Genomic DNA, 275,806 nt, shown 5'->3' with positions numbered 1-275,806 from the left:
CGGAAGTTTACACACCACACAGCATCTAAATATAATAACTTCCTGATCACTGTCCAAACATAATGCAATGAGCGTCCACCGAATCTCAACCAAAAACACTGTAACACAGGCACAGTCATTGTTCAACAATAAAAATACACTGAGATTTAACAAGGTTCAGGGCAATTTGTAAAAAATGAAGCATATGCCATCTGAAGTTTACTGAGAAAACAATATGTGAAATGTTGGATTTAGGGGTTAAGACATTTGGGCAAGACGTAGGCATCCCCATGGGCACCAATTGTGCTCCCCTTCGTGCGGAACAGTTCCATTATGCATATGAATTGGATTGGCAAAGTCAAAACAAGGTAATTTGGCAAGTTCAACTTAAGCTTCAGGTATATCGATAATCGGATATCGTTCAATAACAATAAAATAGCTACTTCCCTCCAACTGATGTATCCACCTGAACTAGAAATAAAGGACTTCTTTGATAGGCATTTAGAAGTTGGGGTACTAAGTAAGGATACGAATTTACGGATGAACAACTTCTTTATAACAATTAAAGTTTTGGTGTAAGTTCTAACACCGTTATCAAACAGGTGGCATACAGAGTGTGGTTGGCAAGTATATATACAGGTAGGAGGCAATGTTTATACAGTAGAGTAGATATTGTTACACTGGAGTAGAGAAGCCTGTTATGAATACACAAGGGTAGTGATTACAATCATCGGGGAAGTCAGTGACAAAGGAAACAACCTCTTCCTTACAATTAAGAGCGACGTTTCGGTGTAGGTTCTAACACCGTTATCACACTCTGTATATCACTTACTTGATAACGGTGTTAGAGAAGAAGAAGAAGAAGAAGAGAAGAAGAATATTTTATTATAGTGTCACCCGCTGTACATATAAAATGACAAGGCAAGATGTAAAACTTCAGCGGCCGGCCAAAATGGCCTACGAGACACTAAAAGACTCATAAAAACATTATTTTATATATGTACACACCACATTTAATAGCAATTATGAAAATAACATTCATAATATTATCCCCCATACAAAAATCCTATATACACACAACCACATCCATTCCCACATCCAGACCTTCACTCACATCAGCTTACGCAAACCACGCAAACACACCCGCACATTCAGACACACCCAAACCCTCATTGACATCACTTCAATCACATCCGAACCCTCACCGTCACAAATCACTCTCACACACACCCTATTTCTTAAACACACCCTCACCTGTATCTGTTCCCGCATCCACACCAACTCCCTCATCCGCACCCATCAACCACGTCCTCACTCGCATCCTCATCCCTCCCCGTCTCCACAAAAAAGAAGCACCAACCACGCACAAAGACACCAACAAAGTAACAATCTACCGCCGCATACACACACTCCCTCCCAACGACCCCCCCCCCCCCCCCACCCCCACCCCCACCCCACACACACACACACATACAACATGAAACAAGCACCCATCACAACCTCTCGGGCCAGCCACCCATCACAACCCCCACACATCAACCCTACAACACAGCAAAACATGATAGATGATAAGAATTATCACACGCACACAACTACCCAGTTTATTGTTTTATATATTTTCTTCTCCGATACATTGAGAAGATTAATGCAGCAAGTGGTTTAACCAGTTCGTCGCACTGCATTAAGAATACGGTTTGGTCTGCCGGAGACATCGTAATAAACGAGGGGTTAATAAGGGATACTTTCTGCCAAAGATTAAGTCTTAGCTCTCTATAACAGTCACACGTTACCAAAAAGTGAACTTCATCTTCAACAGTTTGGCCGTTACATAGTTTACAGACGCGTTCAGAAACAGGGGTTTTCGGGCGTGTATAACGACCTCTTTCTAATTCTAAGGGTAAAGTTCCACAGCGAAGTTTAGCTAAAGTGCTTCGTCGTGATCTATCCAGAATATGGCGTACATAAAATGAAACATTCAGTGTATTTTTAAACAATCTAAACGTTCTAAGCTTATTGCCTGTAGTATGGCCAGTGTCATTCCAAACTCCACGCAACCAGTTTTCTCTGTCAAGTTCTATCAGTTTTGATTTCAAAATTTGGAAATCTATATTACCAATATTATAGAGATCCAAAAATGGTAGATCAAAAGAACCAAACATTCTTACAACTCTGCTGTCCCAGGACTTTCGGTATGACAGAGACCAATTTCTGATACGAGCTATAATTCTCTGCGGGGGAGCTGAATTCAACTTCTTCCAGAAACGCACAACTTCGATTTTATGTTTAGTAATAATCGATGACCAACCCATCTCCCCTCTTACGGCCAAATTAGAAGTAGTTTTTCCTACACCCAAGAAAAAGCGGCACGCTCTATTTTGGATGGCATTTATGCAACTAAATTCTCTGGTTCCCCAAATTGCTGCACCATACGTTACGATAGGTTGTACAAGATTGTCATACAAAGTACTGAAAACATCATAGGTCATTCCTCCAACTAATTTAAATTTACTAATAATTACACTGAGGGCTCTTCCGGCAGATTTAGCAATTTGTTTAGCTGTGAAATTTAAATCTAGGTGTTCCTGGAGCCAAAGTCCCAAATATTTATATGCATTACAAATTTCAATATTCTCTCCTCCACAGTGAAAACTGACACTGGAACGCGTAACAGACTGCTGTCTATAATGGACAATTTTAGTTTTTTTGGTATTAATTTGAAGACGCCATCGTCTGCACCAATTATCAACGCAATTTAACATTCGTTGTAATGAGTGCTCGTCGCCGGCTATAAGAGCAATATCATCGGCGTATAAGAGTAAACTAAGCATAGAATCATCGCCGATGTCAACACCACAGTGCAGGTCATTAATTTCCTCAACCAAGTCGTTAATGAACACGGAAAAAAGTGTCGGTGATAACACACAGCCCTGCTTCACTCCACTGTACACAGGGAAATCCTCTGTCAAGTATCCGTTAAGGGACACACAGGATCGAGTGCCATCATATAACGACTTCACTGCAAAGCTAGAGCCTACACCGAAACGTCGCTCTTAATTGTAATAAAGAAGTTGTTCATCCATAAATTCTTATCCTTACTTAGAAATAAAGGAGACCAGTGAGGTCGCCTCATCTGTTACATATTTACATCTATGCACAAAGATTCAGAGTGACAAAACTCTCTCCACAAGAATGTATGACAAGAAGGGTGACTTCAACTTTCAAATAGTCTTTCCCTTCATTTCGAGCAATATTCCAGCAGGTCCAGTCTTTGGTGTTTACATTTCACATTTACCGAACTGCCCAAGCTATGGGGTTTTCAATTCATACCATCAAGTTTACGGTCTGATAAGAAAACAAAACAGGTATAGGGGTGGTCTCGAAAACAAAGCTGAGAAGTAAAAGGATATAATACAGCTTTGGTACAGGGTGATATAATGTACAAGCTTTATGAGCAGAAGGTAATCCTGACAAATAGTAGAATTTGAGAGGAATTAAAGATACAATTAATGTTTCCCGGACTGTACTAACTATTGCTCTCCAAGAGATGGGATTTCGATACACTGCGTGTGGCGAAGACTATGCACTATTCAGGGGAAAATATTCCATCCTGTCTATCCAATACTCATCCCGTTGCCAACATGCGAGTTGAAGTGAAATGGGGTTTAACGATTATTGCAGTTAAAGATCATTGCGAGTATAGGGCGACGCACGTGCCTGTTCTAATTGACAGGAACAATGCCGTTTTAGAATGCTAGAGAGTTTAACATGGCTACCAAACTCAAACCAGTGTATTGACTCCTAGCCGAGTCCAGTCTTTGTTTTATCCCCACAATGCCGAGCGCCGGGAAGCTGAAGGGTAACAAATACCATCTCTTAGCGTCCAGGTTTCCTATCTACGGTCAGACTTCCTACACACTACACCACGGGGACGGCCTGTTGTAAACATGGAAGTATCCGCTGGTAAATTGATATTAGTGCCCTTTTAGTCAAGAAATAATGTCATAAACCTTTAACTTCAAGTTTTGATAACATGTATTTTGGCATGCCTAATTCATGCACTATCACTGCTTACATCTGGTGTTGCACACATTCTGTCTAACAGTGTATCAGGGAGCACGGGTGGCAAAGTCGGCTTATTCGCCGCAATTTCGAGAGTTACGTCCCTTAGCTGTGCCAGACACCTATAATCGTGGGTTCAAAGCCCTATGTTGCTAGGTTTGTCAGAACTATACCCGATGGTTCCACTAAAGTGGTAAACGTCTAAGACCTCCATCACTTCGGGCTTTCCTCCCACTTTAGCTGACACGCTGGGATATAAATGGACTACTGTTCAAGGCACCATAACACAAAACTCAGACCGGAGCCTCCCATGCTGCGTCACTCAACACATTGGACTCCTCCCATGCTGCGTCACTCAACACATTGGACTCCTCCCATGCTGCGTCACTCAACACATTGGACTCCTCCCATGCTGCGTCACTCAACACATTGGACTCCTCCCATGCTGCGTCACTCAACATATTGGACTCCTCCCATGCTGCGTCACTCAACACATTGGACTCCTCAGGTGCTGTCACTCAACACATTGGACTCCTCCCATGCTGCGTCACTCAACACATTGGACTCCTCCCATGCTGTCACTCAACACATTGGACTCCTCCCATGCTGCGTCACTCAACACATTGGACTCCTCCCATGCTGCGTCACTCAATACATTGGACTCCTCCCATGCTGCGTCACTCAACACATTGGACTCCTCCCATGCTGCGTCACTCAACACATTGGACTCCTCCCATGCTGCGTCACTCAATACATTGGACTCCTCCCATGCTGCGTCACTCAACACATTGGACTCCTCCCATGCTGCGTCACTCAACACATTGGATCCCCCATGCTGCGTCACTCAACACACTGGACTCCTCCCATGCTGCGTCACCCAACACATTGTTTCGTTAATAAAGGTAATTAGTGTATCGGAAACGAGAGAATCAACACACTCACTGGGGTGAACCGTCTGTCACAAGCAGCTTCCATGTCTTGTCCTATTGATGGAATTACAGACAGGAGTGTATGTGGACTCCTGTGGTACCTTAACATCTGTACAAGAGTGAGGTGACGTGAGGTGACGTGAAATAGGAATTAGCGTCGTGTTCAAGACTAATGCTCTGATATAACAACATGTGCGTGTTGTTGCTTGTACTAGACTGGACTAATGCCGATTTTATAGTGCTAGCCCATTGAGATACCATGCCGCAGTTTAACATGAATACCCACCTCAGCCACAGTATCACACCCGAACCGTCCTTGTTTTAGCCCCTTAATGCCGAGCGCAAGGCAGGGTAACAACAAGTACCATCTTTTAACGTCATTTGGTATGACGTGGCCGGGGATCGAACCCTGGACCTTCCGCTCTCCGGGTGTACGCTCTAACCACTAGACCACGAAAGCGGCCGTGTACAAGAGAGAATCAATTTAAGTTGGATTTAAATCCGCTTCGGTCTCAGTTACATCTTGCTGTGTGGCCATATTGGTGGGAAATCAGCTTTGAGAAACCAGCTTTGAACTAGTAAACCAAGATTCACGGCCAGCACGGGTACCTTGTGTTTGATCACGTGAGTTCAAGAGTTACGTCGGACTGTTTGTTTTATTTGAATGATTTTACGACCCAGTCACATTACACAGGAATCTCATTAAGATCAGATATTAGTCCTTGCTACCGGTAAACAACCCATTACAGGTAACGTCAGAACGACTTTCGCGAACTTGACCGACCAATGAGATGACTGACAAGAACTCGCCATTAGCTCATCAGAAGCAGCTTTCTCAAGCTCTACTGCGCTATTTTCTAACTAACGACTTCCATTCAGCTTTAAAAATAAGTTACCTGCCTTACTGGCACGACGTGTTAGAGCACGGTCCTAAGAGTTATGGCGTAGTGAAACCAACAGATGTAAGTAGCTTTAACAAGAATATATTGGTTCCCGAAAGGTTAAAGGTGCTATTCCGTTCAGAATGTGTATCACAATAGATGTATGGAGAGAACTGGTGTTTTCTGTCCCCCACGAAGGACTCGACAAGTCTGCCATGTTGCTGCCGACTTTTCATACTCGAAGTGGACACCGGGCATTGATGTGGGTTATCGGCTTTTGGCTACGTTTGTGTTACTGACTTCAATTCATAAGACAAGTATCATCATTGCTTTTTCTTGCTCCCTGTCGATGTGGAAATTAGTCCAGGCCAACCGGTCAGAGTGAGTGAGTGAGTGAGTATGGTTTTACGCCGCTTTTAGCAATATTCCAGCAATATCACGGCGGGGGACACCAGAAATGGGCTTCACACATTGTACCCATGTCGGGAATCGAACCCGGGGCTTCGGCGTGACGAGCGAACGCTTTAACCTCTAGACTACCCGACCGCCCCCCAACCGGTAAGAATATAGACAGTGTTGTATTACATGTTTTGGTGAGGTTCTACGGGAGTTTCGTTCAATGAAAACTGAACCAGCAAGAGACTTTAGAGGCATTGAAACATGGACATGAAAGCTTGGAGGTAATGTTAAGGATATAAAACATAGCACTGAAGAGCTAAAGGGAGAGCTGAATATATATATTTACAAGCACGTGATCCCAGGACACCCGGCGAATCAACAGATAATTCACGTGCTTCCCGCATCAACTATCGCTGTGTGCGGGACGATGAAAAATGTCAACAATTGAGAGATGATTTGTTATTACCTGAAAATATTAACATTTTGGAACAAAGCTCGATTCTCAATATCGATAATGCAATTGTTTCATTTTCCGATAACATCTGCCAAGTGTATGAAAGAAACTGTAAACGGTTAGGTCGTGTTTCAGAACCATGGTTTGACCATCAAAGTAGTTATTACAGATGTGAGAGAGAACGATTTCTTCGAGCTTATAGACATTGTAAGAATGTTGAGAACTTGAATTGTTGTGTAAAAGCAAGAACTAATTACACAACCACTCTCCGTGCTTGGAAAAGAGTCTATATGAGGAAAATGTTTGTAAAGGGATCGTGCCTATCAAACAGTAGAGGCTTCTGGTCTATTCTACAAGAAGTCTCTAATTGTGTAACTAGACAGAAACCAAACATATTATTGAGTCAGTAGGTGACTCATGTTATACATATTTGATATTGACGAATCGGTCCATGAGGCTATTGACATGGCTGACATTCTTATTGGTAACTAGATTATGTTAGACTGTCCATAGTAACAAGACCAGGTAATTAGTGCTGATCATACCTTGAAATGTGGTAAATCACCTGGCAATGATTTATTTATTAACTGAGGAATTCTTTAAATATACCTGTGATATCCTTGTGCCATACCTTACAGTTATGTTTAATGTATTGTTTTATAATGCTTATTTCCCGTCGTGGTCAGTTGAAATTATCGTTCCATTACACAAGTATGGAGATACACATTGTACATGCAACTACACATGTATATCAATTCTATGTGTAGTGAGTTAACTGTATGTGTCTTCGTAACAGAAGATCAACATATTGGTGTGGTTTTTGTCAAGGGGATTCAAGGGTTGACAATATATTTATATCACAGTTTATTATTGAAAGATACTTGTGTAAACAAAAGGTCAACTTTATGCGCTCTTTGTGGACGTTTCAAAAGGGTTTGACAGTGTTAATCGTATGAAATTGTCGCTAGTCATAAAGGAAAGAGATGTATATCCTAAAACATTAAGATGTGTTTAATCAGTCCATGAATCAGTAAAATCTTGTTTAAGATTTTATAACTCATTTTCGGAAATGTTTCTTATGTCAACGTTGAGTTCGTTAGGGTGGTTAGTCATTTTTGATGTTCCATTTTTATTAATGAGTAAGCAATCGAACTAGGAAAGCTGCCAACCAGGGCTCCAGTTGCACCCGGGTCTGACGCAATTGTTTCTGTTGCTTCTCGCAGATGTTATGTTTCTAATTTCAGATGTTACTGAGGGTTTGCAGAAGCGAACTGATGTTTTGGAGAAATATTGCATGGATCATTATTAGATGTTAATTTGGATAAAACTTAAGTGATGGTATATGATATACAAGAAGAGGGGGTCGGAAGGTGGGGGGTGGGGGTGGTTGGATGGGGGCATCTATTGAAAAATAGTTTTACAAAGGGACTAGACTTGAGTGTGTATCTGTTTGCAAATACTTAGGCGTTATATTTCTGGAAGTCTGTCGTGGTCCAGACGCTTTGAAAAAGAGAGAAAAGCTGTATTTTGCATTTTGAAATCATTATGTAAAGTCTTGGTCATGAACTTTTCTTTAAAATATTTGACATGACAATAACCCCAATATTGCTTTATGCATTAGAGGTATGGGACGTATATCAAAATGATAACTGGCAACTGTATATATGTTGGCGTGTAAGCGCTTTCTTGGTGTCAAGATATCAAGATATCTACCCCAAACCACATCGTCCGGCATCCATTATCTATTTATGCATATGAAAAAATGTATTAGTTACTGGATGAAGCTTATTTCTATGTCTGACTCCAGTTATACAAAAACGTGTAACGATATGGTGTTATAGGCATCTAATAAAGGCAAACGCAACTGGGTTTGGAAATGTAAATATATCCTGCTGAGCTTTATTTTTTGGTATGCATAGGAACAGTAGTATATTCACCATTCAAAATCTTTCTTATCTCAATTCATGTCACGCCTATAATATACCTACGATAATATACAGGATTGGCATAGCATGCTTCAAACGGTACCAAAAACCATCATCACATTCAATGTAGAAAGTTACTTTTGGAACAGAGCTGTGCCTCAATTGTATATTTGTACATGTAATTACAGCTTTGGGCAAAGCACAATTTCGATGTTTTTCACATTAATTGCATGTTGAAACTAGTAGAAATATTAATATACCACAAAGTGGTCGATCATGTAAATGTTGTTAGTGTGGATATATTGAGGATGAATATCACTTCCTGCTCGTTCGTTCCGCGTACAAACATCTACGTACACAATACATTCAAGACACTCATAGCCTTCATCCAAAAAATTCATCTTCTAATTGCCACAAGAAGCGATGCGTGTATTCAAAACCTAGCCATTTCCCTTTCTCGTGCCATGTCCCTACTGTTATATGGCAGTGTATGTTATTGGTAAACAATGATTGTAACTGAGTTACATTGTTTCTGTTGAGATTTGTTAAACGCTCATTGCATTGTGTTTAGTTGTCAGGAATGTATTACTATTTAAAGCAGGCAGTTTTGAGATAGTTACTATATTTGGATATTAGTGTCATGTGTAAACTTCCGGAATACCTTGGAGTGTGATAGTGTAATATAGAAACATGTGGAATATTCTATGTTGTGAGGGCACTGTGTGGAAATTTCCAGTAAGTAGTTAGACTGTATATAAGGGGACAAGAGCGTGCCTCTCGCATCTCTCACACATATTTCATTACATCAAGACCAGCTTTGGTGTGAAGATCACTCATCACCCGAGATTCCCTGCCTGGCCCATTCCCTGTCATCTCGGAAGCTTGACCACTGTCGCCGCTGGGTGAATATACTATTACTACTGACTTTTACTATCACCACTGTATTTTTGTATTTGATACTGACCACTGTCATCATATTATGTATTGCCAAGGAATATTGTACTACCTACCTATTGTGTATTTTCTGTGAAGTAATGTTGCTGATTTGTAAACCTAGTTAATTTTGTAATACAATTGTCAATTGTATACCATTTGTTGGTTGTTGGTTTTTTTCTTTTACGTACAGATTATTTGGATTAACATATTGCTTTTATTTAGGAATCGACACGACACACTACGTAAAACAATTGTGAGGATATAAAGTCATAAATCCTGTCAACTAATTTATATAAATATGTTGTATTTAGCCTTCACGTCATGTAATCAAAATTGAATGTAAACATGGGCGGGTGTCATCGTATCCCAATTGCGTGGATCGATGCTCATGGTGTCAATCACTGGATTGTCTGGTCCAGACTCGATCATTTACAGACCGTCGTCATACAGCTGGAATATTGCTGAGTGCGGCGTTAACCATCCAACCAACAAACAAACATTGTGTTCTCACTTCAACGTTGATACAGTGTCAGAATCGAAACACGCGCCAATCACTTGCAGATTGCAGTCACGTGACCTTGATCAACGGGAGCATCTTGAAAAAGACGCGCGTGCAAATAATGCAGAGTATCGCTTCATCTGGAATGACAACAAATAATCTATTTTTAGAGATAATCTCTGTCACACCGACTCAGCATCCCTGATGGAAAAGTACACGGAAGATATGTGTTCTGGTAACATTGCTAATGCGGCTCAAGCCTTATCCGAAGCCTGAGTGCTTGAAAAGACCTTGTGGTACTAACGTTTATAATCACCCCTGGTTTGATAAACACTGTCGTTATCACTGTTCAGAGAGACATGTACACCGTTCACATGCGCCTCTGTACATATGTGTATATGTGCATACGTGAGTAGAAATACATACGTGAGTATACTTGTCGCGTTTACTCATGTGTGTATATTTACACCGGGAGCAGATTGGCATCATGTCTGGAGCAGGTGCACATGTACATGTAAATTTGCACTGTGTGTATATGTTGCAATGAGAACGTTTATGTCAACGTAAGAGGATGATCTAATTAATATCTGTTCTTTTGCCAACATCAAACAAATTGTCAACAGTTGCCAACTTTTATGCGTATATGCAGAGTTGAGCGGGCAATATTTTCTTTTGGTTTTCAAGGAGTCACAGCTTTGTGTACAAATTAAATCAAACACATGTTACTTCGCGCGAAGCTTTTCGGTGATGTAACTCTCTTCTTATTCAACTTTGATTGAAAAACAACCTGTTTTTTGTTAAAAGTCGTAAACAGACTGACGAATATGTGTGCCTTACACAATTTACGTACTTTATTTACACACCTAAGTTCATTTTCACGTGAACGAAGTAAAATTACATATACGCACGTATGTATAGTTACACGTGTAAAATTTCTCACGTCACTAAATGTTGTGCATGTGAACGGGGTCTTAGACTTCTTAAATTCTTTAAACGACAAAAAGATCAGTCATCCTTAAATAATTATATGAAGCAAAGAAATCAATATACAAAAGTTACTCGTGAAAAAAAGAGACAATATCAAGAAGTCATCAAAAGTGCAGCTGTTAATAATATACATAGAGGTAAACTGTTCTGGTCTTCGTTGACACTCAGTCTACTCCAAAACCGGACATTAACATAAACCAATGGTCCGAGCACTAGTATTGTTATAGTGTGTTTAAAACTAAACGTGATACAGTCACCGAAGATGAACCTATAAATGCGAACACCGATCAGCTTTCAGAGTCTATTCTTGACTCTTCCATTCTCCAAGATGACGTTATTAACTTTTTGTACACTTTTCCAAGGCTTCTCGGATCTGTTTGTAGATCGAAATTGTGGAGTGTATTAAATGTACGTGGAGTCTTGCCAAAGATGTATAAAAATATCCAATCTATCTATAAATATGTTATGTCTCGTGTTACATACTTTCCGATTTTTGTCCGTGTAATGTTGGAGTCCGTCAAGGCTGTATGCTAAGCCCCTTTCTGTTTATTTTGTTCATAAATGACTTGGCTCTAGAAATTGAATCCAAATGTGAACCAGGCATCAAGTTTCATCCATAAATTTTTCAGCTGTTTTATCATTGTTTGCGGACAGTGTAACTTTAATAGCTGATACTGTATTTGGCCTACAGAAGCGCTTTGATGTTCTTAAAGAGTATTGCCATAGATATTCATTCACTGTTAACTTAATAAAACTAAAGTGGCAGTGTTCAATAAGGGAGGAATGTTGTTTAAGAATGAAAAATGCTATTATTGAGATGCTAGATTAGAATGTGTTTTCTTCTTATAAATATTTGGGTGTGTCATTCTCAAAAAGTTTAAATTGGTCTAACCACGTATGCAATGCTGCACTTCAGACCAAAAAAGTATTGATAACATTTTAAAATCACCCAGGAATGTACAACCGTTTGATTGTAAAGTATTTATAAGATATTTGATACCAAAGTAGCACCAATACTGTTATATTGAGCTGGAATTTTGGGCTTAAATAAATGCAAAAAATTTGAACAGATCCATTTATTAGCATGCAAACAATTTTTAGACGTTAAGTCTTCGACAAGTGCGGTAGATATCCTTTGTACATTTCAGCATATAAGCATTTTATTACTTACTAGTGTGAGGTTATTTGCCTAATAGTCGTTACCCAAGAAAGAGCTATAATCTGTTGTTTAAAGAAGCTGGTAATGGCAAGCTTAATTGGATATCCATGGTTAAAAATACCTTATTTATTATATTTGGTTTCGGCTATCAGTTTCTTATCCAAAACTATTTGAATTTGTATCACGATTAGAATATATTCATGAACAAGAATGACATTCAGATATTGCAAGCAGTCCTTTATTTAAATTAAATATTTGTGTTGAACCGTATCTTCTAAATATCAATATTGATAAATGTACTGCGCTTTCGCGCTATCGCTGTAGTTCTCATACACTCCATATTGAAGTGGGTGGTTTATCACAATGTCTAAGGAGACCAAAGAGACCAAACCTCTGTAACATTTGTTTTTATCGAAAACGAATACCATTTGATGTTAACTTGTAAAACATATAACAATCTTAAACATAAATATATTCCGGGAATATATTATGTTCATCCTACATTACATTGATTTAACACTTTGTTGTCAGCATGTCACGCTGAAAACATGAAAAAAGCTTTCAGTCTATATATTCCATACCATGAATATTAGACGCTCTTTAATGACCATTGTGGACGTATTTAAATGTACCATGGGCCAATGGCCTACAGTGCGAAATAAATAAAGAAGATAGTTACTAAGGTCTATAATACTTCTTCTAGCAATCCGTGGATAACCAGCCTTCCCCTGATTAACTATTAACTATCAAAGTGACTAAAACTTTAGTCGATTAAAAGACAAGTTGATATTCAGTTACTTACTTACTTATATTGGAGATTTAACGTGCGCTTTCCGACTGCAAGCGTATGTCGCACACGGGCCCGGCAAGGCCATTTAATGTGTTTCCGGAAACGGGAAAAGTGAGTTTGTGCAACCCAGGAGGGGGGTTTTAGGGGTTGCTTATATAGTAATTTTGAAATTTTGAGATTTGGAATGAATGCCAAGAGTGGGTGGAGGACGAACTAAGGGAGCCGTGTGTGTTGGGTGGTTGTTAGATAAGGTACTTTTGGTTCTAATAATTTATTTGGGGTTTAAATGCGACTAATTAGTCCTGTTTTAATTAGGTATATGGCCAAGGCTTTGAATTTTTCTAATTTATTATGTGGATTTAGGATTGATTCTAGTGTAAGATTTAGGGTGGTCTGTAGTGTTGTTGGGTGTGTTTGGTAGTGTGTGCAGTGAATGAGTACGTGTTCTGGTGTTCCTTGTTGTTTGCAATGTGGGCAGTTTCCTGTTGTGTGTAGATTAGTTATTTTACGGTGATTATTTAGTTTGGTGTGGCCTGTTTGTAGTTTAGTAATATTTTTGATATTCAGACGTAAACGTCTATTTTGTAGTCTAAGAGACTCATTTTAGGTATAAGCCTACAGTGTTTATTTCCCGTTATCTTACTCAGACGGGGTTAATTGACTCGGGTGTTAATTGGTCGCAGCCGACTTAATTGGCTGTCTAGCCATCTGGTCCGTATCTTGTCAAAGTGTTGCTTCAGCTACTCAGAGTTTTATTGCTGTAATACAGTTGTGTAGCTACACTGGTTTTGTATTTGCTCTGATGTAATTCATCAGTGATCCATCCTTGTTAGCGCAGATTGGGTTTATCTTATCTTTTATTGTCAACTATTAGTACAGTTAGCCGCTATTAATAAACCTGGAACCTATTACCACGTTTTCTTTATCAATTGATTCTTATTTTATGAAACCCCTGATCATTGGAGCATGGCTCCGTGACGACGTGCCTTTACACATCTATAAGTGCACTTGGCAGGATGCCAGATGTCCCCCGTGACCCCTCCGGCTCATACAAAACCTCGGAGCGGGGTCAGCATGTGTTAGTTATTCCCGGTTGCGATACACTAATAACCGTTCATTCCAAACGTACGTGTGTTCAACTGAAACCCAGCGCAGTGGTTATAATAGGCATTGATCCTGGCATTATCAACATTCCAGACCACTGACTGTGTTGTTTGTGTGATGTTTAACGCAGAACACAGGAATATTCCACCTATAGCTATTTTGATTTGTGTCATATGCTCCTGTGATTTTTTTTCTGGTGAACAATTGACTTGCCTCCGGATGTGTTTGTGACGGGTGCTACCGGTGGGACCGGATACGCTCACCGTTGTTCGGACACTTGGTACCATCAGTTTTCGATAGTGATTCATAAGCAGATGTTCATGATCTAGTCGGAATCGAACAATTGACTCTTTTCGTAGAGCCTTCTTATGGATGTGTGAATATTTGTTGAGAGAGAACGCTAGAATCATGTTATAAGTATTAATCATTACACTTAAACTGTCAACGTGAGGATTATCGTTAAAGTATTTACAGTGAAACTTGTGTTGAAGATGACATTTACTTTGTAACACACACGTTTGAAGACTTGACCATTTTAGTTTGGCCGTCAAGGCAAGATGCTCTGCCTGAAGACAGGGCACTGGAAGGGCATTCAAAATCTACAAGCATGTCATACTCGTAGATGTTTTCTCTCAAGACGAGGGATGTCAGGTCTTGAACGCGCCATTCCTGTCAGGTCACTATTTTTCTGTGTTTGAATGAGAGTCCACTTTGAAAGCACTCAACAAAGACGATTGTGTGAGGCCACCGCTCGCGTGATTGTCTGTGGTTTTTCATGGCCCGGACAGTCACATGCCCTCCAGGACGCTTTAGAAACCATATGTTCTGCTTCACAGTTATTATTCGTACACTGAAGCTGCATATAGGTTCATATCGCACCCATCGAATAACAAGAAGGGCGCTAACCGATATTACCTGGTACAGTGTTATGAATAACTTCCAGCTATATCACAGCGGGCTGTAAAAAAGTGAGCGTGGACCAGACAAAACAAGAATTGATATCGCCAAGGGACATATCATACAGGCGAATTATTTACCTATTAAGTTCTTACAAATAGAGTCATCGTTTGTGTCATTTGGTCGAATTTTTTAAGTGTTATCTACCAACCAGATGGGATGTTCGAGAATAGCTTCCCATAGTCAAAACCGTCGAAGGTTGAAAGATGTTTCTTGGTTCAAAAACAATCATCGAGTAATAAAATCGGCCATACAGTACTCGCTGATGTAGGTAGGATGCGTCGTGCATGTACTGTGTATGTGTCTAAATTCGAAGCTTTCCAGTCACATTGAACTCTAACATGACCTCTGACTTCCTTAATGACCCTTCAAATCTCAGGATATGTCGACACATTGGATACCCGTCTGGGCTATCGTTTGTTTGTTGTTCAACGCTGCACTCAGCAATATTCCAGCTATAATGACGGCGGTCTGTAAATAATCGAGTCTGGACCAGACAATACAGTGTTTGATATCATGAACATCGATCCGCGCAATTGGGATACGATGACATACATCAACCAAGACAGCGGGCCTGACCTCGCGATCCCGTTAGTCGCCTCTTACGACAAGCATGGGTTGCTGCAGACCCGTTCTACCCCGGATCTGCGCGGGCTCGTCCGACAAGAGTCTATTGAAAGTCATGCTACCGAACTTGGCTTGCTATGGCTGCCCAGTCAGCATTTTTCGTTCTATTAAAATCTAGCATTATTTGCCTGTTATCGTTTGAAATTCATTTCCATTTTATCGATCGTCGTTTAACTTTTTACCCAATTTGACCTTGTCTATATGTCACATATTTCGAATTGAAATAATTGTTTGTTGGAATTATCATTAAAAAGAACACTTCTTTAAAGGCGAGAGGTAGGCTGTCGAAATTGACCTGGGACCCATGCTTTTAAGACCACGACTTTGTAGAAACTCAGGACTATGATGCAAAACATCCATGGATCATAGTCGGATCATAGTCAGATCATAGTCACATCATAGTCAGATCATAGTCACATCATAGTCGGATCATAGTCAGATCAATGTCGGATCATTGTCACATCATAGTCGGATCATAGTCACATCATAGTCACAATGTCATCTTAGTCACATCATAGTCACATCATAGTCGGATCATAGTCAGATCATAGTCACATAACAGTAACGTCATAGTCAGATCGGGGCGGTCGGGTAGCCTAGTGGTTAAAGCGTTTGATCGTCACGCCGAAGACCCGATTCCCGACATGGGTACAATGTGTGAAGCCCATTTCTGGTGTCCCCCGCCGTGATATTGCTGGAATATTGCTAAAAGCGGCGTAAAACCAAACTCACTCACTCACTCACAGTCAGATCAAAGCCACATCATAGTCTCATCAGAGTCAGATTATAGTCACATCAGATTTACAGCATAGTCAGATCATTGTCACATCATAGGCAGATGTGAGTCAGATCATAGTCACATCATAGTCAGATTATAGTCACATCATAGCTACATCATAGTCACACCATAGTCAGATCATTGTCACATCATAGGCAGATGTGAGTCAGATCATAGTCACATCATAGGCAGATCACAGTAAACACTGTATGAGGAGACAAATGTGGCAGGGAACACTGGAATCACGTCCATGGTGTAAGTGTATACCCGTGACTCACCCGCCTAGATTATATGTGCATGATCAAGCACGTTCGAGGGTATCTAGGATATTTAAAACCCGCATCCATGGGATAAAGGTTTTAAATATCATATAAAACCCGAGGGGAAGTGTTCTATCTTACTTCTAAACCGAAACGAATTTAAAACATTTATCAACATATTTATGTTTCAAACATACTTTCCACGAACCTTAGGAAACGGGCGTAAAATATCTGTTGCTAGCGTACCGTACTTGAAAGAAAACATTCTTAAAAGCATTGTGATTAATCGCAATTTGACAAATGCAAAATAAATTTCCAGCGACAAACATTCATATGTTACAATTTAAACGGAAGTTGTTTTGATAACAAAACCTGGGATATTATAACATCCGATATAGAAAAATAGGTTGACGTCACTGGTGGTTTACAATTTTCAGTAGAGAAACGCGACATACAACGCATAACTATCTAGAAACATGACGGTTGTATTTCTGACAAACACTTTGTTAGAACATCTTCGTATATACATAGTAGAACCACATGGTGTGTACAAATGTACAGACAGTAGACAACAATGGAATACAACACGTGCAACATAATAACATCAAGCAACATTCGTTATTAGTGATTCCACTCATATTGATAATATATTTAAAGGGAATAAGCACTGCCATTTCTGTGTTGTCATCGGGCTGCAAAGTTATATGTGTTTGTTCTCGGACCTAATAAATGGCCACGAATGCTAATGCGATACTCCGCCTAGTGGGATTCCCAACATAATAGTTATTGATAAAAACCTTCTATTTACACTCGTGTAAACAAGGACGTTACACAAGCAACCACATGTATGAGGACAAGAGTTAAGGAGGGGCGGATAATGTCACTTGCAGCACATCAGGACGGACCTAGTACTATCATGATAGTTATTAATAGTAACCTTCTATTTACACCCGTGTAAACAAGGACATTACACAAGCAACCACAGGTATGAGGGCAAGAGTTAAGGAGGGGCGGATAATGTCGCCTGCAGCACACCCGGACGGACCTTGTAGCTTGATGGACAGAGACAAGAGGGCGGCCGTGTTACCGGTACATGTTGCATATGCTGCCTGGGTGCAGGTCGCTGTCAAATCCGTTTGGCTGTAAATAACAGAGAAATTGATTTATTAGTAATTAGGTCATAAGTAATGGCACTGCAAAGATATATAATGTAGGACGTGTGACTCGACACACACACACATGCAAATACAAATACATACATAAACATAATAGATTTAATACATTAACGAAATGAGAAAGAAATAACAATCAGACTTATTATGTAAGTAGGTGCCACCGGTGGGAAAGGATAAGTTTCACATGGTATCATCATTATTTGATAGTGACTTAAAAACACATGCTCAAATCATAGCCGGAGTCGTACAGTTGCCTCTTCTTTTGGCATATATTTCTTATGAATATGAACATAGATTTCTTGCTTTTATTATTGAGAAAACTAAACATGTGCACAGTCCGATGCCCCGGAAGCGCCCATAAAAACGACAACACGACACGCAGCAGGAACAGAGAGATGAACAGTTCTACAGATGAGGCAAAGCAGCATCCAAGGTTGAAAATGTAATTTTAATAAATTTGACAACTTCAGACAAACAGGTCATGATATAAATTCACTTGACTTTCAGTCGTTTGAGCTAAACATGCGTAGGCTTAGATTGTTATTTCGATTTCCCAATCTCTCCCACGTTTTAATAATTCAAAACAATGTTATAAGAAGTAGAGAGCAACAGCAATATGCGGCTTTCAAAAGAAGATAACTCGCAAATGTCTAAACTCTTGTCCTAGCGAGTTTCATAAAAAAGTGCCAGTTTGAAATTGAAAATAACTACCCATATTTGCATACAGTCTCACCTACAACCTCATCTGCTTTGTATACTACCTCACCTGCTTTATATACAACCTCACCTGCCTTGTATACAACCTCATCTACTTTATATACAACCTCACCTGCCTTGAATACAACCTCACGTACTTTATATACAACATCACCTGCTTTGTATATAAACTGACCTGCTTTGTATACAACCTCACCTACTTTATATACAACCTCGCCTGCTTTGTATACAACATCACCTGCTTTGTATATAAACTGACCTTCTTTGTATACAACCTCGTCTACTTTGTATACAACCTCACCTGCTTTGTATACAACCTCACCTGCTTTGTATACCACCTAACCTGCTTTGTATACCTTACCTGCTTTGTATACAACCTCACCTACTTTGTATACAACCTTACCTGCTTTGTATACAACCTCACCTGCTTTATATACAACCTCACCCGCTTTGTATACCTTACCTGCACTGAAAGGCAACTGATGCCACGGCGTCAGAAGGGGATGGTGTTGCTGGTTGGGTGCCTGCCACTACACACGCATCCCTGGTAGCTGATCGAGCGGAGTCCGCCACACACGTCGGGTCAACGTCTGAAGTGTACAAGTCCGAAAACAATGCATGTGACGCTGCTTCAAGCCAAACACGTTCTACATCACATCAAGTGTCATTGTTAACAACGAGAGTCGATGGCAAATTTCACCTGGCATGGCAAATGTCGTCTCGCATGGCAAATGTCACCTAGCATGCCAAATGTCTAGCATGAGAAATGTCGTCTAGCATGGCAAATGTCGTCTAGCATGGCAAATGTCGTCTAGCATGGCAAATGTCGTCTAGCATGGCAAATGTCACCTAGCATGGCCGATCGTATCGCGACTTTACCATATAATCATGCATTATATCGTGAAAATGTGCATCGTCACAGTGCGCATTGTGAATGCTTACTTTGTACATTTTGACAGATGTAGACAATGTGCTGTTTAGTCTGTTGTACAGTCGGGTAGGCCTTCTGCCACAAGGTCGGGATACAGAGCACTAGCTTTGCATAGAGGCAGTCGTACATGGCCTGAAGTTGGAGCGTGTTTCTGAAACAAATACACGCTAATTATGTACTGGAAAATATATATGGAACGCCTTTCAACGTCACTTTCCACAATGACTGAACCGCTTGAAGACACACCGATGTCTTTGATAAGAAAATGTTAAGAGGACAGACGGATATGTTGGTTATGTTTAAAAGAGGGTGTTTCACAGTTGTAATGCTCTTTCACCAACATATTACGCACGACAATTATTCTTCATCCGAAAATGGTCCAAAATATTGCAAAGACTTTAATTTCATTTGTTTTGTTTAATGTGATAACCTGTCACACACCCTGGAACTTATTGGAGCGGAATACAACGGTCTACAAACAGCAACTGAAGGACTGGGGTACCCCCATGCTTCCACACATACATATTGATTGTACCCCTTCCATCTGGAATATTGCTAATTTCGGCGTTAAACAAGAAACAAACAAACAAACTAATATTAGCGTCTTCGCCATGCTTGTGATTTTGACTCAGAGGTCCATCCATGGTACGACCCAAAACATGTAGAGGGCGTCATGGAAAATGATAAATACCAAATTCTTTAGAATAGGCCCTTATACAGCCTCAGACATATCCAGGCCAACACACCTGATCTTGGACTTTTGGATAAATCCAATGAACTCATTTATATCATTGAATTTTCTGTCCCTTTTGAAACTATTGTGATTGACAAGATTGAAGAAAAACGTGCCAAATATACGGACCTCGCTTTTGAAATGTCACGCTTGCACCCCAAGTACCAAGTTGTCCGACTCCCCATTGTTCTCGGTGCCTTTGGGTGTGGTACCTCCCAATCTGTTGACTTACATTGGGAGAGTACCCGGGTTTGCTGCCAGGAATACAGCCCATCTAGGTAATGCAGAAGGCTGCAGTGATGGGGAGTCTTCAAATTCTCCAAAAAGCTCTCGGAGGATTCGACTGGGCAGCGCTTCCTGGGGGAAGTCTGATTCCCTGTCTGGGCTACGTGTGGAGGGGGCAAGGGCCCTGAGCTGATGATGAGCCTAGCCAGGGTGACCCTCTTTGCTTCATGGATTTAATGATGATGATGATAATAATAATAAAAGTTATTACCATTTCTCTCTCCCCCCCCCCCCCCCCCCCCCCCCCCCCGGGTACCCATGCACTGTTTGCTGTGTTCTTGCGGGGATGTATATTGTAAACGTCAACACCAGAGAGTCACCAGTCTCGAACATCTGCCGATGGCAGAGTCATTTGTTGCTAAATACAAATGGTGTCTGTCTGCATATATCTGACACTGTAGATGCCCCCTTCTCATGCTCAGGTTCTTCGACTTAATGGGCTTCACTGCACTAACTGACCCCACAGATGATGGGTAGTTCCTGTTTGAGATGTGTACACCCTGCACGATGTAAATCTAGCCTTTCTGCGGACCAACAGCTTTAAAAAAACAACCATAAGCTACATAAAACCCTGAGGTGTGTTTATACAATGTGATTGGAAAGACATACTGTACCATGTGTCACACTATCGTCAATACACACAGTATGTCTATAAGCGGTTCAGGCATCATAGCAAGTGACAGTTACAACCGTTCCCAAACGCCATTCCTGTGACACACTAACACTTGTCGCGAACACCCGGTATCATTCCTGTGACACACTAACACTTGTCGCGAACACCCGGTATCATTCCTGTGACACACTCACACTTGTCGCGAACACCCGGTATCATTCCTGTGACACACTCACACTTGTCGCGAACACCCGGTATCATTCCTGTGACACACTCACACTTGTCGCGAACACCCGGTATCATTCCTGTGACACACTCACACTTGTCGCGAACACCCGGTATCATTACTGTGACACACTCACACTTGTCGCGAACACCCGGTATCATTCCTGTGACACACTCACACTTGTCGCGAACACCCGGTATCATTCCTGTGACACACTCACACTTGTCGCGAACACCCGGTATCATTCCTGTGACACAGTAACACTTGTCGCGAACACCCGGTATCATTCCTGTGACACAGTAACACTTGTCGCGAACACCCGGTATCATTCCTGTGACACACTTACATTTGTCGCGAACACCCGGTATCATTCCTGTGACACACTAACACTTGTTGCGAACACCCGGTATCATTCCTCGTTTTCAGTGATCCATTCTTACAACGTTTCTCTACAATTTTGCCGCTTGCACCCAGTGGAATGTGTTTGGGCAGATAATCCAGATTGATTGTTGCCTGGTCCCTCCACCATCCGTTAAGACACACGCCCCAAATCGACTCAAACTTTATCTCCGCTCTAAAATCATGCATTCGCTCCAAGATAGAACACTAAAAAATGATTGAGGTTTGTCTATTTGTACGCCACAAATAGTAAAACCTGGTGGTCAGGCCGTACTTATAAAATGAATACATGTTCCTCTATTTTGTACTGAATGAACACACAATTCTGGACATGACGCTCATCAGATAAATGGAAATACTACACACCAAAGGGTCATGCTCTAACTTCACGTTCAGAAAGCAACATTTAGAGAGATGCCAGCTCGCTACTACTAATACTAGTTCTACAACAACTACCACCACCACTACTACAACTACTTCTTCTACTACTACTACTTCTACTACTACTACCACTACTACTTCTCCTCCTCCTCCTCCTACTACTACAATACTACTACTTCTTATTCTACTACTACTACTACTACAATCACTATTACGACCACTACGACCACTACTACTACTACTACTTTTACTTCTACTACTACAACTACTTCTTCTACTACTACTTCTACTACTACTACTAATGCTACTACTTCTTCTTCTTATCCTACTACTACTTCTACTACTACTACTACTACTACTACTAATTCTTCTTCTACTACTACTACTACGACCACTACGACCACTACTACTACTACTTTTAGTTCTACTACTACTTTTACTTCTACTACTACAACTTCTTCTTCTACTACTTCTTCTGCAACTACTACTGCTACTACTTCTACTACTACTGACCGCCTCCGTGGTCTAGTGGTAGAGCGTCCGCCCGGAGAGCGGAAGGTCCGGGGTTCGATCCCCGGCCGCGTCATACCAAAAGACGTTAAAAGATGGTACTTGTTGTTACCCTGTCCGTCGCTCGGCATTAAAGGGCTAAAACACTAGCACTATAAATCGGCATCAGTCCGGACTAGTACAAGCAGCCAATCATACACATACACGTGCATGCACGTCGCTATATAAGCGCAATAATCTTGGACGCAACGTTAAACCCAATTTCACATCACCTCACCTCTACTACTACTACAACTTCTTCTTCTGCTACATCTACTACTACTACTACTACAACTACTTCTTCTACTACTGCAACTAATTCTTCTACTTCTACTTCTACAATCACTACTACATCTACTACTACTACAACTGCTTCTTCTACTACTTCTACAACTAATTCTTCTACTTCTACTACTACAATCACTACTACCACCACTACGACAACTACTACTACTACTACTACTACTACTACCCCTCCCCAACTGTATAAACGTTTAACTGTGATACAAAGATTATACGACGAACGCTGTTGGACAGATGACTCCAGAGTTTTCGAACACAAGACTGCCGACATCGAGAAGTGTGGACGGGTCCGTCAGGAGACCGGAGAGCGTTGTATCTGTGACGGTGGACTGCAGGCACGTGACTGCGTCTGTCGCAACGTTGGGGCAAAACGTCGACACGTCCGCCTGTCCGCTTGCAAACCCAGGTAGAGCTGTAATAACGTCAAGCAATGTGACAGCAGACCTAAACTTCATAAAAGCCCACTACCCCGACATAATCTAATCCACATAGGATCAGAGACCCTTAATATAAAATAAAATATGTTGAAAACAGAAGTATTATTTTATTGATATATTTTTTTACATTCAGAGTCATCAACACGCTTGTTGTGCCAGCACCAATTATCAACGCAAGCGAATGTTGTGTCCTACAATATTCACAAATTCCTCAACAGAGAGTGTGTTGTGACTCCAGGCTACACCAAGGTTGTGCAATCTTTTCTTTCTCTGCTTTATTGATTTTTTGATTAGGTTCGAGGGAAAATTAGAAGTAACGAGAAAAAAAATCGAAATCTTGATTCTTTATAAGTAAACTTGAAATACCGAGAAAATAATCGCAGACACGAGGCAAAACTCGAAGTAACTAAAAATTATGCTAATAAATTGACACCATTTGGTGTTGGTATAATCTGGCAAATAATGCAAGGAAACCACGGTTTGGAGTGAAATGTTGACATGTAAGAAAACAATACACCTTTCTCACGCGGCGGCCATTGAAAGCGAGAACAAGGCTCGATATACACGATCTACTTCCGGGTTCGCCATCTGCTACAAATATGTTACACGGACAATCGCTACCGCAGTTCACTAGGAGTCCGAAGGCTTTGCCAATATTAAAGTCGTCCGATATAATATATATGTGTGGGTCGCCTAGTTTCGGACTCCACGAGATATGTATAAGAAAGGATATAGTATTGTTTGTTGAATTGTATGTTGTACACCTAGCTTTATATTGGACATTAGAATCATTGATCAACTAAAGGAGATCGTCATCGTATTATTTTGTCTCAAATATACTGAACCAAATTAAAAACTTCACAATCCTAAAATTTTAACATTTTGACCAGTTATCATTGTGGGCCCTTATTGTGTATTTAAACAGTAACGGCCACGTATTGTCTTCAGATAACACCCGTTTTGTGCAGGTGAATCGATCAAAATCATGTGCACAGCACTATAGTGACAAAAGTGTTTTTTCACGTGCAACTGGTCACGTGGCCATAATACCGCACGTGTTTTCAGCCAAACTTGTTAGCAGTCATTGACAAAAAACAGAAAAACACAAGAAAACAAAAGTCTTTACGGCCATTTGTCATGCCACGCCTTTCAAGTGTTTAACGTGAACTTTCCATCGGCATGTGGCAGACGGGAACGTCCGTAGCTAAAGTCGCAAGGACGATGGGTTGTAGGCGACGGACTGTTTATGATTTACAGACGCGTCTACAGCAAACGGGTACCACCGCTGATCGCCCTCGGCAAGGTCGACCACGTGTGACGTCACATGCAGAGGATCGTCAGATGGTCTTACGTCACCTCCGTAACCGAATTTTGACGGCTACATCAACCAGAAATGAACTGTTTAGGGGTAGACTGTGTGCGCAAACTGTTCGAAACCGTTTGAGAACTGCTCACCTTCAAGCACGACGGCCATACTGCGGGCTGATTCTGACTCAATTACACAGACGCCAACGTCAATTGTGGGCACAGCGACACTTACGATGGTCTTAGAGGAATTGGAATCAAGTCGTCTTCAGTGATGAATCCCGATTTAATCTTCGATTTGCTGATGGTAGGGCGAGGGTGTGGAGGCGCCGTCATGAAAGTTACGCCCAGTGTTGTGTACAGGAAGTTGACAGATTTCGAGGCGGAAGTGTCATGGTGTGGGGTGCTTTCTGTGGCAATGCACGTTCTAGGCTTCTTGTCATCCGTGGCAACCTTAACGCTGCTGCTTACCGCGACCAGGTACTGGCACCAGAACTTCTGCCTTTTATTGCAGCGCATGGACCCGGTTTGATCTTCCAACACGACAATGCCAGACACCACACAGCAATTTTGACAAGGACTTTCCTTCAGAATGCGGGAGTCAACGTCATGGACTGGCCGTCAAGGTCTCCGGACCTCAATCCTATCGAACACGTCTGGGATGCTCTTGGCAGAAGTCTGCGCACTCACCAGAACCAACCACAGAATTTGCAAGCTCTTGGCACCATTTTGCAGCAACAATGCTGTCGTCTTCCCAATCTTGTGTTCACACGCATCACAAGGTTCATGCGGAGGCATTGTGTGGCAGTTGTCAACGCACATGGTGGCCATACACGCTACTGAACTTGTGTGCCATCAGATTCTCGTGCTTGGGACTTATGATTTAAACTGTTGATGTTATTACCGAATACCGTTGGTGCTTGGAACAAATTATGGTTACCACCGTTAATTAAAATCCTTCTTTGGACATTAATGATTAAAAATTACCTTCTCTGATACACTCATCTCAGTGATTTTCCACTTTTGTCACCGAGTGTTGATATATTTGATATCAAAGACACATGGGTGTGATTGTATGTATCATCCAATATCATTCTTCCAACTTTTTCAGTCGGTAGGTATTAAAAGAAGTGTCTTAAGTGTAAAAAGTACTGCTCACAGCTTCAGTGAAAGATCACCATTAGTGATGTCATTTGATTGTGACGTCAAACTGAGACGGGTCAATCTCTATTTATAGTTTTCTGAAAGACTTATCAGCTTTTGGCTTAAATCAAATAACCCAAGTTTGCCCCATTTGTTATCACAAGTAATATTTTTTTTTTTGTAAAGCTGATAGCTGTATTAAGCTACGAATATACCAATAGCTGGCTGCGTTGTAAACACACAGAACTCTCTATCTAACTGCCGTGTTTCATTCACCCCAACATTTTTTTTTTATAGAGACTGGATCTTAGCAAAAAGCAACCGAAGACAATTTGGATGAAACTTGGCGTAGTACAGTTGAACAGGTTCTAAAGGATTTTACTACAAATATTTTAAGCAAAACACTTTTTGCTACCTTAATCAGTATCGTACCCACTACCAAATTCTAGAACATCAGACCCTAGCCTTCCTACTGAGACCGGAACAATACTCCTAGAGAGTGATTGAGTGAGTTTGGTTTAACGCCGCTTTTAACATTATTCCAGTTATATCACGACGTGTCAGCTTAATGTGGGAGGAAAGCCCCAAGTGATGCAGGTCTCAGACGTTTACGACTTCGGTGAAACTCACGAGCACGGGTATGGTGCTGACAAACCTAGAAACATAATCGGGGCGAACCCACAATCATATGTTTCTGGCGTGCCCAAGGGACGCAACTCTGCACAGCGAATTGCGGCGCCTTAGACGACTGGGCCACCCGTGCCCCCTGCTCCTAGAGAAGATCGCTTATGTAAATTATATAACTCACCAGGCACTAAAGCTGGATTTCACTATATATTTCGTTGCAGAGGTTTTAGAAAACAAAGAATAACATTTATTGACAGTAAAGGCCTAAAATACCCAATCATCTCGAGCTAAAACGCCTCATGAGTAATCCCAAAAGTAAAGATTTAAAAGAACTTTCCTAACAGCTATTCATACAGAATTAGGTAAGCATTCATATATACAGTATATCATCTAAAGTCGCTTTACCTAATTGTGTATATCCAGAGTTATACATAAATGTATACAGCCTGTCATCTTGATTCATCGATTCACTTTCTCATTTTACATATCAGGTATTGCTCATAACCACCGATAGTGGTTAAAAGAGAAATATAAAATCTGAAATCTGAAAGCAGTGTGTACTCACTCACTCGATCACCCACTACATACCTAGGAACATGACCAGCAGGGCTGTTGTGAAGATGGCCATGGTTAAAACTATGTTGCCAACTCGATCAGCTTAAAGTCGGAACTTAGGACATTCAACTGTAACAGTTCGCCAGTCCAATGATTTATATAGATTCGCGGCCATGACGCGTGGCGAACGTGAGTTGGTCACACATTTCTCTGCCTGTTTGGTTTCTATACCGCAATATAGACAATACGTAACCGTTGGGAAATATGTGAAGCATACTACTCACACTCTTTATATTCTTTATATTCGGATATCGTATACCTCGCTTTGTGTGTATCTTTGTCCTTTGATAGTTTGATGTCAGTCAGCGAACAAGGGGCATTCAGCCTGCATGGCCTACTAGCGTGCTGGGTCACACAGAGTCGGCCACGATACAGCCCCTCCTTGGTGGGTACCAATATAGTGGGTCACGTACAGGTAGTAGAACTGTCTGGTGACATTCACTATGCAGGACCCCACTGTCCCTTGTGAATTCAGCGTCAGAATGTCCTCAGTATCTCAAACCCGTCTCAAGAGCCGACTAGTGGTCAGACACTTAAACGACTGCGTATCACTGAAGGCGAGGGACGGTGCCAGTCTGTGTTGAGAAATGTAAACACCAAAGACTGGAGCTTCGGGAATCTTGCTCGACATGACGGGACATTTAAAGTCAACCCTCTTGTGATACGGTCTTGTGGAAAGTGAATCTTCATATGTTATATATGCACAGATCTAAACACGGAACGGGTGAGGCAGCCTCACTGGTCTCCGTCTATTCTAGTTCAGGTTGATAAATCAGTGGAAGAAAATTGACTGTTAGATTAAAGGACTGCAGCATACCATGATGTCACACACACTGGAACTGGTAACCACAAACTACCAATAGAAACAGGCCGATGGGAAACTATACCACGAGAACAAAGGATATGTATATTGTGTGACTAACAAGTAATTGGTGACGAGTTCCACTATTAATTCAGCTGTAATTCACTTTTAACCCTCTTGGTGCCACGGGAACATATATGGTCCCTCACTTTTCACACCCGTATAGTGCCAAGGGACCATATATGGTCCCGGGAAAATGCCCTTTTTAAACCGTGAATTTAGATATCAAACACTGAGTGCACAAAGTCAAAATTATAACCATCATCACCCCAATCATCTCAGCTTTAACATCGTGCAACTTATACTTTATACAATTCTATGGATTACGAAATATGGAGAGATTAGTAAAGTGGCTGCCGCGCTTCTCGGCCTTTCTCTGCCATGTTTGAACACCAAGCGAATGACGGCGAATTTTGATTATGCACCCATGTCTCATACACGTAAATATTTTCAGACAAAATCTTTCTTCATGAGAAATAATATGACCAGAGTGGTCAGAAAAACATGTTTCTCACAACTGTATACTTAATATACGTAAATAAATTTATGTTCACTCCTTTACGAACAAGTTTATTTACACGTTTTGTGCGAGTTCATTGGAGTATGAACCTTCATAGAGTGAGGGCCAAACTGTATGAACGTCGGAGCCTATTGTTTATTTATTTTTTATTTCGTTTTTCTCGTAATTCAAGTGGCTAAAATGGTTAAATGGGAACTAATATATATATATATTTTTTCGGTTCATTATTTTTCAATATTATGCACAAGAATGCAGTTTATTGGGGATATTATATTGGCGCTGAACACATCGAAATGTCGCCAGTGTTAGGGTAGGCTACCCCGAACTCTATCCTTAGCCTTTGGATCCCCTTTACGATCAATCACCCCTTTACGATCATTAGGGTTAGGTACCCGTTTAGTGGCTATTATAGATTTCATAGCGGCTCATAATATTCTTCACACAAAAACGTCGAGTAAAAAGACTGAAATGGTTTTGTGTCAAATATTTTGGCTACTGGAAACTGTCCTGAGACATTCACACAAGCCACTTTCACCGGCTACATTTTTTCACTACTGATTTTCAGAGCTGTTTTCAGTTCGCGCCATATCGGCTCATTCCTCATCACTCGGTATCTTGTAGATTACGGAATTGGACGAGTGTGCCAAATGGCATCGGGATCATTCTTAAGTGTCCGTAGACTAAAGTCACGAGACACCATGCCTACCCGTTACCTTCAGAAGTGTCCGTCACCTATTCGACCCTTTTCGTTCAGTTCCGCAACGTCGTAGGCATGACTAGGTAAATTTGCACTTTGTTTCACAGCGTGGACGTAGCTCAGTCGGTTAGCTGTCGGGCTTACAATGCGAAGGTCGCGAGTTCGCGTCCGAGGGATTCTCACACAAACTGGTTGCTTATCTTTGAGACATGTGACCTACGGCAGAGATCGTCGTCACGAGAAGTTGTGGTACTGTATTCTAAAGGTGCTCCCAGGGAACTAATGTTTGAATCTGGCGGTAACTGACCATGTCATTTGAAACAGCCGCCTTCTCCCGGTTCGTTCCAGTCTGACTGCTGCACTTCTTCTCGCCCCTTGCCTTGATTGGCAGGTCTTATGAACATTGTTTTGTTCCTATTCTCCGTTGATTGGCTACTGATATTGTAGGCGTGTCAAGTTATGCGCATAAATTAAACAATCACCTGATTCATGTCACGCCACAGTATGTATTCCAACACCTGGAATGTTTATCAATGTCGTAATTTTTGTCGGCTTTGATATATACACCTGTTTGGGGTTAAACTATTGTCGATAAAACATGTTTTCGTTGTCGAATTTATAGGCATTTATAAGCATTGACTGTGTATTCATAAACGCTGATTCATACAGTTTCCACATCGTTTTTTTTCGATTTCATACCATAATGAACCGAATAAAATGCACAGTCAATCCTTAAATATATATCCTTATATAAGCAAGTGATTTCATCAGGTGTATAAGTATTAAATATAGACAAAAACAGAGTCAAGATATTCGTACTTGTCAAAACTCCTTTATCCACACAAGATCTTTCGCTGTTCAACGGCTCTTCAGGTGTAATGAAAACTTTAACTTACATTGTAGTCCTAGGCGACGCATAACAGTAGTATTTGTGGCGTCATAATGCCTATGATGAAATAGTGACAACAGTGGGAAAAGTAAAACGTAGTCCAGGGGTGCGTTGCAAAGCGCCAATCGCTTGCAAGCGATGTACAGCGATTCGCCTTACAACAGTGCGCTAACTTTCAGCCGCTTGCAAGCGAAACAATCGCTGGCTGAGGTCGCTTCGTTCTCAAACCAAAATGGCGGCTTACTTTGACAGCGGAACAAGAAATTCTTGACTGGATCAACGAGGAAATGAGCAAAGGCAGCCAACACCCTATCATCCTCAGCCTGCACTACATCTTCAAAGTAATCATAAATTCCATCAGCTCGTCATCGAGCCTCTTCTATTACGTTCTTCATTACGTCAAGGCAACCAAGCGCTAGTTGCGCCGCCATTTTGGAAGAGTGCGCAAGCGCTTCGAACTGTTGCAGACACCGGGATGAACGATTAATTTGCTTTCTCTAAGCGGTTCGTGGCTTGCAACGCGCCCCTAGGCGACATCCAACGTTATGCTTTTGACGCCATAAAGCATATGACGTCATAGCTAGTGATAATAGTTGGATGCATGAATACATTATGGTGTGAGTGCACAAATACTCATTCTACCATGACATTGATGCATGCTTGAATCTGATTGGTAAAAAAAGGGGTTTCCTTTTCGCTACGGAAACCCCATCAAATATATTAAGCCTTTTCACACAAAAACGTGCGTATGAATACACAGATAGCCTACATGGCTGCCGATCGATCACCCCATATAAACTGTAAAACTTATCTATATTTCCTCTAATACACGCTGGGTCTCTAATACCAGCCAGGTCTCTTATACACGCCGAGGCAAGGGCTCTCGCGAAATTAACAGACGGCATAGCGTCAAATAGAAGAAATACGGTACAGTGCCGTGCCAGCTATATTCGTACGATCCAAAATGGCCACCGTTTGTTACCATATCGACTCGCTTTTACAGAGCGTCATTTATTAATGAAAAAATTATCTACATACCTTAATACTTGGTAAGATGGCCTTTCATAGTCAGAACTTCAGATATCCGGCGTGGAATAGATTCATAAAGGCCACGAATAAAGTCTAGCTCAATGTCCTGCCAAGTGATATGGATCGCTTCAAACAGCTGATCTTGGTTAGTGATGTCGTTTACGGTGTCCTGTAGTTTTTTCTTTAGTTTTAGCCAAACATTTTCTATAACATTTAAATCCGGTGATTGTGCTGACCAATCCATCGTGTATATGGCATTGTCGGCGATGAATTGTTTCACAATTTTTTCCCTATGAACGGGCGCATTGTTGTCTTGAAATATATAGTTACTGTCTTGAAAATGTCTACAAATTACTGGCCACAAATTATTGTCCACAATTTCTATGTATTTCTGGGCATTGATGTTACCATTTCAAGCACCAAAGTCCCCACACCATGATATCTGATACTCCCCCACAACATCTCAACTTCCTGGTTCGAGGGGGACACATGCACTCGGGTCGATCGGCTTCATTTTCCTTTCTCCAAATGTATTCACGATTATTATTTCCAATAACCACCTGACTCTCATCAGTAAAGATTACATTTTTTCCAAAAATCATTGACAGTTTTTTCCCTCATACTCCGACACCACAAGACACGTTCTTTTCTGTTCACCCCCCTAACAACCATCTTTTGTTCGTGATGCGCCTGTAAAATCCTTCTCGGTGTAATTCCCTTTGAATTGTTCTTTTCGGGACAGGTTGGTCTCTCACCGAATTGAAATTACCAGTGATGTCCTTCAATGGTCTCTGTCTATTATTTTTAACGAGTCTGAACAGCGCGGTGCGATATCTGTCTGACAACTGTTTTGTCTAGCTTGTCTCGGGATGTTTTCTACCGAACCCTTTCGCTGAACTTTAGCAAAAAATACTACCCAAAGTAGACTTGGGAACCCCCAACAGGTCAGTAATCGCTTGATAACTTTCCCCCTCTTCTTTTAACTTTAACGCTATTCTTTTCACATCACCACTCAATTCCTTAGATTTTCTCCCCATGTTTGCACTGATTATCGTATGTTTTGATCAAAACAGCAGACGACACTTTGAAGGAGATCACGTGACGGTCACGTGATCAAAGTGACGTCATGTCAAATTTAACATGGTTCCGAGTATTATTGACGCTACGCGAAACATTTTTGTGCTCGTAAAATATTCGACGGTTGAAAACCGTTATGGATCGTACTAATATATCTGGCACGGCACTGTAGTTTGATATCGGATTTTTTGGGCGTTGGCTAGGCCGCAACCCTGACTGCTTCGATGATGATATTAAAAGATTTAACGAAGGCATATCTTTTGCATACAGATGAAATGTTTATGAAACTGTTCTATGGTGACCAGAATCGGAACAATTTAAGCTATTTCCTCATTGAAACAACCGACAATGAAAATAAAATATAACATTATAAAAATTGTTTGAAAACACTGTATTCATCCCATCCTGTTGTTTACAAACCTTTTTGTGATTGATATTCGTCGCTATGTCCGTCAACCACCATCGTAAGGATTTGGTAGAAGAGGTTTTGAAATTCCATCACTCAGAAAACACTTGTCCATTCGAAAATCCACGAAAACAATGTCCCTACATCATTGAAGTCAAACTTGATGAAATTCATTTCAGAACACGGACAATAAAGAAAATCATACACGGCCCACTATGTCTGGGCCACGAATGTCTCATTCCATTCACACGCTGGCTTTGGAATACATGAAATCTTGAAATTGACAGGTCACACCATGCAGATTCTGATTCTGTTCAGTCATACTCAGTTCCATTGGTAACTCGGTATCCGTCATACTCAGTTCCATTGGTACCAGCAGGCTCGATCATTCCCAGTAAATCTACAGGTTAATGTTGAACCACATCATAGATCGGGGTTGTCATCTTGCTAACGGAGCAACGGAGAATGTAAATAAAAGATTGTCAGCCATTGACAGCTGCGAGATGTGAGTAACCGTGATGTAGGTCAAGTTCTGCCACATCCGCCGTGCCCTCTTTATATCCTACACGTGATTGTCACCGTGCCCTCTTTACACCCAACACGTGGCTGTCATCGTGCCCTTTTTACACCCTACACGTGATTGTCACCGTGCCCTCTTTACACCCAACACGTGGCTGTCACCGTGCCCTTTTTACACCCTACACGTGGCTGTCGCCGTGCCCTCTTTACTCCGTCCATGTGGCTGTCACCGTGCCTTCTTTACACACTACACGTGGCTGTCACCGTGCCTTCTTTACACCCTACACGTGGCTGTCGCCGTGCCCTCTTTACTCCGTCCATGTGGCTGTCACCGTGCCTTCTTTACACACTACACGTGGCTGTCGCCGTGCCCTCTTTACTCCCTACACGTGGCTGTCACCTTGCCCTCTTTACACCCTACACGTGGCTGTCACCGTGCCCTCTTTACTCCCTACACGTGGCTGTCGCCGTGCCCTCTTTACTCCCTACACGTGGCTGTCACCGTGCCTTCTTTACACCCTACACGTGGCTGTCACCGTGCCTTCTTTACACCCTACACGTGGCTGTCACCGTGCCTTCTTTACACCCTACACGTGGCTGTCGCCGTGCCTTCTTTACACCCAACACGTGGCTGTCACCGTGCCTTCTTTACACCCTACACGTGGCTGTCACCGTGCCCTCTTTACACCCAACACGTGGCTGTCACCGTGCCCTCTTTACACCCAACACGTGGCTGTCACCGTGCCCTCTCTACACCGTACACGTGGCTGTCGCCGTGCCCTCTTTACACCCAACACGTGGCTGTCACCGTGCCCTCTTTACACCCTACACGTGGCTGTCACCGTGCCCTCTTTACACCCTACACGTGGCTGTCGCCGTGCCCTCTTTACACCCTACACGTGGCTGTCACCGTGCCCTCTTTACACCCAACACGTGGCTGTCACCGTGCCCTCTTTACACCCTACACGTGACTGTCACCGTGCCCTCTTTACACCCTACACGTGGCTGTCGCCGTGCCCTCTTTACACCCTACACGTGGCTGTCACCGTGCCCTCTTTACACCCAACACGTGGATGTCACCGTGCCCTCTTTACACCCTACACGTGGCTGTCGCCGTGCCCTCTTTACACCCTACACGTGGCTGTCACCGTGCCTTCTTTCCACCCTACACGTGGCTGTCGCCGTGCCCTCTTTACACCCAACACGTGGCTGTCGCCGTGCCCTCTTTACACTGTACACGTGGCTGTCACCGTGCCCTCTTTACACCCTCCATGTGGCTGTCACCGTGCCCTCTTTACACCCTACACGCGGCTATCACCGTGCCCTCTTTACACCCGACACGCGGCTGTCACCGCGCCCTCTTTACACCCTCCATGTGGCTGTCACCGTGCCCTCTTTACACCCTCCATGTGGCTGTCGCCGTGCCCTCTTTACACCCTACACGTGGCTGTCGCCGTGCCCTCTTTACACTGTACACGTGGCTGTCACCGTGCCCTCTTTACACCCTCCATGTGGCTCTCGCCGTGCCCTCTTTACACCCAACACGTGGCTGTCACCGTGCCCTCTTTACACCCTGCACGTGGCTGTCACCGTGCCCTCTTTACACCCTCCATATGGCTGTCACCGTGCCCTCTTTACACCCTCCATGTGGCTGTCGCCGTGCCCTCTTTACACCCTACACGTGGCTGTCGCCGTGCCCTCTTTACACTGTACACGTGGCTGTCACCGTGCCCTCTTTACACCCTCCATGTGGCTCTCGCCGTGCCCTCTTTACACCCAACACGTGGCTGTCACCGTGCCCTCTTTACACCCTGCACGTGGCTGTCACCGTGCCCTCTTTACACTCTACATGTGGCTGTCACCGTGCCTTCTTTACACCCTCCATGTGGCTGTCACCGTGCCCTCTTTACACCCTACACGTGGCTGTCACCGTGCCCTCTTTACACCCTACACGTGGCTGTCGCCGTGCCCTCTTTACACCCTACACGTGGCTGTCACCGTACCCTCTTTACACCCTACACGTGGCTGTCGCCGGGCCCTCTTTACACCCAACACGTGGCTGTCACCGTGCCCTCTTTACACCCTACACGTGGCTGTCACTGTGCCCTCTTTACACCCTACACGTGGCTATCACCGTGCCCTCTTAACACCCTACACGTGGCTGTCACCGTGCCCTCTTTACACCCTACACGTGGCTGTCGCCGTGCCCTCATTGTATCACTGTGTCCAGATTATGGTATGTCAGTATCATACCCATGCTAGTGGGTTTCGCTAAAATGGTAAACGTCTTAGACCTACATCACTTCGGGCTTCCATCGCACATTAAACACACACGCTGATGTATCTCTGGGATGCTGTTCAACGAGGCGTTAAACCGAACTCACCCACTATTGTTAAGGACCGCCCCTGTGGTCTAGTGGTAGAGCGTCCGCCTTGAGAGCGGAAGGTCCGGGGTTCGATGCCCGCCCGCGTTGTATCAAAAGATGTTAAAAATACTTGTTGTTACCCTGCCTGGCGCTCGGCATTAACGGGCTAAAACAAATCCCACTTCACCTCACTTTTGTTAAGTGAAATGTTAGTGCATTCTGGTCTAATCATATCACCTAAACGCAACCACACGTACATGCTCGTGAAAACATGGCGACTGGTATAAATGCGAAAAAAGCGTGCAGACTCATTGTTACTGAGTTTTGCAGCAACGATGGGAGCGTCTTGTCGAGGCCTTCGTTTGTCATGTCTTGTCTTGTTGGACATTGCATTGATAGTCCAGGTCCTCACGGTAAGTGGGATGCACAGTCTTAGCTGTACAGTCTGTACGTCTAACCTCATTTGTCCATGTTTTTGTTTTTTTCCGTTTGTTGTTTAACGCCGCCCTCAGCAATATGACGGCGGTCTGTAAATAATCGAGTCGGGACCAGACAACCCAGTGATTGGCATTATTTGGGATCCCAGACGATTGTGTAATCAATAAAAAGAAGACCGCTATTAGATCTACCATTGAAAAAAATGTTCCATCCCCCCCAAAAAGTATAATAAAATATACACTCACTGCGGGATAAATGACTTTGATAGGTGTTGATGAGAATAAACTGGTACTTGAATAAAAGGGGGATAACTCTTGTATCTGTCCGTTACAGTTGGCTTATTCACTCACCTTAAAAAAATACAAAACAGATTTTAGTACCAAAATAATGCAATTAATATTTTCATTAAATATGTTTTCACCTCAGTACACAATAAGAATTACTTTAATGAATGAGAAGGCATTGTTTTAAAAATAATGAAAGACGCCAAACAAAGCCCAAACAATTCACACTCCAGTGGCCTCAGAAGAGTAGTATTTTGAGTTATATCCCCTTACTTTCTTGACAACTTATTTTATAGCAGTTCATGCCTTATGCACCTCAAATGAATGGAATATGAACTCAGTATTTTGAAAATTATGCACGTAATGTACGACTTTAAGTCATACCTTCACCACACATTATTGATCTTTTTATCTACCAAACCTAATAAAATAGTTACCATGGCTCCCCTCTCACCAAACCAGTTACCACAAAGTGCAAGTTTTGAATATCAAACCGATGCGCAAATATTAAGAGTGTATTTCAAGATACTAATTTTCATGATTACTTTCTATTTTATGATAGGGGGGCGAGAGTGGTCCAGTCGTCTAAGGCGTCGCAATTCGCTGTGCAGAGTTGCGTTCCTTGTCACGCCAGAAAACTTTGGTTGTGGGTTCGAATCCCGGTCCGCCCCGATTATGTTTCTAGGTTTGTCAGCACCATACCCGTACTCGTGGGTTTCACCGAATTGGTAAACATCTGAGACCTGCATCACTTGGGGCTTTCCTCCCACATTAAGCTGACACGCCGTGATATAACTGGAATAGTGTTAAAAGCGCCGTTAACACAGCTCACTCACTCACTATGATAATTATGATAATTAACTCAAAGTGTTTCAGAGTGGTTTCAAGAGTGATAAAATAATATGCATGTTACAATTCACGTTTAACTGTAATTACTTTTTCTATACATCATATATATGTTTGTAATGTTTGGCATAACATTTCAACATATTTTTGAAGAAAATGGCAATCGATTTACAGTGCATTTATCATTCATTTACCTATTCATATGCCTGTGTTTCACAGAATCCTTCTAATGCAATGATTTGTTTGCTGTTTAACGCCGCGTTCGGCAATATTCCAGCGATATGGCGGCGGCCTCTAAATACTAAAGTCTTGACCAGACAATTCTGCGATAAACATCATGAGCATCGATCTACGCATTTGGGATCCAATGACATGCAACCGCCATGTCAGCGAGCCTGGCAGCCCAGTCCCGTTAGTGGACTCATTGGACGAGCGGGGCGGTCGGGTAGCCTAGTGGTTAAAGCGTTCGCTCGTCACGCCGAAGACCCGGGTTCGATTCCCGACATTGGTACAATGTGTGAAGCCCATTTCTGGTGTCCCCCGCCGTGATATTGCTGGAATATTGCTAAAAGCGGCGTTAAACCATACTCTCACTCACTCACTCATTGGACGAGCATTGGTTGCCGTAGATCAACTTTAACCTGGATTTGATATTACCATGACAACTTGAGATATATATTGGTAATCATCTAGTCAGCAAAATACAGTGAACGTGCATGTTGTAAATTTTGTACGTGTTTACACAGTATTCAGTTTTTGCAGAATGTCTGGATTTACATCTTTTATCATGACGTCATTTCCGTGAATCGAATATGCGCTCTCAACTTGATGACGTCATATATTGGATGACATTATATTTTAGGGGGAAGTGTCCAGTGAGTTGTTCCCCATAGATGTAACTGAGGCACACAGATAAAGGCATTGGCAGAACGATCACACCCAAAAGTGGTAGACATATGACAATCAGTATTAGGGGGAAATGGTACAGATAATGGACGCGAGGATTGCTTGAATATGCTGGAAATACCAAACTTAACCCACTTGTTCGTAAAATGGACTCGTTTGACATTTCTGAGGTCAGTTTCTGTTCAGGGAGTCATCATTAACATTTGCGTAAATAGTTTTAAAGCTTCTACAGTTTATCAACATCCTTAGAGAGGCAGTTCATAATGTTGATATATAAGAAATAGACGACTCGTGGTCGTTGTTGATCATACAATAAAACACTGTTGCGCCCCTCATGGTTTGTTCTCCCTGCAGTGTTTTATTGTACGATACATAACTCACTGGTTGTTTAATTCTTAAATACAATCACTTTTATACAATATGTACATTTGATTTATGCGATCAACAGATACCCTAACATGAAATTAATACATCCTATTAACATAGTTCATAAAAATAGTACAGACTAGTGTCACGTATCTGCTTTACCTTATATATTCGACCATCTGAAACTATATGGAATATTAACCGTTCTTTTCAGATCACCACTCCACTTCCGGGCGAGATTACTACCAGCAGCAATGGAAGCATCACTGCGGTAAGAAATGGGGAGAATTCTTCATTTTGTTTGTTTGTTTGTTTGTTGTATAACGCCGCACTCAGCAATATTCCAGTTATGATGGTGGTCTGTAATAAATCGAGTCTTGACCAGACAGTCCAGTGATTGACATCATGAGCATCGACCCACGCAATTGGGGATACGATGACATGCATCAGCCAAGTCGGCGAGCCTGACCACCCGATCCCGTTGCTCGGCTCTTTCGAAAAGCATAGTCGCCTTTTACGGCAAGCATGGGTTTCCAAAGAACTATTCTACCCCGGAACTTGGTCGTGGTCGTTGTTGATCATACAATCAAACACTGTTGCTCCCCTCATGGTTTGTTCTCCCTGCAGTGTTTTATTGTACGATAAATAACTCACACTGGTTGTTTATGTCTTAAATACAATCACTTTTATACAATATGTACATTTGGTTTATGCGATCAACAGACACCCTAACATGAAATTAATACATCCTATTAACATATAGTTAATAAAAATAGTACACAGACGTCAAAGTTTCCTTTTGTTTGCCATGACAATCTGATTGTTAATGTAGTGGTAAGTGCATATTCATTTTCTCAATTATTTATAATTAACACATCTATTTTTTTTAAACCTGCATACCTGTATTTATGATGTTATTTACTAAACATCCATATCATAATAAATTAAGTGACTTAGTATATTTAATATGTAAGTACCAAACACCCAACTTTTGCCTTTTCTATTTCGTATGACTAAAAACTGTATGTATACCTATTTATACTTATAATGGTAATAATACGGACAACGTTAAAAGGGGGAATTCCAGACAGAATATTAATAGACACAACAGGTGCGGGACCAGTTGGCATACAGTTTTGAAGTTTGTCACGAGAATGGTCAAACAAGCCTGACACCGAAACAAACAAATTTCGTATTATGTACTAACACAGCATGTACAGTTTCATAAACTTCAGTGTTAATTTTAACTAATTTGTTTCTCGTGCTCAATGCAAATGTTTTCAACCGAAATGAAAACACTTTTCTATCCCGGAATGGGCATAACTGTACGTAAAATAAATGTATTATTATACATCTAAACTACTATTTTATATCACTATTACATTATCAAATGGGTAAACTTCAATGCAAAACTTACAGGGTTTCTGCTACTCATTTATTAGACACTCCCCATCATTTTTTACCACATGCTGAATGTGTATTCGTCTCGTGCGATCCGTGTTGACACTTCATTTATACCCGTGCAAAATAATACCGAGCATGTCATATCCGGTTCGTTTTATTCTTTAAATTAAAGCCGTTATTATTTACACATCCCAAAAAATGTTGCGTGCGATCTTCCCGTTTTATTACAGTTGTATTTATCAAATGCCTTTATCTTCAAGATTGTCTCCATGGGAGGTTCTTACGTACCGACATGGAGAAATAATCATTAAATACACAAAGGCTAAACTACATGGTCATAAAGTTAAACATTCGGAAGTGTAAAAAAATATTGACTTTTTTTCATCTAATTAAAATCAATGTAAACCGTAAGAATAATTCCGCCTGGAATAACAAGTTGAGCCGATGTGAATGCCATCAGTACAAACGGCAGCCATTACAGCCGAGTCGGGAGTGTTGCTATTATTGGTTATTGAGATTGTTTATTTGTCTGATAAGTGCATATTAAAGAAGGATTGCAGCTTTACTTTCAAGCCATTTTGCAGTCGTAAAGCCTGCCCATGGCGATCCGGTAAACCCCGTGACGTCATTAGGCTGGCTAGCATTATGAGCATCGATCCACGCAATTGGGATACGATGACACGAATTAACCAAGTCAGCAAGCCTGACCACTCATCCCGTAAGTCGTCTCTTATGACTTATTCTCTACCTTGATCTTCACAGGAACTAATTAATCTCCGTGTCACGTATCTGTTTACCTGATATATTCGACTATCTGAAACTATAAGGAATATTAACCGTTCTTTTCAGATCACCACTCCACTTCCGGGCGGGAATACTACCAGCAGCAATGGAAGCATCACTGCGGTAAGAAATGGGGAGAATTCTTCATTTTGTTTGTTTGTTTGTTGTATAACGCCGCACTCGGCAATATTCCAGTTATGATGGTGGTCTGTAATTAATCGAGTCTGGACCAGACAGTCCAGTGATTGACATCATGAGCATCGACCCACGCAATTGGGGATACGATGACATGCATCAGCCAAGTCGGCGAGCCTGACCACCCGATCCCGTTTGTCGGCTCTTTCGAAAAGCATAGTCGCCTTTTACGTCAAGCATGTGTTTCCAAAGAACTATTCTACCCCGGAACTTCACGGGTGGAATTCTTCATGTGGTGACGTGGCATAGAAAACAATCTTGGGTAGGGGTGCTGTCGTGAGGGCATGTGGCTTGGGATCGGTTGATGTTGATAAATTGTGCAATTATAATTATTATGATAGTTATGAAAAGAATAATTATGCTTCAAACTGTTAGGAAAAAGTCTGCCACAAAAAACAACTAAATTGCAAGGTGCCTTATAAAAAATAATTAGTCTCAGATGTAACTTGAAGCATTTCTGGTTTTTGCAGCAGTAGCTGAAAACAATATCTCGTCTCCATACATAATTCCCGATATTCCCGATAGTTCAATGACCCCCCTCCCCCCCCGATATTTCACCGCCATATCATAGTATATTGGAAAGCTTACTTAAAAAAACACATTTCCAAAATGACATTATGTATACCTATTTATACTCATAATGGTAATAATACGGACAACGTTAAAAGGGGGAATTCCAGAAAGAATATTAATAGACACAACAGGTGCGGGACCAGTTGGCATACAGTTTTGAATTTTGTCACGAGAATGGTCAAACAAGCCTGACACCGAAACAAACAAATTTCGTATTATGTAATAACACAGCATGTACTGTTTCATAAACTTCAGTGTTAATTTTAACTAATTTGTTTCTCGTGCTCAATGCAAATGTTTTCAACCGAAATGAAAACTTTTCTATCCCGAAATGGGCATAACTGTACGTAAAATAAATGTATTATTATACATCTAAACTACTATTTTATATCACTATTACATGATCAAATGGGTAAAATTCAATGCAAAACTTACAGGGTATCTGCTACTCATATATTAGGCACTCCCCATCATTTTTTACCACATGCTGAATGTGTATTCGTCTCGTGCGATCCGTGTTGACACTTCATTTATACCCGTGCAAAATAATGCCGAGCATGTCATTTCCGGGTCGTTTTATTCTTTAAATTAAAGCCGTTATTATTTACACATCCCCAAAAAATAATGTTGCGTGCGATCTTCCCGTTATATTACAGTTGTATTTATCAGATACCTTTATCTTCAAGATTGTCTCCATGGGAGGTTCTTACGTACCGACATGGAGAAATAATCATTAAATACACAAAGGCTAAACTACATGGTCATAAAGTTAAACATTCGGAAGTGTAAAAAAATATTGACTTTTTTTCATCTAATTAAAATCAATGTAAACCGTAAGAATAATTCCGCCTGGAATAAAAAGTTGAGCCGATGTGAATGCCATCAGTACAAACGGCAGCCATTACAGCCGAGTCGGGAGTGTTGCTTTTATTGGTTATTCCGATTGTTTATTTGTCTGATAAGTGCATATTAAAGAAGGATTGCAGCTTTACTTTCAAGCCATTTTGCAGTCGTAAAGCCTGCCCATGGCGATCCGGGGAACCCCGTGACGTCATTAGGCTGGCTAGCATTATGAGCATCGATCCACGCAATTGGGATACGATGACACGAATTAACCAAGTCAGCAAGCCTGACCACTCATCCCGTAAGTCGTCTCTTATGACTTATTCTCTACCTTGATCTTCACGGGAACTAATTAATCTCCGTGTCACGTATCTGCTTTACCTGATATATTCAACAATCTGAAACTATAAGGAATATTAACCGTTCTTTTCAGATCACCACTCCACTTCCGGGCGAGATTACTACCAGCAGCAATGGAAGCATCGATGCGGTAAGAAATGGGGAGAATTCTTCATTTTGTTTGTTTGTTTGTTGTATAACGCCGCACTCGGCAATATTCCAGTTATGATAGTGGTCTGTAATTAATCGAGTCTTGACCAGACAGTCCAGTGATTGACATCATGAGCATCGACCCACGCAATTGAGGATACGATGACATGCATCAGCCAAGTCGGCGAGCCTGACCACCCGATCCCGTTGCTCGGCTCTTTCGAAAAGCATAGTCGCCTTTTACGGCAAGCATGGGTTTCCAAAGAACTATTCTAACCCAGAACTTGGTCGTGGTCGTTGTTGATCATACAATAAAACACTGTTGCTCCCCTCATGGTTTGTTCTCCCTGCAGTGTTTTATTGTACGATAAATAACTCACACTGGTTGTTTATTTCTTAAATACAATCACTTTTTTACAATATGTACATTTGATTTATGCGATCAGAAGATACCCTAACATGAAATTAATACATCCTATTAACATATAGTTAATAAAAATAGTACACAGACGTCAAAGATTCCTTTTCTGTTTGCCATGACAATCTGATTGTTAATGTAGTGGTAAGTGCATATTCATTTTCTCAATTATTTATAATTAACACATCTATTTTTTTTAAACCTGCATACCTGTATTTCTGATATTTACTAAACATCCATATCATAATAAATTAAGTGACTTAGTATATTTAATATGTAAGTACCAAACACCCAACTTTTGCTTTTTCTATTTCGTATGACTAAAAACTGTATGTATACCTATTTATACTTATAATGGTAATAATACGGACAACGTTAAAAGGGGGAATTCCAGACAGAATATTAATAAACACAACAGGTGCGGGACCAGTTGGCATACAGTTTTGAAGTTTGCACGAGAATGGTCAAACAAGCCTGACACCGAAACAAACAAGTTCCGTATTATGTACTAACACAGCATGTACAGTTTCATAAACTTCAGTGTTAATTTTAACTAATTTGTTTCTCGTGCTCAATGCAAATGTTTTCAACCGAAATGAAAACACTTTTCTATCCCGGAATGGGCATAACTGTACGTAAAATAAATGTATTATTATACATCTAAACTACTATTTTATATCACTATTACATTATCAAATGGGTAAACTTCAATGCAAAACTTACAGGGTATCTGCTACTCATTTATTAGACACTCCCCATCATTTTTTACCACATGCTGAATGTGTATTCGTCTCGTGCGATCCGTGTTGACACTTCATTTATACCCGTGCAAAATAACAGCGGGCATGTTTCCGGTTCGTTTTATTCTTTAAATTAAAGCCGTTATTATTTACACATCCCAAAAAATGTTGCGTGCGATCTTCCCGTTATATTACAGTTGTATTTATCAGATACCTTTATCTTCAAGATTGTCTCCATGGGAGGTTCTTACGTACCGACATGGAGAAATAATCATTAAATACACAAAGGCTAAACTACATGGTCATAAAGTTAAACATTCGGAAGTGTAAAAAAATATTGACTTTTTTTCATCTAATTAAAATCAATGTAAACCGTAAGAATAATTCCGCCTGGAATAAAAAGTTGAGCCGATGTGAATGAATGATCAGTACAAACGGCAGTCATTACAGTGTTGCTATTATTGGTTATTCAGATTGTCTATTTGTCGGATAAGTGCATATTAAAGAAGGATTGCAGCTTTACTTTCAACCATTTTGCAGTCGTAAAGCCTGCCAATGGCGATCCGGGGAACCCCGTGACGTCATTAGGCTGGCTAACATTATGAGCATCGATCCACGCAATTGGGATACGATGACACGAATTAACCAAGTCAGCAAGCCTGACCACTCATCCCGTAAGTCGTCTCTTATGACTTATTCTCTACCTTGATCTTCACGGGAACTAATTAATCTCCGTGTCACGTATCTGTTTACCTGATATATTCGACCATCTGAAACTATATGGGATATTAACGGTTCTTTTCAGATCACCACTCCACTTCCGGGCGGGAATACTACCAGCGGCAATGGAAGCATCACTGCGGTAAGAAATGGGGAGAATTCTTCATTTTGTTTGTTTGTTTGTTGTATAACGCCGCACTCAGCAATATTCCAGTTATGATAGTGGTCTGTAATTAATCGAGCCAAGTCGGCGAGCCTGACCACCCGGTCCGTTGGTCGGCTCTTTCGAAAAGCATAGTCGCCTTTTACGGCAAGCATGGGTTTCCAAAGAACTATTCTACCCCGGAACTTCACGGGTGGAATTCTTCATGTGGTGACGTGGCATAGAAAACAATCTTTGGTAGGGGTGCTGTCGTGAGGGCATGTGGCTTGGGGTCGGTTGATGTTGATAAATTGTGCAATTATAATAATTATGATAGTTATGAAAAAAATAATTATGCTTCAAACTGTTGGGAAAAAGTCTGCCACAAAAACAACTAAATTGCAAGGTGCCTTTTTGAAAAATAATTAGTCTCAGATTTAACTTGAAGCATATCTGGTTTTGCAGCAGTACCTGAAAACAATATCTCGTCTCCATACATAATTCCCGATAGTTCAATGACCCCCCTCCCCCCCGATATTTCACCGCCATATCATAGTATATTGGAAAGCTTACTTAAAAAAACACATTTCAAGGGAACTAATTAATCTCCGTGTCACGTATCTGTTTACCTGATATATTCGACCATCTGAAACTATATGGAATATTAACCGTTCTTTTCAGATCACCACTCCACTTCCGGGCGGGAATACTACCAGCAGCAATGGAAGCATCACTGTGGTAAGAAATGGGGAGAATTCTTCATTTTGTTTGTTTGTTTGTTGTATAACGCCGCACTCGGCAATATTCCAGTTATGATGGTGGTCTGTAATTAATCGAGTCTGGACCAGACAGTCCAGTGATTGACATCATGAGCATCGACCCACGCAATTGAGGATACGATGACATGCATCAGCCAAGTCGGCGAGCCTGACCACCCGATCCCGTTGCTCGGCTCTTTCGAAAAGCATAGTCGCCTTTTACGGCAAGCATGGGTTTCCAAAGAACTATTCTACCCCGGAACTTCACGGGTGGAATTCTTCATGTGGTGACGTGGCATAGAAAACAATCTTGGGTAGGGGTGCTGTCGTGAGGGCATGTGGCTTGGGGTCGGTTGATGTTGATAAATTGTGCAATTATAATAATTATGATAGTTATGAAAAGAATAATTATGCTTCAAACTATTGGGAAAAAGTCTGCCACAAAAATAACTAAATATTTAGTCTCAGATTTAACTTGAAGCATATCTGGTTTTGCAGCAGTACCTGAATACAATATCTCGTCTCCATACATAATTCCCGATATTCCCGATAGTTCAATGACACCCCCCTTACTTAAGAAAACACCTTTCCAAAATGACATTTTAGTTTTTTTCTCCTGTATATCACAATGACGAGGTGATATAATTTGCTGTGCTCATATTTTAGGAAAAGTTGACAATTTCGAGGAATAAATTGTCATTTGCTGTGTTCCTGCTTAAATTTCCCGTCAAAATTGCGAACTTCACTTTGCGTACTTCTCCTGCTTAATTGACTTGCGGTGTTCGGAACTCTTTAGGCGACAATTTATTTCTTGGTTTGCGGATTCCAAACTCATGATCATTTCAAAAGTGAGGTAGGCCAATAAAGAAAAGACAAAACAAAAACCTCTCAGATTTTGTTAACTTGACTTTTGTCCTAAAGAGTTAAGTAGGTATACAAAAATATATTCTGGACTAACAAAGTAAAATTATTTTTTTTATTATATCCCTGGCGGACAGCTAACACACACATGGCAATACAACAACATTCATGTCATGGGTGAAATGCATGAAAGACACCACCATTTTGGCAGCATGGGCGTCGATTAACTCTTTCAACACCAGTCAACCAGAAGACTTTACTGCTGTGACACCGAGTTCCCAGAGACTCTTGTGTGATAGATGAAGCCAACATTTATCACGGATATCCGCGATATAACTGGAATATTGTTAAAAGCGGCGTTAAACCCAACTCACTCGCTCACTTATCACGGAAATTATCTGCTTGTAAAACATCTTTGCTGCTACATGTTTGGCTGTACACTATTTGAAAAGGTCTAACTAATCCTATTGTTTATAAATATGAAAGTTATGTGTATCACATTTTTCAAATAATTAATTTAAAACTTAATTAGGTTCGTTTTAAGTTAAAAAATGTAAGCTAACACATTCATAACGTCCAGATTAAGCACCAAGGAGCGAAAATGTAACGATTTGCGGCAAATATAAGATTTAATAAAATCCATTTACCTATTTCTTTTTTATTTTCATTGTTTACGTCATCGGAAAATTATTTTAAAAAGAATTACAAATAGTATCTGTCATCACCCATTTCCCGATAATAGTGGCTGTCCGCTCACTAGCATGAGAAAATACCTCCGTTTTCGAAGCTTCGTATGACTAACATGTGCGTCGAAGGCTGCCGTGACGGTATCAATTAAAAAGCTTATTCTTCCGCACCCTGAAGGGGAAGTATAAGGGTTAGCTTGTTTTTTGACTGAAGGAGAGCGCCTTTTTGGTTTCTCTAAGACAGTGCATAATATTCATCTTCTGAGGACACCGTCTCCGTGGTCTAGTGGTAGAGCGTCCGCCCGCGGAGCGGAAGGTCCGGGGTTCGATCCCCGACCGCGTCATACCAAAAGACGTAAAAAGATGGTATTTGTTGTTACCCTGTCTGGCGCTCGGCATTAAGGGACTAAAACAAGGACTGGTCAGTTCGGACTCTGAGTGGGGTATTTAAACTGCGGCATGGTATCTCAGTGAGCTAACACTATAAATCGGCATCAGTCCGGACTTGTACAAGCAGCCACACAAACACACACACGTACATGCACGTCGCTATATAAGTGCAATAATCTTGGACGCGACGTTAAACCTCATTTCACCTCACCTCACCTCACCTCACCTCATCTTCTGAGGCATGTTTCACAGAGACGTTGTTCCAATGGGGTTGGTGTTTTTGTATATCTACCCGTTTCAATATTTAGTTTGTGATTACTTAATAGAAGTTTTGAGAGATGTGTCTATGAGCTTTGTTTTTACAATATGTAAGACAATTCTCAATATTTACAGATGACTTGACCAACCTGTATGTTCATAACTTGCTGTTGAATAAATGGGAATCCCTTAAATGAATGCGTGAACATGTTTTTACATTTGGTAAAAGGCTATTTACAGTGGATTCATTACATGTATTTGTGTTTACTGTTTCAAAACTTTGTTTATTTAACTCAGCCAACATTTTGATTGATATTTGCTGCCAGAGCATGTTGAAGGATGACACTTCTTGTTATCTATATAGGACATGCAATCAATTAGTTTTTTATATTAATGGTACTAATAGTGGGTATATACCAAGTTCTGCCTTAGTGTTTCTTGTGCTGACCATTTAAAGATACTTCATTAATAACAACCAATTTGAAGTTTACACCAATCCTCTCCTCCCATTGCTTACACTTCCTTCCTCTGCATGTGACATTATATGGCCGGGGACAATTGATCCACTGCAGCAATCTCTACTTGTATTGTTTCACCGACATAATGATAATAGTAACATCCACTGGAGTCTTTTCATAGCTGAAACATGCGATTTAATTGGATATAAAATGGTTTCTAGTGAAATCTGCTACAAGGTACCTGATTGGTCAACTTTAAGCACGTGACCTAAAGCAGCCAATCAAATTACAGCAATGTTATCGTCTCGTGTATGCTAGTTTTCAGATTTTGACGAAAGGTTTTGGTTAAATCGTGTTCTGAACGTTTTAAGCAGGAAATCGCGATCTATATTGAAAATATGGAACTTCATGGATGTATCGTGCAAGGTTACGAACTGTGACAAAGATTTCTTATGCATATATTTTGGCATTAAACATCTTGTCCGAGCCGAGAAATCAAGGCGACGAAAGCCGAGTCGCATTTGACTTACATTACACGCAATCGCACGAAAGAAAATTACTTTGTAAGTTATGTGTATATTTTATTTTATTTTATTTATAACTTTGTAAAAGATATTTAAACATTTGCTTGAAACGTCTTTATTTTGCTCGACATGTTCGATGAGGACCCGTTGTCGAAGTGTCAGAATTTTTATTTTCAATAACATTGCGGGAAATGGTGAATAATTTTTTAATCTATTGATAACAAATTGATAATTGAAATGGAATACCCATTTCAGACATTGCGAAATGTGATAGATTTAATAACTGAATATGACAGCTAGGTTAATAAAATTATATACTATTCTGACGTGACTTGGCCGATGTACCGGCCTGCGGTGTTAGGAGTTAACCTGGTCGCCACTGCGCTTTGCGTTGACACGCTTCGATGGTATTAGAGAAAGATCCCAGCGAGAAATATCAGAGTGACTTCCCTTTGCTTTACACTCGCGGAGAGAATGAAATCTTTTTTGGTTTGAACTTTTTATGCATTTTTTAAAATAAAGATCGGCGGTAATAAAAAGTAGTTTTAATTTTTATTTTGGACTTTGAAAGAGCGGCGCATCTGTAAACCAAGTAATTAAACAAATGTCGCCTTATTCCATTCAAACAAAAGGATACAGCAGTCAAACATGCTGTCAAGCTATTGCCAGATCCGTGAAGGCACAGTAGAATTTCCACAGCAATGCTACCAATAGTAACATATAGCCTTTAGTAATATATACTACTCAAAACAAGTTAAAGAGCACCCACAATTAGAAAGCTGAGTGTTGCAATTCCACCAGCCATGACAGATTAACTATTGTCATATGAAGAAAACGGGTGTTCCTTAACATATTTTGAGTAGTATATTATGTATGTTAAGTAGTCTGCAAAAACGGTGACTCTATTTTTACATGACACAAGTACTGTTTTAGCAATATAAGTGTAAAAACCTGGCTACTTCCATTAGGCAATAACATTTTGTCTCATATTTATTTCAAAACAAATCTGCCAGTTGAGATTTACATGTTAAAAACCCTGTTTTTTATAACTTGATTGTCACAGCAGATCCCAATTGTCATTGTTCCTTATATCTTTGGTAAGTAAGTGGTTTTGCCCCGCTTTTAGCAATATTCCAGCAATTGGTTTCAAACATTGTACCCATGTTGGGAATCGAACCCGGGTCTTCGGCGTGACGAGCAAACGCTTTAACCACAAGGCTACCCAACCGCCCCTACACTTCTGGTCGACAGCAAACCGTGTATCCATTCTTACTTTGGATTCAATCACTTGGTATGTAAAATGTACTTTGTCAGACATGCTTTACCAGCTTCGACTAGCATATTTATATAAAACATACCATTTTAGCAGCGTATTACACAAATCGAATATATAGTCCTACAGTCTCGTAAACATTAATGAACTTCAAAAGACGAAATGTCTACTGTGTATTAAACGTATTAACGAAACAATCTCAAATTACATTTGCCCAAAACCGAGTCAGAAAGTTAAATGTACCACTTCCCGATATGCATTATGAAACGGGAATGATACTGTTAACATAAATGGTACTTTATTATTATTGATGACAGAACACCTAGTCAGTGGATGTCTTAGACACCACAGGTGAAGCTCAGCAACGTTTTGAGGTGGAGTGTAGCTGGGTGGGTGACCGTGTTTGGCAGCTCAGCTGAGTTTCTGGTGCTTCGGTCCTGCCCAACACTGAAGCACATGCGTTGTTTCTTGCGCCTCCGGGGGCGGTCGGGTAGCCTAGTGGTTAAAGCTATCGCTCGTCACGCCGAAGACTCGGGTTCGACTCCCGACATGGGTACAATGTGTGAAGCCCATTTCTGGTGTCCCCCGCCGTGATATTGCTGGAATATTGCTTAAAGCGGCGTAAATCTATACTCACTCACTCTTGCGCCTCCGACAGCTTGGGCTGTATACTCACACGATGCTGAATGAAATCGAGCGGTCACTGATCCATTGATGGTATAACCAATGTAGTACTTTGAGCAGGCGACTGTGGTGAGTAACTGTATGGCAGTATCATCAGTGGCCATGTGGCCGGCCCATGCAGACAGGCTTCTGTTGCCAGGGTTCGCACGGGCTGGGAGTGTGGGCTGTTTGGAACCTGTGTCGAGGATTCTTAGTTCCAAACCAAACGTCTTGGCGAGGGGGGGGGGGGGGGGGGGGGGGGGGGGGTACTAGAGGGACGGTCTGACCAGGTTGTTCTCCTGACGTCAAGGGTCATGTGATGCTGCGAGGTACCGGATTCCTACGTCCGCTTTACACCCATCACGCGTTCACTGTTGATGTAATTATGATGTCGTTACAATTGTCTTTGTCCACATCAGTCACTTTTGCTCAGAGCAAAGCAAGAGCGTTCTCGCCTACCTTGAAAAGTATTGAACAAAGTCATTGATTCCGAACTCTCGTCGTCGTCGTCGTCGTCGTCGTCGCTGTTCGTCTAATTTATGAACGTGTCGAGTTCCTGATATATTCGACTACTTTCTAAAGCTGTACGTTTGTATGATAATAACCTTTTCATCATCCCGGCATATGATGCGGGGGGATAGTCATGGTATGTTATGGTATGGTCCGTCTGTCCGTCCGTCCGTCCGTATTACATTTCCGGAGCATAACTTGAAAACCATGAACAAAATGTAATCCACATTTGGTACATATATTAACCCTTTTTACACCCAACACGTGGCTGTCAGCTTGCCCTCTTTACACCCTCCATGTGGCTGTCGCCGCGCCCTCTTTACACCCTCCATGTGGCTGTCACCGCGCCCTCTTTACACCCTCCATGTGGCTGTCACCGTGCCCTCTTTACACCCGACACGCGGCTGTCACCGCGCCCTCTTTACACCCTACACGTGGATGTCGCCGTGCCCTCTTTACACCCTACACGTGGATGTCGCCGTGCCCTCTTTACACCCGACACGCGGCTGTCACCGTGCCCTCTTTACACCCGACACGCATGCACAGTTGATATTTAGGAAGTTGAGTTGAAATTGTCCTTGTCCAGATCCCCACTTTTGCTAAGTGAAAATCTAGAGTGTGCTCTATAAGACTATGTGATGAAAAGACTATTTTCTTAAGCTGTACGTTTGGATGACCCGGCATACAATGCGGGGGAATATATAGTTATCATATAATCTGTCCTTCCGTCCATATTTTGTTTCCGGAGCATAACTTGAAAACCATGTAACATTTTTCATCCAAACACAGATCACCACAGCTCCTCATGGCGGGAACGTTTCCAGCAGCAACGGACATATCACCGGGGTAAGGGAAGAAGAGCATGCTTTGTGATGACATTGGCATAGAAACATGCGACTGATGCGATAGGGTGGTCAGGCTCACTGACTTGGTTGATGCATGTCATCGTATCCCAAATGCGTGGATTAATGCTCGTGATATTAATTACTGGATTGCCTGGTCCAGACACGATTATATAGCTGTAATATTGCTGAGTGCGGCAACCAAAATAAACAAAGTATATCTTGTGATGAAAAAGGGAGGCTGCTCCAGGGTGAAATACTTGAGGGTGGAATACCTCAGGGTGGAATACCTCAGGGTGGAATACTTCAGGGTGGAATACTTCAGGGTGGAATACTTCAGGGTGGAATACTTCAGGGTGGAATACCTCAGGGTGGAATACCTCAGGGTGGAATACTTCAGGGTGGAATACTTCAGGGTGGAATACCTCAGGGTGGAATACCTCAGGGTGGAATACCTCAGGGTGGAATACCTCAGGGTGGAATACCTCAGGGTGGAATACCTCAGGGTGGAAGATATAGGCTGATGAAATATAAGAGGTAGTTTGGGAGCAGTTCCTTCCTTTACATGGAGACAATGTGCGTAGGTCACATGCATGAGGTCGCATTTGGATGTAGTGGGGATTGGTTGCTGTCACATTATAGGGTGTAGTGGGGATTGCTTGCTGGCACACTATTGGGTGTAGTGTGGATTGAATGCTGGCACACTATTGGGTGTAGTGGGGATTGGTTGCTGGCACACTATTGGGTGTAGTGTGGATTGAATGCCGACACACTATTGGGTGTAGTGGGGATTGGTTGCTGGCACACTATTGGGTGTAGTGTGGATTGAATGCTGGCACACTATTGGGTGTAGTGGGATTGGTTGCTGACACACTATTGGGTGTAGTGGGATTGGTTGCTGGCACACTATTGGGTGTAGTGGGATTGAATGCTGGCACACTATTGGGTGTAGCGTGGATTGGTTGCTGACACACTATTGGGTGTAGTGTGGATTGGTTGCTGGCACACTATTGGGTATAGCGTGGATTGGTTGCTTACACACTATTGGGTGTAGAATGTAGAATATCAACACTCTAGATAAATACCCTGGCACTTCTAATTACAAAAAACGTCGACATCGAAATGAGGCCACCATATTTTATTGATGGCTTCACTGCTAATTTCTCACTGATGGGACGGTTATGTTTTCATTCGCATCTTTCAAAACGAAAGAATGGTAGCGATGGGATCCGTGTATCAATAAGACTGGAAATATTACACACTGTATAATCTAAAATGTCCAAATAATTGAGGATGGCTAGAACTGTTTCCATTAAAAATATTCTTTCTTTGCAGACCAGCTCTGACAATGGTGCCGACCACTACAGGAATATCTTCGGGGTAAGGAGATAAGGTCGGGCGTGCTTGGTCAGTGCAATGTGAAAAGGGAGTAAGTCCAGGTTTGGTAGCGACGTAATGGTGACCGAGCGAGTATATTCCAATACTCCACTCAGTATGGACGAGGCAAATATGTTCCTGGTACCATAAATTTATTCGTTTTGTGTAATGGGGTGTGCTGGCACCAGGTGATTGGGGAATCAATTCTGTTACAGGTGTTATAAAAAATGTTTATGAAAATGATTGATCGGGTTTGCCTTTCGTATTTTCGTATTAAATTATTTTGGGATAACATTTTCTGAAGCAGTGACTAAATATAAATCTACAATGACATCAATAAATATGACTAACAAATATCTGTTACAAGAGGAATGTTTTGTTACGTGTACAATTCTGTCTACAATACATCGGCAATACCTTAACCGTATGAAATCATTATTGCAAATAGGTTCAAGTTTTGTGGTATATATTTAACAGTAGGGATCTTTTGACGTCATTTGCTGATCGCTTCCACTGTCCCCTAAATACAGCGAGTGTGGAATTTGGGGAGGGGACGAAAGTGGAATTATGTCTTATGTCTAAAGGAGATATTGATCTAACTTCGATTTTCTTGTCTGTGGCGTACCATACCGCCTGGATCAGTTGTTTAATATTATAAATGTTCGTTCTTGCAGGACATTCTGACAGACAAACGGCAAACGAAGCACAACCAAATCATATCTTGCAACAAAATAGGAGCTGTTGTGCACAGTGAAAAGTCCGTGTACCGAGCCTGTGCCATTACATATAGTCAAATGATCTGCGCCAATTCGACTGTGCCAATGATATTGCCCGAAAAATCTACGTTCTATATTCTGAGAATCTACTTACCTTCAAATCTTAAGAATATTAAGAAGGATATTAATGCGTGCATCATGGATGGCCCCTACAAGGTAAATGGAACTAGCTCCTTGAAGTACAATGTCACAGTTTCCATGCTGTGGAATGATGGACGCGCTACAGGGGCAGAAGTACATTGTTTGGTAAGTGGCACTACCACAGCGACAACCACGCCAACAACTACGACCACCACGCCAACAACCACGACCACCACGCCAACAACCACGACCACCACGCCAACAACCACGACCACCACGCCAACAACCACGACCACCACGACCACCACGCCGACCACCACGACCACCACGCCAACCACCACGACCACCACGCCAACCACCACGACCACCACGCCAACAACCACGACCACCACGCCAACAACCACGACCACCACGCCAACAACCACGACCACCACGCCAACAACCACCACCACCACGCCAACAACCACCACCACGCCAACAACAACCACCACCACGCCAACAACCACCACCACCACGCCAACAACCACCACCACCACGCCAACAACCACCACCACCACGCCAACAACCACCACCACCACGCCAACAACCACCACCACCACGCCAACAACCACCACCACCACGCCAACAACCACCACCACCACCACGCCAACAACCACCACCACCACGCCAACAACCACCACCACCACGCCAACAACCACCACCACCACGCCAACAACCACCACCACCACGCCAACAACCACCACCACCACGCCAACAACCACCACCACCACGCCAACAACCACCACCACCACGCCAACAACCACCACCACCACGCCAACAACCACGACCACCACGCCAACAACCACGACCACCACGCCAACAACCACGACCACCACGCCAACCACCACGACCACCACGCCAACAACCACGACCACCACGCCAACAACCACGACCACAACGCCAACAACCACGACCACCACGCCAACAACCACGACCACCACGCCAACCACCACCACCACCACGCCAACCACCACGACCACCACGCCAACCACCACGACCACCACGCCAACCACCACCACCACCACGCCAACAACCACCACCACCACGTCAACAACCACCACCACCACGCCAACAACCACCACCACCACGCCAACAACCACCACCACCACGCCAACAACCACCACCACCACCACGCCAACAACCACCACCACCACCACGCCAACAACCACCACCACCACGCCAACAACCACCACCACGCCAACAACCACCACCACCACCACGCCAACAACCACCACCACGCCAACAACCACCACCACCACGCCAACAACCACGACCACCACGCCAACAACCACCACGACCACGCCAACAACCACGACCACCACGCCAACAACCACGACCACCACGCCAACAACCACGACCACCACGCCAACAACCACGACCACCACGCCAACAACCACGACCACCACGCCAACAACCACGACCACCACGCCAACCACCACGACCACCACGCCAACCACCACGACCACCACGCCAACCACCACGACCACCACGCCAACCACCACGACCACCACGCCAACCACCACGACCACCACGACCACCACGCCAACCACCACGCCAACCACCACCACCACCACGCCAACCACCACCACGCCAACCACCACCACCACCACCACGCCAACAACCACGACCACCACGCCAACAACCACGACCACCACGCCAACAACCACGACCACCACGCCAACAACAACGACCACCACGCCAACCACCACGACCACAACGCCAACCACCACGACCACCACGCCAACCACCACGACCACCACGCCAACCACCACGACCACCACGCCAACCACCACGACCACCACGCCAACCACCACCACCACCACGCCAACCACCACCACCACCACGCCAACCACCACCACCACCACGCCAACCACCACCACCACCACGCCAACAACCACCACCACCACGCCAACAACCACCACCACCACGCCAACAACCACCACCACCACGCCAACAACCACCACCACGCCAACAACCACCACCACCACGCCAACAACCACCACCACGCCAACAACCACCACCACCACGCCAACAACCACCACCACCACCACGCCAACAACCACCACCACCACGCCAACAACCACCACCACCACGCCAACAACCACCACCACCACGCCAACAACCACCACCACCACGCCAACAACCACCACCACCACGCCAACAACCACCACCACCACGCCAACAACCACGACCACCACGCCAACAACCACCACCACCACGCCAACAACCACGACCACCACGCCAACAACCACGACCACCACGCCAACCACCACGACCACCACGCCAACCACCACGACCACCACGCCAACAACCACGACCACCACGCCAACCACGACGACCACCACGCCAACCACGACGACCACCACGCCAACCACCACGACCACCACGCCAACCACCACGACCACCACGCCAACAACCACGACCACCACGCCAACAACCACGACCACCACGCCAACAACCACGACCACCACGCCAACAACCACGACCACCACGCCAACAACCACGACCACCACGCCAACAACCACGACCACCACGCCAACAACCACGACCACCACGCCAACCACCACGACCACCACGCCAACCACCACTACCACCACGCCAACCACCACCACGCCAACAACCACCACCACCACGCCAACAACCACCACCACCACGCCAACAACCACCACCACCACGCCAACAACCACCACCACCACGCCAACAACCACGACCACCACGCCAACAACCACGACCACCACGCCAACAACCACCACCACCACGCCAACAACCACCACCACCACGCCAACAACCACCACCACCACCACGCCAACAACCACCACCACCACCACGCCAACAACCACCACCACCACCACGCCAACAACCACCACCACCACGCCAACAACCACGACCACCACGCCAACAACCACGACCACCACGCCAACAACCACCACCACCACGCCAACCACCACCACCACCACGCCAACCACCACCACCACCACGCCAACCACCACTACGCCAACCACCACCACCACCACGCCAACCACCACCACCACCACGCCAACAACCACCACCACCACGCCAACCACCACCACCACCACCACGCCAACCACCACCACGCCAACCACCACCACCACCACGCCAACAACCACCACCACCACGCCAACAACCACCACCACCACGCCAACAACCACCACCACCACGCCAACAACCACCACGCCAACAACCACCACCACCACGCCAACAACCACCACCACCACCACGCCAACAACCACCACCACCACGCCAACAACCACCACCACCACGCCAACCACCACCACCACCACGCCAACCACCACTACGCCAACCACCACCACCACCACGCCAACCACCACCACCACCACGCCAACAACCACCACCACCACGCCAACAACCACCACCACCACGCCAACCACCACCACCACCACCACGCCAACCACCAGCACCACCACGCCAACCACCACCACGCCAACCACCACCACCACCACGCCAACAACCACCACCACCACGCCAACAACCACCACCACCACGCCAACAACCACCACCACCACGCCAACAACCACCACCACCACGCCAACAACCACCACGCCAACAACCACCACCACCACGCCAACAACCACCACCACCACCACGCCAACAACCACCACCACCACGCCAACAACCACCACTACAAAAACGCCATCCAACGCCACAACTTCGTATTGTGATGCCGACAAGAACCCTGATTACATTGTTCACATTGAAACAAAGTGTGGTTCCACTTCTGAAGCTACACCATCGATCGTCATCAGAACGGACCTTCATTTGTCGGCCATTGCGGTGTGCTACAAGGACCAAGTGTACAACTTCTCCACTTCAGACACTGTACACTTCCGCCTAAACGCCTCGTACAATCAAACTGACTACAAAGACAGATGCGTGTTTTCAAAACGCACAGACACGGAAGTTTACAACCTCAGAATTGAGGTGTCTTGGGGAGAGAGATTCAGCCACGTGCACACTTGTAAGAAGGAGTATCAAATCACCTGCACCTTTGAAGGCCGTCTCGGCAAGGGGAGTGCGTCCTCCAAGAGTGGCCCGTCACTGATAGCGGCTCAAGAAATTCAGTCTCACCAAGGTCAGAAAGGTTCTTCCAACATTAGTCTGGATGTCGTAAACGTCCTTGGAAAGCCGATTCCCGGCCCGATCCCTTTGGCCAGGAGGGTACAACTGTTGGCTACAGCAAGTGGTACGTCGTCTGAGCTTGGCTTGCGGCCGGTGGCGTGTGACGCCGTCTCGGCCAACGGTCACAGATACGCTGTTTTGCGAGCTGGTTGTGGTGATGGGATCATTTTTTCGAAAAACCAAGGATTTATGACCAGGGGATTACAAACATACAGTCCTTTCTTCAAAACATTTAAAATTCGCAAGGACAACAGTCTGAAATTTGAGTGTAACTTCACACTCTGTGCCAGCAGCTGTGACGGGGATTCTTGCAGCGGTAGGATTAAGAGATCAGCGGAGAGCTTCCTACCGGAAGAACCTTCCCCCATCATTGATGTGCAGTCCAGTAACACTCGGGAGTGGCTAGTCTTGCAGCTTGTCTTGCAGCTAGCCTGTATTGCATTCTTTGTTATGGTGATGTCGCAAATAGTCATACTTGTTTTGCTATTTTCCAATAGGCGACAAAAAAGAGTTACCATTTCGAGGCAATAAATACTCTCTCGATTCAAATGTTTCTCGTAATTATTTCAAGTACGTGTTTGTTTGTTTAACGCCGCACTCAGTAATATTTCAGCTGTATAACGGCGATCTGTAAATAATAGTCTGGACCAGACAATCCAGTGATTGACATCATGAGCATCGATCCACGCAATTGGGATACGATGACATGCATCAACCAAGTCAGCGATCCCGTTAGTCGCCTCTTACGACCAGCATAGTCTCCTTTTACGAAAAGCATGGGTTGCTGAAGACCTATTCTACCCCGGATCTTCACGGGTTTTCAAGTATGTGAGCCGCAGTCAGAATATTACAGCTGTTCTAAGCTGCTATGCCACATGTCATATGGTGCAGACAAGTGGTTGTAATCAACAAAGGGGCCACACAATCCTCCCTGACCGGTTTTAACAGGCATGGAGATACTTGACATAAGACCGTATCCTGCAGAACGTTTGTGGAAGCTAATTGGATGTTCTTACTGAATGCACTGATCATGCATATTGGGATTCCGGGTTGGAACTGGTCCCTGCCAACGTATCACTTGCGCTCCTTGATTAAAAACATGAACAGATTTGCAAAATATCTGTCGACGCCAAGTTGACGGTACACATGCTTTAAAAATGTTGCAGTCGACGGACATCTGCACGCTGAAATCCATTTTTACGAACAGGATGTATTGTTCGTTACGCGATTTTGATTGAATTGCATAGACTCGTTAATCCAGCAGAAACTAATTCCAGAATTCCAGCGTAGTTCGGCAAGGGTGGAAACTGGACTTTTATAGTCGGTTTACTCCCTTGTCTCGGGAAGATGGTATTCCGAAACTTGATGCAATCGGTCAGGGACGTTCAGGTACGATACAGATAAGCACGACAAGCTTTATCGACTCAAGAGAACGTTAGGCATCTTCCTCGTTATTAAAAGGCATGTATGATCTGGAGACAAGGACTTCTTTTACTATGACATAATCTAGGGATAAAAGTCAACATGTTCAGATTTATTTCTAAAAAGCCTAGTCAATTCGCATTGGGCAGGACCTTTCGGGTATGCATTTGATTTGAAAAAGGTAGTTCATAGTGTTATTAGCCCGGTGCATTTCAATATTATTTTTCACTGATTTACCTTTAATATACATACATCATAACTGTGTTCTAAGTGGGATTTTAAGATTTCAGTCCAGATATATTTCGATGATGACCCCTACGCAAAATGCCTAAAAAAAATAGAACTGCCTCTTAGTGACCACAAAAGTGAAACTGTACACTTGTTTGAATTGTTTGGTGTATATTTTGGATCAGACTAACATGGGGTTCTCAAATGTGTCTTCTTGTGAATAAATGTGAGAAGGTTGTAAATAATTTCAAGTGCATTGCCAAAACAAAGTGAGGTGCTGATAAATCATCGATTAGGCGGCGCTCTGTGGCGCAGTGGGAAGGGTCTCCTCGATCTCCATGACAGACTGGTGGAGTCTTCTTTACCCTTGGAGGCCTAGCCTTCTGAACCGGGCGTGGTGCGGAAAGGGTAGGGGCCGGGGTGGGTTTTTCCTGAGACTTGGTCTTGGCCTTAGCTTTGTCTAGAGGTCTCTTCCTTTGGCCGAGGTCAAAGGAGATTGAGAGGGTAGAGGTTTTAGACTTATAGGAAGTCTTGAGGGAGTAGTCCCCAACCCGGTAAGGCAGCAGGGGCTCCATGCCAGGATGGCAACAAGCTCCCTCGGCAGAGACTTGGCGAGGTCTCTCATGTTTGTAGGGTAAGCAAGCTTGGATGGACACGTGTGCACTGGGCGAGTGTCCAAGCCTCAGAACGCAACGATTTTTTTTATAGGATCGGACCCCATAGAGCGATAATTGAGTGCTTATGGATCTGGGGCGGTCGGGTAGCCTAGTGGTTAAAGCGTTCGCTCGTCACGCCGAAGACCCGGGTTCGATTCCCGACATGGGTACAATGTGTGAAGCCCATTTCAGGTGTCCCCCGCCGTGATATTGCTTGAATAATGCTAAAAAGCGGCGTAAAACTATGCTCACTCACTCATCACGCTTATGGATCTCAATAGTTCGCCTAGATCGCGATCGGAGTGGAGCGGGAACTGATCGTGCAAGATCGACACATTTGGGGTTGTTTGGTTATGATCAAGGGTCTTCAAGTCGCTATCGGATCGCATGGATCGCAAGAGGAGCGCTATCTGATCGTAATCAGATCGTAAGTGCCCCGAGATCGCCGAAAAATGAGGAGACCTATGGCGCTCCCTAAGAGCGCGAAGAGCGCAGTAGAGCGTCGCCTAGTGGAATGGGGGTATCATTGCTATATAGAGCATTGCTACATCAAGGCTTGACTATTGCTGTCAGGTATTTGTCTGCCTCAAAACGTCATCTTTCTAAACCTGACTTCAGTCAGAAATACCATTTGAGGGGGCACGGGTGGCCCAGTCGTCTCAGGCGCCGCGATTCGCCGTGCAGAGTTGCGTCCCTTGGGCACGCCAGAAACCTATGATTGTGGGTTCGAATCCCGGTTCACCCCGATTGTTTCTAGGTTTGTCGGCACAATACCCGTGCTCGTGGGTTTCACCGAAGTGGTAAACGTCTGAGACCTGCATCATTTCGGGCTTTCCTCCCACATTAAGCTGACACGCATCGATTTAACTGGAATATTGTTAAAAGCGGCGTTAAACCCAACTCACTAACGCACTCACTCACTAATACCATTTGCCAGTCTTGTGGAAAGTGTTTTTTCAGTATGAATGTCTATGCACAGACCTAAATAAGAAACAGACGAAGCGTCTCACTGGTCCCCTCTATTTGCTCTTCAGGTTTGTTCCAATCCCGTCAGTCATCTCATTGGTCGGTCAAGTTTGCGAAAGTCGTTCTGACGTTACCTGTAATGGGTTGTTTACCGGTAGGAAGGACTAATATCTGATCTTAATGAGGTTCCTGTGTAATGTGACTGGATCGTAAAATCATTCAAATAAAACAAACAGTCCGACGAAACTCTTGAACTCACGTGATCAAACACAAGGTACCCGTGCTGGCCGTGAATCTTGGTTTACTAGTTCAAAGCTGGTTTCTCAAAGCTGATTTCCCACCAATATGGCGACACACTAAGATGTAACTGAGACCGAAGCGGATTTAAATCCAACTTAAATTGATTCTCTCTTGTACACGGCCGCTTTCGTGGTCTAGTGGTCAGAGCGTACATCCGGGAAGGTCCGGGGTTCGATCCCCGTCCACGTCATACCAAATGACGTTAAAAGATGGTACTTGTTGTTACCCTGCCTTGCACTCGGCATTAAGGGGCTAAAACAAGGACGGTTCGGGTGTGATACTGTGGCTGAGGTGGGTATTCATGTTAAACTGCGGCATGGTATCTCAATGGGCTAGCACTATAAAATCGGCATTAGTCCAGTCTAGTACAAGCAACAACACGCACATGTTGCTATATCAGCGCAATAGTCTTGGACACGACGCTAATTCCTATTTCACGTCACCTCACTCTTGTACAGATGTTAAAGTACCACAGGAGTCGACATACACTCCTGTCTGTAATTCCATCAATAGGACAAGACATGGAAGCTGCTTGTGACAGACGGTTCACCCCAGTGAGTGTGTTGATTCTCTCGTTTCCGATACACTAATTATTTTTATTAACGAAACAATGTGTTGGGTGACGCAGCATGGGGAATCCAATGTGTTGAGTGACGCAGTATGGGGGATCCAATGTGTTGAGTGGCGCAGCATAGGAGGAGTCCAATGTGTTGGGTGACGCAGCATGGGAGGAGTCCAATGTGTTGAGTGACGCAGCATGGGAGGAGTCCAATGTGTTGGGTGACGCAGCATGGGAGGAGTCCAATGTGTTGAGTGACGCAGCATGGGAGGAGTCCAATGTGTTGAGTGACGCAGCATGGGAGGAGTCCAATGTGTTGAGTGACGCAGCATGGGAGGAGTCCAATGTGTTGAGTGACAGCATGGGAGGAGTCCAATGTGTTGAGTGACGCAGCATGGGAGGAGTCCAATGTGTTGAGTGACGCAGCATGGGAGGAGTCCAATGTGTTAAGTGACACAGCATGGGAGGAGTCCAATGTGTTGAGTGACGCAGCACGGGGGGAGTCCAATGTGTTGAGTGACGCAGCATGGGAGGAGTCCAGTGTGTTGAGTGACGCAGCATAGGAGGAGTCCAATGTGTTGAGTTACGCAGTATGGGGGATCCAATGTGTTGAGTGACGCAGCATGGGGGATCCAATGTGATGAGTGACGCAGCATGGGAGGAGTCCAATGTGACGCAGCATGGGAGGAGTCCAATGTGTTGAGTGACGCAGCATGGGAGGAGTCCAATGTGTTGAGTGACGCAGCACGGGAGGAGTCCAATGTGTTGAGTGACGCAGCATGGGGGATCCAATGTGATGAGTGACGCAGCATAGGAGGAGTCCAATGTGTTGAGTGACGCAGCATGGGGGATCCAATGTGTTGAGTGACGCAGCACGGGAGGAGTCCAATGAGTTGAATGACGCAGCATGGGAGGAGTACAATGTGTTGAATGACGCAACATGGGAGGAGTCCAATGTGTTGAATGACGCAGCATGGGAGGAGTACAATGTGTTGAATGACGCAACATGGGAGGAGTCCAATGTGTTGAGTGACGCAACATGGGAGGAGTCCAATGTGTTGAATGACGCAACATGGGAGGAGTCCAATGTGTTGAGTGACGCAGCATGGGAGGAGTCCAATGTGTTGAGTGACGCAGCATGGGAGGAGTCCAATGTGTTGGGTGACGCAGCATGGGAGGAGTCCAATGTGATGAGTGACGCAGCATGGGGAATCCAATGTGATGAGTGACGCAGCATGGGAGGAGTCCAATGTGTTGAGTGACGCAGCATGGGAGGAGTCCAATGTGTTGAGTGACGCAGCATGGGAGGAGTCCAATGTGTTGAGTGACGCAGCACCTGAGGAGTCCAATGTGTTGAGTGACGCAGTATGGGGGATCCAATGTGTTGAGTGACGCAGCATGGGGGATCCAATGTGATGAGTGACGCAGCATGGGAGGAGTCCAATGTGACGCAGCATGGGAGGAGTCCAATGTGTTGAGTGTCGCAGCACGGGGGAGTCCAATGTGTTGGGTGACGCAGCATGGGAGGAGTCCAATGTGTTGAGTGACGCAGCATGGGAGGAGTCCAATGTGTTGAGTGACGCAGCACGGGAGGAGTCCAATGTGTTGAGTGACGCAGCATGGGGGATCCAATGTGATGAGTGACGCAGCATGGGAGGAGTCCAATGCATCGAGTGACGCAGCATGGTAGGCTCCGGTCTGAGTTTTGTGTTATGGTGCCTTGAACAGTAGTCCATTTATATCCCAGTGTGTCAGCTAAAGTGGGAGGAAAGCCCGAAGTGATGGAGGTCTTAGACTTTTACCACTTTGGTGGAACTATCGGGTATAGTTCTGACAAACCTAGCAACATAGGGCTTTGAACCCACGATTATAGGTGTCTGGCATAGCTAAGGGACGTAACTCTCGAAATTGCGGCGAATAAGCCGACTTTGCCACCCGTGCTCCCTGATCCACTGTTAGACAGAATGTGTGCAACACCAGATGTAAGCAGTGACAGTGCATGAATTAGGCATGCCAAAATACATGTTATCAAAACTTGAAGTTAAAGGTTTATGACATTATTTCTTGACTAAAAGGGCACTAATATCAATTTACCAGCGGATACTTCCATGTTTACAACAGGCCGTCCTCGTGGTGTAGTGTGTAGAAAGTCTGACCGTAGATAGGAAACCTTGACGCTAAAAGATGGTATTTGTTAAACTTCAGCTGCCCGGCGCTCGGCATTGTGGGGATAAAACAAAGACTGGACTCGGCTAGGAGTCAATACAGTGGTTTGAGTTTTGTAGCCATGTTAAACTCTCTAGCATTCTAAAACGGCATTGTTCCTGTCAATTAGAACAGGCACGTGCGTCGCCCTATACTCGCAATGATCTTTAACTGCAATAATCGTTAAACCCCATTTCACTTCAACTCGCATGTTGGCAACGGGATGAGTATTGGATAGACAGGATGGAATATTTTCCCCTGAATAGTGCATAGTCTTCGCCACGCGCAGTGTATCGAAATCCCATCTGTTGGAGAGCAATAGTTAGTACAGTCCGGGAAACATGAATTGTATCTTTAATTCCTCTCAAATTCTACTATTTGTCAGGATTACCTTCTGCTCATAAAGCTTGTACATTATATCACCCTGTACCAAAGCTGTATTATATCCTTTTACTTCTCAGCTTTGTTTTCGAGACCACCCCTATACCCACTTTGTTTTCTTATCATACCGTAGACTTGATGGTATGAATTGAAAACCCCATGGCTTGGGCAGTTCGGTAACTATGAAATGTAAACACCAAAGACTGGAGCTGCTGGAATATTGCTCGACATGAAGGGAAAGACTATTTGAAAGTTGAGGTCACCCCTCTTGTCATACATTCTTGTGGAGAGAGTTTTGTCACTCTGAATCTTTGTGCATAGATGTAAATATGTAACAGATGAGGCGACCTCACTGGTCTCCTTTATTTCTAAGTAAGGATAAGAATTTATGGATGAACAACTTCTTTATTACAATTATGAGCGACGTTTCGGTGTAGGTTCTAACACCGTTATGAAGTAAGGGATATGCAGAGTGCGATAACGGTGTTAGAACCTACACCGAAACGTCGCTCTTAATTGTAATAAAGAAGTTGTTTCCTTTGTCACTGACTTCCCCGATGATTGTCATCACTATCCCTGTGTATTCATAACAGGCTTCTCTACTCCAGTGTAACAATATCTACTCAAATGTATAAATAATTGCCTCCTACTTGTAAATATACTTGCCAACCACACTCTGTATGCCACTTGCTTGATAACGGTGTTAGAACCTACACCGAAACTTTAATTGTAATAAAGAAGTTGTTCATCCTAAATTCGTATCCTTACTTAGTACCCAAACTTCTAAATGCCTATCAAAGAAGTCCTTTATTTCTAGCTCAGGTGGGTACATCAGTTGGAGGGACGTAGCTATTTGATTGTTATTGAACGATATCCGATTATCGATATACCTGGAGCTTAAGTTGAACTTGCCAAATCACCTTGTTTTGACTTTGCCAATCCAATTCATATGCATAACGGAACTGTTTCGCAGGAAGGGGAGCACAATTGGTGCCCATGGGGATGCCTACGTCTTGCCCAAATGTCTTTACCACTAAATTCACATAGATGTTATCAAATAGGAAGTCCAGCATTTCACATATTGTTTTCTCAGTAAACTTCAGATGACATATGCTTTCATTTTTAACAAATTGCCCTCAATATTGTTAAATGGCAGTGTATTTTATTGTTGAACAATGATTGTACCTGTGTTACACTGTTTTTGGTTGAGATTGAGGACGCTCATTGCATTATGTTTGGACAGTGATCAGGAAGTTACTATATTTAGATGTTGTGTGGTGTGTAAACTTCCGGTCCGGCATACCGCAGACTACCGCGGACGGTGATAGTATGTTATAGAAACATATGGAAAGTTCCATAATGTTTTAGTGCTGCTAAACTAGTGAAGGCACGGTTTAGAAACTTCCAGTAGCTTGTTATGCTGTATATACGTATAGTGGGACCAGAGAGTGTTTATGTATCTCTCACACAGTTCGTGTCTCACGCATTTTCATCGTTTCGGAACCAGCTTTCAGATGAAGATCGTTCAACATCCCTGATTCCCTGTCCAGCCAAACTTGGAAGCTTGAGCACAGTCGCCACTGGGTGAATATATATATTATTATCACTGACTTTTGCTACCACCACTGTATTTTAGTATTTGATAAAGACCACTTCCATTATATTATTTATTGCCATTGACTATTGTACAACTACTCTATTGTGTCTTTGTAATTGCCGTGCAGTAATTTGTATTGATTTGTAAACCTTATGAATTTTGCAATACATTTGTTGATTCTATATGACTTGTTAGTTGTTTGTTGGTTTGGCAATCGGTTCTTTTACGTACAGATTTCTGGGTTAACATTTTGTTTCAATTTGGGAATCGACACATAACAGCCTCTGAAGACAGATACGTAGCTGTATCTGTGTTCACCACGTTTTGTAACAAAAGCCACAAGGATCAAGGAAGGACGTTTTTCTTTACGTTTGTTACGTGGGATAGTGGTGTACAAAGTTGGAAAATCAAATATATTAAATTTGTCCTTTTCTGAGATTGAAAAAAGTGAAGCAAATTCTTTGAGTTTTTGAGAATCCACATGGTATTAATTTTCTGTGAATTCTGTGAATATGGAGAAAATCCTTCCCAATGGACATCACCATGCAGTCTACAGAAGAAACCATAGGAATTTGAAGCAGCGTATCACATTCAGTGTGGACATGATTATGTTGGCGAAACATACCCTCAGAACCCGAATTAAAGAACATCACAGTTCAGTTTCCAACATGGACTCTAAGCTTTATCAGACCATATCCGTGACAACCCAAAACACAACTACCAGTGAGATAAAATCAAAGCCCTCTCAACTAACCTCAAAGTCTTCAGACTCCAAGATGCAATCCCCATCAAAATACTCCAACCATAAATCAACCGTGGCCAGGGCTATTTATACCTGAAATCACCCGCATTGTGTACATAACGGGATTCTCCACCCCACTGTAACCACACCCTTATCTACCCAGCTGTTACACAACTTCATCCCTGCATATAAAGTTTCATTATCACACTTTGTACATCATTTGTTTGATAGCAGTGTTTGCACTAACACTGAAACATCGCTCCTGACTATAGCAAAGAAGTTGTCCATCCATATATCCTATCCTTACTTAGTACACTTAAACTTACTCAAAACCGTCTAAATGCCTCTCAGAGAAGTATTTCGTTTAGTGGACATAAATACACATCTAATTGGTAACGCATGTTAGATATCAGTCATTATTTTCTTCAGACCTGTACCTGATGGTGGCTTTGACATAAATAAAATATTGGAAGCCAGTCTTTATGCCGTATTGTAACAGTTTACTCATGTTTGTGGTGAACTGAAAGCGCAGTCGCTATAGCGGCGGTCGCAACAGACATTGTAATTGGTTAGCTGACACGGTCGATTGACTAGCAGTGTGTACAGATCCATTTAAGGCATTCACTGAGATTCAGTGGGGAATCCGCTGGAGAGCGTTCACCTACAATGACGGGGATCCTGCTGCTGCTCGTGGTCTCGGTGCTGGCACACAGTGAGTACCGGTGTTTCTCACCACACCAAGACACGTGTGACATACTGTCTGTTTCCTACATTAAGACCGACGCTCATATTGTATTCGTGATATTCGACTTCTACTACTGTGTGCCGCGTAACGTGAATGTATGAGACACACTGCTCAACTGATGGTGTTGATCTCTGATGTGCGCCGGGAGGCGGCGGGGTAGCCTTGCGGTTAAAACGTTCGATCGTCACGCAGGAGACCCGGGTTCGATTCCCTACACGGGTATAATGTGTGAAGCCCATTTCTGGTGTCAGCCGCCGAGATATTGCTGGAATATTGCTAAAGGTGGTGCAAAACCATACTCACTCACTCAATGATGTACCGCCTCCGTGGTCTAGTGGTAGAGCGTCCGCCCGGAGAGCGGAAGGTCCGGGGTTCGATCCCCGGCCGCGTCATACCAAAAGACACTAAAAGATGGTACTTGTTGTAACCCTGTCTGGCGCGCGGCATTAAGGGGCTAAAACAAGGACTGGTAGGCTCGGAGTCAGTATATTGTGTCTGAGTGGGGTATTCATGTTAAACTGCGGCATGGTATCTCAGTGAGCTAGCACTATAAATCGACATCAGTCCGGACTAGTACAAGCAGCCACACAAACACACACACGTACATGTACGTCGCTATATAAGTGCAATAATCTTGGACGCGACGTTAAACCCCATTTCACCTCACATCACTCAGTGATGTGTGCCACTTAACTTGGATGTATGAGACACACTGCTAATGGTGTTGATTGATCTCGTGATTGTACGTGTCTGACAATGACTATAGTCTATCAACGATGGCATGTATTATTTGTCGGCTAATATGATTATTGATAAATTCTCATTATATGTTTATATGTATGCTTGTGACATGATGAAATAGATTTGAATGGTTGTCACAATAGGCAGCTGTGTTGTTTGACCATTGTTCTGATTAAATGGTTTGGTGGGGGAAGTGGTGAAGCGTTTGCCTGTCACGCTAAAGGGCCGGGTTCGATTCCTCACCTGAACACAGTGTGCGATATGTTGGTGCCTGCCACCGTCGTACGGAGAGAATGAAGTTTAAATCAGCGTTAATCCAACTCTCTCTCACTCACTCACTCACTCGCTCACTCGCTCACTCACCCACTCACCCACTCACCCACTCACCCACCCACCCACTCACTCACTGTAAACACCAAAGGCTGGAGCTGCTGGAATATTGCTCGACATGAAGGGAAAGTTAACTATTAGAAAGTCATCCATCTTGTCATGGAGTCTTGTGGACATGAGCTCATTCATCTTTTTCCTGAACATCTCAAGGGAAGACACCTACCACTGACCCGAATATATAAGACTTCCCGCCGTTAAAAGTAATATGAACAGCAGAGTTCAGAGTGCGAAGGTGCCTGCGATAACACAAGTTTAAGAGCAACGGTAGTCAGGGAACTGAAGTGCCTCAGAATCATCTTCGACAAAAATGACTTTTTCAAATATACAGCAGCCATATTTGCACGTTCTGTGAAAATGCAGGTCTTCAGGTTGTTTTAGAGTCTCAGAATAAGAGAATATTCCAAGAGAGCACAGGAAAACAGGAAAACAGGAGATGAGTTAAGACATGAGATCACTATTTTACAGTGGCTGCACACTGCGTTTTATACTTTTTGTCCCCTGTATTTCATCAATTACCGGTGCGGTCGGTTAGCCTAGTGGTTGAAGCGTTCGCTCGTCTCACCGAAGACGCGGGTTCAATTTCCGACATGGGTACAATGTGTGAAGCCTATTTCTGGTGTCCCCCGCCGTGATATTGATGCAATATTGCTAAAAGCGGCGTAAAACTATACTCACTTACTGACTGAAGACATACTGCTGAATGATACCGTATTCGACGTAATAAGCGCCCCGCTCTAATAAGCGCCCACGGCGATATTATCTCTGTGTGCTTCATGAACTATGCCCCGACTATCCTCACTAAGCTTACACAAATGTCAACACTTTATTCCTAATGTACCACCTAACATACGATGTCATGACATGGAAGGGGAAGGTCAACTCACTCACTCATCGATTACCCAATCTTATACGCACCTCGTCGACCCGTGCAGATCCGGGGTAGAATAGGTCTTCAGCAACCCATGCTTGCCGTAAAGAGCGACTATGCTTGTCGTAAGAGGCGACTAACGAAATCGGGTGGACAGGCTCGCTGACTTGGTTGATACATGTCATCGATCCAAATTGCGTGGATCGATGCTCATGATATCAATCACTGGATTGCCTGGTCCAGACTCGATTATTTACAGATCGCCGTCATATAGCTTGAATATTGCTGAGTGCGGCGTTAAACAACAAACCAACCAACCAACCAACACACCTCGTCAAAAGTATCGCACCACCAAATTTGAAGTGTAATTGCGAATTCATTTTCTATGTAGGAATTTTCAATTGGTACACTGTGTGTTGATACATCATCTGCCTGTAGAATGGTAGCCACCTCAACTGCCCAACCTGATGGGTGCGTTGATGCGAGCCGTATGCACATTTAAGGGGTCTCTGTTGAGAAAATTCATGTTTCATGACAGAATGTTCAAGCGTCTTTACTGCTATTTTTTTTAATGAAAGTTCTACCAATGTGAAAGTCTGTCTTTGGAAGGCTTGTAAGCTAAATACCTGTCCCAGAAAACAAAGATGGCAAATCATTGTCACGCACCAAACTGGCATGTCATATCAGGATATTGCCACCGTGTTGAACATTAATCTGTAATCAGTCGACTCATTAGAAAACCAACATTGACTGGACATGTGAGGGTCTTGCCGAGACCAGTACCAGAGAAGGCAGGGTCCTTGTACTCCAGGCAAAGCTACTGCCAACATCAACTTGCACTGTTCTTCGTCATCACTGGCATACCCACAACAGAGTGTCCCTCACCACCAGGCGTCGGGTGAAAGCTGCAGGGTTAAGGTCCAGAAGACCAATAAGACGTCCCCTCCTCTCACCCCAACACACGCTGGACCGGGTAGCCTGGTACCCGACTCGCGCACACTGGAACTTGAGGTCATGGAGGAGGATTCGCTTCTGGAAGTAAAGGGGTGCATCTTATCATCAGTGCCGGGAAAAGTGACTTGTGGGGCGGGTCAGTGATGGTATGGAGTGTGAAGGCGGGTCAGTGATGGTATGGAGAGTGGAGGCGGGTCGGTGATGGTATGGAGTGTGGAGGCGGGTCAGTGATGGTATGGAGAGTGGAGGCGGGTCGGTGATGGTATGGAGAGTGGAGGCGGGTCGGTGATGGTATGGAGAGTGGAGGCGGGTCGGTGATGGTATGGAGTGTGAAGGCGGGTCGGTGATGGTATGGAGAGTGGAGGCGGGTCGGTGATGGTATGGAGTGTGGAGGCGGGTCAGTGATGGTATGGAGAGTGGAGGCGGGTCAGTGATGGTATGGAGCGTGGAGGCGGGTCAGTGATCGTATGGAGCGTGGAGGCGGGTCAGTGATGGTATGGAGTGTGGAGGCGGGTCAGTGATGGTATGGAGCGTGGAGGCGGGTCAGTGATGGTATGGAGAGTGGAGGCGGGTCGGTGATGGTATGGAGTGTGGAGGAGGGTCAGTGATAGTATGGTGTGTGGAGGCGGGTCAGTGATGGTATGGAGAGTGGAGGCGGGTCAGTGATGGTATGGGGTGTGGAGGCGGGTCGGTGATGGTATGGAGTGTGGAGGCGGGTCAGTGATGGTATGGATTGTGGAGGCGGGTCAGTGATGGTATGGAGAGTGGAGGCGGGTCAGTGATGGTATGGAGAGTGGAGGCGGGTCAGTGATAGTATGGAGTGTGGAGGCGGGTCAGCGATGGTATGGAGCGTGGAGGCGGGTCAGCGATGGTATGGAGTGTGGAGGCGGGTCAGTGATGGTATGGAGCGTGGAGGCGGGTCAGTGATGGTGTGGAGGCGGGTCAGCGATGGTATGGAGTGTGGTGACTGGTCAGTGGTGGTTTCGGGATGGTGCTCATTGGATTGTAAACTTGATTTGGTCACAGTTCAGGGGACATTAAATGGACAAAGGTACCAATATACCATATTGGACGGTTATCATTTTGATAACTGTGCACTGTCTTCATGGACGACGATGAACGACCCCACCGAGTACGAGTTGACTATTTCCAGGACAACGCCACTGAGACTCTGCCTTGGCCTTCTCGAAGCCCAGACCTGATTCCAATCGAGCATCTATGGGATCCGTTAAGACGTAGGGTTAGAGCCAGGCACCACCCAAACATAACCTCATCTCTCCTCGTCATCGTATGTAATGTCTATATCAGTTCTCACACACCCATACCGATGTTGTAATTGTTGCCACTTAATAAGATACTCTAGAATGGTTATTCTCTTGCAAATTGACAATTTAGCTTTGATAACCACTCTATCAAACATATTCAAGAACCGTGTGCGTGACTGTGGAAACACTCTGTGAGTCATCTCTGCGTGGTGCGCGTCAAGTGTTTTCCCGGAGCCTTTCTCAAATGCACTTCGCGACAGCCAGACGTGTGTTATGACATGAACGTTCTCACGCAAGATATAACTATATAGGACCAGCTCGGGCACATTTATCAATAACTAAACTATTTCTTTTCAATGACGATGGGCCTCGTTTATGAGCAAACAAATACTTTTAAATATCCGTTGGTTTCTTTAAAGGATCACTTACCTAATCACACGTGCGTTCAGACACAAACTTCAATCCCCATACTTCAACGGTTAAACTATGAGTATTGAATGAAGTGACTAATCTAATAGTTAATTCAACAAAAAAATTCTTTGAAAACAACACAAAGGCTTGTTATAAAACTTGTCAAATGAATTGTTTGTTGATCGCTAACATTGTTGCACGATAGAGATGCGAACGACCACGACAAGCTTTGCAATCTCATAATCGATATTATTGATATGAACATGCGCATGTTATTGGAATTTTTAAAGCCTAGATCTTTGTCAACATTTCGTTCAAACAATTGATTGTAAGCACAAACACACAAACGCACAGACGCACACACACACAAGCACGCGCACACGCACGCACACACACACACACACACACACACACACACACACACACACACACACACACACACACACACACACACAAGCACATGGACGCAAGCACCGACACACCAGATCAACCCAGGTTGGCCATGTAATAACTTCTACATACCCTATATCAGCCCAGGGTGTCTCTAATGAAAAAATATCCACACTTGGCGTTACTGTCATGCGATAGCTTCTATGTTACCTCTATAGATAACGAGAGCCAATGGACAAACCTTCACACCAACTGGAACCGTACACAGAGGAAGAACTGATAAGTCAGATGCCCAATAAAATCTGTGGCCTCAATCCGATCCCCACAAAATGGAATGCATTGGCAATCTTCTACCCTTCATCCCAAAGTTCATCAATAAGTCTCTGATTACTAATAAAGTCCCATCCTCTTCTAAGAATGAACAAGTCACCCTACTTGTCAAGAAAAATGGTACTGACAAAAACAATCTAAAGGATAATAGACCTGTATCAAATCTGACGTTCCTTTCAAAGGTCCAGGAAAAAGAAGTTTCAACTTGTCTTCATAAGCATCTGGATGACAACAACCTGCAGGTAACACTCCAATCTGCATACAAAGACAGCGTTGATCAGAGTGACAAATGACATCCAGGTCGGCCCGGACAAAGGCCAAATGGCGACTCTTGTGCTTTTAGATTTGTCGGCGGCTTTTGATACTGTCAACCACTCAGTTGTCATCAACATCCTACTACCTCGACATTATAGACACAACACTTGCATGGTTTATCTCTCCCCTCAGCGACAGACACCAGCAGCTTGTTATTGATCAGTCTAAATCACCTTTATACGAGCTTGAGTCCCTAAAGGAACTGTTCTTGGTCCCATCTTATTCATGCTGTATACACGGTGTCAGATTTCTGACAATATGTGAGAACAGTTGTGTCGACATCAAACAGTTGATGGCAGTTAGCTGTTGCAACTCAATCAAGACAAGACAGAATTCATCTTGATCGGATCCAAGCAACAACTAAAGCATTGTACAGAGTTTAACCATCTATACCCGATATCCACCCAGGGCAGCCCCGTCAAAGATAATGTCTTTATACCCTAGATCCACCTGAAATCACCCCCGTCACCTTGCGAAGTGCATGTATCAGGTATGCACGACTGATGGTGTTCTCCTTCTCCTGTTGTCACTGTTACAAGCACGATTCTATTCTTGCAACAACTTTATGAAAATTAATGAGACTAATTTGAATCCACAAAAAGTACTATTCCCCAGCATACTTGTACTCCACCATACATTCTGTAATGAACACCCATTAGGCAGCAAGCTCATGTTATTTTAATGTCTTGGATAGTAATGAGTTCATTGTTAATCCTTGAGTGAGTGGGTGAGTAAGAAAGGCTTTATGCCGCTTTTAGCAATATTCCAGCTATATCACAGCGGGGGATATCAGAAATGGGCATCACACATTGTACCCATGTCAGGAATCGAACTCGGGTCTTCGGCGTGACGAGCGTACACTTAAACCACTAGACTACCCGACCGCCTCGTTAATCCTGGATAGTGCCATTGTTTACCCTTGATTTGGTGCCGATGTTAATTTTGGATTGGTTATAATTACATCATTTTGCTTGATAACGGTGTCAGAACCTACTTAGAAACATCAATTGTATTTGTATTAAAGAAGTTGTTCATACACATACCTTACACTCACTTAGTCATCACATCAAATCACATTCCAACCCCGTCACAACATTGACACCTTGACGTAGACTGTGAGACTGTCTCACGCATCCCCCCCCCCACCCCCCCCACCCCGCCCAGCTGACACAATACTAACACGGTGACGTACACTGTGTGAGTGTCTCCCCCTCCCCTTCCCCCCACCCCGTCACAGCATTGACACCTTGACGTAGACTGTGAGACTGTCTCACCCCCCACCCCCACCCCCGCCCAGCTGTCACAGCATTGATGCTTGACATACACTGTGAGACTGTCTTCCCCCCTCCTCCCACCCCGTCACAGCATTGACGCCTTGACATACACTGTGAGACTGTCTCCCCCTCTCCTCGCACCCCGCCAAAGCATTGACGCCTTGACATACACTGTGAGACTGTCTTCCCCCCTCCTCCCACCCCGTCAGAGCATTGACGCCTTGACATACACTGTGAGACTGTCTCCCTCTCTCCCCGCACCCCGTCACAGCATTGATGCATTGAGTACACTGTGTGAGTGTCTCCCCCTCTCCCCGCACCTCGTCACAGCATTGACGCCTTGACGTAGACTGTGAGAGTGTCTCCCCCTCCTCCCACCCCGTCACAACTTTGACACCTTGACGTAGACTGTGAGACTGTCTCACCCCCCACTCCCGCCCAGCTGTCACAATACTAACACCGTGACGTACACTGTGAGACTGCCTTCCCCTCTCCTCGCACCTCGTCACAGCATTGACACCTTGACATACACTGTGAGACTGTCTCCCCCTCTCCTCGCACCCCGCCAAAGCATTGACGCCTTGACATACACTGTGAGACTTTCTCCCCCTCTCCTCGCACCCCGTCACAGCATTGACGCCTCGACATACACTGTGAGACTGTCTCCCCCTCTCCCCGCACCCCGTCCCAGCATTGACACCTTGACATACACTGTGAGGCTGTCTCCCCCTCTCCCCCCACCCCTTTTTACAGCATTGATGCCTTGAGTACACTGTGTGAGTGTCTCCCCCCGGCCCGTCACAACTTTGACACTTCGACATACACTGTGAGACTGCCACCCCCTCTCCTCGCACCCCGTCACAGCATTGACGCCTTGACATACACTGTGTGAGTGTCTCCCCCCGGCCATTCATAGCATTGACGCCTTGACATACACTATGAGACTGTTTCCCCCTCTCCCCGCACCCCGTCACAGCATTGACGCCTTCACAAACACTGTGTGAGTGTCTCCCCCTCTCCCCCCACCCCGTCACAGCATTGATGCCTTGAGTACACTGTATGAGTGTCTCCCCCCGGCCCGTCACAACTTTGACACCTCGACATACACTGTGAGACTGCCTACCCCTCTCCTCGCACCCCGTCACAGCATTGACGCCTCGACAAACACTGTGAGACTGTCTTCCCCTCTCCTCCCACCCCGTCACAGCATTGACGCCTTGACATACACTGTGTGGGTGTCTCCCCCTCTCCCCGCACCCCATCACAGCATTGACGCCTTGACATACACTGTGTGAGTGTCTCCCCCTCTCCCCGCACCCCATCACAGCATTGATGCCTTGACATACACTGTGTGGGTGTCTCCCCCTCTCCCCGCACCTCGTCACAGCATTGATGCCTTGACATACACTGTGTGGGTGTCTCCCCCTCTCCCCGCACCCCGTCACAGCATTGACGCCTTGACATACACTGTGTGGGTGTCTCCCCCTCTCCTCCCACCCCGTCACAGCATTGACGCCTTGACATACACTGTGTGAGTGTCTCCCCCCGGCCCGTCACAACTTTGACACTTCGACATACACTGTGAGACTGTCTCGCCCTCTCCCCGCACCCCGTCACAGCATTGACGCCTTCATCTCCCCCCACCCCGTCACAGCATTGACGCCTTGAGTACACTGTGTGAGTGTCTCCCCCTCTCCCCGCACCCCGTCACAGCATTGATGCCTTGAGTACACTGTGTGAGTGTCTCCCCCTCTCCCCGCACCCCGTCACAGCATTGATGCCTTGAGTACACTGTGTGAGTGTCTCCCCCCGGCCCGTCACAACTTTGACACTTCGACATACACTGTGAGACTGTCTCGCCCTCTCCCCGCACCCCGTCACAGCATTGACGCCTTCATCTCCCCCCACCCCGTCACAGCATTGACGCCTTGAGTACACTGTGTGAGTGTCTCCCCCTCTCCCCGCACCCCGTCACAGCATTGATGCCTTGAGTACACTGTGTGAGTGTCTCCCCCCGGCCCGTCACAACTTTGACACCTTGACGTACACTGTGAAACTGCCTTCCCCTCACCCCGCACCCCGTCACAACTTTGACACCTTGACGTACACTGTGAGACTGTCTCCCCCTCTCCTCGCACCCTGCCAAAGCATTGACGCCTTGACATACACTGTGTGAGTGTCTCCCCCTCTCCCCGCACCCCATCACAGCATTGACGCCTTGACATACACTGTATGAGTGTCTCCCCCCACCCCGTCACAACTTTGACACTTCGACATACACTGTGAGACTGTCTCGCCCTCTCCCCGAACCCCATCACAGCATTGACGCCTTGACATACACTGTGAGACTTTCTCTCCCTCTCCTCGCACCCCGTCACAGCATTGACGCCTTGACATACACTGTGAGACTGTCTCCCCCTCTCCACGCACCCCGTCACAGCATTGACGCCTTGACAAACACTGTGTGAGTGTCTCCCCCTCTCCCCGCACCCCGTCACAGCATTGACGCCTTGACATACACTGTGAGACTGTCTCCCTCTCCTCGCACCCCGTCACAGCATTGATGCCTTGAGTACACTGTGTGAGTGTCTCCCACCGGCCCGTCACAACTTTGACACCTTGACGTACACTGTGAAACTGCCTTCCCCTCACCCCGCACCCCGTCACAACTTTGACACCTTGACGTACACTGTGAGACTGTCTCCCCCCACCCAGTCACAACATAATTTCTGAGTAAATGTTTCACATTTAAATCACATGTAATACTGACGCCTTTATTATGGAAAAGCAACATATTTCCAATTAATCTATCGTCAAGGGAACTGCTGCATCAATTCACACTGGTTTAGTGATATGTGGGTGTATTGCTATTTTCAGCAATCAGATAATGAACGTGTACATAGGTGTTCGTCACGTAAGAATCAATTGTCCGTATTTGTACGGCCCAAACAGAAGGACAATCAATGCACCAAGAGCCAGTTGCTTTCCCAAAGAGCTACCTCTGTCACAGGGTAGTAGAACAGGGTTAAATAAGACCGCTTGAAACGTGTAGCAATTCTGTGCACTAAGGTATTGATAATCTCACCCAAAAGTGGTAGCTTCAGGTACAGATATAGTGCCCAACAGTAGTCTTTGTGTGTACACTGTTAAAGTGTTTCAAGAGAACACGGGTTTCTTTTAATGTCGAAAGTTCCATAAACATGGATGTCCTTATTGAATCAACCGATAACGAAAGTAAAATATAACATTATAAAAATTGTTTGAAAAAAATATTATTCATGACAACATGTTGTTTAGAAACCATTTTGTGATCTATATTCGTTGCCATCTCTTCCAACGTACATCGTAAGGATTTGGCAGAAGAGGATTTGAAATTCCATCACTCAGAGAACACTCATCCATTCGAAGATCCACGAAAACAATGTCCCGACGTCATTGAAGTCAAACTTGATGAAATTCATTTCAGAACACGCACAAATAAGAAAAGCATGCACGACTGACTCTTTCTGAGCCACGAATGTCTCATTTCATTCACACTCTGGCTTTGAATCCATAAAATCTTGAAATGCAAATAGGCCCTACCTCGAGTCAAAATGTCCGGCTCGTCTGCAGGCTAAAAAGCTCAGTTCCATTGGTAATCATATTGTACCAGCAGGCTCGATCATTCCCAGTAAATCTACAGGTTAATGTTGAACCACATCATAGATCATCCTGCTTACGGAGCAACGGAGAATGTAAGCACAAGATTGTCAGCCATTGGCAGCTGTGAGGTGTGAGTAACCGTGATGTAGGTCAAGTTCTGCCACATCCAAGTTCGGGGTGGAGAGACATTTATTTTGATGTTACTATTGTTTACTTGGGGTAATTGCTAACTAACTTATAACACTTACACATGTTAAATGCATAACAGAATGTTAATTCATAAAGTTTGTTGAAGAAATATATTCGTTTAGCATTTTAAGACCTTTTTGTACAACCTGTCACCCCTACGATGGAAATGTTCGATTTCCAGGAAATGACCTCTCTCTATGATTACAAGAAATGACATCGCCAGTCCAAACAGTGCAGAACGAGATGGTAGAACTTAAAGGATGTGTCTTTGGAGTTTGGAGTGTTTTTTGTCAACTTCTTTTCGAAAAACTATACTCACACGCAAAAGAAATGCAAGTGCTTTTAAGCAAATAGGTAACGAACACGGAACCATAAATTGATACGAGTTTTAGCATGTAGTGAAGCCTGATGGTGTTATCAATATTTTTGGTTGCATTTTGAAAGCCCCGAATAAAAACGCAACATAAAAAACGAATTGCCAAAACGCACCATTTCAATGAATATGTGGGTATCATACACCCATTTCAAGCGAAATCGAAAATGCACGAACTGTCACGAACTGTAGTGGGTATAAAACTGTGGCCGATTCTGGGACCTACCACTCCTTGGTCAACAATGCCACGCCCATCTTAAATTCAGAGAAACCAGGCTATCGGACGTTTGGAAGCTGGGGAGTCTGTCCAAGATGTTGCCCGTCATTTCAACGTTAACATAACCACAATATACCGTCTCCTGCATCGATACAATGCTACACAGACCACAGATGATTTTTCTCGGAGTGGTCGTCCTAGGGTCACCAGACCTCGACAAGATCGGCAGATTACCCGTCAACACCAGCGACATCCGTTCCTAACTGCAAGTGAAAGTGCTCGACAGACCATAGGGACACATAATCGACACATTAGCCGGGACACTGTGATCCGACGTCTCCGTTCCAACAACCTCAGATGTCGCCGACCAGCACGTCGTCCTGTTCTCCAACCACGGCATCGACAAGCACGACTTCAGTGGGCACAGGGTCATCGCAATTGGCGTCATCGTGAGTGGAGGCGTGTCATCTTCTCTGATGAAAGTCGCTTTTGTGTCTCCCATGCAGAATTTGGCGGCGTCGAGGTGATCGTTTCGCTGACAGAAACGTTGTGGAAAGGGATCCATGGGGTGGACCTAGCGTCATGATATGGGCAGGGATTGGACTTAATGCGAGACTTGGACCTATGTGCTTTCTGAATATTGGTCAAGGTCGGAGACACGGCGTCACTGCTCAGCGGTATATCGACCAAGTGATCAGACCCCACGTTGTTCCATTTTTGGCACAACATCAACAACACATTTTCCAGCAGGACAACGCTCGTCCCCATGTTGCCAGAGCTACCATGGCCTTTCTGCAACAACACAACATCCGTGTTCTACCGTGGCCAGACCTCGGCCCTGATCTGAACCCCATCGAACACTTGTGCGATGAGGTTCAAAGGCGTCTGCACAATGTGCACCCAGTCCCTACAACTGCCGATGAACTACGCACAGCTGATCTGGATGTGTGCAGGAGGATCCCTAGGGCCTTCACAAATCGTCCGATCCACTCAATGTACGGGAGATGTTTGTCAGTGATCAATGCTAATGGTGGTCACACCAGGTATTGACTGACATTTTAAGTATTGACCCGAAACTGTGTAAGCCCTTAACATTTGAAAAAAACAATTATGTCATCTGCCTTTTGATCCATTAAACTGTCTTCAGTCAAATTTTTGTCAATCTTGCCCTATTAGTATTTCTTGTCTTCACTGTTGAAAATAAATAACATGTATACTGCATACTCGACTTGCGTTTCTTTTGCGTGTGAGTATATGTGTTTTGAACACTAATTTGGAACAACTCAACACTATGGTGTTTTTAATCTTGAACTTTAGTTATAATTGTTACATATATAACTACCTGTGACCACTTTTCGGAATGTTCTAAAATTGTGGACCTGTGTACCTGTGTTGTTATGCGTTGCGAGAGAGCGCCGTTTTCAAAGCTTCGTTGCCGTCATGGTAGAATGGAGATAAACCTACTGTGTTTTGAAATTTGATTTACTCGTCGGTCAGACAAAATTCTTCTTTCTATAGCAGCAATGGTTTCCGGTTGAGTGGCATCTGAAGGCCTGCCTGACCTTGGGTCATCGTCTATGGACTACAAACCCCTTTTAAACCGTAGAGACCAACGGCAAACTGTGGCATAGTCAGGAGCATCCTTACCCATCACTTTACACATCATGGATTTCTTTTGCTTTGCATCCCTCCTTGGTAAGGAACTTTATTACAGCGCATTATTCATGTTTGAGAGAATCCATGATTGTGACCACCCTTAGGTGAATGAAGCCTTCACATCTAACTTATTGTTATGTCTGGAACTTGCTATGACACGTACCAACCTGATGTTATGACTAGTATCACACCTGCCACAAGTTGACATTGTTTGTGTAAACACAAATGCCCAAGTTGCAAAACTTATTGAACGCCCATCGTACCATCAAAGTACCGCATGACCATTCTGTTCATTGGGAATGTACCCATGTAATCTGACGAGTGCACAATTTCTGTCAATACCATTATTAAGGTTGGATTTCGATGATTGGGTCGCAGGCGCTTTAAATGCTTTTATGATTAGGAATCAGTTCATGCTTTAAAATTCGCCAAGAGTCAATATCACTCCACCAAGTCTAAAGCCATGTTGGATACACTTGAGCGCAGATATGGATTATTTTGCGGTAAATCGATCATCATCATCATGTTCAACAATAGTACAAGCTGTTGTGATAAACATATATTGTTTAAATATGCAAGTGTTTACAGGCCAGTTTAGTCTTGAAGAAACCATTAATCCCAAATATTTAAAATAGGTCACAGAGTTAACTCTTTGAATGGCATTTAGAGGTCAATCAATCTTTATTTCAACTACTGAAAAGGCCATAGGCCTATAGTACATATATACATACAGTAGCAATGGGTGCAATAGGAATTACTTATATCGTAACAAAATATCACATCTATAATGCAGAGGATCTGATGTTCATTGCATGATATATACACATTGATATTTTGTGACTGTTTCATTTTGAGATGACATGAGGGTATAAAATTTGTCTATTCTAGGATTCAGATAAAAATATTTATGTATGTATTCTTTTCTGATATTTGCATACAATGGACAGACTAGCAAAAAAAGGTATTCATCTTCTATCTCTTGGCAAGTACAATATTTACACAAACTGTTTTCCCTTGATATCGCTAAATGTCTACCTTTTTCTATTAAAAGGTCATGAGAACTACATCTTAAACGGGATAGTGCTGTTCGAAATTTCTTAACATTGATATCCAAAAGATATTTTTCGGTCAGAATGAATGATTTAAAACAGGTGTAATGCTTTAACTTATTGTGTAAGCCTAGTGAAGAGTACCACTTTTGAAAATACATATCTTTTAGACTTTGTCTTAAATTATATATAAAACGATCTGCTACTGTTACATGTTGCTCTCTCCAAATGTAATCATACCTGCAAGATTGGAGTATCTTTTTGACACCCGAGGCTCAGTTATTTTTACCTCTGCTATCGTAAAGAATCATCGTGTTATAGCATTTCTTTGGGAATCTGGTATTTGCCAACTTAAGCAATTTTATCCAATATTTTATTACTTTTATGTAACTAAATATATACATTGGGTATCTCCCACATTCCCCGTAAACTGTAACATTTGGAGTGTTGGAATTTACTCCTAAAAATCTTTTATACGCAAATAGATGTACCTTCTCTATTGTATCATAGCTCTCTAGGCCCCAGACTTCAGCACCATAGAGTAGAATAGGACTGATCTTAGTGTCGAAAATCTTAGAGAATGTTTCATAGCTAATATTTCCAAGGGGTTTTAGGTTTTGTAAAATGCCAATTAAAATCTTTTTGGCTTGCAGTGCGGCTTTGTTGCAATGCAGTGACCAAGTCAGTCGATTTGTAAAATGTACCCCCAAATATTTGTAACTTCTTACAACCTCAAGTTTTTCACCTTTATATAGCCATTTTTCTCGTTTTGATAATTTCCCTCCATTTTTGAAAACTATAACCTTTGTCTTATCGATATTGACCTTCAATTTCCATATGTTACAATAATACTCAAGTTCATTTATTACCTTTTTGAAGTCCAGGTACTGTGCTCGAGGACATAACTATATCATCAGCAAAAAGGAGTAGAAAAAGTTTAATAGTTTCTGGATGGATTTGGATACCCTCGTTACAATTTTCAGATATTTGTATCGAAAGTTCATTTATGAAAAACGAAAACAGAAATGGACTTAGAATACATCCTTGTCTAACCCCAATATTACAGTAGAAGGAATCAGATAAGGTGTTATTGTTTCGAACACAGACCTTCACATTTTGATATATGCAACATAGTAATTTACCAATTTTAGTACTGATACCTTGAGATTTGCAAAGGGACCACAACATGTTTCTGTTAATTGAGTCAAACGCCTTAGCAAAATCAACAAATATAGCATAAATTTTTCTCCTTTTCGTGCTAAATATCTCATTACAAGTGTCTGCAATACAAATACATTATCAATTGTAGAGTATCCATGCCTGAAACCGGCTTGTGCTTCATCTATCTTATTAAAGGAATCGGTCCAAAATACTAAACGTTTGTGTATAATACTGGTAAAAATCTGACTGAAAACACTCAAAAGATTTATACCCCTATAGTTGTTGGTGACATTAGTTGATCCCTGTTTGTGCAAAGGAATTACAATCCCCAAAGTCCACTGTTCTTGAAAATAAGTCTTTTCAAGCATAGGTTAAAAAGTATTTCAAGGTAGGGGAGGAGAATTTCGGACGAATATTTAAAATATTCAGGAATCAAATTATCTTCACCGGCTGCTTTATTGCTTTTTAAGTTTGCGATGCTTTCTGAAATTTCATTTCTTGTTATAGGGGAATCAAGAATATCTGAAGTTAACTGACAAAAAGAGTTATCAAATGCAATCGGTTCGTCGATATCAAAACATCTTTCCTCGTTCTCTGTAGAAGTTGAAAAAAGATCCCTGAAATAGTTAAACCAATCATCAATTGGAATATTGTTTTGTGTTTAACGATTAGTATTTAGCCCTTTAAGAGTGGCCCAAAATTGTTTAGAATCGCGTATACAATGTTCAAGTTTTTCCTGTTACTTTTTCTTTTCTCTGCATACACTATTATATTTATTTCTAATATAATTATACTAATATAATGAGTTATTATCCTTTTTTCTCCTTAAATTGTTTAAATATTTACATCTTTCTTTTTTGAGTAGCTCACATTCACGGTCAAACCACTGTTGACTAGATGTGGTAGAAGTACACACCCTTTTCATGTCGCTTGCTGCCGTGCACAAGGCCTCTGACATGTATCTCACACTTTCGTCTATATTGTGTAACACTTCGTCAACAGCCTTTTCTAATAAAGAGTAGCATTCACTGCTCAACAAGTTATACATAAATTGGTCAGCTTTATCATTGACCCAAACGAATTTGGAAGCCTTCTTATTACCATGAGATGGCAAGGGTTCGGTCAGTACAGAAGTATGTAAGCTAGCCATGACGGGAAGATGACAGGATTCCGTGCGTGATACAATGTTGAAATTACAGCATACGTCAAACAACCCAGATGAACAGATTATGTAATCTATGACGCTAGCACTTTGATTGCCAATAAACGTATAGTCTCCAACTTCTGAGTCTGACCCACATCTTCCATTCATGATATGTATATTTAAGACACCACATAAATTTATCAAACTTTTTCCAAAGTTGTTTAACACATTATCTGCTGACGGTCGTACCATGTTGAAATGGTCGAGTAGAAAACTATACACGGAAGAATTATCATTTTCTAAATATTCAAAAATATCATCTTCAACAAAATCCGTCTCAGTACCTGTGCGTGCATTGAAATCTCCACCTAACATAATATAATAGTTTCCGCAGTGAGAAAGAACATCTAGTAGCTCCTCTTGCAACAATAGCACACCGTTACTACAGTCAGGTAATAACGTACTGTACCAGCGTGACGATTCTAGGTGAATATACACACATGAGTACACTACATCCTTATCTGTATTGAACATGGTTTTGTCTAATAACACAAATATTCCACTTTTACGTATTTTTGTCCATTTCACAAAATTCTCAAACTATTTTTTAATAAGAAGTACTATTCCACCGGAAACGCGGCCGAAGTCAGATATTTTTTCTCCGTGTTTTGTTATAACCTTAAAATCTGGAAATATGGATAATAAGTCAATCTCTTTGGACCAGGATTCTGTCAATCCAATGATGTCGCATTTACATATAAAGCTTACAAAGTCACGATCCTGTAATTTAGCCACCAGCCCTGATACATTCCAAAATAAAAATTGTACATCATTGTTGATAGTACTGTGGGGTACACGTGTTTGAAGCACCCGTAAACTGTCATGGCCCTGGCCACACCCCTATCGCACAGCCTTCCGACCAAGGGTCTGGGAGCGAGAGGTTGACCTAAGATAACGTCTCCTCCGCTCCCCGCTCCCCAATTCATCCTGTGTTGTCCGTGTGTCTCTCCTGTCACCTTATCTAATGCTTATGTCTCTCCCTTGACTCTGCTGTGTGTTGTCATTTCCTTTTTCGCGTCTAATATCCTCTACGATTTTGCCTCCTTTATAGAAAAATCTTTTAGTCGGATTTTGAGTTCGTAATTTATTGAGTTCTTGTCTTTGATTATATGTCAAGTCATTTGCTATGCCATATCCCATGTCTCAAAGGGTTTCTCTTAATCGGATAGTTTGCATCTTGTCCTTCCAATGACACATTTTTACAATCGGAGGGCGTGGTTTATCGTCACTTTTTGAAGAGATTCCGTGGGCCCGTTCAATGTCTGTATGTTGTAGTGGCGCTTTCTCGTCCGTGCCTCTAGGCCTGTTAATTACGTCTACTGCTTTCACTCTGCAAGTACTGTAGGACTCATCCCCACTCTCGCGCATGTCTTAGGGGATAATATTATTCCTTCTACTTTGTCTCTCTTGGTTTTCGACTCTAGACTCCAACTCACTGATACCATCCAAATAACTCTCTATGTCTTCTACTCTATTATTCATAGCATCTATATCAAGTCTTAGGATCGCTTGTTCTTCTTTCTGGTGATCAATCTCGTTTTTAATAACACGTACCTCTTCTTTGATCGACTGTATTTCCTCTTTCACTGAAGTAATATCTTTTGATATCTTGTTTTCCGAGTCTTTAATCTGCTGTATGATTGCTGCTTTAAGATCAGATAAGTCGTCATCGATGGGTCCATGGTTGAGCTCGATGTCACCTGCTAAGAGGAATATGCTAACAACCGGGTATCTCCAATGGTCGTGTGTGTGGTTCAGTTTTCGTGGTGTAAACAAATTTCCCTTTTCACAGTAATTTATGCAAATCTCACCTCGCCAGCACAACAGCGGTTGGTGGTCCATCGTAGTTAGAGTGTAATCAATCGTTATTGGAATTTATAAAGCCTAGATCTTTGCCAACATTTCGTTCAAACAATCGATTGTAAGCACAAACCCGCACACACACAAGCACACACACACACACACACAAACACATGGACGCACGCACCGACACACCATATCAACCCAGATTGACCCTGTCATGTGATAACTTCTACATACCCTATATCAGCCCAGGGTGTCACTGTAATGAGAAAATGTCTATATACCCGAGATCCACACTGGGCGTTACACCAACTGGAACCGTACACAGAGGAAGAACTGGAGAAACTGATAAGTCAGATGCCCAATAAAATCTGTGGCCTCAATCCGATCCCCACAAAATGGAATGCATTCGCAATCTTCTACCCTTCTTCCCAAAGTTCATCAATAAGTCTCTGATTACTGGCAAAGTCCCACCCTACTTGTCAAGAAAAATGGTATTGACAAAAACGATATAAATTTTTTTCGACCTGTATGAAATCTGACGTTCCTTTCAAAGGCCCAGGTAAAGGCAGTTTCAACTCGTCTCCATAAGCATCTGGATGACAACAACCTGCAGGTAACACTCCAATCTGCATACAAAGACAGCGCTGATCAGTGTGAAGAATGACACCCAAAGGCCTAACAGCAACTCTTGTGCTTTTAGATTTGTCGGCGGCTTTTGATACTGTCAACCACTCAGTTGTCATCAACATCCTACAGCCAGACCTCGGCATTATAGACACACCACTTGCATGGTTTGTCTCTTCCCTCAGCGACAGACACCAGCAGCTTGTTATTGATCAGTCTCAATATATACAATCTTTATAAATATGGAGTGTGGAGTCCCTTAAGGACCTGTTCTTGGTCCAATCTTATTCATGCTGTACACGCGATCTCTCAGCACCTCCGTTGCCTGTAAGAAAAGAACGAATCAACATCAGTATGCAAATGACAATCAACTGTACATTTGTTTCACACAAGATTCGGCAGTCAGATTTCTGACAAGAATTGAGAACTGTTGTGTCGACATCAAACAGTGGATGGCAGTTCACTGCTTAATACTCAATCAAGACAAGACAGAATTAATCTTGATCGGATCCAAGCAACAACTAAAGCATTGTACAGAGTTTAACCATCTTGATATCGACACTAACATCATCTACAAGTCAAACAGAGTAAAGAACCTGGGTGTGGTTCTCGACCATCAATGAACAATGAACCATTATGCTACACGGGTGTGTCAGCAGAGAATTACCACCTCAGAAATATCCGAAAGCTAAGCCCTTATCTCACAAGACCTTCATTTGTAAAACTAGTTCTCTCTCTAGCAATGTCCAGAATGGATTATTGCAACAGCCTCCGTGCGAAGTCTCCAAAGACCAGATATACAGCCTACAGCAGCAAGAATTGTTCGAAGAACAGCTAAAATCAATCACATTATGCCCACTCTGAGAGAAATCCATCAGCTCTCTGCTGCAACTCACATTGAACACAAGATCATTTTCAATGCATACAAATGTTTCAACAACATTGCCTCAATATATCTCTGAACTCTTGCCACTCAACTCTCCACAGAGAACTCTCCGATCTCAACAAAAGAAAACTATTTTCATTTCTGAAAATCAGAGCATCCGCGTTTGGGGAAAGTCCCTTTTCCTTTTCCGCAACGATTCTATGGAATTCTCTTCCAGATAACGTGAAATTATCTCTTTAAATCCTGCTCTAAAAACCCACCTTAAAACCTACCTTTCAACAAATAATTTCAATGCCCAATAAAGTTGTGTGCCCTTTATGTGCAATATAAACACAAGCATTATTATTGTGTACCTCATGTCCACCCAGTGCGTCATAGTAATGAGATAACTATACCCAAGAACAACCAAGATTGACACAGTCATGAGATAACTTCTATACACCCGAGATCCACCCAGGGCGTCACTGTCGTGAGATAATGATAACATACCCAAGATCAACCAAGGGTGTCACTGTCATGAAATAACTTCTGTACACCCGAGGTAACTCTCATGAGATTACATCCGTTTTCGCGAGATCAACCCCGGGTGTCATAGCTTTCAGGTAAATTCTATATACCCGATATCCACCCCGACCGTCACTGTCATGAGATAACATCTATACACCCGAGATCCACCCAGGCCATCACTGTCATGTGATAACGTCTACGCACCCGAGATCCACGCAGGCCATCACTGTCATGAGATAACATCTATACACCCGAGAACCACCCAGGCCGTCACTGTCAGGAGATAACGCCTATACACCCGAGATCCAACCAAGGCCATCACTGTCATGAGATAACGTCTATACACCCGAGATCCAACCTAGGCCATCACTGTCATGAGATAACGTCTATACATCCGAGATCCACGCAGGCCATCACTGTCATGAGATAACGTCTATACACCCGAGATCCAACCTAGGCAATCACTGTCATGAGATAACTTCTATACAGCCGAAAAACCACTCAGGCCATCGCTGTCAGGAGATAACGCCTATACACCCGAGATCCAACCTAGGCCATCACTGTCATGAGATAACGTCTATACATCCGAGATCCACGCAGGCCATCACTGTCATGAGATAACGTCTATACACCCGAGATCCAACCTAGGCCATCACTGTCATGAGATAACTTCTATACACCCGAAAAACCACTCAGGCCATCACTGTCATGAGGTATCGTCTATACACCAGAGATCCACCAAGGCCATCACTGTCATGAGAAAATTTCTATATACCCGAGATCCACCCAGACCGCCACTGTCATGATATAACATCTGTACACCCGAGATCCACCCAGGCCATCACTGTCATGAGATAACATCTACGCACCTGAGATTCACTCAGGCCATCACTGTCATGAGATAACGTCTATACACCGGAGAACCACCCAGGCCGTCACTGTCAGAAGATAACGCCTATACACCCGAGATCCAACCAAGGCCATCACTGTCATGAGATAACGTCTATACACCCGAGATCCAACCTAGGCCATCACTGTCATGAGATAACGTCTATACACCCGAGGTCAAACCTAGGCCATCACTGTCATGAGATAACGTCTATACACCCGAGAACCACCCAGGCCATCACTGTCATGAGATTACTTCTTTTTTCGCGAGGTCAACCCAGGGTGTCATAGCTTTCAGATAAACTCAATATACCCGAGATCCACTCAGTGTGTCACTGTCATGAGATAACTACTATATATCCGAGGTCCACCCAGGATGTCACACTAATCAGATAAAGTCTATATACCCGAGATCCACCCAGGGCGTCACTGTCATGAGATAATGATTACATACCCGAGATCAACCAAGGGTGTCACTGTCATGAAATAACTTCTATACATCCGAGATCACTGTCATGAGATTACTTCCATTTTTGTGAGGTCAACCCAGGGTATAATGTCTTTATACCCTAGATCCACCTGAAATCACCCCCGTCACCCTGCGTAGTGCATGTATCAAGTATGCACGACTGATGGTGTTCTCCTTCTCCTGTTGTCACTGTTACAAGCACGATTCTATTCTTGCAACAACTTTATGAAAATTAATGAGACTCATTTGAATCCACACAAAGTACTATTCCCCAGCATACTTGTACTCAACCATACCTTCTGTAATGAACACCCATTCGGGAAACTAGCTCATTATATTTTAATGTCTTGGAAAGTAATGAGTTCATTGTTAATCCTTGAGTGAGTGGGTGAGTGAGTATGGCTTTATGCCGCTTTTAGCAATATTCCAGCTATATCACAGCGGGGGATATCAGAAATGGGCATCACACATTGTACCCATGTCAGGAATCGAACCCGGGTCTTCGGCGTGACGAACGTACACTTAAACCACTAGACTACCCGACCGCCTCGTTTATCCTGGATATAGTGCCATTGTTTTACCCTTGCTTGATAACGGTGTCAGAACCTACTTAGAAACATCAATTGTATTTGTTTTAAAGAAGTTGTTCATATATATACCTTACACTCACTTAGTCATCACATCAAATCACATTCCCACCCCGTCACAACATTGACACCTTGACGTAGACTGTGTGAATGTCTCCCCCTCTCCCCGCACCCCGTCACAGCATTGACACCTTGAGTACACTGTGTGAGTGTCTCCCCCTCTCCCCGCACCCCGTCACAACATTGACACCTTGACGTAGACTGTGAGACTGTCTCACGCATCCCCCCCCCCCCCCCCCCACCCCGCCCAGCTGACACAATACTAACACGGTGACGTACACTGTGTGAGTGTCTCCCCCTCTCCCCGCACCCCGTCACAACATTGACACCTTGACGTAGACTGTGAGACTGTCTCACGCATCCCCCCCCCCCCCCCCCCCACCCCGCCCAGCTGACACAATACTAACACGGTGACGTACACTGTGTGAGTGTCTCCCCCTCTCCCCGCACCCCGTCACAACATTGACACCTTGACGTAGACTGTGAGACTGTCTCACGCATCCCCCCCCCCCCCCACCCCGCCCAGCTGACACAATACTAACACGGTGACGTACACTGTGTGAGTGTCTCCCCCTCTCCCCGCACCCCGTCACAACATTGACACCTTGACGTAGACTGTGAGACTGTCTCACGCATCCCCCCCCCCCCCCCACCCCGCCCAGCTGACACAATACTAACACGGTGACGTACACTGTGTGAGTGTCTCCCCCTCTCCCCGCACCCCGTCACAACATTGACACCTTGACGTAGACTGTGAGACTGTCTCACGCATCCCCCCCCCCCCCACCCCGCCCAGCTGTCACAATACTAACACGGTGACGTACACTGTGTGAGTGTCTCCCCCTCCCCCCCCCACCCCGTCACAGCATTGACGCCATGAGTGCACTGTGTGAGTGTCTCCCCCTCCCCCTCCCCCGTCACAGCATTGACGCCATGAGTGCACTGTGTGAGTGTATCCCCCCACCCAGTCACAAAATAATTTCTGAGTAAATGTTTCAAATTTAAATCACACGTAATATTGAAGCCTTTATTATCGAAAAGCAACATATTTCCAATGAATCTATCGTCAAGGGTACTGATGCATCAAATTCACACCGTTTTAGTGACATGTGGGTGTATTGCTATTTTCAGCAATCATTCCAGCAGCTCCAGCCTTTGGTGTTTACAGTGAGTGAGTGAGTGAGTGAGGGAGGGAGGTTTTACGCCGCTTTTAGCAATATTCAAGCAATATCACGACGGGGGACACCTGAAATTGGCTTCACACATTGTACCCATGTAGGGAATCGAACCTGGATCTTCGGCGTCACGAGCGAACGCTTAAACCACTAAGCTACCCGTCTCCCCACACTCAGTCACAGCACTGACACCTCGACGTACACTGTGTGAGTGTCTTCCACCGGCCCGTCACATCTATCATGTACACTGTGAGACTGACCCCCCTCTCACCGCACCCTGTCCAGCATTGACACCTTTACGTACGCTGCGTGAGTGTCTCCCTCCTGCCCGTCACAACATAATTTCTGTGTAAATGTTTCACATTTAAAACTTATGTAATACTGAATCCTTTATTATCGAAGAGCAATACTTCCAATGAATCTATCGTCATGGGAACTGATGCATCAAACTCACACTGTTTCAGTGACATGTGGGTGTATTGAACGTGTACATAGGTTTTCGTCACGTAAGAATCAATTGTCCGTGTCGTTTGTACGGCTCAAATAGAAGGACAATCAATGCACCAACAGCCAGTTGCTCTCCCAATACCTCGGACACAGGGTAGTAGAACAGGGTTAAATAAGACCGCTTGAAACCTGTAGCAATTCTGTGCACTAAGGTATTGATCATCTCACCCAAAAGTGGTAGCTTCAGGTACAGATATAGTGCCCAACAGTAGTCTTTGTGTGTACACTGTAAAACAATACACATGTCCAGTTTTTCAAGAGAACACGGGTTTGTTTTAATGTTGAAAGTTCCAGAAGCATGGATATGAACCCGTTTTTATGTTTTAGTGAACTGTGTAAAATATAGAGCTTACATTTAGTGCACCTGTTGGTGAGAAGTAGAAACTAATAATTATTCAAGATAGCTTACTGTTATTCTACCATGACAATGATGAATGCTTGATTATGATTGGTTAAAAAGAGGTTTCCATTTTGCTACGGAAACCCTTTTCAAATATATTAAGCCTTTTCACCCCCCAAAAAACGTGCGTATAAATACATAGATAGCATACATATCGATTCATAAAAAATTGGCTGCTGATCTATCACCCCCATATGAACTATCAAACATATCTATATTTCCTCTAATACACGCTTGGTCTCCAATACCAGCCAGGTCTCTAATATACGCCGAGTCAAAGACTCTCGCAATATTTAATAGACGGCACTGCGTCAAAAAGAGTAAATGCGTTAGTTTGATATCGGATGTTTTAGATGTTCTTGGCCATAATCCTGACTGCTTCGATGATGGCATTAAAAGATTTAATGAGAACATATATTTTGCATATAAATGAAATGTTTATGAAACTGTTAGGGAAAGGTTCTCTGGTGACCAGGATCGGAACAATTTCAGCTATTTCCTCATTGAAACAACCGATAATGAAAGTATAATATAACATTATAAAACATGTTTGAAAAAACTTTATTTATTACAACATGTTGTATAAAACCATTTTGTGAAGCATATTCGTTGCCATCTCCATTAACCACCGTCGTAAGGATTTGGCAGAAGAGGATTTGAAAGTCCATCACTCAGAAAACAGTCATCCATTCGAAGATCCACGGAAACAATGTCCCGACATCATTGAAGTCAAACTTGATGAAATTAATTTCAGAACACGCACAATTACGAAAAGCATGCACGACTGACTATTTCTGAGCCACGAATGTCTCATTTCATTCACACTCTGGCTTTGAATCCATAAAATCTTGAAACTGACAGGTCACACCATGCAGATAGGCCCTACCTCGAGCCAAAATGTCCGGCTCGTCTGCAGGCTAAAAAGCGGCTGTTCAGTCATACTCTGTTCCATTGGTAAACATATTATACCAGCAGGCTCGACCATTCCTCAGTAAATCTACAGGTTAATGTTGAACCACATCCCAGATCGGGGTTGTCATCTCGCTTCTTTTAACTGGTTACGGAGAATGTTAACACAAGATTTTCAGCCATTGACAGCTGTGAGGTGTGAGTAACCGTGATGTAGGTCAAGTTCTGCCACATCCAAGTTCGGGGTGGGGAGACATTTTTTTATGTATCATTGTTTGCTGGGGGTAATTGCTAACTAACTTATAACACTTACACATGTTAAATGTATAATAGAATGTTAATTCATAAAGTTTGATGTAGAAACATCGTTTAGCATTTTAAGACCTTTTTGTACCGATGGAAATGGCATGTTTGATTTCCAAGAAATGACCTCTCTGGTATAATTCCAAGAAATGACATCGCCAGTCCAAACAGTGCACAACGGGATGGTAGGAATTAAAACATCTGTCTTATGACTAAGTTTGGAGTGTTTTTTGTCATCTTCTTTTTGAAAAACTATGTGTTTTGAACCCTTATTTTGAACAACTCAACACTATGCTGTTTTTAATCTTGAACTTTAGTAATAATTGTTACATATATAACAACCTGTGACCACTTTTCGGAATGTTCTAAAATTGCAGATCTGTGTACCTGTGTTGTTACGCGTTTCAACAGAGCGCCGTTTTCGAAGCGTTATTGCCGTCATGGAAGAATGGAGATAAACCTACTGTGTTTTGAAATTTGAGCAGACACCTCTTATTTAATTTGGAACCAAACCACAGTCGGTTTATCTCCTAATCATGTCATTGTAACAGGACAGAACAAACTCAATGAAAGGCATTCCATTTAGAAACTTTTAGTCACTCATTCAGTCCTGAACTTTCAGCACACAAAGGCAACAACAATAGAGAAATCTAATTCTTAGGATGTCAAGTTCGTCCTTTCATCGAGTTGCACCTTAACCATACTCTTCTGATAATTTAACTTCAATAGCTTGTTTACTTGTTTACACTTTAAAATAGGCTTGTCCCTTGGTCGTTGTGTGCTCCATGTTGACAACTGCTGAATACAAATACACAACAAGTAAATAACAAATGTGACCCACCATGAGGTAAGGGACTTTATGATGTCCCTTCGCAATCTAAAAGGCAGGATAGTAAATTTCATGTTTACTAATCTTCTGGGCACTGTTACAAATTAAGTTAGTAGAATTCACTGGAGTTTTTCTCTAAATGTAGAAAGCCAGTTTAAGGTTCAGATATATGTAAGAGGTAGGTATTTCTTTTAGACTATTATATATTACTTGGACACCTATCAGCTTATGTTTCTGTGATGTGGTTGGTGGTCATCACACCACTTCTTCTTTGAGAGACTGTCTCTCCCCACCCCGTCACAACATTGGTCCACGGTAGTTATACTTACACAATATACAAATGCTGTATTTAGCATATAGATTATCTTCGATTCAATGTACGAGTGACAAAAGTCGCTTGATTAGTTTCATCATAGATTCACAACCAACCGAAATGTCAATGCACGTTTTGAACGAATGTGCTCTAAAGGAAAGGTTTTTCCAAATTACTTCTATTGCTATCAATATTAACCTATAATTACCCATACAGCAGGAGGGGTTTGTTTAATACAAACACACCGTTTGATCAGCACCTAAGTCAACTGTAAGTAATTACATGCCAGCATTAACAACATCGTAATTACAGGGGAAACCAATCATGTAATAATTTACAGGTAAACTATTTTAGAAACTTCCTTTCAAGTATCTGAAACAAATCATGCATATCTTACTCAGCTTCAGGGAGAAGCGAAAGGTTTCTATAATTACTGAAGTTTCTCATCTATCTGGTCCCGCCCAGGACCTCCATCTCCATATTCCAATAGATGGATGTGTGCCTGTGTTGCTACCATCGAACTCATGGCTGTGTTATTAAGGAAACTATTGCCCACTTTTAGTATAGAGTTGTACGTTTGTAATTCAGCATTTACATAAAAAACAAACAAACTTTGAAACAATGATTTTTGAATGAAATAGTACCTGTTACGTTACAAAACAGATAACAAGTGGTGTTTGAACTGTTTTAATCTACCTCGCTGGGGCTGCCAGCTTCCCCGAGCTTGGTACCCCTTTAAATATGCAGTGGTGTGTGGAGAGTTGTTACAACGCGAAGTGGTCCAATTGTGGGGGTTTTGGGTGACCCAAAAGTCGAATCCGACATTAATGTGTAAGGTAAGAAGACAAGAATATATGCTGACCCGCTGTGATGTAACTTGTCCCTACACATGCCATTGGGAGGGGGTCATGTGATTTTATGGGGCGTGAGCTAGGTTGTACCTCCCGATACATAGTAGTTTTTTAAAGATCACGTGAACCAAGCAGATTTCAACATTCTGACATGGAGGTATGATAATTCATATAATGGTATTTACCTGATTATAATACCTCGTGTATGACTTAAAGGTCACACGCTGATAAATGTGGAGTGAAATGAAAGCACACTCCGCAGTTGATGTGACGGCAATCACCGTCTCTATGGAGCGTCGGTATAATTGCAAATCATCGAACCATTCGTCCTTGTTTGTCATTGTGAGGGAATTCCATTAACGTAGCATTCATAGCTGGGGTCTGATGCGAAACATTGTAAATCACTTTCCATTGTTTACCGCCCGTATGTGGAGTAACGAAGGGGGTATTAAGTACCACCTAAGGAGTTGATCGTCAAGTTAATTTGTTTTTGTTATTAGTGAAAATAGTAATCGAAACACTAAGGACATACTACTTCATAAATTGAACAAGTACCACGTTATTCGGGTTGACGATCGCGCACCTGTAACATGCGGCTGTTTACACACACCTACCATTAAAGTACCCGTATGACCAAATTGTTTATTAGCAATGTACCCATGTATATCTCACGAGTGCACAATTTCTGTCAATGCCATTATTAATAAGGTTGGTTTTCGATGATTGGGTCGCAGGCGCTTAAAATGATTTTATGATGAGGAATCAGTGCATTCCTAAAAAATCGCCACTGGTCAATATCACTCCACTAAGTCTAAAGCCGTGTTGATTACACTTGAGCGCAGATATGGATTATTTTGTGGTAAATCGATCATCATCGTCATGTTTAACAAACGTTCACAGTTCGTTACGTACAGTCAGTCAGTATAATTGTCTGACGTTTCAGACAGGCCCAGGTGACAACAGGGACGGAAAACCTCCACCGCGTATAGTCGATTACGTATGTAATACTACAAGGGACATTGGCGCGTTGTCGCCTTGTCACATTGTCGCATTGTAGCCCTTCCAAAAACAAGCAAATAATGTCAAAATTTGCCAAAGCGCGACATTGCGACAATCCGACAATGCGACAACGCGATATTTTTGCCATTTGTCGCATTGTCGCAATGTCGCGCTTTGACAAATTTTGACATTTTTGATTGTTCGAATCCCGGTCCGCCCCGATTATGTTTCTAGGTTTGTCAGCACCATACCCGTGCTCGTGGGTTTAACCGAAGTGGTAAACGTCTGAGACCTGCATCACTCCGGGCTTTCCTCCCACATTCAGCTGACACGCCGCGATATAACTGTAATACTGTTAAAAGCGGCGTTAAACCCAACTCACTCACTCACTCACATAATGTTGATATTTCAGATAAGAAATAAACGACACGTCGTCGTTGGTTATCGTACAGTAAAACACTGGAGGGAGAATAAACCATGACGGGCTTCTCATGAGTCGTGTATTTTTTAGATATATGAAATATATGTGAACAAATACTGTTATCAACTAATTTCATCTCTAGCAACTCTTTTCAGTTTATTTCAAACATCTCTATTTAGTTAATTCTATTAGAAATCTACAATCTTAACATCTTTAATTCCTTTACAACAATATCCCGTACGGGTTTTATACCATGGGATATCACATTCAATGCTTAATTGATACCAGTAACATACCCAATTACGTGGATCGATCATCATCATCTTATACAATATTGATCATATTAAGCCTGAAGTATGTTACGATCCACGTAATTGGGATCGATGACAAGCATCAAACCACGTCAGCGAGCCTGACCACCCGATCCCATTAGTCGCATCTTACGACAAGCATAGTCCCCTTTTTCGGCAAGCATGGGTTGCTGAAGACCTATTCTACCCCGGATCTTCACGGCAAGCATGGGTTGCTGAAGACCTATTCTACCCCGGATCTTCACAGCAAGCATGGGTTGCTGAAGAGCTATTCTACCCCGGATCTTCACGGCAAGCATGGGTTGCTGAAGAGCTATTCTACCCCGGATCTTCATGGCAAGCATTGGTTGCTGAAGAGCTATTCTACCCCGGATCTTCACGGCAAGCATGGGTTGCTGAAGAGCTATTCTACCCCGGATCTTCACGGCAAGCATTGGTTGCTGAAGAGCTATTCTACCCCGGATCTTCACGGCAAGCATGGGTTGCTGAAGAGCTATTCTACCCCGGATCTTCACGAGTCAAAAAGTCTGGGCCCTTTCAGTGGATCGGAATGAAGACATCATGTTTTTTATATGTTTTAATATTTAAATCAATCGTTTATACGAGCATTATATCAGTGTGAAAGCCTGAGATTCCTAAAGTGTAGAAAAGTGATATGTTCACAGCAGTGACAGAAAAGTGACATGTTCACAGCAGTGATAGAAAAGTGTCATGCTCACAGCAGATACATAAAAAGTGTCATGCTCACAGCAGAAACAGAAAAGTGACCTTTTCACAGCAGTGACAGAAAAGCGACATTTTCACAGCAGATACAGAAAATCGACATGTTCACAGCAGTGACAGAAAAGTGACATGTTCACAGCAGTGAAAGAAAAAGTGACATGTTCACAGCAGATACAGAAAAGTGACATGTTCACAGCAGATACAGAAAAGTGACATGTTCACAGCAGTGACAGAAAAGTGACATGTTCACAGCAGATACAGAAAAGTGACATGTTCACAGCAGTGACAGAAAAAGTGACATGTTCACAGCAGTGAAAGAAAAAAGTGACATGTTCACAGCAGTGACAGAAAAGTGACATGTTCACAGCAGATACAGAAAAGTGACATGTTCACAGCAGTGACAGAAAAGTGACATGTTCACAGCAGATACAGGAAAGTGACATGTTCACAGCAGTGACAGAAAAAGTGACATGTTCACAGCAGATACAGAAAAGTGACATGTTCACAGCAGTGACAGAAAAATGACACTCACATTACTGTGTTTACTGAAAATAGTTTACATCCAGTGAAACATTTACTGGATGACAGTTCTGTTGATGCGTTATTTGTTTGAAATTCTTCCTATTTTTACAGCATGCTTTGTTTGTTTGTTCGTTATTTAACGCCGCACTCAGCAATATTCCCGCTGTATGAAAATATGCAAAATAATTGAGTGTGGATCAGACAATCCAGCAATTGACATCTAGAGCATCGATCCACGCAATTGAGATCGATGACATGCATCAACCAAGTCAGCGAGCCTGACCACCCATTTCATGGAGTTTATTAATTTTTTTCATTATTTGTTTAAATTGGCAATATATCTTCTTTGCGTACAGGAAGCCATGCATTAAAAGGTCATTGTGTACAGTAGGGAGAATTTAGATTTTGCGCTTAAATTTCAGCAACAAAGGAAGCATGTGATAAATAGGATATTTCATGTGTCTAGTGAACATTGATGTATCTCTCATCTCGTGACGTGGAAGAGGAGATATGTTCACGAGTGGCTCATATAGCTTTCCATAGTTTGGTTCTATTATAAAGTGTACGTCTATTATCTTATATTGTACCTATAATGTAAATGATCTTTTGAAGTCATCAATTCGAATGATATCGGCGTTATTACATATACCTTTCACTAAATGAGTGCCCTTATTGATAACATTTCTCAAAATATGTATTATATTTTTTTTTAATGTTTCGCATAATATTCCACCAGTGTGGTGTGCACCAATTGTAGTTTTCTTACAATGATTACCTTGGGATTTTATACATTATTGTCTTTCATGTAATTTACTGAATTTGCAATTTCTTCAAGCTCAATTTGCTTTCTTGAAGTCACTTTTTGATTATTGTGTTATTGTATCTTTGTACTGTTGTAAAAATCTCATTTTGCTGTATAAGATTTCTAATAAAACGATCCAGGGTCATTAAATATCTTTTTTTTCTCATGGCATTTCTGTACCCTCGTCTGAGAATACGCTATTAAATAGAGTACGTAATGGCGTAATACCTATTTTTTAAATGACAAAAATAATTAGATGTTTATTTCCATTTCGTATCTGTGTCTTATATTCCTGCTTCCCAGATCTGTTCCATTTACACTTTATATCGAGATGATTCAGCTAATTTAGTTTCATGCTCATTCTTAAAGGTCTTTGCTTTAAGTTTCTAATCATTTTAATGGGAGAAATTGTGACAACGTTAAGTTACAGAGTGATCAGATTTATATCCTCAAGAGTATCAGCTTCACTTGTCATGTTCTCGATATATTCGCACGTCAAACATTAATCTTGTTTGTAAGTCTGGGATTTATTTTCACCGAGTAAATATCTATCACTACACTACATTTATCACTAATAAATATCACTACACGGACTCTTGATAAAACAATTTGGTATTAGAGACGCATCAAATAATGACACATATGAGGTTAGGATGTTAACTGACGTAGAAATCTGCCCAAACCTTTCATCAGTACTATCAACTTTAAGTTTGACTCTAAAACACGACATGTTCATTACCCTTTTGTACTAAATTGCAAAGCACATGTTCCACAAATCCCGGCCTCAAAAATTATCATAATCCTTCATATACATTCAAGAAATGACTTTCGTCATGTTTCCGAACCAATTCCTACCAACCTTCATCAGCAAAGGTCTTCCTGGGCACGTCCATCGTTTTGAAACCTGCTGTACCGAAATATGTGACTGTGATGTCCTTCCATACGGGCTTGCCTTTCTGACCGTAGTGGAAGGTCGCTTCAGTCACATTTTCAGAACGAGAACAAATACCACTTACATCTGTTGAAACGAACTCAGAATCGAACAAGCATACCCAGGGACCTCGGGGGTCGTACTGCCCCCAGTAACCTGTGCTTGGCGTTGTTTTCTTGGTTGATTATTGTCATGTATGCCGACGTGAAGGGGTTGCTCATATATAGGTACTATCAAGGGAATCTCACTGTTCCAAGGCCGCTGCGGCATTGCTGAAATATTGCTGAATGCAAACTTAATGCGTTATATTATACTGAGACATTGACCTCAGTTGTCAACTATATCTAATTAGAACCTTGATTTGTCAATTTGTTGAAAACATGTTGACACAGCTTGAGTATTTGATATTCTTGCTGAATCTTAATCATTACTCACGTTTCAATACATGCCATCGGTATATCTATAATTGCTATCCATTGCTATAATTGTTATACATGCATATGTCTACCCATTTCCTATCCATTTCTTTCATTTCAGGTCACGTGACTCTGGCGTTCGATGTTGCCAACGAGACTCTGCTGCGGTCGGATCTCCTCACCAACTACTCCCTCAAGAGTCGCCCCAATGTCGTCACCACTGTCGAGCTCGTCTTCAACGTCATCACCATAAACGAACTGGTGAGATAACAGGATGATACCCCTGATCGGATAACTTGGGGCGATGTTCTGTGTGTTTATCGATTTCACAAAGATTTGGCTAAAGTATAGGGAACGGACACTGGGTTTTCATCTCGAGGGTCCGTACTCACAACTCTGTCCAAGAAATGCTGTGTTACGCCGTAGTCCACTCAATCTGTTGCTGTGACATGGTCATTATGTGTATGAAACTATACTTTCAAACTGATTGCTCAATATGTGTATGAAACTGGATATCCAAACTGATTCCTCAATATGTGTATGAAACTAGATATCCAAACTGATTGGTCAATATGTGTATGAAACTAGATATCCAAACTGATTGCTCAATATGTGTATGAAACTAGATATCCAAACTGATTGCTCAATCTGTGTATGAAACTAGATATCCAAACTGATTGGTCAATATGTGTATCAAACTAGATATTTAAACTGATTGCTCAATATGTGTATGAAACTAGATATCCAAACTGATTGCTCAATATGTATATGAAACTAGATATCCAAACTGATTGCTCGATATGTGTATGAAACTAGATATCCAAACTGATTGGTCAATATGTGTATGAAACTAGATATCCAAACTGATTGCTCAATCTGTGTATGAAACTAGATATCTAAACTGATTGGTCAATATGTGTATCAAACTAGATATTTAAACTGATTGCTCAATATGTGTATGAAACTGGATATCCAAACTGATTGCTCAATATGTGTATCAAACTAGATATCCAAACTGATTGCTCGATATGTGTATGCAACTAGATATCCAAACTGATTGCTCAACATGTGTATGAAACTGGATATCCAAACTGATTGCTCAATATGTATATGAAACTAGATATCCAAACTGATTGTTCAATATGTGTATGAAACTAGATATCCAAACTGATTGCTCAATATGTATATGAAACTGGATATCCAAACTGATTGCTCAATATGTATATGAAACTAGATATCCAAACTGATTGCTCAATATGTGTATGAAACTGGATATCCAAACTGATTGTTCAATATGTGTATGAAACTAGATATCCAAACTGATTGCTCAATATGTGTATGAAACTATACTTTCTAACTGATTGCTCAATATGTATATGAAACTAGATATCCAAACTGATTGCTCAATATGTGTATGAAACTGGATATCCAAACTGATTGTTCAATATGTGTATGAAACTAGATATCCAAACTGATTGCTCAATATGTATATGAAACTAGATATCCAAACTGATTGCTCAATATGTGTATGAAACTATACTTTCAAACTGATTGCTCAATATGTATATATAAACTAGATATCCAAACTGATTGCTCAATATGTATATGAAACTAGATATCCAAACTGATTGGTCAATATGTGTATGAAACTAGATATCCAAACTGATTGCTCAATATGTATATGAAACTAGATATCCAAACTGATTGCTCAATATGTGTATGAAACTATACTTTCAAACTGATTGCTCAATATGTGTATGAGACTATACTTTCAAAGTGATTGCTCAATATGTATATGAACCTAGATATCCAAACTGATTGCTGAATATGTGTATGAAACTAGATATCCAAACTGATTGGTCAATATGTGTATGAAACTAGATATCCAAACTGATTGCTCAATATGTATATGAAACTAGATATCCAAACTGATTGCTCAATATGTGTATGAAACTATACTTTCAAACTGATTGCTCAATATGTGTATGAGACTATACTTTCAAAGTGATTGCTCAATATGTATATGAAACTAGATATCCAAACTGATTGCTGAATATGTGTATGAAACTAGATATCCAAACTGATTGGTCAATATGTGTATGAAACTAGATATCCAAACTGATTGCTCAATATGTATATGAAACTAGATATCCAAACTGATTGCTCAATATGTGTATGAAACTATACTTTCAAACTGATTGCTCAATATGTGTATGAGACTATACTTTCAAAGTGATTGCTCAATATGTATATGAAACTAGATATCCAAACTGATTGCTGAATATGTGTATGAAACTAGATATCCAAACTGACTGGTCAATATGTGTATGAAACTAGATATCCAAACTGATTGCTCAATATGTATATGAAACTAGATATCCAAACTGATTGCTCAATATGTATATGAAACTATACTTTCAAACTGATTGCTCAATATGTATATGAAACTATATATCCAAACTGATTGCTCAATATGTGTATGAAACTAGATATCCAAACTGATTGCTCAATATGTATATTAAACTAGATATCCAAACTGATTGCTCGATATGTGTATGAAACTATACTTTCAAAGTGATTCCTCAATATGTATATGAAACTAGATATCCAAACTGATTGGTCAATATGTGTATGAAACTAGATATCCAAACTGATTGCTGAATATGTATATGAAACTAGATATGCAAACTGATTGCTGAATATGTATATGAAACTAGATATGCAAACTGATTGCTCAATATGTGTATGAAACTAGATATCCAAACTGATTGGTCAATATGTGTATGAAACTAGATATCCAAACTGATTGCTCAACATGTGTATGAAACTGGATATCCAAACTGATTGCTCAATATGTGTATGAAACTAGATATCCAAACTGATTGCTCCATATGTATATGAAACTAGATATCCAAACTGATTGGTCAATATGTATTTGAAACTAGATATCCAAACTGATTGCTCAATATGTGTATGAAACTATACTTTCAAACTGATTGCTGAATATGTATATGAAACTAGATATCCAAACTGATTGGTCAATATGTGTATGAAATTGGATATCCAAACTGATTGGTCATTATGTGTATGAAACTATACTTTCTAACTGATTGCTCAATATGTATATTAAACTAGATATCCAAACTGATTGTTCAATATGTGTATGAAACTATACTTTCAAACTGATTGCTCAATATGTATATGAAACTAGATATCCAAACTGATTGCTCAATATGTTTATGAAACTAGATATCCAAACTGATTGCTCAATATGTATATGAAACTATACTTTCAAACTGATTGCTCAATATGTGTATGAAACTGGATATCCAAACTGATTGCTCAATATGTGTATGAAACTTGATATTTAACCTGATTGGTCATTATGTGTATGAAACTATACTTTCAAACTGATTGCTCAATATGTGTATGAAACTGGATATCCAAACTGATTGCTCAATATGTATTTGAAACTAGATATCCAAACTGATTGGTCAATATGTGTATGAAACTAGATATCCAAACTGATTGCTCAATATGTGTATGAAACTAGATATCCAAACTGATTGCTGAATATGTATATCAATCTAGATATCCAAACTGATTGGTCAATATGTGTATCAAACTAGATATCCAAACTGATTGGTCAAAATGTGTATCAAACTAGATATTTAAACTGATTGCTCAATATGTGTATGAAACTTGATATCCAAACTGATTGCTCAATATGTGTATGAAACTAGATATCCAAACTGATTGCTCGATATGTGTATGAAACTAGATATCCAAACTGATTGGTCAATATGTGTATGAAACTAGATATCCAAACTGATTGCTCAATCTGTGTATGAAACTAGATATCTAAACTGATTGGTCAATATGTGTATCAAACTAGATATCCAAACTGATTGGTCAATATGTGTATCAAACTAGATATCCAAACTGATTGCTCAATATGTGTATGAAACTAAATATCCAAACTGATTGGTCAAAATGTGTATCAAACTAGATATTTAAACTGATTGCTCAATATGTGTATGAAACTATACTTTCTAACTGATTGCTCCATATGTATATGAAACTAGATATCCAAACTGATTGTTCAATATGTATATGAAACTAGATATCCAAACTGATTGCTCAATATGTGTATGAAACTATACTTTCAAACTGATTGCTAAATATGTATATATAAACTAGATATCCAAACTGATTGCTCAATATGTATATGAAACTAGGTATCCAAACTGATTGGTCAATATGTGTATGAAACTAGATATCCAAACTGATTGCTCAATATGTATATGAAACTAGATATCCAAACTGATTGCTCAATATGTGTATGAAACTATACTTTCAAACTGATTGCTCAATATGTGTATGAAACTATACTTTCAAAGTGATTGCTCAATATGTATATGAAACTAGATATCCAAACTGATTGCTGAATATGTGTATGAAACTAGATATGCAAACTGATTGGTCAATATGTGTATGAAACTAGATATCCAAACTGATTGCTCAATATGTATATGAAACTAGATATCCAAACTGATTGCTCAATATGTGTATGAAACTATACTTTCAAACTGATTGCTCAATATGTATATGGAACTAGATATCCAAACTGATTGCTCAATATGTGTATGAAACTAGATATCCAAACTGATTGCTCAATATGTATATGAAACTAGATATCCAAACTGATTGCTCAATATGTGTATGAAACTATACTTTCAAAGTGATTCCTCAATATGTATATGAAACTAGATATCCAAACTGATTGCTCAATATGTATATGAAACTAGATATCCAAACTGATTGCTGAATATCTATATGAAACTGGATATGCAAACTGATTGCTGAATATGTATATGAAACTAGATATGCAAACTGATTGCTCAATATGTGTATGCAACTAGATATCCAAACTGATTGCTCGATATGTGTATGCAACTAGATATCCAAACTGATTGGTCAATATGTATATGAAACTAGATATCCAAACTGATTGCTCAATATGTGTATGAAACTATACTTTCAAACTGATTGGTCAATATGTATATGAAACTAGATATCCAAACTGATTGCTCAATAAGTGTATGAAACTGGATATCCAAACTGATTGCTCAATTTGTGTATGAAACTTGATATTTAAACTGATTGGTCATTATGTGTATGAAACTATACTTTCAAACTGATTGCTCAATATGTGTATGAAACTGGATATCCAAACTGATTGCTCAATATGTGTATGAAACTAGATATCCAAACTGATTGGTCAATATGTGTATGAAACTGGATATCCAAACTGATTGCTCAATATGTATATGAAACTAGATATCCAAACTGATTGCTCAATCTGTGTATGAAACTAGATATCCAAACTGATTGGTCAATATGTGTATCAAACTAGATATTTAAACTGATTGCTCAATATGTGTATGAAACTAGATATCCAAACTGATTGCTCAATATGTATATGAAACTAGATATCCAAACTGATTGCTCGATATGTGTATGAAACTAGATATCCAAACTGATTGGTCAATATGTGTATGAAACTAGATATCCAAACTGATTGCTCAATCTGTGTATGAAACTAGATATCTAAACTGATTGGTCAATATGTGTATCAAACTAGATATTTAAACTGATTGCTCAATATGTGTATGAAACTAGATATCCAAACTGATTGCTCAATATGTATATGAAACTAGATATCCAAACTGATTGCTCGATATGTGTATGAAACTAGATATCCAAACTGATTGGTCAATATGTGTATGAAACTAGATATCCAAACTGATTGCTCAATATGTATGTGAAACTAGATATCCAAACTGATTGCTCAATATGTGTATGAAACTATACTTTCTAACTGATTGCTCAATATGTATATGAAACTAGATATCCAAACTGATTGCTCAATATGTATATGAAACTAGATATCCAAACTGATTGCTCAATATGTGTATGAAACTATACTTTCAAACTGATTGCTCAATATGTATATATAAACTAGATATCCAAACTGATTGCTCAATATGTATATGAAACTAGATATCCAAACTGATTGGTCAATATGTGTATGAAACTAGTTATCCAAACTGATTGCTTAATATGTATATGAAACTAGATATCCAAACTGATTGCTCAATATGTGTATGAAACTATACTTTCAAACTGATTTCTCAATATGTGTATGAGACTATACTTTCAAAGTGATTGCTCAATATGTATATGAAACTAGATATCCAAACTGATTGCTCAATATGTGTATGAAACTAGATATCCAAACTGATTGGTCAATATGTGTATGAAACTAGATATCCAAACTGATTGCTCAATATGTATATGAAACTAGATATCCAAACTGATTGCTCAATATGTGTATGAAACTATACTTTCAAACTGATTGCTCAATAGGTATATGAAACTAGATATCCAAACTGATTGCTCAATATGTATATGAAACTAGATATCCAAACTGATTGCTCAATATGTATATGAAACTAGATATCCAAACTGATTGCTCAATATGTGTATGAAACTATACTTTCAAAGTGATTGCTCAATATGTATATGAAACTAGATATCCAAACTGATTGCTCAATATGTATATGAAACTAGATATCCAAACTGATTGCTGAATATGTATATGAAACTAGATATGCAAACTGATTGCTGAATATGTATATGAAACTAGATATCCAAACTGATTGGTCATTATGTGTATGAAACTGTACTTTCAAACTGATTACTCAATATGTGTATGAGACTATACTTTCAAAGTGATTGCTCAATATGTATATGAAACTAGATATCCAAACTGATTGCTCAATATGTGTATGAAACTAGATATCCAAACTGATTGGTCAATATGTGTATGAAACTAGATATCCAAACTGATTGCTCAATATGTATATGAAACTAGATATCCAAACTGATTGCTCAATATGTGTATGAAACTATACTTTCAAACTGATTGCTCAATAGGTATATGAAACTAGATATCCAAACTGATTGCTCAATATGTATATGAAACTAGATATCCAAACTGATTGCTCAATATGTATATGAAACTAGATATCCAAACTGATTGCTCAATATGTGTATGAAACTATACTTTCAAAGTGTTTCCTCAATATGTATATGAAACTAGATATCCAAACTGATTGCTCAATATGTATATGAAACTAGATATCCAAACTGATTTCTGAATATGTATATGAAACTAGATATCCAAACTGATTGCTGAATATGTATATGAAACTAGATATCCAAACTGATTGGTCATTATGTGTATGAAACTGTACTTTCAAACTGATTGCTCAATATGTATATGAAACTAGATATCCAAACTGATTGGTCAATATGTGTATGAAACTAGATATCCAAACTGATTGCTCAATGTGTGTATGAAACTAGATATCCAAACTGATTCGTCATTATGCGTATGAAACTATACTTTCAAACTGATTGCTCAATATGTATATGAAACTAGATATGCAAACCTTTTGCTCAATATGTGTATGAAACTTCACATTCAAACTGATTGCTCAATATGTGTATGAAACTAGATAGCTGATCTGATTACTTACGATGTGGAAATATATATTAAAACTATGTTGTCTACAGTCGTATGACGTCAGGTTTTTAGGGTTTGTTGTTTTTTAAAATATTTAATGTGCAGTGTTTGACAATATGGTAAAAAAATTATGAATGTAAGTGTGTTCGCAACGTTAGCTAATAAAAACGTCTTACGAGCATGTTACGTAATATAAAATGTTAGAAACTGACGTTGGCAGTTGATGTGTTTATTAATGGCAATGACACTTTACAGCAATGCAAAATGATGTAAGATGTTTTATTAACACTTCAAATTTCACCTAACATAGAGCTCACCATTGACTGTGCTGTACTATTTGTTACATACTCGCCGGGTGTACATGTTCAACATGCACTGGTTCCCTTTGGAGGGGGAATCAACTGCACTATTTTTGTAACATTGATTGTATTTACTTATGATAATATAAGGGTAACGCAATGTTTCAAGGCAGTATCGTTTGCAGAAGTCAGGGCGATGTTATTAACAACCCAACGGGCAGTTCTTACATCAACCTTTTTTCAGACTTGATGAGTTACAGGCCGCCGTTACATAACCGAAATATTACATGATCAATATGCCACGTACTGGAGCAGTTGTAAGAGGTGTTCGAGACAATGGGGTGCACTCAACTACCATTGATACAAAGCACAGTTAACTTGCTTTGACAGTGTTCTACATATATGTAAATCCCCGGAAACGGTTCGAACATGTCTCTCTTATTTTAACACGATTTGTACATTAATGCAACAGTGAGCAGAATTTCTTCTTACCTTACATTGTTAATTACGTGTATATAAATCGACTTTGCGCTGTGCACTGACATGCATATGTATGAAGGGGAATACTGAGTACAAACAGAACATATTACCTCAAACCCTGAGTACTTTGCTTTTTTCGAGACATCGTATTACAAAAAATGTATCAATTCAATAATGACGTTAAGAAAAGTGTACTCTCTCTCTCTTTCTCTTTTAGAGAAATTTCAGAATTGGAGGCCACATGGCCAGATTACAATTTATATAAAGAATTTGTACAGACTGTGGATAACATTTTAACAACAATTATCATAAAGTACAAATATTTATTCATATCAGATTCTCTTTAAGTACTTGGCATTACCTTTCAATGTTTACATTTTTCTTGCAAACCAGAAAAAAATGGTACTCATCTGCTATAACCATATAATCACAGTTTTAACATATTAATATAGTTTGGTTTAACACATTTTTTGTACTTTTAGATTATGAACAAGAATAGGAAATTTTGTCGGAATATGTGCCAAGTCTTTTCCCATCAAATTTGATACAATTCTGGAGCAAAGCATGTTTTTATAGGAATTAGAATAAGTCAGATATTATAACCAATTTTCTGATACCAGTTTTACATTTCTAATTTCATAAAAAGTTGTTTAAACATACAAACTGTTTCATATATCCACAATCTTGGGCAATCCAAACATAGGCAAATAAAAGCCACAAACCCTTTCCATATTCATAAGAAATCTCTGCCCCGTTAAATTCAGTCCAAATATATCATTCTTCAAAAATGGATGTGCATATTTTCACCATAACGATTACAAGAGATATACCCCTATAATTATACTGAAGTGTGGGTTAGCCAGACTTGTGTATGGGTATAATAAAACCAATATTCCACGCATCTGCAAAAATATCAGTTTTCAAGATTGTATTATATAGTATGTTTAGATATGGAATAAAGTCTATTGGATGCTGAAGGAACTGATGAATTGGCAGATTTAAGATTTATGATTTTTTTTTTTTTTAAATTCCATCGTCTGTAATCTCTACTGGTAGCATATAAGTGCTATAAATTTACATTGATCATACAATCATGATTACAGAGAAAGATATATACATTATTAGCAAATTCATTACTTTGTCGAGTTTCAGTCCTGAAACCATGTTGCCCATGTTTCAGGTGAAATGCTTTTCCAAAATGTCTTACAATCTTTCGTGGTTATAGCCAAGCTGACGTTCTCAATATCATCCTTGTTCAATTACTTTCTCTTGTCCCTAAATTTCTTCATAAAATGTCTTTTAGCTTCAAAGTAAAGAATAGGATTTAGGGCATTCCTTCATTTACGGATATGTGAGAATTTGTATTTCGCACCTTCTAATTCTCTGCATTCGTTGTCAACCCATACAGGCTGTTTCCATAGACATGCATTATTATCTCCTGTTTTTATCCGACTTTCAAAATGCGATACAAAATGGAACGACTCAATTTCTCAGCAGCAGCACTTACATTTCCGTGAACCAGTCCAAGAAATTGCTGATTAATTGCTTGAGCATGATCAGAGTTAGAATCGCCAGTGAAGGTTCGTTTGCCTGCGTCATTCCCTCTGTATCGCGTCATACTACGTCCATGTGCTGTCTTTGAAACATCCGATGTAACTCTATCCCTAAGCTGATATTACGTCAGTGGCAGGAGATTGGGAAATTGTCACTCTCTGTTCTGATACGCACAATTATGTGAATTATTGATGCGGACATATTTGTTGAGGCAATAAAATAATCTAACTCCTTCAATTTGAACCAGTATATGTAAACGCGCCTGCTTTGGCCCAAGTTATCTCTCATTTACTATGTCTTAATTCTATCGTTGGCAGACTTTTAAGAACGTTAAATCAAATTTATCTTGTAATGATCTTTCCATGCGAAACGATTCAACATAACATAATTCTCCTTCGTTTAAAATGTCAATATCTTCTTCACTAATATAATCAGCTAACAGCGCTGCTCTCGCATTCAAAGCATCAACCATATTATATCTATATCGCCTTTATTTTCCGTCTATATTGTTGCACATTTACACTCTATACCATCCATCCTATTTCGTATATTTCTGGCTTATCTGGGGGAGTATAAACTCCACCTAATACTTTAATACTAAAGTGCATTCTGCAAAATGTGAACAAGGATTGAAAGGTTTCAATAATCAGATGGTTATCACGTACATGCGAGAGTGGCTGAAAAGTTCTGTGAAGGACTGCGTTGTTGGAGTTGGTTTCTAAATATTTTTTAATATAATCGCAAACGGGGTCATATGGACGCTACACATGTGGAACAGATGATTCCTTGTTATTTCAGGTGACGCGCACACAGAAGTTTTCAGTATCGGGGTACTTTACAGTGGTAAGTGTCTTTAATATCGGGGTACTTTACAATGGTAAGTGTCTTTAATATCGGGGTACTTCACAGTGGTAAGTGTCTTTAATATCAGGGTACTTCACAGTGGTAAGTGTCTTTAATCTCGAGGTACTTCACAATGGTAAGTGTCTTTAATATCGGGGTACTTCACAGTGGTAAGTGTCTTTAATCTCGAGGTACTTCACAGTGGTAAGTGTCTTTAATCTCGGGGTACTTTACAGTGGTAAGTGTCTTTAATATCGGGGTACTTCACAGTGGTAAGTGTCTTTAATCTCGGGGTACTTTACAGTGGTAAGTGTCTTTAATCTCGGGGTACTTCACAGTGGTAAGTGTCTTTAATATCGGGGTACTTCACAGTGGTTAGTGTCTTGAATGTCGGGGTACTTCACAATGGTAAGTGTCTGGAATGTCGGGGTACTTCACTATGGTAAGTGTCTTGAAAGTCGGGGTACTTCACAATGGTAAGTGTCTTGAATGTCGGGGTACTTCACTATGGTAAGTGTCTTGAATCTCGAGGTACTTCACAGTGGTAAGTGTCTTTAATCTCGGGGTACTTTACAGTGGTAAGTGTCTTTAATATCGGGGTACTTCACAGTGGTAAGTGTCTTTAATCTCGGGGTACTTTACAGTGGTAAGTGTCTTTAATCTAGGGGTACTTCACAGTGGTAAGTGTCTTTAATATCGGGGTACTTCACTATGGTAAGTGTCTTGAAAGTCGGGGTACTTCACAATGGTAAGTGTCTTGAATGTCGGGGTACTTTACAATGGTAAGTGTCTTGAATGTCGGGGTACTTCACTATGGTAAGTGTCTTGAAAGTCGGGGTACTTCACAATGGTAAGTGTCTGGAATGTCGGGGTACTTTACAATGGTTAGTGTCTTTAATATCGGGGTACTTCACAATGGTAAGTGTCTTGAATGTCGGGATACTTCACTATGGTAAGTGTCTTGAAAGTCGGGGTACTTCCCAATGGTAAGTGTCTGGAATGTCGGGGTACTTTACAATGGTTAGTGTCTTTAATATCGGGGTACTTCACTATGGTAAGTGTCTTGAATGTCAGGGTACTTTACAGTGGTAAGTGTCTTGAATGTCGGGGTACTTCACATTAGTAAATATCTGGAACATTTGATTGGCGAGGTACTTTACAATGGTAAGTGTCTTGAATGTCGGGGTACTTTACAGTGGTAAGTGTCTTGAATCTCGGGGTACTTTACAATGGTAAGTGTCTTGAATCTCGGGGTACTTTACAGTGGTAAGTGTCTTGAATGTCGGGGTACTTCACATTAGTAAATATCTGGAACATTTGATTGGCGAGGTACTTTACAATGGTAAGTGTCTTGAATGTCGGGGTACTTTACAGTGGTAAGTGTCTTTGATCTCGAGTACTTTACAGTGGTAAGTGTCTTTAATCTCGGGGTAAATCACAATGGTAAGTGTCTTAAATGTCGGGGTACTTCACTATGGTAAGTTTCCTGAATGTCGGGGTACTTTACAATGGTAAGTGTCTTTAATCTCGGGGTACTTCACATTGGTAAGTGTCTTTAATATCGGGGTACTTCACAGTGGTAAGTGTCTTTAATCTCGAGTACTTTACAGTGGTAAGTGTCTTTAATCTCGGGGTACTTCACAATGGTAAGTGTCTTAAATGTCGGGGTACTTCACTATGGTAAGTGTCTTGAATGTCGGGGTACTTTACAATGGTAAGTGTCTTGAATGTCGGGGTACTTTACAGTGGTAAGTGTCTTTAATCTCGGGGTACTTTAAAGTGGTAAGTGTCTTTAATCTCGGGGTACTTTACGATGGTAAGTGTCTTTAATCGCGGGGTACTTTAAAGTGGTAAGTGTCTTTAATATCGGGGTACATTACAGTGGTAAGTGTCTTTAAATATCGAGGTACTTTACAGTTGTAAGTTTCTTTAATATCGGGGTACCTTACAGTGGTAAGTGTCTTTAAATATCGGGGTACTTTACAGTGGTAAGTGTCTTGAATATCGGAGTACTTCACTATGTTAAGTGTCTTGAATCTTGGGGTACTTCACAATGGTAAGTGTCTTGAATGTCGGGATACTTTACAGTGGTAAGTGTCTTGAATGTCGGGGTACTTCAGATTAGTAAATATCTGGAACATTTTATTGGCGAGGTACTTTACAATGGTCAGTGTCTTGAATGTCGGGGTACTTCATTATGGTAAGTGTCTTTAATCTCGGGGTACTTTACAGTAGTAGGTGTCTTTAATATCGGGGTACTTCACTATGGTAAGTGTCTTGAAAGTCGGGGTACTTCACAGTGGTAAGTGTCTTGAATGTCGGGGTACTTTACAATGGTAAGTGTCTTGAATGTCGGGGTACTTCACTATGGTAAGTGTCTTGAAAGTCGGGGTACTTCACAATGGTAAGTGTCTGGAATGTCGGGGTACTTTACAATGGTTAGTGTCTTTAATATCGGGGTACTTCACAATGGTAAGTGTCTTGAATGTCGGGGTACTTTACAGTGGTAAGTGTCTTTAATCTCGGGGTACTTTACAATGGTAGGTGTCTTGAATGTCGGGGTACTTTACAATGGTGAGTGTCTTGAATGTCCGGGTACTTCACTATGGTAAGTGTCTTAAATGTCGGGGTACTTCACTATGGTAAGTGTCTTGAAAGTCGGGGTACTTCAAAATGGTAAGTGTCTGGAATGTTGGGGTACTTTACAATGGTTAGTGTCTTTAACATCGGGGTACTTCACTATTGTAAATGTCTTGAATATCGGGGTACTTTACAATGGTAAGTGTCTTGAATGTCGGGGTACTTTACAGTGTCAAGAGTCTTGAATGTCGGGCTACTTTACAATCGTAAGTGTCTTGAATGTCGGGGTACTTTACAGTGGTAAGTGTCTTGAATGTCGGGGTACTTTACAATCGTAAGTGTCTTGAATGTCGGGCTACTTCATAGTAAATATCTGGAACATTGGATTGGCGAGGTACTTCACAATGGTAATTGTTATACAGATCACATCGGGGTGTCGGGGTGCATCAGATTAATGTGTCAGGTTTCCTATTGGAACCAAGTTATTATCGAGGAGAGCCTTTTTTACAAAATATAACGCTACACATATTCCAACAATATATTTCAATATATATACTGTAATGGGTGTCGATGTGAGGCATTCAAATATGCTGCATAACACCGAGTTGTCACCTCACAGTAACAGAAGTGAACCTTAACTTGTAAATATTAGTATCGCATTGTCACGCATTCACGCCTGACAGAAAGGTCTATCGGATACAAGCTAGCGGGTGTCCCTGGTGTTTGCTATGCACTCTTTCTGTCAATTGTATCATTTTACTTTGATAAACGTAAGACACAATACTCCACAGTTACCAGGAAACCCGCCCGACCTTGCAAAACAGTTCCGACTAACACCAGCTTTTGTGACAGCATTTCACATTTGTATAGCCAGTCGTGTCTACGACTCGTCTTCCAGTTCCAGCCCACTCCCTATAGTTGCGGGCTGGTTGTTTCACGGTTCAGACACCACCCAACTGAATTCACATAAATATCTCTCTAAGCATTGAGTCAACCTTCAAGTCAACATCCAGCAAATCAACAGATGTCATGAATAAAACATTAGTTCCATATTCTTGTTTGTCTTGTGCAATGCATCAAAAGACAAGTACGTTATTGGCCAGGTTAGGATCAGTCACTATCAATTTATTTCTCCATAAGCCCCCAACGGTGCTACACTACGGTCACAAACATACAATCAGATAAATCAAGATGGCAGACTGTTTCACTACACGTTGTTGCCCTCTTGTGTTGGAGGTACACAACAAGTGTTTCATTGTACAGATATATTCCATCATTCAGGAAGTTGTTCCAGTAATCGGGTTTCCAGTGACTGGGTCAGCTGGTCAGTAAGTAGCTCAGTGTTAAAAGAGGACGGACTTTGTTTCAAGCCATGTCTGACTTCTGACCTTTAGAAACTGTAATGGTACGTTGATGTCGAGATTCCACTGTCAAATCCCAGTCGGGAGGTGATGATAATGATGTCACGTTCTAAAATGTCCATCTATTTCTGGGTGAAAGGTGAAAGGTGAAAGTATGCCATCAGTTTCAACTCAGTTATAAAAGCTGTATATATGGAACCCTTCATGGAACCCTTTAAAAACTGGTCATTTCTTTGCTTTATTATAGGTTTGACCAATTTTACTGAACGGTTTCGTGAATACTAGTATTTGCCAGACATCAGAAGGTAATATTGCTTGGATTCCAGTTGACCGTTGTCATAAGGAGATGCAACCCTGTTTACATCTGTCACCAGCCGCCCTGTGATAACCCCTCCCCGTCGTAGTTTCAGTGGGATATAATGTGTTTCATTCAGCATCAAATATTTTGTTTATTTGACGTTTACACAATATGCGGCTTTTCCATTTAGATTAGAGGTCGGTCACATGACTGCAAATTTGACGTTCATAAGTGTATGAACCTCAAAATTTGACGACCATACGTTTTTCACGGGCCCGTGATCTTGAAATGACGTTAACACCGACGGACTTCTTCCACATTCCTGGGGAAACTCCTGGGAATTCCCAAGCACGGAAACAGACATAAGCGTTTTTTCTGATCATTTAGTAACCTTTAATCTTGGTCTCAGCGTTTCTGTATACATTGAGAAACATAAGAGAGCTTGACTGCATGATTGTTCACGAATTTCCTCGCTACGGCCCATCCTAATGAACAAACGAAGAAATGCACATCCAAACTATCGTAGTATCGACTCAATCCGTGTCTAGGTTGACAGTGACCGTCTCCAGGAATCTATGAATTTACCTCAGTGTCTGTTTGACGCATCTTTAATCACCTTTCAAAGATCGGCTAGCCGATCAATGATGACAAACACATATAACTGCCACAGGTTCATTAACAACTTCGGAAATCTCTTGCGTCACGTTTGTCGTGTGGGCCATTTTGACGTCTTGTACTTGATGTAAATGTATTACGACGCGCTGTCATTGTGACTGACTTACTGAGGTAGTTCTTTACATCCCTTTCTCATCTAATGGTGATATTATTTGAACACATGTGTTGCGCAAGACGTTTCTGAAAAGCAAGGTGTGCGCCCATACGCTCATGACAACTCTCTTTTTGAGGAACTATTTTATTCCGCGGTATATCTGGTTGTTGTATAGCTGTCAGTGTAAACGTGAAATTAAACATACTAAATAAAATTGTGTTTAGATCTTGGCCAACATCCTTTGAGGTAAGAAAGTGTTATGAAAAATGTATAAGAATTGACTTTCACTTTGTGTGAGTTTATTGGAGTATACTTAACAGCAAAAGTTCATGTGACCCTAATATTTTGGTGTATTTTTCAAACAAGTAAAGTTTGGTTTTCAATATTGTAGTTCATGTATGGAATCAAGTCACAAAAACGCTGCTGCTACAGATAAGCATGCATTCCATGCAAAAGTTGACTTTTATGCAAGCCCAATGCATTTCACTACCCGAGAATGGGTATAAAAACATATGCGTTAACGGGACTCCATATGCATTGTTTAGCATCGTGGTGACAACAACCACTCAGAAAAAAAACAAAATTACACAATTATTCAACATTACGAAATGCCACCCCTCTCAGAAAATAAGCGTCTGCATTGGTATGCTTGAAGCAGGATCGAGTCAACGTGATGTTGCAAGACAATTTAACGTCCACAGAAACACCATTTGCTGTTTATGGCAACGTTAACAGACGAATGCAATCAGAGACCATGCTCGGAGTGGCAGGCCACGCGTAACCAATAATCGACAAGACAACTGGATTCGAACAACACACATACGAAATCGATTCCAGCCAGCAACAGTGACTGCAAGAAGCAACCCTGGCCTTCGACGAATATCTTCACAAACCGTTCGTCGTCGCCTCACATGTGCATGGATTGTCGCCAGAAGACCCGCCAGACGTCCCATTTTGACAGGAAACCACCGTCAAGCACGTCCACAGTGGTGCAGACAGCGTCTACGCTGGACGACTATGCAGTGGGGACAAGTTCTATTCTCGTTTTCACCTTTAGCCACAGCAGAGGATTCGAGTGTACCGACGTCGAGGTGAACGTAACGTCAATCATTGTGTCATGGAAGGAGATCGGTTCGGGGGCGGAAGCGTTAGGGTATGGGGTGGGGTTACAGCAAGACAGAGGACACGTTTGATAATGGTAGAGGGAAATCTCAATGGACAGCGCTACCGCGACGAGGTCATCGCCCCTGTTGTTCTACCGTTTTTGCATCGTCATGGCCCAGGCATTACCTTTCAACATGACAACGCCCAGCCTCATATTGCTCGACTTGTTCAGGATTCTCTTCAACAAAACAACGTGAATATCATCCCCTGGCCGGCTCGCTCCCCTGATCTCTCACCAATCGAGCACAGGTTGGATGAGATGGATCGGCGCCTTCCACGTCAACCATGTGTTCCACAGACACTCCAGGAACTTCGAAACATGCTCATGCAGATATGGACAGATATCCCACAGGACTTTGTGCGACGCCTGGGCCATTCCATGAGACGAAGATGTGTTGCTTGCATCGCAACCAGAGGTGGACACACACGCTATTGATTTGTAAATTGATATTTTGGCATGTTCATGGTTTTTTTTTTATACAATCACGCATTTTCTGAAGTCAGTATGGCAAATTAAACCATTTGAACACTTACAGGAGTCTTTTACCTGTTGCAAACCGAAATTCTTTCAGATTTGGTAAAAAAACATTTCTTTGCATTAAATCTTATTCAATGTCACAGAAACTTTTGTTGTTCAGTATATAAACCTTCATAGAGTGAGGGCCAAACATTGTATGAACGTCGTCGTAAGCTCCGACGTTCATACAGTTTGACCCTCAGTCTATGAAGGTTCATACTCCAACGAACTAACAAAAAAATCGCAAAGGGCCATCTTGCCCAAACGATATTAGCGCTACGACCATTGCAATTCAATGTTTGAGTATGGGAGGTACGAAAATCGTAGGGTTATTAAAATCACTTTGAGCAAGCGGATCCAGGTCCCGAATCGAGCAAGTCTCTACGAAAAGCGTAAATAGGTTATATTACTGGCGGTGAACTCCATCCTTGTATTCCAGATGGTGTTTAGTAAATGATTATGAGTGTGGAGCCGACAACACAAGGCGCATCCATCCTCGAGACACCCGGTTGGGCTTGCATATAGGGGATTAGGACATTGTAGTGTTAGTAGTTGTGTCATGTCATCAGATTGTTAAACACTCACACCATCTTACGTCGACAGGTATGGAACGACACCCGTCTGATGTGGAACCGGAAGCAATACAACGACATTAAGTTCTTCTTCTCTGATGAGACGGAAATATGGCGACCATCTCTCGTCGTGACAAACGCGTAAGTACACAAAGATAGTGACTCGATACTCAAGCCGACAACGATTACTATACGTGCTGATATTTGAATTAATATGCGGAAATGAAATCATATACTCCATACTGTTCAAAACTGTTCAGGATTACAAAGTAGACAAAAAAGGTATTAGACTGTACTAGATCCGTTTCAGGGCTGCTTGACAACGCTACAAGCATCTATACGGAAACGTCGCTATAAAGAAGTTGTTATCCATGACAATTGTCAACTTCTCCTTCTGTCAAGTTGTAAGATAATGCCTATCAAACAATATTCAGGAATAGATTGGACTTTATTAAAACCGTTATTAAAGAAGCTAATCCAAATTGATATTTCTGTTGGTTTTGTTTTGTTACAGTATCGACAATTTAGACGTCATCGCTAATGAAAACATCCCACTGAGAGTCAATAGCGAGGGCAAAATATACTGGAATCCGCCCGGAATATACCAAACCCACTGCACCATTGACATCACCTACTACCCCTTCGACTCCCAGGAATGTTCTGTGATCGTGCAGAGCTGGGGCTATAACCTCCGGGAGCTCGACCTGTCCAAGTTCGGATCTGGCGTGGAGACAGCTGAGTTTGAGAGGAACGGTGAGTGGAACTTGATACAAGCATTCGGCGAGAGAGAGGAAAGGACCCACGATGTTGACGCGGAAACGTACGCGACAGTGACCTTCGTCTTCAAGATGCAGCGGAAGCCGGACTACTATGGCATCAACATCATCCTTCCCGTGGTGGTTCTGTCCATCCTGTCGGCCCTGGTGTTCGTCCTGCCTCCGGACAGCGGGGAGAAGATGGGGTACTCTCTCACGGTGCTTCTCGCCTTTGCTGTCTTCCTGACCCTCATCGCTGACCGCATGCCCACCACCTCCCGCGACACCTCCTACATGGGTAAGACACGGGTTGTCGTATACGTCGAAATAGTAGGCGTAGTGGTGGTAGATATAGTTGTAGAAAATGTAGTGGTAGGAGACGTAGTGGTAGTAGCCCAGTTGGAGTAGATGTAGTGGTAGTAGACGCAGTGGAAGTAGGCGAAGTTTTAGTAGTTGATGTAGCGGTAGTAGATGTAGTGGTAGAATTCGTAGTGGTAGTAAGCGTAGTAGTGAAAGACGCAGTGGTGGAAAACAGTAGTAGAAGTGGTAGAAGACGTAGTGGGAGAAGGCGTAGCGGAAGACGACGTAGTAGTAGTAGTAGATGTAGCGGTAGTAGACGTAGTGATGGTAGACACAGTGGGAGTGGACGTAGTATTAATAGTTGATGTAGTGGTAGAAGATGTAGAGGTAGAAGACGTAGTTGTAGTAGACGGAGTGGTAGAAGAATGTTTTTGGACATAGATCCTGTGATTGTGTTTGAGCTGTCTACCTGTCTGTGATTCTATGTTTCAGCTTTCTACCTCTCTGTGATCCCGTGTTTCAGCTGTCTACCTGTCTGTGATTCTATGTTTCAGCTGTGTACCTGTCTGTGATCCTATGTTTCAGCTGTCTACCTCTCTGTGATCCTATGTTTCAGCTGTCTACCTGTCTGTGATTCTATGTTTCAGCTGTCTACCTGTCTGTGAATCTATGTTTCAGCTGTCTACCTGTCTGTGATCCCGTGTTTCAGCTGTCTACCTGTCTGTGATTCTATGCTTCAGCTGTGTACCTCTCTGTGATCCCTTGTTTCAGCTGTCTACCTGTCTGTGATCCCGTGTTTCAGCTGTCTACCTGTCTGTGATCCCGTGTTTCAGCTGTCTAGATGTCTGTGATCCCATGTTTCAGCTGTCTACCTGTCTGTGATCCTATTTTTCAGCTGTCTACCTGTCTGTGATCCTATTTTTCAGCTGTCTACCTGTCTGTGATTCTATGTTTCATCTGTCTACCTGTCTGTGATTCTATGTTTCATCTTTCTACCTGTCTGTGATCCTATGTTTCAGCTGTCTACATGTCTGTGATCCTATTTTTCAGCTGTCTACCTGTCTGTGATTCTATGTTTCATCTGTCTACCTGTCTGTGATTCTATGTTTCATCTTTCTACCTGTCTGTGATCCTATGTTTCAGCTGTCTACATGTCTGTGATCCTATTTTTCAGCTGTCTACCTGTCTGTGATTCCATTTTTCAGCTGTCTACCTGTCTGTGATCCCATGTTTCAGTTGTCTACATGTCTGTGATCCTATTTTTCAGCTGTCTACCTGTCTGTGATTCTATGTTTCATCTGTCTACCTGTCTGTGATTCTATGTTTCATCTTTCTACCTGTCTGTGATCCTATGTTTCAGCTGTCTACATGTCTGTGATCCTATTTTTCAGCTGTCTACCTGTCTGTGATTCCATTTTTCAGCTGTCTACCTGTCTGTGATCCTATTTTTCAGCTGTCTACATGTCTGTGATCCTATTTTTCACCTGTCTACATGTCTGTGATCCCGTGTTTCAGCTGTCTACCTGTCTGTAATCCTATGTTTCAGCTGTCTACATGTCTGTGATCCTATGTTTCAGCTGTCTACCTGTCTGTGATTCTGTGTTTCAGCTGTCTACCTGTTTGTGATTCTATGTTTCAGCTGTCTACCTGTCTGTGAATCTATGTTTCAGCTGTCTACCTGTCTGTGACCCTATGTTTCAGCTGTCTATCTGTCTGTGATTCTATGTTACAGCTGTATACCACTCTGTGATTCTATGTTTTAGCTGTCTACCTGTCTGTGATCCCATATTTCAGCTGTCTACCAGTCGGTGATTCTATGTTTCAGCTGTATACCACTCTGTGATCCTATGTTTCAGCTGTCTACCTGTCTGTGATCCTATGTTTCAGCTGCCTACCTGTCGGTGATCCTATGTTTCAGCTGTATACCACTCTGTGATTCTATGTTTCAGCTGTCTACCTGTCTGTGACCCTATGTTTCAGCTGTCTACCTGTCGGTGATCCTATGTTTCAGCAGTATACCACTCAGTGATCCTATGTTTCAGCTGTCTACCTGTCTGTGATTCTATGTTTCAGCTGTCTACCTGTCGGTGATTCTATGTTTCAGCTGTATACCACTCTGTGATCCTATGTTTCAGCTGTCTACCTGTCTTTGATCCTATGTTTCAGCTGTCTACCTGTCGGTGATCCTATGTTTCAGCTGTATACCACTCAGTGATTCTATGTTTCAGCTGTCTACCTGTCTGTGATTCTATGTTTCATCTTTCTACCTGTCTGTGATCCTATGTTTCAGCTGTCTACATGTCTGTGATCACGTGTTTCAGCTGTCTACCTGTCTGTGATCCTATGTTTCTGCTGTCTACATGTCTGTGATCCTATGTTTTAGCTGTCTACATGTCTGTGATGCTGTGTTTCAGCTGTCTACCTGTTTGTGATTCTATGTTTCAGCTGTCTACCTGTCTGTGAATCTATGTTTCAGCTGTCTACCTGTCTGTGACCCTATGCTTCAGCTGTCTACCTGTCTGTGATCCTATGTTTCAGCTGCATACCACTCTGTGATTCTATGTTTTAGCTGTCTACATGTCTGTGATCCCATTTTTCAGCTGTCTACCTGTCGGTGATTCTATGTTTCAGCTGTATACCACTCTGTGATCCTATGTTTCAGCTGTCTACCTGTCTTTGATCCTATGTTTTAGCTGTCTACCTGTCGGTGATCCTATGTTTCAGCTGTATACCACTCAGTGATTCTATGTTTCAGCTGTATACCACTCAGTGATTCTATGTTTCATCTTTCTACCTGTCTGTGATCCTATGTTTCAGGTGTCTACATGTCTGTGATCCCGTGTTTCAGCTGTCTACATGTCTGTGGTCCTATGTTTCAGCTGTCTATCTGTCTGTGATTCTATGTTTCAGCTGTATACCACTCTGTGATTCTATGTTTTAGCTGTCTACCTGTCTGTGATCCCATATTTCAGCTGTCTACCTGTCGGTGATTCTATGTTTCAGCTGTATACCACTCTGTGATCCTATGTTTCAGCTGTCTACCTGTCTGTGATCCTATGTTTCAGCTGTCTACATGTCGGTGATCCTATGTTTCAGCTGTATACCACTCTGTGATCCTATGTTTCAGCTGTCTACCTGTCTGTGATCCTATGTTTCAGCTGTCTACCTGTCTGTGATTCTATGTTTCAGCTGTATACCACTCTGTGATCCTATGTTTCAGCTGTCTACCTGTCTTTGATCCTATGTTTTAGCTGTCTACCTGTCGGTGATCCTATGTTTCAGCTGTATACCACTCAGTGATTCTATGTTTCAGCTGTATACCACTCAGTGATTCTATGTTTCATCTTTCTACCTGTCTGTGATCCTATGTTTCAGGTGTCTACATGTCTGTGATCCCGTGTTTCAGCTGTCTACCTGTCTGTGATCCTATGTTTCAGCTGTCTTCATGTCTGTGATCCTATGTTTCAGCTGTCTACATGTCTGTGATTCTGTGTTTCAGCTGTCTACCTGTTTGTGATTCTATGTTTTAGCTGTCTACCTGTCTGTGAATCTATGTTTCAGCTGTCTACCTGTCTGTGATCCTATGTTTCCGCTGTCTACATGTCTGTGATCCTATGTTTTAGCTGTCTACCTGTCTGTGACCCTATGTTTCAGCTGTCTACCTGTCTGTGATCCTATGTTTCAGCTGTATACCACTCTGTGATTCTATGTTTTAGCTGTCTACATGTCTGTGATCCAATTTTTCAGCTGTCTACCTGTCGGTGATTCTATGTTTCAGCTGTATACCACTCGGTGATCCTATGTTTCAGCTGTCTACCTGTCTGTGATCCTATGTTTCAGCTGTCTACCTGTCGGTGATCCTATGTTTCAGCTGTATACCACTCTGTGATCCTATGTTTCAGCTGTCTACCTCTCTGTGATCCTATGTTTCAGCTGTCTACCTGTCTGTGATCCTATGTTTCAGCTGCCTACCTCTCTGTGATCCTGTGTTTCAGCTGGCTACCGCTCTGTGATCCTATTTTTCAGCTGTCTACCACTCTGTGATCCTGTGTTTCAGCTGTATACCACTCTGTGATCCCATGTTTCAGCTGCCTACCTCTCTGTGATCCTGTGTTTCAGCTGTATACCACTCTGTGATCCCATGTTTCAGCTGCCTACCTCTCTGTGATCCCATGTTTCAGCTGCCTACCGCTCTGTGATCCTATTTTTCAGCTGTCTACCACTCTGTGATCCCATGTTTCAGCTGCCTACCTCTCTGTGATCCTGTGTTTCAGCTGTATACCACTCTGTGATCCCATGTTTCAGCTGTCTACCTGTCTGTGATCCTATGTTTCAGCTGCCTACCTGTCGGTGATCCTATGTTTCAGCTGTATACCACTCTGTGATCCTGTGTTTCAGCTGTCTACCTGTCTGTGATCCTGTGATCCTGTGTTTCAGCTGTCTACCTGTCTGTGATCCTGTGTCTGAGTGGCTTGTCCGTCGTGCTGACCATCTTCGTCCTGGACTTAAATTGTCGGGAAGATCAAGTTCCGCCATGGCTCGAGCGCATCACTAATGCAATAATCATGCCTCTGATCTGTGTTCGGGGCTGTCGACGGAAGTCGAGGTCAGTCGCTGTCAGCGACGACATGAAGTTACAGAAGGTCAGGACTGGACCAACCCAGACGAAGGATTCAGTGTCTAATGCTGGAGAGGAGCCCACAGCTGGAGAGGAGCCCACAGCGAGGGAATCCTCCACAAGGTCCGGTGCAGGGCTGACGTGGAAGGACATCGCCCGTGTCTTTGATGCATTCATGTTTAGACTGTACATGATCGTCATCGTAATCATATCCGCCATATTCTTCACTGTCCTGGGCATACAAGCGACGGCGTCTGGCAGTGAAATTTAGTAAAGCCTCCCTTTCTAAATTTACAGAACAAAAAACATTTCGACCTGGTCTAAAGTTGAACTGATAAAGCCTACAGACATCATCTGGGGTAGTTTGACCACAGTGTTTACAGTGTTGTGGGAAATAGTTTTCTGTCAATGTTCTATATGCGATACATTTGTCCATCTTCAAGATTCATAAAACCAAGCTGTGATAGTAATGGCACACCGCGTGGTGTCTCACATTACACCGTTCCTATGTACATGTATCTCCTCGCGTACTGTTCCGTATCTCGTAGAACAAAACATCTTCACTTAAAACGGGAGCACCTGGTAATTTCAGTGTGGCGATTATGTTTATTAATAACCATTGAAGTAGGTGTGCAACGTTTGATCTGTCGGTGGTATGGATAACAAATTAAAGTATCAATAGTTGCACACTAGTGCGAGATATTATCGATCACTCCAATGGAATATGAAACACATGGTAATCGTCACGATCAGTGAATACTGAGCTGGTATACAAAGGCGTCCACATTGACGGAGGAGTGAGTGAGTGAGTATGGTTTAACGCCCCTTTTAGCAATATTCCAGCAATATCACGGCGGGGGACACCAGAAATGGGCTTCACACATTGTACCCATGTCGGGAATCGAACCCGGGTCTTCAGCGTGACGAGCGAACGCTTTAACCACTAGGCTACCCGACCGCCCCACATTGACGGAGGATATGTGTTAGGATCGAGTATAGCTGTCTTAAGACCGACACAATTTTACCCTCTTGCATCCCCCTGGAGTTGTGGTTGGTTTGCATCAACCTTTCTTGAGTGAGGGAGTGAGTTTGGTTTTACGTCGCCTTTAGCAATATTCCAGCAATATCACGGCGGGGCAACCTTTCTTGAAGACAAGGTACTTATACAAGTATTCTAAGAGTATTGCAGTTTGTGTTTGTTTGTTTGTGTGTTGCTTAACGCCTCATTCAGCAATATTCCAGCTATGTCCCGGCGGTCTGTAAATAATCAAGTCTGGACCAGGCAATCCATTCGTGACCAACTCGTGTTATTCCGGGACAAGCCGAATAGCGACTCGTGCCCCTCTCGTGGCCATTTTTGCGTACGGGTTCCGTTTTAGCGCAAACGGGCATACCTAAAACAATTGTCAACTCGTTGCGTAATCGTTCACACATTTTCCCAATATATTATATATATTTCAGATGCAATTTAAAGCACATCGGGACGTGCGGAATTATACAGTATGATTGAACACATTTAACTGTGTCTTGGGTATATTTTTAGATGCAAGACATATGTAAAATCAAAAATTATTTCTGAGGGATTCTTTGACGAAGAATTTGAAATCATACGCGCATTCTTATTGGTTTGTCGTATTTTCGCACATAACATTAATCGATAGGGGGACGAGTCTTCTTGCAGGTTACGGAAAGGGGCGAGTGGTGACGAATGCAGACAATCCAGTGATTGGGGTCATGAGCGCAACACATCACGACATTTCCACACTCACAATGTACTATGCATACAGCCTCTAATATAACTCAATTGAAGCTTGGCTTCTAACCCTTGTACTAACATCACTAACAGATGCAGATGTGTGACTGAGGTGTACAGTTATCTCGCAAGTACGTTCCCTCTGCAGACTGTCTGCCCCACCCTGTTGTTGCATCTCTCTGTATGCATTGTGCCAATTATCCCCGTGTTCGGATTGTATATTTTGTTATATATTGAATGAGTTCATAAATGTTGTCTTAAACCGCAGCCCCCAACCTCCCCGCTATTTTACGGCAATACCGTATGTTCATGAACACCTGTACATAGTGTTGATACATTCGCTTCCCACCCACCACGCATGCTGTACAAGATGTAACTCACTCTATCAACTGAACAGTGTATATGTAATCTGAAATAAATACTGCATTCCCTTTGCGAAGTCTTGTCTGGTATTTCCAAAATGCTTTTATCGCGTCTGTCACTATTAGTAGCTCCTTTTGGCCTCGCGCCACACAAACTGGGAACGCTTACAGACTTCGTGAGAGATCTATTCTCATTAACAACGTGCAGTTCAAAGTTGGCAATCAGGCACATTATACTGGCGCTTCATACACGTGTTATACACAACAAGGCATGACAGGTTTCCACGTTAAAAACACTCCGAATAACGGGGTCGGTTTGTAAAGTGGTTGCCCATTCCCTGGCTTGATAACAGTAAGATTCCCAGATTCTGATCAACATTTATTTCAACAAAACATAAGTGATTAATAGACATTCGACAGATTTTTGGATTGAGGGTAAAGCGAACACTTCACTGCAGCGTTTAGGCAGTTGTCCGACCCTCCTTGTAGATGCCAGCATCAGCCATTGCACTGTCTCGATTACACACCCTTGTCATGTACATTTAGCTGCAATATTGCGGCGTTAAACAACACACAAACAAACAAACATTGCACTGTCAATCATTCTAATATCAATTAAAATCACACTGTCAAGCAAACTTCGAAAATTGGTGTTGGCATAGCTCACCAAATTGTCTCCTAATGTCAGGGGAATCGAACGCCAAGGTTTCAGTTGGCCTCTGTTTTGTTCATGAAAATAACACCTGATTGCCATACGATGTTGTTTAACTTCATGAGGTTGTGGAGGGGAAATTATCATACTCTGTCCTGTTAGTTATATCAACCGAACATCGGGCATTTGATGGCAGACATCGGGCTTTTGTCAGTGGTATTGCCCAGAAAATAGCGTTAACCTTATTGAATTCTCGCAAGGAACCAGAGTTCCTTCAACGAGATAAATATATTATATCACTTATACTAAAACAATACTCAATGACAGTATATAATATGATGGCAGTGGTCAATACCAAATACACAAAAACAGTGTTGATAGCAAAAGTTAGTGATAATAATATTTATCGTACCTCCATGTCTTCAAAGCAAAAAGCCGCACGCTTTTTCCGAGTCAATAGAAGTCATGTGACATAGCGCAAGGTAACCTCAGCTTAATCGAACAGTTGTTTTCTATAAATTTTGAATTGGTTTGAATTCTTTTAAAATGTCATATTAAAACATGTCGGTAGGATAAATTCGTTGTAGAAGGATCACTGGGGGTACTTGGCTTTTAATGCGTCCCGCGTTAGGTTTCATACCACGAGCCGGAGAGGATCACGAGGGGTACATGGGGTTTAATGCGTCCCGCGTTAGGTTTCATACCACGAGCCGGAGAGGATCACGAGGAGTACTTGGGGTTTAATGCGTCCCGCGTTAGGTTTCATACCACGAGCCGGAGAGGATCACGAGGAGTACTTGGGGTTTAATGCGTTCCGCGTTAGGTTTCATACCACAAGCCGGAGAGGATCACAAGGAGTACTTGGGGTTTAATGCGTCCCGCGTTAGGTTTCATACCACGAGCCGGAGAGGATCACGAGGAGTACTTGGGGTTTAATGCGTCCCGCGTTAGGTTTCATACCAGAGCCGGAGAGGATCACGAGGAGTACCTGGGGTTTAATGCGTCCCGCGTTAGGTTTCATACCACGAGCCGGAGAGGATCACGAGGAGTACTTGGGGTTTAATGCGTCCCGCGTTAGGTTTCATACCACGAGCCGGAGAGGATCACGAGGAGTACTTGGGGTTTAATGCGTCCCGCGTTAGGTTTCAAGACCATGCCCCAGCCCGGGCCAGGTTAAAACAAGAATTGCAGTTAGATCCGCTATCTGTCATAGATATCCTAAAGCCAAGAGATGCAATAGCGAAGGCCAAACTAACTCTATTTCTGAGAGATGGACAGCTACTCGAACGTATATAAACAGAGCAGCCAAGGATAAAAATGAAATCATATCAATATAAGAAAATAGAAATCATATCAATACAAAAACAGAAATTATGTGAACACCAAACTCACAATAGATATGTGTACCCTTCTCACACACAGGAGTCCCAAAGCGGGACAGGTCAGCCGAAATTGCCTAGGCAGAAGGCGACCTCTTAAACACTTAATGCAACAACAACAACAACAACACTGGAAAGTTCAACTCAGTGCCCTAAACAGTTCATCCGTACTAGAACTCCAAGAAGTTTCCATAACATGCTATCACCGTCCGCGGTATACCAAACCGGAAGTTTACACACCTCACTAGCATCACAATATAGTAACTTCCTGACGACTGATCACTGTACGAACACAATGCAATTAGCGTCTTCCGAATCCCAAAAGAAACAATGCTACACAGCTACAACCACTGTCAAACAATAAAAGACACTGCCATGAAACACCCCCTGAAAGAAACATTATAAAGCTTGGTTAAAATATTATCATCATTAAACGAGCATCCTGCCTCACGAGTAATTTACATTGCTGATAATTCATTCATTTCGAGGAGACAAGTAATACGGGTAGACAAGGCCTCAGTGACGGAAACGGTTTCCAAGGGTCTGTGTCCGACCTTGAGAACATAGCAATTACCTGCTGATCGTCATTGCAACATGATTAGACAGGTGTACCAATAGGGCGCACAAGACAAAAAAAGTTTTATATGTCTGAGGAGCACAAACAGTAACTCTGTATGTTTAAGAACGTTAAGGCAACGAAGATAATTCATGGATGCCAACTTCTTTATTATGAGGAACACAACGTTTCTGAGTATATACTTGCTCCTTCATCGGGTGAATAAATGCTATGAAGCAGGGAACATATATATATGTACCTGTAAAATCAACAAAAGTAATAATATTCCAAAGGTGGAAACTTAACAAGGGAAGCCAACAGATAATTGGCAATGATAGGTGATTAGCAATTGACAAATGGAGGCCAACACTTAACAGTAATTAGCGCTGGTAGGTGATTGTGATGGACAAAAGGAAGTCAGGACGATATCATCCGTGTTTGGGAATGTGCAATGGACAATGGACAAACGGGAGGCCGGGATTTTTAGCACTGATAGGTCACAGAATGGAAATGACATTTGACAAATTGAAGCCATCTGGATAATGAGCACAGACAATAATCAAAGCAAGAAGTCCCCAGGAGAGGGTAGATTGGTTCCCTGGTGTTTACACAATTTCTAAAACAGAGACGTGTGACAAATGTCTTGCCATCAAAATGTATTCTTCACACTGTTAATAACGCCGGTCGCGTTGGCGGTCATGTTTCAGGCTTGCTTCCAACAAACAATATGCGCACCACTATTTGATACAAAGCATAAATGCTATACAAATTCGCCAATGCGACAATTGGTCCAAATGTCTCTTTTTCGTAATGTTCCATTATCGTTAAACTGTCTCTTTGGTTTATTTTGACACTTTTTCCGTGTGTTTGTTTAGACGACGCGACTATGGCCCTTCTAATATTCCATACAAACTCTGACGCCAGCCTTCACATGACTGTCGACGGGCTATAAAAAATGAATACCTGACATCATCGGATTGTTTGTTTAATATAAATGGAATCCACTGATATTTCACGGTATAAGAATACTTTTCATTTTTAGTTTACATTTGTTCACATTCATTAATAAGATGTAATCGGTAGGACTATTTTCATCGTTATTACGCCAGCTTAATGCATGTGTGTAACAACACTCCGCATTGTGTTAACTCGGCGGTTGTAGTTTAAGCAATCCATTACGTATCGCCCAGAGGGACGTCACGGTGTTTCACAGATAGATTGAAAACGATAATTACAGGTAACATAGGTGATTACAACATCGATTATATACATTTGTCGAAACTCATTAACTCCGCCAGTCTGTAAACAACTGATGTTATATCCTTGCACTCTGTACATTACCTTTGAAGCAAACTTTAAATCCGTCACTCAGAATGTTTATCAAGTTTGACAAATCAAACAAGTGCAGCGCTAACATACAATAGGCGCGCTACCAGTCGATGAGGCACGGCCCGGGATACTAAACACATTTAGGTACAGAAGGTGGAGAACAGCGCTCGCCGAGTGACGGGATGGAGAAAGGTGTGCTGCAGCTGCTTCTTTCCATAGCGTTATACAGTAAGTATTGTAAAGCATCATATAACATATGCGAGGCAAAGACTAATAAGCCCCATTCGCATGGACAAAATTTACTCATGTAAGCAAATTTACTCATGTACACTACATTTCACAAGTAACTTCCCCTATTTTCGCGAAGATTTTTCGAAATTTTCTCGCCACTATTGCGGCACTAACGCGGAATTATCGCGCCACCTTTGAGCCATTAACGTGAAACTATTGCGCCACTTTCGAGACACTTTCGCGCCATTTTCGCGATAACATTTTACAAGATCGCGGCACTTTCGCGACACTTTCACGGCACTTTCGCGACACTTTCACGCCACTATCGCGCCACTTTCACGCCACTATCGCGCCACTTTCACGCCACTTTCACGCCACTATCGCGACACTTTCGAAACAGAATAGTCACGCTATCTTGTGACAGTTGTGCTAAATGTACGGTACAATATATTGTATTACTTTTTTCCTTGACTGATTTTGAGTTACGTTTTCCATGTCATGCTGCTCTGCATTATTTAAGATCATAGTTTAAAGCTTCTTTTCCTTTTACCAATACCGATATCTATACTTTATTTAGACTGCAAATGTAAGATGATCTTGTGGTCATGACTCCAATCACAAATACTCGTACACACATTAGCTGAGGTGATTTTCACGGCAACAAATAAGATAGAACAGAATCAAACAATATCATGTGTCGGCCAAAATGGCCGTCAGGAAACCTCATAACCAACTTATGTTTTGTGCATGTCTAGTATCCCATAATGTTTCGTGATAAGTTTCATTCTGAATATAATGTGAAATAGTCTGGACAAAATCGTTTGGTTATTAAAGATTTCACATGGTAAACGAAGTCCTTCACAAATATTACGTCGTTAGGTATTTGTATTACACAGTGACTTGTTCTTGATGTGTGAACGACTATTAACATTGTAAAAGAATACGCTTTTTATTGGAAACAAAATAAACAAAACCATTTCCATAATTTACTTCTTTTCCATTCCATTCCGACTATATCATAAGCATGTGTTAATGAATAATACTCATGAATCAGGTTAGAGCGTATCCACCACAAACACATGCAAATGCAAGTCAGGTATTTGCAAGTGAAAGACATACATGTACAGTTACCACATTGAAATAACACAACTTTATACGAAGCTTCTGAAATAAACAATAATAAATAAGGGAAGAGCTGGTTTCGTGTTTTAGAGGAAGACACTAGAATAAAATTTAATTTAATAAAAAAAAAAATTTCAAGTACATTTCTTAGAATTCATGAGAGAATGTAAATCTTCCATGAACTGCTATTCGAGCGTCTTCAGCATTTATAACATGGTGCCCCGATTTTGATTTCAGTGGGGGGCACGGGTGGCCCACTCGTCTTAGGCGTTGCGATTCGCTGTGCATAGTTGCGTCCCTTGGGCACGCCAGAAACCTATGATTGTGGGTTCGAAACCCGGTTCGCCCCAATTAAGTTTCTAGGTTTGTCAGCATCATACCCGTGCTCGTGGGGTTCATCGAAATGGTAAACGTCTGAGACCTGCATCACTTTGGGCTTTCCTCCCACATTAAGCTGACACGCCGTGATATAACTTGAATACTGTTAAATGGGCAATTACCTAAAGCAATTCCCCAGAGTTGTTGCCTTTGTTATTGTTTTTCCCCGTGAGTACCCGGATGATATAGCAGAGATCTAGACTAGTTCGCGGCCTATGCAGCGCCATTCGTAAGCGCAGTTGTCACTTTTAAATGTAGGTATCTTGTGGGTAGCATCATTAATGGTGACGGTGTTTTGATAAGTCACTTGCTTGGTAATTGTGTGATTTTCGTTTTCACTATTTTGACTTGCAACACAAAGAAAATATTTCACCTGAGCATTGCTTATGTTATGGTGTTTATTTTTTTACAGTCAAAATGTGCAAACGTTTCACTTAGGAAATTTATTAAATGCCTAAATATTCAGTTATTTCAAAAAATATGCCCATCTGTATTATTATGATGACGAAATCCAAACATTTTTATGTTTAATATCATCACCAAGTGACTGAAAATGTAAGGATATTAAATAATAATAATAATAATAATAATAATAATAATAATAATATAGTTTATTAATGTGTCATGTGTACATAATACACCTGGCCATTACTGGCCTAAAAGACACCTAAGATTATACAATCAATAAAATACATAAATAAAATATTATAACTAACAATTTCTTCTTATGTATACAGCAAACCCCGCCCACCCACCACCCCTCCCCCCGCCCCACTCCACAGACACACGGACATATACTCTCATGCAAGATCAACCTAGTCACCAGTTCACACCCCTTAGCACACATACATACCCTCCCCCCTCCCCCTAAAAGACACCTAAATTTATATAATCAATAAAATACATCAATAAAATATTATAACTAACAATATCTTCATATGTATACAGCAATTATACCTAAGGATATTGTTCACTAAAAACAGATATTTTTATATTATGGTAGTTTGGATAAGCACATTTCTAAATTGTTTGGATTCTAATCCCAGCATAATTAATCTATTGTGATGTTTTTAAGCCCTTTTGACAGTCTTAGTCATTTTTAGTCAATCTGTTAAATAAATGAACAGATTTTTCAGTCAATCGCCTGAAATATTTAGACATTCTATAAATTGCCGGAGTGAATCATATTTTACACATTGACTGTAACATATACACGCATACAAAGGAAAAGACTTGTGAAAAACAACGTCTATCTCGCATCGAAGAACTTCTCAACCAAGACGTAGAGGAACAAGAATGATTCTGTTCAATGCTACAGCAAATGAATGAAAACAAAATGCAAATATCATAATTACAACCTACCAAAGTTATATGTATATTTTTAGTCAGCTGCCTTGTTCTAGGAATGCAACCGTAAATATTCACATAAAGGAACAATATTCCACACATCTGCAGCTGTACAAAGAAACTTATTGGATGTCACGTGTCTCTGTAACAATAAAATATTTCAAAATATATTTATCGTTTCGGGATATTATAACCCGTGTTTGGTTTCTCGACTGATCACTTAGTTTGTTTCAGTTGTTTCACATAGGTGTCAAGTCTCAAAGGTCAGCTGAGAAAGCCCACGTGTCAACTGTTTTCATAATGTCCACGGTTCTTTAAAAAATCCATTGAGTTAGATTACAATGAGCAATCAATCAACGTTATATCGGCTTTGAACAAAGTATGTTGTTTTCACATCGGCACTTCACGCCCAGATATTGGGGTATTCCGTCTGCTTTAGTAAACATACACATGTAAACGCTTACTTTTGACAAATCCCCTGTGCAAAATAACAGTGATAATTCAATCAACGTAATTTCTGCTGATCATTTGATGGCGAGGAATGATGGTGATCACTCCTCTTGCTGGGCTGAAACGTGCATATTATATGACATACATTTCACCTCACTTCAAACCGGGATTCGGTTTAAACCTGGATTTGAATTGAATAAATATCCCAGACACACGAAATGCCTAATGGGAACCTTTATCAGGTAATCTGAGTGGTGCCTCCAGTAATTATACCTGTAATATATTAACTGAGCATCAATTGAATGACGACAAATACACAAGTGTAGGGTTATACCAGAAAACATGGATGACAACTAGGGAGTAGTTTACCCACGCAATCCGAAATCCGAAAATGCTTTCACTGCAGGGATACTTTTCTTATTATAAACTATAACCACCAGGGGGATTTCCAAATAACGACATCCGATGCGCTTCTGTCGTTCTTTTTGTCTGTTTGTTTAGGCTGAAGAAATTTATTAACATGCGCCCTTTGTCCAAATCTTCATAGATCACGGGTAACCAATCAGTGTTGAAAAATGCGTAAAACAAATATTGCCTCCAAGTTTATTTAGCTGTCCTTGCAGAGGGTAGCCCAGTCTCTTGTCACGCTCAGTTGCGTTTGCGAGCAAAATCGTCTCACGGCAGCTAGTGTGACCAAGCGGCCAATGTCAGACTGCCGAGAAGAAGCTAGAGATTATAGAAACCCAACTCACTCACTGATTTCACTGATTCGTTCTGATAAGTAGTGCCCCTTCTAACTATTCACTTATTATACCTCTTGTCAGTGTTAGAAACGTTTCAATGTTCTAATACAGATAATTAAATAGTTGGTTCACATACGCATCGACCCGTTGGACGCGGACATTTCGCAATTTCATAAATATATTCCTGAAGTGGTCTAACGGGTTCATTTTGTGACACGTGTACGTAGCAAAAGTGTCAGTTTAATGCTTTGCCTTAAATATATGCAATATTTATTATTAAAGCAATACACAGACTTCTTTCTTTAGATACGCATGTATGTGTTTAAAACAACATCCTTGAAAGGGGCCCGGTGGAAAAATTATCTGGGATGGTAGGAAGCAAGACGATTGTGTTGTATTATTTTCCACTTACATGGAATTAACGTTTCACGAACGCCCGATACCAAATCACTCTATTGCGAAAAGCGTTTTTGTAAAACGATAGCCAATGAAGCGTGTTGATTGGTAAAACAATAGAGGATTATAAGGGGTGTCTCACAGGCAAGTGAGCGAAGCTCAAGATGGTGAGCAGAGGTTTCAGCTCCACAGGATCCCAAACAACCAACCAGGTCGAAGGCTTGCATTCTAATAAAAGTAAGCGGGGTCCGACCAGACACTCATTTATAGACGGAACAAAAAGCTAAAGACACCCTCATCATGCTGCTGAAAGCCGGGGGCAAGCTAAAGTATATTTACATTGCGTTCACATGAAGTTTATGCAAGGCAGAAGTAAAGATCATTTCATAAATAAATTGTGGACTTTTATCATTTGAGGCCATGTCGCTGTCGAAGATAGTCAACCAGAGGCGAAAGAGAGGCTTTCCATACTTTCTTAGTATGGGATTAGTCCTAGGATTATACCAGGAAAGAGAACTGTGGAAGAGAGAACGTTCTCAACACTGGTGGAACATTGTCGTCAAACGATACGGCCGTATTTTCCTGCACAGGATCTAATATGCTTACGTAAGCAAATAGAGAATCTATTCAAATGACCAGAAATACTCCAGGAGCATTTATACTTATGAGTAAATATACTTTTACTAGACCTCATCAGGTGTAGCAAATATACTTTTACTCATGTATCTTTACTCCTGGAGTACATTTACTCATGTAAGCAAATGCGTTCACATGCCACCATAAGAAAATTTACTTATGTAAGTATATATACTCACATAAGTAAAAGTGTCCATGGGAATGGGGCTTTAGACTCAGTGCACATGTACTTAGTTCATATTTGTGTGTTCGGCAATGTCGATTCAAAGAGATCGTCGGTCGGGGAGACGGGTTAAAATTGTGGAACTGGACCAGTCCACCTGAGTATATGGATGAGCTTTACAACCCTTCTTTTCCATGTTGGTGGTACCAGAGAAACCGGACGTTCTGATAAAAACAGTAAATGAGTTTTTTTTCCACAGGCATGGTCTCTTGAGGAATAGCTTATTAGCTTCTTTTTGAAAGAAGTTAAAAGCTTCAGACTTAAACTGTCGAGCAAAGGAAAAGTATGGATATTCGAAATGGATTTGACTACAATTACAAACGTTATCAAAACGTCTCTTGTCTGAAAACGATCGCAAAAACACTGGTCCAAACCACAAGTATTTAATACATAACAATCAAGTATACCATTTCTTGTCTGTTTCATTTTAAGCCACCATCAAGCAAGGGGTGTATATTGTCTTTTGCCCTGCAGTTTATTTGATCAGATTGTGTTCCGCGTTGTGAGGATGCGAGGCTCGATAGTAGGCTATGTTGCACTTCATCACACTTCCATCCTCAAACTGACGACATTGAGTAACGCCAGCGTCGCCAACACGTTCGCCCGGACGCTTGTAAACCCTTGCACGACTATCAGAGCTGTCCAGATGAAACTTGGACTCACCTGTGCACGGCATACATGTCCTGTCCTTTGTCTTCTAAACTCAGACGCTGGGAGGTAATCAAGATGGCGACCGAGGTGGACGTGCCCTCACTGCTCGCTGTGTCTAATCAAGTTCTGAATGGATATCCCAATCAAAGCTTGTCTTCAGTGGAAGCAAATGAGGCTACACAATTATACAATGTGTTTGATTGTTCAGATATGATCATGACCTCCATGGGTGGAGTTAGAATGGAAAAGGTAACTCGGAATTAAACATGTGAGATCGACAATGGAGGCTATATGGAGGAGTCACCAGGGTCCGTCAGCAACCAAGGTACTTGTCCCGACCTGCTAAATTTTATTCTTACAGACCTGGGAAACTGCGCAAAAGAAATGTTTATGTCAAAAATAATCAACAAATGCAATGGAAATACCGGTGACTTAGATGTGATACGGCATGTATTATTACAACAATGCAAACAACGGGAGGATTTCCCACATCCTGAGGGTTGTTTAAGACGTCGTATGGATAGAAGATCAAAACAGGGCGAAACCATACAGAGGAAACTAGCTAAGGATAATTTCATATTATTCAGAGCCTATCTGGGAGATTTTGGAGAAGAGCTATATGAAATTGTTAGTGGGCCACGACGCAGACTGGCTGTTGACAGTGCGAGTGAAGCCCAGCAAGCCCAGTCATTCATTGCAATCAGCGAGACAATGGCCAGGTTCGAGAGATACCTGGCTGAAGTGAAGGGAGAGTTTATTCAAGAAGTTGATTGCCTCAGCCAAAAGATTACACAATTGCAAAGAGACAATAAACAGCTTAAGACTGATTACGAAGCTGCTAAAAATGAATCAACCAAGGTGAAAACTACAGCAGAGAAATTGAGAGTGAATATGATCAAGGCTGTAGAACAGTTACGAAGCGAGAATAAAGACATACAGAATGAACTGAATCAATGTAAATCTGTTGTCGAAGGCATAAAGACAAGTCTCAGTACACTGAAAGGGGAAGTAACAAAGGTGAGTGAAAACCAAGCTGTTATGCAAGCTGAATTGGTGACGAAGAAAATTGATGTAGATAAGCTGACAGCCATAACTGTAAAGTTGGACAAAAAGGTTACGGACCTGAGAAAAACTTTAAATGACTCAAAGTTGAAAGTGGTTGAAAAGTGCCTCGAAATAACACGGATCTCGGATGATCGTAGTATGGGAATAACGAGTCTGAGGTCAAAAGTCTCGCTCCTGAGCAAAAGTCTTGACGCATTGGAAAGTGACGTCACAGAGGTTGATAAAACGTGTCGCACTAATACAAGGACAGCGACTGACATTTAACGGAAGATGGCGTCTATGGAGAAACAGAAGCTTAAAGCTTCAGAAAAGTCACCACATATGGATGAAATTACAGTATCACAATGTGTAAATGTGATTGAACACACAGAAAATGGGAAGAAGAATTCTAACGACAATAGCAACAATCGTGATCATGATACCTTAATTCAAAGGAAACATATTGAAAGCAGAGATGCAAATGTGAGTAATTCACATGATGTACAAGATGATGTTACACGCGGACACGATTCTACAGACACTTCGCGAATTGCCACCAACATTACACAGATGGACATGAGTACTCAACATACCAATGGAACGGATGTATCAAAACGAACATACAGTCAGTGTGTACAGGGAAATCACAGCGAGACGTCTTATACTACTCCCATTAGTGACGGGTGTAACCACGTGTCCACATCTCAGGAAAATAATCCTTCCAGGAATGAGAGCAAGACTTATGTTACTAGTTCCATTGTCAACAGATGTAACCCATCGTCCATATCTCAACCAACGGGAAACACTCCATCTAGAATTGTAGTTCATGTAGGCACAGATCAGTGTGCTGCAACGATGGATATACAGGAAAAGTTCCTTGCAGCTCCTGCCAAAGTCAGGACTGCAAGGTTCTATGTGGTCGGAATACACAAGAACAACACAGCAGAATCTGTGAGGCGTTTCTTGGAAAAGAAAGCTGTTACTGTTACCTACGTGAGATTGTTTAATCGTGATGAGAAGAGGACAGCATCAGCCCAGGTAAATGTCCTAGCCAAAGATAAAGATAAACTTGAAAGCAAAGACTTCTGGCCCGAAAATATTTTTATTAAGCCGTGGCTATCCCGCGAGCAATTCTGGCAACATATTAATGAAAGAAAGAACAATCAGATGACTTCCCCAGACTCAGAAACACCCGGACTACGTTGATAATGCCCTTGGACCATAACTGTCTTTCATTAATGTGTTGGAATGCTAGAGGCATCATGTCTAGCGTTCCTTATTTAAATGATTGCCTAAATGCTAACTGTGTGGATATCTGTGCAATAGCTGATCACCAGCTTCATGAATATAATCTGTGTTTTATGGATACTATTAACAATGACTACTTCTATATTGCCAAAGCACCTTCAGAACCAGAGCATTGTACTCGACGAGGCCTTCCTAGTGGTGGTACAGCATTACTTTGTAAGAAATCAATGAAGACTTTTATCAACGAAATCAACTTAGACTGTGATAGAATCTCTGGAATAGAACTGTCCTTTAAACATGATCACTCCATGTACATCTTCTGTGTATACCTGCCCCCATCAAACCGCCTTGAAGAACTTTATTCTTTTTATGTGGATAATCTAAAAGACATTTGTGATGCATATTCCTTGAAAGGCAGTGTAATAGTGATGGGAGATTTTAATGCCACTGCCCGTGGACCTAGGTACAATCCTGCTCTGAGCAGTCGTGATGGAATTCTGTCGAAATTCCTGACCAGTTCAAATTTGTCTCCTGTAAACATGCAATCTAATTGTGTTGGTCCGATATTTACCTTTCAAGCTTATAATGGAGGTCCAGTCTCTGCCGTCGATTATATAATGATCTCAGAAGACCTCAAAGGGCTAGTAACTACTGCTTGTGTAAAAGATGATAATCCATTCAACGTCTCTGATCACCATCCGGTTCTCTGCACAATTTCATATGACAAGATTCCGACAGATGACGACCAAGGAAATGTCTACACAAAATATTCATGGGATAAAGCACTAGAAGATGGATCTATCCAGGACTAAACATATGCAGTCTCACATCTTCTCTGGCCTATTTCTTGCCCCAAGGTTGGATGTACACATGATGATATAGACACCTATAGTGATCAGATAGTCCAGTGTCTAACAGAAGCAAGTGAAATGTATTTACATAAGAAAAGGTTTAAGAAATATCTTAAGCCATATTGGAAAGGTAAAGCTGATAACCTTCATAAGTTCATGTGGAACTGTAGAACTGAATGGATCAATGCTGGGCAACCCCGAGGAAGGGAACACAGCACTTTCAGATGCTATAAGGAAGCAAAAGATAAATTTAGATATGCTTTATCGGAGGCAGCAGCACAGTATGAAAATGAGTACTTTAAACAGATAGATGATTGTGGTGACCTAGATCAGAAGATGTTTTGGACTTTAATTCGACGTGGGAACAGAAAACAACAGATTGCATGCCTTGAAGCAGAAGGTGTGCAAACAAGAAATCCCCAAGAAATCTGTACCACCATGGCAAACCACATGAAACAGGTATCAAGCGACCAAGATGAGCTTCACTTTGATCAAGAGTTTAGGAAGCACACTGAGGCTCACGTGAAAAGGATACGTTTAGACATACAGAGCACTGATCAGTCATCAGTTGATCTACTAACAAGTCCAGGAGAAATAACGTCAATTTGCAAAACCCTAAAACGCAACAAGGCTGCTGGAATGGACAACATATTTTATGAACATCTTCTATATGGTGGAAAATACCTTACAAAGTGCTTGTCAGAACTCTTTAACCTCGTTATTACATCTGGATACATTCCTGCCCAATGGAAAAGAGGCACTATCATTCCGATATTCAAGGGAGGCAACAAATCTCACGTGTTACCGGATTCCTGTCGAGGGGTAACCCTATTGCCGGTTATATACAAGGTATTTGAAGTCATTGTAAGCAGAAGAATCCCACAGCTCACCAACAGTAAATCCTTTCCATGTATACAACAATGTGGTTTCCAGAAAGGCCTTTCCTCCAGTGACATCTCCTTTATTGTACAAGAATCAATACTTCATTATAAAGAGCGATCAGACGTCATCAACGTAGCTCTCCTAGACAGTTCAAAAGCGTTTGACACAGTATGGCACCAAGGACTTTTATACAAGCTGTATCATCTTGGAATCCCAGATGCACTGTGGAGGATATTTGACAATAGCTACAAGTTCCTCGAGAGCAGCGTCCTTGTTAATAACACAAGATGATACTGGTTTCCGTTATCAAGAGGTGTTCGGCAAGGAAGCGTCCTGTCGGCAAAACTCTACCTGTTATACATAGATGAACTGTTAAAGAAACTGTCCACCAGCAATCTTGGTGCAGTGATCTTGGATATCCATGTAATGGCACCCACTCAAGCGGACGATATAGCAATTGTTAGTCCAGTATCAGCAAATCTGCAGAAGATGGTGACCATCTGTGAAAGAAATAGTTCAGACTGGCGGTTTACCTTCTCTCCTTCCAAGAGCCAGATTGTCAGATATAGTGACAGAAAAGCAGCTGCTTCTAGTGTTGTACTCTATGGACGTGATATCCCAGTGACAAATGAGCTTAAGCACGTTGGTATTATATTGAACTCTGAATTTAACTCATGGGAGAGAACTCTGGAGAGCTGCTCGAAGATGAAAGCATCAGCCATGGCACTCGTCAAATCGGGACTGCATGAACGAGCTCTAAACCCCATGACAAGCTCAAAACTTATTAAGGCAGTTTGTATTCCAAAGGCTATGTTTGGGTGTGAACTCTGGTCGATGATTTCCAAGGCAGAAATTCTGGCTTAAGAAAGAGCACAGAGGTCCATTCTCAAAATGGCACAAGGACTTCCACGTCATACTAGGTCTGACATAGTTAATGCTCTTCTCGGCTGGCTCCCCATTGAATCATTTATCAACATCAGGAAGCTACTCTTTCTTGGCCACCTCTGTAACTGTTCTAATCATCTGCTTTCTAAGAAGGTTTTTATGACTCGTATCTTCATGTATATGCATAAGTGTTCGTCCACAAGTATGGGCTTTGTCCCAGACATATGTCACATCCTCGACAAGTACTCACTGTACTGTCATCTGGAGGCATTTCTTAGTTCTGGTACATTCCTGGAACGGAATATATGGAAAAGAACAGTCAAAGAAGCCGTGAATACTTTTGAAGTACGAGCATGGCGGGAAAGACTTTCATCAGACCCTGACACTGTGCACTTTAAGAGTATTCATCCGGATGTGACCCCACACGTGGCGTGGAGGATAGCTAGAGACTATCCTGAGCTAAAGGCAGCTGCCTGTTTTGTTGTCCACATGTGTGCGATGTGGAGACCGGGCAAATTACATGGTACCTGTACACATTGTGGTATTAACTACCATGACTTACTGACTCACGTACTTTGCCACTGTGTGAGTAAGGAAACAATAAGAGAGAACTTATGGTGTGACATTGTGTGTATAGGTCCCGTTGACATCAGCGTTGAACTCCACAGCAAATCAGACTATGATCTTGTAGCTTGTTTGTTGTCCTGTAAGCCACCTTTGGATACTGATCCAGATACCTGTCGCTCTTACTCACGAAGTGTAATTCGAGGACTCTACCGTTTTCAATATATGGACAGAACTTACTAAGAAAATCCGTTACCACAGTGGTATATGGTGGTATTCTCTGACAATGTAATTATTGTCATGTAATTATCTTTAATATTATACCTTGTAACTCTCCTATGGAGGAATAAAAGTATATATATATATATTTAGCTGTCCTTGCAGACGTTAGCCCAGTCTCTGCCGAGAAGAAGCTAGAGATTTTAGAAACCCAACTAACTCACTGATTTCACTGATTCGTTCTGATAAGTAGTGCCCCTTCTAACTATTCACTTATTATACCTCTTGTCAGTGTTCATTCACTTTATTCAGATGTATTGTAGGCCATAGGCCCATGATACAATGGTTACAGTGTGGTAATGGGAGTTGGAGATCCCAACAGACTTTGCCTTAGATTCATAGCTTTCAGAATATACATGGCTAGTTTCTTAACAGTAAATGGGTTGGTAGATGACATTAAAATATTGTACTTATGTCTTGTCGGGAACTCATAATAATGCAAGGATATATATTCTGACCTCAAAGCTTGATAACAATCACAAATTAAAATAAAGTGATACTCATCTTCGATATAACCATGTTTACAGACAGTACAAACTCTTTCTTCTCTAGGTTCCTTGTTATGTCTACCTGATTCAATTCTTAGATGATGAGAACTACATCTGAAACGTGCCATAATACTTCTAAATTTATCACATGATAGCCTTGTAATATACATTTCAACACCAAATGTTTGCTTATACAAAGAATAATAATATGATTTCGAACTTTCATGTATACCTGAATGCCAGTCTTGTTGGTGCGATAATTTTAGCCTCACAAAAAAATCCTTTATGAACAAAGGTATATTTGCAACACACTGTTGATCCCATATAAAACCAAATCCTGCTGACACAATTATGTGTCTTATTTTGGAAACCCAGTTTACTTTACCATTACTTACAGCTTGCAGTTGCATATTATAGCATTTCTTTACATATCTAGATTCTGGCATTTTCAAAATTTTGCACCAATATTTAACAACTCTTTTATAAGCATAAATGTATAGAGGATATCGGCCACATTCACCTCTTATAACGTGATTTGAGGTGGAGACCTTAACACCTAAAAAGCGCTTACAAGCCATCATGTGGATACTTTCAATATCATTACAAATTTCAGGACTCAGACCCCATATTTCTGCTCCATATAGCAAAATTGGGCTAATTTTGGTATCAAATATTTTAAAAAATAAATCAAAGGGTATGGGCTTAAAGTTGGACAGAGATTTCAGTATGCCACATAGTACTTTCTTAGCTTGTAGTGCTGCAACCTTAACATGTTTACCCCATGATAAAGTTCTTGTAAAAGATAAACCTAAATATTTGTACGAGGTTACACACTCAAGACTGGAACCATCAAAGTTCCATTTCTCATACTTTGATAAAACACCACCTTTTTTTAAAAACAATGACTTTAGTTTTTTCCAGATTAACACACAAATGGTAGGTATCACAAAAATATTTTAACGTATCAATACGTTTCTGGAGACCATAAACAGTGTCAGAAAGCAAAACAACATCATCTGCAAATAATAACAAAAATAGTTGAATAAGTTCAGGATGAAGCTGTATGCCTGTTGAACAAGATAATTCTATATCCATTGCCAACTCATTTATAAGCATAGAAAATAATAATGGACTTAAGACGCATCCCTGCCTTAAGCCAAGAGGACAATGAAATTCTTCAGAGAAAATATTATTTGACCTTACACTAGCCTTAACACACTGATATATAGACTTTAAAGAAAGTAAAAACTTGGTGGATACACCCTGCTGCATTAATATAGACCACAATTTAGACCGATCAACAAGGTCAAAAGCCTTTTTAAAATCTACAAATAATGCATAAATTTTGCCATGCTTTTTTGCTAAATAACGCTGAATGACTGCTTGTAAAATATAAATGTTGTCTATTGTACTATATTCTTTCCGAAAACCAGCTTGGGATTCCACAATTTTATCAATTTGCACTGGACCAAAAGGATAGCCTGTTATTTAAAAATTGAAGTATAAAGTTTACTAAATACACTCAATAAAGTTATTCCTCTATAATTATTGGGTAAGGAGGTATCACCTTTCTTATGTAATGGAATTATTATGCCAGTACACCAAGAATGTGGAAAGCTACCTGTGTCAAAAATAATATTAAAGACAAGTTCAATATATGGGACTAAAATATCCTGAGCAGCCACAAAGAACTCTGGTATTATATGATCCAACCCTGCAGACTTTGAACATTTAAGCTGTGAAATTGCTTTTAATATTTCCTCTCGGGAGATAGGTGAATCTAAAATATTCTTAGAGACATCATCAGTTAAGGTATTTCCACATGGTTTAACAACGTCATCAAAACACTCATTGTCAACTTCACTAGCATCTTCATGTGGGTCTGTCGAATAAACAGAACTATTAAACAAATCATTAAAATGCTCATACCACATGACTGTAGATATAGGTGATATATTATTACTAGATGATAAACAATCTCTCAATATTCTCCAAAAATCTTTAGCATTATTAATGTGTGACAATAATTTAACTTTAATCTTCTCGGCATACAGTCTCTTTTTGTTCCTAAGAATAGTTGTGTACAGATTACGGGCTGTAATAAAGTTCTGAAGAGATATATTGTCCCTGAGTTGTCTGAATACTTTCAAAAGTCTATCTCTTTCCATCCTGGAGTAAACACATTCCTTATCATACCAAGGTTGTGACTTCGGTTTTATGGACAGATCCCTTTTCATACAGTCAGCTGCGGAGCATATAGCTGTGGTAAGTTTGCTATAGCTGCATCAATATCAGTCATAGCTACATCAGAGCATGATATTAACATATTTAAAATACCTGGTGACATAAGGTTGTCCCTAAAATCAGACAGCTTGTCAGTGTCCCACATATATTTATAACTGGCACTTGCACCAGCACGTGCTTCTTGCCTCTCTACATGTGCTGCCGACTGAACACGTGATTGAAATGAACATGAGACCGGTAAGTGGGGGGATTCCCCTCTCGAGACAATGTTAAAGCTATCACACAAAGAAAACAGGTTGCTGGAAGCAATAATATAGTCAATCACACTTGCTCCTGTGGAACTGATATAGGTAAAATCACCTGTACCTGCATCACGACCCACTCTTCCATTTAATATATTCAGATTCAAAGTTGCACAGAGATCCAACAATTTTCGGCCATACTTGTTGATTTTTTTGTCACATGAATGCCTAGTAATATTGAGACTATCACACATAAAATCAAAGAAATTTATATTTAAGTGTTCGGCTATATCATCATTTACAAAATCCACATCTGTGCCTGTCCGAGCGTTAAAATCGCCACCAAGAATTATATCAACATCGCCCACTTTCTGCAGGACATCAAATAAATCTTCTTGAAATAAAGTGATACCACATCTACAGTTCTTACTGTCATACCATGACGACCCATCTGGGTTAATATAAACTGAACACAACAAGATATCTTTTTCATGAACAAATAAGGACTTATTAAATGAAATGAATACCGCATTTTCACCAATATGCACATACTTTATAAAAGATTTTAATGATTTTCTAATTAATAGTGAAATTCCGCCTGATAAACGTCCATACTGGGCAGTTTTGATAGCATTTACATTATAAGCAATGTAATCTGTGAATACATCCACAAATTCAATGTCTTTTACCCAAGTCTCTGTGAGTCCAATAATATCAAACGTATCGACAAAAGAAATGAATTTATTGTCCACTATCTTTGTCAACAATCCGCTGACATTCCAAAAAAGAAATTTTAGTCTTTGTGCACACTTGTCACAAACGTCACCATGGGCTCGGCCACACCCCTATTTCCTGGATCCTTCCTCATGGGGGTGCTGAGCGTGAGATCTAAGACGTCTACGACTTTCGTCACCACTGTTGGCGTTGGTGCGACTAGTATCACCACCTCCATGAACATTAGTAGACTCATTTGCAGATCCATCTTTCGAGGATGAATGACTATCACCTTCTTTAACAACCAGCCTTCCATATTTATAGTAGCCCACTTTATTGTTCTCTCTGAGCTTCTTTAGCACATTACGCTGTTTCATGGTAAGGTCATTAGAAATACCGATGAGATTCTTTCTAAGATTTTCTCTGAGACCTAAGGCCCAAACCTTGTCCTCTACATAAATGAACTTAGCAATCATTGGCCGAGGAGACTTGCTTGCTGATCCGGAACTCACAGATCCTAATCTGTGCGCTGCTGCAATGGAATCATGATTGATTTGTGGATCACCTGATTTAGAATTATTGTTTAATACTTCGCACACCATTTCCTTGCACTGTGGTGTAGATTCATGGGGCATCTCTGACATGCCATACAGTATCACGTTGTTCTTTCTGCTGTATTGTTCCTGTTTATCCAGTTCGTTCTCAACATAATCAAATCTCTCTTGCACATCTTTCAATTCACTAATAACACTTTCGTCACGTGACCTGTCTTCAAGTCTGTCTAATCTTCCAGCCACATCGTCAATATCAAGTCTCATAATATCATATGATGATTTTAGACATTCTAAGTCCGATTTAATCTCACAAAGTGAATCATTCACTTTGTTGGTATCGGACCGTAGTCCTTTAATTTCTTTCGACATGCTAGATATATCAGTCTTCATCGCTCTAATTTCTGACAAAAGTTCTCGTTGTAGCTTCTGTGTATCTAGATTTTTATCGCTATCATTTGGGCCTGGGTTTACCTCTATATCGCCACACAGAGTGAGAAAAATGCTACTAGCAAATTGTTCAAAGTCAATGTTTACCTTCTCAACGCATCTGGCAATTAGCCGAGGGAGTCCGTGCAATGTGGGGCCAATGCATACCTTGCCATGTGACAGAACAGCCTCACAACTGGTTTGATACACTGTTGCAGCAACTACTGATATGCTTAACAAGATTAGCACTGTGCACACAACTCGATACCGGAGCTCGAGGTCGTCTGTCCATGTTGTGTATGGGGTATACTGACCAAGATGGCGTCGTCCACCCTTCCCACATGGTTGTGCGAAGTTGCCGATACGGGCTCGCCAAAGCTCTGTTCCAATGCCCATTGTAGGGGTTTATTAGCTCTCTGGTGCACAACGGAACTTTTAGATGAATGTGTCAGTACTAGTGTTAGAAACATTTCAATGTTCTAAAACAGATAATTAAATAGTTGGTTCACATACGCATCGACCCGTTGGACGCGAACATTTCGCAATTTCATAAATATATTCCTGAAGTGGTCTAACGGGTTCATTTTGTGACACGTGTACGTAGCAAAAGTGTCAGTTTAATGCTTTGCCTTAAATATATGCAATATTTATTATTAAAGCAATACACAGACTTCTTTCTTTAGATACGCATGTATGTGTTTAAAACAACATCCTTGAAAGGGGCCCGGTGGAAATATTATCTGGGATGGTAGGAGGCAAGACGATTGTGTTGTATTGTTTTCCACTTACATGGAATTAACGTTTCACGAACGCCCGATATCATCACTATTTGATAGTGATTTATAAACACATGCTCACGATACAGTCGGAATGCTTTTAGCAGAGATTTTCTTTTGAATATGGAAATGATTGTGTCGCTTTTATTATGAAACTGTAGCATATTAAATATTTCACTAACATTGTTGGCGGGTGTTAGTGCAGTCAGTATAGACGCTTGAATTTCGAAATATACCATTTGAAGTTTGAATCCAACTGTCGACATATCCGATAACACACTCGCGAGTAATCAGAACCTCTCTTACTTTCTTAAACATATGTTCGAGTTCAAATTAATGAATTGAATTGTTTACAAATATCAAACGATGCTTGGAACCCATGTCGCCAATATCTTCTCTATCCAGAGAATATTTACCAGAAACAGTGTCAAAAGAAAACCAAATCACTCTATTGCGAAAAGCGTTTTTGTAAAACGATAGCCAATGAAGTGTGTTGATTGGTAAAACAATAAAGGATTATAGGGGGCGTCTCACAGGAAAGTGAGCGAAGCTCAAGGTGGTGAGCAGAGGTTTCAGCTCCACAGGATCCCAAACAACCAACCAGGTCGAAGGCTGGCATTCTAATAAAAGTAAGCGGGGTCCGACCAGACACTCATTCATAGACGGAACAAAAAGCTACAGAAACCCTGATCATGCCGCTGAATGCCGGGGGTAAGCCAAAGTATATTTACATTGCGTTCACATGAAGTTTATGCAAGGCAGAAGTAAAGATCATTTCATAAATAAATTGTGGACTTTTATCTTTTGAGGCCATGTCGCTGTCGAAGATAGTCAACCAGAGGCGAAAGAGAGGCTTTCCATACTTTCTTAGTATGGGATTAGTCTTAGGATTATACCAGGAAAGAGAACTGTGGAAGAGAGAACGTTCTCAACACTGGTGGAACAATGTCGTCAAACGATCATTTGATGATAAACTGTGGATCGATAACTTTCGCATGACACGCGAAACATTTTATGTTCTTTGCAAGGAACTACGGCCGTATTTTCCTGCACAGGATTTAATATGCTTACGTAAGCAAATAGAGAATCTGTTCACATGACCAGAAATACTCCAGGAGCATTTATACTTATACTTATGAGTAAATATACTTTTACTAGACCTCATCAGGTGTAGCAAATATACTTTTACTCATGTATCTTTACTCCTGGAGTACATTTACTCACGTAAGCAAATGCGTTCACATGCCACCATAAGAAAATTTACTTATGTAAGTATATACTCACATAAGTAAAAGTGTCCATGGGAATGGGGCTTTAGACTCAGTGCACATGTACTTAGTTCATATTTGTGTGTTCGGCAATGTCGATTCAAAGAGATCGTCGGTCGGGGAGACGGGTTAAAATTGTCGAGCTGGACCAGTCCACCTGAGTATATGGATGAGCTTTACAACCCTTCTTTTCCATGTTGGTGGTACCAGAGAAACCGGACGTTCTGATAAAAACATTTTTTTTCCACAGGCATGGTCTCTGGAGGAATAGCTTATTAGCTTCTTTTTGAAAGAGGTTAAAAGCTTCAGAATTAAACTGTCGAGCTAAAGAAAAGTATGGATATTTGAAAATTGGATTTGACTACAATTACAAACGTTATCAAAACGTCTCTTGTCTGAAAACGATCGCAAAAACACTGGTCCAAACCACAAGTATTTAATACATAACAATCAAGTATACCATTTCTTGTCTGTTTCATTTTAAGCCACCATCAAACAAGGGTGTATATTGTCTTTTGCCCTGCAGTTTATTTGATCAGATTGTGTTCCGCGTTGTGAGGATGCGAGGCTCGATAGTAGGCTATGTTGCACTTCATCACACTTCCATCCTCAAACTGACGACATTGAGTAACGCCAGCGTCGCTAACACGAACGCCCGGACGCTTGTAAACCCTTGCACGACTATCAGAGCTGTCCAGATGAAACTTGGACTCACCTGTGCACGGCATACATATCCTGTCCTTCGTCTTCTAAACTCAGACGCTGTCTATCGCGTGCCTGACGGCGACGTGGAGGCAGAGTCGAGCTTATCGCTGAACGGCGGGGCCGCAGGTTTCTGTTCCTTCAAACGGCTGCGTCCGGTTCTGCCACTGATTGATCTCAACCAAGTAATTTCCGAGCTTTTAAAGTGGCAGTTTTGATCGACGCACCAACCGAATATGGTTGCCACACGTGGACGACCGACCCATGGCAAGTTATGAGTGTTGTTGCCCTGCTGCAGAAAACGTTGATTTTCAGCAAACCGTGGCATTGCGTAAACGTTACTTGTTGTTAAAAATAAGCGTTTCACGAGTACCTGATAGCCAAACAATCATTGTGTGCTGTTTAACTTAAAACAATTTGTGTGAGTATCATACTCCCAACAAATACGCAAGCACCCAAAGTGTACGCCTTGCATTAACATGCACGTTCAAATTGTGAATCACGACCTTAAAATCGATATGTCTCCATCACAATGTGTATTGAACGATCCGTTATTTTATTCCAGAATACATTCATTTTGAACATCCGTGCCAGATGACCGCGGTTGAATATTTCAACTAACCGTTTTGTTTCACGTACTCGTGTGAGTAAAGTACTACATTACATGTTCATGTGTAAAGTTACATTTTTGGCAAAACAGAAACCTGTGATCTTTGTTTCGAATCCCAGTCTCGCCCTAACGATGACGCCAGACCCGCGCTCGGGGCTTCACTTCCGTGGTAAACAACTGCATCACTTCAAGCTCACATCTCATCTGTAAATCCGTGATGAAATACAATACAGATCAGACCAACTCACGCACAGATACAGAATTTTTATGTTTATATTTCACAACGATATTATATTTTGGCGCAGTATCCACTAACAGGTGAACTACAACATGATTCTCTACACAGCTGGACAAAATGGCACGTTGAAACGTGTGTGTGACTTTTGTTCTGAGGTCGCTGTTAGCAATATGAATGTAACGAAGGTGACATCAAGAATTGGTCACTTCCCATGTTGGGATTCGAACGCTGCACGTCGGCGCGACGAGGGGACGCCTTAACCACCTGGCTGTTCCACAGCCCCATTGTCAAGATGTATTGTCTGACGGGTAAACCTTAATTAATTAATTGCTTGTTGTGAGAGACGACTATGCTTGTCGTAAGAGGCAACTATGCTTGTTGTGAGAGGCGACTATGCTTGTCGTGAGAGGCGACTGTGCTTGTTGAGAGAGGCGACTATGCTTGTCGTAAGAGACGACTATCCTTGTCGTAAAAGGCGACTATGCTTGTTGTGAGAGGCGACTATGCTTGTTGTGAGAGGCGACTATGCTTGTTGTGAGAGGCGATTATGCTTGTTGTAAGAGCCGACTATGCTTGTTGTGAGAGGCGACTATGCTTGTGGTAAGAGGCGACTATGCTTGTGGTAAGAGGCGACTATGCTTGTTGTGAAAGGCGACTATGCTTGTTGTGAGAGGCGACTATGCTTGTTGTGAGAGGCGACTATGCTTGTTGTGAGAGGCGACTATGCTTGTTGTGATAGGCGACTATGCTTGTCGTAAGAGGCAACTATCCTTTTTGTGAGAGGCGACTATGCTTGTTGTGAGAGGCGACTATGCTTATGGTGAGAGGCGATTATGCTTGTTGTGAGAGGCGACTATGCTTGTTGTGAGAGGCGACTATGCTTGTTGTGAGAGCCGACTATGCTTGTTATGAGAGGCGACTATGCTTGTGGTAAGAGGCGACTATGCTTGTGGTAAGAGGCGACTATGCTTGTTGTAAGAGGCGGCTATGCTTGCTGTAAGAGGCGACTATGCTTGTTGTGAGAGGCAACTATGCTTGTCGTAAGAGACGATTATGCTTGTTGTGAGAGGCGACTATGCTTGTCGTAAGAGACGACTATCCTTGTCGTAAGAGGCGACTATGCTTGTTGTGAGAGGCGACTATGCTTGTTGTGAGAGGCGACTATGCTTGTCATGAGAGGCGACTATGCTTGTTGTGAGGGGCGACTATGCTTGTCATGAGAGGCGACTATGCTTGTTGTAAGAGGCAACTATGCTTGTTGTGAGAGACGACTATGCTTGTCGTAAGAGGCGACTATGCTTGTTGTGAGAGGCGACTATGCTTGTCGTGAGAGGCGACTGTGCTTGTTGTGAGAGGCGATTATGCTTGTTGTAAGAGCCGACTATGCTTGTTGTGAGAGGCGACTATGCTTGTGGGAAGAGGCGACTATGCTTGTGGTAAGAGGCGACTATGCTTGTTGTGAAAGGCGACTATGCTTGTTGTGAGAGGCGACTATGCTTGTTGTGAAAGGCGACTATGCTTGTCGTAAGAGGCAACTATCCTTTTTGTGAGAGGCGACTATGCTTGTTGTGAGAGGCGACTATGCTTATGGTGAGAGGCGATTATGCTTGTTGTGAGAGGCGACTATGCTTGTTGTGAGAGGCGACTATGCTTGTTGTGAGAGCCGACTATGCTTGTTATGAGAGGCGACTATGCTTGTTGTGAGAGGCGACTATGCTTGTCGTAAGAGGCGACTATGCTTGTTGTGAGAGGCAACTATGCTTGTCGTAAGAGACAATTATGCTTGTTGTGAGAGGCGACTATGCTTGTTGTGAGAGGCGACTATGCTTGTCGTGGGAGGCGACTATGCTTGTTGTTAGAGACGACTATGCTTGTCGTAAGAGGCGACTATGCTTGTTGTGAGAGGCGACTATGCTTGTTGTAAGAGACGACTATGCTTGTTGTAAGAGGCGACTATGCTTGTCGTAAGAGGCAACTATCCTTTTTGTGAGAGGCGACTGTGCTTGTTGTGAGAGGCGACTATGTTTGTGGTGAGAGGCGATTATGCTTGTTGTGAGAGGCGACTATGCTTGTTGTGAGGGGCGACTATGCTTGTTGTGAGAGGCGACTATGCTTGTTATGAGCGGCGACTATGCTTGTTGTGAGAGGCGACTATGCTTGTGGTAAGAGGCGACTATGCTCGGGTAAGAGGCGACTATGCTTGTTGTAAGAGGCGACTATGCTTGTTGTGAGAGGCGACTATGCTTGTCGTAAGAGACGACTATGCTTGTTGTGAGAGGCGACTATGCTTGTTGTGAGAGGCGACTATCCTTGTCGTAAGAGGCGACTATGCTTGTTGTGAGAGGCGACTATGCTTGTGGTAAGAGGCGACTATGCTTGTTGTGAGAGGCGACTATGCTTGTCGTAAGAGACGACAATGCTTGTTGTGAGAGCCGACTATTCTCGTCGTAAGAGGCGACTATGCTTGTTGTGAGAGGCGACTATGCTTGTTGTGAGAGGCGACTATGCTTGTCGTAAGAGGCGACTATGCTTGTTGTGAGAGGCGACTATGCTTGTTGTTAGGGGCGACTAACAGAATCGGGTGGTCAGACTCGGTGGCTTGGTTATTCCAAGTATCCCAATTGCTGGTATGGAATATTTGATTTAAACATATTTATTTTCACACAAAAATATGAAAATGGATTGATAAACAAGTGAAATGTGTCAATACCCACCATAACACACAATGCATGATACAAATAATACACCAGGGAAGGTTGAAAGTAATCAAATCATATGACGAAATATTTGCTACTTTCAATCGTTTTGTGCTGTAAGTGTTTCTATTTGACGGTAACTAAGGGGCGGTCGGGTCGCCTGGTGGTTAAAGCGTTCGCTCGTTACGCCGAAGACCCGGGTTCGATTCACAACATGGGCACAATGTGTGAAGTCCATTTCTAGTGTCCCCCGCCGTGATATTGCTGGAATATTGCTAAAAACAGCGTAAACCCAACCTTACTCACTGACGGTAACTAGTAACTGAAGGTCTTCTCTTCATTTCACGCCACTTCATCATGTCCATCACTTTATAGGTATCCAGATCCCATATTACCCAGCCGTGAGAACAGTATATAGAAATGAGCCTACTGGGTCTAACACAATATAGTACTCTAACTAGTACTGTAAAATTAGTAACTGAACCTATTTTACCTTCACAATATCCACCATACGTTGTGTTACTGATTGTAACGATGGAGCGACGGCGTCAGAGGGAGAAGTAGAGCTGAGGGCGATCATGGACAGACTTAATGTCTCTTCTCGCCCAACGTAGAACTGTAATACTTCAAATACCCAAACACATTGCATATTGCTTAATAAAAGGCGACCGCCTCCGTGGTCTAGTGGTAGAGCGTCCGCCCGGAGAGCGGAAGGTCCGGGGTTCGATCCCCGGCCGGGTCATACCAAAAGACGTTAAAAGATGGTACTTGTTGTTACCGTCTGGCGCTCGACATTAAGGGGCTAAAACAAGGACTGGTCGGCTCGGAGTCAGTATACTGTGTCTTAGTTGGGTATCCATGTTAAACCGCGGCATGATATCTCAGTGTGCTAGCACTATAAATCAGCATCAGTCGGGACTAGTACAAGCAGCCACACACACACATACACGTGCATGCACGTCGCTATATAACCGCAATAATCTTGGACGCGACGTTAAACCCAATTTCACCTTACCTTATGAAAGGCAGTGGTTTATTGTTATATGGTTGTAACAGTTTCAAATACTGAGGTAACAGTTTCAGAACAGGGGTATAAAACAGACAACAATAGTGAAGTCCAAACTAACACGCCTACTGGTCAAGAGTCAACTGGAATGACGCATGTATTCAATAAGAAGGCAAATAATCATTTGTATGTTTACAAAGATGTATTGAAAACGTTTTCTTCCTTATAAACGCAATCAGCTGACTGAGATGAAAAAGTTAACTGAGCTGTCTGTACACGTACATTGTATGTCTGTGATGATGTTTGTTGAACCATCACTGTCGTTACTTAGTAGGAATGGTTGACATTCACATCAAAGTGTGCCAATCACAGACAAGAAATCAATATAATCTGGTGTTGTGTGTGTTGTTAGCTGTTAACATGACCAAACTAAGTGGGCTAATGACTGACCTGTCAATTATGCGCCATTAACCGGAGCGGTGTTGTGAGAAGCACAGTAAATATGTAGGTAAATAGACAGTTCTATACAAATCACACTTACTTTCCATGCAACGATTACCTGGTCGTTTGTCAGTGCCACGTCACAAACGGGCCGCAAACAACTTAACATCAAGTGAGGTTTAATGAGTCCAAGGTAGGGAATTATATCTGTTTACTACCGATGACACGTTAATAAATTGCGTTGATGCGTAATGTTGCCTCACCTGAAATATTTCCAATTCTGTGTAATATGTATGACAAGAGTCATGCAGATCAGGGCTAATGAAGGCTGTGAAACCAGTAATCGGCCAGCTGATATGATCATGGGAAGGAATTATTTAGTATATAATCAGTTGAATAAACAACACTCAACATGTAGCTCCCCAGTATCGTTTTCTGGCCAGTGAGGCCGCCCACAACAGACTTATAATAATAATAATAATAATATTAATATTAATATTAATAATCATATGCAGACCTCGTTTTCGAAATGGCGCGCTTGCGTCCCAAGTATCAAGTTGTCCGACTCCACATTGTTCTTGGTGCCTTAGGTTTGGTACCTCCCAATCTGTTGACTGACATTGGGAGAGTACCCGGGTTTGCTGCCAGGAATACAGCCCTTCTGACAATCTGGGTAATGCAGAAGGCTGCAGTGTTGGGAGTCTTCACATTCTCCGAAAAGTTCTGGGTGTGTTTGACTAGGCAGCGCTTCCTAGGAGAAGTCCCATTCGCTGTCTGGGTTGCGTGTAGAGGGGGCAAGGGCCCCGAGCTGATAACGAGCCTGACTGTGCCAGGATCACCCAAACCCTCTTTGGTGCGTTTTGTACTTTAATCTGTAAATAATAATTATAAGCTAGGTTCTTTAAAAAAGAAATTAGTTTCTTTTATAATACTTTTATATTGCTGGTAAGTAAAGGGATTATGCCTCAGATTTTATCAGAAAGAAACCAAATGTTCGCTGGAGTTTCTGGATGTCCTGCAGGAAATCTACAAACTGTCAGACAAACACATGTCAAGTCTTGAAGCAGTCTAGTGTGTCAGCTCTACAAACCGTCAGACAAACAGATGTCAAGTCTTGAAGCAGTCTAGTGTGTCAACTCTACAAACTGTCAGACAAACACATGTCAAGTCTTGAAGCAGTCTAGTGTGTCAGCTCTACAAACCGTCAGACAAACAGATGTCAAGTCTTGAAGCAGTCTAGTGTGTCAACTCTACAAACTGTCAGACAAACACATGTCAAGTCTTGAAGCAGTCTACTGTGTCAGCCCCTAGGAACCTCTTCGTCTTCTGGTTGCAGGGTCTCAGGTCCTGGGGTTTACTTTCGAGGCAGAAAGCCGGCTTCGGACTGACCTGTTGACCAATTACTCCTTGAAGGTTCGTCCACTGAGTGTCACGGACGTCGGACTCGCCTTCAACATCATTACGGTTAACGATCTGGTGAGTCGAATTATTAGCGTTGTACCCTTTTTAGGAACATTAAATTATTGTATTGTTCATTAGCTTCAACTTTAATTCAGCAGCCTTTGGATGACGGGATATTTGATGTCCAACTCACAAGGTGGACAACGTGAAGTACATCGTTGTTACTTGACAGCCGGAGGCCCACAACACATAACGTTTATAGTTCATCCGCCATGTTCACGAAAAGATACATCCTTTTTATTGATCATCTATCATGTCCACTGACCGATACACTTCTTTCTTCAAAAGTCTTCTCATTTTCGAAGATATTAAATTACCTGTTATTTAATTTGGATGAATACTAGTCCCCGAATCCTTCCTACACGTTTATCTATTTTGCAATTAAGATTCAAGCCAATACAAAGTTTTACATTTCAAGTATCCTTTGCACAGATATGGTTGTGTTCTGTACGTAGGTTATGGCGAAATGTCTGCTCATTTTCATGTGTTGTGGTTAAAGCGTTCGTCACAGAAGCCCGGAGTGTGGTTCCACACAATTCCCCAAAGAGGGAGACCATTTGAGGTGTGGGGAAATTTTAGCCCCAAATGCTTAAAACAGTTTGAAAGAAACCCTGGCCTGTATTAACAAGTGGCTTGTTGTTCACGGATAGAAGGTTGACCAATGTTGCGGTTACCGTTTTTTCTGCGATATATCCTGCAATGTGTTTCTTTTCTTGTGCAGGTGACCCGGACTCAGACGTTTTCCGTGTCAGGCTACTTCACAGTGGTAAGTTGCACTCGGAACAGTGTGCAGCAGCAGCAAGTGTTAGTGGTACCCACCCTATATATTTGACAAGAAAATGAAACATCGCATAGCGAGTTGTACATTGTGTCCAAATGATGCTTCCATGCATTTGAATTTTGAGAAAAAATACTTTTACCTAAAAGCACGAGAATGCGAGAACGTGAGAACGCGATTTTTTTGCAAGATCTCCTGATGTCTTATACCGCCATTCGTATCTATTTTATAGCTTGTTTCCAAAGTTTGATCCCGCGATAACGCGAGATGACCCTCACATTATTCCATAATTTACAGATGCACTGTTCTTCTGTGAATATTACTTACTGCTCGTGGTTTCTGTCGACCATTGAATGTGGCCATGTACCGTTACAGGGTGAACGAATCCACCTCTAATAAGGCAGATGTATGGTTCATATAGTGAGTGAGTGAGTGAGTTGGGTTTAACGCTGTATTGAATAGTATTCCAGTTATATTACAGCAAGTCAACTTGTGGCAGGAAAGCCTGAAGCGATGCAGGTATCAGACGTTTACCTCTTTGGTGAAATCAACGTGCACGGGTATGGTGCTAACAAACCAGGAAACATAATGGGGGCGAGTGGGGATTTGAACCCACAATCATGGGTTGTGAAGAAGGGAACTATGGACATGTATGTATGTATGTATGTATGTATGTATGTATGTATGTATGTATGTATGTATGTATGTATGTATGTATGTATGTATGTATGTATGTATGTATGTATGTATGTATGCATGCATGCATGCATGCATGCATGCATGTAATTGATGTGTATGTTGGCGGGAATTCGGTACGCACGTTTTACTTCCAAGGGCTAGGTGTTTGTATCATGATCTATGCGTTATGTTAACTTGTACCTCGATGGTTAGCATAGTACCACTAATAAATGTAATGATTTAGAAATATTACAAGTTACACGGACCACTGCAGAAAGAAACATTTAAATTAAGACGAGGTGTTTTAATCTGTAAGCTACTCGGATCCGTTGGTGTTTGTTCGAATTCAGATTTAGCTCGATTGTGATCTTTCGCTCGTGATCATAATGAGCACTCCTGATGACCCAGGAACCATTCCAAAACGTGATCTAGACTTCGCCTGGCGTGTTCTGTGTCGAAGTATGGAAGTTATGATAGTCGTAGAGCTTAAATCGCATTGTGAAAAGGCTCTCGTGCTGGGTTTCTTCTCACCTAAAAGGGACCATCACTTTTGAATCTACGAGTTGAAACACATGTTATCTGGAGGCAGTGGTTACCCTCACAACAGAGTGAAAACCGTTTAACTCTCTGCACTAATTACTACATCTACATCGAGTCTGACCTCGGTGAGCAACGTGTCCTTCTACCTGCCACGTGGAATGTCACTATGTGGTTTTACCTCTGTTAAAACTCTTGCAATGCAATTGGTTAATCCGCACCACTTGACGAAACAATGCATTTCAATTTAGAGACCCAAATCACGTGACCGACACTCGAATATTTATTCGTCACATGACTGACCTGTCAGATATAGTCTCGTATGCTAGTTATCAAGATATCGTCTTGAAGAAACATGTCACGGTTCGTAGACTACTGTAATGAAAGACTGGACAGTTTAAAGACTTCATAAACTTTTAAGTGAATTTCCGTATAACAAAACGAATGATTGCTTTTGACGAGGTAAACATTCGAAAACCCGAACCCAAGGACACCAAACATAGTTCTTTCAACAGGAAGCAAAAACGGGGTTTTTTCAGTGTTTCTTGAACAGGTGTCTCCCTTGTTAACCTCTTTAAGCCATCGTTAATTATATCTTTGAAACCCCGGTTGATGCAAGATGAGTTGATGCAAGAAGAATATCGGATACTCATTTATTACTTGCCCGTGAAGAGATCACCCGTTTAATAAACATACAGCTTTATTACACATTGTGTAATACCAAAACGCGTGCTTATGAACTCTCGGAACACGTTTTACGAACCAATATTGAAAGCTCTCAACATCCCTTGGCTTATTCAACGACATTGCGTGTGGAGTTGATAGATCACTGAGAGGAGCTTATGCACACTCGATGACCCCAGCAACCTTGTTGCTAGGCTGACGTCACATGGCATTGTTTCGCCGATGGATCTTGCATCAAAATTCCACAAATTACGTCATCGGGTATTGTGACGTTATTGAAAACTTTGAGGTGCAAGGCCCGTTCCACAAGGCGATCGTATTGTAGCGCAACGACAGTCGTTGGTCTAAGTTAAAGTATGTGAGATGCGAAAGTCTTAGCCCTACGATAATTTTGTGAATTCTAAAGGTAGACCCGTTTTATGGTATGAAATTCATACATTTCAACTTTTGACGTGTTTGAAGTATTATTCTGTTAAACTCAATTGGACTATGTCGTGGATCATGTAGGTGTCAGCCTATTCATACTCCACAGTATAATTCAAAAAACGTTATAAATATAAATTGCTAGTAATAAATAAAATACTAAACTCGCTCACGTTTAAAACCAATTTTAAACTCGTGAATAGTTGTGGTATCTGACTCGCTTTCGCTCGTCAGATACCACAACTATTCACTCGTTTCATAAAATTGGTATTACACGGGAGCTCGTTTAGTATTCTATATTTCTGTGGTAGCCCACATATACTGACTCATGTATTGTATTTTGCCAAGGTATGGAACGACACACGCCTGGAATGGAACACTACAAAGTACGACGACATTATGTTCATCTTTTCCGATGAAACTGAAATATGGCGACCCTCGCTCGTGGTAAAAAACGCGTAAGTTATTCGAATCATTATATCTGGAATACTGTTAAGCATCCACGAAGGTAAAGAATTACACCATTTCACAATTAATGTTAATTATTCAATGTCAATGATGATTATGCAACATGCAACTCATGTATTCTTCAAAATCTTTAGGCATCTAATTTCCATCTTTAAATCCTCTGTGTTGCAATGTGTATTTATTCACTGTAAACATGGCACGAAAGTAGTATAGGTAATAGGGGTTCTGGCTCACTTCCACTGGAGCCGGATTTATATACTGCTACTACAGGGGAAATTTTTTATGCCAAAATGACTATGCGATTCAACGATAGTCATGAGTTGTATTAAACGAAACATCAATATTAATTAATAATGGATAAAATTTACTATAGCCCACGAGGATATTGGAAAGGTGAAGGAGCAATAAAAAAATTAGCCACCGCGGCTAAGGTATCTAAAGATGTGGCCAAGGATTGGTTAAAGAAGAAGAAGGATTTCAGAGGCACAAAGATGGCAAAAAGGCGGAGAGCATGCAGCAGGTTTTTTAGCTGCAGCTTCAATCACACAGTAATCAGCCGATTGGTGAGACAACATGGTGAAACCAATTCTGTGGATGGTCTTCCACTGTCAGGACGACCTCCTGCGACGTCACAGAGTTAAGACTGCTTCGATTAGTACCACGACAGGACTGTCTACAATGGCTACCCAGTCCACTTCTGCCACCAGAACCTTGAGTGACCGAATGTGAGCAGCGTGAATGGCGCCTAGGGGGATCGTCAAGCGCACCCTACTGCCAGATCGCCATCAGGGCTTACCTTTGGCACGGTGTTTAACTCGACGGACTTGGTATGTGAGTACCTGGTGGACCCCCTCGTTCTGACGAATGCTCCATGTCACGGATGACAACTGGTGACTTGGCTGCACAGGAATGCGGCTTCGATACCCAGGATACGCGATACATCAAGACACCTGTGCCGTGTAGGGCGTCTCGGTGATGATTGGGGGAGGTCTTCACACGATTGCAAGTTTGACCTGTTTATCCTACAAGTCAACCTCACAGGTAGTCAGTACGTTCGAGATGTCCTGCAACCAGACACCGTTCCCGGGCAGCCTACCAGAACAACGCTGTAATTGTCTCTGCCTGAACCCGCCTTAAATCTTAAGATCTGATCGACAGGAATACTTGGGTGTCGTATACAGGCACTGTCACCTGTAAAACGTGTGCGGGATTTGGAAGCAGCTTTGCATCGCGAGTTGCGAGTTGCCCTTTCAGTAGTTCCGACGTCTGGCCGAAGAGATGAGACACGGGTTGGAGACCGTCATCCGGGCACGTGGCGGGTTTACTCTCGAATGAACGTGTGTAATCCGGGGCCTCAGAGTGACGTTAGTATATCGAAAGAGCCACCTGCAATTGCAATATGTCAATGGTCGGTCGGATCGTTGGTTCCAAATTCCATGTCTGATTCTGTCCTTTCAGACATATGACTGGCCGTAAATTGCATAAGACTGCAGCCTGTGTTAGTCTTCATCACGTCCCGTTTTATCAAGTTTGGAAATATCTTGTTCTGTTTCGAAGTAACTTGATTCTGATAAGCTACATAAAATTGAATCGTAGTATGAAAATATGTTCCCATTCTCCGAATCACTTAATGGAGTTAGACTGTTGAACATTCAAACTGTTTTACTATCATTGAAAAATGATTATTATATATTTCTTGTGTTCGTGGTATGTTTTAGAATCGACAATTTAGACGTCATAGCTAACGAACACATTCCACTGAGAGTCAGTAACGAGGGCAGAATAAACTGGAATCCACCCGGAATTTACAAAACCTACTGCGACATTGACATCACCTACTACCCCTTCGACTTCCAGCTATGTTCTGTCGTCATTCAAAGCTGGGGCTACAACATCAGGGAACTTGACTTAAAGAAATATCGCGAGGATGTGGACACTGCTGAGTATGTAAAAAACGGGGAGTGGAGCTTGATAGAGGCTTTCAGCGAGAGACAGGAGGAGACACGTACACTTAGCTCTGACGCCAAAACCTATGCCACGGTTGCCTTCAAATTCCGACTTCAGCGGAGACCAGAATATTATGGCATCAACATCATCCTTCCCGTGGTGGTTCTGTCCATCCTGTCGGCCCTGGTGTTCGTCCTGCCTCCGGACAGCGGGGAGAAGATGGGCTACTCCCTCACGGTGCTTCTCTCCTTTGCTGTCTTCCTGACCCTCATCGCTGACCGCATGCACAAGACCAAATAGCGTCCATTCCAATTTGGAATGATCGTTGGATTTCTTTGGAAAGATCGCTCATTCCAACATTTCCAAAGCTTGGAAAGATCGATCTTTCCAAAAAATCCAAAATTGGAATGGCAACATTTCCAAGCATATTTCCAAAATTGGAAATGTTTGGAATGGCTTGGAATGGTTTGGAATGGTTTGGAAATATGGTTAGAAGGAAAAAGTTAAAATATGTTTTATCAGTAATTTGGACAATAACAACAGTTATTTATTGAGTTTAAACTATATAATAATATATTTATCTCAAACATTCACTACTTGTCTGTGTAGCGAGGGGCTTTTACAGTCTCAGTCCCTAAGGTGGGAGAGAGACCCGCACTTGACTCGACAAGACCCTAATAGGTCTCAAGATTAAGTATTCGGCTGGATGGCAGCTGCCATTTAATGACAAAACAGACGGTCGTCTAGACGGCTCATATGTAAGTGCGCCGACATGTGCCTAAGATCATAGAATGGACAATCTTTAGTAACATCTAATTGATTGTTGTCTCAGGCCAGAGCTGTGAATAATTCTGTTCATTGAACAATTGGAATTCAGGAAGTTATCAATAATTGTTTTATTTAACATGTTTACGACATAATATTATGACATCAGGACGTACTACAGACAGAACCATATATTTTAAAATCAGTTTGCAATCAGTTTAAACTCTTTAACCGCGGGAAACGAACACTGAATTATTTATGAATGCTTCAATAGAATACAAAACATGTTTTTGTTATCCTTATTACAAACAAAAAATAATAATTCCAAACCGACAGATTTCAGATAACCTGAAATTACGCTTCGTGAACAAGTCGGGCGTCCTTATAGACGTGTATTTATGTCATATAATGAGAGACTATGATTTCCAAGTCCCGATTATCATGTCAATGATATATCAGTTTTACCACATGTGCACAGACCGCCTATACTTTTGCATAACTATTCTCAACTGAAAGTCCTATCCTCTTATCAAATATTCTGTGAGAGTAATCATCATTAATATAAGAAAACTCATTCTCATCAAAGAATACAGAACAAATGACTCAGATGCATACATTTATTACCATGCTTCATTCATCACGAAGCAGATTTACATAATTTGTGAACAGCCCTTGAACTGTGATTATGAATTTTACCATTGTCCATATTAACAGAATAATATATACATATATACAAAACAGGTCAAGTTTGGAATTTTGAAATATGCCATAAAAGGTAGAAGGAGGGGGGGGGGATTCCGTCAAACAACTGTCAAACCATTTATTGCCATGTACGTACTTGCACACAGGGAAGTCAGCGCTGTCTGGGGCTCCAGGTAAATAAACATCGTGGTTTTATGACGGGAGATCAGACGAACCGTGAACCAGAGGCATGCGACGTAATTACACCAGGGTATTGTCTCTTGAACTGGCTAATTGACTTCATATAATTGGTAAATATATTCGTTTTGACGACCGTGATTCATGCGCATCCCGGCTCATTAAGTGGGCTCCAGGCCATAAAAACAAAACCACAAAAAACGCCCCAAACTAATACAACAGATAAAAGCGCCAACAATCTACGTAAACTAGGTAAAGACATAGAAATAGTTTGGATCCCTGCCCACGTTGGGGTGTTTGGCAACGAACATGTAGACAAAGCAGCCAAATCAGCACTAAAATTAGAAGAAGTAAGCATCCCAAGCATCAACCTACCAAAATAAAAAAAAAGAAATTAAAAGTATCTCAAAGGAAAATAGCGGCAAAATAACAATCAGAAATATGATTGCAAACTAAAACGCCACTCAAAAAAACATATCCATCATAAAACCAAAAACATTGACAGAGTAATAACCAAACTACAAACAGGCCACACTAAGTTAAGCTCTCACCTACACCTAATTAAAAAAACCACCAAACCGGTAAATACCCCCACTGCAACTTAAAAAGAAACGCCCGAACACGTATTATTCCCGTGTGACATTTACATTTAGAGCGCCCTATTCAATACTTTATGGAACACATTACCAGCAACACAGACCAAACAACACTCCAATCCTCACTAAATTGCAACAATCACATGACTGTACTGAACCCCCTACATGACTTTAAACCTTTGAAGCACTAAGCATATATCTAATCAAACCAGGCCTACTTGGCCGCATTTAAAAAAAAGGACAAAAAACAAGCTGCCAATAAACCCTAAAATTCCTAACCTAAAAAAACACCCCTTTTAGTAAGTAAGTAAGCATGTTCTGATGAGGATATGAATGATGATGATTCTAAACTACTCCATGGTATGTCAGTGCTGAGCTGACCCAGCTGTCTTCTTTCTGCAACCAGGCAGGAGGTGGTGCAAATGACGAGACGCCTGTAATTCGTCTCGTCCGTGGTACGATGGACGCTGCTGTCTTGGTTGTTTTACTAAATGTCTCGTCGGCCACTTTTTTAGCGGCCCTCATTTCATGACTCTCCCAGTCCCTCCTTCTCACATTGAAGACCCGGTTGCCATCCTCGTCGACCGAACTCTCTTCTGACGACATGAGCTGCGTTTTTTTCATTACTCGAATGTACTTGGTCCTTGTGTGATGAGGTAGTTCGGATTTTTCAATGCCAGTTACACGGTTTCTGCTTTTCTGAAAGCAAAACCGTTCACTTTATAACACCCACCTTTCTTAAACACGAAATAAAACGAAGACAAAACAGAAATGTGCCCATTACTTCAGTAGAATAGTTTGTCCTGAGCATGTTGTGTTTAGAGTCACTATAAATCGAAATTCTGTAAATGGGAAGAAATATATATCTAAATCTATAAAAAGAAGTCTACAGATAATCTTCAAGTTTCAGTAACATTAACTTACAACTCATAGTACATATTATTTGCAGTTGAACTCCTAAAGTAAAACTCACTGCGTACAAGCAGGAGTTATTTAAGACGTTTTAATGCAGGAATAACAAACATGAAACATTTTATTCTCATTTCAGAGAAGCAATTGCAGCAACTATAGTTATACGCATCGTTACATTCCTAACTATCTATCTGGTACTTGGTGTGAATATTAGTCACTCCCCACAGAGTATGAAACATGAAACATTTCGTAGTATAGATAAATATACTACCAAAAGACATGTTACAACAATGATCTCAAGGTATGATTGGATTTATATACGTTTTAAAATGACACGACATTTCTAACAACATTGGAACATATCGCAAGTAAGGGAGATATGTCAGTTACGATTCCGATATTCTGGTTTTGTTTATCAGAACAATTTAAGAAAAATCTCTGTGGAATGGCTGGGCAGCTGAGTGGTGATCTGCTCGAGGCTAATTTGTGTCGATTTAACATGTTTGACAACGAAAGTCCGGATCGATAGTAATGTAACTCATCAATATAGAATATTTGGTAACGGAAAGAATTGGATAGTACATAGTACATTTAGATAAGAACGTAGTGAAATAAATGGCTACAAATTTGATAGATTTGCTCCTCATAATTTATCTTCTAGTTGTGGTTACTTTTATCAGGGTAATGTTCATTATCTGTTTCAGTACCCAAGGTACAGTCCTCTGAGATGCAATAGTAAATTATGTGGAAGGAATTTGTCTGGAGGGAACTTCATATAGGCATTGTCTGTTGGCCTTCTTTATTTGAGATAAACCATTCTTTAAATCATTAAAAACAAATGCTTCCTAATTTATCATATTCTGAGAGTTTCTGTAATTGTATTTGTGGCATATCTACCTCTAACCAATTTTCTATGTGCATATACATGCGGCCGCGGGTGACAGATTTATTAGGGTCATTGGGTGACGCTCAGGGTTTCTATAAAGGTAGAAAGATGGCGTTATGTACCTTTTTATGGCGGAAAGTGTTATTTGTGTAACATTAGTTATTTAGGAAATGATTTCAACTATTTGAATATATTGACAACACATTTACATTGAGGGTGCAATGTAAATTCGTCAAGTAACATTTAAAAGAAACTATTAATTTCTTGCAACGACAATAATAACTACCAAGAAATGGTAAGATTTAAACCTTACCTAACAACGTTTATACAATTCAATATTACTGAGACCGGGCAAAACCCTGCTGTTAAAAGAGAAATTCATACGCATATAATAGCAAGCCAATGATTTTTTAAATTTTGTTGCTAAATCGTATTGCTCAACACAAAATAGTATTGAGGACAACAGGCAACCTTGCCTTACTAGGCTTGGTAATGGAAACATATCCGTCGGATGGGCATTAATGGATACACATGACCTATTATTTCATATATTGACAACTGCTCAAAAATCCGTTTCAGTAATACCTAATTTTAACAACAGAACAGTCACGGTTTACTTTATAAAATGTTTCGAGGCGTGATGTTGACAAACAAAAAGTAGTACGCCTCATAATATCCTTTGATCAATGACCGCTTAAAATGTATGCAGGTTCAGTCGTTTTACTCTTCTGTATATGAATTGATTCAAGCCAGGTAAATAGGAAATTCAATAAGTCAGAGCAAAGTTATACATGGAATATCAAAGATATCCCGAGGTGATTAGCGACACACCTCTTAATAAGTATTATGATTAGTTTATTTCACAGGTTAAAATACTGTGAAAGACTTAAAAAACGATATTATATATATTGACTGGATTCTATTATCTACTAATGTGCAAAACCACAAGCCCTAACCACTGACGTCAGTACCGGCAAAGCACTCGGGAGCATCGCTTGGAATCTTCTTCTTCTTATTATTTTCTAAACACGTTGTATGATGATATTGCATTTACATGAATTCATTTGCCAATGTCCTAGTTGACTCTCCGATGCATATGTGCATCAATGGACGCCCAAAATATTATTTCGAAGCTGTTATGCGAATACATGGAAGAATACCGGCAGAGATGTGCCCCACTTTTACTCTTATGTAGAAGACGAGCGAGTGGTAGCTAGACTGGCAAAAAGCTCTTGTAAAATATATACTTTCATATTAAAGGTTAAAAAAAAATCTCTTTCGCGCCTGTGGTTTATTACACATCCACAAATGTTTTCTGAACAGTGATTGAAATTATAAACAAGTTACACAAGTCGTGTGTGTTGTCCCAGTCATTAGAAGACTGACTAAAATAGCTGAGCTACGCGTGTGTCGACTCTGGCGTTAACTAACAAGACAGAGACTGGGGGATAAAAGAAATAGTCTGTCACGTAACACATTGAATATATACAGGTGTCGGGTGATGGTCGTGCCACTGTTCATAACAACATTTTCTCAGCACTAATTACAATGATATAATGACAAAGCAATATATTGACATGTTACAAAGGTGGGCATTATAGACAAGCTAATCAATGCTAGTCAAGTGATCACGGTTTGTTAACTCACGTTGATTGGACAGTCTAGACAACACATGACGGCCTTTCCGTCTTAGAATTGTAGTGTATACTTGTAAAATTACCTGGGGCACTATGTATATATATACACTCATAATATAAACAACAGAAAATTACCCGGGGTGTAAACTATATAAGGGTAAATAGGTAAATATTAAAAGCAGGCAATTTACCAATTTTTATACACCCCGGTTGTCCTAATAAAATTCTCTATTCTAATCTATCCTGCTGTTAATTCTGCAAAAAACATATGTACTCCAAATTCCACCTCTCCCTATAACCTTACTCCACTGGGCACCTTTTAATTATATATTAATAAGGCGCCACTCACCTCATTCTAAATTTCTCTTTTTTTTAACTCGGCGGCCATGGCCAACAGGCCTATATAAAGTCACACCTCAAACACTTCCAACAATTGGCCTTACTTTGCCCAAGTTAAGCTTCACTCAAAATTCATCTTCAATAATCCAAATTTTATATCCTAAGGGGGTATTTAATCCCTCCAGCAACACAAATCTTTCAACTTACCGTCAGTTTCCTTGAATTCTTTCTGGACGCGTCCGTGTGTTCTTTCTCTTTTCCGTTACGTGTTCGGGATAGCTTCTCTTTCTTCGTTAACATGATCCTGGTCATACCATCTGGAACATAATGTTTCTTTCCTTATTTGGATGTGAACTGCAACATACCGGTCTTTTTTCCATATCTTCAAATAGTGTACAGCAAGTCTTTAACCATTAGTTTACCTGTGAATGCTGCATATAATTCTTTCCTGACAGACTAATGGGAATGTTACGCATCATAGATAAGTCATTTCAAAACACTGAAAAAAGGTTTAAATCTTTCCACTAGTAGGCATGTGTACCTTTGCATTGACGTATGGAATTGAAATGTTTTAAAAATGTACATGACGGACACATGCATTTGAAATACACTTAAATGATAAAAATACCTTTAAATTCCTGTTTTGTCATGCTTGGAGCTATCACCTTAGAAAAGTCCCAGATGTATTTGACAACTTGTCGATTCTGTGCGGACTCCAACCTGCAACAAATGTTTTACTTTTATTATATGACCAGAAATATACATATGCCAATAACTATTACATATAATCTTCTTTAACGACTTCAGCATGAACTTATTAACTTATTTTGAAGTAACTAAAAGAAGCAAGATTATTAGGTATAATTTCACTGCATAATTAAGACATATTCGTTTAGATTTGAGATATATTGGTGGTACAGTTTTCTGGTACAAAAATAACAAAAAGATATATATTTATGTGACTGTCTCATATAATTTCCCATTACAAAGATTCCTAAGACTTTATTTATGACTATTTTCTACTGAAACGGGATTCATGGAAGAGAAGTAATCGTGGTGGTATTAAGAAAATATTATTTTTGCCAAAATTGCGTAACAGTCTTTTTCGGATGTACCTCCAATTTTATCAGAAAAACTTGAGGCACACAAAACTTTGCGACTCGTTCATTGATTATGGAGGTAAAATGAACACTAAAAATGCGATAAGATTTTAAAACAAGCCTATCTATTCATCTGAATAAAAAGTACTGTAATAAAAGTATAAGTGAAACAAAGATAAATTACATATGACTTTTGATAGTTTTGATTAACTTTTATCAGCGACAAACCTATAGGGGTTTAAAAAGAGATAAATAATTATATAGGTTACATACTCGGTCTCACAGACGCAAAGATACACATATCAACAGAAATAGTGCTTATATGGTTGTCAAGTATGGTAAAAATGATATTTTCGAATTATTTAAATGATTGTAACAGAATGAACATATCGTCCTTTCCAAAATGATCACTGCACACTACGATACTTACGTGAACATAGGCTCCATAGTCCACCCTTTCTCAGTTTCAGCATGGTCGATCGCTGCCTTCAATGCTGCCTAAGGAAGAAAATTGATAAAATATAGTTAACAGACAATAGAAAGAATCAATATTGGTGATTTTATCTGTGAGATAAATCTATCGAAACTTGATATTGTCTTATGAGAAACGCATCGATTACTGTAAATCGTGAAATTAATGCGATTGCTGAACCCAAGCTATTTAAAATAGATACACCTGGCCATTTAAAAAAAATTAAAAAATTACAATAAAATACAGTTGCATCCCACATCCACCTCTGTGGACACACCTCAACATACCTACCTCACTCAGATACCTCCATGCACAAATTTACGTAACGTTCACACACATACACTCAAGACATAATTACTTTCATACTTGCATACCGGGGTACATACGAAACTCATACGCATTTACCATTCTGGACACAAACACAACGTTCACGCATACAAACACTTTCTCATCCAAACACACTCATCCAACATACAAAAACACTCTATGCTCCATGTCTACAATATACCGTACCACAACAGTAACAGGTCCATGCGTTGGTTTACAACTTGATTGTTTACAACTTGATTGTAAACAAAGTGGTGTTTTATCATTACACTAGTGCAATCTCCCCCATGCCAAATATTATTTTAGATAAAGAAAGTGAATGCTTTCAAGCCGAAAGTATCTGAATTGAACCTTAATCCGCTTATTAGTGCCGAGTACTTCGGGAAAACAATCGTTATGGTGTTTTTCTTCCCAATAACAACACATAGTTTATGTTGATTGCCCTCGTTTAACGCGCTGTATAATCTCGGTCGCTAAACACGGTTTTCCACATATCCGCCGTTTTGATGGGATCTTACCCTTATGTTTGTACTGACTTTGCTGGATTTGGTCGAAGTTTGTGTTGGTTCCTGGACCCTGTTGTCCAAACGTGTAACTTTTGCAGTTAGGGCGGTAACCTGGAAATACAAATATAGTGAAAATTGACGGTGAAACGTATCATGGTATGCCCTACTAGTTCACTTACTGTTATATCGCATGATCCAACACTGGCTGGATGCAATTTTTAAAATCAATGTTTCCTTGTAATGACACGTAAATATATATTTAACTATAATTTTCCCCTTGAAACACGATAAATCATATCGAGAATGCATTTTAAACTGAATACACTGTTGACCATCATCACTTACCTGTGTATTCTTTTCAGTAAGTTTGCTCTTGAGGTCTCTAACCTCGCTGTTTAAGTTTCCAATTTCCTTTTTAAGGTCGCCGACTTCGCCCTTCAAATCTGTAATGGCCCTGTGAAGTCGTCCTTCCATGACCCTCATGAGTTGGAGAAATTCCGCATAGGGGATTGACTTTCCTGTAATTAAGAGAAACATTAAATACTTACATAGCACCTGGATGACCGTTTTACGTTCTGGGAAAAATTCAAGTGCAACCTTCTCCAAAATATGCACTCAAATATCAAATTCAAAATATATTCGAGCCAAACAGAACTACCCCTCCTTGATATTCTTATTAAAAAGAGTAAGCTAATTTTGCCATCAACTGCAATCTGAAGTGTTATAAGCACTAGGTTGCAGTCATTTGAAATCCCGCTGGAATATAAGACAAGCCTCAGCGGCAAACATAAAAAGGATAGTTACATTAAATGATCTTGTTGCTGGTCGAATGTAATTGGTGTTGACGAATGAGTGTTTGAATATCATTAGCTAGGGCATTTTAATGTCGATTAAGCAATCCTTATCAATAATGGAGATGTTCCTCCTGTGTCATTCCGCGTATCTTGTGGCAGCTAAAGATGTGCCAAAATCATATAAATGTATGATTATTCATACAATGCGAAAAATCATTTCATACGTTGTGTGACATACCTTGTCTCATACGAGGAGTCTCAGCTTGAATTGCAGCTTGTTTCTCTGAAACATTAATTTGTTTATCAGATGCCGTATGAGTGCTATTTTCTAAGCAAATTGCAGACACATCGATGCACTACATACCATTGATCGCCGATGGATACGGATTTCATTTATCTTTATGAATATCCATTTAGATGTTGAAAATAACTGCGTGTCTAAGCATACCTACGATAATCTCTGATTGAAATGAAAGCAAATTACATGTTAAACTACACGAATGTGACAAGAAAATTCATGAACCTGCTCATAGAATTGTGTTTGATGAAAATACATACTACAGCTTGAGGCTCTTCTCAGTAAGTCCTGACCGTCATCTTCTCCATCTGCATAGAAAAGTACAATTTAAGAAATGGGCTTGGGTTGATGAAAATATATGAATCAGTTATCTTGAACGTGCTTTATTGCTCAAACATAATAGTTTTTAGACTGCATACATTTGCAAAGTTTATATACATTTTGCCATGCACAATAATTTACAGTTCATTTTTTTCTTTGATGATTGAGCCCTGGACATTTAAAAAGGTAAAGAAATTCATCTGCGACTGCAGGCGAGTCACAAACGTTATACTTTTTTTGCTTCACGTGGACTGCTAAAGCTAACGGTCAGTCCTACTTGTCGTAATTACAGACAGATATTTTATTACAGTCTCACCTCATATTTACAATATAAAATCTATTTAAAACAATTATGTATGAACAACCCATTACAGGTTATGAGAGACACTTTCTGCAATCACAGACACATTTCAACAGTTCAACCTGGCCACTAATTAGGAACCATTATTGTAAAGTTCGGTAAGAAATACCTGAAAAGTCGTAAACTCTTGTCATAGGTGTAGATGAGGCAACTGGACCGCTTCCTAATCTATTCTTTTTTCCATTTTCTTCCCTTTGTCTCAAGATTTTGTTCTTGCGCTTGACTGGACTCTACGTTGAGACCAAATACAAAATTAAAATGTTTCCACAATATGGTTATGCGGTAAAACTTGAATTCGTCAAACACTTGTTTTCGACACTAGCAGCAGATGATGTAAATGGGTGATATAAGTGTTAACACATTTAGTAAAACAATCCCTGACAATATGAATATTACATATATAACTGACAGATGTATAACAGATAGTGCACAATGTTCAAGTTTATAATATATTACAACACCGATTTCATTAACATTACTGAAATAAGACCACTTTGACAATGAAATCGTTAATTGATTCAAGAAAGGTATAGACTGGCAGAAACTGAAGCAAAGCGATAGTGGCATGTAGAGCTATGTCTCGTCAGGCCAATGAGGCCGCGTGATCTAAGGAGCGTGAACAACATGGATGCCGCGTTTCGGCCGTACCGAACAGTCAAGCTGCGATCTCGGAGCTGCTCGTCCGATTGAAACCAATTGCAAGCGGAGACAAAATTATCTCCCTTACCCAAACATGATCGTTGCTCAAATCTATCTTGAGTAAATCATGAAATTAATGCGAGCATGACATGTATGCGAAAAATGCGACCGTCATTCCCTCTGATTATTTTTTTATGTTTCATTTCATCATGATAAAACAGTTAGTCACTTATAAGGTTACCAGGTTGAACATAAAAACGATCGTTAACAAAAACGACCAAATTTATTCTCTCATCACTCAGCCTAACAGTGATATAGCTGCACATAAAACGTTCAAGTGCGCTAAAGTATTACACATGGTGGGTGGAGGACCAGGGGCACTTTGAGTTTGACAGGTGCCATCAACTGGTCAAGTATCATCACGGTTTGTATATTCACGTTGATTGGACAGTCTAGGCTGGCGCCAACATGACGGCGTCTTCAGAACAGAACAGGACTTTATTTATTTAGTCTTCAGATCACTTGTTGTTACTTGAATAAAACTGATATGCATACAGATTTTATTGTTTATGATTTTTTTCCCATGACTTTTTTTCCTAACCTACTCTATGATTTTTTTCAATATTTTTGTCTCGTTCACCTTGGCGATATTCCTTTTGGGTCAACACTATGATGATACAATTCAGTTCATACAGACACACATTCAGTCTACTAATAACACATTCATGTTACTCTATTACAAGAGGTCAGCGTATAGTTTCCTGGGACATGAAGAAACCGAAATAAATGATACAACATTACTTAACTGTCTCACCGTATTTCCTTTTTACAAAATGTTATTCATTTACATTAGAATATAGTTACTGCGTACATTATTGTAAGAGGAAAGATGTTAGACTTAGTATAGATATTTAGTTTTCGGTTCACCTTTTCCCTATTCTGTATCGTTATATTATTTCCGAATGAAATATTGTTTAAATCAAAAATTGTTAACTTCCCCGGATAATCAGTGAATAATCTATTCACTATTTCAATTAATACCTGGTAATTGGTGGCAAATTCCGACGATGTGTCACTCTTGTCCTCCTCGTCGATCTGGTATTCGGATCCTTAAATTGAACATGATAAATATGTTGTAAGTATATAATGCATTGCTTACCTTGAATCTAAAATGCGAATCAGTATTTTGCGATTGACTAGCATGTGTTTCAAACAATATGTAAGTGAAATGGGATTGCTTGGTTTTAGCGTGTTTGTAGGGATATGGTCACACATCTGAATACTTAGTTTGGTAGTTTGGGTAAGAAGCATAGTTAAGCCTTTGTCCTATCGAATGATGATAACTGTTCGTTTTTCTTATAACATAAAACGCAGGTAGAATAATTACAATTGAAGAGATACTGATTATAAATTCAGAGGAAAACATGTAGTTTGCATGGTGGAACTAGATTTAGTCAGAACAATCTACTCAAAATGCCAGCCAAATAGAGGAATGATGTTAATAAACTCTATTTCAAGAGCCTGAATTCATATTAATATAAATAATTCATATATCAATTATTTGTCTTAAGTTATTAAGAAAATATCCAAATGACAAATAACCCAAAATATTGTAGTAGGTGACTGAAGTAATTAATAATTACGTTTACGATTTGAGAGAAATAAACATACACGCCGTGGTTCCCGTGCACAAATGCCGATGTCATAGAGAATTGGCTAAGTTTCATTGCAAATAAATCGCACACGTATCACTACCCATCATAGAAAATAACAAACTCATGCGGCAGTAACGCGTGTTACCTATGCATATTGTCAAATCAGTGTGAAAGCGGCAGACAGTCAAATTAAGCGGCGCCATACTGTCTATGGTTATTCTCAATGTTTATCAATAAACATGTGGTAATGTCCTCTTTAAATTGGCGTTGAGTCATCGTTAGTCAAGCCTTGACAAGACATTTACAGTGATAACAGGTGTCAATCATTCCGCTAGACATTCCAAGGCGGCAATTATCTTTGATCTTGAACTTGGGCCCGGTATGTGCGACATGTTATTGACAATCTATACTTTTTTGTGGTTTCTGCCAAACCGTCATTGGGCATATACTATTCCAAATTAAAAAGGCTGTTTTTGATATTTTTACCAACGTTTTATAGTGCCATTTGTCAAACATGTGAACTGAGAACTGAGCCGCGCAAACAATCTCATCAAGTGTATAATATGTCCATGTTAAAAAGGGGATTCAAACTGAAGTTACAAATTGTTTAAACGAAATAACACATATGCAGCTTCTTAATAAAAGATAGTTAGAGTTTCCGTTGCACTGCATGTTTGCAGAATAAATTACTTTTCATAGGCGATACAAAATCAAAATCTTCAGTTTTATTGTGACACTGCTTGTAGATATCACAAATAATCTTTGTTTATCAACATTGTTGTATTGGAGGTTTTTTAATAGTCGTATACCCGGGTGTCGCATTGTGCAGTTTTAGCAATGTACAGGTCAAAAATCTAATAGATAACAACTAACGTTATACTATGTACATGCATACGGTAAAGCGATACGTTATTTTAGAACATATTTTAGAAATAATTGTCTTCTGTGTCAAAGGTTCTCACTATAACACTGCAGTTCACAACGAAGTGTGCTTTCTGCGACAGAGATAATAAAAGATGGTAGATGTAAATTGTTAGGTCCGTTCACAACTCTATATCGAACGTCTTATGTTAATAGAGTAGTCATTACATTTCTATATTCATGTATATGGCACTAAACGATTCCTTTACAATGTATGTATATTTGTCAGATATGAGCAATATCTCAGAAAGGGAAAACATTTCATAATCTTATGTGTGATGTTTTGCATAATATAATAATATCGAACGATAATGTATCTCCTCTATATGGTGATTTACACAGAAATAAACCGATGTCTTTACATAAATAAATATGTAGATATTTGGTCTTACCTGAGCTTTCTCCAGACTCTGACCAAATTCCATGCAGTGATGCCTCTTCCATTGCAAAAAGTCGATCCAAGATAATGAACAGCCTTTTTTCAACGCGTTTCAAACGTAACTGGCCATTTTGGATTTTTTAAACGGAAGTGAGAATTTGTATAATGTGGACGTCTCTGCCCAATACTAAAATGTTTTCACAATTCAGTTGAACGTTGAGTCGCAACGCACAGTTCATAAACGGCACCTTTCTTCTCACGATAAGATAATCTTATTGAAGGATTAACATATTGGCGCACATGTTTGGATCAGTGATTGTGATTTAAACAAAGCAGATTCTTCTAAAAACATCATGGTTTGCCTAGGTCACAGCCAGCAAAAGCGTTTACAAAATATAATATATTAGTTCAAATATTACTAATGAGGCCCTCTATTGTAGAAACGATCTTTGTTCTACGACAATCGTCAGTCGGTATGGGAAAACAAAATATTTGTTTATTTATTCAAATTTCATAGGCAATGTCATATGATTATAGACAAGGAAGATAAGAAAATAAATATAAAGAGTAGCCACTTTACATTTCAGTTAAATGTGCTCATGATTTGGTCTTTTCGTGGTAAATAGTGCCAAAATATAATATGCAGCTACCAGTAATTGTATCTACAATGATATAACTCAATCTGTTTTTCTCATCATTATTGCAGTGAATTGTCGTATGAAAGGCGTATGGCCTTTCTGAATAAAAACTGTTAAATTTAAACCAGACAAAACAGGTGAAAACTAGAATCTTTGAAAAGAGAAACAAGGGTAGTATTTTGATAGGGGTTTCACTGAAAAAATTAAGTTCACAGCGAAGCATTCTTGCTTAGTCTGTTCCTACAAATAGAACAGAAGGCTATAAGGACCAACCGTATTCCGTTATATATGTTGCTTCTGTTTCATCGTTTCATACATTGTCCTTTCATCATGCCGGGTTACTATCTTTAGATACAAAAAAATCACCCCAAAAAGCTATTTTTATTCATTAAAAACAACAACAAGGAAAAGATTTATTAAAGGTAACAGTAAGTGTTATCTGAAATATTTATATTCTATTATCCCCTTTATTTGGAGTGGGAGTGTCACATCATCATTCAACATCGGCTTCACAAATGGGATGTGCCCGGCGGGTACAAACACAAAACAAGATATGGTAAATAATCTAACTGAATATTATGTAAAAACTAGAGGTGAGTTTTAAGATAATAAGTTAAGGATTACTTCAGATACTAAAATGAGTTGTTTCTTTCGTTTATTTAACGTCTGCTTCACAGAAAGTGAATTTTATTTAAAAAAGGTAAGTAAAAACTAAATGAATAAAATATAATGTTGTTTGTATAAAAGCACTGAAAGATGGCGTCAGTTTGGAATGAAGACTATTGCACACCATGGAATTAACTTCTCGCGCGTAACATATCACGTGACTGCTCGCTATGTCACGTGGTAGGTCATTGGTGCTATATGTCACGTTCTCCTCAGCGGCAGAGTATACCCTGATTGGTATGCTTCAACAATCATCGCATTCCTGTGTTTGCCCAGCTGCCTGCTCAAGTTGCCATTCATCGTAGATTAAGAAACTGGTCAAGTTTCTGGAGAGGGCCGGATTAACAACTGAATAAGTAAGTAATCATTTTACTTCTCCCATGTAGATGTTATGTTGCGTAGAAGATATTGATTAATGAAAGCTGAAAACAATGTCTTGTTTGACGATATGATGTAAATTAGATGGCAATGCGTTACATGTAAACAGCTTTTCTTTGCGATTTTTCAAACAGATTTAGAAGTTGCTTTCATACCATACGAAACTACTGTCTAAGTTGTCGAAAGTGAATGTGAGTCGAGAGTATGTTAATTTCTGAAATGTCTCAGTACAACTCCGGCTATACCACTCCCAGATAAAATATTTAATTAGTTTAGTGTCCTTGATACCATTTCACGACTGCGAGGTAGGTTTTTCATAACGAGAATACGACATTGGGTATGTCCGTAGTTGACGAGAACGTCTTTTGAACTATGATATATTAAAAATATCATAGTCGTACATAGACGGCACAATTTCACCAATAGCGAGAACCAATAAAGACTTATGCGTAAAATGTTATGATAAGATACACGTGAGGGTAATCGGAATTCAAAAGATGAATATGTTGACAATCTTCAGATAACCGTCACTTTAGAAAGTGTGAAATTCAAATATCATTCTTCCATAATGAAAGCTATCACTCTAGAAAGAGATAAAACTGCCAACCATTAATTGCCGACCTGAGCATTATGCCAAATCTTTTCTTCTTGATACAGGGAAATTATAAAACTGTAACTAGTTCGCAACCAGTTATTGTAGATCTTAACTTTACTGTAATTTCCATGCACTAAAACAGAATTGGATCCGTTGTGTTCATCAAGCATTCAGATATAAATCTTATACATGACCAGTTACATAACTAAACCCGAGTCTGAGGCGAGCATGCACTAGAGAAATATTGAACTGTAGAATGGGGTATTGATTATATTTCGAAAACTTACCGTTTTAATGTCTGTTAATTCGTTTAGGGTTCTGTTAGATAATAGAGTGACGCCTCTTGACTCGTTTTTAGTTATCTTACTACAAATAAATGTGAACGGTTCATATATGAATACAGTGTCAATATACTTCTTGTTCCAATAAGAGTGATGTTGGAAACACTATATACGACTCACTATGACAAATCCAATGACTATTTATCTATAAGTATTCTGGCAACTTCAACAATAGATCGTGTTATTTTGGAAACAAAACTACTTTGTTTTTAATTGAGAGAATATATAATTATGTGAACATAGTGAGAATTGCGTATGAACTCTTTGCTTTCAACGATGATAATATGAAAGGGGTGGGATTTTGTACAAGAACGCCACGAAACAAACGACAGTTGAAAGCAACAAACGCAGCATTAAAAACCTTTCATACTAGATTTATATGTGAAATTAAGCATTATTTCGCGGTCCATAACCAATTTAATTGCATTTCACACCGAAATATTAATTATTCATTATTTGTTAAGTCCACTTAGATTTGATGGTATAAATGTTCGAAGTATTTTACCGACTGATGTTATATTGATACTTTCGTACGAGACAACTTACACTCCTTTGATACCTCTGATTCAGTTTGACTGACCACATCAGAATCCAGAACAGGCTAACATCATGGTAGAACCAATATGATTAACCTAAAAGTGTATGGATTCACGTTTTTATTGTTTTTATTGTGACGAAGCTATGGCTTGAGCATTACATCAATTTTTATTTAATGAATTATTGCTTTTTGAAAGGCTGTATAAGTTTATCATTATATAACTGGCACAGAAATCTCTGTAAACACTATCACCATGAATACGTATTTGGTCGCAAGTGTTTATTGTATGGAATGACATTAAGATGTGGCATGTGACTTTACTGCATTTAAACCAAACCTTTCGTCCAGTTCTTCGTCAGTAAATTGTACCTGCATATTCTGCTATAGAAATAGTAAACCATAGAAATAGTGCTTACTAGTTTTTAACATGTATATTTAAGACAGTGGCATCCTTACACTGCAAACACGAAAACGTCGGTTTTTTCCGTATATGGTCATTGGACGGAAAAACGACGTTATTTGGACGTTTTCAAACCATCGTTTTTCCGTCTAAATAACGTCGTTATTTGACATCGGAATTTACTGGGAGAGAACGATAGCGTTAAGCTCCTCCCTTTCTTGATTGACATTGTCAATCAAGCAACAGCGTCTACCGGTATTTCTACTTCTCAGATTTCATTGGTCAGTCTCCGCGTGTTAGATTACAGGCCCGCGTTTGACGCTGCACTCGAAGCGCTTAGCGGAAGTACTGAAATCAATCGTTCTGCGCATGCGGATTACTTAATGCCTTGACCAAATTTTCCGTTCTGTGCATGCGCGACTTCGCGTATTGTTTCCTAGATTTAATGTCACCACTATTTGACAATGGTTCATAAACTCAGTCACGTGAAGGTTCGGAATCGTAACGAGTAACCCCATTTAAATTAAAGAGGAGCCCCAGTGATATGGGAGATTCCAAGATGAAACTATTCTATGGCTATCTAGGCTGCCGCCCAAACCGATCTAAACGGGACCCGATAGCTTATTGTATGCTATATAGTCATATGGAAGTGGACAAGAACTATACATTTTATTCCGGCCGATTGTTCTTGCATTTACTTATAAGTCAGGAAAATGGACTTAAAAGGGGAGTTGTTGAATGTAATTATTTTAATTATTAAATGTTGCCTGTACACTAATCTGGACGAACTTCTCATTGTTCTGTTTATGTCATCCTATATACTATTAGTATGTTACCGTTCTAAAGTCAACCTCTCACATAACATTATATTGTTCACAGTATCAAAGTTTAATCAACAATATCAAGAGCAGCGATTTAAACCACTGAAACACCCAAACACAAGGCTGTTATCAAGCGCTAGTGCAGACGTGATGCATCAGAAAAACTATCGTAATGTCTTCAGAAATTCAATTATACTACGAGATAGTACGGCTAACGCTGACTCACCGGTGGAACAAAGACAATATCGCTAATACAGATACATATATAACGTATTTGAATGTTAATACTAAAGAAAAACAATCATTATTTTTGCAGTGACGATATAACACGTATACACGTTTATTGTTAACTTTCATCAGTTTTGCTCTTCATTTTAATAACTTTGTTTTCACATATATATGTAGCAATACCCGACAAGCATGTCATACATAATTATGGGGCAGTTTTCAATCTTGTACTGACTTACTCTGGTGTTAATGAGCGCAGTTTATTGGCTTGTGTGTAAAACCCCGTTTTTCTGGTAATCCTATTATTACTTAGTTTATTTCTATCTAATGACACCCTGTTCTCTGGATCATGGCTCCGTGACTATCCATAACAATTAAGATGAACATTCAGTTCAAGTAAATGAATGAGTTTGTTTTGACGCTACAGTCAGTCAAAAAACCAATGCTGTGAGGTTTGATAACACTTCTACCAGGTTGAACATCGTGGATCCTCATTTTCGGCCTAAAGAGAATCATAGTTCATATGCTAATCCATCTGCGAATACCCCCCCACTCAAGATGACCTTACTTGTTGCTAAATCTATCATCTATCCCCCCAATATCACCCCCCACGCCCCCGCCCCCACCCCCCACACGCACGCACGCACACACACACACACACACAAACAACTGACCTAAATAACCTGGATAGGAAATACTGCTGATAGCCTCTGGTCAACTCAGCCGCGCCACCGCAGAATGTTCGTCCAACTCTGCAGGGGGCATTCTCAGTGGCTTCAAACGCGCTGAAATGTTTTCGCCTTGCATCCAAGATGGTGGACAAGTGAAATCGTATGAAATTTGGCTATTTTAGGCCCTATCTCTTTTTTGATTACACAATAAAGTCAATTCATAGTTACACGGTTGTGAAGAAGCTTACAACTTTATAAGACTTATTCATCTCATTCCAAAAAAGCTACTCGCGCTCACATAAAGTTGTAGTTATTATGTCACTGTTTTATTTCTTTAAAAATATATTACATGTTCAACAATATCAATTAAGATGAACATTCAATTTCCGATATAAGTAAATGGAAAGTGTGTTTTACGCCACAATCAGTCAAAGACCAACGTTGTCCGGTCTGATGACACACAATCTACCAGGTAGCACATTGAGTACAACCTATCCCCATTGAAGTCTCCACTGTGGGTATTCCTGAGGACGAAAAGGCCCCATGTACCTAGGAATTTCATCAATACATTCATGCGCGGCATTCTCTGCCTAAAGAAGATCATATTGTTAACATGCTAATCCAACTCGAACTACCATCCCGCTCAAGATAAATGTTTTATGTAACATCCAACAGGCCCACATTTACGCACGCACGCACGCACGCACGCACGCACACATATTTGGATTTACCAATCCCTGAATTGAGAAGACGTGCGTTACGAAGCTCCTCCAAGTCATCATCAATATCCGTATATGTCTGTGATACCATTACCCTTCCAAAGCCGAATATACATTTATTGTGTTTTCTTGACAACAAATGTTATAATTGGGATAACACTTTCTGAGTAAAGTACAGATTCTCGTACTTTCTTGGGTTGAGTCCCGTCCGGGATTTGAACCCACACTGTGAGTGAGGCACCCAATCGCCAGAACACAAAGTTGGCGATCTAACCCAGCCACCGAACCAAAAATGTTAGTCCAGATGACGTATACTTTGTGTACTCCTCTGACAAGAGAAAAATGGCACGGCTTCTATGACCGAAAGCTTTGAACCAAAATGCCTTTAAGAAAGTGATCAACAGTAACACACATTATATTTGGATACCACTTTCTCAGTAAACTACATATTTTTAGGGTGGAGATAATAGACGTTGATGGTTGATTATCAATGGACTAATTAAAGCCAAAACTTAACTTATGAATGATTGGTAATGGGAAATGGACAATGGGCAAACGGGAGGCGGGGTAATCAGCGCCATGCCAGTTATCTGTTGGCTTCCCTTGTTGCGTTCCCTTCTTTGCTATCGTTTTACTTTTGTTGTTCTTACAGGTACAAATATATGTTCTCTGCCTCATAGCATTTAATAATATGCACCTGATGAAGGAGAATGTATATATTCCGAAACGCAGTGTTCCTCCGTTGACATCCATAAATATATTTCCTTGTGTGTATCAGTTCTTAATGCCCTTAAAAGACTCAATCTAGCTTTGTTTTTAAATGTGGTGATATGTGCGTACAATATAATATGGTCATGCCTATATACATTTGGGTCTTTGTCTACATAAGCATTTAGACATACAATTTAGAGCTAAGGACATTGCAAATTCTGCAGTCATGAAGTACACGTCATAGCAAGCTGTGATCTTTATTCATACTTTAGATATTCGTAATGGAGATCTGTAACTGAAGTTTACCGTAATCTTCCGCAACTCTCACCTCCTGACCAGTTGAACGTCTTAGTGCATTCAGATGCCATTGTAAAATTCCAGGCTGCCCCTCTTTCTGTGATGTTTTGACGGATGAAATCTATTGCGTTATAATCTCTGTTTGCTGATATATAATATGTACAAGTTGTAAAATATTTACGATATTTTAAACGTGTAATTCGATGCATATGCAATGCAATGTGAACATAAGTGCGGATGCACGAAGGCGGTTATAGTCATAGTTATAATGCGATGGATGTAGGGGAATGGTAGAGGGGTGTATGTATGTATGAAAGCACGAATACCGATACATGAGGGCGGATATAGTTATAGTTCGATGGATGTTGGGGAATGGTGGGAGGATGGATTATGTATGAAAGCATGTGCATGGATCCATGTTGGCTGACGTAGACATAATGGTGGGGAAAGAAGAATGTGATGTGGGTGGGGGTGTGTGCGAGTGTGCGTGCGTGCATGCGTGCATGCGTTGTGATACGAGGGTTGGCGAACATGTTGTCAGATGATTGTGTGAGTAAGTTAAGTGATTGAGGATGTGGCAGGTATGAGTATTGATACATGCAGACTTGGGGTTGTGGGACTGGGTGTGCCTGTACTGAGGTATTTCGTTTCACTCACTTATAGTGTTTTCTTTCACTCAAATACTGTTTTACGCATTTTAATGACTGAAACTGTAGTGACTCAAAGGTCATACTGGCCGGGCATTCAACATATCTACCCCAACTACATACGTAGCCATTTTTATGGTGTACAATTCTTCTTCTACCTCACACACACACACACACACACACACACACACACACACACACACACACACACACATACACACATACACACACACACACACACACACAAAATACTAAAAGTATATTTAACAAAACGGATATTCCGTCACTTTAGAAATAGTTATCAATAAACATTTATCTGTTCATTGACCTCTTTATGCTGTAGGCATATAGGTACTTCCCACATGAACGGATGATGTGTATGTTTATTAATGTAACAGGTTTAGATGTATTGTCTATCTTATGTACAAACTACTAATTTGTTACTATCTTTTTCAGGAATCATGGCCTCCTTTATGAAGAGAAAACACTGTGAAGACTGTGGAAACTCTTTTTCCTCTTCTTCTAATTACAAGCGACACAAAGGCACTTGTCCGAGTACAGAACCTGAACCTGCATCTCAAGACAGCTCTGACGATGATGAAGAGGTATACTTTGATGAAGATGAGATTGACGATCTGCTTCAGAGTTTTCAACCGAGAAAACCTCAGCAAGCTGAATCCTCTCAACCTGCCTCACCGGAAGTGAAACCATTTTTTAAGGCACTCATCTTATGGACATGTTTCTTCCTCTGCATTTGGCAGTCTGTATTTTATATTTCCTCAAATGCCATCGCATTCCTTCTGAAATACCTTCATGCCCTTCTCGCCGTTGCCGCTCAGCATTACAAGTTCCTTGCTGTTGTAGTACCGATGTTCCCAAGTACTATTTTCCTGCTCAAGAAATTACTCAGAATTGACGACAATAACTTTTTCCACTATGTTGTATGCCCAGCATGCTGTAGCATATATAGATATTCTGACTGTATTTCTGTTTTCGAAGGAGAAGAAGTCAGTATGACTTGTTCAAACGTCTCCCAACCTAATCACCCAATGAGACATTATCGCCAGCCTTGTGGTGCACAACTGTTACAAAGTATGACCCTTTCCTCTGGCAAGAAGAAGCTTGTACCACATAAGAACTATTATTTTAAATCTCTGAAAGATTCACTTTTTAACTTTTTGTCAAGACCAGGTTTTGAGGAGAAATGTGAACAATGGCGTGACAGGGTCGTTAGTGATGGTACTTTGCATGACGTGTATGATGGTCGTATCTGGAAGAGCTTCAGTGGGACATATTTGAAGAAGAAGAGAAACTATGGCCTTATGCTTAATTTAGACTGGTTTCAGCCATTCAAACACGTCAAATACTCTGTAGGTGTAATGTATTTAGTCATCCTCAATCTACCTCGAGAAGAACGTTACAAACGTGAGAATGTTATCATTGTTGGTATTATACCGCACATGAAGAAAGAACCCCCTACAAACAGTTTTGTACAACCTTTAGTTGATGAGCTTCTTGAAGCATGGACAGTAGGTTTTTCATTCAACTCTAAGATATTTCGCTTGGCCTTAATGTGCATTGGATGTGATATCCCTGCTTGCCGAAAGTTATGTGGCTTTCTGGGACATGCAGCCGTCAAAGGGTGTTCTCGGTGCAAGAAGTCTTTTCCTGGTGAATTCGGCAAAAGAGACTACAGTGGTTTTGACAGAACTCAGTGGATACCTCGCACCCATGAAAAGCATATACGAGAAATTAGACACATCACAAGTGCCAGAACCAAGACAGATAGAGAAGCACTTGCGAGTTCGTATGGAACAAGATACTCCGTCTTGTCTGAGCTGCCATACCTTGATCTGATCAAAATGTCTGTTGTGGACCCTATGCACAATTTGTTTCTGGGGACATCAAAACATATGTTGCATGTATGGAGAGACACTGGTGTACTAACTGACAAGAACTTAGACACTATCCAAGCAAAGGTGGATGCAGTTAACTGTCCAAGTGACATTGGTCGCATCCCCCATAAGATTTCCTCCGGTTTTGCAGGGTTTAGTGCAGACCAGTTTAAAAACTGGACGTTACTGTTTTCTGTGTATGCACTGAAGGATGTTATTTCTGATGATCATTTAGAATGTTGGCGAAATTTTGTATTGGCCTGTAGATATTTGTGTTGCCGAGTATTAACTGAAAATGACATAAAAATGGCAGATTTATTACTGATGCGCTTCTGTGAGAATTTTGAGCGATTATATGGCCGTGACAGAGTTACCCCTAACATGCACTTGCATGGTCATCTGATAGAGTGTGTTCAGGACTTTGGACCCATTTACTCGTTTTGGCTGTTCAGTTTTGAACGGTTTAATGGTATGCTGGGCGACTACACAACTAACAAGAAAAGCGTAGAACTGCAGCTGATGAGACGTTTCGTAAGCCATTCTCATCTCCTTGGATTGGTCTTAGATGACGAGTTTCACTTTGGAGACACCCTTGAGCCGATCATCGCCACTGTTACAGCTAACATTAAAGTGGGTACTCTTGGCAAGATTAATTCAAGTGAATGCTTGCAGCTCCGACAGATGTCATCCCGACTTCATCACATTGAAAACCTTCAGTGGACTGACATTGACAGGTTCATTTTTTCAAAATATAAAGTCCGTGGCCTCACTGAAAATGATGAACACTCCCTTCAAGAAATGTACAGAGCCCTCTATGGCGAAACAGTCGAGACTTTGCCGGCCGTTAGGGAAATAAAAACTCTATACCTTGGATCAGAAGTCTTTGGATCTGCCAAGTCTCAAAGTGTGAGATCTTCTTACATCACTGCCTACTGGACAGACGGGGACGGGAAAATTGGTTGGGGGGTTTCTCCGAGACCTGGAAAGGTATTGAGATACCTTCAGCACTCAGCAAGAGTTGACGGCATAGAGAAGAGACACATCCTTGCAGAAGTTCAATGGTATCGGGAACTTGAAGATAAACTAAAAAACCATTGTGGCCGACCAGTGGAAGCCTGGCACTCTTCCATGTATGTTGACTCTGGTCCATCTTCGTTTATGCCCATTCAACGAATTAAGGGTAAATTCGTCAAAATTGAGGGACAAATAGGTACCAGGACAGTTACATTTGTGTCACCAAGGGACAGATTTGTGTGTGTGTAATTTATTGGTTTATTGTTGTTGTAAAGTTTTGCTTTAAATAGAAATTTTAATTGTACATTCTATATTTTAGTTCTTGTATGTGTATTATTGTAGATATAATTGTATACATGTATGATCATTACCCAGTGATGTGCCCAAGTGTTATTTATTGTACATATACCTTGAACTATGACATGATATCCTGAATATAAATTCACGTTCATCCTGTGTTTTGTATTTTTGTTATTTCTGCATGGCTTGGTGAAATGTAAGATTTGGAATGAACACCTCGACAGCAGTTTAGTTATAATGCTATCAATTTATGGATTAGTTCTGAGAAACAGAGAGGGAAACAGCCATATATAACAGGGTACCAATCCGGTGTTCAATCGCATCGCCATGTCTGATAAAGGTATATTCGATTTGTAAAATAGCACTAGTAAAACCACGATGCCTCTCTTGTGGTGGTGTACATCCTGTGATAAATTTCAAATCATTTATGGTGCTAAGTTCATATTACAAAATATTTGAACAAAGCGCAACAACAAACTGAGAACCAGAAGAAGCACCAGTAGAAACATAATTCTTAATTTATTGAGGCTTACATCTTTTATGTGAGCTTGTTAAACAACCAAGAGAAATTCACTGTACTACGCTATATACAAATTAAATAAAAAATCTACCCTCAGTGACCTTTATTTTGCATCTTTGAAATAAAATCATGATGTGTTGCGATATCTAAATATTGCCAAAATATATGATGGCCATAAGTATGATACACTTATGTAACGTATTACAGATGAAATGTTTTCATCGACAAATGAGCTTGGTGACATAAAATCAAATATGTAGACATATAAGTCCACCATGTTCCGTTATACAAGCCTACGAACTGAAAGAAGCGGCAATAAAACCATGATGTGTTGCCAACACATCCTAACATTTGAAAAGTATCTAATGGGGTATTTTATGAAAGCATTCGTTTGAAGCTTTAAGCCAAAGATGCACTTGAAAGAGTGCATTACCGACGTAATAATAATCTCAAGTGCACTCAAGTTGAAGAAGCGGCAGTAAATTCTTGATGTGTTGCACCGTCAAATACATTTATAAACAGTATTATGTATTCAACTAAAGCGTTGGGATAGAATATTGCAGCAAATCCACTTTGGAAACGATCTGAACAGCTTAACCAGCAGACAGAAGAAGCAGACATAAAATCACCTATGTATTCAAACATTTCCAAACAAATCCAAACAAATCCAAACATTTCCAAACATTTCCAAACATTTCCAAGCTTGGAAATATGACCTTTCCAAATTTTGGAATGGTCATATTTCCAATTGGAATGACGGTATTTCCAAGTTTTGGAAATGTTGGAATGGATGATATTTTGTCCAGTGATGCCCACCACCTCCCGCAACATCTCCTACATGGGTAAGACACGGGTTGTCGTAGTGGTAGTGGACGTATTTGTAGTCGTTGTAGTGGTAGTAGATCTAGTAGCAGTGATTGAAGTAGATCCTGACCCTCATCGCTGACCGCATGCCCACCACCTCCCGCGACACCTCCTACATGGGTAAGACACGGGTTGGCGTAGTGGTAGTAGACGTAGTAGACCAAGTAGTAACAGAAGTAGCAGTAGTACTAGTAGTTGTTGTAGACGTAGTGGTACTAGATCCTGAACACTTCATATAATATATGAAGACACGGCTTGATTGATTTAGAAGTAGCGGTAGTAGACGTCGTAGTGGTAGACGTAGTGGTAGTAGACCTAAAGTCGTAGCGATAGTTGGCGAAAAGGTTACAGACGTACAGGTAAAATCAGTACTGGCAGAAGACGAAGAGGTTGTAGACGTAATGGTGGAAAATATAGTGGTAGAAGACGTCGTTGTAGAGGTTATACGTTGTGGTAGAAGACGTAGTTGTAGAAGACGTGTCTAGTGGTAGAAGAGGTGGTGGTTGTAGATGTAGTGGTAGACGTCTTAGTGATAGAAGACGTGGTGTTTGTAGATGTAGTGGTAGAAAACTTATCTAGTGGTAGAAGACGTTTTGGTTGTAGATGTAGTGTTAGACAACGTTTTGGTGGAAGACGTGGTGTTAGTACATGTAGTGGTAGAAAACGTACGTTGTGATGGAAGACGTAATGATAGTACATGTGGTATCAGAAGCAGCAGACCAGATACAGATCACACATCCCCCCCACCCCCACCCCCAACCCCCACCCCACCCCCCACCCCACCCCCACACCATGAACTTGTTCGTGGCTGAGAACTATGGGGTTTTCCCCTATTTAGTAAGAGAAACGAAAATGAATTCCCATATGTGATTGGCGCTGTTGAGTAGACAGGTTTGTGCAGCATGTAATATTTTGTCAGCTCTCTTTTACCTGTGTCCATATATGTCATCCAGATTGTCGTGATCTATCGAGCAATTTCTAACACTGTTTATCCTGTGTGATATTTCAGCCATGTACCTGGCTGTCATCCTCTGTCTGAGCGGCCTGTCCGTAGTGCTGACCATCGTCGTCCTGGACTTCAACCTCCGGGAAGGTAAAGTGACGCCGTGGCTGGAACATGCAACCAGGTGTGTAGTTATGCCCTTGACCTGTGCCCGGAGCTTGAACCGGAAGTCGAGGTCAGCGTCAGTCAGCAGCATCGACACTGTGGGAGATCCCAAGTTCAAGGACATTCAGAATGCAGTCCACAAGAGTGATCCAACCGACGCCGACGGCATCGCGAGTGCCCCCTCTACCAGCCCCAGTGCAGAGATGACATGGCAGGAGATAGCCAGAGCCTTTGACGCACTTTTCTTCAGGCTGTATCTGGGTACAATAGCAACCGTCACCATCGTAGTCTTAGTTTTCCTGAGTTCGATAATGCTCAATAGAGACACTGAGATTTAGGCTTCTCACTTCGCTTATCCAGTGCTTTATAGATCCTTGCTATCAGAAGGAATACCCTGGAACATCACTACCATAATTTCCTTTATATTCGAAAGACAGACAGCTACAAATTGCAGTCTATAGTATATTCATGAGCAAGAAACGCTATGTGATAAGTATGTGATAAGTTAGTGATAAGTAAGTGATGAGTTAGTGATAAGTATGTGATAAGTTAGTGAAACGTATGTAATAAATTCATATAAGGTAATGATAAATTAGTGATATGTATGTAATATGCTGGTGACACGAATGTAATAAGTTAGTGATGAGTATGTGATAAGTTAGGGATAAGTATGTGATAGGTTAGTGATGAGTATGTGATAAGTTAGTGATAAGTATGTGATAAGTTAGTAATGAGTATTAGATACGTTAGTGATAAGTTAGTGACACGTATGTGAGAAGTATGTGATACGTTATTGATAAGTATGTGATAAGTTTGTGATAAGTTAGTGATGAGTATGTGATGAGTATGTGATACGTTTATGACACGTATGTGAGAATTATTACCCACGTGGTGAAGATACAGGTGGTAAGATACTAAATCCGTACGTCACACGTCTGTCGTACAAGGCTGACCTTGTTTTATTCGTGTTGATTTGATAACCGTGACCTCTGTCTCACCGGGACTACTTTTTTCATTCATAAAAAATCGCTAGACGTCATTCATTTTGCAAGTACAAGGCAGAACTGAATAAATTAATGAGAACGAGAGATATTTACAAACACTTTATTAAACCAAACAAAATATTCACACGCATCAAATTCGGTTTGCATTATATATAAGTTACGCATAGAGCTTCTACAGACTTTATATAATCGAGCTTTATCCATTTACAATGTACGACTGCTGATCAATAGAGCGAGGGTCCCCATGAGCGTGACGCACCCGACCACTTTCGCAATTTTCAATTTGATTTCACGTAAAAGGATAAGCGTGGTGAAATGAAGTTTGTTTATCCTGACAGATATTTAGACTTACTTGGGATGATCCGGTTGTGCCATCAGTGTCCCCTTCGAAGCTTATTTTGTGGCGCTGTTACGGGAGGTGTTGTTCATGAATGAACGTACACGACTGCACCACCAGATCACTTAAAGTGAACAGTTCTGATACAAATCATTCGAAAACTCCGTGGAAGTGTGCCTGACTTCTGATTTTGTGACCCCAAACATACCAAATGTGAACAATAGCATTCCCTATCTCTCGCGTAAAACGCTGTGAGTTGGCCTAGATCTAGATCACGGTTGTCTTTTCTTATTCCGGTGGTGACCTTGCCCTTCGATCGTTCGAAGCTGTCACTGACATGCAAGCAGACTTGAGTTTGTTGATTTTCACGTCTTCATTATAGGGTGGTACAGTTAACATGGACACTCTGATTTCCCTCTTCCAAAATGGTACGAACATGATATAAATTCAGCTAATAGATAAAGGAAACCGAACCATTTTGATTGCACAGACGGGACACCGGCAGTGCGAGTGACCGACTGTTAGTCCGATATTCAAAGCGCGGCGCTAATGTGACTTTTCAAATTTTCATATAGGTGTCCTTCGCACTAACAACATGGCGCTTGAATTACCATAAGTTGAAGAATTTCTTCCAAAAGGATCTTGAGCGTCGGTCTTGTTTTGTTTGCAAACACAACAGCAGGCGTATGTTGTTAATGCGTATGTATAGAAATGTCAACAATGCCCATATTTGGGCATATATCAATATTCATGCGCAACCAGATTTTGCAACCGGTTTCAGTTTGGTCTGTCAACGAACGAAAGTTGTGATGTATTTACGCTTACATACATATTTATCGTGGGTAATAAATAAAATACCACGCTCATTCTCGTTAGATACCATTTTTACGAAACTCGTGAACTTTCTATGGTATCTGATACCAGTCCACATTCGCCGCCACAACCCATCAATCAACAGAGATCAAGGCTATTTCATCCCATCCGCCTACTATGAACTCATCAAACAATAATCACCTGTTTATTGGCTTCATGCCCCATTGGCTTCTAGCTATGTACTTTCCGTCCATCGTGTTGTGATAGCATCATCCTTGTTGTCACACCTACCTATGTTATCCCACTCATGTATGCCCTTGTTGTTACTGTTAATCCTCTACTGTTAATCCTCCACTTGCTATATATATTCTGCACTATGTCCCTCATTCAGTCATCGGACCAATGTCCCCTAGAAAATGGTACTCCAGAGGGCAGTATCCTCAGCCCCACCCTCTTCAATATAATGATAAACGATCTATTCGAGGGCCTATCCCCTAAAGTAAACACATCAAAATTCGCGGATGATGGAGCCATCTGGATCCGCACTAAAAGCATGAACATGGTCCAAAATTTACTCCAAAAATCTCTTAATGAAATACAACAATGGGCTGACAAATGGGGCTTCTCCCTTAACTCAGAAAAAACAAAAGGGAATAGTATTCAAACATAAAAACATGAAACACGCCTCCCCAATCCTCCAGCTAAACAATCAAACAATCAAATTTCAAAAACAAACCAAATTCTTAGGACTTATTTTCGATGAACATCTCACCTGGGATGCTCAAATCCAAAACCTAACAACTAAATGCAGTTAAGACCTAAACACCCTAAGATGCCTAACTGGCTCTAACTGGGGAGCATCCAAAGATACCCTCCTCTCTCTCTACATATCACTAATTAGATCAAAACTAGACTACGGCTGCGCCATATACAACACCCTAAACAACTCTCTATCTAAAAAACTTGACTCAATACAATATCAGGCTCTCAAACTAATTACACGCACCCAACATGGCACCTCCTACACCTCACTTCAGGCCTTAACAGGAGAAATGCCACTAAGTCTACACAGGGAACAGCTAAGCTTAAATTTCTGGGCCGCTTCCCAATCAAACCCTCTCATCGAAAACTTAATAAACCAAAACATCAGCCCCCAAAACCAAGCTCTAGCTCGTAAACACCCCTTACTTACCCCAATATCCCAAAGAATAACAAACTACCTAAATGAACACCAAATTAAAAATCTTAAACAAAACTGCAAACAATCAAATATCTTCACCCCTAAACTTAAAATACCCAAAATAGACACAACACTAGCTAGCCATAAAAATAAACAAACCGACCCAAACATAGCTAAAACTACCACACTAGCATACATACACGAAAATTGGCCAAATTGGTGTCACATTTACACGGACGGATCCACAGATCCGACCTCCAAACACACAGGTTTCGGAGTCCATACCACACAACCAACTAAAACCACACAATCCTTCCGACTCCCAAACAACCAATCAATATTCACGGCAGAACTAATGAGCATGGCCTCAGCCCTCCATAATCAAGAATCCAAAAAACACAAAAAAATCCTAATACTTACCGACTCCCTAAGTGGACTGCAAGCCCTCCAAAACAAAAATACCAAAAACCGACCTAAATTAATAAATCAAATACTTAAAAGCTCCAACGACCTAACTAAGGCAGGCAAACAAATAACCTTCTTGTGGATACCCGCCCACGTAGGAATATACGGTAATGAAAACGCCGATAAAGCAGCTAAACTATCCTTCAAAATCCCAGAAATAAGCCTAAACTTACCCATCTCAAAATCAGAAGTTAAAGTGTAAACAAGCAAAAAATCACAAAAAATGGTATAACCTATATCTAAACTCAAATAGCCAAATCAAAAAAGTGCTCAGCAAACCACTAACCAAACCAAAAATTCTCCATCCATCCAAAAAAATCGACAGAGTAATCACTAAACTCCAAACAGGACACACCAACCTAAATAACCACCTAAAAAAAATTAAAAAACACACTACAGGTAACTGCCCACACTGCAAACAACCAGAAACCCCAGAACACGCACTCATCCACTGCACACACTACCTAACACATCGAACCGCATTACAAACCACCCTCAATCTAAACAAGGCTCTAACTCTAGAAGCAATACTAAACCCACAAAATAAACTAGAAAACTTCAAGGCCTTAGGCGTATTCTTAATAAAAACGGAACTAATAAAACGCATCTAAAAACACAATAACCTACCAAATCAAAATCACATAAACAAACAAACATCCACCATACCCAGCTCCCTTAGTTCCCCTCCCCAATCCCATCGGCATCTATTCCAAATCTCAAAATTCCCAAATTCTATATAAGCAACCCCTAAAACCCCCCTCTTGGGTTGCACAGACCACTTTCGCCCCTTTCGGAAACACATTAAATGGCCTGGCCGGGCCCGTGTGCGAAATACGCATCAGTCGGAAAGCGCACGTTAAATCTCCAAAGTAAGTAAGTAAGTACTCATTCAGTCTTGCTTGACAACGGTATAAGGATCTATACCGAAACGTCGCTTTTTACAGTATTAAAGAAGTTGTTGTCCATAAAATTGTGTCTATCTTCACATATACAGCATATTGGTTTTGTTGATAATGTCATAGCGACTGATTTATGACTACCATTGTCTGCAGTACATTTGACTCCAAGGGCAAATTACCCTGTAGCCATGTCTCCATAACTTAATTGCCATTACGTTTTAGGCGCTAATGCCCGTTGTTAATCCACACCAACATTTCATTGCATATTGACTGTCAGTCAGCCTGGACTACCATATCACTTCCCTTTAACTACTGCTTTTTATAGTATGGCATTTATTGCCATAATTGATCATCCCATGAACTGTGTTTGTTAATCACGCCCATATGTCCAAAGCAACGTCGTTGTCTCTTTGTCTGTCCATTGTTGTTCATTACTATATATGTGCTACCATTACACAGTTACTACGGTGTTAGTCAGGCTTGGTATTCCGAGTGCTGGCATAGGGACGACCTCGAGCAGTGATGTCGATTTTGTCCTTCTTTCCCACAAGAGCTAATTCCACTAGAAAATAACATACATAACAGTCTTAATTTACAATTTTCTTTTATGCTGAATGATAGAAATATACCGAGGCGATATAAAGGAAATGTCTTGAGTAGTTTACGATAACTCTCAGGCCAAAATTGGTAATCACGCCAAGCTATTGATATAACTAAACTAGTTGAAAAGACAAAGTATATTATATATATATTAATATACCTATAGTTACATGCATGGCACAAAGATTAACATGAAATAATAACACTAAACTGCAACAATCAAATGACACTAGCAACGATACTAAACCCCCTAAATTACTTACAAACCTTTAAAGCACTAGGCATATATCTAATAAAAACAGACCTACTCGGCCGCATCTAAACAAAAATACAACAAACAAGCTGCCAATAAACCCTCAAAATCTAAACCAGTCCTATAAATACACACGAACTCCATTTAGTCCCCCCTCCACCTTGTGAATGGCATATTTCAAAATTCCAAATTTGTTCTCCAAATTAAGTAAGCAACCCTAAAAGCCCCACCTAGGTTGCCCAACCTTTTCGGACATACCCTTTTCGACCAAACACTAAATGGCCTGGCGGTCTAGTGCGCGAAATACGCATATGTCGCAAAGCGCACGTTCAAATTCCCAATTTGAGTAAGTAAGTAAATGGTGAACACAAGGAAAACCAAGGCCGGAAAACATGTAACTGGGCTTGTCAGCCAGAACTTGGTATATACGCACTATTACTACAAATAATATAATATTCCTGCTGGAATACACCGTTGCCCTTGGCTGCAATTGGCAGAATTTCGTTGATGCAAGACTGCCCTGCCCGTGGCACAATCGGATGTGACGACCTTGGGCGGGGTTGGTTACTCTTGGTCATCCCGACCTTGGCCGATCACATGTTGACCCATGTTGTTGAAACCGAGCCCATGGCATTGTGATGGTGCTGGGCGCTGCATTGAAAACCCTGGCTACGGCTGATCGGGAGCCCCCTCCCTGCAACCGGACAATGACGTTGTTTCCTTGCACTTCTGTTAATCTTGGCATGTTGTTGAAATGTCACTGTTCGATTGACGCAGATGCCAGGCAATCAAAAACCCTGCACTTGAATACCGGTCATAGTGCTGCTGCACGTGGAGTACGTGCAGCTCCATGGCCCTTTTGTTAAGGCACTCTGCGCGTTTTTCCGAATCGTACGTGTTCCCCAACTAATGGTTTTCATGTCCTTGTGATCATTTTAATCCGTGACATTTGTCACTGATACTGTAACACATGTCCATTTTGCACCTCTTCGTCCGCTAATTATGCTTTTATGGCAAAACATATCCGTGTTGCGTTTCTTGTTTTGAAGAGTCTAAACAACCTTTTGAAATAGTAAACACAAATAAATGTAATGAATACATTGAAATAAACTTCAGTCTAAATTTCAATAATGTTCACGCATTCATTAAGGGATTCCCATTTTTTCAACAGCAAGTTCAGAACATACAGGTTAGTCAAGTCATCTTTAAATATTTGCTTACTTATTGCAAAAAACAAAGCTCATAGGCCACATTTCTCAAAGCTTCGTTTAAGTGATCCTAAACTAAACTTTGAAACTGGTAGATATACAAAAACACCAAACCCATTGGAACAACGTCTCTGTAAAACATTTGACGTCGTAGAAGATGAGCAACATTATGCAATGTTTTGTATCAAATACAGACCAAGAAAGTGAATCACAAATAATCGTCAATAATGATAAAGAATTTGGTACACTGTGTTGAAAGTAACAATGCTTACGCATTTTTAACAACAGTTATCCAGAAATAATTTCCAAGATCTGTTACCATATCTACAATTATAAACAAATTCCTTGTATGTACAACATTACCATAGTTTTGCTCAATTCTCATTGTTTCCATGTCATAATACACTTGTTTTACAATAAAGTTATAATGTACCCCCTTTGTATTTTGAATGTACCTGTGTTTTGCACTTATTGTGCATATATTTTGTAGTTTGTGATAGTGTAATATTGCCACTGTTTCTTCATGGAATGTTACGTAATACATATCTCATCTTTGCATGATAGTTTGTTACAGTTGTGTACAGGGGCACGGTTGGCCCAGTCGCCTTATGTGCTGCAATTCGCTATGCAGAGTTGTGTCCCTTGGGCACGCCAGAAACCTGTGACATTGTTTTCGAATCACGGTTCGCCCCGATTATGTTGTCAGCACTGTACCCGTGCTCGTGGGTTTCACCCAAGTGGTTAACGTCTAAGACCTGCATCACTTCGGGCTTTCCTCCCACATCAAGCTGACACGTCGTGATATAAGTGCAATACTATTCAAAGCAGTGTTAAAACCAACTCACTCACTACTCTTGTGTATGTTTCCGTTTGGTTAACTGGGTTTGTGTTGTGCTTACTTCTGATTTAAATTTGAAGTGTGTTACTATGTTCAACCCAAACATCGTGAATATATCATGCCACCGTATTATTTTTTAGGAAATTAATTGCAAACTACAGACCATTATGTTGATTTCCTATGAATCCAGAAGCAAAGAACTTATGCGGGTGTATAATGTCTGCCGGAAGTTAAAACAACTGTCAATACAATAAACCATGCAGAACCGTAAACCGCCGCATGAAATAGTATGAATCATATTTTACATAAAGTGAACTACAAGAACCTGTGCTCAAATTTGCACGATGTGCACCATACCTGTGATTGTGAAGACAACTAATTATAAATTTCTGATATCAAAACCCGTTGTTTTACATGTGTTGTTTATTGAACAAAGTCATACGTTATAGAAGCCTGGTATTTAATCGTGTTGAACAATAAGTTGCAATAGCCGAATGAAGGGAGAAAGATTGAGTGCGTGTTACATGCTTGACCTGAATTCCTCCCTGGAACCATTTTCGCTGGCTGCCTAATAACATACGATACATTGCAAAGCTGTTGGGGTAAGGGAGATAGTCACTCACTCTCAGTGATAAAAGCTTGAATAAGATACGATGTACAGCACTGCAAGGTCAGTGCGTGATAAAGCTCTATACTACGCCTATAGCTAAAGGAGATAATCCCTCAATGCGCAATGCGTTTATTCTTACACAATATGGACCGGTTATCTTCAGCGAGGTGAGGTGAAATTGGGTTTAACGTCTCGTCCACGATTATTGCACTTATATAGCGACGTGCATGCACGTGTGTGTGTGTGTGTGTGTGTGGCTGCTTGTACTAGTCCGGACTGATGCCGATTTATAGTGCTAGCCAATGCCACTGAGATACCATGCCGCAGTTTAACATGAATACCCCACTCAGACACAGTATACTGACTCCGAGCGGACCAGTCCTTGTTTTAGCCCCTTAATGCCGAGCGCCAGACAGGGTAACAACAAGTACCATCTTTTAACGTCTTTTGGTATGACGCGGCTGGGGATCGAACCCCGGACCTTCCGCTCTCCGGGTGGACGCTCTACCACTAGACCACGGCAGACGACTCACCACTCTAAGATGTATTGAAAAAACACACACAATTAATTCTCAACCTTTTCTAATGTTAATTCAACAATTTATCATATACTTAACAGTGGGATATTCTGCTGATAATCTCTCATTATTATATTGAAAAGTTCTGTACATTCTATCAATGTTTATTTGTACAAAGCTGTTTATGTATGTACAGAAGTGAGACACTAATAAACTATTGTCTGTGTGTCTGTCTACAATGTATACCGTACAATTTAACCGACAGCTAAGTGATTATATACTGAACCGCAAAAGAAACGTCACCATGGATAGATATATGAGAAACCTTATTTGTCCAAATACTGTAAACATGCTTTGAGACATATTAAAGAGATGAAACTTGGCAAAACTGATTATCAAATTTGAAATTAAAGTGTCAAATGTTCTTAAAGTGAAACACAACACCAGGCTCTTAGAAAATGGCACCACAAGTCAGTATCTCGTGTGTCCGCCATGTGCATTGATGACTGCCATGCAACGTCGATACATGGAATGGATGAGGCGGTTGATGAAGGCCATAGGCACTTGAGCCCACACTCTGAGGAAAGCCTGACGCAGTTCAGCTGCAGTTGTCGGCCTTGATCGGACGTCATTCAGTCGTTTCGTTGAATCTCGTCCCACAGGTGCTCAATGGGATTTAAATCGGGACTGAGGGCAGGCCACTGCATGGTTCTGATGCCATTCGGTTTGAGGCAATCTCTTGTTGCTCTCGCAGTGTGGGCACCGGCGTTATCATGCTGAAACTCGTGGTTGCAGCGACGTGCCAAATGAGGTATGGCGTGTGGTCTCAATCCTTGATCAATGTACCGAGCTGCCGTGACACCATTGGACCGATGTTCCGGAAGACCACAGGGCCGACCCTCTGTGCAAGACCATTTCCACCCACACCATGTTGCTCGGACCATCCCACGACTCTCTCTCAACAACACAAGCATCCGAATAACGTTCCCCATTGCGTCGCCAGACTTTCTCTCTCTATCATCTGCTGTTGAGATACAGTAACGGCTCTCGTCTGAGAACAGGACTCTTCTCCACTGCTGGTTGCACCAATGCTGGTGCTGTGTTGCCCACTGAAGACGGTCCCGGCGATGACGTGGTGTCAGAATGGGTCCTCGGTTTAGCCTGTGACAGTGGAGGTGTCAGCTTATCAATCTTCGACGCACAGCGTCCGCACTAATGTGTCGCTGGTGTTGTCCCCATGGTCTCTCGAGCAGTTTCCGCAGCAGTAACAAAGCGATCTTGAAGATGCTGTCGCACAATCTGACGATCCTGACGTCGGGTGGTAACCCTTTCTCTTCCACTACGTGGTCATCATCTGTAGGGTTAGTGGTCTGGTACCGTTGCTGGAGCCTGTATATTGCCCTTACGTGGACTTTCAATGGCTACTTGCCGGGCGGTTTTTCCAGCTTGCAATAGTCGAGGGGCTTGGGGTCGCTGATTTCTTGTCAATCTTGGCATGTGGTAGCAACTCAATAACGAATGAATGTTATCCGATCTGGGTGGATTTTTATAGTGCAAGAAATGGGGGAACGCATGTGCATTTCAATTTGCACGGAACTCAAGTGCATCGGGTTACCATGACCGTCGCCGCGATGCGTTTGGGCGATCGGTTTTATTTGTTTTTTATCATCAAATTTCATTTTTCCGGACAAGGTAATGTTAATTTTTAGAAACGTTGTCAAAAATTACCCAGATATTTAAATGACAACTTTCATGCAATGTTATTTGGGGTGACGTCTCTTTTGCGGTTCAGTATCATATAGAAGCCGCCGCCAGTGCAATCACCTCCGAATGCGAATCCGTTGTATGCATTTGACCATAATGTCTACTCCCATACCAATCAGGAAAAGTACCAGACGTCTCAATCGCTTACTTGTCAATATTATTGCAGGTACCCCCGCTATCAGTGTGGAGTACTTATTAGACATTCCAGTAATGTTACACGCCACTATATCACTTTTTTTTTAAAACTTGCTAATGATATAAATCGACTTAAAAACACTGCATTTTGCACATACAGAACCATTATATAACAATACAGAACAATTATATAACAATACATAACAATTATCTCCCTTTACAGCATCTACAACGAAACACAGTGATCAACTTGAAACACTGCATTTTGCACATACAGAACAATTATATAACGATACAGAACAATTATATAACAATACATAACAATTATTTCCCTTTACAGCATCTACAAAGAAACACAGTGATCAACTTGAAACACTGCATTTTGCACATACAGAACAATTATATAACAATACAGAACAATTATATAACAATACATAACAATTATTTCCCTTTACATCATCTACAAAGAAACACAGTGATCAACTTGAAACACTGCATTTTGCACATACATTATGTCTGATACGAAAACATAGCAATTATCTCCCTTTGTCAACTTATACGAAGGAAAACAATTGTAGACGCTATATTATATCAATGTAGACGGAATATTCTCTTTGGCCACACTAAGCTGTATATTCGCAATGTCATATTAATGTTGACAGAATATTATCGTTGGGGACACTCAGCTGAATACAAGCCAAATTAAATCAATGTAGACAGAATATTCTCATTGGCCATACGCAGCTGTATACACGCTATATTATATCAATGTTGAGAGAATATTCTCTTTGGCTACATTCAGCTGTATATTCGCGATAACATATAAATGTTGAGAGAATATTCTCGATGGCCACACTCAGCTCTATACACGCTATCTCATATCAATATAGACAGAATATTCTCGTTGGGAACACTCAGCTGAAAACAAGCTATATTAAATCAATGTAGACTGAATATTTTCGATGGTCATATACTCAGCTGTATATAGGCAATAGTATATCAATGTTGAGAGAATATTCACGTTGGAGTCACTCAGCTGTATGCATGCTATATTAAATCAATGTAGACAGAACATTCTCGATTGCCATACTCAGCTGTATACACGCTATTTTATATCAATCTTGATAGAATATTCTCGTTGGTCATACTCAGCTGTATGAACGCTATATTTTATAAATGTTGAGAGAATATTCTCGTTGGCCACACTCAGCTCTATACACGCTATCTCATATCAATATAGACAGAATATTCTCGCTGGGAACACTCAGCTGAAAACAAGCTATATTAAATCAATGTAGACTGAATATTTTCGATGGTCATATACTCAGCTGTATATAGGCAATAGTATATCAATGTTGAGAGAATATTCACGTTGGAGTCACTCAGCTGTATGCATGCTATATTAAATCAATGTAGACAGAACATTCTCGATTGCCATACTCAGCTGTATACACGCTATTTTATATCAGTCTTGATAGAATATTCTCGTTGGTCATACTCAGCTGTATGAACGCTATATTTTATAAATGTTGACAGAATATTCTCGTTGGCAACACTCAGCTGTATACATGCTATATTATATCATTATAGACAGAATATTCTCGTTGGGAACACTCAGCTGTATATAAGCTATAATATATAAATGTTGACAGGATATTCTCGTTGGCCAAACTCAGCTGTATATACACAATATTATATCAATGTAGATATTGTTGCATTCTACATGCTGTTACTACATGCTACAATACTAAACGAGCTCCCATGTAATACCAATTTTATGAAACGAGTGAATAGTTCTGGTATCTGACGGGAGAAGTTATTCACGAGTTTCATAAAATTGGTTTTACGCGGGAGCGAGTGTAGTATTTTATTTATTACTTGCCATTTATAACGGTTTTTTAAATTATACTGTTGAGTATGAATAGGCTGATACCTACACGATCAACGACAAAGTCCAATTGAGTTTAACAGAATAATACTTTAAACACGTCAAAAGTTTAAACGTATGGATTTAATACCATACAACGGTCCACCTTTAGAATTCACAAAATTATCGTAGGGCTTAGACTATCGCAACTTACATACTTTAACTTAGACCAACGACTGTCGTTGCGTTATCAATACGATCGCCTTGTGGAACGGGCCTTGCACCTCCAAGTTTACAATAACGTCACAATACCCGATGACGTTTCATTACTGTAATCCATTCATATAATTGTCAGCACTATTTTGCTGTTTATCCTTTATTGAATCTGTTTACCCTTTACCCTTACACCGAGTATCATCACTGTAATCCATTCATATAATTGTCAGCACTAGTTTGCTGTTTATCCTTTATTGAATCTGTTTACCCTTTACCCTTACACCGAGTATCATCACTGTAATCCATTCATATAATTGTCAGCACTAGTTTGCCGTTTATCCTCTATTGAATCTGTTTACCCTTTACCCTTACACTGGGTGTCATCACTGTAATCCATTCATATAATTGTCAGCACTAGTTTGCCCTTTATCCTCTATTGAATCTGTTTCAGCAGATTGACTATCATCTGGTGCTGACGTGTTATATTTAAAGCAAGAGTTAATGTGTCACACATATATTCTCGGGATTTAGGTACACTTTGGTAAGGCCAAAATATTTTAAAATGTTTTTTTAAAATAAACATCAAAACATTATCTGTACCGTTTAGGTCTGATGTTAACGATTAATTTCACCTCTACGGCGTGAATTCAGGAAATGTATCACAGATAATTTACTGTAACTTTAAAATTGCACATGACAAATAAATTACAAACATTATCAAAATATTACACGGTTATAAAACAGTAAGCGAAACACTACTAACCAAAGGTCCAAAGCCCAACTATGATACCCGTATCAAATACATCTCAGTCGAATAACCATTTCTTGATTGTTTCATTTTTAGACATCATTTTAGGATAATGCTTTAGCGGAAGTAGATGCTGCACCATTGCATGAAAAAACACAAAGACTTGAGTTTGATGTAAGGCCACAGGTTTATATACAGAAAAGTACAAGGACTGGAGAACACTCCTGGGCTGGGAAACGCTAAACACGGCTGACTGTCAACCCGAAGGTGCCCGGACAGAACAGCAAACGCGGCTCCGAGGGTAACCCATACAGAGCCAAATGATGGGACCCCCCAGGCAAAAGCGCAAAGGGGGTCTGCTGTAGGCTCTACAACCACCATTATACAATAGGGCCTAGAGGGTATGCCTCAAATACCACCAAAACACCAAAATCACTACTCCGAGCCCAAAAGTGTTCCGCGACGCATACAAACCAATTGTCGTGCGATGCATTGTGTAGAATGTGCTAGTCCAGGATCTTCACCTGTTGTGCACATACAAACCCCTGTGACTTGTTCGACGCATGTTTATGCCAGGACAGCTCTTGCCTCGCATATATACTGAATTGTCCAAAACTTGCCACAACTATAATATAAAGGAAAACAAGCAGCAGTACATGTTCCTGATACATACAAATACTTGAAATTAGATTAACTATCAACTGAGGAAATGTTATACAGATATATACGTTTGAAATTAGAAGTAATGGGTGGGATGGGAGGGTAAAACGTGTTACCGGTGTGGTTGTTTGGATGAAAAGAGGATGTAGCAGCTACATTCAGCTGCAACATGGGTTACTTCCCTTTGTTTAGAGCATGTGAAGAACAATTCCTGAATAATACACTGATAAGGTGCCTTGCACTATTAAACCAGGAAGAGTAGCTTCCCTTGCAGTATTAAACCAGGAAGAGTAGCTTCCCTTTGACCGTGGAACACAAATGCAGAGGGAGAAAGCCCCTTGAATTGGAATAATGTATGATTACCAAAAAAATGAATTTTATTAATTAATAATAAAATTAATTATCAAACATAGCTGTATACTTTCTTTTGCACGTCAGTTTAGTTGACAGTGAAACACTTGCAATACGTTATTTCTTACAACGTCGCCATACCTTACACAGCTAGGATCATTCAGATCTTCTTGGACTATCATGAACTATTGCTATGGCATTACTAGTAGATTAGCATCGTGTGCCTGAAAAATAATTAGAAGACGAGTGTTCACAATGAGGTATTGATGCACTTGCAGCTTACACAAAAATACCGTTGTCAATAGGTTCGTATTGGGAGTCAATTTCTCAATTTAATTGACTGACGTTTTCGTCTTTTCTTTTGGCGAAAAATGACTTTTCAATCCGGAACATGTTTCCCATACTGTTTATTGATGCCAAAGAAATCTTTAATGGAAATACATATAGAACAATTACGGCCTTGTTTTTCATATAACAGCAACCAAGAATATAGTGTACTTTCATTTACTCTTCAGTATTTAAATATACCCGCCATCCATACAGTGGAGACCGCAGTGAAGACACAGCCAAACCCCACTCGTGTGGATCCGGGTTAGAATAGGTCTTCAGAAACCCTGCAACAAACAAACAATCCCCCCCCCCCCCCCCCCCCTCCCCCACACACACACACACACACATAATTCATTGTAAAATGCCAGGGTATTTTCAATTTTCAACACGTTCAGTGACAGTTTTCTTTATATAATAGGAGCTTTGTTGAAATGTTTATTCCAATTAGGGTGTCATCGAACGCTTCATTCTTGATTAATCATTCAGTACATCAAAATAATCAAACGTATTGTCCAACTGTTCAGATTTCTGAAACAACTTTTGTGGCCGATCGTCATAATCAAATAACAAAAAGTCTTTATGACGCCAAAGTCATCTTCCTGCTTAACAAACGACTCACAGAAACTAATAATGTCGTATCTACTGCAGAACTGTTTAAAATCACTATATGAAGAACTCACGTATTTGTACAATCCATCAATATTCCAACTGAGAATACTACAACTTGTGCCTTGGCCTTCTCCTCATCTCCACGTTGGCGATCGCGGACCTCTGTCCGGAGTGCTCTCCCTTCCATTTCCGGGTCCAGATTCCGACGTAAACATAGGGGCGTGTATGTTCTGTTGGGTAGACTGTGTGCCTATGATGTTTGTTGATATCTGGTTTCCATTGGTCGTGCATACATTCATGTTCTTCACACTGTCGTATACAAACACTTTTCCATCAACCATGAGTTTGTCGTGTCTAATTTTCGGTTTTTATCCGGCTTTTAGAGCTTCAGAATTGAATGGAGCTAAGGACCGTCGGGCCTCGCGTAGACGCTGTGTTAGGTCCTCTGTGATTCTGTACTGTGGGTTTTGTCGACCTTTGAATTTCCTTTTAGACGCATACAGAATGTTGTTCCTCGTATTTGTAATGACGAAATTTGCAATAATAGGGGGGTTTTGCTTCCCATTGCGTAATCGATGAGCTCTTGTATTAAGTATATCGTCTGCTTCAGTGATATCAAATTTTTCCTTCATGAATTCTCGAACTTTGCGCTCCGAAGTTTCCCAAGTTTCGTTCTTATCTTCCTGAAGTCCATGGAACAGAAGGTTATTCCTCCTTGATCGAGATTCGAAGTCATCAAGCCGGTCTCTCATCGCACTGGTCTGTTGTTGGAATACTTTATATCATCACGAAGCTGATCGATTTCGTCTCTCGTTGTTCGCATACCTCAGCCGCCATTTTGTCGACTTTCATGTCCATTGTCATTACACGCTCGTTCACTGTTTTAATATCAGTTTTTAGGTCTAACCGAGCTTGCATGATATCATCGTTTGTATATTTTGTCTTTGAAATGCCGACTGCACCTATATCTTTCTGTGAGAGCGTTGATTGTCGGGTGTCCGGACCGGGATTAGCTTCCACGTCACCACATACAGTCAGTAGTGAAAACAACATCAAAACAAGCCTCAGAGTCATCGAAACAGACTTTCATCTGAGCGAAATACCATGCATAGGGCGTATGGACTTATTTGGTTGCGAAAAGGTGCCTATTTTCGCACGATAATGCTCTATACATATACCCATCTCGGGATCTCAGTACACACGGCGACTCGCCTACATTACCCAGCATGCAATCTTAATATCTCTATCTTATTGTTTTCTTTTCCATCACTTTTGTGATTTTGTTTGGGGTTTCCAGTTGGTCGGAAGAAATCAAGAAACCGTGGGAAATACGGTCGGTTTGAGGAAAGCAAATATGTACACTGATGCCCTTACACACCATACACAGTTGAATAACACACGAACCGCGGGTCACGTATCAGCCTGGACGTTAGCGGGGGAAACAAGGCAGCACAAGTGGAAACTGAAGCATGCAAGATACATTGGCTCCTCACCTTGGTCTCCTCGCTTCTGTTTCCCAGTGTGTCATCAGGCTGTCATGGTAGCACTTCAGTAAAACTTTTTCATCGGACGTTTGGATGCCCTCTATTGCCAATTTTAGATAATTCTTTTTCCTCATCTGATATATACCTTGTAGTTACATTTGTTTGTCAGTGGTAGAACTTTTACTTTCATTAAAATGTAGACTTTCTTCTAATTATGTTTTATTAATGGGGCTATATAACGAGTCATGGATGACCCAGATTACTATTATTATCCAGAATCGGTAAAATTCGGCTCTGCTCCTTTACCGAGTGATTGGGAATAAATTTAGGAGCACCGGAGATTTATCACGTTTTATTGGGCAATATAGACTAATTAATCGATAGTAAAAAGTACGTGTGGTGTAAGTTGACACAAACTAAGACTGAGTACAACCAGGAATTGACCTGCGGTTGATGTCACACATTCGACTACCTCCCATCCCATGTCGTCACTGTGGCCATCAGGTTTATATTTATAGTCAAATACTTTTGGAAATCGCTTTTTCTGAGTAGAAGCAGCTACGAAGTGGAATTCTTTTCCTTTTCGAGATTTGCTGAATCTTTGGCACAATTCAAAGCACAGTTAAAGACATATCTTTTAAAACTTTACTTCAACATCCCTTTATTTCTTTTTCGTTTTGTGATGACGCCATGACTACGCTGTGGAGTTTGAGCGCGTTGTTGTTATTATTGTTGTTGTTGTTGTTGTTATTATTATTATTATTATGATGATGATGATGATGATGATGAAGTTGATGGTTGTTGTTGTCGCTGATTAGTTTAGCTTTTTGTGGCGCCAACTGACCGTTTCTGCCTCAAACAAATATCTCAGTATTATGTGGCATGTCCCTTACACATGCATTGTGTACTAGGGCACCTTTGTCTGCTCCGGAAACACACTAGTTAAACTAGATGAACAAAGGAATGAACAAAGTTGTTCACACAGTTCAGTTGGTACGGAATGAAACACCGTCATGTACGTCATTAACGTGAAGATGTCGACTCGTCATGGATGTGTCTGCTGGCGATTCTGGTCCATCTGTTGACATACTTCATCCTACAGATCATCCCCATTGTAACAAACACAGACGTACATCATCCTTATTCGTTATGGTATGTGCTCACCCTACTCAATTACAGCTGATGATCTGCCTCAACGTATTGTATTAGGAACATAGTCTTACAGATATTTGAAATTATGAACGGAATTTTCAGTTGCAGAATACGAACCCATCTTTTCAGATCATCAGTTTATGCATACATGGTCTGATGTTGTACGGACTTCTCACCGTAATACACTCACGATATGACATCTCTTCATTCAACACATTATATATAATCCTTTTTCTCGAAATTCTAGTTTTCACCCGAAGACAAGACACAAAATAGGCAAAGTAAATAATTGACCCACTCACTCCTCATTCCCTTCCCAAAAAGTCACAGTCAAAGAGTGTTAAAGTGTCATCATAATATATTTCATCAACTCATCACAATGCACTCATCATCTGACAACACAACATAATTCAATCATGATTTGACACTCATCACAATACATTCATTATCTGACAACTCAACATAATTCAATCATGATTTGACAGCTCGTCATAATACACTCATCATCAGACAACCCAACATAAAAGGAACATGCTCTTACAGCTCATCATACTACGAACCAACACCACAGATGAAGAAGAACGCAGCGGTCGAACGATCCCATTCAAATATTGGGGAGAAAGGTACAGATAATCGACATGACAATTGCGAGAATATTGGGAAATACCAAACGAAAACCCTTGTTCACAAAATGGACTTGTCCGACATTGCCAAGGTCGGATTATATTCAAGGAGTCATCATTATTTATATACGGGTTAATATGTTTAAAGTTTATACATTTTATTAACATCCACAACAGGCTGTACAATATGTATGTATATTCATGGTTTATTCTCCCTGCAGTGTTTTATTGTACGATAAACAACGACCATGAGTCTATTTCTTACTTATTCAACACTGTTATCACAAGTCATGCAGCTTGTTTGAGGATATCTATGCTTCCAGATAGTGAAATGACAAATATCAACTGTCATACGTATCGTTGAAACGTACACCGCTGCCACCTTTTCTCGTTTTATAATTACTTGAAAGCACGATTGCCTTCATTCCAAACTTATAGGTTTGATAAAGTGAATATTTAATTGTAAACTATATTCAGACGAGTCAAAATGTAAATACATCCATAAAATATATTAAACAACACATCTATAAATACCCATGGATGATCTTCCTTACCACATATTTGCTCTCGATTAGATTATGTAAAATAAATATACAATCAAATTTTTAATTACGACTCGCATGACGCGCAGTGACAGCTGTACAGAGCTAAGGTGATATTTCAAGTATACTCAAGCAATCAGTTTTGTGACAAAACAAATATGTCGATAGAGCCATCTGTACATGTTGTCACATGCTGTACGCTATCATTGATCAACCTCTGCTTAACACGTCTGCACATTACATGTATGTGTAGGAGAGGCTGAGGGAACATACAGAAAGTCGTTGCTTCACTCCGTCAACTAGTTGTTCACAAGTAAAATATATTTTATATTTTGTAGATATATTTAGCAAACCATTGTTAATATGCTGATGGAGAGTAATGAGGGAGCAATTAGTTTTAGACACAGTAAAATGGTATGCTGTCATGTGTACCCAACCTTGTCTGCCAAATACAGGTTGGAAACAGCTGGAATATTGCTAAAAGCGGCGTAAAACCATACTCACTCACTGGAAACAATGCACACAAACACATCTCAGCATTTGATTCTGACATATGTTTCATTAATTTCTATGAACGCTATTACAATCGTACTGACAGTAAAGCTTATTTCCCTATATTTGTCATTGTTCCCTTATTCGTTTCCGTCAGTATATATAATAAATATGTATATCTGCTGAATACTTATCTTGGTGTATCATTCCTATAGTCTTTCAGCGCTTATACAAGCGACAGTATACTTTTCTGATTTTCTGAGAAATGTAACTGGCCAACATTACATTCCAAAACTCTATTAAATTTGTATTGCATGTTACGAATCTATCGCTTTTTATTGATAGTACAAGAGCGTATCGCCACATTGATGTCTTGGAATTAATAAGGAAAGATAGGCATTTGTCAGGTAATCTGCGTTGTACTACCACTAATTATACGTGTAATAAATTCATTAACTTAGTATGAAGTGAATGACGACAAATACACAGGTGTTATACCAGGAAACATGGGTGACAAAAAGTGAGTTGTAATTGTTGTGTTATATACAATTTAGTTGCCTGAAAAATAAGGGCCGTTTCTGTTTGGGTGTATGAACTGAACTTAATTTTTGCAAAAATAATACGTACACATATTTTCTGTATGCTAAAGTACTTAAATGTACACACATATTCACTTTAATGTTTTTCACTATTCCCCGATCAAATGAAGTAACGTGGTCCGTCCCTCACGTTCCGTTCAGGAGCATACCTCATAAATCATGCAATATTTCTTCATGCAACTTGGTATACACATCAGGCATACATACACTGCACTCGGGACGTTTTGATTAATTTTTTGCGTTTCCATGACAACAAGTGGGAATTCACGAGGGTAGGGGTCGTTTCAAGAGCATAACTCATAAAATGTTTCTCATTTCCTTGGTGTGTTTTGCAATGGGGGGGGGGGGGGGGGGGTGTATTTTTAGATTTTGGCGTTAACAAGTTGAACTAAGGTTCACCCGAGGGTTTCTGTTTGCGGTTTAGTCATCTATCTAATGTCAGTTGTACTCACTGACCTGTCTATGTATAATCAGATACTAGTATACGACATACACATTGTTCGATGTATACACATAGTTGAATGGTTGGGGATATTGAATACTTTATCTTCTTGTTCAGTTTTCAACCAATAGTCGATATTAAGCCACTGAATTGCAGGGGCGGTCAGGTAGCCTGGAGGTTAAAGCGTTCGCTCGTCACGCCGAAGACCCGGGTTCGATTCCCGACATGGGTACAAGGTGTGAAGCCCATTTCCTGTGTCCCCCGCCGTGATATTGCTGGAATATTGCTAAAAGCGGCGTAAAACCATACTCACTCACTCACTCTGAAATGCATTTAGAAATTATAGACATAAGAAAGAGAATTTATGGATTTTAACTTATTTGTTATGAGGAACACAACGTTCAGGGGTATATACTTACTCCTTCATCAGGTCAGCAGGTCAACATGAAGGTCAACATCAACTGGCATCACCATACTCGTTCTATGGCACTACATTCAGGCCAAGGGCAGTACACAAAGGACACATATAGTTTTCTCATCTACCAAATACATGCACATTTAAAAGAAAAGAGTGACTACTCCGAAAGTTATCAGCCCCTTATTTGTCTTAACAGCATGTTTTATCGTGATCACAACCACTGTATGCGCCTCTTCCATTGTTCAAATACGAACTCAATATGAGACCTGATCATACACATTTTTGAACTGTGTGCATGTCGGTTGTAGGTGACTTACTTAATATGTGGCCCAGGTAGTTTGTCCTTCAGACCGATACCCTTCTTCCCATCGACAAGTGCAACGCATACGCTTAGAGGCATCATCCTATCTGCAGATGGAGAAACGCTCTGTAGGTTCAAGCTTTTCGCTGTCATAAATTTATTGCCATGACCTTTGTGAGACTTCGTGTCAGGTGGTGTACATGCTATGGGGCAATGTTCACTGGTTGACAGCATTAGACCGTGACACGACATACATTTTACAAAGGTGAGATAGACGAGAGCGGGTTGTTCTCTGTTTACCATAGACGTCGTCACAGAGTATTCTCTGGGACATAAGGCATGGATTCCTGACTATGTGGTTATTCAAAGGTATTGCCTCCTGAAGGAAACCACCACCAAAATATATATCCTGTCTGTTAGTGCAATGTTTTCAACGATTTATTTTGTAGCCCAAGAAAAATACTATCTTTCGGCTAAGATTGGACATAGCCATCCATGTCTTAAATTAAATTATTCAGAAATGAACGACCCGTGAAGGGTCGGGAGGGAATAGGTCTTCAGCAACCCATGCTTGCCGAAAAAGGCGACTCTGCTTGTCATAAGAGGCCATTAACGGGATCGGGTGGTCAGGCTCGTTGACTTGGCTGATGCTTGTCATCGTAACCCAATTGCGTGGATTGATGCTCATGATGTCAATCATTGGATTGTCTGGTCCAGGCTCGATTATTTACAGACCGCGGTCATAGAGCTGGAATATTGCTGAGCGCGGCGTTAAACATCAAAGAAACAAACAGAACTGAACAACCTTAAAGCCTTATCGCTCTTGACGTCGCGATCGCTAATCACATTTTACTTGAGCCTGTTGTGACCATTGTCTCCTTACTCCACTCCTTACAAATGTCCATCAACCAGAGCTTGAGGCTTCCTTTCGATCTATCTGTACGTTGTCAAAGCACAATGCGGGGCCACGTGGAGCTTTAGCCTATGACTTTCTATGTTATTTCTGCCTAACACTTTCAATATTAAGAGTTCCGAGTAAAGTCGAGACTTTCAGGTGGTAGTCATGTCACCCCTGCATATCATAACAAAGACAGAAAGGAGAACTGTGATCACATACATGGCGACTCTTGACAGAGACCATAAACCAATATGTGTATATATATCAGCAACAGACATGGCAACTCTTCACAGAGACCATATACCGACCGGTGTATACATCTCAATCACATATATGGCGACTCTTCACACGAACCATATACCGATCAGTGTATACATATCAGTCACATACATTGCGACTTTTCACACAGACCATATACCGATCAGTGTATACATATCAGTCACATACATGGCGACTCTTCACACAGACCATACACCGACCGGTGTATACATATCAGTCACATACATGGCAACTCTTCACACAGACCATATACCGACCGGTGTATACATATCAGTCACATACATGGCAACTCTTCACACAGACCATATACTGACCGGTGTATACATATCAGTCACATACATGGCAACTCTTCACACAGACCATATACCGACCGGTGTATACATATCAGTCACAAACATGGCAACTCTTCACAGAGACCATATACCGACCGGTGTATACATATCAGTAACATACATGGCGAGTCTTCACACAGACCATATACCGATATGTGTATATATATCAGCAACAGACACGGCTACTCTTCACAGAGACCATATACCGACCGGTGTATACATATCAGTAACAGACATGCCCACTCTTCACACAGACCATATACCGACCGGTGTATACATATCAGTAACATATATGCCCAGTCTTCACACAGACCATATACCGATCAGTTTATACATATCAGTCACATACATTGCGACTCTTCACAGTGACCATATACCGACTGGTGTATACATATCAGTAACAGACATGCCCACTCTTCACACAGACCATATACCGACCGGTGTATACATATCAGTAACATATATGCCCAGTCTTCACACAGACCATATACCGATCAGTTTATACATATCAGTCACATACATTGCGACTCTTCACAGAGACCATATACCGACCGTTGTATACATATCAATCACATACATGGCGACTCTTCACAGAGACCATATACCGACCGTTGTATACATATCAATCACATACATGGCGAGTCTTCACAGAGACCATATACCGACTGGTGTATACATATCAGTCACATACATGGCGAGTCTTCACACAGACCATATACCGATATGTGTATATATATCAGCAACAGACATGGCAACTCTTCACAGAGACCATATACCGACCGTTGTATACATATCAGTCACATACATGTCGACTCTTCACAGGGGCCATATACCCACCGGTATAACATATCAGTATCACATATGGTCTCGGCTATTCAGCATACCTTTGTGTCTTGAGGCGAGGGTCCTACTACCTATGTGAATATTATCAGTGCATGACAAGTTGTGTTTATGACAATTCGTAGTGTCATAGTCTCTCACGAGGCGCCCGGCTGAGTGGATACAGTGGGGGTGCTTACACGTGGCTTGTCCATTTACATTTTAAAAGCAGACCTTAAAGCATCTGTCAAGTCGTAAAGCCTGTGCTTGGAGATACACATCTTCCTCCCGAGTTATTGAACGCAGTTTGGCTGTTGTTTCTATGGTTACTGGCAAATATGTCCTCTACTTGAGTCACGTGTTCACATTAAAGCCCAATTGAGCGTCGCCATGTCCTATATTCTGGCTGGGTACTTTTAAGAAGTGAGTTTCTAAAGATAATAGCCCATTTCTGGTGTCCCCCGCCGTGATATTGCTGGAATATTGCTAAAAGCGGCGTAAAACCAAACTCACTCACTCACTCACTCTAAAGATAATAACTTAGTTAACTCCCTTTCCTCTGGAAGATGATTGTACCCTATCGGCATATACATTCAAGCATTGGCAGAAATTTATCACTCTGTTTTCTGCTTATGTAGCTCGAGGGTTTCCGTGAATCTTTACAACATCTCAACATAATGGTAGTTTAAAAAGAAATGTTATGTCATTAATATTAAACAGTTAATAGTGATGTAACGTGTTCAAATGGTAGTGTAGACCCGCGAAGATCCGGGTAAGAATAGATCTTCAGCAACCCATGCTTGTCGTGAGAACTTGTCATGATGTCATGAGGAAACAGTATCATCATCAATAGTGTTCGGTAGCCTAGTGGTTAAAGCGTTCGCTCGTCACGCCCAAGACCCGGGTTCGATTCCCGACATGGGTACAATGTGTGAAGCCCATTTGTGGTGTCCCCCGCCGTGATATTGCTTGAATATTGCTAAAAGCGGCGTAAAACCATACTCACTCACTCTTATTCAGCCATCCGAGGCATCGGGGTACTCGAATTCTTATAATGAAAGCCACCCATGGGGGTCCGGGTTAGAATTGGTCTTCAGCAACCCATGCTTGATGTGAGAGGCGACTATGATTGTCGTAAGTGGCATCAGAATATCTGCACTTATTCGCAGCATACGTAATTAAAATTTAAGATGTCGTTTGTCGTTCAACAAAATCTGTTACGCCCAATAACAAAGGAATCTGTTTGGACAAATATTTAAATTATTCTCTGGCGCTGACGTTTCATATTTTGATTATGAAACAGAGTTTGTCGATATCATTAAGTCAGTGCTTGGACGTCTGAACGGGGTTCACATATACTAGAAATAGTCTTGCAAACAAACACACATCTGGAAATATGTGGCAAACATTCAGCCATTACACTTTTTTGTTGACCTTTTATTAAGATAATACCATGTACAACATGAGGTCTAAACATATAACCTCAATACTCGGTACGCCCCAATACCCAAGCCAGCACGATACATATTGCACATTGTCAACCCTGCCTTGCTGGACACGGATGAACACTGACACATTGTTCTCGTCAGCTGCATCCCGGATACTATAGTGTTATTGTGGAAGCAATAGATGCATCATATTTCATTTGTCCATGCTTGGATGAGTACACAAAACTGTTGACAAGCGTGTAATCAGGCATCTTGTCAGCACAGCATCTCTACTGTGTCGATCGGATCCTCGTTTGAACCCCCAAAACTTGTATATATGACAGACATCCGTGTCCCCAACTCAAGATGGCCCTACATTACATAAGTGAAGGCATACAATAGTCAGGCAACCACGATACTGTCTCGTTTCAACGAAATATGGGGTGCTAAGTATTACGCTGCAATTGAAAAAGTTCACACTTCATATTTCAAATGTTTTCTAAGTGTTTGTAAGTTTGCCTCAAACAAGGCAATCCTTAGTGAAACAGGCTTAAGTAATATTTTTGTAGCCAGCCAATTAAGGGTAATATAGTATTGGATAAAGTTACTTAGAATGATGCCTGATAGATACCAATATCAGTATTACTAAATGTTACTTGATGATCATGGAAAAAAATGGGTTTCAGAAGTGAGAAATCTATTACTTGTTAGTGGCTTTTCATATGTATTAATTTCCCAAGATGTGGGAGATCCACAGTTATTTTTATATTCATTTAAGCAAAGACTAAAGGATATACTTTGGCAATGGCACCGAAGTATTTCTGTACTACTTTATCTTAGCAATTATAGCAAAGTAAAATCATTGTTACAAAATGAAAGATATTTAACTTGTTTAAACGATAAAGGTTGAATCAGAGATAATGGTAAACTTAGAATGTAAATATTTGTCGCAGTTCCAAAGACAGTGATATTGTGAACACTATTTGTACAAACTGTTCATCCGGAGAAATAGAGGATGAATACCATGTCTTACTTATATGTGAAACGTATTCCCATTTAAGGTATAGATTACATAGTGTATAAGTCTCCCCATGTTGCAAGGTATTTTTAAAGACCGTCAGTTTATTATAAATCTGCTAAACTCTGAAAATCATGACATGATCTATGCTATTTCTGTATTTTCAAAACATGTCTTTATAATGAGGAATGTTTAACTTGATTTAAAATCTAATCATGTACATCACGTGATAAATGTTAATAACCAATCTGCATTGTACTTTGGGCCTTGATGCCTAAATTACTGAATAAACTGTCTGTCTGCCTGTCTGTTCCTTGTCCCTAAGATTAATGTTTGTAATGAACCACTAGCCGCACGTCCACCTGCTTCGCCAAGTGGCAGGTGTGACACAAGCATCGATTATAATAATAGCGTGTATGCTCATAATTCGTTGCATGCACTGAACGAAAATCAGATTGCAGAGAACGAGGTGGGGAATATTAACGGCGTAAGCACGGTGAGTCATTTATCAAAACCTACATATTGTCTGCTTATTTGCTCTGTGGGCTGCAGAGTAACATCTCACAGGGCATTATCATCGGTTTATGCTCATAGCCTTCTGATCTGAATTCGCATCAAATTAGACTGTCCGAGAAGTTTAATAGAAACTTATCTTTCCGTGTCCACATTACACAATTTCAGGATTTGGTAAGGTTACATTGGCCTTCTCCTGCCATACTTACATAATCAGACAATGAATAATGTTGAAAAAGATAATGAGTAATAACTTGCACTATATTTCGAATTATAATAAATATACAACATTCACGTTATGTACAGTTAATTAAGCAAGTGCAGTTATAAACGGCAGCTTTAAATAATACTATTTTTTATAACATGTAAAAATTTACAATGATGCCATTTTTTTATTTCATAGCAAACAGCTTTAAAATCAAAATCGCCTTTTCTCTTAATATACGACTGGATTTCTTTGAATATTTTAAGGAGAAAAACAGTTTTTAAGTTCGATGTCGGATAAGAAGCTAAATTCCTTAAGTTTTCGGTGAATGGGGTTTCAACAGGTCTGCAAATTTGCCATCCGTTACCTATTCCGGATATTTATCCTTAAATCTAAAAAATAGATTTTATATTGTCCCAAAAAGGACATTTAAAGGAATAGTGAAATTAATTTCTCATGCAGCTGGCAAACGTGTTTTTGCCCAAACAATTTAAGGTTCTCCTGTCCCCTTCTGGCCAAGAGTGTTTATCGCCCCGTCTCCAAATAGGACGTTTCTCTGGAAGTGTGGCAAGCTGGGCCGTCAAATATAGCAGAGCAATTTTTCACATTGTTCTTCGGTACATTCCTCCTGTACCTGGCTGACCTTTTCTATGTGAGATCTTTTGTCTAATATTAATTTTCGCAATGATGCTACCTTTTACCAGTGATACCGTATTCGACGTAATAAGCGCCCCGCTCCAATTTGCTAATATATTGGCAAGTGAACAATCCCAATTAGAACCCCTTCCAACTGATCAATGTACACAAGACTTATTTATTCGCGTATCTGACACACTCGTGTGTTATATGCACCCTTAATTATGGGCAATATAATTCTGGAAAAATATATCTGTGGTACATAAACATTTCAGGCTGTCAGCATAAACCACGAAATTTATCTTTCAACTCTGTTTTTTTTTCACCAAAATAATATTCTAATAACAGAACCCTATTCCTAATTTTGAGAGCGCCCTGGGCGCTTATTACGTCGAATACGGTATTATATATACAGTAACATATGTTAAAGTCAATGTCTATAATCAGGCAATATGTATATTGACTTGTTCACTTAGGCAATGTACATATTGACGGACATTTTCAGTCAATATACATATTGCCTGATTATAGACATTGACTTTAACATATGTTACTGTATATATACCTTTTCCTTCTCCATGGTGCATATTACGCTAACTTATGTATTTATACTCATATACCTTATGTCCATGTGGGGATAAATGTATATGTTTATTTATTAGTGTAAGCAAGTTATATACATGTGCATGTGCGTAAGTGTACTTGCTTCACAGAGTAAACTTAACACGATTGTGTTTATTTTTTACACATAATTATTCTGGATTTTAGTGCCTCTCATAGCCCGTTTGGGTGACTTTTGTACATGTGTTTTAATGTATCATGCTCCGCTGACTTTTGTCCTCACTATGTACAAATGATGAGACAAAAATAAAAAACCTTGAATTGAAAAACTTGAACTCCTGGTGTTAAGATTGTAGAAGTATTGCCTTCAAAAGGGCGTCGTAAGGAATAACATTTGATTTTTAGCATTGCCGTTGAAAATTTGGAAATAATTGTACATGAACATGTAAATTTGATAAATTATCAAATATGTTTTAGGTTTGTCTTATTTACTTTTTATAAGGCTGTAAACAATTGAACGATCTAATGAAAATCTTTTAATTTCAACGTCAAAGCCACAGTGGCATTATGGACGTTTACACCTTTCGTAAAACTGGTTCCAAATATCCATTTATATCTAATCGTCGACAATGTAGACTTAACAATTTACACATCAACTCTTTTTAAGATCGGTGGGGAAGATAGAAAATGCGTTAGATAACCCTTACTTCCTCAGTTTCTTTTTGTAGTAGTCAAGAAAACCTTTTTGCCCATAAACAAACAGTCTCACCCAAACATCGTAATATTATAACGTGAAAACATTGCTCCAATGTATCGAAACAATTGAAGATGGATGTCTTGTTTCCATAGTAAGGACAGCAGTTTCAAATAGTAGTAATCATATAAAAAATATAATTGACAATTGTAGTCATAAATGCATGTGTATATAATGATATAAATAATTCGTTAATGATTAGAAACTACATAACAGAAGCCGTTGTTTACTTTCTTGCTTTCGGGCTGACACTTTATTCTTATTCATGTTATTGAAGTGGCTTGCTTGAATGATTTTATGTTGCAAGATAATACCAAGAGTAAGAGAAATTCAATGTTTCAGGAATCCGAGGTTAATGATATTCTCATAGTATCATGAATTTGAGAAAGGTTTATGCGATGAACTAAAGGTATAACCCCTAACGTAATATACATCATATACATTTTATTTCTGTTCTCTGAGTTTTCTTATTTTCGGATTTGGCATTAACTGAACGACACAAAGAGAAGGATGTTAAGTTTAAAATATCATGTTTCACGAAGCTTAACCTGATGAATATTGCTGTACGCGGAGTTCAACAACAAACAAATACACGCGTAACCCGATGATGAATAATCATATCCCCTTCGTGTGTGATAGTTAACTCTAATATTCATCACAAACATTTAAAGAATGCGTAAATGGCGGGTGCTACCGTCACGGCAAGACATGCTTACCCTTTTCGCGAACACCTGATTTTCAGTGGTCCATTCATATAATTTTCATAACTTTGCCTTTACGCCAAATAATGTAGACTGCTTATTATCTTGCATTGACAATTCATATATTTAAAGGGGAAGTGTACACGCAAAAATCACTTTCTTTCTTTTTCTAAACAAAACGCAATTTTAGAATTAGTTAGTATCTGTGTTTGAAAATATACACTAATTTTTTTTCACAGTGAAAGTAGGAAGTTCACAATAGTGTTAAAATGATATGCCGTTATGAGGCCTTCGTTTTACGAGCGAAATAGGCCTGAGTTATCCCCCTTAGATTATGACGTAATTGGTGCCAATTCAACTGGGTCCCTGTCTATTCTCAACGCAAAAGATATCAAGGACCAGTTTGCGGTAAAACAACATGGTCTACGACACACTCCGGCGCAGTGGTGACTCAGCATAACACAATTCTGGCTGGCATCTGAGACGCTAGAATCACAAAACTGTACCTACACCACGTGAAGCGGCTCTAACAAAGCATGATGACGTCATAATGTTTATCAATTGGCACCAATGACGTCATATTGCAAGGGGCATAAGCCATGGTGTTTTTGTTATGGAAATAGAACACTTGGTAAATGTGAAAAAAATAAATCGTTTTAATGCAAAAAATATGTTAATTAAATATGATGTTTTTATATTTTTGTCTATGACACTTCTATGTTAACACTTTTAATGTGGAAATAGTACAAGAAAAATTGGTTCATTTCCGTGTGAACTTGCCCTTTAAAACAATTCAGTCGGAACATACATGTACTTAAAACACTACAAGACAAATATGCAGACTGTCAAGGAGGAAACTTACTTTTTCTGTTTCAGAGTTTTTTGAAGCATAACTGGGTAGCCTTTGTCCCTATCTGGAACTGTTGCAGCATGTTTACTACACGATATGGACGGTCGTGCAGAGCTACATTTCTTTTTGCGACTGTCTTCCTGTCCGCAAGTTTTATGTTTTTTACATGGAATATTGGTAAGTGAAGAAATACAAAAGCCAAGAAAGTGAGAACTACATGTGGCAATAACACCACAATTAGTCCATGAGCCAGACCAGATATTGGTACCACCTGGGGTGGCAAAATCTCAGTATGATTTTTTAAAAGTCATATATCCATAGATGAAAAAAAACTTTGAAAGCAATTCGGGACTCATAGCTTAGTGGTAGTAATCACCACATAAAGGGGGACCCCAGAGTCGAATCCACGGGACTAGATTTCAGGGTAGGGGAAAATATTGTGAAAATGTTGGTAACCTGACGCTCTACATGTTGGTATGTAATATAGGACTAATACAGTAAAAATGTAGGTCACCAGAGGTCAAAAGGTCACAACATTTGACCTGTGCTTCAAATATTACCACCTGTCAGAAAATAAATTGCACATACCACTACAATGAGACTTTCTTAACCCAAATGGGCTAGGATTGAAGCCAAGAAGTACCCAAGTCCGTTAAAAGTCTGAAAAAGGTGAAATTTATAATCTTTTGTGGTATGGTAAAGAATGATTTTGATGCATATTAAGACAAATGTCGTTTTGCGCTAAAAGGATACAAGATTTGTATGAAGTTGGACTTCCTGAAATATGTCATTACGTTTTGATAAAAAACTACTCCTATTGCTCATAGTCATGCCCTATATGTCTTCAGATGATGGTTAAGTTACATTTTGATGTAATTTGGTTACCACTAATCCAAGAAGAATGCCATCTAGTACCATATATGAACTCGGTTTCAACCTGAATATATACTGAACAGCATTAAAAACGCACCGGCAATATATCGTGAATTATTACAAAAACAACTTGTGCAATGATCGATTTTAATTAGAACAGACATAGACGGATTATTAAGAAAGACGACAAAGGAAACAGGAATACCACACAGTAATTACATTAACGTCATCAGTGTGAGGAAGACACATAAGGTTAAAATGAAAAGTCAATATCTGGTATGTCCGCCATTGGCAGCAACACAGGCCATGCAACGTCTTTTCATTGATCGAATAAGTCTGCGAATAGTGTTCTGTGGGATAGCATTCCACTCTTGACGTAGTGTATCTTCAAGTTTTCTCAGGTTCCGTACTTGCGGACGACGTGAGAGGCGTTGACCCAGGTAATCCCATAGATGTTCAATTGGCAATAGATGGGGGACAGGGCTGGCCATGGAAGCAGAGGCACATTATTGTTCGCTAGGTACTGTGTTGAAACACGTGCCGTGTGCGCTCTTGCATTATCTCGCTGGAAGGTGTGCATATCCTGGTGCTGATGAAGGAATGGGATGACGTGATTTGCCAATATGTTATTCCTGTAGTAAAGGGCATTAACTCTTCTACGACAAACATGGAGCTCTGTTCGATGGTTATGACTGATGACGCCCCACACCATGACACTCCCCCCCTCATCGATCTGTCTGTACAACGCAGTCATTGTGGTAACGTTGGTAACGTTGGTATGTAATATAGGACTAATACAGTGAAAATGTAGGTCACCAGAGGTCAAAAGGTCACAACATTTGACCTTTGCTTAAAATATTATCACCTACTAGAAAATATATTGCAGATGCCCCACCAATGGGACTTTCTTAACCCAAATGGGCTATGATTGAAGCCAAGCAGTACCTAAGTCTGGTTAAAGTCTGATAAAAGGAACTTTATTGTCTTTTATGGTGTTGTACAGCACGGTTTTTGGTACATTTTAAAACGAATGTCATCATGTGCTAAAAAGATGTAAAATTGTATGAGGTTGGGCTGCTTGAAATAAGTTCACTTGAATTTATAACTCTCAACTCCAAATTATAAAGGCCATGTGCTAGATGTAGTCAGAAGTTGTTTTGAAGATACATTGTTCTGTTTTTTGGGCTCACAAGATTAAACTGAAGGTCAAATAGGTGTCAAATTGGATATGCTAACCGCAATAACATAAAATGCAGTTATCTGTTGCATAATGAATATTAATATTTGATACGATCACACAATTAGACACAAAAACCATTTTTACCACATTAGTGTTAGAAACTTAAGTCTTGATTATTGTAGACCGAAACAAGGGTGGTCACATATGAGCCTACATTGTACACTGTTGATTACTCATCATCTGGACCATCATCAACATCACTCGCTTCAAATTCAACCTCGTCTTTAACTTGCTGAATGCTACATGTCTGTAATTTGAAAAGGTATGTTTATTTATTTATTATACTCTAAGACCTTCTTTAAACAGTTACATGCAACCAATTCCATCACTGTCGCAGAAGCAGGTGTATCATCAAATGTGTTTACATCTATAGAGTAGTATTATATCTACCTATATATCAGTTTATAATGGCACACTACATCGTATTGAAAGAAAACTGATCCGTTAAAGTCAAACCCTTTTACTGTATTTTCTTACAGTTCGAATCCCGATTATGTTGTCAGCACTATACTCGTGCTCATGGGTTTCACCAAAGTGGTGAACGTCTAATACCTGCATCACTTCAGGGTTTCCTTCCACATCAAGCTGACACGCCGTGATATAACTGGAATTATACTATTCAAAGCGGCGTTAAACCCAACTCACTCACTCACTACTCTTGTGTACGGTTCCGTTTGGTTAACTGGGTTTGTGTAGTGATTACTTCCGGCTTAAATTTGAAGTATGTTTAGAAGAATGTTACTATGTTCAAGCCAAACATCGTGAATATATCAAGCAACCGAATTATTTTTCAGGAGAATAATTGCAAACTAAGGGCCAACTTGTTGATTTCCAATGTATCCAGAAGCAAAGATCCTATACGGGTGTATAATCTCTGCAGGAAGTTAAAACAACTGTTAATACAATAAACCATGCAGAACCATAAACCGCCGTATGAAACGGTATGAATCATATTTTACATACAGTGAACTACTTGAAACTGTGCTCAAATCTGCACAGCAAGCACCATACATGTGATTGTGAAGACAACTTATTACAAATATCTGATATCAAACCCGTTGTTTTTCATGTGTTGTTTATTGAACAAAGTCATGCTTCATAGAAGCCTGGTATTTAATCGTGTTGAACAATAATTTGCAATAGCAGTGTGAAGGGAGAACGACTGAGTGCGGGTTACATGCTTGACATTAATTCCCTCCCTGGAACCATTCTCGCTGGCTGCCTGAATAACATACGATACATTGCAAAGGTAGTGCGCAAAAGATCTATTTGGGTAAGGGAGATAATTACTGACTCTCAGTGATACAGCTTGAATAAGATACGATGTACAGCTTTGCAAGGTCGCGCGTGATAAAGCTCTATACTACGCATACAGCTAAAGGAGATAATCGCTCAATGCGCAATAGGTAGATTTGTTAGTAAATTTATTGAACCTAATAAAGTCGATATATTTAATTTAAAATCATAGATATAAATATGAAACTTTGGAGTCCGATAGTCACATGTTGTCTTTGTACAAAGGCATTGAAAACTGTTCATTGTCACGTCACATAAGGCCACAAGGGTGCAATCACGGTTCAATCACCAGATGTCAATATACAAAACAGAATAATACATCAAGATGACAGTTTTCATGTAAAGATAACGAATTTCTTAGCAAATTAAAGATACATATATCTAGACATTGTACATATCTTTAAGTTGCTTAGAAATACTTAACCGTTACATGGAAACTGGCATCTTGATGTATTATAATGTATTGTATATTGACAGCTTGCGATTAATTGTTAACAGATGGCTCCAGCTGGGGTATACGTAGCAGACGACACACTTTCCAACAATGGGGAACAGGGTAAAAATATGAGTAGGCTGGTTATCATCGAGCAGACGACTCACCAGTCTAAGATGTATTGAAAAAGCACACACTTAATTCTCAACCTCATCTAATGTTAATTCAACAATTTATCATATACTTAGCAGTGGGATATTCTGTTAATAATCTCTCATAATTCTATTGAATGGTTCTGTACATTCTATCAATGTTTATTTGTACAAAGCTGTTTTATGTATGTACAGAAGTGAGACATTAATAAATTATTGTCTGTCTGTCTACAATGTATACCGTACAATTAAACCGATTACACACAGGAGCTTTACTTTGAGCTCCTTGTTTTCTTTAAATACCGCGATCTGAGACACTATAAAGTGGTATTTAGGTAGACATAATACTTGTCTATAGATCACTCCAGTTTCTATGCAGAGGTCTCTTAACCCAGTTTTTCTACCACACCTAACAGTGTGTACACTGTGTGAAAAACGCCTAACCTAGGACAATTCAGAGAATAGCTTCTTCTGTTTCAAAATGTTTTCAGTTGCCTTTGCATACAATGCTTGGTCGCAAACCAAAACAATGCTCCCAAGGGCTAGTGACGTTCTGATCTTCTGGGACTGACAAAAAACCTCATGGACAGTGAGTGGAACATGAATATTGAACCCCTTCAACCTGCTCGCAGTCTGGTTTGCTGAACAATGCAACCGAGTTATCATCAATAGTAGGGTTTTCTTGTTCACCTCCTGTTTCAGTTCCATGTCATCTACTTCAATGTTATCACGAGGTGGCGGACCAGCTCATACACAAGCATTGTAGATAGGAAGCTGCGACTTGACAACCTTGATAGTTCCATGCTTCTATGTTGGTTCATTCAGGACATCCCTCAAATGCTGTGGACCACTCACCTTTTGCTGCACGTTGATTCCATTCACTTAGTGTGATGTCCCTCCTCAACTTAGTGTCTCTTCAAGTCAGTCGATGTTATCAAACGCCAATGTTACTTGGACATTTGGTTGTATGCATCCCGGTAGTGTAACACTTTCTTTGCTCAGTGACAATTTATGAAGACAGAGTGCTGTGTCAATCTCTTCAATTTGGGAGTATGAAACGCCATGTCCAATTCGGTTCAGAATGCGAATTAGTTCCACACACCCAGTGAATAATTTCGCAGCATATGGCAGCAGGATTTGTTTTTGGAGTTTCACCTTGACACACATTTTGCCATCACAATGTTCTATCCTATAGAGTCTGTGAATATGGTCTGATACAAGAATTGATGTGTTAGTGTTTCAAGTTAAAAGCATTTTCAAGAAGAGGTTTAATGATGCAGGAATTGAATGTAGGCAGATGCATTTTTCATTTCTGTTGATACTGTTGGCCAAGACATTGTAACATCTTATCCCTTGACTTCATTTCTAAGCATAACAAATACATTCATCATCATTTTATCAAAATGAGAAGTGTCTTGCTTGGCTAGGAGCTGTTCCTTCAACTTCTGGTTTTCTTTGACTAGCTCAGTCAATGTTTGTCAGGATAATCCGAAGGTTTGCTTTTCTCATCAGGTATCATATGGATAATTTGAGTATATGTTTGGTCAAGGTCGCACGAAACAGAGTCTGTGGAAGCTGCCGCAGCACTTGATTTGGCTTGTGGCGTCTTTCCAAGCTTAGTGTATAGCCAGAGCGATTGAAATCTTCTTCAGCAGCGACTTCAAAATCATTAACTGCTCCCTTTTGAAAAACGATAGATGAGAGTTATGTCTCTTAAAAAGCAGACAACACTGTTTGGATTCCTTTTTAAGAATGTTTAGTACCGTTAATGTGACTTGGAAAATGTGTATTTGATCATTAAAACTTTCCTATGTTAAGTAGAGTTAAATATTAGCAACTGTTTTCCAATAGAAAAAAAGATTCTATGCTCACATAATGCTTCTGGCTCACATCCCTGTTCTTGTTCTTGTGAGGAGGCCATTGAAAGTGAGCAGTCATTGTCTCAAAATTCAACTTTAGTACAAAACATTAAGTTTGTCTTTTCTTTTGCAGAATAAAGGTCCCTTCTTATTCTAACTTAAAGGGTCATATTTTGTAATATACTGAACAGCATTGCAAACACACCACCATGAAAATGGATGTATTTTTATCCGGGCTTATGCCATATGAAAATATATAATTGAATGAGTAATATACGACGTTCTTGACGAAGCATGAAGAAGAACAGCTCGTCAAAACACATTCCTAAATTTTTTGTGAGCGTCAACGCCAAAACGCAACAAATTACGTGCGCATCATGGAAAACGTGTTTTGTTTCACGGGAAGTATGCAGAAAAGGGGTTATAAAAGACAGACTTTTAAAAGCCACATCACTTGTTGCTGCAGACGTAAAGGGTACTGACATAAGAAATGCCAAGATTAACAGCAGAGGAACGTGAACGTGCCTTGGGCATGCTTCAAGTTGGTACGTCAAGTAGGGTCGTTGCACAACGGTTTCAATGCCATCATTCAACAGTCCTCAGGCTACTGAGCCGATACCAGCAGACAGGAACCACCAGAGATCGACCACGTCCGGGTCAACGTCGTGTAACTACACCACGTCAGGATCGCCATATTGCTCGTCGGCATCTTCGTGATCGTACACTTCCGGCTACCAGGACTGCAGCAACCGTACAAGGCCGACGGGGTTTGATCAGCGCTGACACCGTACATCGACGTCTCCGCTCAGCTGGGCTACGTGCTCGAGGTCCATATGTTGGACCCATACTCACTGATCGACATCGAAATGAACGTCTGCGTTGGGCCGAAAGGCATCGTCATTGGAGATTGCGGCAGTGGCATGGTGTGCTGTTCTCTGATGAGTCCCGTTTTCATTTACGGAATGCTGACGGTCGACTGCGAGTGTGGCGTTGACGTGGAGAACGTTACCACAATGACTGCGTTGTACAGACAGATCGATGGGGGGAGGGAGTGTCATGGTGTGGGGCGTCATCAGTCATAACCATCGAACAGAGCTCCATGTTTGTAGTGGAAGAGTTAATGCCCTTTACTACAGGAATAACATATTGGCAAATCACGTCATCCCATTCCTTCATCAGCACCAGGATATGCACACCTTCCAGCAAGATAATGCAAGAGCGCACACGGCACGTGTTTCAACATAGTACCTAGCGAACAATAATGTGCCTCTGCTTCCATGGCCAGCCCTGTCCCCCATCTATTGCCAATTGAACATCTATGGGATTACCTGGGTCAACGCCTCTCACGTCGTCCGCAAGTACGGAACCTGAGAGAACTTGAAGATACACTACGTCAAGAGTGGAATGCTATCCCACAGAACACTATTCGCAGACTTATTCGATCAATGAAAAGACGTTGCATGGCCTGTGTTGCTGCCAATGGCGGACATACCAGATATTGACTTTTCATTTTAACCTTATGTGTCTTCCTCACACTGATGACGTTAATGTAATTACTGTGTGGTATTCCTGTTTCCTTTGTCGTCTTTCTTAATAATCCGTCTATGTCTGTTCTAATTAAAATCGATCATTGCACAAGTTGTTTTTGTAATAATTCAAGATATATTGCCGGTGCGTTTTTAATGCTGTTCAGTATATATTCAGGTTGAAACCGAGTTCATATATGGTACAAGATGGCATTCTTCTTGGATTAGTGGTAACCAAATTACATCAAAATGTAACTTAACCATCATCTGAATACATATAGGGCATGACTATGAGCAATAGTAGTAGGTTTTTATCAAAACATAATGACATATTTCAGGAAGTCCAACTTCATACAAATCTTGTATCCTTTTAGCGCAAAACGACATTTGTCTTAAAATGCATTCAAACCATTCTTTACCATATCACAAAAGATTATAAATTTCACCTTTTTCAGACTTTTAACGGACTTGGGTACTTCTTGGCTTCAATCCTAGCCCATTTGGGTTAAGAAAGTCCCATTGTAGTGGTATGCACAGTTTATTTTCTGACAGGTGGTAATATTTAAAGCAGAGGTCAAATGTTGTGACCTTTTGACCTCTGGTGACCTACATATTTACTGTATTAGTCCTATATTACATACCAACATGTAGAGCGTCAGGTTACCAACATTTTCACCGTATGACTATTGCTTGTAAAGTATTCCACTTTCTTGTTTCCCCTACCCTGAAATCTAGTCCCGTGGATTCAAATCTGGGGTCCCCCTTTATGTGGTGATTACTACCACTAAGCTGTGAGTCCCGGATTGCTTTCAGAGGTTTTTTTCATCTATAGATATATGACTTTCAAAAAATCATACTGAGATTTTGCCACCCCAGGTGGTACCGCTTTATAAAGTTTTGGGGTCTGGCTCATGGACTAAATAAGTGAACGAGTATGTACCGTTTTGTATCGGTACTAGCAATCCGTCACTAAGGTGAGGTATAGTGAGTTGGGGTGGAACTGCTACAACAAGCAAGGAGCCAAACATTGTCTCTTGGACAGGTTGTGTATCAGAACATGTCCTGTGAACGATTCTTGTTTCAAACGTTAGGACAACATATTTGTTTGCATCATTTAGGGAAGAGATTAATGTTACATGTCTTATGTGCGTTTCATCTTCTAATATCATGTATTATAATATTTGTATATGTGTGGTATTTTTATGGCCGTGTACAATGTGTCCTGATGTGTCGTTCGAACAGCAGATGATAACAAAGAAGTAAGAATAACCAGATTCGCTTGAATGGAAACTCGGATAAATCGACGTACATGGAAAAACAACTTATTTCAGACGAATGTTGTGTGAACAATCGGATGATAGAAGGCTTCTCACGGGTTGTAAATGATGAAAAGCATGTCTCAAAAGAGACCCAATTGCTATACAATGTTATGATATGATGTTACTACGTACCTACCCTACGCGTTTTGATTTGCAGATTATCAAGCAAAACCGATGACAGACAGATCGCACGTGAGCGTAATTATTAATGACACCATTGCAAAGAAAGGCTCATTCTTTGAAGCAGCGATCCGTCAGGTGCATCAACAGCTGGGAGATAAAATGGATCTACTCCAAGTTAGTATAGTGGATGCAATGACATGCAAGAATATCATAATAAGCCTTTATGAATGTTTTTATCAATGGAAGTAAGACCGTTTTGATACTTTTGTGAAATAGGTTTTATTAGCATGTGTTTCATGATTATGTTTTATCGATTAATGGAAAGTTGGTGTTTGTGTTACCTTTTAGTGTACCTCTTACGTTACTGAAAACTTTAAAACTTGTTTCCGTTTCCAGGAATTTGATGACACGCTACTGAAACAGCGACAGAACCACGCAACTCAGATGTGCTCTGTGTTGAAGAGATTTGAAATGGCTGACACCATGAGACGAGTATCATATTACAAGAACATCAATGTTCTTTATTGTTCTGTACCAAAGGTTGGGACGAAATTCTGGTTCAGAATGTTTCATGTGATGGAAACCGGTGAACATACTTCACCATTTGAGATTCCAAACGGCCCTAAGTCGCCATATCACATAAGTAATTCCGTAAATAATGCAGAAATTGCAAAAAGAATCAAATTGGCCCGGAAAATCATGTTCACACGAGATCCCTACAAGAGGATATTCTCAACTTACATTGATAAATTGGTAAGTCCAAACGGTAGATATTGGTCTATGGGAGGAAAAATATTAAAGATTGTCCGAAAATCGAAGTTAAATACAAAATTTCAATGTGGTCATGATGTACAGTTTGGGGAACTTGTGAAATATCTGATAGCAACGGACCCTGAATCTTACGATAAACATTTAAAGCCTGTGTCTTCTCAGTGTGACGTATGCGATATTCATTATGACGTGATAGGTAAAGTCGAAACATTTAAGCATGACGTCATGTACATTCTAAACATAACGAATGCATCTGAGAAAGGTGTCACATTCAAAGATTTCGCAGAGGAAAAAAACGTAGATAACATTATTTTTAAAGTAAGAAGAGCTTTTGCTTATAAGAAACTGTCTTTGAAATGCATCAGTGATCACATGGTACATCTTCGTTTGTGGCGTGTCCTACAGATAGGAGGGTTGATTGATAAGTTTGACAACTACCCTTTAAACCCCAACGAGAGCCGAGAAGCAAATGTGACAGTGATAACGGATTTGATGTTACGAGCGTATGGGCGATCAACGCATGCGGCTAGATTTAACAAACAAGAAGCTCTGCTCCAAGCCTACAGCCAGGTTCCTTTGGAGGACCTCGAACAACTGCGGCTGAAATACCTCAGAGACTTAATACTGTTTGATTATGAAGACAGGCCATCTTATCTGTTTGATGGGAAAGGTTCAGCCAAACCTAAGAACAAAAACTCTTTCGACTACTATGATGCAATGTCGTTGAGTTTATAACGGGCACTGCGTTAACTGTGTCGGGGATTGTTTCATCCTATAGCGGTATGGCGGAGCTGTGTAAAAAAGTGAGACTTTATATTATTGCGACGTTATAAGCACATATAACACGAACCTCCGCATCAAAGATTTTAGGAACCCGTGTAGGTTACCCCTCAGTCATATTTATTATGACACACTGCACAACAAGTAACTGTGCTTTAGTGACTAGCTAGAATATTGGGACTTTTATAAGCACATTGCCCTGCATGGGTTATACTTGCAATGAAATAATCAGTATGTCCTCAAGATAGGCTCACAGTACACAGCAGCCTGATATCAAAACTGAGAACGATACCGATATATGTTCTTGGTCTTTGAAAACTCAGTGTCAGAAAGTGAGTGTGGCCATGCTCAATTAAATTTGCCTCATAGAGTTTTGTTTTGTTTTGTTATGATATACTATCATTCCTCCAGTGAACAAGTATTTGGTAAATTCTGATGCGTCATTATGGACATTTTTGACCAACCGTTTTTAGAATAGTCAACAGTAGAATAGTCTCAGGGCCAAATTCCAATAGAAGGCAAGAATTTTAATAACGTAGCACACCAAATGTTGTATTTATGAGGCCCATGTTTCTTATTTGGGTCTGTGCTCATTTTCGTTCTGTAAAATGAATCATAAAGGAAATATATTTATTTGTTATTTTAATTTTATTGATTCTCAAATAATATTTTGGACCTCTTGTGGCCATATCGTATTTTGAGAAATTTAATATGGCTACCAAGGATAAAAACACAAAAAAACACGAGTCGGAAGTGTCATCAAGTGTAACAGCCTCAACACCAGACTGTATGGAACATCAACGACAGAGAAAGGTATTACATATAGTCTATGTTTAGAGCTGTTTTCTGTCGGGGATGAGTGAATTGGGGTTAACTAGTCGACCGGGAATATGCTCGGAACAAGGGTGCAAACCAATGAAATATTGAAGGATCTCGTAATGAGTCCAAAACATACATATTCTGTATCAACTTGTAGGCAATCTTTGAAGCCAAAACATCTCAGCCACCAAACAGCAAAAACTCGCTACCAACCAAACATATATACTACCGACAGAAAATGGAACTGATGACATGACAGTAAAGGTGTAATGACGATAAACAATTTTAAAACAAAAACTCAAACACCCGACCCGATCTGATTAACAACATCATACACAACTATATCACGATATCCCTTCTCACTATATAAACAATATCTCTCTACTCATTCAAATCTTCCACAATCATCAACGCAATCATACAATTTATTCATAACACTAAGCTCACAGAATTGTTTTAGGACATCCCTGACGAGCGCCGCCTTAAATTTTTTCCTAAAAAACCCAACTTTTTGTCATTTAGGATCGGAGCCGAAACTTCCAGCGCGGATTGTCTTGTCTTCTACGGCGTCTGCGCGCCAAATCGCTCACATCCATTCTCCAAACCAGAACCTCAATAACCAAGAGCAGCCGCTAATATGTTGGCCATCCAAACAAAGCCAACTCACTACCACCAACAACCGCCTTACCTGGCATCCCCGACACCCACAGCCAAACAGACTTAGGTTCTTTCTTTAGTAGGCCTCCATATTACTTTCAGCTTAACTTTTCAATTTTAACATATCTCACTACAAGCTGTACAATTATCTTACCTGTACTCCAGCAGTAGGCGACACTTTATTACTAACTCTGTACTCTACCTCTGTCATATATATAACCTATTATACAGAGGATTAGTTTTTAGAGTTCAAAGGCTATTCGCGTTACTTTCAGACGCATTTTAGGACATGTGTCGACACCCGCATTAACTTGATGACATGCACATACAATCCTTAGAATGTCATTTTCTCAGTCACTTTCAAAGTCACACGAACAGTGAGTGAATGAGTGACGTCATATTCGAAAAGGGCTCAACTCCAGTCCCATGATCATTGGAACTCTGATTCAGTCGACATGGACTCAAGCAATAATACACTAGGCTTTACACAAGGACACCGGAAGTGTCTGTCAGGTAGACCATTTTTCATCACAAAGCAGGCTTTTGATCTCAATATGCGACTCACCTACACTAACATTGGTCCGACAGAAACACGTTTGTCGTGTTAATTAATATTCAAGTATATTTGTATTTCAAATTTATAACCAAAGTCTAATTTTCACTGGTACGAGTTAAATGAGAAATACGAGGAAAGTATTAGTTTCAATTTGCCAAACCTTTTCAAAGCCCAGCATTTCCCATCCAACCATGTGGTTCAATGGTATATTATGCATACGACCTTTGTGAAGTACACATGGAGAATCTCACTCGAGTCATGTGATGGCAAATATATCAACACAAGTCGATAAAGATTTGTACCTCCAAGGCTTTTATCGACGAGTGTTCTTATAGCTCATATCCCCCAAGGCTTCGAGACCCAGGATCACAATAGTCACAACGTCTGTTGTGACTCCATTCACTGACAATATCTGTTGTAGATGTGTTGCACCTGGTTATAACGTAACTTCATTCATTCATTCTCATTCAACAGCATTGTGTTCACACACATGTTATTGTGAAAACAGGCTTCGGCGTAGAGGAAGTATTTCATGTTCTTTGTCACAGTGAACTGCAGCGTCTTTATATTCCTTTATTTCTTACCACGAAAAAGAACATTGCTCTTTCTGTCAGTGCTACTCTCGGACGAGTCAGGCAATTACTTGTGGACCAATACAACTCATTCAATGAACGATGATGTCAAATTAATTTGCCACTATTTTCTAACCTATCCTTTAACTCCAAGCGTTACAAGATTACGAAAAGGGTTACCGATCAAGATGACAGTTGCTATCAAAGATAATAACCATGGTAATTGACAGTGGATGTCGACGTCGACAAGATACATGTTTGAACATATGCTTCGATCGCCTTGTTGCCTAGACAATTTATTCCAACACAACATAAAAATGTGTTCAACCGCAACTTCTATAGCACTGTTGACAATGATAATTTTGTATAGTGAGGATTATTGATCGTTATGTGATCGTTATCTCCAGCCATGGCATTATAAAGATGGACCATAGTCAAAACAGCCCGCTTGGGTAATTCGACAGGTTTATATACCACCTTTTCTTACACACCTGTGGGTGAGAAACCCATTTGAGATAACTGCTATCAAACATATGTATGAGATCGAATTCCAGGCCCGTGACTGGCTACTCCATGGTGATGACCTGAGGTCAGATGATGACGGACTACTTTCCTGAGTGTAAGTCATTTATAAGTTGCTCGTGTTTCAGTCGAATGTTCGCCTACGTCTGTATTGAATCACGGGGCCGTGTGATTAATAATAAGAAACAAACCCATCCTCGTCTGCGAGTTTGTTTGTTATTATTATCTGTTGTCAGCGTTATCGTTTTTAGAGTGTAAACCCTCTGGATACCACAATGACACATATGTCCCTCCTTTTCAACCCTCACTTCGAAGTCGAATAAAATTCAAAATACATCGCGCAAACTTATACACTTCACAGTCTTGTTGAAGCAAAGACTGTATAAACACGTCTACGACAATACTTAGGCCTATCCCTAAATATTTATATTGTGTCAAATGTCAGTTCTTGCGTGAGTGTGCAGTGAAACGCCATGCTAAAACGCTTATTTGAAAAGGTTATCCGATCTGTCCCTTCGAAAAAGTTTATTCACCTTGAACCTTCATGAAGGCTGTCCGCTGATCTGCATTGAAAGTTTTATTCGTTTCGGTGCAAATAAAGACATTTACCATACCTCCATGTCAGAATGATGAGATCAACGTATAGCGTATAGCAATAAGTCTAATCTCTATGTAATTTTACAACATTTAATAATTTAGCGCTAAGTATTACACACTGACACTTTATAACATATGTGTCTATAATTGCTTTTTCGAGATTTCAAAAACACACCATAACATTTTTCGTCTCGGTCAGCTACATACGCTGTTGCCACAACAATCTGCCAGCCGTGGCGCCAGAGAGCACAACAATCTGCCAGCCGTGGCGCCAGAGAGCACAACAATCTGCCAGCCGTGGCGCCAGAGAGCACAACAATCTGCCAGTCGTGGCGCCAGAGAGCACAACAATCTGTAAGCCGTGGCGCCAGAGAGCACAACAATATGTCAGTCGTGGCGCCAGAGAGCACAACAATCTGTCAGTCGTAGCGCCAGAAAGCACAACAATCTGGCAACTGTGGCGCCAGAGAGCACAACAATTTGCCAGTCGTGGCACCAGAGAGCACAACAATCTGCCAGCTGTGGCGCCAGAGAGCACAACAATCTGCCAGCCGTGGCGCCAGAGAGCACAACAATCCGCCAAGCCTTCTACAGCACCAGCAGGAAGCCTTCTACACAAACAACAGAAAAGCCTTCTACACCACCACAAGGGTGCAATCACCGTTCAATCACCAGATGTCAATATACAAAACAGAATAATACATCAAGATGACAGTTTTCATGTAAAGATAACGAATTTCTTAGCAAATTAAAGATACATATATCTAGACATTGTACATATCTTTAAGTTGCTTAGAAATACTTAACCGTTACATGGAAACTGGCATCTTGATGTATTATAATGTATTGTATATTGACAGCTTGCGATTAATTGTTAACAGATGGCTCCAGCTGGGGTATACGTAGCAGACGACACACTTTCCAACAATGGGGAACAGGGTAAAAATATGAGTAGGCTGGTTATCATCGAGCAGACGACTCACCAGTCTAAGATGTATTGAAAAAGCACACACTTAATTCTCAACCTCATCTAATGTTAATTCAACAATTTATCATATACTTAGCAGTGGGATATTCTGTTAATAATCTCTCATAATTCTATTGAATGGTTCTGTACATTCTATCAATGTTTATTTGTACAAAGCTGTTTTATGTATGTACAGAAGTGAGACATTAATAAATTATTGTCTGTCTGTCTACAATGTATACCGTACAATTAAACCGATTACACACAGGAGCTTTACTTTGAGCTCCTTGTTTTCTTTAAATACCGCGATCTGAGACACTATAAAGTGGTATTTAGGTAGACATAATACTTGTCTATAGATCACTCCAGTTTCTATGCAGAGGTCTCTTAACCCAGTTTTTCTACCACACCTAACAGTGTGTACACTGTGTGAAAAACGCCTAACCTAGGACAATTCAGAGAATAGCTTCTTCTGTTTCAAATGTTTTCAGTTGCCTTTGCATACAATGCTTGGTCGCAAACCAAAACAATGCTCCCAAGGGCTAGTGACGTTCTGATCTTCTGGGACTGACAAAAAACCTCATGGACAGTGAGTGGAACATGAATATTGAACCCCTTCAACCTGCTCGCAGTCTGGTTTGCTGAACAATGCAACCGAGTTATCATCAATAGTAGGGTTTTCTTGTTCACCTCCTGTTTCAGTTCCATGTCATCTACTTCAATGTTATCACGAGGTGGCGGACCAGCTCATACACAAGCATTGTAGATAGGAAGCTGCGACTTGACAACCTTGATAGTTCCATGCTTCTATGTTGGTTCATTCAGGACATCCCTCAAATGCTGTGGACCACTCACCTTTTGCTGCACGTTGATTCCATTCACTTAGTGTGATGTCCCTCCTCAACTTAGTGTCTCTTCAAGTCAGTCGATGTTATCAAACGCCAATGTTACTTGGACATTTGGTTGTATGCATCCCGGTAGTGTAACACTTTCTTTGCTCAGTGACAATTTATGAAGACAGAGTGCTGTGTCAATCTCTTCAATTTGGGAGTATGAAACGCCATGTCCAATTCGGTTCAGAATGCGAATTAGTTCCACACACCCAGTGAATAATTTCGCAGCATATGGCAGCAGGATTTGTTTTTGGAGTTTCACCTTGACACACATTTTGCCATCACAATGTTCTACCCTATAGAGTCTGTGAATATGGTCTGATACGAGAATTGATGTGTTAGTGTTTCAAGTTAAAAGCATTTCAAGAAGAGGTTTAATGATGCAGGAATGTAGGCAGATGCATTTTTCATTTCTGTTGATACTGTTGGCCAAGACATTGTAACATCTTATCCCTTGACTTCATTTCTAAGCATAAGAAATACATTCATCATCATTTAATCAAAATGAGAAGTGTCTTGCTTGGCTAGGAGCTGTTCCTTCAACTTCTGGTTTTCTTTGACTAGCTCAGTCAATGTTTGTCAGGATAATCCGAAGGTTTGCTTTTCTCATCAGGTATCATATGGATAATTTGAGTATATGTTTGGTCAAGGTCGCACGAAACAGAGTCTGTGGAAGCTGCCGCAGCACTTGATTTGGCTTGTGGCGTCTTTCCAAGCTTAGTGTATAGCCAGAGCGATTGAAATCTCCTTCAGCAGCGACTTCAAAATCATAAACTGCTCCCTTTTGAAAAACGATAGATGAGAGTTATGTCTCTTGAAAAGCAGACAACGCTGTTTGGGTTCCTTTTTAAGAATGTTTAGTACCGTTAATGTGACTTGGAAAATGTGTATTTGATCATTAAAACTTTCCTATGTTAAGTAGAGTTAAATATTAGCAACTGTTTTCCAATAGAAAAAAAAGATTCTATGCTCACATAATGCTTCTGGCTCACATCCCTGTTCTTGTTCTTATGAGGAGGCCATTGAAAGCGAGCAGTCATTGTCTCAAAATTCAACTTTAGTACAAAACATTAAGTTTGTCTTTTCTTTTGCAGAATAAAGGTCCCTTCTTATTCTAACTTAAAGGGTCATATTTTGTAATATACTGAACAGCATTGAAAACACACCACCATGAAAATGGATGTATTTTTATCCGGGCTTATGCCATATGAAAATATATAATTGAATGAGTAATATACGACGTTCTTGACGAAGCATGAAGAAGAACAGCTCGTCAAAACACATTCCTAAATTTTTTGTGAGCGTCAACGCCAAAACGCAACAAATTACGTGCGCATCATGGAAAACGTGTTTTGTTTCACGGGAAGCATGCAGAATAGGGTTATAAAAGACAGACTTTTAAAAGCCACATCACCTGTTGCTGCAGACGTAAAGGGTACTGACATAAGAAATGCCAAGATTAACAGCAGAGGAACGTGAACGTGCCTTGGGCATGCTTCAAGTTGGTACGTCAAGTAGGGTCGTTGCACAACGGTTTCAATGCCATCATTCAACAGTCCTCAGGCTACTGAGCCGATACCAGCAGACAGGAACCACCAGAGATCGACCACGTCCGGGTCAACGTCGTGTAACTACACCACGTCAGGATCGCCATATTGCTCGTCGGCATCTTCGTGATCGTACACTTCCGGCTACCAGGACTGCAGCAACCGTACAAGGCCGACGGGGTTTGATCAGCGCTGACACCGTACATCGACGTCTCCGCTCAGCTGGGCTACGTGCTCGAGGTCCATATGTTGGACCCATACTCACTGATCGACATCGAAATGAACGTCTGCGTTGGGCCGAAAGGCATCGTCATTGGAGATTGCGGCAGTGGCATGGTGTGCTGTTCTCTGATGAGTCCCGTTTTCATTTACGGAATGCTGACGGTCGACTGCGAGTGTGGCGTTGACGTGGAGAACGTTACCACAATGACTGCGTTGTACAGACAGATCGATGGGGGGAGGGAGTGTCATGTTGTGGGGCGTCATCAGTCATAACCATCGAACAGAGCTCCATGTTTGTAGTGGAAGAGTTAATGCCCTTTACTACAGGAATAACATATTGGCAAATCACGTCATCCCATTCCTTCATCAGCACCAGGATATGCACACCTTCCAGCAAGATAATGCAAGAGCGCACACGGCACGTGTTTCAACACAGTACCTAGCGAACAATAATGTGCCTCTGCTTCCATGGCCAGCCCTGTCCCCCATCTATTGCCAATTGAACATCTATGGGATTACCTGGGTCAACGCCTCTCACGTCGTCCGCAAGTACGGAACCTGAGAGAACTTGAAGATACACTACGTCAAGAGTGGAATGCTATCCCACAGAACACTATTCGCAGACTTATTCGATCAATGAAAAGACGTTGCATGGCCTGTGTTGCTGCCAATGGCGGACATACCAGATATTGACTTTTCATTTTAACCTTATGTGTCTTCCTCACACTGATGACGTAAATGTAATTACTGTGTGGTATTCCTGTTTCCTTTGTCGTCTTTCTTAATAATCCGTCTATGTCTGTTCTAATTAAAATCGATCATTGCACAAGTTCTTTTTGTAATAATTGAAGATTTATTGCTGGTGCGTTTTCAATGCTGTTCAGTATATATTCAGGTTGAAACCGAGTTCATATATGGTACAAGATGGCATTCTTCTTGGATTAGTGGTAACCAAATTACATCAAAATGTAACTTAACCATCATCTGAATACATATAGGGCATGACTATGAGCAATAGGAGTAGGTTTTTATCAAAACATAATGACATATTTCAGGAAGTCCAACTTCATACAAATCTTGTATCCTTTTAGCGCAAAACGACATTTGTCTTAAAATGCATTCAAACCATTCTTTACCATACCACAAAAGATTATAAATTTCACCTTTTTCAGACTTTTAACGGACTTGGGTACTTCTTGGCTTCAATCCTAGCCCATTTGGGTTAAGAAAGTCCCATTGTAGTGGTATGTACAGTTTATTTTCTGACAGGTGGTAATATTTCAAGCACAGGTCAAATGTTGTGACCTTTTGACATCTGGTGACCTACATATTTACTGTATTAGTCCTATATTACATACCAACATGTAGAGCGTCAGGTTACCAACATTTTCACCGTATGACTATTGCTTGTAAAGTTATTCCACTTTCTGGTTCCCCTACCCTGAAATCTAGTCCCGTGGATTCGACTCTGGGGTCCCCCTTTATGTGGTGATTACTACCACTAAGCTGTGAGTCCCGGATTGCTTTCAAAGTTTTTTTTCATCTATGGATATATGACTTTCAAAAAATCATACTGAGATTTTGCCACCCCAGGTGGTACCACTTTATAAAGTTTTGGGGTCTGGCTCATGGACTAAATAAGTGAACGAGTATGTACCGTTTTGTATCGGTACTAGCAATCCGTCACTAAGGTGAGGTATAGTGGGTTGGGGTGGAACTGCTACAACAAGCAAGGAGCCAAACATTGTCTCTTGGACAATTTGTGTATCAGAACATGTCCTGTGAACGATTCTTGTTTCAAACGTTAGGACAACATATTTGTTTGCATCATTTAGGGAAGAGATTAATGTAACATGTCTTATGTGCGTTTCATCTTCTAATATCATGTATTATAATATTTGTATATGTGTGGTATTTTTATGGCCGTGTGAAATGTGTCCTGATGTGTCGTTCGAACAGCAGATGATAACAAAGAAGTAAGAATAACCAGATTCGCTTGAATGGAAACTCGGATAAATCGACGTACATGGAAAAACAACTTATTTCAGACGAGAAAGTGTTGTGTGAACAATCGGATGACAGAAGGCTTCTCACGGGTTGTAAATGATGAAAAGCATGTCTCAAAAGAGACCCGATTGCTATACAATGTTATGATATGATGTTTCTACGTACCTACCCTACGCGTTTTGATTTGCAGATTATCAAGCGAAACCGATGACAGACAGATCGCACGTGAGCGTAATTATTAATGACACCATTGCAAAGAAAGGCTCATTCTTTGAAGCAGCGATCCGCCAGGTGCATCAACAGCTGGGAGATAAAATGGATCTACTCCAAGTTAGTATAGTGGATGCAATGACATGCAAGAATATCATAATAAGCCTTTATGAATGTTTTTTATCAATGGATGTGAGACAGTTTTGATAATTTTGTGAAATAGGTTTTATTAGCATGTGTTTCATGATTATGTTTTATCGATTGATGGAAAGTTGTTGTTTGTGTTACCTTTTAGTGTACCTCTTACGTTACTGAAAACTTTAAAACTTGTTTCCGTTTCCAGGAATTTGATGACACGCTACTGAAACAGCGACAGAACCACGCGACTCAGTTGTGCTCTGTGTTGAAGAGATTTGAAATGGCTGACACCATGAGACGAGTATCATATTACAAGAACATCAATGTTCTTTATTGTTCTGTACCAAAGGTTGGGACGAAATTCTGGTTCAGAATGTTTCATGTGATGGAAACCGGTGAACATACTTCACCATTTGAGATTCCAAACGGCCCTAAGTCGCCATATCACATAAGTAATTCCGTAAATAATGCAGAAATTGCAAAAAGAATCAAATTGGCCCGGAAAATCATGTTCACACGAGATCCCTACAAGAGGATATTCTCAACTTACATTGATAAATTGGTAAGTCCAAACGGTAGATATTGGTCTTTTGGCAGAAAAATATTAAAGATTGTCCGAAAATCGAAGTTAAATACAAAATTTCAATGTGGTCATGATGTACAGTTTGGGGAACTTGTGAAATATCTGATAGCAACGGACCCTGAATCTTACGATCAACATTTAAAGCCTGTGTCTTCTCAATGTGACGTATGCGATATTCATTATGACGTGATAGGTAAAGTCGAAACATTTAAGCATGACGTCATGTACATTCTAAACATAACGAATGCATCTGAGAAAGGTGTCACATTCAAGGATTTCGCAGAGGAAAAAAACGTAGATAACATTATTTTTAAAGTAAGAAGAGCTTTTGCTTATAAGAAACTGTCTTTGAAATGCATCAGTGATCACATGGTACATCTTCGTTTGTGGCGTGTCCTACAGATAGGAGGGTTGATTGATAAGTTTGACAACTACCCTTTAAACCCCGACGAGAGCCGAGAAGCAAATGTGACAGTGATAACGGATTTGATGTTACGAGCGTATGAGCGATCAACGCATGCGGCTAGATTTAACAAACAAGAAGCTCTGCTCCAAGCCTACAGCCAGGTTCCTTTGGAGGACCTCGAACAACTGCGGCTGAAATACCTCAGAGACTTAATACTGTTTGATTATGAAGACAGGCCATCTTATCTGTTTGATGGGAAAGGTTCAGCCAAACCTAAGAACAAAAACTCTTTCGACTACTATGATGCAATGTCGTTGAGTTTATAACGGGCACTGCGTTAACTGTGTCGGGGATTGTTTCATCCTATAGCGGTATGGCGGAGCTGTGTAAAAGTGAGACTTTATATTATTGCGACGTTATAAGCACATATAACACGAACCTCCGCATCAAAGATTTTAGGAACCCGTGTAGGTTACCCCTCAGTCATATTTATTATAACACACTGCACAACAAGTAACTGTGCTTTAGTGACTAGCTAGAATATTGGAACTTTTATAAGCACATTGCCCTGCATGGGTTATACTTGCAATGAAATAATTAGTATGTCCTCAAGATAGGCTCACAGTACACAGCAGCCTGATATCAAAACTGAGAACGATACCGATATATGTTCTTGGTCTTTGAAAACTCAGTGTCAGAAAGTGAGTGTGGCCATGCTCAATTAAATTTGCCTCATAGAGTTTTGTTTTGTTTTGTTATGATATACTATCATTCCTCCAGTGAACAAGTATTAGGTAAATTCTGATGCGTCATTATGGACATTAGGGCCAAATTCCAATAGAAGGCAAGAATTTTAATAACGTAGCACACCAAATGTTGTATTTATGAGGCCCATGTTTCTTATTTGGGTCTGTGCTCATTTTCGTTCTGTAAAATGAATCATAAAGGAAATATATTTATTTGTTATTTTTATTTTATTGATTCTCAAGTAATATTTTGGACCTCTTGTGGCCATATCGTATTTTGAGAAATTTAATATGGCTACCAAGGATAAAAACAAACAAAAAACACGAGTCGGAAGTGTCATCAAGTGTAACAGCCTCAACACCAGACTGTATGGAACATCAACGACAGAGAAAGGTATTACATATAGTCTATGTTTAGAGCTGTTTTCTGTCGGGGATGAGTGAATTGGGGTTAACTAGTCGACCGGGAATATGCTCGGAACAAGGGTGCAAACCAATGAAATATTGAAGGATCTCGTAATGAGTCCAAAACATACATATTCTGTATCAACTTGTAGGCAATCTTTGAAGCCAAAACATCTCAGCCACCAAACAGCAAAAACTCGCTACCAACCAAACATATATACTACCGACAGAAAATGGAACTGATGACATGACAGTAAAGGTGTAATGACGATAAACAAATTTAAAACAAAAACTCAAACACCCGACCCGATCTGATTAACAACATCATACACAACTTTATCACGATATCCCTTCACACTATATAAACAATATCTCTCTACTCATTCAAATCTTCCACAATCATCAACGCAATCATACAATTTATTCATAACACTAAGCTCACAGAATTGTTTTAGGACATCCCTGACGAGCGCCGCCTTAATTTTTTTCCTAAAAAACCCAACTTTTTGTCATTTAGGATCGGAGCCGAAACTTCCAGCGCGGATTGTCTTGTCTTCTACGGCGTCTGCGCGCCAAATCGCTCACATCCATTCTCCAAACCAGAACCTCAATAACCAAGAGCAGCCACTAATATCTTGGCCATCCAAACAAAGCCAACTCACTAGCACCAACAATCGCCTTACCTGGCATCCCTGACACCCACAGCCAAACAGACTTAGGTTCTTTCTTTAGTAGGCCTCCATATTACTTTCAGCTTCACTGTTCAATTTTAACATATCTCACTACAAGCTGTACAATTATCTTACCTGTACTCCAGCAGTAGGCGACACTTTATTACTTACTCTGTACTCTACCTCTGTCATATATATAACCTATTATACAGAGGATTAGTTTTTAGAGTTCAAAGGCTATTCCCGTTACTTTCAGACGCATTTTAGGACATGCGTCGACACCCGCATTAACTTGATGACATGCAGATACAATCCTTAGAATGTCATTTTCTCAGTCACTTTCAAAGTCACACGAACAGTGAGTGAATGAGTGACGTCATATTCGAAAAGGGCTCAACTCCAGTCCCATGATCATTGGAACTCTGATTCAGTCGACATGGACTCAAGCAATAATACACTAGGCTTTACACAAGGACACCGGAAGTGTCTGTCAGGTAGACCATTTTTCATCACAAAGCAGGCTTTTGATCTCAATATGCGACTCACCTACACTAACATCGGTCCGACAGAAACACGTTTGTCGTGTTAATTAATATTCAAGTATATTTGTATTTCAAATTTATAACCAAAGTCTAATTTTCACTGGTACGAGTTTAATGAGAAATACGAGGAAAGTATTAGTTTCAATTTGCCAAACCTTTTCAAAGCCCAGCATTTCCCATCCAACCATGTGGTTTAATGGTATATTATGCATACGACCTTTGTGAAGTACACATGGAGAATCTCACTCGAGTCATGTGATGGCAAATATATCAACACAAGTCGATAAAGATTTGTACCTCCAAGGCTTTTATCGACGAGTGTTCTTATAGCTCATATCCCCCAAGGCTTCGAGACCAAGGATCACAATAGTCACAACGTCAATACAACTCATTCAATGAACGATGATGTCAAATTAATTTGCCACTATTTTCTAACCTATCCTTTAACTCCAAGCGTTAAAGATTACGAAAAGGGTTACCGGTCAAGATGACAGTTGCTATCAAAGATAATAACCATGGTAATTGACAGTGGATGTCGACGTCGACAAGATACATGTTTGAACATATGCTTCGATCGCCTTGTTGCCTAGACAATTTATTCCAACACAACATAAAAATGTGTTCAACCGCAACTTCTATAGCACTGTTGACAATGATAATTTTGTATAGTGAGGATTATTATCGTTATGTGATCGTTATCTCCAGCCACGGCATTATAAAGATGGACCATAGTCAAAACAGCCCGCTTGGGTAATTCGACAGGTTTATATACCACCTTTTCTTACACACCTGTGGGTGAGAAACCCATTTGAGATAACTGCTATCAAACATATGTATGAGATCGAATTCCAGGCCCGTGACTGGCTACTCCATGGTGATGACCTGAGGTCAGATGATGACGGACTACTTTCCTGAGTGTAAGTCATTTATAAGTTGCTCGTGTTTCAGTCGAATGTTCGCCTACGTCTGTATTGAATCACGGGGCCGTGTGATTAATAATAAGAAACAAACCCATCCTCGTCTGCGAGTTTGTTTGTTATTATTATCTGTTGTCAGCGTTATCGTTTTTAGAGTGTAAACCCTCTGGATACCACAATGACACATATGTCCCTCCTTTTCAACCCTCACTTCGAAGTCGAATAAAATTCAAAATACATCGCGCAAACTTATACACTTCACAGTCTTGTTGAAGCAAAGACTGTATAAACACGTCTACGACAATACTTAGGCCTATCCCTAAATATTTATATTGTGTCAAATGTCAGTTCTTGCGTGAGTGTGCAGTGTAACGCCATGCTAAAACGCTTATTTGAAAAGGTTATCCGATCTGTCCCTTCGAAAAAGTTTGTTTGTTGTTTAATGTCGCACGCATCAATGTGACAGTTTTTATATGACGCCGGCCTGTAAATATATGTGGACCAAACAATCCAGTGATCGATAATAAGAGCAACATTACATGCCATCGGAGTATGATGACACGCAATCAACCAAGTCACCGAGTCCTCTCGTGGGACCAGCGTAGGTTGCTGGGAACCTCTACCGACCTGGAATCCTACGGATACACTAGAAATATATAGATCCAAATTTATGTATGAACCCCCTACCCTAATACCTCCTTCCAAAGATGAACACTTGTAACTAAGATAAACTCGATGGACATAAAACAATGTAGTGTTCACCGTGTCCTATCAACAGGTTGGTTGCTTTATTCACCTTGAACCTTCATGAAGGCTGTCCGCTGATCTGCATTGAAAGTTTTATTCGTTTCGGTGCAAATAAAGACATTTACCATACCTCCATGTCAGAATGATGAGATCAACGTATAGCGTATAGCAATAAGTCTAATCTCTATGTAATTTTACAACATTTAATAATTTAGCGGTAAGTATTACACACTGACACTTTATAACATACGTGTCTATAATTGCTTTTTCGAGATTTCAAAAACACACCATAACATTTTTCGTCTCGGTCAGCTACATACGCTGTTGCCACAACAATCTGCCAGCCGTGGCGCCAGAGAGCACAACAATCTGCCAGCCGTGGCGCCAGAGAGCACAACAATCTGCCAGCCGTGGCGCCAGAGAGCACAACAATCTGCCAGTCGTGGCGCCAGAGAGCACAACAATATGTCAGCCGTGGCGCCAGAGAGCACAACAATCTGTCAGTCGTGGCGCCAGAAAGCACAACAGTCTGGCAACTGTGGCGCAAGAGAGCACAACAATTTGCCAGTCGTGGCGCCAGAGAGCACAACAATCTGCCAGCTGTGGCGCCAGAGAGCACAACAATCTGCCAGTCGTGGCGCCAGAAAGCACAACAGCCTGGCAACTGTGGTGCAAGAGAGCACAACAATTTGCCAGTCGTGGCGCCAGAGAGCACAACAATCTGCCAGCTGTGGCGCCAGAGAGCACAACAATCTGCCAGTCGTGGCGCCAGAGAGCACAACAATCCGCCAAGCCTTCTACAGCACCAGCAGGAAGCCTTCTACACAAACAACAGGAAGCCTTCTACACCACCAGAAGGAAGCCTTCTACACCACCAGAAGGAAGCTTTCTACACCACCAGAAGGAAGCCTTCTACACCAACAACAGGAAGCCTTCTACACCACCAGAAGGAAGCCTTCTACATCACCAGAAGAAAGCCTTCTACACCACCAGAAGAAAGCCTTCTACACCAACAGCAGGAATCTAACTACACCACTATTGGTTACAAAACGTGGTTACGCCTTTTTTAATATAAATAATGCTCACATATATAATATATTTCTGAACGCTAACTCTCAATCAACTTTGATTAGAAAACAGGAGACATGAACAGGCTGATGAATAGGTGTGCCTTACACCATTTAATACCCTATTAACACATCTTAGTTACAGATGTACAGATTTGGTCGGTCGTGCCCGGTACAGATGTGGCCACCCGTGCCCCGTACAGCTGTGGCCACCCGTGCCCCGAACAGATGTGGCCACCCGTGTCCCGTACAGCTGTGGCTATCCGTGCCCGGTACAGATGTGGCCACCCGTGCCCCGTACAGATGTGGCCGCCCGTGCCCCGTGTGGCCGCCCGTGTACAGCAGTGGCCACCCGTGCCCCGTACAGCTGTAGCCACCCGTGCCCCGTACAGATGTGGCCACCCGTGCCCCGTACAGCTGTGGCTATCCGTGCCCCGTACAGATGTGGCCGCCCGTGCCCCGTACAGATGTGGCCACCCGTGTCCCGTTCAGCTGTGGCTATCCGTGCCCCGTACAGATGTGGCTATCCGTGCCCCGTACAGATGGTTTTAGCCTCATCACGCTTATGGCGGCTTTGTGAGAGGACCCAGAAATCTGTTATAATTAGTTCATGTAAAGTCAAAAGTTATCCCTGGCGTGAACAACAATAACGATTCGACGTTGCAGGTGTATGGAATTTAGGTTAAAGCTATAATTTAGTATTTTAAATTCTTCTAATACGGTGTGAAAACTGACAAGGAAGGAACTTCACATGGGACATGTATCAGTTGAATGTTTCAGTGAGGTCATGTTGATCAGCAAATTATTAAATATTGTGACGAAGAGTGACGGGTATTACCGGTAGAGCAGGATATGCTTACCCTTTTCGAGAACACCTGGTGTCACTGATTTTCAGTCATCCATTGATATCTCATTGTCACCACTATTTCCCCTTTATGCCCAATGGAATCTGTTTCAGCGGCCAATCGAGACTGAGATAATGTTTTATATTTACATTACCAAAACAAGCAATCGTAACTACAGTCTTGCTTTCGGTTATAGCAAATATATTTATTGAATTGTTTCGGCGTTGAAGTCAATGACAGTTGTCATGGCGTCAGAATCAAGTTGAAAGAACAGCCATCATTCTTCTTTATACATACCTACAGCTCCCAGCTTCTTGTAGAAACCCCTTGCCTTTGCATTCCATCAACCATCAACTGTACGTGTCTGCTTCCCTTCTCAATGGCAGCCTGAAGGAGAAAGCAGACATTACGACGTCCGTGTCCAAGTCAAGGACATACACACAAGGTCAAACAGCCAAAAGTTTGTCAAAATAATGACATCCGTCTTCGTTTTTCTGAAACATTCTTCAAAAAGCAATTGTGTCAATAAGACTGAAAAGAGCAACTTGATAATGTCTTACAAACAAACACAACAAAGATTCAAAAGGAACCGTGGGCCATTCAACATAGCGACAAAACCCTTTCCTTATCCAATAGAAATCTCTGCATAAAGCAGAGTCGATTGTATATCATGAGCATGTGTTTTTGAATCACTATCAAATAGTAATGATATCAGGCTTTCGCGAAAAGGTGAGCACATCCTGTCCCACTGATGGCACCCGTCACAAACACATGCAATGGCAAGTAAATTGTTCACCTGAAAAACACGGGTAAATGAAAGTAAATGAAAATAAAAGCAGATACGATGTTGCAAAAACGTTTCAGTGAACGGTCCTTTAGGCATGTCATAATTTGATCTTACATGACGTCCTGTATACATGGGTGTGGATATAAAACTAAGGTGAAACACGCTTTGTCCGTTTAATAAATGCATCTAATGTATGAACGAGATGCCTTGAAGCAGCACTGCTCAACAACTTCCTCAGATGATATCAGTGAGTTAAAATATATTTTCACATCGGCAGTATTTCAGCCATTTCGTGACTACAACTTTTTAGTGAGTGACTGAGTTGGGTGAAAAGCCGCTTTTAACGGTATTCCAGTTATATCGCGGCGTGTCAGCTTGATGTGGGAGGAAAGCCCGAAGTGATGCAGGTCTCAGACGTTTACCACTTCGGTGAAACCCAAGAGCACGGGTATGGTTTGCTGACAAACCTAGACACATAATTGGGGCGAACCGGGATTCGAACCCACAATCATAGGTTTCTGGCGTGCCAAAGGGACGCAACTCTGCGAATCTCGGCGCCTTAGACGACTGGGCCACCCGTGCATCCTACAACTTTTTAGATATTAATACGACATATGTTTAGACTTTCTAAAAAGCTGTCAGCAAAGGACAGCAAAATATAACTAGAGTACCACAGATGTATTTAAAACTAGTATGGAATTATAAAACGATATCACTATACATAACAAAACATGATAAAAACGAGCTGGAGATCGCCAGCACCCAAAGCTAAGCCACCATACTAGGGACCGTGGGGACGAGACTTCGCTTCTTGCACGGTTCCCCAGCAGGATTTACACCATCCCATCAGCCGCCGGTGATTGTAGTCAATTTTAGCTATCAATTAAAACTAACAAATATACCACGATTAAAAAGGGGGAAGGCCTAAGTGTACTTTTACATAATTTGTCAGTACTTTAACCCCCTTCAAGAATACAGCCACTAACAATCTCATTTGCAAATTTAATCTACCAATTTTAAAACGACATTTAGATTTCTAACAATACATATTAATCTCTTTTTTCAAACAATCCAATCTCCTTTAAAAACAGTAGTTAAATGAGAACTAATAGTATTTTAAAAATCCATGACAGATGATGATTTGAAATATATATCTCTTGTGATGGCAAAGTCGACACAGTCAAGCAGAACATGCTTGACTGTGTGATTCTCTGATCACAAGGGGTACAAAATGGAGGATCCTCACCTTTCAGCAAATATCCATGTGTTTATCTGCCAATATCGTCGTATTATGACCTTTTCCAATCGGGACTGACAACACAAGCAGGTGTAACTGATCAAAAGATGTCGATCAAAAGTAGATGCTCATATGACATGTTATGATTTGGTTTGTTTGTTTGTTGTTTAACGCAGCACTCAGCAATATTCCAACCATATGACACCGGTCTGTAAATAATCTAGTCTGGACCAGACAATCCAGTGATTGACATCATGAGCATCGATCCAAGCAATTGGGATCGATGACATGCATCAACCAAGTCAGCGGGCCTGACCACCCGATCCCGTTACTCGCCTCTTACGACAAGCGTAGTCGCCTTTTACGGCAAGAATGGGTTGCTGGAGACCTATTCTATCCCCGATCTTCACGGGTCCGGTCAAAAGTGGATGCTTATATGGCATGTTAGGAATAGCCTGTAGGCACGAAAGTGAATCTGTGAATGTTATAGACTTCTTATATTTTGACTGTTTACTCATATACATTGGTGCTGTTAAAATGGCATTTGATTCTGTTGTATAAAAATAGAACAGTTATAAGATGATCTGGATGAGGTAGTCCTTGACCAAATGACAGTGACGCAGGCAACAGACTCACCATCCTTGCATCCATTTGTAAATACAGATTTGTAAGTATCATATGTGTTTCTTAATTCATTATGTTGTTGTTGATAACTTAATTGGTTCGTTTCTGATTTCTTTAGTTTATTTGATGTTAGGTTTACATCTGGCTTTACGAACTGACATGGTGGAGAAGACAAATTCGGAGTCGGAGATATAATTGTAAGGTTAATATTAGCATCAGAAATGGTAGGTTTTATTGCCAGAGATGGAATAAGAGATGATTTTTTTATTGTACAAGTCCTCATACGAAGGGTGTAAAAACAGTAATATGCAGGATTAAATTGATTAGAGTATTTTTTGGTAACAAATTGCAAGGCTAATTATATGCGACGTTGCTTCAAGGATGACTCACCAGCTTCCACATATCGAGACCCGTGAAGATTCCGGGGTAGAATAGGTCTTCAGCAACCACTGCTTGTCGTTAAAGGCGACTATGCTTGTCGTAAAAGGCGACTAACGGATTCGGGTGGTCAGTCTCGCTGATTTGGTTAATGCACGTCATCGGTCCCAATTGCGTGGATCGATGCTCATGATATTAATCACTGGATTGTCTGGTCCAAACTCGATTATTTACAGACCGCCGCCATATAGCTGGAATATTGCTGAGTGCGGCGTTAAACAACAAACCAACCAACTAACTGGATACATCAAGGCAGAGCCTCAGACCTTCTTGATGAATAGTATCCAATAATTTTAAAATACTTTTACAGGCCCCACCACAGGCGATGGAGCCATTATCTAGTTCAGAGCACAGTGATCGGTACAGTTGGAGTAGAGTTTTCTGACCCCCGCCCTACTTTGAATCTGAAACAACTCTCAGTAAATCAAGAGCCTTCAGCCATCTATTTTTAAAATATTTGGTGAAAAGGTCAAATGGCTGTCAATAATTATACCCAAGAACTGTGCGTCGTTGACAACCCTAATAGGATTGCAACCCAAAATTAATTCTGAGTCTCCATGAGGTTTGTATTTTCTACAAAAGTGAATACAATTTCTTTCAGAGTTTGAAAATTTAAAACCGTTTTTGTATTTTATTTGGACACGATGATTGTGATTGTCTTTCTATTGTTCGCATATTCTTACCACGACAAGACATGTTAAAATCATCCTCAAAACGTGATTCATCTATCGAATCTTTTAAAACCTTAAAGACGCTTTTAATTGTAATGGGTTACCATCAGCAGATGTTATAACTAGGAACCTCGGCCAGGAATCATCATTTTGAGGTACTGTTTCTTTAAAAGAAGAAACAGAGTCCACATGTCGACATTTGAAAGTCTTTGATGAACCAGACTGAGTGTGTTGTGTGTAATTAATAGGATCTTAAATGCAACAAATCACCAGGAATGAATCAGATTATTCCTGAGTATTTTAAACATTCCTCAGATATCATTGTACCTTAGGTGTTAGAGAATTACTTTTCAGTTGTGGCTTTGGTTATGTTTGGCAAAACCAAAATGTGTATTCCAAATCAATGTTTATACTTTCATTAACCCAGAGATTAAAGGATATTTATTTACAATCTTGGACTACATCATTGACTCTAACAAACAAGTGCTTTTATTACAAAATGTTTAAATCAGAAATAATTATGGAAGATTATTTATCAAAAGTTAATGTTAAAAAAATTCGAACGGCTCTTTCACGTTTTAGATGTTCTTCTCACGACCTTTTTAATAGAAACAGGGCGCTATGTAAACATTCCTCGTGAAGAAAGAATCTGTAATTTATGTAGTTTAAACTCAGTAGAAGATGAATTTCATTTCTTACTTGTATGTCCAGTGTATTTACACCTTAGTGAAAAATACCTGCAAGCTTATTATTACAGGTACCCTAATATTATTAAACTTGTTACACTGCTGTCAAACACAAAAAGAAGTATCTTACAAAATGTTTCCATGTACATATATTATGCCTCTTTATACCGACAGAACCTTATGAAAGAATAATCTTAGCTGCTTGGTATATTAGGAAACTATTGTGTATATACATTAAGTACATATTTATAGATATTTGCCATCTGAATAAACTACAAACAAAAGAGTTAGAAATGGTATTGAACTACTAGGCTGTCATATGATATTGTGGGACGTGATATAAGAAATGGTTTAGTATAGTTATATGTATATGAAATGATATGATGTGACATGACATGATGGGATATGATATGATAAGTGTTGTGGTGTGATATAATACATGAGGGGATATGATGCAATATGTTATGTGTATTATAGAAATTGTGTAAATACTGTTTTTTAGTGTACATATTATATGGCTTGCGGTCTCCCAGTGTTGAATAAATATTGATTGATTGATATGAAATTAATTGGCATGCAATGACATTGCATTATATGGTATGATATGATAAGATATGATGGGACAAGCTATGAAATTGCTATTATGTTGTCTGATATGACATGTTAAAACGTGATATAATATAGGTGTGATATATGATACGATGGTATGTATGGTATGTTATTATATGATAATGGTATATGAAATAATACTATATAGTATGATCTTATAATAATGATACAATATGATATGATGTTATAGAATATGTTGTATGATAAAACAAGTTGTGATATGGTAAAATAGAAATTATGAAATTACAGGGTATGGTATTGTACTATTTGTGTGAAATTATGTGACTGCGTTGAGATGTGAGGTGGAATGACGTGAGGTGATTTGGTGAGATATGTACATAAATTGTATAAAATTGTATATTCTTCAAATTGTACTATAGGCCTGTGGCCTCTTCAGTATGTGAAATAAAGATGTGCATGATCAATTAATAGGATTCAGCACCCATGATCCCAACCCACCACTGAGTGTCAACAACGACGACATTGCCGTGGAAGCCAGTCTGCAACACCAGGGCTACAAAGGTGCTATACTACAGAAAATAAAGACTTGAAAAGCTGTGATATCTTAAAACACATGCCAGGCTGGTTCGGCCCATAACACATTTCTGAAGAACACGAAAGCCCAGATTGGCCCATGACATAAAACTGTAGGTAAAATTCATAATTTCATAAATAATGTTCCATGACCAAAAGCCAGTTGTGATATCAGAGTGATGTCAGAGTGACTCGGATCCACAGAAATCCATTTCAAGGCACTGAGAGAGTCAAACCAAACCTGACACCAGGACCACTGTCATTGGTCTAAAAGTCCAAAAAATATTATATTATGTCATGTCATGTCATGTCATGTCATGTCATGTCATGTCATGTATTATATTATATTATATTATATTATTTTATATATACACTTTAGTAACCTTTTATTTTTTGAGAGCAGTAACTGAAGCATGAAGGTCCACATGTACAATTGATTCAGGAGTTGTTGGTATACATCTACTTTTACTGTTACCTTGGCTGCTGAGGGCCACAGTGCTGAGCCCACCCCATGTCAGTACCCTACCAGTGCTGGCTTATCTGAAACCAGTCAGAATATTACAAAGAGTCATCTTCTTTATACGTGCCTAAACTTAATCACCAGCTATGTCATTAAGAATAAAGCAGCAAACTATTGAAAATGAACTCAAGTTTATTTCGGTGAGAAAATTTAGAATTAGCGAATTGAACTGCTAATCAAAGCCTGAATGTTTTACATGGACAAGAAAAGCCCGCCATGACTAACATTGATACAAATTCATGCTTTCGTTTTCATATCCGGTGTTTTATTAATAATTTTACGATTTTGTCTTGTAGGCTGGTATCATGATATTCACAAAACATGAAGATAGCAGTTACCAGTACAGAGTGTGCAACAAATTCTTCATTTTCTTCTACTAGTACAATGTATATGTGAGGCAAACTGGTTAAATGACTGGGTCCGACATTGCCTCGGATTGTGTTGTTCTAGAGAAATACCTATGTGGGCTCAATTAATTTGACAGATATCCCTACAATCGGCGATTTAATACGGAAAACTGCATTCACTTTCCTGCTATTAGTGGAAGGAGTGTTGACTCCTTCAAGTTACATATAAACCAGACACATTGTTCTTTTTTTATTTTTCATTTATACTTGTTTTGTTTACTATGTATCATACCAATATCGATTTTCTAAATTTACTAACGAATTTACTTTCGCGTGCTATCTTATGTTTTTGATGTGTATCTAATGCACTTCATGTATGTTATGTAAAATAATAAACAACTATTTATGCTAAAAATATACATATCATATATTTAAATATTTGCGCCACTTTTACACGAGCTTTAAGACAATTTCCTTCCCTTCTTGCAAACCAAAGACAATTTTGCATCTGATGTTTGTGAGTCTTGATGCTGATCTCCCCTCAGTTGGGTCGCTTTAGTGACAAGAATCCTACATGGACAATCGACTCAGCATAACAGTATCCCGGAGTGTTCACCGTACAGTAAAGACATGTATATGTCGAGTCATGCAGTATATGTCGGGTCATGCATTATATGTATATGTCGAGTCATGCATTACATGTATATGTCGAGTCATTCATTACATGTATATGTCGAGTCATGCATTATATGTATATGTCGAGACATGCATTATATGTATATGTCGAGTCACGCATAATATGTATATGTCGAGTCATCCATTATATGTATATGGCGAGTCATGCATAATATGTATATGTCAAGTCATGCATGAAGCATATACACAATTACATAATCGTGTTCTTTCTTTGTTTTAAGTAGTTTTCATTTACATAAATAGTATATGTGGGGTTAAAAAACAAGACAAGTAATACATTCTCATACATTTGTATACATTCTTATGAATATGATTTTCAGAGTTTATAAATGAATGGGGAAAGACAATTGCATGCTGGCAGCTGTGACCTTGCGGAACAACTTGACACAACGATTGTCATATTTATATGCTGAGGTTCAGGTCGCTAACTGATGCATACGTCCCTATTTCAATAAGTTTTGCATATAGTTTCCCTGGATATAAAACAAACATGTGTTTTCAGATTTAGTCATAACAACAAGAACTCCTCTTTGATGTTAGTCTGTAGTTACAAAAGTTACAAAACTACAGGAAAGTGGCAGAATGCAACCTTCAGGCTGGGGACTGGTATTTATATACATATTTCTTACACACCTGTGGGTGAGAAACCCATTTGAGATAACTGGTATCAAACATATGTGTGAGATCGAATTCCAGGCCCGTGATTGGCTACTCCATGGTGATGACCTGGGGTCAGATGATGACGGACTACTTTTCTGATTGTAAGTCATTGATAAGTTGCTCATGCTTCAGTCGAATGTTCACCTTCGCCTTGTTGAACCACAGGACCGTGTAATAATTGATAATAATAATAATTATAATCATAATAATATTAATAATAATATAAAAAATAAAAATAATATTAATAATAATAAATAAAAAAAACTCGTCCTCATCTGCGAGTTTGTTTGTTATTAATATCAGTTACATTATCTGCTGTTATGTCAACGTTATCATTTTTTAGAGTGTAATGCACCCCTGGATTCCACAGCGACACACAAATTCAAAATACATCACGCAAACTAATACACCTCGCAGTTTTGAATTCACTCTTCTGTTTATCATTTGCTGTCATTTTAGGCAAAGCAAAATTACTGAAAGTGACTTCTGAAAATTAGGTACATTGGAAATCTAGCCAAATCACAATTCACGGCGGTATTTACTGTGTGTTTAGAAATCTAAGTATTGGATATTTACTCGAATACATAAAGTAGAAAAAAAGCATATTAGTGACCACGGGTATCAAATCACTAATGATAATTCTGAAACGTCGCTGATAAGCCAAGAATTGTTTAGATTGTTTTGGAAAATACGCATTCACGAACGCCGAAGTGTACGTTCCGCCATATTGGATTGTGTTTACAAAATGCCGGTTATGAGACGCCTATTCGATCAGGTATATTTCAAACTCAGATGCTATACATGCATCCCTGAATTCCTCATATATTTTAGAAACAAATGACAAATCTGTCACTAATGCAAATTATCTAGATGAAATCATGCGAAATAAATTAGGTGTGGAAACGAACACTGTGCTCGGAAAACTGTACTTGCTGAAATGTAAACGTCTAATAGTTGCATGCATTGGCTCGATCACGCGTTTGAGAATATTCATGGGAAGAGTATCTTGCACTAATTATGGAATTCCAAATATAAACATTACAATGCTTTGGTAAATTCAATAGAAACCGTACAAGTGTGACGCCATGACTGACGCTACATCACGCACAACGACGACGGTAGTTATGTGCATTTCTGACTAATTCTCTTTGTTACTTTGGGGAAAATGGCAAACAAATAACAGTACGCAGATTGTCAGAATGTTTCTGATTACTGACGTGACACATTGATGTAGATCAACGAAATCAACTAAAATACTCCTCTGGAAATCCCGAGTACTGTTGTCAGTGTACACGCCATTTGCAATGGTCGGTCACCGGTAGTGATGTCGTACGGAAGTAAACATTGTTGTACACATTTGGTAATTTCTTTGAGGTGTGAACTTTCAACTCGGCATCCAGGATGTTCTTCGTTTTTGTCGTGTTGATTATCCACAGACATGGCGGAAACCTTTTTGTGTGTCACATTATTTATGAGTAGTTAGCAGTACATGGAACGACGTCACTTATGGCAATGGTGTTATGTATTAATGCGCCACTGTGATCATGAGAATATACAAAATGCATCGATCCGATGCTAAAAAGGTGCGATTTTAGGGTGTGTAAGAAACAGTTTACTGTACGCGTGCCTGTCAGATACCATTGATCTTACAACTCGTTGTTACAAAGCGTATCTAACTCGCTTTCGCTCGTTAGATACGTTTTGAAACAACTCGTTGTAAAATCAATGGTATCTGATAGACACTCGTGTAGTAATCTCTATAGATGTATTGATTCAAGGAAACTACAGGAAAGTGGTTGAATGCAGCCTTCAGCATGGGGACTGACGTTCATACACATATTTATTTATTGACTCAAGGAAACTACAGGAAAGTGGCTGAATGCAGATTTCAGGCTGGGGACTGGCGTTAATATACATATTTATGCATTGATTCAAGGAAACTACAGGAAAGTGGTAGGATGCAGATTTCAGGCTGGGGACTGGCGTTAATATACATATTTATCTTTTGATTCAAGGAAACTACAGGAAAGTGGTAGGATGCAGATTTCAGGCTGGGGACTGGCGTTAATATACATATTTATGCATTGATTCAAGGAAACTACAGGAAAGTGGTAGAATGCAGATTTCAGGCTGGGGACTGGCGTTAATATACATATTTATGTATTGATTCAAGGAAACTACAGGAAAGTGGTAGAATGCAGATTTCAGGCTAGGGACTGACGTTCATACACATATTTATGTATTGATTCAAGGAAACTACAGGAAAGTGGTAGAATGTAGCCTTCAGAATTGGGACTGGCGTTAATTTACATATTTATGTATTGATTCAAGGAAACTACAGGAAAGTGGTTGAATGCAGATTTCAGACTGGGGACTGGCGTTAATATACATATTTATCTTTTAATTCAAGGAAACTACAGGAAAGTGGTAGAATGCAGATTTCAGGCTGGGGACTGACGTTCATACACATATTTATGTATTGATTCAAGGAAACTACAGGAAAGTGGTAGAATGTAGCCTTCAGAATTGGGACTGGCGTTAATTTACATATTTATGTATTGATTCAAGGAAACTACAGGAAAGTGGTAGAATGCAGCCCTTAAAATAAGGACTGACGTTAATATACATATTTATCTATTGATTCAAGGAAACTACAGGAAAGTGGTTGAATGTAGCCTTCAGAACTGGGACTGGCGTTAATTTAAATATTTATGTATTGATTCGAGGAAACTACAGGAAAGTGGTAGAATGCAGCCCTCAGAATTGGGACTAACGTTAATATACATATTTATCTATTGATTCAAGGAAACTACAGGAAAGTGGTTGAATGTTGCCTTCAGAATTGGGACTAGCGTCAATTTACATATTTATGTATTGATTCAAGGAAACTTCAGGAAAGTCGTAGAATGCAGCCTTCTGACGTTCACATACATATCATTTCTAAACGTCAGACAACATTTTTCAAACATGTTTATTATTGTATTGTTAATGCTGCTCTATTTAATTGTGAGTGTCTCTGTGTATGTCTGTGCCTGTGTCTGTGTGCGTATGTGTGTCTATGTGTGTCAATGTGTATGGCTTCCTGTGTGTCTCTGTGTGTGTGTGTCTGTGTGTGTCAGTGTGTATGTCTGTGTCTGTGCGTATGTGTGTGTGTACGTGTGGGTGTTGGCGGCGTTGTGGGTGGCGTCTACAGCTGTAGATGATATGTGCCTGACTTTGGAAGGTTGGGGATGGGAGAAGGATCGAGGTGAATATATATCAAAATCACATTTACGTTTGCTTCAAGAAAGTACCTGAGTATGAGGTCAGCGTTTGAGTGACCATATGTTGAACTGTCTGTGTCAGAGATTCTGCCACAATAATCCAAATTTGATCCAACCTTCTACGGAACAAAGTCTCTGTGCTCAAAAAGTTTGAACTGGTCGAATTGGCCAAATGTTTAAAGCTTGACATTAAATCATGTAGGGTTAAGGCCAATTTCAAGAAAAAAATATTTAGACACACCTGTTTGAGGAAGACAATTTCTCAGAAGATGCTATAGCTTTGAATGCAGAAAAAAATTATATTCTATCTTTAAAGAGACTAGAAATGGTAAGAGAAAAATTGGCTATGGAAAAAGAAACTCGCCTTAGAGAATTGGAAGCAGAAAAAAAAGAAATAAAAATAAAAGTTGGGAAATGAAACTGAGAATGAAATCTTCAGAATTGAAGCTGATAATGAAAAATTGAGCTTGTAAGCTGAAAAAGAAATTAAGCTAAAACAACTTGTATTACAGAATAATCTCTCTCGCCGTACCTCAAGAGGTGATGGGTCGCTTGATCTTTACAAGCAGACTAGACTTGTTCCGACCTCCTCTGAACTTTATGTTGAGGAATTTGTCTTACATTTTGAAAAGGTGGCTAACAGTTTGTAACAGATTTGTCATGTTCTTACAAAGTGTGTTTAGGGGAAATGCTAAGGAAGTTTATTCTGCCTTATCCATTCATAGGATTTTAGATTATCAGGTTGTTAAGGATGAAGTTTTGAAGCCTTAATAATTGGGTCTTTGAAAGGCATTTAGAAGTGATACACATAAGGAAGAGAATGTGAATGAAGGGAGAATGAATGCCATACTTACTTACTTAGAATGCCATGAGGCAGAGAGTATATATATATATGTACATGTAAGGACAACAAAATTAATAGGATAACAAAACCTGGAAAATAACAAAGGATAGAAACTAACAAGGGAAGCCAACAGATGATTGGCGCTGATAGGTAATTAGCAATAGGCATTGTAAGTCAACACTTTATAGTAATCAGCGCTGATAGTATGGAAGCCAGAACTTAAGTATCATAGATAAGTAATAGGCAATGGACAATGGGCAAACTGGAGGCCGGGGGTAATTAGCTCTAATAGGTGAAAGGATGGACATAGCAATGGGCAAGTGGAAGCCAGCTAGGTAATTAGCACCGACAAAGTTCAAAGCAATAAGTCCCAGGCCCTAGGCAGATAGGTTCCCTGGTCACGGTTCATGGCTGGCTGTTGTCTCCTGATGTCAATGGCTTCTTGTAGTTTTCTTTGTCGCCAGTTGTTGTTGGTAGACAGGACTTTGGTGGCTTCCGCATGATGTTATTGTCTTGGTTCTTCAGGATGTGTTCGGAAATAGCGGATTTCAGGTCGAGTTTGTTAACAGAGGGCTGATGTTCTTTGAGGTTGGTGTTGAGGGGTCTGAGGGTTTCTCAAATGTTCTTGTGGCCACAGTTGCAGAGAATCTGGTATATATACATGTATCCTCGGGGGTTGGGACTTATGCTGCTTGTGCCTCTGCCATTGGCTTGTAGATGGGTCTTGATGGACCTGCCGCTAGAGAAGGTGACATCTATGTGTGCTTTGTTCTTGATGAGGCGGGAAATCTACCTTGGTAGGGTATGGTGATTCTGATGGGCGATGGAGATGGTGCTTGGGCCCGGGGTCGGTGTTTTTTGAGGGTCTTGCGGATGGTTTTGGAGACTAGGTTGGCAGGACAGCTGTTGAGGGTGGTGAAGATTTCCTTGAGATGGTCCAGTTCACTGCTGAGTGCATCCGGGTGGCAAATGGACTTGGCACGTCGGGTGAGGGTGGCGATGATGGCTTGTTTTGTCTGTGCTTTTCACCAATTTTATTAATTGGTTCCTGATAAATCATCCCTTCACGATTTAGTTTTAACAAGTCTGGTTCTGAGTTTGTTGACAAGAAGTCAACTTCTACTCCAGTTTGTTCTAAAAATACTTCGGGATTCTCGTCAGAGCCTACTTATAGATATTGCCGCAAGCCAGGGCATACCATTTCTGTGGTCCTGTTAATGAGGAGTTAGTTGCCGTAGACCAGTCATCAAAGTTGTTGTTATGAGAGAGGAGAACTTACCATTTGTTAGTAGAGGTTTTGTGTCAGCTAAAGGCGGCAGTTCAAATGAGGTTTATCAAGGCTTTGGTAAAGTTTTTCACCATGGTTGGTTGGCCTAGGACTATTCAGTCAGATAAGGGCTCTTATTACATGTCAGCTGTGTTCCAACAGGCTTCACCAGTTCGGTATAACACAAATTGGTCTGAGGGATCCAAGCATGAATAAAGGAAGCTATTTAAATATTGAAAAGTCCCTATGAATTTGCCCTATCAGTAACCTTGGTTTTAAAGAGGAATTTTATTTTATGTTTATCTGCCCTGTCATGGTCATGTATATCTTCTTTCTTTGTACATGTATGTCTGTTGTCAAACAAAAAGTACAACGTTCAATAGCAAGTATCTTTATACAGTCATCATACATTCATGTTACGTCAGTTGTTGTATTGATATTCATGTCCATGTAGCTCATGTGTAAATGGGTCAGTTGACTTTCAAGCAATAAACCACTAAATTGAATTGAATTGGATTGAATTGAACTGATAGTAGTTTGCTATCCTCAGTATGAAGGTAGGTTAGTCGTATAATGAACTCTGCTTCTAAGTGTAAAGGCTGGATATTGTGCCCCAGTTCCCTGTCCAGAGTAACTGGACCATCCCGCATCTTGACTACTTTACTGCTCTCATAGGTTCCATAGCAACAGCTTTTAGCCAATAGCATGGGGGGTATATGGTCACATGACATGGGCCAGGGCCACCATGGAACCTCTAAATGTTTCAGCAGCCAATTTCTGTATGCTCTGCCTGGGCATTACAGCTCCATCCTTGCATGTGGATTTTGTTTTAGGTAAGAGCACCAGTTCCCCCAGACTGCAACTAGGCCTATAGTATGCAATTGTAGGTACTTCCAATGCATAGGTATTTCGTTAGCATGAGTAAGACTTGTGATTTCATTAACAAGTGTTTGGTCACTGTGGTCAGCCATTCTTGCTGTGCCAAACTGACAAATGTCACTCATCTGCGTCTGTCCAAAAGTGCACTCAATGGCAAGAATAATTGGATGTATCTATTGTCTTGTTTTACATCAACTTCAGCAAAGTAAACTTTGGGTTTGAAAGTACATTTGCTGAATTCAAAGTTCCACTTTTTCCAAATTGTTGTTGCTGTTTACTTCAACTTCAACTTCAAACGTGGCTGTATCATTGTCTTTGTTTCTAAACCATGTGCTCAATCAAAGCACCCTGGTACAATCTGAAAGTATTTAGGGGCAAACCCGCCCACTGGCGACTCTTGATCTCTGCACTGGGATGCACATCTTATTTTTTGGTTATGTTCGGCTATCCTCAGCACTCTTCAGCACTCTTCCGGTTGCATTACAAAATGGCTGCACCGGATGTAAACATGTCCTTGTCATGTGACCACATGGCCCCAGGTGATTGGCTAAAAGCTGTTGCTGTGGAATCCATAGAACCCGTACCTTGAGCCCCCTATTTTACAATTTGTAAAAAGCCGGGTATTCAGAACTGGGGCAAAATATCCAGCCTCTACATATATTTACAAATCATTAATGCATTAATTTTACGCTTACTGATGTACTGTCTAATGTGCTCCCCAAACACGTCTATACGAAGAGTAATACCACACATGAACCTGTTCAACACACTGTGAACGATGTGTGTAAGGAACATTCGTCACTCCACACATGACTGAACACGGAGTTCCTGAAGGGGGTGTTCTGTCTGCACGTTACTGTTTGTTTACTGTGTCTGTGGCTACTACAGATCTCATGGCATTAACATCAAGCCTGTACACCAGCCAACCTTCGCCCTTAGACATATCCACACCTCCCAACTTCTTGTAGAACTTTATTGCCTGTACGTTCCAATCGTGGACTATCCACTCTACTTTCCTGCATCCCTTCTCTAGGGCAACCTGAAGGATGAAGAAGACATTATGATGTTAACAAGTCAAGCACGATGCCCAGAGATCCTATGTCCCCGCTTCACTGCGACCTTAATAACCCGAATCAAATAAATACCAAGGGGGAAATAGCCATATACAACTCACTGAAACAGACTGCTTTATTTCCTGGAATTATTCTTATTCACGTCAGTGGGTTTAACTAATCATAGAAAGTGTTAAACATTTGTACATTATGTACACATTTTTTCCTTTCCTCAACAATAAGCTGGCACGATGTGATATCACTGAAGAGATAACACTAGTGACCATGCAACTAACCAAAGAGAAAGTTCAACCTTATAATGATAAATGTTACGGTTGACCTTCCCCTTCCATGTCATGACATTGTATGTTAGGAGGTACATTAGGAATAAAGTGTTGACGTTTGTGTCAGCTTATCGCTGAGAAAACACAATGCAGGGATATTCGTTTTGACTACGTAGGCGATTTTTGAGCTGATACATGAATACATCCAAGATATCTACTTGAGCCTAACGTCATTATGTTGTCGACGTTTATTTGTTTGTTGACAAACCAAAGATCGTTTATAATTAAGGTGAATCTGGGACTCAACCAAACGATCGTAGGGCCATGGACAAAAGAACGCAACTCTGCAAATCGCAGTACATAGAATACAGAGCCATGGACACCTCCTTATTTGATGGGTCAGTATCTGCGGCTGGGATAATTTTATAAAAATTTGTATCTGCGTGTGCGTTCATTTCAGTCACCGTTGATTATTTACTCGCAATAATTGTGTAACACGTCACGGATGCAGTACGGTGTTGAAGTTGAAGGTGTCTGCCATTACTGTTACCTTGGGGGGCGGTCGGGTAGCCTAGTGGTTAAAGCGTTCACTCGTCACGCCGAAGACCCGGGTTCGAATCCCGACATGGGTACAATGTGTGAAGCCCATTTCCGGTGTCCCCCGCCGTGATATTGCTGGAATATTGCTAAAAGCGGCGTAAAACCATACTCACTCACTCACTACTGTTACCTTGGTGGCATGGGCCCACAGTGCCGAGCCCGTCCCTTGCGTCCTGTAGGTTTGACGAACATAAAAATCCTGTACAACCATCATTCGGCCTGCGGAGGTGGTGTACGCCCAGAAGTACAACAAGTACCCTACCAGTGCTGGCTTATCTGAAAGCAGGCAAAGTATAACAATTATGCAGTGATATGAAAGTGATACAAAGGCGTGATTGATTGAGCATAGTCCAGCAATATCACGGGGGGGGGGGCGGATGGGGCACCTGAAATGGACTTCACACAATTAACCCATGTGGGGAATAGAACCCAGGTCTTAAACGTGACTCTTTAAGCAGTAGGCTACCCTAGCGCCCCCCAACGACGTGAGATACCACGGATACCTAATGTTTATCAAGGCCGAAATAGTCAAGGCTCAAGTTGCACAATACAATAAGTTGGGCTCACGTGAACGTCGGTGAGAAAACAAATAACGCCGCTTTAAACATGTTTTGAATAAGATGTCGATTTCGGACAAGAAGGCATTGTTTTGAGTAATAACATAACATCTAAAGATATATTTCTCGTTGAAAGATCCCCACAGATGAGTGGTATGCATATATCTGTAAACAGGTTGACGGGTTACACGAGAATCGAACCCGGGTTTTCGACGTGACGAGCGAACGCTTTAACCACTAGGCTACCCGACCGCCCCTGAGATCCAGGTGCTATTGGGCCGAAGGTAAATGTCCCAGCACGGTCAGCAAGTGTTTTTACGCGCGTCTTCAAGTAGCATGTGTGGACAAAGTCCTGCTTTGAAGTCTAGGTGCGTGTCGGGGTTATATAATCAGAGTCAATGTCATGGCAAAAGCAGTTCAGCTAGACTAATATTGGGACAGTGATAAGTCCCTGTCACACTTTCGTTGTGACCATGCATATGCTCTGGGAATAGTGTGCTTAGTTCATTTACTTATGGCCATTTCAGGTAGACTTTGATACCACGTCAAACTTCAGATTGATATTAAATCTCAAGGGTTTTACTCTGTGCAGCCTTAAAACAACTTAAGTTAACACTGCTTGATATCAGCAATCATATTTACTGTGAACATATTGTAAACTAGAGAACCAAAGGTACGGAAGCTCACCTTTCTTCAAAGATAGATAACGAAACTTGATTTGCTGAACCAGCTACATATTATGTTGCATAAACTTTATTCTTACACACCTGTGGGTGAGAAACCCATTTGAGATAACGGGTATCAAACATATGTGTGAGATCGAATTCAAGGCCCGTGATTGGCTACTCCATGGTGATGACCTGGGGTCAGATGATGACGGACTACTTTCCTAAATGTTAGTCATTCATAAGTTGCTCGTGCTTCAGTCGAATGTTCACCCACGTCTGTATTGAACAACAGGACCATGTAATTAATAATAAAAATAAACAAACTCGACCTCTGCGAGTTTGTTTGTTTTTATTATCAGTTACATTATCTGTTGTTATGTCAACATTATCGTTTTTTCAAAGTGTAAACCCCCTGGTTGCCACAGCAACACATATGACCCTCCTCTTAACCCTCACTTCGAAATCGAATAAAATTCAAAATACATCACGCAGACACTTCACAGTTTTGAATTCCCCCTTCTGTTTATCATTTACTGTCATTTGAGGCATTTCAAAATTACTGAAATTGACTGAAAGTTAGGTACATTATAAATCTCGCCAAACTACAACTCACGGCGTTATAAATATAAATATAAATATTTACTGTGTGTTTAGAAATCTAAATATCGGATATTTACTCGAATAATTAAAGTAGAAAAATAGCATATTAGCGATCACGGGTATCAAATCACTAATGATAATTCTGAACTGTCGTTGATCAGCCTAGAGTCGTTTAGAATGTTTTGGAAATATGCACAAACGAACGCCGAAGTGTACGTTCCGACATATTGGATTGTGTTTACAAAATGCCGGTTACGAGAGGCCTATATTCGATCAGGTATATTTCAAACTCAGCTGCTATACATGTATCCCTGAATTCCTCATCAAATTCGAAACAATGGATGAATGGTCTTTGTCACCAATGCAAATTATCTAGATGAAATCATGCGAAATAAATTAGGTATGGAAACGAAAACTGTGCTCGGAAAATTGTACTTGCTGAAATTTAAACAAAGCAAAATTCAGATTTTACACTGTAGCATTAACGAGGTACTTTCGTCTAATTGTTGCATACATTGGCTCGATCACGCGTTTGAGAATATTCATGGGAAGAGTATCGTTGCACTAATTATGGAATAACACATATATACATTACAATGATGTGGTAAATTCAACAGAAGCCGTAAAAGTTTCCGTCCTGTGTGACGCCATGACTGACGCTAAATCACGCACAACGATGACGGTACTAGTTATCTGCATTTCTGACTAATTCTCTTTGTTACATTGGAAAACATGGTAAACAAATAACAGTACGCAGATTGTCAAAATATTTCTGATTACTTACGTGACACATTTATGTGTATACGATCACTTAATCAACGAAAACCTCCTCTGGAAATCCCGAGTACTGTTGTCAGTGAACACGCCATTTTGTAAAAGTCGGTGACCGGTAGTGATGTCACAAGGAAGTAAACATTGTTGTACATATTTGGTAATTTCTTTGAGATGTAAACTTTCAACTTGGCACCCAGCGTGTTCTTGGTTTTTGTCTAGTTTGCATTTTCATCATTGCCTTGATAATCCACAGATAGGACGGAAACCTTTTTATGTAGGGTCACATTATTTATGAGTAGTAATTATAAGCAGCACATAGGATGACGTCACTTATGACAGTGGTGTTATATGTATTAATACGCTACTGCAATCATGAGAATAGACAAAATTCATCGGTTCGATGCTAAAAAGGTGCGATTTTAGGGTGTGTAAGAAACAGATTACTGCACTCGTGTGTTACAACTCGTTGTTACAAAGCGTATCTAACTCACTTTCGCTCGTTAGATACGTTGTGAAACAACTCGTTGTAAGATCAATGGTATCTGACAGACACTCGTGTAGTAATCTCTATAGAACATACAACCCAACACTTGCATGATATGAGTTTCATTACTATTTCTCATTCCTCTGAACATTGTCTCCATCATAGTATAGTCACATTAACCTTAAAACAATTGAAACTATAAGATGGTAAGTTCCAGTCAAATGTGTGTGTGTAAACAGACGCATCGAAAATCTATGAATACCAACCTAGGAATACTGAGGCTAGATTCAGATCATTACATGGAAAGGGTGTAATCCAACATTACACCTTTTCAAACGGTGACCTTGTAAACACTGAAATATAGTGAGTGAGTGAGTTGGGTTTAACGCCGCATTTAACAGTATTTCAGTTACATCACGGCGTGTCAGCTTAATGTGGGAGGAAGCCCGAAGTGATGCAGGTCTCAGACGTTTACCACTTCGGTGAAACCCACGAGCACGGGTATGGTGCTGACAAACCTAGAAACATAATCGCGGCGAACCGGGGTTCGAACCCACAATCATAGGTTTCTGGCGTGCCCATGCCAAGGGACGCAACTGTGCACAGCGAATCAAATTTATATATATTTATATCTATAAATATATATATACCTGAACTGCCGAGGAAAAGAAAACTCGCCAAACAAGATTGTTTGTCCCCAAAATCAAAACAGGTCCGATGTCAAGGATTTTGAATTTACATGTATTTTCAACATCATTAGAAGTTATGTCATGCGAATCAAGTTGGCACAACATGAACCATGTTGTAGTTTGAGATGCATCATGCGGATAAAGGGTTTGTTGTGGTGTCTGCAAGAGTGGGGGCTGTTGCAAGGCTGTTGCCTTTTTGCATCCCTGTTGACAATTATTGGACCATTTAAAAGGCTTGCCTTTTTTTCAGAAGGTTGCCAGATGCCAGAAAAGCTTGCTACAAAATTTGCGATAATACGAGGCCATACCTAAGAAATGACCCCCGTCATGGACATTGTTAGGGAGTGGAATCTGTGTTAGTAAATGTATTTTTGAAGGATTGACATATAGATTGCTGAAGATATGCCGAAGATATGCCCTAAGTAGGTAACCTTTGTTTTAACACAAATATACATTTGCTTGGTTTTAGAGTGAGTCCTTCTTCTTTGGCATTTAAGGATACTGTCTTGTGGTGATTCAAATGTTTTGAAACGTTTTAGAAACTATGATAATGTCATCTGCATACACTCTTAAAAAAGAAACGAACAGGTAGATCTTTAGTAATTTTTTTTTACCTAACAAAGTCGATACATTTAAACAAATATGAAATTGTGGAGCTCGATAGTCACATGTAGTCGTTGTACAAAGTCATTGATAACTGTTCATTGTCATGTCAAATAAGGCCAAAAGGTTACGCTGAACTCAGTATCTCGTGTGACCGACACAGGTGTAATGTATACTTGTACGTTCAACATTGTCATTAATTTAAAAATGCTCCACAACGTTCTGGGATATTGTTATAGTGCAAACCACTTAAATAGGTCTTATAAATTTTATTTATCCAAACTACCTAATTCCAAAGTGTACAGACATTTTTATCTCCTTAATGTATACATTCAGCGTATACCCTCTAATCACAAACCCACTCCGGGCGGGATCTTTAATTCCCACCACTCTATATAAATGTAAATAAAAATGTCCTGATGTTGTCGGGTCTTATGTATGTACATGTACGTGGGACTGACACGGATTGTACGTCTAGACGTGGCCTATCGGCCAAGGCAACCGCCCCACCAAGTTCGTACGTTTCCATGTCAAGTTATGTATGTACCTTCATTCAGAATCTTAATAATTGAAAAGTATATTCCTCCAGTAGTTTTGAGTACAAACAGACGACTAGTTTTCTGTCAATTTTAAATAAACTTCACATTGGGGTTTTGTAAAAAAATGTCTTTTATTTGAAAAAATGCTTTATTATACTCCTGTTTCCATTGTTCTGTTTTACAATCACCCATATTTGTACAGTTATGTTTTAGTGAAGAGTGAGAACCTGTTAACATTCTTACCATAGTTTGAAATGTGCAATAAAGAAAAATCTCAGCTAAATATGAAAATAAACTCTTTCTCACCTTCTCCCGACGGTTTCTCTTCGGCCACGATACATTGAAAGAATTTGTCTTCACCGAAGCCATCGTTCTTCAGAGCTGAAAAGGAACCTCTAGACATAAGTGATATTAAACCAATAAAAATGTTTTAAATATCATAAAATTTATACAAAAAATACTTTAGGCGTTCGTCCATATCATCCTTTTCCAAGCCAGCAGACTATGTTTAAATTTGATGTTAACATCAACCTCGAAAAGTTCCTTGTTTGTCAAGTTTACAGTATCGGTTGAGTTTGCTAAATTTCCATTAGCTATCTCTATATATAGAATCTCACCCGAGTGTCTTTTGAAATCGAAGAGAGAGAGAGAGTGTGTGTGTGTGTGTGTGTGTGTGTGTGTGTGTGTGTGTGTGTGTATGGCTGCTTGTAAGAGTTTTTGTTTTAAAATGTGAATGATGGCTTGTGTTCCCTACAACACCCACAAAAAACATGTCTCATGTTAAATCTGACTAGGGTGAGTTGCTAAGAGTGTGTAAGCAAAATGCTGGACAATATGGGTGACAGATGTTTGAGCAAGCACGCCCAATGAGAGTTGCACTTAGGAGTTGCTATAGGAACTCACCCTCCTCTTCCAGCGTCATGTGGTCCAGGACCTTGAGATGTTCATGGAGTTCCTGTAATTATTCAAAGAGTATTAGATCAATTGAATAATGCCCTTGATAATGTCGGTGTAGGAGATCTTCTGTTCGTTCCACTGACTAATACCCGAAATACATCAGTGTAATGTCAGCATATGCGCTTGTGGGGAAGTGAAGGGAATTCAGCATTCAAACATGTGTGGGGCACTTTCACCGCTACCAGGAGAAATGCAGCAGGGCGTTCCAATGTATTAATTACACTCATGGGCAGTGATCGTTAATGATAATCTCCTGCTGAGATGTGTGTGTGTGTGTGTGTGTGTGTGTGTGTGTCTGTCTGTCTGTCTGTGTCTGTGTGTGTGTGAGACAGAAACAGACAGAGACAGAGAGCGTGAGATTGATGGATATATCATAAAGAAACATCAATTAGTCGAGCGGGACTTTAATTGGAGGTGAATAAGCATATTAACTGTGATTCTCTTAAGCTAGCAAATATATAACGCGATTCCCAGGAACATGGGGCCTTTTGGTCACCAGGAATATCCACAGAGGAGATTTAATGAGGATCGGGTGTTCTCAATGGGCGACTTGGTAGATTGTGTGTCTTTAAATATACTCATGCTTATTCTTTCTGATTAATCCAGTTAACAGATAGATTGTAGATGTGTTGAAATTTAACGAATCCACTTAATCGGTTGATAAAATGTAGTACATGTACAACAAATCTTACGAACAGCTTCTGACAGAACTCAGAACAATTCATATTATGAGTGTGTATCTTATGAACGCTATCTCTTCTGCCTCCTTTCTAGCGAACCGTTCCAACAAATAAAGCTGTATGTACGCCGTTTCCTCAACCGTCTGGGGGTTTACTCGACTTAACATATGCTATATGTATATGTGAAAACAAGGTTATAAGGATACGAGCATAACTGATGAATGTTACTAATAATTGTGCATAAATGTTATTTCTTAAAAGCAAAAGTAAATTGATATTGAACATATGTTCTTGTCCTCAGTATAAACAATCAAATGCATGACATTTGTATCAGTGATATTATCAACCACAGACTAAACGTTTTTACATATACCTCAGTGTGAAAGACAGTTTTCTGAAGTTGAGAACAGTGATATTTTCATTGCAGTGAACATCACACTTGATATTTCACTGCAGTGAATATAACACTATTGTCATACAAGAGTTACCGACCCTTAAACTGTCTCCCTTTATCGTAAGTGTCTAGCCCGTACACTAAACTGTTGCCGTCCTTTTTACCTTAGTTCCACATTGACAAAGCAAAACAATGGTCATTTACGGAGTTAATATCACTTCTTGCCATTTGGTATTGCCTCGAAAATGTTTCTTTATCAAACATAAATTTGTAAATTTATCATTTAACTCGTCAATCGAGACTGTTCGTTTCGCAATTTCTGTTACTTAACCAGTGTTGATTACAACATGAAGTTCCAAACAATCTTGATTCTTTATTCTTTCTTATTCTTGTGTCTCAACTCTCATGTACAAACATTAGATTAACTGTAACAAATAGAAAGGATTTCATTGAGTATATGGCTTTTCAATTTGATTAATTTACACATTAACTTCATAATACAGCAGTATTATACTAAGTTGGGCTTGTTTAATTTACAAAGGCATGAACATTTAACAATAAGGTGTACAACACAAACCTGGAAATTGCACTAAGTACATAATAGTCCAATAAATGTACAGAAACAATGCCTTAACTGCAATAAATAAACAGGAAGCTTACAATTTCATATACCTTTCATAACTTTAGGCCATGAGAATATTTATGAACAAAGTTGAAGTCTAGGGTGTATTTCCATGAGCCAAGTTTAAACCAGCCACAAACCCTCAATTATGAAAAATTAAGATACTGTGTATGGTAGAAACTAAGAAGATGCATTTCTAAATTCCTATTAATGAATTTTCAAATGAGTGACTAAATGTGCCTTACCATTACTGTAGACTTCACTGGTTCCTAGCATGACTTCCTCATGCATGCTTCTTAAAGCACATGGTGACATGACCATACCAATCTGTGCTTATCTCCCTTCTTAATAAGGTTGATGTAAAATTGGCACATGACCAAAAAATGAAACATAACATTCCAACCCAGGAAATTAAATAAACATCCTAACCATAACAATTATTTAATATTGTATATTGCTGTTGTTATATGTAATACATAATTTGTGGAAATTCTAGAAACCAGATTTGATACCTCCTTAACCAATTAAGCTATCATAATTGATAAAATATAGAATTAAACATTTTGACCATTACAACCAGCGTGCATTCTTTCGCTTTCAACACCGGTCTCCTAGTTTCAAGAATATTTTTTGTTTAAGTTGATTTTGTATATAATCATATCTAAAGGTGTGATTAAGAATTTTCGTGACCCTAATATTTTTTTTATACTTTTGTTTTTATTGTGTAAAATTTTGCAGACACGAAACTACTTTTAAGGTCGCAAACACAAGGCTGGTGAACCGCCCCTGTGTGTTAGGTAGTTAAAACCTACGTTTCAAGGTTTTACAGTTTTAATGAAATAATTTAATTTCCCCTAGACATTTACGCGAAAAGTATATAATAAATAGGATATTCCATATGTCGAGTGAAATATCATGTTTCTCTCATCCCGTGACGTCACTCGATGAGAGAAACATGATATTTCACTCGACATATGAAATATCCTCTATATCTTTACTAAATATATCTGCATGAAAATGTGTTTCTGAAGTCATCGATTTTACCAGAGACGATATACACATACATGTATTTTGTATATGTATATGTTTTTACGATCCGTCACAAGTTGCATGACAACAGCCTTGTGTTTCATCAGTTTAAATTGCTGCTCTTGATATTGTTGATTAAAATTTGATACAACAGAAAATATGCAGGTAATATGAGAGGATGGCTTTAGAACGGTAACAGGTGTTAATGTATATCTGACATATATTACGTGACATAAATACGACTTAGCAGAACATATCAGTTGTTAATATGTAAGGGAAACATTTAATAAATAAATCCAACAGTTCTGCTTTTAAGTCTTTTTTCATTGAAAGTAAATTAAAAAAATACCGTTGTTCGGAATACAATGTAGCATTCTGGTAGACTACCAAATGACTATCTTGCATACAATAATCCTTGGGCTGCCTGTCTGTATGGGTTTAGGTGGCAGCCTTGATATCCATGGAGTAGGCGCCATCAGTTCGGAATGTGACAAGTAATATGTTTCCAATACCAAAACATAGTCTACTACATTATAATATTACGCAGATCACAAAATAAAGTTGACGGTAAGTGTCATGTTCCAATGAAATAGGGGAATCCTGGATGAATGTACTCAGGTGACATGACAATTAGAGGGTGGAAGAACCTGAAAATTATAAATAGACATACCTCAATTCCAAACAAAATGAGAAACCCATGTCTGTATATTTTATCTGGCAATATATACCAAGGTCACCTTTCACAAAGATGAGTTGTGAAAGCTTGCAATTTTTTCATTTCCAGTTTGATATTAGTGATAATCTATTTCCTACACTTTAGGCGTTCCTGAGCATTGCGCTTTCCTAATTATATTGACAAATATTCTCATTGTTATCATACTGTCAGTTAATGAGAAATGCGCGTGATAGCTTACAGCAGTTGCTACGTGTTAGATCACGTAAGTGCTGTAAATAAAAGTGACAAAAGAAATTCCAAAAGCAGATTCAATGTACGATTCCAACCAGATCATGAGCATGTGTTTATGACTCACTATCTAGTGGTGAGGACACTTAGTCTAGTAAACGATTCGCGAACTCGCGCATGCACAGAAAGGCATGGACAAGGTATTAAACAATCCGCATGCGTAGAGCGGTTGAATTCAGCACTTCCGCTCAGCGCTTAGTCTTGTAATCTAACGCGCGAGAACTGACCAATGAAATCAGAGAAATAGACACGCCGGTAGACGCTGTTGCTTGATTGACAATGTCAAGAAATGGGATGACGAGCTTGATAACATCATTGTCCCGCAGTAATTTCCGATGTCAAATAACGACGTTATTTGTAGGGAAAACGAGAAAGCGAAAGTGAGAAAGCCTCCAAAAACGTCGTTTTTTTCGTTCAATGACCATATTCGTGTTTGTAGTGCACATTCCCGTTATGAACCATGCTAGCGTCATCTTTCAACACAATGCCAGCCCCCACACAGCACGTTACAACAGCAGCTCACCCCGTCTCTGTATTGCTGGATTATTTTAACCGACAGGGCACCCATGAAACGAGTTTGATCACCGGTGCGACAGGGTCATCCTGAACCACACCCACTGCAACAGCTCCACATAAACTACAGGCCACTTGTGATTCTCAGTTCATACAAGGGTAGTTCTTGACGCTAACGGCAGACACACGAGGAATTTGTGTCTTTGACATTAAACCATATTCATTATAAAATCGTCATATTGAGGACGTGTCCACTGTTATCCTGTTTTCAGTATGCCGTCGTTCGTCAAGTGTTCCAATGTGCTGTAATTGTGTGGTAACATACTTCCCATGAGGAACCTCTGGTAATGTGTTTTCCGTTGAGTAGGGGCACGGGTGTCCAAGTCGTGTAAGGCACCGCAATTCTCTGTGCGTCCCTTGGATACGCAGGCAACCTACGACCTTGGGTTCGAATCCCGGTTCGCCCCGACAATGTTTCTAGGTTTGTCAGCACCATACCCGTGCTCTTGGGTTGCACCAAAGTGGTAAACGTCTGCGACCTGCATTACTTTCCTCTCACAGCAAGGTGGCACCCTGTGATATAACTGAAATACTGTTCAAATCGGCGTTAAACTCAACTCACTCACTCACTCACTCACTCACTCACTCACTCCCTTTGAGGCGCACATATAATTAACATCTCGGGGAGCGCAAATAGAATTTAGTGCACCTGTCGTGGATATGTGTCTACCCCATGAGGTAGGTGATACAGATCGCAGAGATTCATGGCAGGCGAGATCCCAAGCCGCATTGAGTTACCTTGTGTGTGTTGTCAGGTAGGTAGATAACAAGGTGATCCGCACTGACAATTTAATGTCTCGATGCAAACGAGGTACAATCACAGTTGTCACCACTTGTTCTATTCAATTCAATTCCGAAACCCGCCATTCGGTCAATCACCTTAAAAATCTCACCTTTAACATTAGGAATATCTCGCCACAATCTTCAACTCGGGCATCTCTGATAATATAGTCCGCCATTATACTGAGTCGAGACATCTGGGTCAACACAGGGATAAGTGACCTACCAGGTCGCGTGGAGTGGCAGTCTATGTACACACAGTTAGACGCCGCAAAACGAAAACAACTCCGTGGCTTTTGGTAAGCAAGTAGAGTAATGTACAGACCTACAGCTGTGCCCATGTATATCTTACAGTTGTGTCAATGTATATCCTACAGTTGTGCCAATGTATATCCTACAGTTCTGTCCATGTATATCCTACAGTTGTGTCCATGTATATCCTACAGTTGTGTCCATGTATATCCTACAGTTGTGTCCATGTATATCCTACAGTTGTGTCCATGTATATCCTACAGTTGTGTCCATGTATATCCTACAGTTGTGTAGTATTCGTATATCATAATGTGATTTCAACGGTATAGCAGGTAAAATGAGTGCGAGGAACTAAGCACACATGGTAAAATCAGCCTATGTTACCCCGAGTTATCTCAATGCTAGGATGCAAAATGTCCTTTCTTGAACATTCCCTAAACCTGGCAGCTAAAACTGCTTCATTTAACCCCAAATCGAATGACACGGAATAGCCAAACAATCAAAATATCTTCTCGGCATATTGAGCAAAAAGATCGAGAGGGTGACGTCACTTCCTAACCGAATACCAGACCGGGCTGGAGACATAGTACCCTGAATAACCAAGGATGAGGTGAACGTCACATTGGTGCACTTCACACCCCGCCCCTAGCAACATGCACTTGTCCCAAGTAACCTATACGTGTCCCCTGTAACCTTCACGCGCCCCAAGTAACCTAAATGTGTCTCCATGCAGTAACATACACGTGTGCCTAGTAACAAACACGTGTCCCCGGTAGCCTACACGTGCACCTTGTAACCTACACGTGTCCCTAGTAACCTACACATGGTTCCTGTAATATTCACGTGTCCCCAGTAACCCACATGTGTTCCCTGTAGTATTCACGTGTCCCTAGTAACCTACACGTGTCCCCTGCAACAAACATGTGTCCCCTGTAACCTCCACGCGCCTCCAGTAACCTACATATGTCTCCATGCAGTAACATACACGTGTCCCTAGTAACAAACACGTGTCCCCAGTAACCTACACGTGTTCCCAGTAACATGCACGTGTCCCCGGTAGCCTACACGTGCATCTTGTAACCTACACGTGTCCCTAGTAACCTACACATGGCCCCTGTAATATTCACGTGTCCCACGTAACCCACATGTGTTCCCTGTAGTATTCACGTGTCCCTAGTAACCTACACGTGTTCCCAGTAACCTACACGTGTCCCTAGTAACCTACACGTGTCCCCTGCAACAAACATGTGTCCCCTGTAACCTCCACGCGCCTCCAGTAACCTACATATGTCTCCATGCAGTAACATACACGTGTCCCTAGTAACAAACACGTGTCCCCAGTAACCTACACGTGTTCCCAGTAACATGCACGTGTCCCCGGTAGCCTACACGTGCATCTTGTAACCTACACGTGTCCCTAGTAACCTACACATGGCCCCTGTAATATTCACGTGTCCCACGTAACCCACATGTGTTCCCTGTAGTATTCACGTGTCCCTAGTAACCTACACGTGTTCCCAGTAACCTACACGTGTCCCTAGTAACCTACACGTGTCCCCTGCAACAAACATGTGCCCCCTGTAATATTCACGTGTTCCAAGTAACCTACACTTGTCTCCAGTAACCTACATGTGTCCCCAGTAACCTTTATGTGCCCCCTGTAATATTCACGTGTTCCTAGTAACATACACGTGTCCCCAGTAACCTACACCTGTCTCCTGCAACCTACATGTGTCCCCAGTAACCTGCATGTGCCCCCAGTAACCTTTATGTGCCCCCTGTAATATTCACGTGTTCCTAGTAACATACACATGCCCCCAGTAGCCTGCATGTGCCCCCAGTAACCTACATGTGCCCCCAGTAATATTCCCGTGTCCCTAGTAACCTACACGTGTCCCCAGTAACCTACCCGTGTCCCCAGCAACCTACACGTGTCTCCTGGAACCTACACGTGTCCCCTGTAACCTACATATGCCCCCTGTAGTATTAACGTGTCCCTAGTAATCTACACGTGTCCCCTGCAACATACATATGCCCACTGTAATATTCACGTGTCCCTAGTAATCTACACGTGTCCCCCGTAACCTACACGTTTCCCCAGTAACCTATATGTGCCCCCTGTAATATTCACGTGTCCCCAATAACCTACACGTATCCCCAGTAACCTACATGTGCCCGCTATAATATTCACGTATCCCTAGTAACC

The 275,806-nt window shown here is 40.7% G+C and overlaps 9 protein-coding genes across 11 annotated transcripts in view; 6 read left to right on the top strand and 3 right to left on the bottom strand.

Annotated features, from left to right (window-relative positions):
• Nucleotides 1-17,192: 17,192 nt before the first annotated feature.
• On the bottom strand, nucleotides 17,193-27,277 carry LOC124149879. Its single transcript, XM_046521709.2, has 5 exons — nucleotides 27,136-27,277; nucleotides 23,258-23,447; nucleotides 19,558-19,697; nucleotides 19,079-19,205; nucleotides 17,193-17,863 (listed from the first exon to the last, which is right to left on the bottom strand). Exons 1-5 carry the CDS (start codon nucleotides 27,173-27,175, stop codon nucleotides 17,668-17,670), a joined length of 693 nt encoding a protein of 230 aa, XP_046377665.2. The 5' UTR covers nucleotides 27,176-27,277; the 3' UTR covers nucleotides 17,193-17,667.
• Nucleotides 27,278-35,825: 8,548 nt separating this feature from the next.
• Nucleotides 35,826-58,877, top strand: LOC124149922 (mucin-5AC). The gene is made up of 10 exons (XM_048382599.1): nucleotides 35,826-35,940; nucleotides 38,582-38,638; nucleotides 40,621-40,677; nucleotides 42,599-42,655; nucleotides 44,618-44,674; nucleotides 45,356-45,412; nucleotides 51,845-51,901; nucleotides 53,233-53,277; nucleotides 53,949-54,351; nucleotides 57,475-58,877. The coding sequence occupies exons 1-10, from the start codon at nucleotides 35,863-35,865 to the stop codon at nucleotides 58,857-58,859; spliced, it is 2,253 nt and encodes a 750-aa protein (XP_048238556.1). The 5' UTR covers nucleotides 35,826-35,862; the 3' UTR covers nucleotides 58,860-58,877.
• A 9,156-nt stretch (nucleotides 58,878-68,033) lies between these two features.
• Nucleotides 68,034-125,808, top strand: LOC124149921 (neuronal acetylcholine receptor subunit alpha-7-like). Its single transcript, XM_046521767.2, has 6 exons — nucleotides 68,034-68,096; nucleotides 100,919-101,058; nucleotides 111,520-111,564; nucleotides 118,857-118,966; nucleotides 119,340-119,878; nucleotides 124,318-125,808. The coding sequence occupies exons 1-6, from the start codon at nucleotides 68,051-68,053 to the stop codon at nucleotides 124,767-124,769; spliced, it is 1,332 nt and encodes a 443-aa protein (XP_046377723.2). The 5' UTR covers nucleotides 68,034-68,050; the 3' UTR covers nucleotides 124,770-125,808.
• A 4,856-nt stretch (nucleotides 125,809-130,664) lies between these two features.
• On the top strand, nucleotides 130,665-162,140 carry LOC124149899 (neuronal acetylcholine receptor subunit alpha-7-like). Its single transcript, XM_048382376.1, has 5 exons — nucleotides 130,665-130,757; nucleotides 156,201-156,340; nucleotides 157,047-157,091; nucleotides 159,774-159,883; nucleotides 161,612-162,140. Exons 1-5 carry the CDS (start codon nucleotides 130,712-130,714, stop codon nucleotides 162,138-162,140), a joined length of 870 nt encoding a protein of 289 aa, XP_048238333.1. The 5' UTR covers nucleotides 130,665-130,711.
• A 1,670-nt stretch (nucleotides 162,141-163,810) lies between these two features.
• On the bottom strand, nucleotides 163,811-174,290 carry LOC125372367. The gene is made up of 10 exons (XM_048382124.1): nucleotides 173,714-174,290; nucleotides 172,143-172,263; nucleotides 171,612-171,659; nucleotides 171,292-171,336; nucleotides 170,605-170,777; nucleotides 170,272-170,370; nucleotides 169,385-169,452; nucleotides 168,483-168,574; nucleotides 168,062-168,171; nucleotides 163,811-164,779 (listed from the first exon to the last, which is right to left on the bottom strand). The coding sequence occupies exons 2-10, from the start codon at nucleotides 172,165-172,167 to the stop codon at nucleotides 164,426-164,428; spliced, it is 1,014 nt and encodes a 337-aa protein (XP_048238081.1). The 5' UTR covers nucleotides 172,168-172,263; nucleotides 173,714-174,290; the 3' UTR covers nucleotides 163,811-164,425.
• Nucleotides 174,291-187,821: 13,531 nt separating this feature from the next.
• LOC125372418 lies at nucleotides 187,822-189,912 on the top strand. 2 transcript variants are annotated; one of them, XM_048382395.1, is made up of 2 exons: nucleotides 187,822-187,848; nucleotides 188,880-189,912. In XM_048382395.1, exons 1-2 carry the CDS (start codon nucleotides 187,845-187,847, stop codon nucleotides 189,314-189,316), a joined length of 441 nt encoding a protein of 146 aa, XP_048238352.1. In that variant the 5' UTR covers nucleotides 187,822-187,844; the 3' UTR covers nucleotides 189,317-189,912. The 2 variants fall into 2 exon arrangements, with proteins under 2 accessions (XP_048238352.1, XP_048238351.1); XM_048382394.1 differs by lacking the exon at nucleotides 187,822-187,848 and adding an exon at nucleotides 187,940-187,990.
• A 25,747-nt stretch (nucleotides 189,913-215,659) lies between these two features.
• Nucleotides 215,660-230,335, top strand: LOC124149878. The gene is made up of 4 exons (XM_046521708.2): nucleotides 215,660-215,705; nucleotides 219,456-219,606; nucleotides 228,285-228,424; nucleotides 228,647-230,335. The coding sequence occupies exons 2-4, from the start codon at nucleotides 219,510-219,512 to the stop codon at nucleotides 229,754-229,756; spliced, it is 1,347 nt and encodes a 448-aa protein (XP_046377664.2). The 5' UTR covers nucleotides 215,660-215,705; nucleotides 219,456-219,509; the 3' UTR covers nucleotides 229,757-230,335.
• On the top strand, nucleotides 229,804-241,277 carry LOC124149898. Its single transcript, XM_048382374.1, has 2 exons — nucleotides 229,804-229,824; nucleotides 239,714-241,277. Exons 1-2 carry the CDS (start codon nucleotides 229,804-229,806, stop codon nucleotides 240,821-240,823), a joined length of 1,131 nt encoding a protein of 376 aa, XP_048238331.1. The 3' UTR covers nucleotides 240,824-241,277.
• Nucleotides 241,278-260,787: 19,510 nt separating this feature from the next.
• Nucleotides 260,788-275,806, bottom strand: part of LOC124149920 (thialysine N-epsilon-acetyltransferase-like) — a 16,300-nt gene continuing 1,281 nt past the window's right edge. Inside the window, exons 1-5 of one of the 2 annotated variants that reach the window (XM_048382539.1) lie at nucleotides 273,462-273,617; nucleotides 268,253-268,304; nucleotides 267,656-267,730; nucleotides 262,566-262,711; nucleotides 260,788-261,538 (exon numbers count right to left, since the gene is read on the bottom strand). In XM_048382539.1, the coding sequence (XP_048238496.1) occupies nucleotides 261,353-261,538; nucleotides 262,566-262,711; nucleotides 267,656-267,730; nucleotides 268,253-268,304; nucleotides 273,462-273,545 (543 nt within the window). In that variant the 5' untranslated portion in view covers nucleotides 273,546-273,617 and the 3' untranslated portion in view covers nucleotides 260,788-261,352. Of the gene's footprint in view, nucleotides 261,539-262,565; nucleotides 262,712-267,655; nucleotides 267,731-268,252; nucleotides 268,305-273,461; nucleotides 273,618-275,806 lie in introns of those variants that run through there. The other variant, XM_048382540.1, reaches the window with a different exon arrangement.

This window comes from Haliotis rufescens, unplaced genomic scaffold (assembly GCF_023055435.1).
Source record: "Haliotis rufescens isolate VD_foot unplaced genomic scaffold, xgHalRufe1.0.p SCAF_4, whole genome shotgun sequence".
NCBI lineage: Eukaryota > Metazoa > Mollusca > Gastropoda > Lepetellida > Haliotidae > Haliotis > Haliotis rufescens.
Note: the sequence above shows the minus strand (reverse complement) of the source record. Positions and strands in the feature narration are given on the sequence as shown.

Excerpts from the sequence above, each read along its gene's own strand:
- LOC124149879 (XM_046521709.2), bottom strand. The coding sequence starts at position 27,175 with ATGGCCATCTTCACAACAGCCCTGCTGGTCATGTTCCTAG. Across the intron at positions 23,448-27,135 it reads CCTGCTGGTCATGTTCCTAG|CTCTACCTGGGTTTGCAAGC; the intron begins GTATGTAGTGGG and ends ACGTTATTACAG. Across the intron at positions 17,864-19,078 it reads TCAGTTGCCTTTCAGTGCAG|CCAAACGGATTTGACAGCGA; the intron begins GTAAGGTATACA and ends TGTTATTTACAG.
- LOC124149922 (XM_048382599.1), top strand. The coding sequence starts at position 35,863 with ATGGGAGCGTCTTGTCGAGGCCTTCGTTTGTCATGTCTTGTCTTGTTG. Across the intron at positions 35,941-38,581 it reads TGATAGTCCAGGTCCTCACG|ATCACCACTCCACTTCCGGG; the intron begins GTAAGTGGGATG and ends CGTTCTTTTCAG. Across the intron at positions 38,639-40,620 it reads GCAATGGAAGCATCACTGCG|ATCACCACTCCACTTCCGGG; the intron begins GTAAGAAATGGG and ends CGTTCTTTTCAG.
- LOC124149921 (XM_046521767.2), top strand. The coding sequence starts at position 68,051 with ATGACGGGGATCCTGCTGCTGCTCGTGGTCTCGGTGCTGGCACACA. Across the intron at positions 68,097-100,918 it reads GGTCTCGGTGCTGGCACACA|GTCACGTGACTCTGGCGTTC; the intron begins GTGAGTACCGGT and ends CTTTCATTTCAG. Across the intron at positions 118,967-119,339 it reads TCTCTCGTCGTGACAAACGC|TATCGACAATTTAGACGTCA; the intron begins GTAAGTACACAA and ends GTTTTGTTACAG.
- LOC124149899 (XM_048382376.1), top strand. The coding sequence starts at position 130,712 with ATGGAGAAAGGTGTGCTGCAGCTGCTTCTTTCCATAGCGTTATACA. Across the intron at positions 157,092-159,773 it reads TGTCAGGCTACTTCACAGTG|GTATGGAACGACACACGCCT; the intron begins GTAAGTTGCACT and ends TATTTTGCCAAG. Across the intron at positions 159,884-161,611 it reads TCGCTCGTGGTAAAAAACGC|AATCGACAATTTAGACGTCA; the intron begins GTAAGTTATTCG and ends GGTATGTTTTAG.
- LOC125372367 (XM_048382124.1), bottom strand. The coding sequence starts at position 172,167 with ATGACAAGAGTTTACGACTTTTCAG. Across the intron at positions 171,337-171,611 it reads GAGAAGAGCCTCAAGCTGTA|AGAAACAAGCTGCAATTCAA; the intron begins GTATGTATTTTC and ends TTAATGTTTCAG. Across the intron at positions 168,172-168,482 it reads GACAAAACAGGAATTTAAAG|ATGGTATGACCAGGATCATG; the intron begins GTATTTTTATCA and ends ATTATGTTCCAG.
- LOC125372418 (XM_048382394.1), top strand. The coding sequence starts at position 187,957 with ATGCCCACCACCTCCCGCGACACCTCCTACATGG. Across the intron at positions 187,991-188,879 it reads CCGCGACACCTCCTACATGG|CCATGTACCTGGCTGTCATC; the intron begins GTAAGACACGGG and ends GTGATATTTCAG.
- LOC124149878 (XM_046521708.2), top strand. The coding sequence starts at position 219,510 with ATGTTTACTACACGATATGGACGGTCGTGCAGAGCTACATTTCTTTTT. Across the intron at positions 219,607-228,284 it reads GTTTTTTACATGGAATATTG|ATTATCAAGCAAAACCGATG; the intron begins GTAAGTGAAGAA and ends TTTGATTTGCAG. Across the intron at positions 228,425-228,646 it reads ATAAAATGGATCTACTCCAA|GAATTTGATGACACGCTACT; the intron begins GTTAGTATAGTG and ends TTCCGTTTCCAG.
- LOC124149898 (XM_048382374.1), top strand. The coding sequence starts at position 229,804 with ATGGCGGAGCTGTGTAAAAAA. Across the intron at positions 229,825-239,713 it reads TGGCGGAGCTGTGTAAAAAA|GAATTTGATGACACGCTACT; the intron begins GTGAGACTTTAT and ends TTCCGTTTCCAG.